We start from the raw sequence: 288,358 nt of genomic DNA, 5'->3' as shown, positions 1-288,358 counted from the left end.
CACACAAATTGGACTGAAAATATAGAAATAAAATAGTTAATAAAAATAAGGATTAAATTGGGTTACAAGGAGTCAGAAGCAACATACCTCTTCCATATAGTTCCATCAGGAAAAAGGGAAGAGGAGGGGACAAAACAGGAAATTGTACTGGCTTTAGGTGACATCATAGGATTTAAAGGGGAAAGGACCCATCTCAACCAGGCACCCATATCAGGCATATGAAATGAGCAGTTTTTTTGTGTAAATTTTAACAATTTAACAGGTTAATTTCTATACCTGTTACACAAGCAAGACGTATAGTTCGGCGTATGCAGCCCTTTGTCTGCACTAATGTGCCTTTCGTGTTAATAGCAGCAGCGAAGCTAACACCCGCAAACAAAAAGCGTAATGTTCCTAACAGAGTGGCTGTGCTCTCCTGAAATCGTAAAGCTGAAAAGTTTTCAAATACAATATGTATTATATAACACGTTGGATAAATAGACGTAGTTTATTGTTGATTTCATGTTCGTTGAAGTTTCTGCATTTTAACTTATGTATAAAGTAATGTTATCTGTTATATAAATAAACTCATGTGAAACAAAAAATGTACGTTTTCACGGTTGCCAAATCTCAAGCATCTGGCATGACACTCACGCTTTCAGACTCATGCTGGAAATCTTACGACAAATCTATATTATTCTATTATAAAACCTAAAATTAGCTACGTCAAAAGTGTATTTACACGGTTAAATACAAAAGCAAACTATTTACAAGGTTTCTTTACAATGTAAAGAACTGTTACATGTGTGCAGACATCTCTAATTGAAAATCTCACTCCAGCCAGCTGGTCAAAGTTCTATGTCACGTGACAATAAATAATGTCAAAACGTTTTTGAATTGTACTTAATTAATTTGATTTGACAGTCAGGTACTGATTACATAGAATGTTGATGCAACTAATAGGCTACTTAAATATACACTCACCTAAAGGATTATTAGGAACACCATACTAATATGGTGTTTGACCCCCTTTCGCCTTCAGAACTGCCTTAATTCTACGTGGCATTGATTCAACAAGGTGCTGAAAGCATTCTTTAGAAATGTTGGCCCATATTGATAGGATAGCATCTTGCAGTTGATGCAGATTTGTGGGATGCACATCCAGGGCACGAAGCTCCCGTTCCACCACATCCCAAAGATGCTCTATTGGGTTGAGATCTGGTGACTGTGGGGGCCATTGTAGTAGAGTGAACTCATTGTCATGTTCAAGAAACCAGTTTGAAATGATTCGAGCTTTGTGACATGGTGCAACATCCTGCAGGAAGTAGCCATCAGAGGATGGGTACATGGTGGTCATAAAGGGATGGGCATGGTCAGAAACAATGCTCAGGTAGGCCGTGGCATTTAAACGATGCCCAATTGGCACTAAGGGGCCTAAAGTGTGGCAAGAAAACATCCCCCACACCATTACACCACCACCACCAGCCTGCACAGTGGTAACAAGGCATGATGGATCCATGTTCTCATTCTGTTTATGCCAAATTCTGACTCTACCATTTGAATGTCTCAACAGAAATCGAGACTCATCAGACCAGGCAACATTTTTCCAGTCTTCAACTGTCCAATTTTGGTGAGCTCGTGCAAATTGTAGCCTCTTTTTCCTATTTGTAGTGGAGATGAGTGGTACCCGGTGGGGTCTTCTGCTGTTGTAGCCCATCTGCCTCAAGGTTGTGCGTGTTGTGGCTTCACAAATGCTTTGCTGCATTGTAACGAGTGGTTATTTCAGTCAAAGTTGCTCTTCTATCAGCTTGAATCAGTCGGCCCATTCTCCTCTGACCTCTAGCATCAACAAGGCATTTTCGCCCACAGGACTGCCGCATACTGGATGTTTTTCCCTTTGCACACCATTCTTTGTAAACCCTAGAAATGGTTGTGCGTGAAAATCCCAGTAACTGAGCAGATTCTCTACTGTATATATTGATAGCATGTCACCTGCAATATGTGTCTGCCTCTAAGCTGCTTCTAGCGCCGAGGTGGTTAAAATGGTACGGTCCACACTAGGGGTGTCTGAAATCGTTTCACATAAAATTTTCCTACAAGGTGAGTTTTTTTTTGAAAAAAAAAAAAGAAAGAAAAATGTTTAGACCCCCCCCCAAACTGCTATTTTTGTCTATTTGGGGGGGGGTCTTGATCGGGGGGTACTGGGGGGTACAGTACCCCCCGATCAAGACCCCCCCAAATATACAAAAATAATTCGAACCATGATCTCACGAGTCGCTATGATTTTGACGAGAGAGATTGCTGCTTCCTCTAAACCTCTCGCAATCACGCAGCTCATTTCGCTCTGCCCTGCCTACTGAGAAACTGGCTCATTTGCATACTAACAGTGATTGGATGTTTAGCTGGGGGGAGGGTGAGTAGGGGATCTCTGCCGAGTGCCGTGTGAGCCCGCGCACAAACAGAACGCAGAGGGAAAGAGCGAACAAGAAGTGAAACTTATCATCTCGTTTGTGCCTTTTTCAGTGGATTTTTCAGCTACTGTAGTAAATCTTGTCCATATTCAGTTTGTGGGTAATTATTATTTTCTTCCTCAACTTCTAAAAGTTTGATTTAAGGGGGCAGGACGTTTGCTTAAGGGGGCGTTGCCCCCTCTTGCCCCAGCATAGAGCCAGTGTTCTGCCATTTTTTGCTGCCTTGCCAGAATTTCCTACCGCAGCAGAAATTTTCAGTTTTATCTGTCAGTTTTTGCTACGTTGCCAAAATTTCCTACCCATACTCCTGAATGGAAATCTGTATAAGGATTTATGCTATCAACATAACTTTCCTGTACTTTAGAGGAGGTAGCAATTTTTTACACTTAGTTTTAAGCTGCCAGAAATTGCTGCCTATAGTTTTTAGTGGGGTAGCAGTTTTTTTACACTTAGTTTTAAGCTGCCAGAAACTGCTGCGTATAGTTTTTAGTGGGGTAGCAGTTTTTTACACTTAGTTTGATGCTGCCAGAAACTGCTGCCTATAGTTTTTAGTGGGGTAGCAGTTTTTTACACTTAGTTTGATGCTGCCAGAAACTGCTGCCTATAGTTTTTAGTGGGGTAGCAGTTTTTTACACAGTTTGATGCTGCCAGATACTCCTGCCTATAGTTTTTAGTGGGGTAGCAGTTTTTTACACTTAGTTTGATGCTGCCAGAAACTGCTGCCTATAGTGTTTAATGGGGTAGCAGTTTTTATAAGGAAAATTAATGCCATGATAAGAATGTAATGTCATAAAATAATCATCATTGACGAAGTAGTTATTAGCTTCCTATGCCCCATGCATTTCTGCTGGTTTTAACCACATTGTGGGCATTTTATGTGATTAACAAAAAAAATACATCTTCCTCAGTTTTATAAAAATCTGTGAATGTTTTAAATAAAAAGCAAGCAAGCAGGTTTAAAGAAAAACTGAACAAAGTTTATTTTTCTAAACATTTCTCACAAACATAAGTGGACAAGTGTTTCATGTATTTGGCACATTTGAAATGTGCCCACCTACTGCAGAGGTCACACTGCACCTAAAAGACAGTTAAAGTAATATGTCATCTGAAACAATCAAACAAACCTTTATGACAAATCTTTGGAGAAACGTAATATTATTAATCTATATTAAAATATGTGAGGTTAGGACAAGCATTTTATGAGTGTATAATAAAGTGTGTTAACCTTTTGCTCCGTTAAAATATTTTCATTACAAGGATCAGGTATATTTCCAGGAGTTCTCCTTTTCTAAATTCAGTCAATGCTATACTGTTTGGAAATGTTTCTTTTACAAGTTGAGGTGTTAAAGTAGAAACGGAATAATTTATATGGGAATATGAGTTATTACCATTTCAATGATGCTTTCCTCAGCGTTCCCTTCAATCATAGCGCAAACCACACAGTAGTCCTCTACATTTCCTAGGAGCATACCATTTGAAATAATCTATTCAAAATGAACTGAAATATCCAACTAGAGTTCATCAAATTATAGTCCACAACATTTAAAATTGGGTTTAAAGAACATGATTTGGAATAACCCTGAATTACTACACTGTTACTGCACAATATAGTTTTTACTGCAATTCTATTTCCTTGTTGACAATGTAACAGTATACAACTGACCACAGACTAGGCTACAAATGACACACTTTGTAACCTAAATGATTACTGATACAGATCATATTACCAAAAAATTCACAAAACATACATTTAAGATTATTTCACAACAGTTGATACTAGAACAGGATTTGTATGTCCAGTGTAGTTACCATGTTAATATTTTGTGCCTGTTGTGTATTGTCACCATCCCACAAGACCTCTCTCTGAGGGTGTTTCATCTGGTACATCCAGATTCTTTTTTTTTTTTTTTTTTTTTAATTTTTTATTTTGATGTAGCAGCTTAAACAACAGTATATTAATCCAAACAAATGTAATTACATCGTTCTCTGCCAATCGATTTCTTTTTAAACATAATACAGAACTAAATAAACAAAATAAAATTCAAATAATGTTATTAATAACAAAAGTCATTTGTATAATTCAGGGGAGGTTAAGCATAAACTTAGTAATCATACACTGTACTGAATAATGTCAAGTGTTCATTCTTGGTCTAGGATATGGACTATGGGTAAAAAAAAACAAAAAAACCAAAACAAAAACACCGGCTTCCAACAAGGGAAAGGCATACCATAGAAATTACAATATTTTCCATTCAGAAAAGTAAGATCAATTGTTTTATACTTCCACAAAGTCTGGCCGTAATGGTTTTATATATTTAACCCACCCGGACCAGATTTTTCTAAACACATTCTTTTGCAGACGGAGGGAAAAAGTAATCTTTTCCATAAAATAAATATCATTTACTATATCCATCCACTCTGTCATTGTGGGAGGTTCAGGAAGCAACCAACGTCTTGTAAGCGCTTTTTTACCAGCAGTTGTTAAAATTCCAAATAGATATCTCTCGGAGGGTCTTATTTGAAGATCAGCACTTCCTAAAAATAATGTGGAAAAGTGCAAGGGCATTGAAGTTTTAAGAATGCTTTCCACTGTTTTATGAAGGTCTGCCCAGAAAGGTTTTATCACTGGGCACTCCCAAAATATATGCCAATGATTGGCTTCCCGAAACCCACAATGTCTCCAGCATTTGGTGTCCCCTCCCTCAATACGTGCCTTCTGTTTTGGTGTAATAAAGAATCTGATAAGACATTTCCACCCAAATTCCCGCCATATGTGAGAGTTAGTACATTTCCATAGGAATTTATATACATCAAGCCATTCCTCATCTGGTATAGAAAAGTTACCCTCTTTTTCCCATTTTTCTTTAATATATCCTGTAGAGTGATTTTTTTTAATCCTAAAACCTTTATAGAGTTTGGATATGACACCTTTATTTGAGCCACCTTGATAAGCATCTATAAATATCTTTACTATTGGGTCGTCAAAGTCTGTTTTACTTTTGATGTTGTTTTCAAAGTGATTGCGTAGTTGGAGATATCTATAAAAATCATGTTTCTCAAGATAATATTTTCCCTTCAAGCTATCAAAGTCTTTCCAACCTCCATTTTCCATAAGAGAATAGAATGTTGTTATTCCTTTTGAGATCCATGATTTGAATCTATCCGCTGGTGGGTGGCCCCACAGCTCGGTGCATTAACACCGGAGTTTACCCCGGTGAACGAGAGGGCTGTTTCCCTGCGCCTTCGGGTCGGGGATAGGTCTCTGACTGTCATCTGCGCTTATGCGCCGAATGTCAGTTCGGAGTACCCGGCCTTCTTGGATTCCCTTAGTGGTATGCTATTTGGCGTGCCGCGGGGGGATTCCATCGTTTTGCTGGGGGACTTCAACGCTCACGTGGGCAATGACAGTGTGACCTGGAAGGGGGTGATTGGGAGGAACGGCCTCCCTGATCTGAATCCGAGTGGTGTTCTGTTATTGGACTTCTGTGCAATGCATGGTTTGTCCATAATGAACACCATGTTCGAGCATAAGGGTGTCCATAAGTGGACATGGTACGAACATGCCCGGGGCTACAGGTCGATGATCGATTTTATAATCGTATCAACTGATCTGCGGCCCTCCGTCTTGGACACTCGGGTAAAGAGAGGGGCAGAGCTGTCAACTGATCACCACCTGGTGATGAGTTGGCTCAGGTGGCGGGGGAGGAAGCCGGTCAGACCTGGTAGGCCCAAGCGTATAGTGAGGGTCTGCTGGGAACGTCTGGCAGAGGCTCCTGTTCGCTGGAGCTTTAACTCGTGCCTCCGGCAGAATTCCGACTGCATGCCGGGGGAGGTAGGGGACATCGAGTCTGAATGGACACCGTTCCGGACCTCCATTGTGGAAGCGGCCGTACGGAGCTGTGGCTGCAGGGTGGTCGGTGCCTGTCGTGGCTGTAACCCCCGTACCCGATGGTGGACACCAGAGGTGAGGGGGGCCGTGAAGCTGAAGAAGGAGGCTTACCGGGAATTATTAGCCCGAGGGTCTCCGGAGGCAGCTGACGGGTACCGGCGGGCCAGGCGGAACGCGGCTCGGGCGGTCGCAGAAGCAAAAACCCAGGCGTGGGAGGAGTTCGGTGAGGCCATGGAAAGTGACTTTCGGTCGGCCTCAAAAAGGTTCTGGCAAACCATACGGAGTATCAGGAGGGGGAAGCAGCTCCTGGTTCCTACTATTTATAGTGGGGGGGGGGGGGCTGTTGACCTCACCTGGGGACATCATCCGGAGGTGGAAGGAATACTTTGAGGACCTCCTCAACCCTGCCTCAGATACATCTACGCATACTGCCTTTGAGACATCTGAGGGCACAGAGCCCGAGGGTGCTGGGGGGGGCTTGCCCATCACTGAGGCTGAGGTGGCCGGGGTGGTTAAACAACTCCGTGGTGGCCGGGCCCCGGGGGTGGACGAGATCCGCCCGGAGTACCTGAAGGCTCTAGATGTTGTGGGGCTGTCGTGGCTGACACGCCTTCTCAACAGTGCGTGGAGGTCAGGGACAGTGCCGCTGGATTGGCAGACCGGGGTGGTGGTCCCCTTATTTAAGAAAGGGGACCGGAGGGTGTGTTCCAACTACAGGGGGATCACACTTCTCAGCCTCCCTGGGAAAGTCTATTCCGGGGTACTGGAGAGGAGGGTGAGATCGATAGTCGAATCTCGGATTCAGGAGGAACAATGCGGTTTTCGTCCTGGTCGTGGAACGCTGGACCAGCTTTATACCCTTGCAAGGGTACTGGAGGGGGCCTGGGAGTTTGCCTATCCAGTCTACATGTGTTTTGTGGATTTGGAAAAGGCTTACGACCAGGTTCCCCGAGGTGCTCTGTGGGGGGTGCTTTGAGAGTATGGGGTCCGGGGTCCACTGTTGTGGGCGATCCGGTCCCTGTACGAACGGAGCAGAAGCTTGGTCCGCATTGCCGGCAATAAGTCGGACGTGTTCCAGGTGCGTGTTGGGCTCCGCCAGGGCTGCCCTTTGTCATCGGTCCTGTTTATGGACAGGATTTCTAGGCGCAGCCAAGGCGTCGAGGGTGTCCAGTTTGGTGACCTCAGGATTGCCTCGCTGCTTTTTGCAGACGATGTCGTCCTGCTGGCTTCATCTGCTGGGGATCTCCAGCAGGCACTGGGGCGGTTCGCAGCCGAGTGCGAAGCGGCAGGGATGAGGATTAGCACCTCCAAGTCCGAGACCATGGTTCTCAGCCGGAAACGGGTGGTTTGCCCTCTTCGGGTTGGGGAAGACGTACTGCCTCAAGTGGAGGAGTTTAAGTATCTCGGGGTCTTGTTCACGAGTGAGGGTAGGCGAGATCGGGAGCTGGATAGACGGATCGGAGCGGCGTCTGCAGTTCTGCAGGCGCTTAACCGGTCCGTCGTGGCTAAGAAAGAACTGAGCCAAAAAGCCAAGCTCTCGATCTATTGGTCCATCTTTGTCCCTACCCTCACCTATGGTCATGAGCTATGGGTAATGACCGAAAGAACGAGATCGCGAATACAAGCGGCCGAAATGAGGTTTCTCCGCAGGGTGTCTGGGCTCTCCCTTAGGGATAGGGTGAGAAGTTCAGATATCCGGGAGGGCCTCAGAATAGAACCGCTGCTTCTTCACGTCGAAAGGAGCCAGTTGAGGTGGTTTGGACATCAGGTGCGGATGCCTCCTGGGCGGCTACCTGGAGAGGTTTTCCGTGCATGTCCTACAGGGAGGAGGCCCCGGGGCAGGCCCAGGACTCGCTGGAGGGATTATATCTCTCGACTGGCCTGGCAACGCCTCGGTGTCCCCCCCGAGGAGCTGGTGGGGTTAGCTGGGGAGAGGGAGGTCTGGGTGCCTTTACTGAAGCTGCTACCCCCGCGACCCGAACCCCGGACAAGCGGCAGATGATGGATGGATGGATGGATTTGAATCTATAATCCATTCTATTTGGTTTAAAATCCATTGTAATTTACAATCCAATTTATACTCTTCTTTTATTACATTCCAGATTCTTAGTTGAGCTTTAATCCATGTGTTTTGCACCTCATCTATAAATATTCTCAAGTTTTTATGTGCCAATACTGCTTGAATTGGGGGATCATTCATTATTGTGAGCTCAATATCTTTCCACCTAGCTTTATACTTCGGTTTACATATGTTAATTAAGTATTTAGTCTGGGACGCATAAAAATAATCCCTAAAATGGGGTAATGCCATACCCCCTTCCTCCTTTGAAAGCTGTAATGTTTTGAATTTAATCCTGGGTTTTTTTCCTTGCCAAATAAACCTAGAAACGATCTTATCTAATTCAGACCAATATTTTGAGGGAATTTTTACTGAGAGAGCTTGAAACAGATAGAGATACTGTGGGAGAATGTTCATCTTTATTGAGTCAATTCTATGACTGAGGCCCAGGAAAGAGACGGCATTCCATCTATGAATATCGTCTTTGATTTTTATTAACAATGGGTCTAGATTTGCCTCTGCTAGCGTTGAGATTTCTTTCGTTAAATGTATACCCAAATATTTCAGTGAATTCTGATGTCAGTTAAGTAGGAATGTATCTCATATGTTTTGGTAGTGTATAATTCAAAGTCAAAATTTGCGTTTTTTGTATATTTAATTTATATCCTGCATATCTGCCAAATTTTCCTAGAAGATTCATTAATTCAGGAAATGAGTCGGTGCGTATACTTAAATAAATCAAAATATCATCAGCATATAAAGCCAATTTGTGATCTTCTCCATTTATATTGTTGCCTTTAATGTTTTCAGTTTGCCTTATCCATTGTGCGAGAGGCTCTACTGTATATAGAGCGCAAAAAGCAGTGGTGATATTGGGCATCCCTGTCTTGATCCACGTCCTAAGGTAATGGTATCTGAAAGGTATCCATTTATTTTAATTCGGGCAGATGGTTTATTATATATCGTTCGAATGCTCCTAACAAAGATGTCGTGAATGCCAAATCTTTCAAGGGCCTTATACAGAAAGGACCAACTTACGGAATCAAAAGCCTTCTCCGCATCTAAACTAATTAGAAGAGCTTCCAGTCCGTCTTGTTGAACATGACTCAATATCTGCAGAGATCGTCTAATATTATCATGAGTTTGTCTTTGAGAGATAAACCCAGTCTGATCGTTATGTATTAATTGCGGGAGAATCTTTTCTAGTCTTCCGGCAAGGACGCTTGCATATAGTTTGTAATCGACGTTCAGGATCGAAATTGGTCTGTATGAATTGCAGTCTAATTTATCTTTTCCCTCTTTTGGGATAACTGAGATTATTGCCTCGCTCCATGATGGAGGCATTTTGGCCTCCACTAAAGATGCATTGCAAGCCCGAAGAAGACTTGGTATTAATTCAGATCGAAAAGTCTTATACCACTCTGACGTAAAGCCATCGGGGCCAGGAGACTTATTCGTCTTGAGCCTGGAGATGGCATTATTTAGCTCTGTCTCAGTTATTGCAGCTATTAACTTTTGATTTTGTTCCTCAGTTACGACCGGTAAGTTGAGGGAGCCGAGAAATTGTCTAATCTGTTGCTCATCCTCTAGATGTGGTTGTGTATACAATAACTTGTGATATTTTTTAAAAGTTTTTTGTATTTCATCTTGTTTATATTGTATGTTCTTAGAGTATAAATCCCTTATTCTATATATTGTATTGTCCGTTTGTTGTTTCTGTAGCCTCCTTGCCAAAAGTCTAGTTGATTTAGAGCCTGATTCATAATACTTCTGTTTCGTAAATATCATCTTTTTTTCAATTTCTTGAGAATATATCAAAATTAATTTCATTTCTAATTTTCTTTATCTTAGTCATCAGGTTTGATTTTTGTTGTGTTTTATGTTGTCTCTCAAGTTCTTTTAGTTCATTATTGAGATTTGTTAGTCTTAATTGCTTTAATTTCTTTTCATAGGTACAAAAAGATATAATTTTGCCCCTGATGACCGCTTTTAAAGCATCCCATACTATGGCTGAGTTAACTTCCCCATTATCATTTTCTTCAAGGAATATTCTTATATCTTCTTTAATTTGAGTTTGAAATTGTTGGTTATTTAGAATGTTTGTATTTAACCTCCACTGTGTTGTTCCCGGATTGTGTCTGATATATACAGTACAAGAGAGGGGTGCATGATCAGACAAATCAATAGATCCTATATCGCAGCTTTGTATTCTATGGCGATCTCGTTTTAGTACAAAAAAATAGTCTATCCTTGAGTATACGTCATGGGGGCAGGAGTAAAAAGTATAGTCCCGACCTGAGGGATAAAAATCTCTCCAGAGATCTAGTATACCAAGCTCTGCCATTAGAACATTTATTTTCCTGTGTAACGAAGTGGATGAATCTAATTTTGGGTTTAGACGGATATTCCAGTCTCCACCACATAAGACAACTCCTTTGGCTCCTATCATCAAGTCAAATATTTTCCTATAAAAAGCGAAATCAGTTCCAGGGGGGGCATACTGTAAATATTTGTCACGCCTGAGGGGGCGGAGCCCGACAGGTGAACCCATTTCCGGAAGTCATCCACCCGCAGACTTAAGGAGGAAGCAAACGAACCGACAGTGCGAAGTATTGCGTTCATGTTATATGACCTACCGAGCATTTCTCCTGTCTTCCGTCTCCCCGAGCTCCCGTTCCTTACCTGTCCTCCTCTTGTTGGATCCTTACCTCTCATCCTTCCCTCCACAGTACCGATCCCGTACCTGACCCGCCAAGCCCGGCTCTTCGTGATTCCCCTACCTGAGTGTGTGTGTGTCCTGTCACGCCTCGTCGGACTGACCACCCCGGAAACGACCTCTTCGCCTGGCTTTGGACCACGAGTATTGCGCGCCCCTTGTCGATCTCTCCGACTCCGATCCCCGTTCCGGGGCTTTGCCCCTGATTCCGCACCCGGTCCGATTCCCCGGACTCGGAACCGAGCGGACTGTCTCATCGCGGTCGCCAGACCGAGTGTTACCTCCCTTGCTCGCTGCGTAATAAACTTCTATTCCCCTGCATCCCTGGATCCGGGTCTTTGCTCTCTCTCTCTCTCCGCGACAATATTACATATTGTTATGACAGTGTCGTCTATTTTCCCTGAAATTATTATATATCTCCCTTCCTTATCTGAGATTTCTGAGAGGCAATCAAATGGTAATTTTTGTGATATCAAAATTGCTACTCCTCTTCTATGGCCCGACTTGTAGGATGAGTAATACACCTTAGAGAATCCCATTCTCTTTAGTTTTCCATGTTCTACAGAAGTGAGATGCGTTTCCTGTAGGAGCACAATATCCGCTCCTTCCCTTTTCATTTTTAACAATATTTGACTTCTCTTAACTGGGTTCAAAATACCATTCACATTAAGGGGTAGTTTCCCGGACCAAGATTAAATTAAGACAGGAGTAGGCCTTAATCTAGAATAGTTAATCATGTTTTAAAAAATGGCTTTCTGAAACACAGATTAAGTACAGATTACTAACACCTGAACTATGGAGTCCTCAACTAAAATACACTCGATTAATTTAATGTCACCTGTGCAAATCAGGATTAGCTGGATTGAGGTTGCCTATAAAACATGGAATGAACCAAGAAAAGGTTAAAATTGTATGCAACTGAGAAGCAAATGGCAATGGAAGTTGAAAAGAGAGTACGATCAAAGAACTTTTCTGAACATGAGAAAAGTCTCTTAAAGCAAATAGTTTCGAGACATCCTGTTATCGAAGATAAACTACACACATCAGCTGTTGAATCAAAGAAAAGGAATGCCTGGACATCTATTTGTAATGAATTTAATGCAAATGAACCCACATCTACAGTACAAGAACAATACAACAACTTCAGGTAAGAATCATTAGTTTTATTATGGCTTTTTAAAATCACTGTTGTATTTATACTGTAATAGTTATTTAATACAGGTGTTGTGGAAAAATATCAAAATAAACCTCAAAAAAACTGTTGCTGAAGCTCGAAGAGAGAGGTTTAAGACTGGAGGAGGACCTGCAAATAAAGACTGTGATGTGTTGGATGAGTTACTGACAGGAATACTGGAGAATCAGCAACCTTTGGAGAACATACTGTACCAGATGATGACCATCTGGACAGTTCAGATGATGGATCACATGCACCTATATTAAGTATTTGAATTTGATTTTGGCTTTTGTTTCTCTCCTCTCAAACTTCTATTTGCTTCTGTCATATGATGTGAAACATTTTCCCATTTAATCTGTATTTATTTGACTATATATGAACTGTTCATGTTTCAAGGACAAGGTCAAAACAGAACTGAAGAATTGGAAAGCAGCTTACCCTCCACATCCTCAGAAGCAAGGGTGGCAATGTCTGCCAGTACTGGTAACCAGAAGAAAAGACTCACTGTTCATGAAAAGTTGGCTAATGATTTTCATGAACATAAATTGAAGTATCTTAAGGAGGAGCATGAAGATGAAGATACTACAAGTAGAAATGGAGATAAAGATGAAGGAGAGAGAAATGCAACAGGCTCAAATGTCACATCAGTACATGAATCTGTGAAATAAATATTGTTTTATTAAGAAAAGATGGATGTTGTGGTGGTTTCAGTAACATACCAGACCAAAAAGTTGTACACTTTTAACAAATATTTGGTTTTATTATTACATGTATCAGATCTGAACAGAGGGTTGAAAGTTAAATAATGTAAACAGATCTATTTAAAGTGGCACAATGCAAAAGCATCCCTGTATGCAAGTCCTTCACTGTGGTTTGTTATAAATGGTGGCACATCTGGATTGTCATCCTCTTCTATTGGGGGATCTGGGCATCCCTGCTTTTTTAGGTAGTTGTGAAGAACAGCTGTTGCAATGATGACAGTGCAGCATCTACTTGGTTTGAATCTGAGTGTTTTCCTAAGGCACTGAAAACAACTCTTCCAAACACCAAACATGCGCTCGACTAAACCCCTTGTGCACATATGAGCCTGGTTGTAGCGCAGTTGTTCAGCTGTTGTTGGGTGCAAGTATGGCGTAAACAAGAAATCCTTCTGAGCATACCTACTGTCACCAAGCAAAATTCCATTATGATCTCTTCTTTCAAATTGAGTATACAGAGATGAGTTGAGGAAAATTCGGGAATCATGAGTTGCACCTTTCCACCGTGCAACAATGTTTGAAAACTCTAACTGGGGAGTGCATACACCTTGGACATTTATGGAAAACCAGTTCTTTCGGGTTCCTGTATTCCTCAGCATCTGGAGCAGAGGGATGCTTAATGGGAATATGGGTTCCATCTATGCAACCTATGACTCCTGGGAAATTTCCATATTCATAGAATAGTACCTTGTAGTTAGCCTGGGTTCTAGCATCAGGGAAGTTTATGTAATGTGCTTTTAATTCACAAATGGCCCTGCACACTCTGTGAATGACTTTACATACTGTTGTTTCACTGACACCACATAAATCCCCAGTTTCACGATGAAAGGTGCCACATGCCAAAAACCTTAAAGTTATGAGCTCCTGGAGACAAACTGGAATAGGCTGTCCTCTTTGGGTCACAGATGAAAGCCTGGGTTCTAAGAGTGAAATTATCTCCACTGCATTTACTTTATGCATGCGGAAACGATCTCGAAAACTTATTTCATCAAAACGTTGCAATGGGTCACTTCTGTCTGCAAGAACTTGCCTGGTTGGTGGAAAGCGCTGATCATCATTGACATAGTCCAAGTAATCCATGTGTCCTCCAAATGAAATTAATCTGAAGTTAAACCTGCCTCCTGGTAGGTTTAATTTAAGCCTCGATTTAGTCCTGAAGTTGCTCTAGTCTTCCTCCAGGAAATTAGCCTATTAAATTCTGGACTAGACTAAGTCTTAGACTTTTTAAAACCATGACAGAGAAAGCACATTTCTGTTAGTCTGATTTAAATGGCCATTTTAGTCTAGGACTAGGCTTAATCTTGGTCCGGGAAACCACCCCAATATGTAGTAACTTTAAGCTTGTGCTTATCCATAGCCTTTTTTTTTTTTTTTTTTTTTTCCCCCTGGTCACCAAGGTTAATCCCTCCCAGTGCTTCCACTGGTATTCACCTTGTACTGTACATTAACAGTACCTCCCGCAAACTACAAACTTTAAACAAGAACCAAACAAGAACAGGTTTAAACAACAAAACGCCACCACAGCAAACAGGAACAGTTGTTTCCGGTGTTAAGGCTCGTTTTAAAAGAGCCTTGGGGGGCTTCATACAGTCAAAGCCTCCGTGAGGGAAAGTCCCACGTCGTGACAAAAGTGGGGCCCTACTATATGGTTGTACGGTACTCCAAATGAAATTGTAAATAATTTAACTAAAACAACAAAACAGAAACTTTCCGGATAACACGCCAATTAACAAGTCCCGACTACTTTAATTACTCAAATAATAAACCGTAGAATTTACACTAAATAAAAATCGGTAGCAGTCAAAATATATATCTGTGAAAGTCAGCTAGAACTTATCTGCATTCCTGATTTAGGAAAACTTCTTTGGACGATCATTTCCTGAACTTCTGGAGTTTTTCTTTGTAATGCGAGCGAGCATTTTTATTGGGTTGTGTGCAATCTTCTGCTGCAACAGATTCCTGATCCCTGCCCCGGTCGTGTCGCTTCCCCGCCACTTGCCAATTAGATAACAGCGCAATTTGCTCCTGATCCGTATTAGTGGACGACTTCACCACTGTAACGGAGAATCCTCGTGAAACCATGTCCCTCGTTGCCTCTGTAGCATCCTGGTACAGCCGAGTGCCATCATCATAAAACACACGCATCCTTGCCGGATACGGTGTCTGGAATTTTATTTGTTTTCCTTTTAACACTTTCTTGGCCTCGGCGTACTCCCCTCGTTTCTTAAGCACCTCAGGGGGGAAATCATGGTCAACGTAAAAGCGAGCATCATTGCAGAACACTTCTTTTTTCTGCCAGGCTCTCCGAAGCACCTCTTCCTTCGTCCGATAACTACCGAACTTGACTACGATTGACCGTGGCCTTGCTTGTGGATTATTGGGTTTCGGTGCTAATGCTCGATGTGCTCGTTCAATCTCAAGCTCTCTGTCCTGGGGAAAGCCTAGTGCAGTTTTCAACAGGCTATCTAGAAAGCTCGCCATGTCCGTACCTTCTTTATCTTCGGCTATCCCGTAAATCCTTAAATTGTCTCTACGAGCGCGACCCTCCTGATCTATCAGTCTAGCTTCCAGGCTAGCTTGACGCTGTGTTAGTCGTTTGATTAGCATTGATGTAGCTTGAAGCGCTGTCTCGGTTTCATTAATTCTCTCCTCTGCCTCCTCTAATCTGTCATTTATTCTCTTCAACTCTTGTTTAATATCGGTAAGCTGTATTTTATTGTCCGCTCTGAACCCTCGAAGTTCGTTGAGAATACATTGCATGCTAACTCCGGGGCTATCTTCACCATGAGTGAATGATGTCGGAGAGCTGCTCCTATTTTGTCTTGCTTCATGGTCACTTTCTGTTACATTCGGCGTTATCCTACTCCTAGTAATAACCCCTTTCTCCATTGTTGTGTAGAATAGTCACAAAATGTTTCAAAAATAATTTTTGGGGGGTTATTTTACAAAACCGTCGGGGAGCTCGAGAATTAGGCTGTCATCCTCTTGGTGACGTCACCGGAAACCACATCCAGATTCTTAATCATCTTTTCATTTGTAAATGCCAAAATATTACCAATAGTCCTAAACATACCTCGACATTCCAGCAGTGCACATGCAATTTCCTTTCGAGATGCGCTCACAGCACTTTGGCTCGTCTTCACAGCACTGATGTGACCCTTTGAAAGGTAATGTTCTGCAAACTGCAAAATTCAGTTGTATTAATATTAATTCAAAATAATAACTGCCCAGTATAAATCAGCAAACGGGTACCTTCAAAATAAGAACTCCGCAACTGCTGGAATCTTGCTGTAGCTTGTGAGGCTGGGTTTGCACTTGCCAAACTGCATTGTCCTCGGCACAGTCTCATCTTCAGAAAATTTCTAGATATTGTACATTAAAAACAGGGTATTCAAATCTGGGAACATAAAAAAAATCATACTAAGAATTAAAGCCTGTGTTTTCTCTCCAATGGTCATTACTGAAATGCATGTAATAACTCTTAACATGTTTTCAATTAAATTACATCGGAGTGACTTGTTTAATAAGAAATATTTCCACGATGTCATATGCCCAGTTACCTCCAATTTCTCAGAACTTTACGTTCATATGCATCTTCCTTTCCCAATGGGTCTACAATGGTAATGGTCTTCTTGGACATGCAGACAATCTTTAAAAAGGCAAATAATGTAATGCACCGACATATTTCATAAGGACACAAATTACATCTAAAACATAACGTAAGCAAACTGGATGAGAAACATTCCAAAGCTCTGCTCATAATGATGTTGTTATAATTGTGATTACTCAATTTTACAAATGTACAAGAACAGAAAACACAAAATCTTTGACACCATACTTGGTATGCCACCCTTACAAAAAGAATCCAGTGTGCTCCAAAATTCACAGGACACAGTCAGGTGTCTTCTATGGGAAACTTCATCTGTGGGATGAGTTGTGTGGCAAGTTAGTGATAGCTCTGTTATGCAACCACTTAACTTTTGGATTACTTGAATACCTTCAAGAGGCATCGGAACTTTCCAGAAAATAATGAAGTTGACACAGCTGCACACAGGTGGTATACTGGTTTCTGTTAAAAGTTAACACAAAAGTAAGTATGCAAAGAAGCATGCTTGCAATTTCTAGAAGCATTAGTACATCAACAATTATAACTTGCCTGTTGTTTTTTAATGAGATGGTGGATGAATGCATCAATGACCTATAAATGGAAAATGTTAAACAAGTTTAGTCATTACATGGTTCGTAGTTTGTAATGAATGGTATCGCATAACTTTTCCATCACTTCTCAGGACCCTTATTAAATTTTCCAGAATTTCACTTAAAAAGTTTAATTTGAAAAAAAAATAATCTAATTTTAATATTAACAAAACATAACTACACATTGCTGTTTCACTGACATTGAGAAATATTTTAAGCAATATAGTAAAAATTTAAATTTAGAAAATCTTTCAAAATGTGCGGCTTGCTTTTTTATAAACTTTTGTAAAGGTACTCCTTACATATGTGGAGTGCTAAGTTCCACTAGCCTTAGCTTTCTGGTCTCATGACAGACCTTAAATGAGCATTACTATTAGCAATGTCTAGTCAACAATGCAACAACAATCCTTATGCACTTGCAGAAGTGCTAACCATGGCTAACCAAGATTGATACATACCATCACATACTCGGTTATTGTCAAACAAACGTTTGCCCATGTATGCTTCCTCTTTGACATAAATTTCGGTATTGGAACAAATACAGGCTTGGAAAACCAAATTTTTACTTTTCTAGATCAAGATCAAGATTCTTTATTTGTCACATGTAGTTATAGCTGGTACAACATACAGTGAAATGTTTTCCTGGCTGAACTCCGACTGTGCTAGACGTAGGATAAGTATATAAGTATATAATTTGATATGGTAAACGAGTTTAATGATTATTTTTCAAGGGTGTTCACAATAGAGAACACAAGTAACTTACCACCAATTAATACGAATACAGCATCGTCTTTAACCAATATATGTATAACTGAGGTTGATGTGACACTAAGCCTAGCTAAACTCAAAATAAATAAATCGCAGGGGCCTGATGGCATCTTACCTTTAGTCTTGAAAGAGATGAGGGATATTATTAGCCAACCTTTGACTTTAATATTCCAGAAATCGTTATCTGCGGGTGTGGTACCATCAGATTGGAAGCATGCTAATATAACACCCATATTCAAAAAAGGGGATAGAAGTAATCCAGCAAACTATAGGCCAATCAGTTTAACTAGCATTACTGGAAAAATAATGGAAGCTATAATTCAAGTGAAAATGGTAGATTACCTAGATGCAAATAACATTATAAAGGATAGCCAACATGGATTTAGGAGAGGTAGATCCTGCTTAACGAATCTGCTTGAGTTCTTTGAGGAAGCTACAAGTGAAATTGATCACAAAAAGGCCTACGATGTGATTTACTTAGATTTCCAGAAAGCCTTTGATGTTGTCCCCCACAAACGGCTCTTGTTAAAGCTTAAAGCTGTAGGAATTTTAGGAACTGTGGCAGCTTGGATCAAAAACTGGCTAACTGATAGGAAGCAGAGAGTAGTTATTAGAGGCACTATGTCACAGTGGGCCTCCGTTTATAGTGGGGTACTGCAGGGTTCAATTTTAGGACCACTATTGTTCCTAATTTACATTAATGATATTGACACGAATACATATAGTAAACTGGTTAAATTTGCAGACGACACTAAGGTGGGCGGGGTAGCAGATACTAATCTAGCAGCAGAGAGGCTTCAACGGGATCTGGATTTAATTAGCGAATGGGCTGATACTTGGCAGATGAAATTTAACACAGATAAATGTAAGGTAATCCATGCAGGGAACAGAAATATTCAGTACAGATATTTTATGGGTTCCACTGAAATAAAGGTAGCTGATTACGAGAAAGATCTCGGTATGTATGTTGATGCTTCCATGTCCCACTCTCGCCAATGTGGGGAAGCAATAAAAAAGGCGAACAGAATGTTGGGTTATATCTCTAGATGTGTGGAGTTTAAGTCAAGGGAGGTGATGTTACACTTATATAATTCCTTGGTAAGACCCCACCTAGAATACTGTGTGCAGGTTTGGTCACCATACCTCAAGAAGGACATTGCTGCCTTAGAAAAGGTGCAACGAAGAGCTACAAGAATGATTCCAGGTCTTAGAGGAATGTCTTACGAGGAGAGGTTAGCGGAACTGAATCTGTTCAGCCTTGAGCAAAGGAGACTAAGGGGGGATATGATTCAGGTCTATAAGATTCTAACGGGTCTGGATGCTGTTCAGCCAAATGACTATTTCAATATTAGTCTAAATACTAGAACTCGTGGCCATAAGTGGAAATTAGCGGGAGAACATTTTAAAACAAATTTGAGGAAGCACTTCTTTACACAGCGTGTAGTCAGAGTATGGAATAGTCTTCCTGCTATTGTAGTGGAAGCTAAAACCATGGGTTCCTTTAAATCAGAGCTAGATAAGATTTTAACAACTCTGAGATATTAGCTAAGTTCTCCCCAAACGAGCTTGATGGGCCGAATGGCCTCCTCTCGTTTGTAAATTTCTTATGTTCTTATGTTCTTATGTTCTTAAGTACTAACAGAGGATAAGTATAAAAAGAGGAAAAATGAATTTATATACATCTATATAATGCCTGTATAAAACCTGACTTTAAACACAACAACGCAAGTAATTTTTTCTTTCTTACTTCATCTGCCAGCCACTCAGTCCCTTGCAGCGTGTGAAAAGAGTGGTCGTACAGCTTATAAGGTCCCACAACGGCTTCGACCTGTCCATGGTCTTTTGAAGCCCAGAGCATGATCACTAAATGATTATGGAAAAATCAGTGTCTTCTAAACACTGCAACATAAAACAACTCAAATGGGCCAACGGGCCAACGTAAAACCAAACAGGGCCAACGGGCCAACGTAAAACCAAACAGGGCCAACGGGCCAATTTAAAATAATCAGAGTGTACAACAGTGTTCCCCAATTCTGATGCTTAAAAAGGCCTTAAAGGATTAGGGAAATACTGCTGAAAGAATAAATAAGGAAGTTGAGTTGAGTTGATACAAGCTAAACAGGGGGGTATCATAAATGTTCAATATTATATTTTTGGCTATGTTATTTAACGTGTGTGGATGTATAACTTTAGATGAAGGAATACCATAAGGTAACTCATGCGTGAACCATAGGACATGCATGGTACCATTCAATAAAAATATTAATCCTACATATAACAAGTATACTGAATATCACAGCTGGCTGTGCATTGTGAGCAGAAGGCATCCTTTTGTTATGTCCAAGCATTAGATACTGAAAAACAGGTTGTGATTTATTCTAATTTCTCCAGCCCCTGTTGCTAACTTGTGACCAATAGGTTAGTACAGCAGGTGGGTAACAAACTTGCCAATCCACCTTTATGTAAAGAATGAATTGGCGGAGTAGGCCAAGGTTGTTACAAGTAACCAACAGGTCAGAAGTAGAAATCTGAGTATGCAACCTTGTTCTTCACAGCTTCTCTCTTGACTGGACGGAATTTCTGGTACAGGCTCTACAGCTTCTGTGGCTGTTGTTACCTCTTTTGAGTCTTCTATGTGTTCTTCGTATTTTGTGGCATATGCAATAACGGATGGTCTTCTTGGGATTGTACTATCTTGAGGCTGTTGATCATTCTCTTCGGCCAAAGGTTGGTGACTCACAGTGAGCTGGGCATGAGGCGTGCTGAAACTTTTATTACTTTTAGCTGGCAGATTTGTTGAACTATCAGATCGGTCCTTGTCCGTGCTTCTTCTGTATGGCTTAAGGTGACTTATGTTGTATTTTGTTTTTAGTGTAAACCCTTCTTGGTTTTTTAATGTAACCAATTTGCCACACAAAGTTTCAATGACATATGGACCAGAGAAATCTGGCTCAATTCTCCCTCCTTTTCTTCCACACTTCCTCAAATTCAGCAGGAGAACCTCATCACCGACACCATACACGACATGTTGGTACTTCTTTTGAACCCTTTTGGCATATGCTTCTTTCTGTTTATCTTGTGACTTTTTAATATTTTGTTCTGTTGTCTATTTAAAAGCCTTCATTGTCTTGTCTTTGGCTTTTACAAAGTCTGTATAAACAGACTCTCCAGGGAGAATGATAGTGGAAAGCTAGAATTTCAAATAATTAGGAATGGAATGCCATCAAAATGTAAATGAACAGTAAGATATTTTTGACATATTACAGTGAAATATCAAAGTTAGGATTAAAAAGTGTCTTCTAAAATAGCAAGTGATAAAATATGGAAGGACTCACCGGCATGTCAGCAGGAACCTCTGAAGGGAATACCGCCTCTCTGCCATACATTAAAAGAAAGGGAGAGTGTTTTGTGGTTGTGTGCATCTTCGATCTCAAGGAGAACAGTGTGGCATCCAGATAGGTATCCCAGTCATTCTGCTGATTGTTGACGAGTTTCTTGAGGGCTCTAAAATAAAAATACTATCATTATAATCACATTTTTATGAAATATAAAAATCTAGGCAAATTAACATTAAGCATTACCGTTTTATGTTATCATTGGTCTTTTCATCAAGGCCATTAGTTTGTGGGTGGTAGGCTGCTGTTACACTCCTTTTAATGCACAGCAGTTCACAAAGGGAATGGTTGATCTTGAAGAATGAAGAAACAAAATTTCAGAGACTGCAAAGTAATCACAAAAGAAAAAAAATAATTCTTTTGGGACAGCCATGTCTGTATATAATTGAACACAACCGTCTTGCAACTTCTGATGCTGTTTTTGTTTTTAAGGGGAAGGCCTCAACCCACTTTGAGAAGTAGTCAGTGGCTGTCAAAATGTACTGAAAGCCATCAGTGGTTTTTGGGAAAGGCCCTGTTAGATCAATTCCGATAAGCTCCCAGACATCACTGACCTATTAAGAGAAAGATCCTTTTTAATATGTGCAATACTAAATGTTACATACATAATACGCACAGTGGTCACTGTTACGATGGTCACAGCGGCCCGAGGTGACGTGGTTTGTGTTACAGAATGGCCAGAAAAAAACACAGTGCAGCTGGGGCACCGAAATATGGCACAAATAAGGAGCCACTACTCACCAGACTGATTTCAAGTTATTACCACTTAACACCCATTATTAAATCACATAAATTTGCATAATGACTGAGGGACAGGCTTGGGAGGATTCAGCTGCAGGAAGCTGTATTTACTGGCAAATTTAGGCATGAAATGAAAAGACATGACATTTACCTGAATACATTGTAGTGTCTGAACAGCAACCAAAGGCTTACCAACCTTTTGGCACTTGTCACATTCCAAGATCTGTAAGATATTTACAATTAATATCAGCAGAGATTACACCATTATTTGAAGAGCTACGTCATCTACAATTAAACATACCCAGTTTTCAATGTCAACTGACATGCCAAACCAGTAAAACCTTGAAGATATAGCATGTCTTGTTTTTCTTATGCCCGTGTGCCCTCCAATTGGAGATGAATGAAATTCTATGAACACAGTCTTTGCTTCCTCTCTGGTTTTCACCACTTTTCTCTTCCCAAACCAGAGTTCTCCATCTATATTGCAATTTAAAAAAATGTTTAATACATACATTCATAATATACCGGAATCTTTTTTTCCCTTAAGAATTACTAACCTTTCAGTATGAACTTGGAGGCAAATCTCCTCATATTTTGCTTCTGTGCCTTACTATACCCTGCAGGGTATGCTTGTGAAGAGACAAAATTATAAACTTCATCCCACTTCTTTTCCATAGCTCTACAAATAGACAGATTTTAAAAAGCAAAATTAGTGGTAGTTTTTCCTCTGGCGAATGTTTACTTAAAAAAATAAAAAATAACTACAAATATACTATTACCATTATCTCCTAAGATTAGTTGGTCAAGGAATGCTTCCTATAGCTTTATATTTACATTGTTACCCTGATAAGGTAATTAGGGCCATTTTGACATGATTCATATGATTTGTGGGTTAATATTGTAATCTATGTTCTAATGGTGTAACAGTGAATCGATTCTAAACTATATGTTGCTTGTTAAAGCAGACATACGATTTAATCGACCCAATTAACAAATATCAATCCATATCACCACAATATGACGATACACCAAAAAAATCTGTGAAAAAATCTCTGAAAGCAATCTAGAGACTTACCTTAGTACAGACCAATACATTACAGTACACTTTATGTAGTTTAGTATACCTATGTTCCTACATTTTCAGAGTAAGCTATACATATCCAGAAATTGTTTTTGTTGTTAAAGTACAAATACAAGACAGTGTAGTTTTAGGTTAAACAACAACGAATAAGATTTACTTTTCTATGTATATGTAATATTTCTACTCTAACTAAAGCAAAACCCACAGTTTAAAGTAGTTCCAAGCAGCAAATAAAATACACGGGTACAGCCGTGTTTAATGGTAGAATTTGATCCCATACGTACAGAATTCTGAGTGCGTAAGAATGTAAGCAGTATAATAACAATCACCTCGATGTGTCTAATGCACGAAATAAACACAAATATCAACAAATCATTAACAATGTTTAAGATAAACCACGTTAAAACTAACATACAAACCTCCGCTTTTGGCAAACAAACAAGAGGGGCAAATACTTTCTGCGTTTGGATATTTACGGCGTAATGTTGACGTACGCATGCGCTGTAGCGCTTAGAAGCAGATTTTGGCAGGTAGCAGAAAAGGGCAGAACACCGGCCCCGACATACATGTTGGCTAACAAAAGGCATATGTGCACCAACTAACAGCACAGATTTACCAGTATACAATAAAAACCACCGTCGTTTCTCGATACAAACCGTTAATTATTATATTCTCCAACATTGAAAACACTAAGATCGCTCACAAAATCACAAAAAACCTGCGGGGTGTACTGTAGTTCGTTTTTACAAAAAGCTAACCAGTGTCAAAATTAAATTCACGAGTCATTTCGCTCTGACACAGCTCTGAAAAGTATCATACACACAGTTACTATGGTTTCTTTACAAAGTCTAAAATGCTTTGTTGCTTTTGCCTTTAACAGTCTGCTTGAAAACAAATGCTTCAATATTATTTATGCTGTCTAAAAAAGTTTTACCTGGATCGCATTTCACAGCTGTGTTGTTCAGCAAATTACCATGCGAATGCGATTTGAATACGCGCTGTTTAGCACTTTTAAAAGCCGGCGAATCGTCACGGGGATCGAGATAATCGATGTTAAGTGGCGATTTTGGCCCTCTTTTGTGCTCGAGATATTAGGGTTCGGCACCATAAAAGAATCGACATAACCGATGAGAAGATGCTAAGACAAAGAGGGAATTTAGCGGTTCCACTTCAAAAACGTCAACTTAATAGGGTTGGCGAGTTAACCGAGGATGAGATAAGTGGGTTTGAGTGTATATATATATATACTGTATATACAATGGTAGCTATACCTATCTATTTATTTAAATTTATATGTGTTCAAGTGCAAAGGGGTAAAATAGGTGATACTCCGTGAACATGGTTATAAGGGTGGCACACAAAACACTAAGATTGTCTAAGGACACATACAAACATAACCTATCTGTATATTGAGACTAGTAGTCGTGAGTAAATCAATATACAGGGTATACAAAAGCCAAACTTAAATGAAACTTTCTTTAGGGTGTTGGTCTGTTCGGTGAGTGGTATGCAAGGCAGGATATCTGGCGAGGGGGTTGAGTGCCAAGTCGAGGGACCCCTGTCCTTGAGGTCCACTCTGCTTGTCTGTAGGTCCCTAAATCTTTTGGCAATAAAAGTTGGAGTGCTGGCCTCCCTTGTTATCTGTGTGTGTTTGTGTGGGTTTATGTGTGTAACCCCCCTTTGGTGCCTCTCGTACCAGGCTCGGCCTTGTCTCAGGCCACCTGGAATTTAGGCCCTGTGATATGTGCATGTGTGATCCTACAAAGTTGTTTTCATAAGTACTTCATCCCAATATTGCATTACTTACAGTATTACTTATTTATTATTACAACTATTCTTATATTGTAGACGTATTGTAGACATTGCTTAAGAAGCCAAAGTTAGACCCTCGTGTTTGTAACAACCTAGACCTGTCTCAAATGTCGCCTTCCTTGATAAAAGGCATGCTTGGGCACTAATAATATACAGTACTTGTTTTTAGTCAGGCTTTCCTTAAAGCCACAGCACTGAAACAGCTTTAACCAGTTGAACTGCTATCCAATGATGTATGGATATAAAACAGTATACAGTATATGCTTCTAGACACTATCAACCGTCTATGTGGAACTGTCCTTAAGCAGCTGTAACCAATATGTTCAGATATCTAATGACAGCTTTGCATCATGTGTATTGCTGATTTCCTAAAGTGTTCAGTACTGGGGCCATCATAAGAACATAAGAAATTTACAAACGAGATGGGGCCATTCGGCCCATCAAGCTCGTTTGGGGAGGACTTAACTAACAGCTCAGAGTTGTTAAAATCTTATCTAGCTCTGATTTAAAGGAACCCAGGGTTTTAGCTTCCGCTACACTAGCAGGAAGACTATTCCATACTCTACATGCTGTGTAAAGAAGTGCTTCCTCAAATTTGTTTTAAAATGTTCTCCCGCTAATTTCCATGAGTTCTAGTATTTAAACTAATATTGAAATAGCCATTTGGCTGAACAGCATCCAGACCCGTTAGAATCTTATAGACCTGGATCATGTCCCCCCTTAGTCTCCTTTGCTCGAGGCTAAGCAGATTCAGCTCAGCTAACCTCTCCTCATAAGACATTCCTCTAAGACCAGGAATCATTCTCGTAGCCCTCCGTTGCACCTTTTCTAAGGCAGCAATGTCCTTCTTAAGGTATGGTGACCAAACCTGCACACAATATTCTAGGTGGGGTCTTACCAAGGAATTATATAAATGTAACATCACCTCCCTTGACTTTAACTCCACACACCTAGAGATTTAACCCAACATTCTATTGGCCTTTTTTATTGCTTTGCGACAGTGGGACATGGAAGCATCAACATTAGGGTGACCAGATAATCCATGTCAGGGAGGACATTCTGAGCTAGGACAGGAATTGTAAATTACCATTTCAATTAAACGGACCTGGATTTCACTTGAGCACTCAGCTCTTGCTGTGTGCTGATTGGTCAGTCTCCTATAATCATGCATGTGTCACTAATGCTAATGTGAAACAGCTGGATGAGTCTTTCAGTCAAGGAAACAAACCAGTCAAAGCACAAGAAGAGCTAAACTATTTAGCCGAGCACAGGAGCCTTTCAATTTGAAAGTAGTTTGTAAAACCCGAAGTAGCTCAAAGTGTCCTCCCTGACATGGATTGTCTGGTCACCCTAATCAACATACACACCGAGATCTTTCTCGTAATCAGCTACCTTTATTTCAGTTGAACCCATAAAATATCTGTATTTTATATTTCTGCTCCCTGCATGGATTACCTTACATTTGTCTGTGTTAAATTTCATCTGCCAAGTGTCAGCCCAGTCGCTAATTAAATCCAGATCCCGTTGTACCCTCTCTGCTGCTAGATTAGTATCTGCTACACCACCCACCTTGGTGTCATCTGCAAATTTAACCAGTTTACTGTATGTATTGGTGTCAATATCATTAATGTAAATTAATGGAACAATAGTAGTCCTAAAATTGAACCCTGCGGTACCCCACTGTGACATTGTGCCTCTAATAACTACTCGCTGCTTTCTGTCAGTTAACCAGTTTTCGATCCAAGCTGCCACAGTTCCTAAAATCCCTGCAGCTTTGAGCTTTAGCAAGAGCCGTTTGTGGGGGACAACATCAAAGGCCTTCTGAAAATCTAAGTAGATCACATCGTAGGCCTTTTTGTGATCAATTTCACTTGTAGCTTCCTCAAAGAACTCAAGTAGATTCGTCAAACAGGATCTACCTCTCCTAAATCCATGTTGGCTATCCCTCAGAATGTTATTTGCATCCAGGTAATCTACCATTTTCAGTTGGATTATAGCTTCCATTATTTTTCCAGTAATGCTAGTTAAACTGATTGGCCTATAGTTTGCTGGATTACTTCTATCCCCTTTTTTGAATATGGGTGTTATATTAGCATGCTTCCAATCTGAAGGTACCACACCCACAGATAATGATTTCTGGAATATTAAAGTTAAAGGTTGGCTAATAATATCCCTCATCTCTTTTAAAACTATAGGTAAGATGCCATCATGGCCCTGCAATTTATTTATTTTGAGTTTAGCTAGGCTTAGTACCATATCAGCCTCAGTTATACATATATTGGACATAGACGACGCTGTATGCGAACTAATTGGTGGTAAGTTTCTTGTGTTCTCTACTGTGAACTGTGTAAGCATCACTGTTCTCTCCATGCTGCATCAAAGAAAATGTAAAAGCACCATTTATGTGGAAATTCTTATCTGTCTTTTATTTATTTTAAAGATATCCTTATGATATATTCCCTTTACTTTTTTGAGAAATTGTCTAAGCATAATATTTCAGATAAGCAATGTTTGCAGGTTTTATGTAGTTCCATAAAGAGTTAGATGCTGCTAAATGGATTTAGTTTAATCCATTTCTTTGTTCACAGAAATGTATATAACTGTGTCAAATTTCTGGACCTATTCCCACCATTATTGCCTCTGTCTACCACCCCCTAAATCCAACTCAGATTTTATAAATAACTTCAATGATTTTCTTACGTACTTATGTACTCTTTCACTCAATACAGTACTCCTGGGTGATTTTAATATTTTAATATTAATCATTCTCTAACTAAAGACTTTGCATCTTGTCTGGAGAGTTTTGGTTTTCAGCAGCATATTAATTTTCCTACTCATGGCAAAGGTCACATTTTGGATTTAGTGTGTTGCTCTGATCTCATCCCTTTCAATTTAGTGTGTTGCTCTGGCATCATCCCTTTCACATGTACAGCTGATGTATTGTCTATAACTGATAATTTCTTTCTTGTATTTAATATTAATCTTACTCTTCCTATAACTAAGTTTCAACGAATCATCTCTTATGGTATTAAGCAAATGAATCCAGATACTCTTCCAGATGGTATTCATATTCATAATTTATTCACCCCGATGATCTAGTTTCTCACTATAACAATAGTCTCAATACCATTCTCAACTCTTTAGCTTCTATGAAAACCAGGTCTGTTTCCTTTTCTGTTTCTGCACCCTGGTTTACCTCTGAACTGAGGCTTCTTAAAGCCAAATGTCGACAATTTGAGCGTCTATATGAGAAAACTGGTGTTGTCAAAATCTTGTACCTGTCAATTAGATTCCCTCCCTACTGTTCTGGTTGAAGCCTGCCTCCCCTCTCTGCTTCCCCTCATCTCTGCTATTATTCACTCCACTTACCACTGGAATTGTTCCTATCTCTCTTAAAACTGCTGCCATTAACCCAGTTTTGAAAAAACCTGGTCTTCATCCTAACAACTTTAATAATTTCCGCCCTATTTCTAATTTAACGTACCTCTCCAAAATTCTTGAAAAAATAGTTGCTTCACAAATCAACTCGTACCTAACTCAAAATAACCTGTATGAAAAATTCCAGTCTGGTTTCTGCCCCCTACAATACATAGCACTGAAACTGCTATGTATTCCTGTTGATCCAATGATCTCCTCATGGCAGCTGACTCCAGTTTACTTACCATTTTAATTCTACTTGATCTGAGTTCGGCCTTTGACACTATATCACATTCCGTTCTTCTCAATAGATTTCTATTCTATTGGTATAACTCACACTCCTTTAAACTGGTTTAAATCTGATCTCTCAGGCCGCACTCAATATGTTCAACTTAAATCATTTACATCCCAGCCCTCTCCAGTTACCACTGGTGTGCCCCAAGGCTCTGTCCTGGGGCCCCTTCTTTTCATTATTTATCTCATCCCCATTGGACATATTTTTCATAAATACAACATACATTTTCATTGCTACGCAGATGATACCCAGCTCTATCTTTCTAGTAAACCCAATTCCACCCTCCCACCTCCTCCCTTACTGATTGCATTAATGAGTTAAAATCTTGGTTTTCTTGTAATTTCCTCAAACTTAACAGTGAAAAAACAGAATTTCTTCTAATAGGTACCAAATCAACAATTTCTAAAGCTGACAGTTTTTCAATCACAATCGATAACTCATGTCTCTCCCTCCCCTCAGGTTAAGAGTCTGGGTGTCGTCCTCGATAGCACATTATCCTTTCAATCTCATATTAACAATATCACTCGGTCCGCATATTTCCATCTTCGCAATATTATTCGTCTCCGTCCTTCCCTTACCCCCCATACCACTGCTATCCTTGTTCACAGTTTAGTCACTTCACAACTGGACTTCTGCAATCCCCTTCTGTTTGGTCTGACCAACAAATCCCTCCATAGGCTTCAATTACTTCAAAATTCTGCTGCTCGTATTATTACTAAAACCCCCTCTATACTTCATATCACCCCTGTCCTGCAACAGCTGCATTGGCTACGCATTAATTTCAAAATCCTCCTCTATACGTTTAAGGCCATCCACAATCTCGCTCCTCCATACCTGTCTGATCTTATTCACATTGCTACTCCCTCTCATTCCCTCAGGCCTTCCTCCTCTATTCATCTCATCATCCCTTCTGCCCGCCTTGTCACTATGGGGAGCAGGGCATTCTGTTGCTCTGCTCCCCGACTCTGGAACTCCCTACCAAAAGACATTAGAAATATCAACTCCTTTTCTCTTTTTAAATCAAAACTCAAAACACATCTGTTTAAAAGTGCCTACTCTCTGTAAATTCTTTTAGCTTTTTATACTGTTTTAGTTTTGTAATTTGTTTTTATTCTGATTGTTCATATTCATTGTGTAATTCTGTGTGGTGTCCTTGTGTGCTTTGAAAGGTGCCTTTAAATAAAATTCATTATTTGTTAGGATCGGGATCGGGCGAGCCGGAAAGCAGGCGATCGGAGCCGTCAATACGGACAAACGGGGGTTTATTAGGAGCGGGAAGGCGGACAGGAACAAACATCCAAACAATACATCAATGACGGATCTGGGGAAGACTGACTCAGACACGGACTAAATACTATAGACAAGCCGAAACAACAAGGAACAGCTGGGCACGATCGGGAAAGAACACGTGGAGAATGAGGGGGCGTGGCACACATCAGGAGCGGACGGAACGGATCATGACAGAACCCCCCCCCAAAGGCGCGCACACCGGGCGCGCCTAGGAGGAGGCGACGGACGAGACCGGGGAACAGGACCTAGAAGACAAAAGCAAAACGTCAACGAGACACTGGAAACAGGACTGAGGCACAGAACAGGAACAAGGACCAGAAAAACGACATGACCTGACACAAGACAGGGAACGCAGACAGGCAGATCAAGAAAGGAGACAGAGAGGGGACAGAAAATGAAGGAACAAAAGGGCCGGGAGTGAACACGGGAGGCACAGAGGGACGAGAAAAGGCAGGACGAGCAAAGGGACCAGAAGGGAACGGAGGAGGCACAGAGGGACGAGGAACCGAGACAGGAGGAACAAAGGGACGAGGAGACGGAACAAAGGGAGGAGAAAGAATAGGGCGAGCTCGAGGGAACCCAGGCGGGCGAGGGAAGGCAGCCGCAGGGGCCACAGGTGGAAGGGAGACCGGAGCAGGAAGGGACCACACAGGGGAGACGGAGACAGACGTAGGGACCGACAAAGGACACAAGGAGGGAGCAGGAGGGAACACTGGCGCAGGAGGAGGCGTAGCCGGAGCCAGGGTAGTCGCCCTCCGACGCCCAGCCGAAGTGGGAGGGCCCGGAGGCGGCCGACGAGGCGCCGACGGAGGGACCACAGGAGGGCGACGAGGCACCGGAGGGGGATCCGGAGGCGACAGCCGAGCCGGAGCCGTAGGACCCGCAGGCAGCCACCGAACCACGGCAAGGGGGCGCACGGGCGAGCCAGGAGTCAGGGTAGGCGGGACCAGGGACCGACGTCTGTGTCCCCGTCCCTTACGGGAAACAGACAGGCGCGGTCCTGGGGTGTGACGGCCTTGCTGAGGCAAGGGTGAGGGAGTCAAGAGGGAGGGCAGTGTAGGGCGAGCAGAAGTCAAAGCCTCCGAAGAGGCAACAGGAGGGGCAGTCAGAGCCGCGGGCGTGGCCGCAGGCAGGGCAGCCAAAGCTGCGGGCGTGGCCGCAGGCGGGGCAGCCAGAGCCGCGGGCGTGGCCGCAGGCGGGGCAGCCAGAGCCGCGGGCGTGGCCGCAGGCGGGGCAGCCAGAGCAGCGGGCGTGGCCGCAGGCGGGGCAGCCGGAGCCACGGGCGTGGCCGCGGGCGGAGCAGCCAGAGCGATGGCCTTAGACGGGGCCGCGGACAGAGCGGCGGCCTCAGGTGGGGCCGCGGGCCTGGCTGTGGCAGCGGGCGGAGCCGCGGGTGCGGCCGGCTGGACCGGCGAGCAGGGCTGGGCCGGCTGGACCGGCGAGCAGGGCTGGGCCGGCGAGCAGGGCTGGGCCGGCTGGACCGGCGAGCAGGGCTGGGCCGGCTGGACCGGCGAACCGGGCTTGGGCGTCGGCAGGACAGGCGAGACAGGCACGTCAGGTGCCGGCGGGACAGGCGAGACAGGCACTTCAGGTGCCGGCAGGACAGGCATGACAGGCAGTTCAGGTGCCAGCAGGACAGGCGGGACAGACGCTTCAGGTGCCGACTGGACAGGTGAAACAGGCACTTCAGGTGCCGGCAGGACAGGCGGAACAAGAGGGAGCGCCTCTGCGGCTACCGTGGACGCCTCAGTCCCTTGGCCAGTAGGGGCCGCCTCGGGGGGCGCCGCAGTCACTCGGCCAATAGGGGACGCCTCGGCGGGCGTCTTGGGCGTTCGGCCAGCAGGAGGCACCTCAACGGGCGCCGCCGTCACGCAGCCAGCAGGGGACGCAGCCATTATGCGGCCGGCATGGGGCGCCTTCGTGGCTACCTCGGGCAAGCAGCCAGCAGAGGGTGTTGCCATAACGCGGCCAGTAGGGGGCGCCGCCATCACACGGCCAGCAGGGGGCGCCTCCGTGGGCACCTCAGGTAAGCAGCCAGCTGCAGGCGGTGCTGCAGGCAGAGCGGCGACGGCAGTCGCGGGCGTGGCTGCAGTGCCGACAGGCGATCCGAGCTGGACCGATGAGACGGGCGAGGCCGGCGAGCGGTCCGCAGGGGCCGCCGTAAGCAGCGCGGCAGCATCAGCAGGGGGAGCTGCGGGCGTGGCTGCTGGTGAGCAGGACAGGACGGGAAGGTCAGGCGAGCAGGGCAGGACGGGCAGGTCAGGCGAGCAGAGCAGGACGGGCAGGTCAGGCGAGCAGGGCAGGACGGGCAGGTCAGGCGAGCAGGGCAGGATGGGCAGGTCAGGCGAGCAGGGCAAGCGACCAGCAGGGGCCGCCCCAGCGAATACCCCGGGCAGAGTGGCGACGGCCGGAGCTGCAGGGGCCGCTTCAGCAGACACCCGGGGCGTGAGTCCAGCAGGGGGCGCCCCGGCAGGCGCCTTGGGCTGAGCGGCAGCCAGAGCTGCAGGCGGTGCCGCGGGCAGAGCGGCGGCAGCAGCAGCAGGCGGTGCCGCGGGCAGAGCGGCGGCAGTAGCGGCTGTTGCTGCAGGCCAGTTCGGAGCCGGCGGTGCCGCTGGCAAAGCGGCGGCAGCTGCGGCAGGTCGTGCCGCGGGCAGAGCAGCAACGGCAGCAGCAGCAGCAGGGACCACAGGCAGGGCAGGCGGGTCAGCAAGAACAGGCGGGTCAGGCAGGACAGGCGGGTCAGGCAGGACAGGCGGGTCAGGCGTAGCCGCTGGCAGAGCGGCAGAAGCTGCAGCAGGCGGTGCCGCGGGCAGATCGGCGGCGGCAGCAGGCAGCGTAGCCGCGGGCTGAGCGGCGGCATCAGCCGGCAGCGGTGCCGCGGGCAGATCGGCGGCGGCAGCCGGCAGGCGGTGCAGATCGGCGGCGGCAGCAGCAGGCGGTGCCGCGGGCAGAGCGGCGGCAGTAACAGCTGGTGCTGCTGGCAGGTCCGGAACAGGCAGGTCCGGAACCGGTGCCAGGATCGGCGCCGGGCGTGCATGCGCTGCCCCTTTAAGGGCCTCGGGGATCCGGGGAATAGCGTCCCAGACGGCCCGGGCCCCTTTAAGGGCTAGCCGCGTACCCTCGAAGGGGGCAGCTGCCCGCGAAGGTTCCTTCGCGGTGGCTGTGATGTCCTCCGGGGCGACGGAAAGAGGAGCCGGAGAGAAAGAGCATGCCCTCAGGTAGATCACCGGTTGGGCTTCCGGGGACCTCTCCTTACGTCTCTTCTTTCTCCGGCCATGGCAGGGTTGAGGTAGGGCTGTCGCGGAGAGGGTGAGCGGCTGGAGCCGCCTCTCCGTTATCCTCTCATACACCTGCCGTAAATTATCGCGGACGTCTGCGATGACGTGTGCTTCCGTAAGCGGGGTGATCTCCTCAAGAAGAGTCCCGCTCCGGCTGGCTAAGTCCAGGGACACAGGATCCTCCTGGATCTCTGGTTGGGACAGCCAGTATATAACCTCTTGTAGCAGATCGAGGCGTTGGTCCTTGATCCGCGGAGGTTCGTCGGCGAGATCCGTCATTCTGTTATGTCCGGTAAGCGAGCTGGCGATGAAGCAGGAGATTGGAGCCGTAGATACGGACAAACGGGTTTATTCCACACAAGGCAGGAAGGACAATCAGGGCAGAATACCACACGGAACAATACATCAATGACGGATCTGGGGAAGACTGACTCAGACACGGACTAAATACTATAGACAAGCCGAAACAACAAGGAACAGCTGGGCACGATCGGGAAAGAACACGTGGAGAATGAGGGGGCGTGGCACACATCAGGAGCGGACGGAACGGATCATGACATTATTATTATTATTATGATATCTTTTGTATAGCTTTTGTTTGTTTGTTTTCTTTGTATATATTGCAGTAAGGCTACTGGTACTCTATTACATACAGCACTTCATTTTTCTACCACTAGAGGACATCAGCACATTACGTGCTTGAACATGTATTATACATCGGGAAAAAGGTCACTGAACTTCAATGGCAGAGCATGATGATGCAGAAAACAGGAAATTAGGTGACAAGAGAGTTTTTTTGTAGTCTAACATCTGCAAGTTGGAATGTAAAAGGTAAATTCTTCATGTGGAGAACATTTGAATATGAATAATGGCATTTTAATAAGAATGAGAATTAAGGACAAAAAGTTCAACCTTTGTCTTAGTCAGACCATAACACCTTTTCCCACATGATTTGGGGTGTTTGAATGTAATGCAAAATATAGATAGGTTTGTATCAACATATGGAGGGTCAACCTAGTATTGATGATAGTCTTATTTTATGCTTCACTTTTGAAAACAAGGTTCAGAGGTAATCTGTCACATTCAAAATCATGTATTAGGTATTTTAGGTTTCCAAATATATATCATACTAATATATGGCAAGATCAGCTTGATTTCTTGCTTTATATCACACACATCTTCAAATTTCATTATGGGTGTGTACATTTTTTTTTATATCCACTGTAATATAGCTGGTCAAAAAGCCAAAGTGACCTACATTTCACCATGTTTGCAGGTTATCTGGATCACTATTCCACTAGGCTGCTATGTAGAAAAAACATTCAGTTTGTCCAATCACTATACAGTCATTATTTAAAAAAAATCTAATATACTATGAAACAATCTGTTGTGCTGCTCTTGGGAAGCTAGTGATAATTCCTGGATATAGTCAATAAGCAAACAAAAACAAATTGTCTGTGTAATGATCCAGTGTCTCAAAGAAAGTTAAAGTATAATGAATATTGAACTTTTTATATTTATATTGTTATTTTTATGTGAACCTCACATTATAAGGCATTGCCACAAAACATGTGGTGTTTGTAAGATCAATTCCTAATATGATATGTTTGTATAACAACAGGTGTGAGGTTTAAAAACATGCAGCTGGAGTCTGATGTCAGTTCCCAGTCTTGGTATGACCTAAAAATAGTCTGGTAACCATCATGTGGGCTCTAAATGGCTCAGCACAAGCATGCTACAAGCTGTCCTTGCGTTGTGCCAAAACGCTTGCCAGTTTCAACTACATAATATGTGATTGCTGTACTCATTTGCCTCTCTGGTGAGTTCTCTTGGCTTTTTTTCCCCACCTTGTCTTTTGTGCTTACATTTTCCTTTTGTCAGTTTACTTTCACATTAGGAATTTTCAGATTATGCATTTAACACTATAATTAATTACTGATTGTTACGTGCTTGTGGAGGGCTGATTAAAGATGATAATGATTCATTTCCGAACAAGCTTGTGGTTTTAAGTTAACTGCAAATTCCTCCAGCCTTTAATTTCACAGAATATAAATGTAATGGAGCCAAAATGAACTGTTGTCGATAAAGGACTGGATTTTTGCTTACCTACATAAATGAGTCTTACTAGTGTTTTATGAGTTATGATGACCTATAAAACATTTACTTTGACTTCATATTTATACTTATTGGAATCATGTTATTTAATTAGAAACCATAAATACAATTTTCAGCAGTATACTGTAATATGTAGTACATCATATTTGTTTACAAAGAACTGTTTATGCATTTCCGCCTGCTTTAGAATAAATGTTGCTTTCCTTTAAGAAAGTAAATGAGATTCTTACAATATTCTAGATGTTACTTTTGTAGTTGAAGTTGTTTATTTTCCAGGTAAATATTGCCTTGAGCCATGGTACGCAACGTTGATGATCTGGACTTCTGCCTCTCTTCACACTCACAAAGCATTCTCGAAGGACTGCGGTCCCTCTGTCTACATCCCAAATTCATTGACGTGACATTAAGTGTGGGTGGCCGTGAATTCCCTTGCCATCGTAGTGTGTTGGCTCTCTGCAGCCTCTATTTCCATTCCATGTTTTCTGGAAATTTTGTGGAAAGTATTGCTGCTAGAGTAGATCTGCAGGATGTAGATCCTGACATTTTTAGCATTCTGCTGAATTTTGCCTACACGGGCAAGCTGACAATCAACCAAGAGAATGTGGAGGGATTAATCTGCACCTCCAGCCAGCTGCAGTTTCAGACTGTGAGGGCTGTATGCAGTCGTTATTTGCAGAATCAGATTGATGCAACTAACTGCTTAGGCATTCTGGAGTTTGGTGAAATACATGGCTGCGCAGAAGTGGTGGCTAAAGCCTGGTGTTTTGTACTGGAGAACTTTGAAGCCGTGGTAGAAGAGGAGGAATTCTTACTTCTGGGGAAGGAGAGGCTCATTGCCTGTCTTTCGAATGATGGCCTGCAGACTCGGGATGTGTGCACCTGCGCCAGGGCAGTCCTCTCCTGGGTCAAGCACCAGGCAGACTCACGGCTCACCCACCTCCTAGAGCTGCTCAGTTTGGCCAGACTCTCCCTCTTGCCTCTTGAATACATTACAGAAACTCTCTTGAAGGATAGCTTGATCTTGAAGAATCAAAGCTGTAGGGATGTTGTGGAAGGAGTCCAAAAACAGGTTTGTGTGTGTTTTTCTGTAGTGAATGCCTTCAGACCAGTTTTATAATATGGATTTTTTATTATTTTTATTAATTTCTACTAAGCTTCATTTGGGAAATTGACATTGTCTTCTTTGTCTTGAGATACTGGATTTACAACCAGGAACTTTAATAGAGGGAAATATGAAAAGTCCACAACCCCACCTGCAGGAAGTATTGTTTGTCATGGCAGGCCGCTCCCTGGATGATGATGAAGAAGAGGAGAGAATGTCAGCTACACCTCCGCGAAACTGTGCTTTCTACAACAAAAGGACAAGTGAGAATATCAGATTATCATTTCATATATAAATTTATATATGAAATGATAACGATGCACACACATACATACATACACACCCAGACATACAGACGTGCTGTTATAAAACTGCATATAAATATTTTTTCCAGGCCAATGGTATATACTTCCTGATTTCCCAGATTACAACAAGTGGGGTTATTCTGTGGTCTCGCTGAACAATGATGTGTATATCACAGGTAAGTTTAATACTGACAAGTAGACATAATTTCACAGCAAATGTCATACCACAAAATATCATTATTTTAACAAAGAAAAAGGGTATGTGTCCATGTTGAATTGCAATAGTTTGGGCTTTGGTGTATTCTAAAAATAAATGGGGGCAATAAATTGAAAGGTGAGTTGATAATTCTATATGGCTCGTGCTTTTTAAAAAGCATACATGTCCTGACTATGAACTATAAATAAAGCATACAAAAATGTACAAAATTAATATTTTATTTTTAAACATTGAAATTTTAAAATTAGTTTTAAGACATACATTAATATTTGAAGTTACACAAATGGATATCTTAAAATTATCTAATTGTATTGATGGATATACATTATCTTAGATGTTCTCATAATGTATGTAATGCTATTTTCAATGCAGGAGGTTCTCGAGGGTCTCAGACGCACACCTGGTCCACCACAGAGACATGGAAATATATCCCTCGAGAAGGGAAGTGGGTAACAGTGGCTCCAATGCTAAGGCCAAGAACAAACCATACTTCAGCAGCGCTGAATGGAGAAATTTATGTCATTGGTGGTAAGGAAATAAAGTTTTCCGGGTGTAGTTAGAGGTAACAAAATGAAAACTTCAAAAACAGTTTAAAAAGGACTTTCATTTTGACATGTTTTAAACACATCTTATGAGTACTTAAAGAAAGAAAAAAATGGGTAGCTATTTTAAAAGTTTAGAATTGTTGGAATTTACAGGGTTTTTTTAAGTCAGAGAACAGATTAATGTTATAACGCATGTACAATTTTCAAAAAAATCTGAATCATTTCTCAGGATAATACTCCTTTAAACATTTTCTTTTGTAGGCACTACACTGGATTATGTAGAAGTGGAACATTATGACCCTTACAGCAACAACTGGTGTCTCACTAGACCAGCTCTGAAATATGTTACAAACTTTACTGCCAGTGCCTGTGCTGGAAAGTTGTACCTGATTGGCTCCTGTGCAGTCAAATATAATGCACTCACTATGCAGTGCTACAACCCCGTTATTGGTAAGACTGAGTTCATCTCAGTATACAAAATTGTTATAAAAAAAATTATAAAATGCTGAGGACCATTGTTGTCTACTAAAATATTTAATGTCCAGTTTCTAGGATGATTTCCTGAATATAGCCAATATCCAATATCCAAAAAAACTGTGTAAATAACCAGTGTGTCAAAGAAAGTCAATGCATTTTTGTATTAAGTATTATTTCATATAAACTTGGCATTATAATGTTGCGATCGAGAGAAAGGCAAATGTGCAGGGTGCAGTGAAGCAGAGTCCGGGAGCCTTAAATCCAAGCAAAAGGGATTTATTGAGGGCAGAGGGACAGACAAGGTACAGACTTCCACAAACATCAATGGCAGACCTGGGGAAACAGACTTGAACGTGGACTAAATACAGGACATGACCTCAGAATAAACGCAAGACAGCTGATACGATGGGAATTGACACGGGGTTAAGGAGGAGGGCGAGGCACACACGAGGACTGGCATTAACATACAGTATAAGGCATTAACACACCAGAATTAATTTGTAAGATCAATTAATGTTGTTCCAAAATAACACAATACTATTATATATTGCATAGGTGATGGCTATTTTTAAAAATAATATGTAAACTTTAAGACCTATTTATGCAGTCGACCCTTCCACATTGTGAGGGTTAGGGGCATAGGTCCCAAGTGATTTCAATAAACTGTGTAAAATTTTTGGTCACCTTGGTTCCCTTGGTGAGAGACGTAAGCATGCGAGTGAATTGAAGCATAAAGATATGAGAAGCACGAGTTACAAAGGGTGCTTTTCCACCGCATCAAGTGTCATACTTTTGGTATACTACTTTTGGTACTTTCCCTTTTCTAGTGACTTCCGGTCGAGTACCAATCCCAAAAGTTCCAGTACCAAAAGTGGCAAACCATCTGGGGTACTTCTTTGGTACTTTGGTGTGGGACCTGAAATGCTTTTTTTGTCGATTGGTTATGCAAATAGCCTCCTGTTGAAACATAATATAAATGCCGCCTTGAGAACTGTTGCGAGCTCAGAAAACAATGATAAATGAAGTAAAAAAATAATAATTGCGATCTGGTTGGAAGAACAAATACAACAAAAAGATCAGAATTGCGTGACAAGAAATTAAAAAAGTATTTTGTTCAACATACTAGGACAGCACGCATATAGAGTGTAAGAACTGCATGTGCATATCATGCAGTGTTGGTATTAATATCATACATCATCCAGCCCATTTCTCAAATTCAGTACAAAATACCCTGCCTTACCTTGTAATGTCATTCGGTGCCGGTACCAGTTTTTACACTAGTGGAAAACCAATACCTTGAAGTACCGTACTTGTGGTACTTTTCTGAAGTACCAAGAGTACAGTACCTGGTGCAGTGGAAAAGTGTCCAAAGATCACTGTGAGATATCATGCAAGAGGCTGCTGTAGCATACTTGGTGTCCTCCAAACATCCATCCATCCATTTTCTGCCACTTATCTGGGGTCAGGTTGTGGGGGCAGCAGTTTAAGCAGAGATAGCCAGACCTCCCTCTCACCAGCCACCTCCTCCAGCTCTACTGGGGGAATACCAAGGTGTTCCAAAAAAACACTGTTTGTATATTTTATGCCTTTATGACTTACTAAACTTTTCATCTGCTGCCCTTCACGTGCCATCTGTGGCAAAACTCACAAAATCTTCCCATTTAATGTCTTCTCCCAAACCCATGATATATACCCAGCAAAAAAAGAAACGTCCCTTTTTCAGGACTGTGTATTTCAACAATAATGTTGTAAAAATCCAAATAACTTTACAGATCTTCATTGTAAAGGGTCTAAACAATGTTTTCCATGCATGTTCAATTAACCATAATCAATTAATTAACATGCACATCCGAATATCACACCTACGTGACAGGTACAGGATGGCCACAACAACTGCCCGAGTCACACCAGGAACACACAAGCCCTCAGTCCAGCCTCTCTCAGCCTATTGCGGACAGTCTGAGCACTGATGGAGGGATTGTGTGTTCCTGGTGTGACTTTGGCAGTTGTTGTGGCCATCCTGTACCTGTCACGCAGGTGTGATATTCGGATGTACCGATCCTGTGCAGGTGTTGTTACACGTGGTCTTCCACTGCGAGGATGATCAGCTGTCCTTCCTGTCTCCCTGTAGCGCTGTCTTAGGCGTCTCACAGTGCGGACATGGCAATTTATTGCCCTAGCCACATCAGCAGTCCTCATGCCTCCCTGCAACATGCCTAATGCACGTTCACGCAGATGAGCAGGGACCCTGGGCATCTTTCTTTGGGTGTTTTTCACGGTCGGTAGACAAGTCTCTTTAGTGTCCTGCGTTTTTAGAACTGTGACCTTAAATGCCTACTTTCTGTAAGCTGTTAAGGTCTTAACGACCATTCCACAGGTGCATGTTAATTAATTGATTATGGTTAATTGAACATGCATGGAAAACATTGTTTAAACCCTTTACAATGAAGATCTGTAAAGTTATTTGGATTTTTACAACATTATTGTTGAAATACACAGTCCTGAAAAAGGGACGTTTCTTTTTTTGCTGAGTATATATCAAAACCACGATGGGGAAAGTTACAATGCAGAAGGGTCAACTGTACTGGCAAGTCAATAATTAATGCAAAACATCAATTCTTTTCATAAACAAACCTGATATGACAATATTCTGGTTCCTTTTCTATTTTGAACTAATCCTTATCTTTTATTACAGACAATTGGAGTATTATTTGTTCTCCATTCATCCCAAAATATCTGTCCTCTCCCCGCTCGGTCTGCTTGGATGGAATCATTTATTTAATAGCTGACAACACTAAGAAAGTGTATTGTTATGATCCCAGTGCTAATATGTGGCAGAAGGTTAGTATGATTCATATACATTTTAAATTGTTTGTAAACATCCCTTTGATTCTGTTGTGGCAACTAAATCATGTATTAAATCCTGCATGAGTTATATATACGGTTTACCTATAAATGATTCTGTCTCTCAGGTGCAGTTCCTTCATACTTTACATGAGAATGGAAGCATCATAGTGCTAGGAGGCCAGCTGTATGTAACAGGTGGGCACTGGAAGGGCATAGAGGGCGATTATGGAGTGGAAGTGGAGGCATACAGCTGTACCTCTAATATCTGGCATGTGGAGTGCAATCTGCCCAGGCTGTGGTTGTACAGTGGATCCTGCTCAATATTCCTGGACCCTTCCCAATGGATGGAGCCTTTCCCTCTCAATCAGATGTAACTAAGGGCAAAGGTAATCAATTACACAGCTTGTTCAACTGCCCCCAAAGATATAAGTACTTTTGTATGCTCTAGATTCCCAAGCCCTGGTCCCAGCTGTGTATAGTATTCCTGCAAGGCATGAAACACTGGGGATTTTGCAGAGGGGTTTATTTCCAAAAATAAACTATATTTTTTCAAATATTTATGACCCATGGAAACAGTTAATGTTATATAATCACCATTTGAACTACTTGAAGCCCCTGCTTCCACCCTGGCCCTTCTACCAGCTTGTGAATTTTTTGTACAACATAAGTTAGTAAGTGAACATCAAAACGTTGGGAACACTTACTCTAGGTAATATTTGCTTAACTATAACCTCAAAAATATAACCTCAATAAAAATAATCATAAACCATGTTTCATGTTTTTAACTACTTTGTTTATGTCTGAAAACTGAAATAAACTTTGAATAGTATTCAAACTACTTTGGTTTGTGAAACTTGTATTTTTTCCTCTTCACCTTTCTTTAAAAAATATTCAAAGAATACATAAACTTCAAATATGCATTTCAGCTTACTCAAATTGCTGAGTAAAATGGAACAAGGAAACAAAGAGACCAGAATAATAATAGGTGAGTATGAGCAAATTCAAAACTGAAAGAGGAGTAACTTTCCGGAGTGAGCTTACATAATTTAAACAAGTGTGATTTGTCAGTTGGATTTTGTCTGATGTAATTTGCTGTTTTTCTTGTATGCTTGAAGTTTTTTTTTAATGTATAATATATAAAATAGTTGAATATTAAAAACTGCTGTATCTGTATATCCAAATTGTCATAGGTCATCATTTATTGCTTTGGAAACATCTGATAGAAAGTTGCTATGTGAAAAAAAAAAAATGAAATTCAGTGACATGGCAGAGTTAAAAAAATAAACATATTTTTTTCACTGTGCAAATGGATGTGGGCAGTGTTGTCTTAATGGTTAGGGAAGCACACTTGTAATTGAAAGATTGCAGACTCAAATCCCCGACCAGCAAGGCACCACTGAGGTACCCTGAGCAAGGTACCGCCTCCAAGCACTGCTTGGGCACTGAATTAGCTGCCCCCTGCTATGTCACGTATGGGTTAAATGTAGAGAACACATTTTGTTGTTGTGCACTGTGTGCTGTAGTTAGTCAACAATGTCCACTGATCACTAAATAAATAATAAATGTAGATACTTTCTTCATTCAAATGAAAATTAATTGGAAAAAATAGCTCGACTAATGGTGACTATATTCAAACAGTAGACCATAATTAGAAAGTCCACTGAGCTGGGCCTTTGGACGCTGAGATTTCTGGAATTGCTGTAGAGGCTGCTGGGATTACCCTTCCGGTACGGAAAAACGATCATGAAGCTGCATTTCAGGCCGGCAAAACACTACCCCCAATAATAATAATAATAATGTACAGCGCTGACGATTTTTCACATCCACATAGATATGTGGAATACTACAGAAACCAAGCTGGTAACGGACTCCCCGGATACAACGGAGCACCCGTCATGTACGGAGGGGGTCTGGGGGGTCTTTTTCAAGGACTCCTGAGAATGGCTGTACCATTTCTGAAAAGGACTTTCAGTATGGCGAAACCACATTTAAAATCGGCAGCGCAAAATATAGCAAAGGATGTAATTTCCAGTGCGATTATGGGGCAATTAACAAGAGTACATCTCCGGGCTCATGGTGTTGGCGCGTGGTAAGCGTCAAAGGCCCCCCGGGGCTCGAAATACCGATGCTAAAAAACGCAAGGTTTCCACCAAGAGAAGCTCAGTAGTCAAAAAGAAGCGAGAGAAGAAGAAGGAGCCCAAAAAAGTACAGAGAAGAAGATATACATTTTCTAAAACTATGGCCCTCATACACAACCTGTCAGAGGAGTGCATGAAATCAGAATTGGATATTTTTGCAGTGCCATACACACAAGCAAGCATCGATAAAAATATATACATGGAAGTGCCGCCACTCTCAGCTTTAACAGATAATGGGCCCCTGGAGTTTTTCATCACCGGTAATGGGGAAGATTACCTAGACCTCAACAACACCTACGGTGTCGAATCACAAAAGCTAACATTGACCCTGCCGCGAAGGTGGGGGTCATAAATTACCCTATCGCCTCAATTTTCTCACAGGTGGACGTATCCTTGGGTGACAGGCTAGTAACCCAGTCTAGCAATACATACCCTTACAGAGCCATGATAGAGTGCCTGCTTAATTAAAGCGTCGGAACGCTATCCAGGCAGTTTACCTGCGGGCTGTTTCATAAAGACAGTTCCGGTGCTATGGACGATACCGATCTTGATGGCGATAACAAGGGCTTAGAGAAAAGAGCAGCATTTTCAGCAAGAAGCGGCGTTTTTGATTTGATGGGACCAATACTGTCAGCGGACGGCAGGGAAGCGAGCCGTGGAAACAAGTGAGAGCAGCCAGGAAGTCAGGCAAACTTGGTTTTATTAACCAAAAGACGGACATCCACGGACAATACAGACAATACAATGACGGAACTGGGGACTACTGACTCAGACGAGGACTAAATACACAAGACAAGCTAGACTTAATAAGACACAGGCGAGCACAATCAGGGTTGAACACGAGGTAATGAGGGGGGCGTGGCACACATCGGGATCGTACGGAGCAGGGTGTGACAGAACCCCCCCCCAAAGGCGCGCACACCGGGCGCGCCAGAGAGGAGGCGACGGACGGGACAAAACCGGGGAACAGGACCTGAAAGACAAAACAGAACGTCAACCAAAACCAGGGAACAGGATGGAGACGCAAAACAAGAACAGGGACGAAAAGAAGGACAGGACCTGACAGTGGACAGGGAAGGCGGACAGACAGATCAAGGAGGGAGACACAGGGGGAACACCCACAGGCGACACGAAAGGGCCAGGAGTGCCAAAAGGAGGAACAAAGGGACCAGAAGGAGAGACAGGCGGGACGAACGGAAAGGGAGGAGGAACAAGGGGAGCACGAGGAAGCCCAGGCGGGCGACGGGCAGCGGCCGGAGGGGCCACAGGCGGGAGGGAGAAGGGAGCTGAAGGGGACCACCCAGGGGCCAAGGGAACGGGACGAGGGAGTGACAAAGGGGACACGGAGGGAGCAGGAGGGAACACCGGTGCAGGCAGGCAGAAGGGGGAAGCCGCGGCAGGCGGAGGCGCAGCCGGAGCCGGCGAAGGCGCCGTCCGACGCCCAGCCGGAGCAGGGGGGCCCGGAGGCGGCCGACACGGACCCGGAGGTGGGGCCGAGGACCCAGGGGGGGACCCGGCGGCGACCGCCGACCCCGAGCCGGAGGACCCGCAGGCAGCCACCGAGCCACAGCCAGGGGCCGAACGGGCGAGCCAGGGGGCAGGGCGGGCGGGACCCGGGCCCTACGCCTATGTCCCCGTCCCTTGCTAGAGACGGAGAGGCGGGGTCCTGGGGGGCGTCGGCCTTGCCGGGGTAACGGCGAGGGAGTCAGGGCCTCAGGCAGGGCCGCGGGCAGGACGGGAGAGGCGGCTTCAGGCAGGGCCGCGGGCAAGACGGGAGAGGCGGCCTCAGACAGGGCCGCGGGCAGGACGGGAGAGGCGGCCTCAGGCAGGGCCGCGGGCAGGATGGGAGAGGCGGCCTCAGGCAGGGCCGCGGGCAGGACGGGAGAGGCGGCCTCAGGCAGGGCCGCGGCAGGACGGGAGAGGCGGCTTCAGGCAGGGCCGCGGGCAAGACGGGAAAGGCGGCCTCAGGCAGGGCCGCGGGCATGAGTCCAGCAGGGGGCGTCTCGGTGGGCTTGGGTGCAGGCGGAGGCGGCACCGGGACCTCAGCTGCAGCTGCAGGCACCACCAGCACGTGGCCAACAGGGGGCGCCGCAGCAGGCACCACCAGCACGTGGCCAACAGGGGGCGCCGCAGCAGGCACCACCAGCACGTGGCCAACAGGGGGCGCAACCGCGGCGTGCACCTCAGGCAGAGCGGAGGCAGCTGCAGGCGTGCGACCAGCAGGGGTCGCTTGGGCAGGCGCCACGGGTGTCCGGTCAGCAGGGGGCGCCTTGGCGGGCGCCGCCAGCACGCGACCAGGAGGGAGCGCCACGGCGGGCGCCGCCATCACACGGCCAGCAGGGGGCGTAACCGTCATCACGCGGCCAGCAGGGGGCACCGCCATCACGCGGCCAGCAGGGGGCGCCGCCATCACGCAGCCTGCAGGGGGCACCTCGGCGGGTGCCGCAACCATTTGGCCAGCAGGGGGCGCCGCAGCAGGCGCCGCCAGCACACGGCCAGTAGGGGGCACCTCGGCGGGTGCCGCAGCCATTTGGCCAGCAGGGGGCGCCGCCAGCACGCGGCCAGTAGGGGGCACCTCGGCGGGTGCCGCAGCCATTTGGCCAGCAGGGGGCGCCGCAGCAGGCGCCGCCAGCACGCGGCCAGCAGGGACTGCAGGCAGAACAGGCGGGTCAGGTGGTGCCGCTGGCATTGCGGCGGAAGCTGCAGCAGGCGGTGCCGCAGGCAGAGCGGCGGCAGCTGCAGCAGGCAGGACAAGCAGGGCAAGCGGGTCAGGCAGGACAGGCGGGTCCGCTGGCAAAGCGGCGGAAGCTGCAGCAGACTGTGCCGCGGGCAGAGCGGCGGCAGCTGCAGCAGGCAGGACAAGCGGGTCAGGCAGGACAGGCGGAGCTGCTGGCATCGCAGCGGCATCAGCAGCAGGCGGTGCCGCAGGCAGAGCGGCGGCATCAGCAGCAGGCGGTGCCGCGGGCAGAGCGGCGGCATCAGCAGCAGGCGGTGCCGCCGCGGGCAGATCGGCGGCATCAGCAGCTGAGAGCAGATCCGTGGCGGCGGCAGGCAGCGCAGCCGCGGGCAGATCGGCGGCGGCAGCAGGCAGCGCAGCCGCGGGCAGATCGGCGGCGGCAGCAGGCAGCGCAGCCGCGGGCAGATCGGCGGCGGCTGCAGGCAGCGCAGCCGCGGGCAGATCGGCGGCGGCGGCAGGCAGCGCAGCCGCGGGCAGATCGGCGGCGGCGGCAGACAGCGCAGCCGCGGGCAGATCGTCCCAGGCAGGGAGAAGAGAGCAAGCCCCCAAGAAGAGAGTCTGGGCGGCTTCTTCTCCCTTTCCCCTTCGCCTCTTTCTCCGCCGTCCGGATCTTGTAGGAAGAGGCGGGGGTTGAGCGGCGGAAGCCGCGTTAAGCTCAGTCATGCGCTCGGGGACGGCCGTCTTTCGCCGGGCGGCGGAAGCTTTTGCCGTCTTGGGGAAGACCGGGAGGAAGACGGATGGTGAGCCGGGGGGCGGTTCCAAGCGGGCATACCCCAGGGGGGCCAGCCAAATTGCCGCTCTCTCCCTCAGTAGCCGGAGGTTTCTGCCGACCTCGATTAGCGGCTGTTGCTCACCGGTGTGAAACCTCCCCAGCAGGAGGTCCCAACACCTGTCGATCAAGGGACGAGCTACTGGATCCTCTTGGAGTTCCAGGTAGTTCGTCCACTGGACCAACTCATCTTCCATGGGGATACCTTCCCCAGTAGCGCTGAGCTTGTTTAGGAGTTCCGTCATTCTGTCAGCGGACGGCAGGGAAGCGAGCCGTGGAAACAGGTGAGAGCAGCCAGGAAGTCAGGCAAACTTGGTTTTATTAACCAAAAGACGGACATCCACGGACAATACAGACAATACAATGACGGAACTGGGGACTACTGACTCAGACGAGGACTAAATACACAAGACAAGCTAGACTTAATAAGACACAGGCGAGCACAATCAGGGTTGAACACGAGGTAATGAGGGGGGCGTGGCACACATCGGGATCGTACGGAGCAGGGTGTGACAGATACACTCTGACATATTTTTTCAAGAGAGGTTAATGCTAAATGGGGTCGATGCCAAAATTAAAATGGTTCGAAACAAAGATGAGTTTTGCCTCATGAGCGGAGATGCTGAACAGTACTCGCTCAAAATCGTATCGGCTTCCCTGTTTGTTAAAAAGGTTTCTGTGTCGACGGCTGTCAAACTGGGGCACGCCAGCACCTCTGACAGGCAATGCGAAATACCTGATCGAGAGAGTCTGCATGAAAACATTCAGCGTGGCTGCAGGCAGCCGGGTCTGCGCGCAAGAAAATCTGTTTCCAGGCCAGTTGCCTAAAACCGTTGTCATTGGACTTGTAGATAACATGGGATTTATGGGAGCGTACGATCGAAACCCTTTCAATTTTCAACATTACGATGCTGAATTTGTAGCGCTTTATGTCGACGGTCAGCAATTCCCTGCAAAACCGTTTCAGCCTGATTTTAACAGTATTTATAAGTATTATAGCTTGGTTCTGGCCACGGGGAGACATTTGAAAAACGATCCTGTCGCTGTTGACTGAAACGAGTACATAAGCGGCTATACTTTGTACGCCTTTAGCTTGTCACCGGACGAAGGATGCAATCAGCACCTCTCTATGGTTAAAAGCGGAAATGAGATTCCATCAACTTCTGACCAGGACTGCCACACTGATAGTTTACGCACCCTTCGACAATATAATCGAGATTAACCAAAGGAGAAACGTTTTGTACGATTACTACTAGTCATGAATACCCTGGAGCTATCGAATATCCTCAGTAGAAACCGATGGACCGCGAGACATTTTTATGGGGTATTAGCTCGTGATGAGCTGGAGGAGGAAGTAAAGCTTGATAAATTACCTACAATCTTCATAGTCAATACACATCTTAGTTCTGCCCCCGGAGAACACTGGCTGGCGCTTTTTATCAACCATGACAGCTCCGCAGAGTTTTTCGACTTGTACGGAAATCCACCTGATCACCCCAGCTTTCCAAGAATCATAAAGACATTCATGACGAGGAACTGTGACCGGCTTGTTTACAACGCAAAGCACGTTCAAGAAGATCTCAGCGTGACGTGCGGCCAACATTGCCTTTCTTATTTTATTAACCGCTGTAGAGGCTTTTCTTTTTCTAAAATTCTACTATCTATTTATAGCAATGATTTTAAAAAGAACGATGCCATGGTTTCTCATTTTGTTTCTAAATTTAAATATATCAATCGTGTGAAAAATGTATTTACCAAAATGCAAACGGTAAAATGTTGTAAGGCTTTGAAAAAGACTGTATGTTAAATAAAAACCACAAAGACAAAATATCACGTTTCAGTGTTTTATTAACTATGTACAAAAACTAGTGCTGTCAAATGATTAAAATTTTTAATCAGATTAATTAATTAATTCCTGTGGATTAAATTAAATTAATTCCTGTGGATTAATTTTGATTAATCATGATTAAATATCATTCATTTTTAATCTATATTAATCACATTTAATTTTGCATGAGCAAACAGACTCAAGAAAAAAGGGAATATATATGCACTTAACATGTTTATTGAACATCTTGAACATGAGTCGGATGCATTCCATCTGCCACAGAAGTGCAATACCATGGACCCATATCAAAAAGCAAGATTTTTTGCTTAGCCGGACAACTTGTCGGATTTAAGGTAGCTCAGTTTAAATGGTCTTTATCTTCGTTCGCTTACAATTAGCACGAACTACCATAAATCCGACAAATAATCCAACTAATCATGAAGTCCAATTCTAGCCCGGTTAATTGCCATTGTTAGCAATATCAGTTGATAACACATTACGTGCGGTGCTTTACATATAAAACTCCGTAGCAACACATCCACAGATAAGTTGGACGGTATAGCATGTGCGACCGATTTAATGAGCCACAAATGAGAAATAGTGCTTAAGAGTGAAATTTTACTCTGAGAAGTTTTATGCATACCGGCCCAGATTTTTACCAGACTTGTTAGTGTTTGTTTGTAGTTTGTTTGCCTCTCGAAAAAAGAATATTGCTATGTGTCACGTTTCACGGAGCAGGCGAGAAGAGCCGTAAAGACGGACAAACGGGGTTTATTGAGGGATCCGGGCAAACATCGAACATCCAACATGACACTACACTGACGGATCTGGGGAATACTGACTGAGACACGGACTAAATACAAAAGACAGGCTAAACTGAACAAGCAACAGGTGATCACAATCAGGAAGTAACACGAGGTAACGAGGTGGGCGTGGCACACAGGAGGATCGGATGAGCCGAGCTTGACAGAACCCCCCCCAAAAGGCACGCACACTGGGCGCGCCCGAGGGGAGGCGACGGACGAGACGAGAAAACAGGACCTGAAAGACAAAACCCAAAACATCAACGGGAAATTGGAAACAGAATGGAAACGCAAAACAAGCACAAAGGCAAAAGCCACGACAGGACCCGACAAAGGACGGGGAATGCAGACAGGCACACCAGAAAAGGCGACACAGGGGGAACACCGACAGGCGGAACAAAAGGGCCAGGAGCGAACACAGGAGACACTGAGGGATGAGGAGCAAAGACAGGAGGGACAAAGGGACCAGAAGAAAACAGAGGAGACAAAGAGGGAGGAGGAGCAGAGACAGGAGGGAGAAAGGTAAAGGCAGGAGGAACCAGGGGAGCCCGAAGGAGCCAAGGCGGGCGATGGGTGGCGGCTGGAGGGGCCGCAGGCAACAGGTAGGCAGGAGCAGGAGGGGACCACACAGGGGGCAAGGAGACGGACGGAGGGACTGACAGAGGAGACAAGGAGGGAGCAGGAGGGGACACTGGCGCAGGCAGGAGGGGGAAGCCGTGGCAGGCGAGAGCGGAGCCGGGGAAGGCACCGTCCGACGTCAAGCCATAGCAGGGGGACCCGGAGATGGCCGACGAGGTGCCATCAGAGGGACCGCAGGCGGGCGACGAGGCACTGGAGGGGGACCCGGAGGCGACAGCTGAGCCAGAGTCGCAGGACCCGCAGGCAGCCACCGAGCCTCAGCCAGGGGACGCACGGGCGAGCCAGGGGGTCAGGGCGGGTGGGACCCTGGCCCTGCGCCTGTGTCCTCTCCCCTTTCGGAACACTGGCTCTTGCCGGGATCGACCTCGCCGGGGCGAGGGCAGAGGAGTCATGAGGGAGGTCCCCGAGGGGTCCCGCTCGAGCTCCTCCTCCTCCAAGGAGGAAGGAGCGGTGGTCAGATTGTCTGGGACCTCCTCGGGGACTGGGACCCGGGCTGGGGGGACTGGAGTCAGGGCCTCCAGTGAGGTAGTAGGTGGTGCAGCCAGAGCCACGGGCGTGGTGGCAGGCGGTGCAGCCAGAGAGACAGGCAGGACGGGCGAGCTGGGCTGGACGGGCAGCAGCAGGCAGGGCCGCGGGCGGAGCGGCGGGCAGAGCTGCGGCATCAGCGGGCACCTCAGCCGTGTGCCCAGCAGGGGGCGCCGCAGCGGGCACCTCCGACATGTGGCCAGCAGGGGGTGCTGCGGGCATGGCGGCAGCAGGCGGGAGGTCGGGCACTTCAGCCAGCGTGTCCAGGTCCAGTGCTTCATGGAGTTGCTGGGTCCCTTTAAGGGATCCGCGGGATAGGGTCCACTACCGGGGGTGGACGAGATCCGCCCAGACTACCTGAAGGCTCTGGATGTTGTGGGGCTGTCGTGGCTGACACGCCTTCTCAACAGTGCGTGGAGGTCGGGGATGTTGCCGCTGGATTGGCAGACCGGGGTGGTGGTCCCCTTATTTAAGAAAGGGGACCGGAGGGTGTGTTCCAACTACAGGGGGATCACACTTCTCAGCCTCCCTGGGAAAGTCTATTCCGGGGTACTGGAGAGGAGGGTGAGATCGATAGTCGAATCTCGGATTCAGGAGGAACAATGCAGTTTTCGTCCTGGCCGTGGAACACTGGACCAGCTTTATACCCTTGCAAGGGTACTGGAGGGGGCCTGGGAGTTTGCCTATCCAGTCTACATGTGTTTTGTGGATTTGGAAAAGGCTTACGACCGGGTTCCCCGAGGTGCTCTATGGGGGGTGCTTCGGGAGTATGGGGTCCGGGGTCCGCTATTGTGGGCGATTCGGTCCCTGTACGAACAGAGCAGAAGCTTGGTCTGCATTGCCGGTAATAAGTCGGACGTGTTCCCGGTGCGGGTTGGGCTCCGCCAGGGCTGCCCTTTGTCATTGGTCCTGCTTATAATATTTATGGACAGGATTTCTAGGTGCAGCCAGGGTGTTGAGGGTGTCCAGTTTGGTGGCCTCAGGATTGCCTCGCTGCTTTTTGCAGAAGATGTCGTCCTGTTGGCTTCATCTGCTGGGGATCTCCAGCATGCACTGGGGCGGTTCGCAGCCGAGTGCGAAGCGGCAGGGATGAGGATTAGCACCTCCAAGTCCGAGACCATCGTTCTCAGCCGGAAACGGGTGGTTTGCCCTCTTCGGGTCGGGGAAGACGTACTGCCTCAAGTGGAGGAGTTTAAGTATCTCGGGATCTTGTTCACGAGGGAGGGTAGGCGAGATCGGGAGCTGGATAGATGAATCGGAGCAGCGTCTACAGTTTTGCAGGCGCTTAACCAGTCCGTCGTGGCTAAGAAAGAACTGAGCCAAAAAGCAAAGCTCTCGATCTATTGGTCCATCTTTGTCCCTACCCTCACCTATGGTCATGAGCTATGGATAATGACCGAAAGAATGAGATCGCGAATACAGGCGGCCGAAATGAGGTTTCTCCGCAGGGTGTCTGGGCTTTCCCTTAGGGATAGGGTGAGAAGTTTGGATATCCGGGAGGGCCTCAGAGTAGAACCGCTGCTTCTTCACATTGAAAGGAGTCAGTTGAGGTGGTTTGGACATCTGGTGCGGATGCCTCCTGGGCGGCTACCCGGAGAGGTTTTCCGTGCATGTCCTACAGGGAGGAGGCCCCGGGGCAGGCCCAGGACTCGCTGGAGGGATTATATCTCTCGGCTGGCCTGGGAACGCCTCGGTGTCCCCCGCGAGGGGCTGGTAGAGGTAGCTGGGGAGAGGGAGGTCTGGGTGCCTCTCCTGAAGCTGCTGCCCCCGCGACCCGAACCCCGGACAAGTGGCAGTTGATGGATGGATGGATGGATGTTTGTCCGCAGGACTCTGATATTTTGGAACCCGTTCTGCAAGGTGTCTGTTGTCAGCATGCATGTGCGAGACCAGACAGTTGTGTTGGAAGGGGACATCGTGCTGCATGACATTCCTGACCTCGCTACTGCCGTTGCATACCTCATTGGCCTTCTGTATACCCTGAACATTAATTATCCAAAATAAATGAGGTATACATTCGAAGCAATTTAGACCATCTTTTTCGAGCTTGGTGGCTCTCAAAGCTCACAGCGCACAAGATCTCTGAAAACAAAGCTTTTGCTGTGACTTTTAATGGGAAAGTCAGACATGACTAAGTTATGTTCTGTAGCCTGTTCCAGTGCACTGTGGTTAAATCTCATGTAAAAATTCAGTCAATCCTCTTTGCCTCTGAAGTAGATAAATGTTTGCCAGTTACCCATATATTATTATTATAACTTTTTAATTTTTTTTTATAGTAAGACTCTTTAACTTGGCATAAGAAGTTACCTCATTAACCTGAATAATAATTTTTTGCACCCGAGATCAGAACTAGGTTCGGTTCTAGGAGTGAATTGTCTATGACCACAGCATGAACAGAAAGAGTCTATGACCACATACACGCTGCAGTGCCATCTAGGGGAATGGAGGATACATTCCCCCCCTTCTTTTAACAGCACTTTTGACCCTGTGCATTTTAGATGGGCTACACTATCGCTAAGTAAAACTTTAACCCCTTGGGGTCGGCGGTCCCGCCGGCGGGATCTGACAGAAATTTCGCAAAACCGTTTAAATAACTCCGCGAGTTTTTGTCATATACACATTTTAAAAATACTCTCAGAAACCTTGGATGGTCTACTTTTCAAATATATATAGGTAGAAACTAAATATATTTTTACAGCTTCGTGATACGAATTGAAAGAACAAGAGTGACTGACTTAAGCGTCTGCGTCTCGAAGCGGCTCTGATCGCCCACCCACTTGCAAATCGTGCTATTCGCATGATAATAACATGATAATCCGACAGTTAGTATTGGTTAAAGAAATATGTGAATACGCCCATTGTGACCGAAATAAACAAGAGCACATGTCTGGATAGTGTTTACACTGATCGGCTACAATATAGCACACGGATACGTCTCTGCCGCCACTTTCAGCAGCGAAGCTCATACCTGCGTTCATGGCTCAGTGGGCTAAGCCTGTGTGCCTGCAATCACGTGGTCGCCGATTCAAACGCAGCGTATTTAGAACGTGAATAGCGATCTTCCGCTGAGAGTGGTCCTAAACGCTCGCGATACAAGTAAAACAAAGAAAGGTGCTACTTATTGTTGCTACTTTTCTTGCGTTTCAAACTGCCTTTCCAAAGTGATGGGTGTGGGGTGCAGTGACATTCCAGACTGATGGGCCATTGACAGCATGCAAACTACTACAGGTGTGAGGACACCTATCTCATCAATATTCATTTTGAAGGCCACAAACTTTGAGAAAAAGAGTGTCACTCTAAAGTACTAACACTTTAGTAATCAAACTACATAAAATTTCAGAATGTCACTTTCACCTATGTGTAGCCAACCCCTGTGTCTATAAGTTTCAGAGCTCAAAAGTCTTACCTAGAAATGTCTATAATGTGTTTTTTTTTACAATTTCTCAGCATGTCTGAAAATAGGTTTTTGAAATGTATATGTTTAAAGTTGATTTTAACAAAAAATAGAATAATAACATTCTAAGAGGTCTCAGATTATTGGTGCTGAGTTTGTGCTGAATAAAAGCAAATGTATCACTTTGGGATAAATGTTTTTTAGATAGGTGAAATATTTTAAAATGTCAAGGCATGTCAGACTACCCCGAAAGTGGAAAAGAGGCCTCAGACCCCAGGGGGTTAATGTATGTGTTCAATAATAGTCAAATGTTCTAACCAGTAAATCCATAATTTGACTAATGTTATCGTTTAATCTCTGGAATAAGTTTTTGATCAACTGTAAATTTAGAAGTCTCAATATATATCACAAAATACGTTCAGTAAACCTAGTATTGATTTCAACACTACAACTTTTTTGTATTTTTTTGGCTTTAATTGTTACTTGTATTCTGCCCTTCTCTTGTTGCTTTATTGGGTTTCTTTGGCTGGTGCATTTCTCAGTTTTCCCACTAGGGGGCAGTATTACCCCTTGAGTTTTGTGGTTTCTTCTTTAGTTATTTTTTGTGTGCGAGAATGCCGGGAGGAGCAAACAAGCTTCACAACTTTAAGCCTAGTTTACATTGTTGGGGAGTTCGTTGAGCCATAATCTGTAAGTAATCAATGTGTAGCTTTATTTTCTGTAAGATTTGTTACTTTCTTATTACTTATGAGGTTATTTGAACTTATAAGAAAAAATGTTTATGGTGGATGTAAAGCCGATGAAAAGCTACGTTGCTAACTACTGTTTTTGGGTACAAAATAAGTCGATGCTGATGCTTATGTATTATTTTACTGTATGTTCACAGTCTTACAAATTAAAAGAGGAGAAACGGTCTTCAGTTAGAGACACAAAGACAAAGCGACGTGTCCTGTCGTTCCTGGAACCATCTCCTTTATGTTAAGCTCCCTGCATAGGTTGAATAGCCATACATTTAACTGAGGGCAGCAGAGTAAGAAGATTATCTACCTAGCAAGCACCCAAGATGTCTCTGCTTGAAGCTTCACCGCCTCTCTCCCAGATGGTAGTACGGTCAGAGTGCCCCTCACGCTCGTCACGCTCTTCGCGTTCTTCGCGTCGCTCATCCACCAGTCAAGCGGCAGCCCGAGCCAGAGCAAAAGCAGAAGCCGCCCGCACCAGAGCACAGCACGCTAAACGCCAGATCGACATGGAGGTTGAGAAGGCACGCATCGAGGCAACACTAAACGCTCTGAAGGAGGAGGGTGAGGCTGAAGCAGCACTCGCCGCAGCTCATGTCCTGGAAGCGGCGGCAGAGGAGGAGCATGACGCCGTCGACCTCACAGAACAAGGAGTCTACATCTATCACGCCTCCTTCCATCAGACGCGCTCGCGATTATGTGAACGCTCACTTCGCCAACTGCAGCTTGGAAGTTAATGAAGACAGAAAACCTGATACAGGACAACTGGTCAGTAATTATGACGCTCAGCATCTACAACAGCGTCAACCACCAGTTGCCCCCTCTCCAGGTGAACATCTCACTGATTTTGTAGAGCAGGAGCAACCAAAATCCCCTCCTACACGCAGAAAAACCGACATTTCAACCCAGCCTAAACCTTCAATGCCTCCACAGACTGAACTCTCAGATTTTACAGCCTACCTAGCACGCCGTGACCTGTTGGCAGCGGGATTCAAGGTCTTCGACAACCGTCCTGAATCTTACTTGTCCTGGAGGTCCATCTTCCGCAACGCCATAGAAGGCCTCAACCTCAAGTCCAGCGAAGAGCTCGACCTCCTTACCATGTGGCTCTGCAGGGAGTCACTCCAATATGCTCTGAGGATCAGGGCGGTCCATGTGAACAACCCACAAGCAGGTCTTCAACGTTTGTGGCAACGTCTAGACAAAAGTTTTGGTTCTCCAGAGGTAGTCGAAGCATCACTTTTCCAACGCTTACAGTCTTTTCCAAAAGTATCTAATAAGGACACTCACTTATTGCAGGAGCTTGCAGATCTCCTGTTGGAGTTAGAGTATGCACAAAGTGAAAATTATCTACCAGGCCTTAGCTTTCTGGACACCCCAAGGGGAATAAACCCGATAGTTGAAAAGCTCCCCTACAGACTCCAGGAGTCCTGGGTGAAACAGGGGACAAAATACAAAAGGGACAATGGTGCAGTTTACCCACCTTTCTCATATTTTGTTCAGTTTATAAATGATTATGCAGAAATGAAAACAGATCCTAGCTTTATGTTACACAGTTCAAACATAGTAGCTCCAAAACCTGATAAGCCATTGGTGAAACCAACTAAATACAGAGTGCAGGTTGCAGTGAATAGAACAGATATTAGTCAAACAAACGTCACAGCTCAAACATCTGTTCTCAACCCAGACAAACAATGTCCTATTCACCGCAAGCCCCATTCACTTGCCAAATGCAGGGGTTTTAGGTCAAAAACATTAGATGAAAGAAAAAGCATCCTCAAAGAACATGCTATTTGTTATGTGTTGTTCTTCTACAGGTCACCGTGCTAAAGATTGCAAAGCCATTATCCAATGCTCAGAATGTAATAGTGATGCTCACGTGGCTGCCATGCATGCTGGTCCACCTCCGTGGACAACCAAGGACCCTATTCTCCTGCCTCAAAGCCAAGGCGGAGAGGCCGATACTTCAAGCTCTGTAACCACAACTACTTGCACAGAAGTGTGTGGCCCAGGCCTGAAGGGTAAATCCTGCTCTAAGATTTGTTTAGTCGACGTGTATCCCTGCACAAACCCTGAAGAGAAAAGGAGGATGATCAAAGCAATTCATCCTTAGCCAGGTCTGCTTTTTTCGACATGTTTAATGTGAATAGCACTATGCTCCCATACACCATGAAAACATGTGCAGGTTTATCAGAGGCTGGAGGACGCAGAGCAACTGATTTTGTTATTCAGGACGTAAATGGGAAAGTATCCATGTTGCTGCCCACCCTGACAGAATGCGACCACATTCCAGATAATAGAGGTGAGATACCCACCTCTGAGGCTGCGTTGGCTCACCCTCATCTACAGGCACTGGCTTCGCAAATCCCTCCTCTGGACCCAGCCGCGGACATTCTCCTCCTCTTGGGCCGGGACATCATCCAAGCTCACAAGGTTTGCGGTCAGGTAAACGATCCAAACAGTGCACCTTATGCCCAACGCCTCGATTTGGGATGGGTGGTCGTAGGCGATGTCTGCCTCTCAGTAAACTCACAAACCCACAGTAAACTCCTTTAAGACAGACATTCTTAATAACGGGCATCCGACCTTCCTTAACCCCTGTGAAAACAAAATCTATATCAAAGACAAATACACAGAAAGCCGTTCTACATTTGAGAAGACACAAGCGGAATTAGGCAGACACATTTTCCAGCAAACAGTGGATGATGACAAAGCGGCTCTTTCAGTAGAAGATGCTTTGTTCCTGGAAATTATGCACAGAGACTTCACTAAAGATGAGGCGAACAATTGGGTAGCTCCACTCCCATTCCGCTCCCCCAGACAGCGTTTACCCAACAATAGGGACCAAGCCCTCAGTCGCTTAATGTCACTCCGCAAAACGCTGAAAAGGAAATCAGAAATGAAGGAGCATTACATTGAGTTTTTGGACAAAACTTTCAGTAAGGGCCACGCGGAACCAGCTCCAGCTCTAGCTCCAGAACAAGAATGTTGGTATCTCCCTAGTTTTGTAATTTACCACCCTCAAAAGCCAGGGAAAATTAGGGTGGTTTTTGATTCGAGTGCGAAATATAACAATGTTTCTCTCAATGATGTGCTACTAAAAGGGCCAAATCTCAATAATACTCTTGTGGGTGTGCTGATACGTTTCAGGTCCGACCCATACGCAGTCATGGCCAACGTGGAGCAGATGTTTTACAATTTCGTTGTCAGAGAAGACCACTGCAATTACCTTCGTTTCTTGTGGTTTAAAAACCATGATCTGGATGGAGAAGTACAGGAATTCAGGATGAGAGTCCATGTATTCGGGAACTGCCCCTCCCCATCAGTGGCTATTTATGGACTGAAACGAACAGCGATGGAGGGAGAAAAAGAACACGGTAATGATGTAAGAGAGTTCATTGAACGCCACTTTTATGTGGATGATGGACTAAAATCATTCCCTTCTGCTGATGAGGCCATTAACATTCTCTGTAGGTCTCAGAAGATGCTGGCTCAGTGTAACATACGCCTGCATAAAATCTCTTCCAACTGTCCCACCATCACAAACACTTTTCCAAGTGGGGATCTTGCAGCTGACATGCAGGGCCTTGACCTTGGCCAGACTATCCCACCCATGCAGCGAAGCTTGGGCTTGGGCTGGGACCTGTCTAGAGACTTATTCAAGTTCCAGATAACTGTCAATGAGAAGCCCTTCACTAAGCGTGGAGTATTGTCAGTCGTTAATAGTGTGTATGACCCACTTGGCTTTGCTGTCCCTGTCATTGTAGAGGGCAGAGTCATACTCAGAGACATTTCCACTGACATTTGTGAATGGGACACTGAACTCCCTAAAGACAAATTACAACAGTGGAAACACTCCCTCAAACATCTACAACAACTGGAGATCCCCAGAATGTTCATGTCAATACCACTGTCTGCAGCAGTAACTAAGGAAATCCATGTTTTCTGTGATGCCTCTACCAAGGCAGTGGGCGCCGTTGCCTACCTTAAACTCACAGACAGAGATGGTCATAATGAAGTGGGCTTCCTTCTCGGCAAGGCACGGCTTGCCCCAAGACCAGACATCACCATACCCAGACTTGAGCTCTGTGCAGTGGTCCTGGCTGTCGAGATGGCAGAGTTAGTCATGGACGAGCTGGACATCGCAGTTGATCAGGTGAGCTTCTATTCAGACTCCAAAGTAGTCCTCGGTTACATTTTCAACACAAAGAGGCGTTTTCGCATCTATGTGCACAACAGAGTGGAACGTATTAGGCGATCTACACAAGCCCACCAGTGGCATTATGTGCCCACTCACTTAAATCCTGCTGATCATGCCACGTGCGCATTACCTGCTGAGCAGCTTTCTACTTCCACATGGCTCAGTGGACCCGCTTTTCTTACCAAGTCAGGAATAGGTCAATTTCAGACAGAGTCGTTTGATCTTGTAGATCCGGAGACTGACAATGAACTGCGGCATGAGGTAACTACTTGTGCTACCACTCTTGCAAAGGATGTTCTCAGTAGTGCCAGATTCGAAAGGTTTTCAAGTTGGAATGTGCTACTGAAAGCTATGTCCAAACTCCGACACATTGTTCAGTCTTTTAAGCAGAACATAGAAGGCTCCTGTCAGGGCTGGCACAGCTGTAGGGAGCATTTAACGGAGGAGCAGCTTGGTCAAGCTAAGACCATTATCATTCGCACTGCCCAAAGAGAAGTCTATGCAGAGGACATAAGACAGCTTGAAAAAAGTATGCCCCTCAAATGTTCACGCCCACTTAGCAAACTGAATCCATTTCTTGACACAAATGGAATCCTCAGAGTGGGTGGGAGACTAAGACGAGCACAGTTGACTTCAGATGAAGCAAATCCTATCCTCATCCCTGCAAAACACCACCTTGCCCAGCTCATTATAAGACACTTTCATGTGAAAGTATGCCATCAGGGCAGACATTTTACTGAAGGGGCAGTCAGAGCTGCAGGCTTTTGGATTGTGGGAGGGAAAAGAGCAATAAACAAAATGATATTCAACTGCGTGACTTGTCGAAAGCTAAGAGGCAGACAGCAGGAACAGATTATGTCTGAGCTACCAGAGGACAGGCTGTCCACTGACCCTCCTTTTACACATGCAGGGCTTGATGTGTTCGGGCCTTGGCCTGTCACTGTCAGAAAAACACGTGGTGGACAGGCGGATGCAAAGCGATGGGCAGTCATATTCAAGTGCATGAGCACACGGGCCATTCACATTGAAGTTGTAGAATCAATGGACACGTCGTCATTCATCAATGCCCTGCGTTGGTTTTTTGCCATTAGAGGTGCAGTCAAACTTCTTAGGTCGGATTGTGGGTCAAATTTTGCGAGTGCCTGCAAAGAGCTGCAAATAGACAAACAAGACTGCTACAACAGCAAGCTAAACAGCTTTCTTGAAGATTCTGGCTGCAAATGGATTTTCAACCCCCCTCATGCGTCGCATCTGGCTGGCTCCTGGGAGCGCATGATTGGGGTCACGCGTAAAATCCTTGATGCGATGCTCCTAGAACACAGGAATGCAAAGCTTACCCATGAAATACTGGTGACGTTAATGGCTGAAGTCACTGCTATAGTGAATGCTTGTCCGTTAACAGCAGTTTCTGCAGATCCAGATAACCCAGTCATCCTTACCCATGCCATGTTGCTCACGCAAAAGGTTGCGACTCCACCAATCCCACCAGGTCAGTTTGACAACAGTGATCTGTTCAAAGCCCAATGGAGGCGCGTGCAATACCTTGCTGATGTCTTCTGGAGACGATGGAAAAAAGAATATATCTCAGGACTTCAGGACCGCCGCAAATGGAAAACAGTAAAGCCTAACCTACAAACAGGAGATATTGTTCTTTTAAAAGAGGCACTCGACCATAGGAACAACTGGCCACTTGGACTCATCACCAAAACCTTTCCCAGTGAGGATGGGCTTGTGAGGAAAACAGAGGTGAAGATTTGCCGCAAGGGTGCACACAGGTGTTACATAAGGCCTATAAGTGAGGTTGTGTTATTGGTGTCTAATGTTTGTACTTAAAAGCAGAAATTTTGTATCTTTGTATTTCACTTGCCTTTGCATGTCGGTTGAGGATGACATTCCACGGATGTCAGGCGGGGAGTATTCTGCCCTTCTCTTGTTGCTTTATTGGGTTTCTTTGGCTGGTGCATTTCTCAGTTTTCCCACTAGGGGGCAGTATTACCCCTTGAGTTTTGTGGTTTCTTCTTTAGTTATTTTTTGTGTGCGAGAATGCCGGGAGGAGCAAACAAGCTTCACAACTTTAAGCCTAGTTTACATTGTTGGGGAGTTCGTTGAGCCATAATCTGTAAGTAATCAATGTGTAGCTTTATTTTCTGTAAGATTTGTTACTTTCTTATTACTTATGAGGTTATTTGAACTTATAAGAAAAAATGTTTATGGTGGATGTAAAGCCGATGAAGAGCTACGTTGCTAACTACTGTTTTTGGGTACAAAATAAGTCGATGCTGATGCTTATGTATTATTTTACTGTATGTTCACAGTATTACAAATTAAAAGAGGAGAAACGGTCTTCAGTTAGAGACACAAAGACAAAGCGACGTGTCCTGTCGTTCCTGGAACCATCTCCTTTATGTTAAGCTCGCTGCATAGGTTGAATAGCCATACATTTAACTGAGGGCAGCAGAACTTGAAGGGTACATTTTATAATACTGTAATATGACAAGACATCTTCTGTTAAAAAAAAAAAAATGTTTTATTTGAGGCACTTAACCTATGCTCACTGTTAAACTGAATATTTAGGATAACATTCATTTGTAGTCTTTGTTTACAGTATATATGTACAGTAGCACATATTTTCCTTGATATACAAAGGTAAAATGTATGTTTATTCAACACAAATAATTATGTTTGGTGACTGTAGGAATACATGCCATAGAAGAATATCTGCATTTGTAGGACGTAGAAATTCATAGCATTGAAGAAAGAATTTCTATGTTAGCCTCATGGGGTTATCCTTATTGGCTGAAGAAGAAGATCCAAGTTTGTAGAACTCTTGGAAGAACTTGAAAACTTAAGTTAAGTCATCATCTTGTAAAATTTGAGAACACTCAAAAATGTTTTGCATCATGTTGCCTTGAAATTTTAAGTTTTCTCAACTTTTTCTTTTTTTACAGTGTAGTACCTGCTACAGAAAGATTGGTTTTTGTGCCTCTGGAGCGGAAATGCCCCATGTTCAAAGGACGTTCTGGTATACGGTTAAGTAAGTGGCTTGAGGAGGTACAAGCACGCATGATGGCTTGACATTTAACTGTGTCTGATCAGGCTTTCTTTCTGTTTGATCATGTAGACGGCAAAGCTCATGATGAGATAAAGTACCGCTGTAGTGCAGAACAGGGCAGGGTTCCCCCAGTTCTGGCAGAATAATTTTCCATGACTTTTCCAAAACTTTTCCAGTACCACAAGAAAAATTTCCAAAACCCACAAGTTTGCTTTGATTTGATGATCATGCAGTTTCAGATAGTAATTGTCCTGCCACGATCATCCGCTCCTTCTGTGTGCCACGCCCTCTCGTTAACCTCTTGTGGAATCCCCGTGTGATCAGCTGTTTCTGGTTGTTGTCATTAGTCCTCTGTATTTAGTCCGCGTTTCACTTTGTTTCCCCAGTCCGGTCATTGTAATGTCACTGCGTGTTTTCTTGCCTGCCTTTTTTAATTAAACCCCGTGTTCCCCGATTTCCTGACCGCCGCTCCTCTGTTTCCGCTCCGCGTCCCGCATACGGCACAACAGTAATACTACAATTTTCGGTACGATAATAGCCAGTCTACTTACCAAATAAACACAGACAGTGGACAACTTTCGCCAATGTGCAAATAGCGTTCAATTAAGAAAATTAATCCCAATATTAAAATTATATGTACCTTATGATTGGTAGAGGCAAACAGAGTCAAAAATGGGAAACTGATCAATAAAATTTAAATACGTGCAAAAAATAAATAAAACCATAGAAACTGGAATAACGAGCAAAAAAGCAGCGATCTCAAATACGCGAAATCTGCGCGGAAACGGATGTTTACCAAGGTAGTTAACTATTGACTTCCACTCGTACATTTCTGTTAGCGCGTAGCAGAACGCGAGAAAAAAATTAACAAGGCTAGTTTCCAAAACTTTTCCATAACTTATCCTCTCTATCCAAGAATTCCAAAACTTATCCAGGGCCTGGAAAAATTATTTCAAAATTCCAAAACTTTTCCAGGTTTTCCATCCAGCCTATATAATTGCTGTGTTGCAGGAGTTGTATGGGTGCTCAGAGCCATATGTAGCCTTGCAGAAGGCTTTCGTTTCCAGAAGGCAACAAGAGGGGGAGACACTGCAAGAGTTTTCCCTCTCTTTGATGAGCCTCATGGAGAAGTGAAGCAGCGTGCACCCAGTAGTACATTGAATGTTGACGTTTTGCTGAGGGACCATTTTGTTGAGCATGTCCTAGATGGTGCCCTATGTCATGAGCTGAAACAGATGGTGCGCAGGCAACCTACTGCCACCCTACTTGAAGTAAGGGGTGAGGCGATTAGGTGGGAGCAAGAAGGGTTGCCAGGTGGAGCACAGGACCGAAGTCATTCTGTCCCATCAGCTTTCAGTATCCAGTATGGAGTTCAGGGCAGTCCTCGGGGTGTGGTTAATTCCGTCCAGGGATCTGAGATGCGTGAGCTGAGGGAATTATTGAAGGGCCAACAAGAGCAATTTCACCTACTTACCCAGAGTGTTGCCCTTTCGCAGAGCTCTCGTCAGCGCAGGCGTTCACCTCGTAGTAGTCTCATCATATGTAGACGCTGTCAGTGGCCTGGTCATATTGCTAGGGAATGCAATGGGATTCATGTTCCTCCCCATTCCCAGTCCTCGCATGTACCCTCATGCTCTGTGGGAGAGTCTCACCCAGCACCAGCATCGGAAACCTAGTGCCCACCAGATTGCAGAGCCACGTTCGGGTAGGGCTTCTACTGGCTCAGAGAATGTTTCTAAGCGTTTAGGAGCTGCTTCCAAATTGATGTTGTCGTGTCCGCATTTAGATGTGGTGTTGGGTGGGGTTATAGTTCCTTGCTTGATAGACACTGGGTCTATGGCGTCTACGATTACGGAAAGCTTTTTATTCAGCACTTTGAGCCATGGGGTCAGGAATGCTTTCAGTATTGTCACTGGCTGCAACTTCGGGTAGCCAATGGGTTAGCCATTCCTTAAATTGGCTACTTAGAGTTGGAGGTTGAGCCTTGCGGTAAGATAATGCCATAGTGTGGGATATTAGTGGTCAAGGACCCTCCAAGTGATTCATCCTCTGGTCCCTGGTGTTGTGGGGATGAATGTGATCCGTTATTGCTATCAAAAGCTTTTTGGACAGCATGGTCTGGCCCTATTTGAGTTGCCTGCAGTATCTGCAGCCCCAAAGTTTGTTATGCAGGCATTGCAACCATGCCATAGTTCTACAGTACAGTCCTCTAGTGGCATCCCGGGTAAATTCAAGGTTCGGGGTAGTAAGGGATGTCGTATCCCTTGTGGTATGATGAAGTTGGTAGCAGCCACCTGTTCAGGGCAGTATGCAAGTGCTACAGTGTTGTTCGAACCTCCATCCTCTGGCCTATCTGATGGATTGCTGGCTTCTCCTGCGTTAGTCCAGGTCGTAGGACGCACAGCTTACCTACCAGTAATTAATGTAGGTTCTACTGATTGCTGTTGCTGTACCCCCGCACCATTTTAGGTACCTTGGACAGTGTTCATGTGGTCAGCTTACCTGCTGGTGTTGCTGAGGTGCCTTCTTGTATTGTGGATGTAGCATCTCGATCAGATGGCGGCCATTTCCCATTGAACAGCAGGGCCAGGTGAGGTCCCTCCTTAGGCAGTATATCTCAGTCTTTTCCACTCATGAGGGGGATGTGGGTTGTACTAACTTGCTAGCCCACGATATTCCACTCTTAGATGACATCCCCATTAGGCAACGCTATAGGCGTATACCTCTGTCTCAGTATGATGTGGTGAAAGAGAACATCAATCAACTGTTAGAAACACAGGTGATCTGGGAGGGCTGCAGTCCCTATGCCACCCCCATTGTTCTTATTAAAAAGAAAGATGGTGGTCTGCGTATGTGCATAGACTACCGCCAGTTAAATGGCAAGACAAAGAAGGATGCATTCCCTCTACTATGTATTGAGGAATCCCTGGACACGCTGATGGGTGCTTACTGGTTTTCTACTCTGGACTTAGCAAGTGGTTACAATCAGGTCCCAGTCGCTGAGGAGGACAGATCCAAAATTGCGTTCTGCACCCCATTTGGGCTGTTTGAGTGGAACCGGATGCCCTTTGGGCTTTGTAATGCCCCCAGCACCTTACAGAGACTGATGCAAATGATATTTGGTGACCAGCAATGTCAGTCACTGCTACTGTACCTGGATGATATTATGGTCTTTTCGTCCCCCATGAAGCAACATCTGCAGAGGCTGGATGTGGTACTGGGATGGCCTCATTGGGAGGGTTTAAAGGTGAAGCTCTCCAAATGTTCGTATTTCCAGCAGAAGGTGCAGTACCTGGGCCATTTCATCTCGGACAAGGGCATCGCCACCGATTCCAGAAAGATAGAGGCCATAACTAACTGGCAGTGTCCCACTACCATAAGAGAGCTGAGATATTTTCTGGGGTTCGCTAGTTACTATTGTGAGTTTGTGGAGGGTTTTGCCAAGTTGGCAGCCCCTTTACATAGGTTGGTGGCAGAGTGGGGGGGGGGGGGCAGGAAGTTTGTTTGGCAATGCAGGGTGTTGCTGGCAACAGGACTGTGGGGTGCCATAGAAGTTTTGAGGAGTTGAAGCTTAAGCTTACCACTGCACCCGTGTTTGCCTATGCTGACTTTTTCTTACTGTTTATCATGGAGGTGGATGCAAGCCATGCTGGCTTAGGGGTAGTGCTGTCGCAGGAGCAAGGAGGCAAGGTGAGGTCAATTGTCTATTCTAGCTGAGGCCTGAGACCCCAGGAGCGCAATATGTCAAATTACAGCTCCATGAAATTAGAATGTTTGGCGCTCAAGTAGGTTTTGATGGAGAAATTCAGGGAGTACCTGTTGGGCCACAAGTGCATTGTTTACACTGATAACCCACTCAGTCATTTGTCATCTGCTAAGTTGGGTACTACTGAGCAACGTTGGGTGGCGCAGCTTGCATCCTTTGATTTTGAGATAAAGTATCGGTCGGGGAGAAGTAATAAGAATTCCTTGCCCTACACCTGATCTTTGTGTTCTCCAGCAGGCTGACCCAGTTATTCAGGAAATCTTGCTGTTCTGGAATCGGGGGAAATGTCCTGATGCGAAGGAACGGAAACAACTCTCAAGGCCAGCAAGGCACTGCCTAGTCGAAAAGAATGGGCTCTTGTACTGGCAGGTTTTTCGCCCCGATGGTGCTGAGGCTACATCTCTGCTGTTGTTGTCTAATGAACAAGGTGCTGACTCAGGTACGGAAAGAACATTGGAACTGTTGTGCCAGCAGTGTTACTGGCCAGGCATGTCCTCTGAGATAGCCCAGTGGTGTCAAAGGTGTGAGAGGTGCCAAGTTGCAGGGGTAGAATTACTTTGTTCGGGGGGCACAGCAATGTTTGCCTTTTATCCCCTCAAATATAGGAGGGCACTAAGGCATTTTCCCGTAGGTTCGGAGGGCACCAAGGCAATCAAGAATTACTGGCCAGGGCACTGAGGAAAAAAGGTATATAGCCGGACACATGAAATATTTAGCATTCTGACATTTTCAAGGGCAATAAATGCATTAGCACCCTGTGAAATAGTGTTAGACTAGCTATTGAAAAAAAAGATGCTGTTGCCTTCATTCACCTACTCAGTAATGACGAAATGTTTTATGAAAAAAACAAAACCAGCTATTGTCAGTGATAAAAACTTTAATTTAATGAACATTTTTTTTACTGAGACATTGAACACTAGCATGACTAACAGAACTTCAAAATAATGCATGAGTGACCATATTCAAGCCAACTAACTGTTTAAAACTACGAACTGTCCCGCAACACTTCCATGAGCCACTACGAACTGTCCCGTAACAGCAGCTGCAGGACAGTACAGTTTATGCTCTAACTCCTTCTCCGTTTTCACTTTAATTCAATGCACATCTGGTATCAATTATTTCAATCTTCTATGAATTATTACAGTCTATTATAAATTATTACAACGTCAAGTAATGACAGATAATTTCGATAACAATAGATGTGGTATGATTGGGAAAGACATGCATAACCAGCGAAATTACCTAAAAAATGTGGTTATTTTCTGGGTCTTTGAAGCAGCGGCCATCATCTCAGCCTGCTTTCTTTTTTTCACCCGATCTTTCGTAGGCATTTTAATTGGAACTTTGTGGCCTTATAACAGGTCCTTAACAAGTTGCCTTCAGATGTGAAGAGGAGACTTTCTTCAGGTTTTGAACTTTTACATGTATTCGTCAATGTAAATCGATGATTGTTCACGTGCCAAAAATACCCCCAATACAGCCTCACTTTCAAAATAACTTCTAAACCTTCTCACCCTCCCTATTCTATGAACATGTTGCTATTAGTTTTGGAGGGAGGTAAGCATCGGCTAGAATAGCCGCTCTGGGGTGCGTTTCTCGAACGACGGAAGTTAGCATTAACGATGCATCGTACTATGGTAGTTCAAACTAACCAACATCCGAACAACGACTGTTTCTCAAAACCGTCGTACCACAGTTGTTCGAACCACATTAGTTAGTTAGGACTTCTGTAGTTGGAACTACAGTGGTTCCAGCGCTGATTGGTCAGACTCACGGCAAGTCGTGCGCAACAACTAACAACGCAGTTTCACAGCCGGTCGCGTACAAACAAGCCGGTCGCGAACTGTGTAAAATATATAACAATCACACACACACACACACATATATATTTATTTGTGACATCAATTTCTGTCAGTCACACAACGCCAATAAAATGAAAATTAGCAATCACGGAAAAATAATGCGACGCTCCTTGGAGTGATAAACAGAATAACTTTTATTCCGACGTTGTCGCTTACAGAATATTGTTATACTGGCTGACTGGAATACACAGCTGTGTGTAATAACCAAACATTACAGACGTAATTTCCCGAGAACAAAGGCATGGATTCGTATCTGGCCGCTGTAGTGTCATTCTGCTCTTCCATAATGGCAATGACAGCTGTCAGTGAATAAGGAGTACTTAATCAAAATGCTGTACTCTTTTCTAAGGCGACTGTTGTCCCTCTAAAGTTATGTGTGTAATGAAGAAACTGCACAACACCCAATGGTCTGCATAGGGCTACAAATACACACATGTATACACATACAAGGGATAATGAAAGTTGTCCTTCATCATACTTTGTGGTTGTCTGTGACCTCCAGAGGAATACTTAAGTAAATTAGGAAATTTGGCACAGGTGGGAAATTATGTGCTGCTTCAACATGCTCTACACTACTTAAAGCCAGTGGGAAGAGGTCCTATATCCCAATGTTAGTATGGAACGAAAGCCACGATTTACAGCTGCAGAGCTATCTGTATTAGTAGATGAGGTGGAGAGGAATAGGGCAATCCTTTTCTCCAGGCTCAAAAATGTGACCATAAACGCGGACAAGAAACGAGCTTGGGAGGACATCACAGACAAAATAAATTCTGTGGGCCATGGCTGGAGACGCACAGCAGTGGATGTGAGGGGGAAGTGGAGGGACTACGCCAGTGTGACCAAGAGGAAGGCTGCAGGGCTCAGGAGGGAGCAGGAGAGGACTGGTGGTGGGAGCACCAGTCTACCTCCTCTCATTCCTGGGGAGGAGCGAGTCTTGGCTATTCTAGGGCCAGAGGCACTTGAGGGAGTCCCAGGAGGCATAGATGTCTGTGGTCTACGCACCTCTCAGACATCAATGCTTTCTACTCCTCGGTCACCTCCTCCTGGCCCAGCAACATCTGACCCCTTGCAGTGCAGTCCTCAGGCGTACTCCATGCCAGGCCCCTCCACATCTGCCATGCCTCTGCCAGGCCCCTCCACATCTGCCATGCCTCTGCCAGGCGCCTCCACATCAGGCCCCCTCCGGCGTGGCCATCACTCCCTTAGGGCTGCAGTTTCCCCTGAGTCCCCTGAATCCTCTCAGCCTGGGAGCTCACCCACCCCCATCCATCCCGCTGCCTCGCCACGGCACACCCGCCGGTGCAGAAATATTCGCTGCCGGTGCAGTGAAGAGCTCCTCAGGTCTGAGAGTGAGGAAAAAATCCATTCTGAGGGACATCAGGGAGGAACTGGTGGCCCTGAGGGAACAGAAGGAGAGACACCATCAGGAGGTGATGGCCTACCGGAGGGAGAAATTGGCCTTACTGGCCCAACAGGTCAGCAGACCCAGCGTCACACTGCACCTCCCAACCTCCGACAGTAAGTTCATCTAACGATGTATTAGCATTACAGAATGTGCTGGTTACCTACTAACTGCTGCTATTATCCTTTAACAGACACTGAGTGATCATGCCTGCCATGACCGCCATCCCTTCACCTCCTTTTTTCCCCCCTTGTAAATAGGCCTGGGTATCAGGCCTAAATGCCTCCCACAGCTAGCCACACAGACTATGTAATCTTTCTTGGATATATATGCAGTGTGCAGAAATTTTTAAAAATCAATCAAATAGTTCAATAAATTGAGAAAGAGAAAAGTTTGCGACGATCCGCTTGTATGATCCTCTTGTGTGCCACAATCCCGATTGTGACCAGCTGTTTTCTGTTAGTTTGATTATTCCGGTGTATTTAAGTCCACATCAGAGTCTGTAACCCGAGGTCTGTCATTGAAGTCTAGTGAAGTCTCAATATGTAGTGTTGCCATTCGTTGCCTGTTCCATGTCCCTGCTTCCTTGTCAATTAAATCCCCCGTTCCCCAATCCTACGTGTCCTTCACCTGCTTCACCATCTCGTGCACTGCTACCGGATGTGACAGACAGAATGACAGACCTCTCCGAAGACACACTGCAGCACCTTGGTCTGCTGCAAGAGGTAGTGTGTTGGCTGAATCAGCCCGAGGTCTGTGAGGACCCCGTGGTTTGAGTCTAGCCAGCCGGAGCGGGACCCTCCTGAGTGAGGCACCTCCGCCCGGGAATGCGTGCCCCATATGAGAGGTACATGAAAATCTCTGGCGGCTGATGGAGCGGATAACAGAGAGGCGGATCCAGCTGGTCACAATACCAAGTGGAGAAAGTGTTGACCAGATGCCCGTCATCTCCGAAGTGCTCCCAGCTTCGCCACCCCAAGCCGACCGGGTGTAGAAAGAAGAAGAAGCGGAAAGTGCCAACAGTCTTCATCAGGGCTGTTTCTGTCTCCGCAGCTTCTTTGCCTGCCGGATATCGGAAGGAACACCTTCCAATACTGAAACCAGCTGTTTGCGCCCTATATCACCGCTGCAGTTTCACTGCCGCCACCGGCCATAGCGCAACCTCCAGCAGTATACCCCTGGATAGAGACACGCCTGGCGCATAAAGAGGTCAGGTCAATTAGGGACGATATCCCGCGGATCCCTAAGGTCCTTAAAGGGGCAGTGCCTGCTACGAGGAACCAAATCCCAGTTCCAGTCCTGGTGGTCAAGGCTCCTGCTCCTGATGTTCCTGATCTATCTATGGTTTCTAACCTGCTTGTAGCTCCTGTCCTGCCTGTGCGCGTACAAGTTATCTTAGGTTGGCGTTCACGGTTCGACTTATGAGATTCAGATCGAGTTCTAGGTCATTTTTTTTTTTCGAACTGGTTGGTTCGACTTTTAAGAAGTCCTAGTTCTAATGAGTTTGAGAACTGAGGTACCACTGTATATATATCACATCAGTTACATAGAAAAAACAAATAGGCAGTTACGTTTTTGATAAATAGTAATGTCAAATTTCAATCATGATGGAGACTTCAGACTTGACTCGGACTCTAATTTTGTGACACGTGAACATCTCTGAACACAGCCATGACATATTGGAGTACAACCTCACTCCTTCTTGTATGTTATTGCTTAATTGTACATGAGTGGTTCATGTAAAGTCTTACTGAAATATTTTTATCAAAAGAAAAATCAATCATCCATATATTTTCCCCACCTTAAAAGAGGGCATAAACAAGTTTACATTTAGTTTTAGACTGAGGTTTTAAATCTTTTGATATACTGGAACATCTAGTGGCCCATTAAAATTATCAGTGAACCAAGATGAACCTCAACCTAGTTATGGAAAACTGGGTTATGTTAGGGGATTAGGGAACAAGCTGAGCAGACCCAAGACCTGTCTTTAATTTTGACACTCTCGGTTTTGCAGTCACTGCATATACAAAACACAATGACATATACAAAATAAATTAAACAGTGGTAAATCACTCTACAGTGTTTATTTGAAATACCGTTAGCAAGTTATCCATACTTATGTACTTTTTCCCTGTAAAACAGGAAAGCTATTCATTTATGCCATAAAATAGTGTTGTGATGGGGTGAGCGAGCGAACCGGGAAGCAGGCGAAGCAAGCCGTGAATGCAGGCAAACGGGGTTTATTCCGGACAACAGGACAGAGACACCAACAAGCATCAATGACGGATCTGGGGTAACGTACTCAGACGCGGACTAAATACAGAAGACAAGCCAAAAGAAACAGGAAACAGCTGGGCACAATCGGGGAAGCACATGTGGATAATGAGGGGGCGTGGCACACATCGGGAGCGGACGGAGCAGGGCGTGACAATACAGTATAAATTCCATTAAAGAGAAATTCAGTGGATTCTGTAAGCATGTGCCATGTTCTATACTTTATTTCTGTATGTCAGAAGCAGGGGTGGATTAACTTCTCTGGTTCTCTGGAGGCCTGAGCATGGCATGGCTAACTGCCCCCCCCCCCCCCCCCCCCCCCCGGGCCATTTCAGCTATCATTTGAGTCAAAAGGGAAACAAGACCATAAAAGACAATGTAAAGTCAATATTCTGCTAAACTATGTAGAGGGTGCTGGCAGTAAACCTTGCCAAGTGGGACAGGAGTGTGATCCATTTTTGTCAGGCCCCTAGACTATAGCCTACAATAGCTTATGGTCAGAAGTGTGTCTGTTGTCATACCCCGCTCATCCCATCCTCTTCTGTGCCACGTCCCCTCGTTACCTCGCATGGAATCCCCGTGTGATCAGCAGTTTCAAGTTGCTGGCATTAGTTTTATTTAAGCCTGCGTTTAAGTATGTTTCCCCAGTCCGGCCATTGACATTGTGGTGTGTTGCTGAGTGTTTTTTGTCCTCGATACAAAATTAAGATGAGTGTAAGGCCAAAACAAATATATAAGAAATAATTTGCCATGAAATAATTTTATGATATTTTTAGAAATGTGTGATCATGCCCCAGTCAGTGAAAGTGTGTTCCCTACCCCTAGTCCCCAGAGAGTTAAATCCCGTATTCACCCGCTCCTGTTTCCCCGGTTCGTGCCCCGGTTTATGTCATGACAGAATGACCGGACTCGGAAGAAAAATGCCACGCCTCACAGAAGAAGAATACCTCAGCCTAATCAAAGAGGTAATCTATTGGCTCACACATCCCGAAGGTTAAAAAGGACCCTGCGGCTTGAGCCCTCGCTACCCAGTCGAGGGAGGTCTTGGAATAGATCTCCCCGCCTGATACCTTGCACATCACAGAGAAGGTATGAGCCAACCTGCAGCAGTTGAGGGAAGGAGTGGCAGAGACGATGTTCAGGCGAGTACACTCCTGCTGCATCCGTTCGCAAGAAGAAGTGGAAGGGTCACAAATGGGAGGGCGTGTTGGAAGTCCTTCCGGGATCTGCAGTTTTGCCACCTTCGGCACCAGAGGCTTGGCTGCCCGCAGCTTCTCTGCCATCTGTGCCTGAGGCTCGTCTGCCCAGGGCAGAGGAGACCCTAAGGATATTGCTCCATTTGAGGATGGAACAGGCTTCCTCAGCAGGAGATGCCGTACCCGCACCTGAGGCGTAACCCCCCTGCTCCACTCTCTGTGGTTCCTGTGCCGGCGGTTCTTCCTCCGCCCTCCGAGGTTCCTGCTCTGCCCTCTGTGGTTTCTGCTCCACCCTCAGATTCCTGCTCCAGTTGCTGCTCCTGAGTTTCCTGCTCCGGCGCCCGTGATTCCTGCTCCTGCGCCTACAGCTCCCGTGGTCTCTATCCCCGAGGGGGTTCCTGACTCTTCTAATCCTGCTCCTGTGCCCCCGGTTCCCGTCACTAAGGAGGTCCCTGATCCTCTGGACCCTGCTCCCATGCCCCCAGCTCCCATCCCTAAGGAGGTCCCTGATCCCCCGCACTCTACTCCAGTACCCCTGTCCCGGAGGAGGTCCCTGATCTCCCAGACCCTGCTCCCGTGACCCCAGCTCCCTGTCCCCAAGGAGGTCCTCGGGGGTTTTCCTCAGTGCCCCACTGAACCCCTCTGGTGGGTCACCCCAGCCACCACCCCTGCGTGGTAGATCCCGGCCAGATCCCCATCTCTCGGTCTCCAGGGGCCTCATGTATAAACAGTGCATACGCACGAAAATATGCATGAAGATGTATAAAAACAAAACTTGGCATACCGCTACGCACATTCTCACAGCAGCTCCAGAGATGGCGTATGCACATTTCTGCTCAGCTTTGTAAAGGGACGGCACACAGTGGCAAGAATCTACTCACAACTCATAATCATGACGCTGACTTTGACAAATACACCGACATTAATTGTATGTTGTTTACAAATGTACGGCACCTGATTTTTAATCAATTTGTAACAATAAAACGGTGCATAAAACGGGAATATGTGCAGCCAGCACCTAAAGATGTGTTCGGCACAGCTGCACCATCACTGCCTGTTTCGTCCTCGGCACTGGGGGCACCTCTTGTACTATTGTCTGTAAGAATAAACAAACAGAATAAACGAAAGTAACACCGCATCTGCGCCCTATGTGTTATTCATGATCATGCAAGTAATTCAAGCAAGTATCGTACGAGAAAAACTCACCCGTGCTGACATCGGCGTCCCCCTCACCAGATAAAAGTGTGTCCCCAATCATCGCAGCAACTAGTTGCTCAAAGGATGTGAGACCGGGAATTCCGCTACCTCCGCCTGTGCTGTTAACACTGTTACGGTGAGCGGCTGCTTGTTTTTTCACGTCGATTTTAATGTCTGACCACTTCTTTTTAATTTCGGCCACCGTGCAAATTTCGGAACCAATACTTTTAACTGACTCCGCCACGCTGTGCCACTCCGTCAAATTTCATTTATTGCTGATGCCACTTAAACCACCAAATAATATCACTTTTCTTTTTTCAATTTCTGTTAACATGACCTCCATTTCGCACTCGCTGAAATACTTCTTTTTCCCAAGTGGTTTATCCATTGTTGTTTAAGAAAAACATAGAACAAAGCAGGCATTTATACAGATTTACATATGCAAATATACATAATTATGGGCGGGTCAGGGGGGTTGCTGTGGGCTCGTTCACGTATGTAAAATTTCACGCTTATTGGGATTTATAAAGGGAATGTGCATAGATTTGTGCTTACACACAGTTTTATGCATCTGGATTTTTTCTTGCTTATGCACATTCCTAGTTTTGTCCGTACGCCCTGTTTTAGTGTAAAATCTATGCACGTCGTTATACATGAGGCCCCAGGAGAGTGAGGGGACACCTGCGACGGAGTCGGGTCCCACCTGTCTTCGGTTCAGCAGTCGCCTGCGGTTCATCCAGATCCTGCTCGGTGGTCGCCTGCGGTTCCCCTGGCTCCTACCTGTCGGCCGGCTGCGGTCCCGCCTCCGATGCCTCGTCGGTTGCCTGCGGGTCCCCTGGCTCCGACACGTTGGTCGCCTGCACCTTCACTGGTTGTGGCGGTGCCTTCGCCTGCCGCGGCTTCTGCTCCCTCCTCACGGAGGCGTGACCACGGGGGGCTGGGGTGGGCACTGCCCCACCAGAGACAAGCCATGCCCACCCTGCGAAATACTCTGTCCAATGAAAACATTTGATTTTCAAAACTGAGTTGCTTTCCAATTGGCCCGTTTGAATTAGGGGCGTATCCGACAGTGCCTCCTCCACTAGACATGCACGTGCTGCTCACGGTTCACTTCGCTACGCATTTTGCAGCACGTTTTGAAACTGTTGACCGCAATCTTTAATTAAAACAGCGTATATGCTCCATTCTTCTTTTATCTTCTGGTTGGTAATAGCAAAAGCTATGCATAGGTGGCTTATTAAAAAGTCCGTATCTTCAACCTCTGTCCCTCCGCAAGCTGCTGGCTCCACGGTTGAGCCCAGCACCGCTGCTACCAACACGGAGCATAGCGCACCCATGTCGGGAACTGAATCTCCTACACAATCCTCCAGCTCTGCGCTCGTGTCGGCTACTTCAAACCTCTGCCTTCAACAAAATATACAGTCCGGTCTGCCTGATTTAAATATGGATAGCCCATCCCAGCTCATTTTAATTCATTATCCAAAGCGCGCATTCTTGTTTTAGTGCAAGCTGGTATCAGTCTCGACCGTGGCTTGAATATTCTGTTGTCCGTGATGCCAGCTTTTGCTTTGCCTGCCGCAAATTTAGTGTTTCCAATTCGGACCCCGAGGACATATTCACCAAACATGGCTACACTAATTGGAAAAAAGCTATAGAAAAAGATGGTGGCTTCCACAAACTTGCATCTAATATCGCTCATGTCAGAGCCATGTCTGCATGGCAAGAGTATCGGCTGGGTAGTGTCTGGGTAGTGTTTACACTGATCGGCTACAATATAGCACACGGATACGTCTCTGCCACTGAAGCTTTGCGCCAGTGTTGCCACTTTCAGCAGCGAAGCTCATACCTGCATTCATGGCTCAGTGGGCTAAGCCTGTGTGCCTGCAATCACGTGGTCGCCGATTCAAACGCAGCGCATTTAGAACGTGAATAGCGATCTTCCGCTGAGAGTGGTCCTAAACGCTCGCGATACAAGTAAAACAAAGAAAGGTGACACGATTTGCTTTTTTGACTGACTTTGAGAAAAGGAGTGTCACTCTAAAGTATTAACACTTTGGTAATCAAACTACATAAAATTTCAGAATGTCACTTTCACCTATGTGTAGCCAACCCCTGTGTCTATAAGTTTCTGAGCTCAAACGTCTTACCTATAAATGTCTATAATGTGATTTTTTACAATTTCTCAGCATGTCTGAAAATAGTGTCCCCTTTTCCTCCCTCCTTCGTTAGAACCTCCGCCTTCCTCCTCGCCCACTTCGGCGTCCCCTCTAGCTCCTACCTGTCAGTCGCCAAGGGTCCCTTCGGCTCCGGTCTCGTGGTTGCCTGCTGCCCCTGCAGCTCCTGCCTTCCACCTGCCGAGGTTCCCTCCGGCTCCCTGTCTCCCCCCACCCTTTGCTTCCTTGCCCCCTGGTTTTGTGCCCCCTGTGTTTGCTCCCCGTCCCTCTGCGCCTTTGTTCCCTCCTGGTCCCTGTCCTCCGTTTGTTGGTGTGCCCCCTGGTGTTGTTCCTTCTGTGTTTCCATCGTTGGTGCGCCTGTGTGTATCTGCATTCCCTGTAGTGTGTCAGTTGGTGTCCTGGTTGTTGCCCTTGTGCCTGTTTTGTGTGTCTGTGCTGTTTCCTGTTCCTCATTAATGTTCTTGCTTTTGTTTCCCTAGGTGCTGTCATGTCCCCGGTCTCGTCTCTTCGCTCTGGGCGTGGCTTTGGGGGGGGTCCTGTCATACCCCGCTCATCCCATCCTCTTGTGTGCCATGCCCCCTCGTTGCCTCGTGTGGAATCCCCGTGTGATCAGCTGTTTCAAATTGCTGTCATTAGTCCTGTGTATTTAAGTCTGAGTTTAAGTATGTTTCCCCAGTCCGGTCATTGATGTTGTGGTGTGTTCCTGATTGTGTTTTCTCCCACTCCTGTTTCCCTGGTTCATGCCCCAGTTTATGTCACGACATAAGAACATAAGAACTATACAAACGAGAGGAGGCCATTCGGCCCATCGAGCTCGCTTGGGGAGAACTTAACTTATAAATCTGTAGACTTGAGTACTGCATTATTTTTAAATACTGAGGCTTTAGGCAGCATTTTTTACAGTCTTTTACACAGTTTGTTTATCACATTATAATAACTTAAAATGTTGCTATGAACTTTACAGAGCTTAAACTGAATGTTTGGTTTTTTGGTTCTTGTTCTTTGTATCATTCTGGCATTACGTCCATAGTCCTATTCATAGCAAGCAAAAGCCATAACTTGTTTATGATGAGTCTAGAGTAAGGATCATTTGTGGTCTTGTGTTGTGTAATGGCCATTCGTCACACACAAAAGTTTTCACAATCAGCTGGGGTTCCTTTGTGGGGCACATGCAAAAGGGGTAATGGGGCGGAGGGGAGGTCACATTTTAGGAATTGGATAGCAAGGTATATGGTTGAGGAAATGGCCATCCCCTCCAGCTGTGTTTAAGAATGTTACAGATAATGCACACCATTAATTTTCTTTATTAAGCATTTGGGGCCTAGCCAAGCTGAAGAAAATGTTTGCAGCTGTAGCCCTTACCATGCTGCTCTGGCTGAGTATGAGCCAGGTGAGTCTCAGAATCCATAAGGGGATACAGGTGTCCTTTTCAAAACCTCACATCCTTGCCCCCAAGTTTTTAAGCTGATGAATCAGAAAGAATGTAAATCTTCTTTTGAGGAAGAAATGGCACTGAGATTACTTTGTGGAATTGAGAATGTAAGGCTTGTGATACGATGACATCGAGTTAGTGACTAGGATGCCTCCAGAGATGTTTAGGTAACACTTTCAATGCTGATAAAAAGACAATGACAAATATTCACAAATATTTGATGTTTTTAAATATACTAGATATACTGTAAAAAGAACTGGTGAAAGAAGGACATAAACTAATGGCTAATAAAATATATATATTCTTAATCTGTAACTTCTTGTCATCATGTCAATTTTTGGTGTTAGGAAAAACAATAGAATTTATCAACATAATAAAATTCTTTTCAATTATATTTATATATATTCTATTCATGAAAACTTTTGGAGCAAGATGGTCAGAAGCCAACAACGGGCTTTCATTGTGGGTGCAAGTGGACACTATATCCTTTCCCATTCACCATATGGGATTGATGGTGAATAATAAATTCAGGCTTACTTGGTGAATGAGGCGGGTAAATTTAATGATGCAAGCCCAATGAAAGGGCCTTTGCAGCAGGCCATCACTGTGTTCCCATGGGGGCATCCTCCACGAACCATGCCTAATCCAGACCAGCCCCAGTACCCCTTTTTAAAGCTGACCTGGGAACAGACATAAAAACATATGGCTCAGAGCTGGCAGGAAGCTCTCTCTGACAGTAGGACTGTAAACTTTTGAGTGTGGTACGTGAGCAGATAGGTTGTGGTGCAGTGCGTTTTTCACTGCTGTGAGGAGAAGTACAGTGGATGACAGAGAAACAACGAAGCAATATATCTATAAATATGTGTATAAACATCAATAGAAGAAATAAACAATAATTAATATTTCATACTAAATAAATGGATAAAGCAACATACATAAAACTTCTGAAATACAGTATAACATTTTCTACTTATTGAAAAGATCTTTTAATATTTGTTCTATTATGGATTGTTGCTTTTGCAGGTTGAAAAGCCAACATGCTTATTTATCAGGTAAAGTATTTCTCATGTGGAAGCTCTCTGACCATTTGTAGAGTACATCTGATATGACATGTTTAATTTGTTAGTACAGAGTATTCAGTTTCATTACCATCCATCATAATGAAAGATTTTCGATCCAGTGCAGTGTTATTCAGTAATTATTTTCAGTCAGGGGTTTTTTTCATGTATTCAGTGAAAAAATGGTTGGTATATAGTAGGGGTGGAGCCGAACCCGAATACGGTATTCGGAAAGGCACAAATAATGTGTTTTTTACGAATACTTATTTCGAACAAATACTTTAAAAAATATTTGTATTCGGGAACAAGAAAAACTTTATATTAAAAAGCTGCGTTTCCTCTTGAGACCGCAGTGCATGCCCGGATGAGTGAGTGAGTGAGTTCAGGAGTCGGGGAGGGGAGTAAAAGAGGTGACTGACACAAGCTGCTCCACACAGCAACAGAGAAGGCTCGGCTGAGCGAAAAAAAGACTTAACTGTATCACTATTTTTGTTGAATAGATTTTTGTACCTTAACTGGGTTCCGGAGGCAGTTTATAACTTTCGGGAAGCGGAGTTTGATCGGGAGATTATTCCATTACGCTGCATTATTGACGTCTGCAGTCAGGTGCTCTCATGTTCGCTCTGTTTACGTAGCTCTGTTATTTAGACAATAGGCTGTTGACAGAGTAACGTTAACGTTTGGTTAAAAAGGTTAAAACAATGCTTGTGTAGTTGTGTCGAATTGTATGCACTTGTAGGAGTTACAGTATATGGTACGTTTAAGTTACTCTGTCTACTGCATATCCATAATTATAATTAAAGAATACTTACACTATAACGTAAATTAGAAGTGCAACGCAAAAAAACTGGATTTTTACGCCTATTTTGAATTTTACTCGAATACGAATACAAATACTTTTCCCCCCTCAACAAATACAAATACAGATACAAATACCGGCTGCTTTGCACACCCCTAGTATATAGACTATGATAAAGCTCCAGTTAAGATTAATATACCATCTGCTGGCAGTGAAAAATCATCTAACTGGTTATCAGAAGATACAGTATTCATTTAAACACTTCACCTATTTATTTAGTTACTCACTGCCATGAATGGACACAAGGAGGACATGAAGATCCATGGACTTACAAGGGTTGTAGAGGAGGAGATTTTATTACTCACAAACCAAACAATAACTGGAATTCAAAAGACCTGGAGAGGTCAAACATGAAGTGAGGGGAAATTAAAGGAGGGACTTGGATGAACCTAAAACATGGACAAAACTATAAGAATGGTACTGAGGAGATGTATACTTGAGTCACACACTAGAACAACTACATAGAACCACAATGACCAATCTGGAGGGGAAAGCAAGGGTGGATAAATATATACACAGAGTAAGATTAACAAACTACAGACAGGTGTAAATGGTGAATGTGATAGGGCTGGGAGCAATTACATGATTACGGAATGGTCATTGACCTCTGCTGGCTAAATGAGGACTTGATGATGGCCACTAAATGTTATTCGGAGTGCATTTGTCGTGTTGATTTAGGGATATTGAGGGACTGTTTAAGCTGGCAGGGTGCAGTTGGTTGGATGTTTGTTATGGTCTGATTGTTAATTAACAAATCTCCCTTTCCGGCACCAAGAACATCTTGATTACTAATTTACGGATTAGTAATGGGTGCTGGGCGGGGATAGGCTGTGTTTTATTACAAATTAGGTGGGGTACAGAGGAGCAGGAGGGGGACCTGCCTGCACACGGGGTGTGGGATGAGATCGGTGGACAAGTGCTCGTGAGCGGCTGCGGACAAGGCTGCTACCTTCGGAGGCGGCGGTATTGGAGATCGGACAGGCAGTTGCTGTGTCCTGCCAGTGGAGGATAAGGTGCCAGCGGCCGGACGGGGGGGAATGCTGGTATTGACTTTTGCTGGTTTCTCAGCAACTGGACACGAGGTCGTATGAATCGAGGTTGGTTTAGGGACGGATCCGGGTCTGTGCTTTTATATACTGGTCGGAGGGGCCTGCCGACCAGTACTAAGTTTTATTCATTTACTTTGTGTGTGGAAAGGGGTGGGGGAAGTTTCCGCTAAGCAGGCGTGTGAGGCTGCTGCATCGCCTGTCTGTAACTGGGTGTGTGGTTTGATACTAATTTACAGGGTTTTGGGAGGTGTGGTATACTTGCATGTGTACGCTAGATTGCTGTGATGTGTTGTACTTATTTGCTGTGTAGCGTGATCATTCTCATGGTAGTTCGGGAGTGTTGAATCTGTGGGGGTGTACTCAGTGGGAAAGGTGTACATAGGGCATGTCCTCTCCCCCCTTTGCGGTGTTTGATATTCTGCTTCCCCCATATATTAAGTGAAGTCTCTTGTGTGTTAATAAAAGATTGTACCATTCTGCTTGTCCTGTTGTATTGTCTGAGGCTCAGGAGGTTACTTAACGGGTGGCGTCCCTAGTGACGCGACACATTAAAACTACAAAGTTGCACTGGTAGATTTTTAAAGAACTGCAAATTGTGTTTTTTGTATATAAAGTTAATTCCCCATTTCAAGATAAATAAAATAAATAAATAGGTATATTATTAATAAATATTAACAAATTAATTGATCGATAATATTAATATTAATAAATAGGTACAGTGGTACCTCAGTACTCAAACTCATTAGAACTCGAATTTCTTAAATGTCGAACCAACCAGTTCGAAAAAAAAATGACCTAGAACTCGATCTGAATCTCAGAAGTCGAACTGTGAACGCCGACCTAAGATTGTTTCTTTTATTATGTATTTGACCTGTTACCATCGGTCCATGGACAACAGATGTAAAATAGCCATTTTGGCTAATTCTGGCACATTTACATTTTATGTTTATTAATGTGCACTGTCCATGTCAAATAAACCATAAATAAACATAACTTGTACGCGTGGGGAAATGAGTCACGTGGCATGTCTCTCAGCAGAAACAAAGGGTAATGCCTCGGTCTCAGCCTCGCATTCGCTGTGATAGCGTCATTTGTTGGTGATAGTGTTTTTTTTTTTTTATTGAAAATATCAGGTAATACACTACTTTACATCATTTTGGTAGCCATTGTACATTGTTTGGATACATTTATTTTCTTACTTTACAAATTTGTCACGCCTGGCTCGTACGATTCTCTTCTGTGCCACGCCCCCCTCAACCTCGTGTGATATCCCGATGTCATCAGCTGTTTCTCGTTATTTCCAATTAGTCATGTGTATTTAAGTCCGCGTTCAAGTATGTTTCCCCAGTCCTGTCATTGAAGTCTACTCCGTGTTGTGCCTTGTTTGCCAGCAATAAACCCTGTGTTCTTGGATTTCCGTCTGCCTGACCCTGATTCCGCACTCCCTGCTCGCTTGTTCTGCACACGGTGTGACAAAATTACTGTTTTGATAAATGTGCTTAGATGTGTTTAGTATATGCTCTTCTTGTTTTATCCAGTTCATTTTGTGTTTAAATGCTAATAAAACATATTTAGGTGTAATTTTTTGGGGCCGGGAACCAATTAATTGGTCTTCCATTATTTCTTATGGGGAAAATTCGATCAGAACTCTAACTTTTTAGGATTCGAACCCGAGTTCTGAACGGATTAAGTTCGAGTTCTGAGGTACCACTGTATATTGTTTTTCGTGCATGTAACCTTTTCAGGGAAACAGTATAATACAACTATGGTGCCAAATTATGAAATGTGGTTTGCAGATTATTAGCAATAGATGGGCAGCACAGTGGCATATTGGGCAACACTGTGGCCACAACCTTGGTCCATTAAATTCTAGCCCCAGCTTTGAGTATGTAGAATTTGCATGTTCTTCCCATGTTACACTGGTATCTTGTGATACCTCGTACAGTTAATATGTTTTTGGATATATTGGTGTTGGCCTTAGTTTAAAATAATTTTTGCACCACAATGGACTGGTATACCATCCAGTGTGTCTTCTGCCTCGTGCCCTGTGATGGACTGGCATTCTGTCCAGGTTCTCCCCTGCCTCGTGCCCTGTGATTGACTGACATCATGTCCAGGGTGCCCCTTGCCTCGTGCCCTGTGATGGACTGGCAATATTGGCAATATGATAGTATTTCAAGGTATCGCATACTTCCTGATATAGGTTCAGGAAAGTGCTGGGATTTACAGTGATGGATTTCTTCTATAAAGGCCAACATGATCATTCGTATATGCAATACATAATTATGTTTTGAAGTCCTGTACTGACCATCAGGGAGCCTGTTTTATTGTTGTGAATGGCTTGCTGATGTCCAGCACTGCTTGCCATGAATTTTAATTTTGCATGTCATATTATTTTTTTTACATTCTCGTTGGCAGTTTGTTATTCAACTAAAATGGTAAAAATAATGAGCAAAATGGAAATTCTGATACACATAAATGTTTTCAGAAGTCACTTACTTACTTGCAGCTTTTATTGGCTGTCATGTTTCTGACCCTGTTTGGTTCCCTAAAAGCTTAACAATGTGCAGTGACAGTATTACATTCTGTTTTCACAAGACTTCAACTGAAAATGGTTAAGTCAGTGAGACAGGCACTAGATTTTTGTAATTTGTGGAGTAAAACTTTGAAATGGTAATTTGAAATGTTTTATTAACGTGGAGCAGGGTTTTGGCCCTGGCATGAAACAGTGATGCCATTGTCCTGACTGCTTATTGAGTCTGCTGGGGATATTAGTCCCTCAGAATAGAGAAGAAGTAGGCTGGGGCTGCTGATTAGAGAAGTGGTGGGGTACACTCTTGCTGTTTCTCTCTCTCTCTCTCTGTCCCATTTCCACCTTCTGCTTTTAACGTAAACGTGGGCCGGTCCTATCACAGGCATGCAGTGTTGCTGTCAGCTCTCTTCAAACATGTGTTTTGTGTTAGCAAGGACAGGGCTATCTGGCATGACAGCACAGAGGAAGAATGGGGGTGGGGATACATTGGGGCAGGGAATAGGCACAAGGCAGCAAGATGAGAACCATGAACAAAGTCAAGCAGCCGTCTAAGCACTGCCTAAAGGCTCATTTGCGGTGGTCTTTACGTCTTGAATTATGACAGGGAATGCATCCTGCCTCTGTACCTCATTCTGCCTACTGTGATTACAGTTTATTAAAGGAAGAAATGCCAGAAATGTTCTTTCTCTTTTGGGAAGTTCATGGCAGTGCAGTTCCAAGGTTTGGATGAGGACAGTGGGTCCAAAGAGAATAATTTTGATTGCAGTTGCAAGGTGATTTGAATCAACCATAGAGCTGTGTAAGTTATGTGTCCACTGATATAACGGCAGAGGAGATGAGCACCACTCCATTTGGTACACTGAAAAGCCAAAGTAGAAATTCCTATGAATTTTCTTGTGAAGCAGAAACCACAATCCATTAATACATTAATTTGCCATAGTCATTAATCAAATATAGTGTTTCAAAGAGCCTGTGGTCTTTCATAGGAAGCACTGGGCGTAAGGCAGAAAACATGGTTAATAGGGTGCTAATCAGTCGCAGGACACATGCTCTCATTTACACACTTAGGGCAATATAGAGACACCAATGTGAGAGAAAAGTAGGGCACCAGAGGAAATCTGAAGAGATTTGAACAAAGAGAAAACATGCAATTTCTACACAGCCTTGGGAGTAAGAATCAAACTAACAACCCTGGCTAAATGGATTCTATAAAATAAATGAAACAAGAAATGAAAAAAAAATCACATAATTCAATATACTCTGACTAAAAACACAACCACCTGATAGGATTTTAAAGATACATCCCACATTATTATTTATTTGTTTTTTGAAAAGTTAAGGAGTTTCTGCGAAATACATGGTGTAAGCTTCCTAGGGTGACTTTGGGGGTATATCTCTTTTCTGTTGTCTAGATTTACATTCTCATGTAAGCAAAAAGCTGGAAATATGCTGCTCTTTGAAGATGGGCTTGGCGTCCAATTTGTCTGTTGTCTATTTTTTCCTTGTGTATTAATTTTTCCAGAACATGACATAAGGCACTGTGTGACATGGTGGAGCTCCTTTGATCTTGTGAATGACTGGAGAATTTCCCCTGATATGTAACAGTATCCTGGTTCTTAAGGTTAACTGCCAGACAGAAGTCCTTTTCACCTCTTTTACCTCATTAGACCTGATGTGTAACCCCCCAGATCTTCATGTAATTAATATGTGCAAGTTTCTTGGGTTAGTTTATTGCAATTGGAGCTTGTTTGTAAGTCATATAAACATAAGAACATAAGAAATTTATGTACGAGAGGGGCCCATTCGGCCCATCAAGCTCGTTTGGTAAACACTTCGGACCCCGCGGGACACTCAGTTAAGAGCATCGAGGGGGCGCCGACCGGCAGGGGCCGAGATCCGACTACGAGCTTTTTAACTGCAGCAACTTTAATATACGCTATTGGAGCTGGAATTACCGCGGCTGCTGGCACCAGACTTGCCCTCCAATGGATCCTCATTAAAGGATTTAAAGTGTACTCATTCTCATTACAGGGCCTCAAAAGAGTCCTGTATGGTTATTTTTCGTCACTACCTCCCCGTGTCAGGAGTGGGTAATTTGCGTGCCTGCTGCCATCTTCGGATGTGGTAGTCGTTTCTCAGGCTTCCTCACCGGAATCGAACCCTGATTCCCCGTTACCCATGGTCACCATGGTAGGCACTTATAGTACCATCGAAAGTTGATAGGGCAGACATTCGAATGAGATATTGCCGCTGCCGAGGCACACGATCGTCCCGAGGGTATCTAGAGTCACCAAAGCGGCCGGGGCACGGGCGCCGCCGGATGGGTTTTGATCTGATAAATGCACGCATCCCCGGAGGGTCAGCGCTCGTTTGCCTGTATTAGCTCTAGAATTGCCATAGTTATCCAAGTAATGGTTGTAGCGATCAAAGGAACCATAACTGATTTAATGAGCCATTTGCAGTTTCACTGTACCGGCCGTGCGTACTTAGACATACATGGCTTAATCTTTAACCCTCTGTAGCCTAGGGGTAGGAAACACACTTTCACTGACTGGGGCATGATCACACATTTCTTCAAATATCATAAACTTAATTCATGACAAATAAATTATTTCTTATATATTTGTTTTGCCATCACACTCATCTTTATTTTAATATATATTGTAAATATGTCAGATTTTTGTTAAGTTTGAAATTTGACATCAAAATATAGACATTGCAAAATGCAGTTTGGAACATTTGCAGAAACATTATACTGTAAAAGTACATAGTAAGCAATGCTGGCAGTTTGTTTTGATCCCAGATATCTGATCACCAAAGTCTTGGCTACATGAAGATGACTACTGTAAATGGTGTAGTTGCAACATTCATTTGGATAAATAAATAAGAAAAACCTAACTCATGTAACTATTTCTGTCTCCTTTCATTGAATATGTAGCAACTTTAATGTGTATGAATGAGCCATTGTCACCTGGCCACGTCCCCAACCCCCTTTATGGCGCTGAAGGGGATGTATCTGGATCGCGTTTCACCGTTGCGCTGATAATCAAATTACCAAGCGAATGCGATTTGAATACGCGCTAATGCGGCTATTTAGAATGTGAATAGCGATCTTCAGGTGAGAGCGGTATACACGCCCCCGATGCAGGTAAAACAAAGTAAGATGACAAGGTTTATTTTTTGCCGATTTAACCTAATTAAAAAAACTTTAATACTTCCGACAATGGACGTTTTGAAAAGAAGACAGATTACGGATTTATCCAGCGTTTTTTTCATGATTCTACATTAAGATTTCAGCGAGATATAAACTGAAATAGACGCGAAAAGTACGCGATGTCGCCGACGACATACTCGACCCCAGAGAGTTAAGACAAGCATATGGTACTGGCAGGATCAACCAGGTAGCCAGAACCGCCCGCGCCAGAGTTGCTGCGACTCCTCAGCGCAGAGCACCGCCCCCCAACCTGGGTAGGTGGGGGGGCGGGCAGGCCGGCCTTCCTCTTGTTGACATTCTTCCTCCTTCCTTCCTTACTTCTCTCTCTCTGTTGCAACACCGGGGACTGGAGAAAAAGCATCTTGGGCAGGCGTGGGGACGGGTGGGACCGAGGGCGGGGGTCTCTGTAGAACAGAGGGACACCACCCTCGCCTAAGCCTGTGGCTGCGTGCCACTTGGGTTTTCCAGACGCCTCGGCCACACTGTGAGGTGTCTGCGCGCATGCCCCCTGTCGGCCTCTCTCTCGCGGCACAGAGAGAGGGCCTCCAGGGTGGATAACGCTCGACCTGGACCCGTCGATGGAGGGAGGAGCCTCCTTGCCTGAGCATTGGGCGCAAGGGCTCAACCCACAGGGGCCCTCTCAGAGTGGGTCGCGTCTGCCTGTCTTTACTGTCTATACTTTGTATATAATCATTTATTGCAAATTGGTAGTCCCCAACCGTTTTTTAAAGTGAGAATTACTTTTACAAAGAAAAGCTACCAAATTTTTTCCAATCTGGGGGACTGAAAATAATGGTCTCATTATTACAATCGACTAGGATTGTCTTGAAGACTGAACTGTCGAACGTGATCGACTGGTTGGTGGCCACTGTATTAATGTAAACAATGACAATCTGGGAAAGATTAGGAAAATACATTCTGACATTATAGAACTGTCAGCCATATTTCCTCGGTTTACGGGGGAGGGTTATATTTACCATACAATTACTTGGCAGGTGAGGCTTTCAGCTTGTCCCTTGCTACAAACCAATAGCAACAAGTTATCCCCAAGTGCATCAGTCTCAGTTAGGTCAAAGATGTCCTTGGTAATAGCTGGAGCAGGCGGACAGTGTTTATCCACAGTTTGACAAAGAATCTAAGTGGGAACAGAGGCAAGGCTAACAAAAAAGATGCCTGATGATTTTGCAATCGAGATGGGAGGCGGTCTGCCAGAATTCCCCTTCTATCAATAACTTGAACAATAACTAGACTGTAGCTAAGCAACACATAAAGCACTTCAGTATTTGGCTTGTATTTGGCATTTTTCAGACTATTCTTTTGTTTAAATTTTAGTTGTGATTTTCCCAGCAGTCTTTTCCTGCAAAAACATTCCAGCAGTTAAAAAAAGCTCATTGGACAGTATAACCATCTGGCAAGATTAAGGCACTGATGCAACATACTGTAAATGACCACCGCCTGCTGGAACACATGGAAGGACTCAGAAGAGCATTGTTTACTTGCATACTAATATAATTGGGCCATACTGGCTTTTGCGCATTTGTGTTTGAGGCTTCAAGCTGAATGGTAAGAGCCACAGCTGTTATGTGGGAGCTTCAACAGTACAAACCCACTAGATAACTAGCCCACTGTCTCTGTTTCCCCACCCCCCCCCCCTCCACCTATACTACCATAGATGTGTGTTTTCTGACTGGGCCATGTAAAAAGCTCTGTCCAATCACCATGGCGCCAGACTGCTTCACTATGGAACTATATTTTAGCTAACTGAAGGTGTTTGTTGATACAGTCAAGGCCAGAATTATTCATACCCCTGGCAAATTTTGACTTAGTTACTTTTATTCAACCAGCAAGTTTCTTCTTGATTGGAAATGATACAGGTATCTCCCAGAAGATAATAAGACGATGTACAAGAGGCATCATTGTGGGAAAAAAATATTTCTCAGGTTTTATTTACATTTGAACAAAAAGTGGCATGTCCAAAATTATTCATACCCTTCTCAATAATCAATAGAAAAACCTTTATTGGCTATTACATTAATCAAACGCTGCCTATAATTGCTGAGCAGTTTTTTGCATGTCTCCACTGGTGTTTTTGTCCATTCATCTTTAGCGATGAGCTCCTACTCTGTCAGGTTGGAGGGTCTCCTTGCCATCAGCCTGATTTTTAGCTCCCTCCACAGATTCTCAATGGGATTCAAGTCAGGACTCTGGCTGAGCCACTGCAAAACGTTAATGTTTTTGTCCGCTAGCCATTTCTTCACCACTTTTGCTGTGTGTTTTGGGTCGTTGTCATGCTGAAATGTCCAGTGGTGCCCAAGGCCAAGTTTCTCTGCAGACTGCCTAATATTGTTGTTGAGAATCTTGATGTTTTGCTCTTTTTTCATGGTGCCGTTTACTGTGATTAGTTTCCCTGGTCCATTGGCTGAAAAACACCCCCAAAGCATTAGGTTCCCCCCACCATGTTTGACAGTGAGGATGGTGTTCTTAGGGTTGAAGGCTTCTCCTTTTTTACGCCAAATGAAGGATACATCATTGTGGCCAAACAATTCAATTTTTGTTTCATCTGACCATAACACAGAAGACCAGAAGTCTTCTTCTTTGTCCAGATGAGCATTTGCAAAGGCCAAGCGGGCTTTTGTGTGCCTTATCTGGAGAAGTGGCGTCCTCCTTGGTCTGCGTCCATGGAACCCAGCATTGTGCAGTGTCCGTTGAAGGGTCTGCCTTGAGACGTTGCCACCAGCAGAGCCCAGATTCACCAGGATGGCCTTGGTGGTGATCCTTGGATTCTTTTTCACCTCTATCACTATGACACCTGTGCTGGCCAGGAGGACTTTTGGCTTCTGACCACGTCCTCTGAGATTTTCCACAGTGCAGAACGTCTTGTATTTTTTAATAATACTTTACACTGTAGCCACTGGAACTTGAAAACATTTAGATATGGCCTTATAGCCCTTTCCTGACTTGTGAGCAGCCACAATCCGCAGCCACAGGTCCTCAGAGAGCTCCTTTGTCTTTGCCATGACTGTCTACAAACCAACTGCAGAGAGTTGCTGTTTTTCACCTGTTGAGTTGATTAAAACAGCTGTTCCCAATGAATCAGGGGAATTAGGATGCTTTGGAACAGCTTGGACTATTTGGAATGGTATAGAACTTTGGATTTTCCCATAGACTGTGACAGTTTGCAAGAGGTATGAATAATTTTGGACATGCCACTTTTTGTTCAAATGTAAATAAAACCTGAGAAATATTTTTTTCACAATGATGCCTCTTGTACATCGTCTTATTATCTTCTGGGAGATGCCTGTATCATTTCCAATCAAGAAGAAACTTGCTAGTTGAATAAAAGTAACTTTAAGTCAAAATTTGCCAGGGGTATGAATAATTCTGGGCTTGATTGTATGTGTCAAAAGGCACACAGCCAATTTTCCCCATCTTGGGGTTAAACCAGGTTCAAACTCCAGCAGGTTAAGATGCTGTGCCTTTGATCAGAAGGTTATGGATCAAACCTCATGGCTGGGAAACTGATGTTACCAGTGGGCCCTTAATAAAGGCCCTATACCCCAATTGCTCCAAGGATACTGTCTGACCCTGCTCTCTGATCCTTCTTTGTACATTGCTGTAGATAAATGTATCTGCTAAGTAGATCAATTTATCAGCCAATTAATTTTTGTATAGACCATGTTCACAACATTAAATTGTTTCAAAGCACTTACATTATATTATCCACTTTACATTGTCCCTGCCCAAAGCCCCAGTAAGAAAGCCAGTCTCAATTTATAAATTAGAATTGTGTATAGTGCAGGTATAAATGCGGAAGGTCCAGCTGATGTCAGGCCAGGCAGGTGAGGAAGCTGCTTCCTTCGGCAGAATTAAAGTAACTTTAATGCGCATTTACTTTTTCAGAAACAATGATTTATCTACAATGAGCCTATCCATCAGTAAGTCTACATGTTTTGGAGTTCTGAACATTCAAAGATATTTCATACAAAGAGTTTGTTTAAAATTTAATAATAATAATATTTTTTCCAGTTAAGGCCTGTTTTAGTGATCGTATATGGTTGAAAGGAATATTAAATGTCATTTTGCCTGTTTACAAAGTTCATCTGTGGTGTGATTTACCTGTTTGGCAATGTGTTGTTTCTTATTTTGTTGTTTTTAATGTACTCTATAAATAAATTTTGATTTGATTTGATTGCATGTCAGCCTAGTTTAAATAACTATTTGTATCAGTTGCATATGATTTGAAAAGCTGTGGTAAGATCTTTCATTAATACTGTAGTGCTGGAGATATCTGTCAGGCACAGCGGCAGGTTAGACCAGTGCCAACCCTGTAATTAACACAAATAGTTCCCTGTAATTATCATGCATTTGGGTGCCATTATGTCGTATGTAATGTCATGTGTAGTGTTAAATGATAAGTGTTGTAAAGAGTAGTGTGCATGGGCCCATCCGCCATTGGGTGGGTGGTCAGGGAACCACATGACAGTGTGTGTGAGTTATCAGAATCAGAATGAATGGCACGGGTGCAATGAATGCCACCTTGTGGTCATGCTTTACTGCCTCCTGCCTTTATGTATTCTGCCGACACCATGGCCAATCCTGATGCTACAATACTTTTTATAGGAAAGCTGTTGGATAACCTAGTAAAGATGGATAACTTTGTGAATATACACTGCCCTCCATTATTATTGGCACCTCTGGTTAAGATGTGTTCTTTAGCTTCTAATAAATTCAGTTGTTTTCTAAATAATATAGGACCACAATGAAAAAAATAGGAAAATCCAACCTTTACTTCAAGTGCATTTATTCAGTGGGGAAAAAAACCCCACATTAAGAAATAATTCTTTTACATCAAATCATGTGTGCCACAATTATTAGCACCCCTGATGTTAGTACTTTGTACAACCCCCTTTTGTCAACAAAACAGCACCTAATCTTGTTTCACAAGATGGGAAAATACAGAAAGAGGGATCTTCGACCATTCCTCTTTGCACAATCTATCTAAATCATCCAGCGACCTGGGTCCTCTCCTGTGCACTCTCCTCTTCAGCTCACTCCACAGGTTTTCAATGGGGTTGAGGTCAGGGGACTGAGATGGCCATGGGAGGAGCTTGTTTCTATGTCTGGTGAACAATTTCTGTGTAGATTTGGCCACATGTTTAGGGTCATTATCTTGCCGAAAGACCTAGTGACGACCCATCTTCAGCTTTCCGGCAGAAGCCACCAGATGTTGATTTAAAATGTCCTGGTATTTCAAAGCATTCATGATGCCATGCACCCTAACAAGGTTCCCAGGGCCTCTGGAAGAGAAACAGGCCCACAGCATCACCGATCCTCCCCCATACTTCACAGTGGGTATGAGGTGCTTTTTGCATACTCATCTTTTGTGTTCCGCCAGACCCACTTAGAGTGTTTGTTGCCAAAAAGCTCTATCTTGGTCTCATCTGACCAAAGCACACGGTCCCAGTTGAAGCCCCAATACTGCTTAGCGAACTCCAGACGTTTGCGTTTATGATTGTGAGTGAGAAAAGGTTTTTTCCGTGCATGCCTCCCAAACAGCTTTTTGGCATGTAGATAGCGCCTGATGGTTGTTTTGGAGACTTTGCTACCATTTGTTGCAATTCTTTAACAGTGAGCTTTGGAGAACTTTTTATTTCTCTTACCATCCTCCTCACTGTGCGTGGTGGCAAAATAACCTTGCGTCCTCGTCCAGGCTTGTTTACCACTGTTCCAGTTGTTTTTAACTTCTTAATGAAGATAGATATGGGCAGGTGCAGGTGAGTGGCTATTTTCTTGTAGCCATTGCCTGACTTGTGAAGGTCGACACACATCTGCCTTACTTGAATGGTGTGTTCCTTTGTCTTTTCCATGTTGAAGAGTGGATAAGAGAAATGGCTTCTGTGTCACGTCCTATTTATACCCCAGGGACACAGGAAGTGATGAATTACTAATTAAATGTTCCTATATACTCTGATCAACTTTGTAAACTACTGTAGAAAATTACAGAAATACTGTACTTCAATTACATTTATTTCCTAGGAATTGTTAGGGGTGCCAATAATTGTGGAACAGGTAATTTTATGAAAAATAATGATTTCTTAGTCAGGGATTTTTTTTCCCTTAAAATTCACTTGTTGAAGGTTACATTTTTCTACAATTTTCAGTGTGAGAGTATGGTTCTGCAATAAAATTTTTATTTATTTTAAGGCTTTTAACGCATCTTAACCAGGGGTGCCAATAATTATGGAGGGCAGTGTAGTATTAAGCATCTTTTCTTGCATCCCACAAAAACTGGGACTGCATTTTCTTAAGAACATAAGAACTATACAAACGAGAGGAGGCCATTCGGCCCATCGAGCTCGCTTGGGGAGAACTTAACTAATAGCTCAGAGTTGTTAAAATCTTATCTAGCTCTGATTTAAAGGAACCCAAGGATTCAGCTTGCACTACGTTATCAGGAAGACTATTCCATACTCTGACTACACGCTGTGTAAAGAAGTGCTTCCTTAAATCCAGTTTGAAATGTTCTCCCGCTAATTTCCACCTATGGCCACGAATTCTTGTATTGCAACTAATGCTGAAGTAACTATTCGGTTGAACAGCATCCAAACCTGTTAGAATGTTCTTATGTCTCAGTCATTCAATAATTAGAGGTTCATTTCATATCAACCAAAAAGTGAAGGAATCAGTGTACTTTTTTGTTAAATAGTCAAGTTGTTTCCTCAACATATCTCCATAATATGCTAAATGTATTAGTTGCCAAGCTTAAGCTCTAAGTTGTGACAAAGAAGACACGAATGAGATACTACACATTTGATAAAAGATGTTTGAAAGTTATTGAGTCAGTTCATCACGGTTTTGAGATTTTCCATCTAACTGATTTGAAAATATGAGCTTGACATTGGATTTTCTGTGGGTTAATAACAAGAATGACTATTTTTAACACAAATCCACAATATCTCTGGATTTAGAGTTATTCAACATCCTTACATAAGACTTCCTTCTCTAGAAATGTCTTGCTTCATTTTTATTACAGTTTAGCCAACATTTAAAAGATTTGTCATGTCCAGCACCGCCCTGTGTGTCCGATCCCTCCATTTCCCTTGGGTGCCGCTCCAAACTGGCCATACCTGAGTCTTGTTAGTCTTATCTCTTCTTCCTGCCCTCTTGTTAACCAACCACAGCTGTCTTGTGTTTGCCCCTTTGTTGAGTCCTGTACATTAGCATCTCTTCGGCCTGTGCTTCCTGTTTGGTCATTGTTACCTGTCCATGTTTGAGTACTTGCTTTGTGTGTCTCAATAAATGCCCCAGCTCAGGGAAATCCAAACTGCAGCCTGGTTCTGGGTCATAGGAGATTAGTAGAAAACAGGTTTCCTTTAAGGTAAAAACATTTTATTTGATGCCACAAATTGTCAGATGTAATTAATTATTAAAACTTTCACAGAATGTTTATGGAAGCTCAAACTTTAAATGTAATACAACATTAAAACTTTCAGAGAATTCTTATAGAAGCTCATAGCAATATTGGATACAACATTAAAATACATTATACAATTCATTATTCAACATTAAATAATACAACATTAAAACTTGACTGTTGTTGAAAGCTCATGACAATACTGAACATTTTAACCCACAGTTTGTAACAGGAAAAAAAGCAAAAATAGCTTTAATAAAAAATGTTTTAGAAGAGGAAAATTCTTCTTCCTCTGACTTTACTTTCCTCCCCTCTCCCTTCTTCCTTCCATGCATTCCTTTCATCCATCCCTCCCTCCCGTCCCAAGTTAGTGAACAAGTAACTCTCAAGAAACAATATAAAAATCAAACATCATATCTTTCATGCAAACATATCCTGTTAATACTGAATTATTTTCATTCACAAACAGTCCTTTCCAACTCAGCCTACTCAGAGTCTATTTTATCTTCCAGTTTCTTTTGTGTTTCTTATGATTCCAGACAATTCACATTTATGAGATCTTAGACTATGTTTCTGTTGATCTTCACATGACATGAGGTCACAGGAGTTGGAGGCGGAATAATTCTCATGATATCATTGTGCAAGTACCAAAGGAAATCATCCCATCTTGGCCAGAAAAAAAAGTTGACTCTAGTCCGGTGCATACATTTTACTTTGACATGAGTTTCAGTCACCTCTTGAATAATTGATAAATGTTATATTTCAGAGAACACCTCTGGCTGATGATGTCTGAGTTTGGCCTAGGAATTTTGAACTGCTTCTGACTGTTACCCTCCTGTATGGGTGCTGTTGCCTGAACCTCAAAGGTAAAGGTTTTGGTGTTAAAACAGTGGCACTCCAGCATCTGTCAGGTTGAGCAAAGACAGCTTAAAACAAAGTAACTGATTTGTTTTGGGGTAACTATTACTACATGGTGAATGCGCATGGTTGACAGCACCACTGGAAGACTGACTGGCATGGTCCATATAGAACCAAGGGGATGGTAGGGCTGGAACCGAGAGCGTCGCTGAGACTGCAGGGCAGTGGGCGCCGTCGGGACCATAGGGCTGGGACCCATGGAGCCCTTGGGAGACTGGTGCCCTTAGAGTCGGGCGGAGCTCAGACCCCTCGGGAGACAGGCAGGGAACTTTGGGAGACCGGTGGAGCTTGGATGCGGATTTTGACATGGCTGACCATTCTACTCTGTTGCAAAGACTTGAATTTGATTTTGGGTTGTGTGCAATGGTGTTGAAGTGGTTTAAATCCAATTGACTATTAGATATAATTATGTTCAAGTGTCCAATAACTGTACTCCATTGTCAGTGCCACCAGTCATATTTAGGGCATTCCAGGGATTAGTGCTTGATCCTATTTTGTTCTCTCACCACATGTGTCACGCCCGGCTCGTCCGATCCTCGTGTGTGTCACGCCCCCCTCGTTACCTCGTGTTACTACCCAATTGTCATCACCTGTTCCTTGTTATTTCCTGCCCATCTGGTGTATTTAGTCCGCGTCTGTATCTGTATTCCCTAGTTCCGTCATTGATGTTTGCTGTTCTTTGCTGTTTGACTGGAATAAACCCCCGTATTATCGTATTCACGGCTCTCTCGCCTGATTCCCCGCTCTCCCGACACGGACCCGTAACAACATGCTGCCATTAGATGATAATGAAAAAAACATAATGTTAATTGTCACTCCTATGCCGACAACACCCAAATATACATTTCAGCTACAGTACACCTAATAACACGCTATCTATTGTCACTTTTGCTAATTGTCTTAACCCCTACCCAGCCCTAACCTTAACCATAAGTAACAAAACAAAATACATGACTTTTGGCATTTTTACTTTTCTGGTTGCATTCACAGATCTTTGCGGGGACTTGGTCCCTACAACGTCAAAGAAACAGATTTTTATTACATTGTAGGGGACATTTGGTCCCCACAATGTAATTTAAACCTAATCCACACACACACACACACACACACACACACTGTTATAGGGATCAGGACTCAAGAACATAAGAACATAAGAAATTTACAAACGAGAGGAGGCCATTCGGCCCATCAAGCTCGTTTGGGGAGAACTTAGCTAATATCTCAGAGTTGTTAAAATCTTATCTAGCTCTGATTTAAAGGAACCCATGGTTTTAGCTTCCACTACAATAGCAGGAAGACTATTCCATACTCTGACTACACGCTGTGTAAAGAAGTGCTTCCTCAAATTTGTTTTAAAATGTTCTCCCGCTAATTTCCACTTATGGCCACGAGTTCTAGTATTTAGACTAATATTGAAATAGTCATTTGGCTGAACAGCATCCAGACCCGTTAGAATCTTATAGACCTGAATCATATCCCCCCTTAGTCTCCTTTGCTCAAGGCTGAACAGATTCAGTTCCGCTAACCTCTCCTCGTAAGACATTCCTCTAAGACCAGGAATCATTCTCGTAGCTCTTCGTTGCACCTTTTCTAAGGCAGCAATGTCCTTCTTGAGGTATGGTGACCAAACCTGCACACAGTATTCTAGGTGGGGTCTTACCAAGGAATTATATAAGTGTAACATCACCTCCCTTGACTTAAACTCCACACATCTAGAGATATAACCCAACATTCTGTTCGCCTTTTTTATTGCTTCCCCACATTGGCGAGAGTGGGACATGGAAGCATCAACATACATACCGAGATCTTTTTCGTAATCAGCTACCTTTATTTCAGTGGAACCCATAAAATATCTGTACTGTATATTTCTGCTCCCTGCATGGATTACCTTACATTTATCTGTGTTAAATTTCATCTGCCAAGTATCAGCCCATTCGCTAATTAAATCCAGATCCCGTTGAAGCCTCTCTGCTGCTTGATTAGTATCTGCTACCCCGCCCACCTTAGTGTCGTCTGCAAATTTAACCAGTTTACTGTATGTATTCGTGTCAATATCATTAATGTAAATTAGGAACAATAGTGGTCCTAAAATTGAACCCTGCGGTACCCCACTATAAACGGAGGCCCACTGTGACATTGTGCCTCTAATAACTACTCGCTGCTTCCTATCAGTTAGCCAGTTTTTGATCCAAGCTGCCACAGTTCCTAAAATTCCTGCAGCTTTAAGCTTTAACAAGAGCCGTTTGTGGGGGACAACATCAAAGGCTTTCTGGAAATCTAAGTAAATCACATCGTAGGCCTTTTTGTGATCAATTTCACTTGTAGCTTCCTCAAAGAACTCAAGCAGATTCGTTAAGCAGGATCTACCTCTCCTAAATCCATGTTGGCTATCCTTTATAATGTTATTTGCATCTAGGTAATCTACCATTTTCACTTGAATTATAGCTTCCATTATTTTTCCAGTAATGCTAGTTAAACTGATTGGCCTATAGTTTGCTGGATTACTTCTATCCCCTTTTTTGAATATGGGTGTTATATTAGCATGCTTCCAATCTGATGGTACCACACCCGCAGATAACGATTTCTGGAATATTAAAGTCAAAGGTTGGCTAATAATATCCCTCATCTCTTTCAAGACTAAAGGTAAGATGCCATCAGGCCCCTGCGATTTATTTATTTTGAGTTTAGCTAGGCTTAGTATCACATCAACCTCAGTTATACATATATTGGTCATAGACGATGCTGTATTCGTATTAATTGGTGGTAAATTACTTGTGTTCTCTATTGTGAACACCCTTGAAAAATAATCATTAAACTCGTTTACCATATCAATTTCGTTATCAATTATAAGGCCCTTACTATCCTGCAAATTAGTGATTTCAGCTTTTAGTGCTCTCTTAGAGTTAAAATATTGGAAGAAACCTTTACTGTCATGCTTAGCCTCCAATGCAATTTTTCTTTCTACATCCCTCTTTGATAGCCTAATGTCATTTTTTAACTCTGCCTGTAGACTTAGATACTCCTGCTTGATTTTGAAATCATTAGTTATTTTCCAGTTGTGGAACAGAGCCCTTTTCCTCCTGACTTTATTCTTAATTTCCTTAGTAAACCACCTTGGTTGTCGTTTCCTAGATTTAGTTTTGCTGGAAACAGGTATGAAGTCCTCTTGCACTTGCAACAATGTGCTTTTGAAAAATTCCCATGCCTCTTCAACTGTTTTGCTATTTAACTCTGTCCAGTTTACAGTTTCTAATTTCCGTCTCATACCATTAAAGTTAGCCTTCCTAACATTGTATACTTTTAATTTAGACTTTGCTCTTCGGACACTAAAATTAACCTCGAATTTAACCATGTTATGATCACTACCGTACAATGGGTCTAAAACCTCTAATTTTCCAATCCTATCCTGGTTATTACAAAAAACGAGATCAAGAAGGGCTTCTCCCCTGGTAGGAGTATTAACAAACTGAGTAAAAAAACAATCCTGTACTAATTCCACCATCTCAAGTTCATTTACAGAAGAGCCAGAGACTGTGTCCCACTGTATCCCAGGTAAATTAAAATCACCCATAACCACCACATCATTTTTATTACTCATAATCCTGATATCATCATATAATATTCTGCTTTCCTCTACAGCTACATTAGGTGCCCTATAACAAACCCCGACAATTAGGCCATTTGAATCTTTAGCATCAAGTTTGATCCATACAGCTTCTGAATTTTTATTTTTATCAGTGAGTTCCCTTGCCTGCAAGTTTTCTTTTACGTATACTGCAACACCACCTCCCTTCTTGCCTATCCGGTCTCTACGGAACAACGTATAACCATCCATATTATATTCATCACCATCATTGTCACTCATCCATGTTTCAGTTATTCCTATAATGTCGTAATTGTCTGAAGAAATTAAAGCCTCTAAGTCATTAATTTTGTTTCTAATACTCCTAGCATTCAAATACAGACCACTAATGGTAGGCCTTTTACATTGTCTACTTTTAATATTTATTTGGGCTTTCCGTCTCTCCCCACATAAATTCATAACTGACCTCCCTGCCCCCCCAGTCCCTAGTTTAACCCTCAATGGGTCCTTGTCAGAAAGTTACGTTCCAGGTCCTTGGGGTTCAAGTTGCACCCCTATCCATTGGCATATATAATTCAATGGTACCAAGCTCAAATTCAATTAACTAAAGTTAAGATACATTTATTAGTTAACTGAATGATGCTTGCACAGCTTACGCAGTGAGATAGTGCAGTTAAAGGGGTTGCGGCAGTGGGGGGGGGCAGCAGAGTTGGACTGGTCATATAATGCACATTCCGACTGTATCCTCTTGCAGAATGTGTCGAAGAGCTTCAGCTGTGGAATACCTAGCCATGGTGTTATATCTTTTCTAACAGTTGAAATGTAAACAAAACAAAATGGCTGACTTTTTTTAATATCCGAAAATGTTCTAGAATATAATAACATAAAAAATTATAGTAGCAATTATCACTAATTAACTGAATTTGTCGATCATATCAATCTCATAAATTAACCCTAAAAAGGGTTATGTAATAGCAACTGGACTTTGTTTTTCATAGAAGACGTTTTGCACTCCATCCAGAGTGCTTTCTCAATTCTGACTGACTGGCATAGCAGGTTGATGAACCCTGTGGAATCCTCAAGTTGTTAGCACTAGATGGTCACCTGTGGGTTGTTGTTGTTCCTCCTGGCTTTCATGTGTTTCACTGATAGCACCTGAGGCCGAGCGTGAACGACTTTGGAAGCGTCTTGGCAAAGTTGAAAGAACTGCATTGTAGGTGGACCGGGAGGACAACTGCTTCAAATGAACGACCGTCGTTGAACAGAGGAGGTGGCCTAAGACGTCTATCACCTACCTACAATGCAGTTCTTTCAACTTTGCCCAGACTCTTCCACAGTCGTTCACGCTCAGCCTCAGGTGGTATCAGTGAAACACATGAAAGCCAGGGGGAACAACAACAACCCACAGGTGACCATCTAGTGCTAACGACTTGAGGATTCTACAGGGTTCATCAACCTGCTATGCCAACCAGTCAGTCAGAATTGAGAAAGCACTCTGGATGGAGTGCAACACTTCTTCTATGAAAAACAAAGTCCAGTTGCTATTGCATAACCCTTTTTTAGGATAACCATGACCTGGATAACTGAGAATCTCCACAGACATCTGTCATAAATTAAGGTTTTTTTGGGGTGCATTTTGCACCCCCGAAGAAAGTATGCCAGCGATAATTGACGTCAACACTTTTTCTATCATTTTCTGCATGACCGTATGTAAAACTGGTGCACTTACAATGTCCTAGAGGATAACTGCTGTAATTTTAATAACAACATGGTAGTAGCCATAGAAATGGGCAGGGGGTGCAGAACGCACCCCAAGGAACCATTGAGGGTTAAACATTCCTCAACTATTCTGCACATACGCCTCCCCAATACACTGGTTCCCCTATGGTTCAGATGCAACCCGTCCGGCTTGAACAGGTCCCACCTGTTCCAGAAGGTCTTCCAGTGCCCCATAAACCTGAACCCCTCTTTCCTACACCACCATTTTAGCCACGCATTTAATCCCCTTATCTCAGCTAATTTTGCCTGACTTGCACGTGGCACGGGAAGTATTCCAGAGAATACCACCGTGGATGTTCTGCTTCTAAGCTTATCCGCGACTTCTATAAATTTATCTTGCAGAACAGCCCTTCTGCCCTTTCCTATGTCATTGGTGCCAACATGCACCACGACCACTGGATCCACCCCGGCTGGGGCCAAAAGCCTGTCCACTCGATCTGGAAGGTCCCCTACCTGGGCACCAGGCAGGCAAGACACCGTACGGGACCCTCTATCACGGGTGCACACATTCAAACTCACTCAAACTCACTGGGTAAGTGAACAGGAGAAACCACACAAAAGGAGCAGAAGGATTGATCCATTTTGAAGACACTTGAGACTTCTGGTTTCAAGGCAGAAAACACAGTTTGTTAGCTGAAATTTCTGTAACCTGCTCTAAGGTATGTTTGTCCACTTCTATACATAACTTTCTAAAATACATAATGCAAAGTGTAATGAATTTACAGTATTAGTAATGACTTAAGTTACAATAGCATTTATCATTTTTTTGTTGTTTTTTTAAAAGTCATACAACTCTTTAGGAACCTACAACATGCAGTGAGGTTGCAAGTGGCTGACAGTTCACATAAGAACATAAGAACTATACAAACGAGAGGAGGCCATTCGGCCCATCGAGCTCACTTGGGGAGAACTTAATTAATAGCTCAGAGTTGTTAAAATCTTATCTAGCTCTAATTTAAAGGAACCCAAGGATTCAGCTTGCACTACGTTATCAGGAAGACTATTCCATACTCTGACTACACGCTGTGTAAAGAAGTGCTTCCTTAAATCCAGTTTGAAATGTTCTCCCGCTAATTTCCACCTATGGCCACGAGTTCTTGTATTTGAACTAATGCTGAAATATCTATTGGCAAAGACTCTGGGACAAAAATCGCTGGACAATTTAACTGCCAGGTCAATACCTGGAAATGTCCACTGCCTCTAAGCAGCAGCACTTCTGAATCCAAGGTTCAAAAGTCTAATATTTGTAACCCAGGCAAAAACCCAGAAGGTCCAGAGATATATCACAACAGAATGTGTAAAACTGGTTAAAATACCCCAACACCAATGGTTTATTTTTTCATAAGCTTGTTTAATTTGTCAAAGTCTTCATACAAACATAGACAGTACCTTTTTTCTGTCAACTTTATGCAAAGTTTGGTGGGCATTTGATCAAAAAAAAAATGCCGGGTGAGAAGACAAAATCCTACAGCCGATGCCATGACAGAAGTTCAGCATTTCTTAGCTGATGGATATTTGGATATATGTAAAGACCTTAATGCATTCTGGGATAGAATTCCAGGGTCTTCCCACACATGTACAAGCTGGCAAAGGTGTTCCCTGTTATTCCAGCAACATCTGTGACATGTGAAAGAGTGTTTCTGAATGAAATTTTTGAATGAAAAACTGTTGCCCAAAACCACAATTTCTCACTGGTCATTCATTAGTAATGAATTAAAACTGAATAATTCCAATAACCTGCTCAACATATAGAAAGGTGGACAAAATGATTATTTCTGTGCACACTCAATACTCATAGAAATTGCTCATATAAATACTAAATATAAAAATTATGTACGAACAGAATATACAACTATAGGAACAAATTCACAAAGAATCTCTATGAATAATATTGGAACAAAATTAAGATTAAGATTATGATTAAATTTATTGATCCCAGGGGGAAATCCTGGTGAAAGAACATAATGCACAGAGATAAATATAGTGCCAAACAGACAAGGGACAAAGACAGTACACACAGTACAAAGTAAACATAGTTTTAAAAAAATACACAATACACAAAATACAGTACTGCAATTCTGTGCAGTTTGAACAAAAGGCACAGGATTGTACTGTAACAAGACAGGATGCTTCCTGATGTCTTATGGCTGGGGTGGGTAGTGGCATGTCAGGAGGAGACATTGTGGTGTCTGATGGCAGCTGGCATGAACAAATGCCATTAATGTTTTTAGCACACCGTGTTGGAATGAGCCAGTGTTGAAATGTGCTCTAGGATAGCACCCCCTGAGGTGGATGGGTAGAACTGTGCATAATATTGTCCAATTCTGCCAAAATTCTCATACACAAGAGAAAAAAAATTACTGAAACATTTGTAGAATTCATATTATTTGAATTGATATAAGAATTTATCATGCACTAATTACAGAGATACCTATGAACAAAAGATAAAAATAATGAAAATGAAATTATATTTCATTGCACACATTTTTCACAGTTTGAGCTTCATGACCTTCAAAACCAGCAGGAATGTTTTTGTTCTACAGTATTTGCTGTAGTTGCAGTTAAGGTTTATGCCAGCAGACTGTGTACAGCTAGTGTTTCAAAATGTTTCAAAGCATTTTGAAACATTGGTTGTTCTAAATGCATCCAAACTGTTTTAAAGATTTGAAATAGTCATCCCTACAGACCACTTGGTTATCACACAGAGCAAGCCAATACCTCTTAAAGAGCAAACTATTACAGCTGTTTGCTGAAAAAGACCTCACACCAAATTGAACTTGATATTGAAATGGTAGTTTGTTTTGAATGAGCAATGTTGGTATGTTGGTTGAAAACTATGAAACTGAATCTTTTTGGGTTATCTGGTGCCAAGACCTCAGACACTTTAGAATAATATACAATAATGACTAGCAATACATCTTTGAAAGATATAACTATGGTTCATGTGCAGGGTGTGGTGCACATCACAAAAGGCCAAGCTATGCACTTCCTATTCCAGGTCTCAAAGGTTAGTGTACCCATGGTACAAGTGCTTCACCAGATCCAGCCCCCTCATCTGGTCCTGTAGTACCCCATCCAACTCTGTCATGTGTCATGCAATCTTTTGACTTTTCATCACATAATAGAGGAATACAGTACAATGCAAACTCTTGACATTTGAGTGATACTTACTTTCTTCAAGCAGGTGTTGAGGGTTACAGTCTACCATGGCTTCTTAGTAGCCCTCTTCACATTACTGTCTGTACTCAGGTAGCAACAAGATAATGAGAACATGCTCATAACATAGAAGCATTATGTTTGTATACATCTTCAGTAACCACTTGTCCTATTCAGGGTAATACAGGGGTCTGGAATCTATGGACTCAAGGAAGGGAATAACCCTTAGCAGTGATAAGGTACCAACCCATTACAGGGCACTCTCACATATGCACACCAATTCATTTCAACATATTTTTGGACTACGGGGGAGAAACTAGAACACCTGGAGGAAACTCCACAACAACACAGGGGGAATACACAAACTCCACACACACTCTGCCAGGGCATTGACATGAACCCTGGTCCCAGGGTTATGAGGTAACGGTGCCAATCACTGTGCCATCCAGGCTTTTGCCAACAAAAAGTTAATCCGAAAGTTAAGCTACAAGTCATTGCATATATTAGAGCCACGAGAAGGTATTGGTTTACAATAACATATCAATGAAGCAGAATTTGGCAGACTCCTTGGCAACCTCCCTTTTTAAGGACTCTGGTTTTGAGCTCATCTTTAGAGAACCCCACTTTGACCTGTTCCTCTTGACATGCCTACAGCTCCCCACCCCAGACAATTCCCCTAAGTACAGCAGATGCTTAAATTAAGAGAATAAATATTTGGCTTTTAAAATATACGTAATATATATTTTAAAATCTTTCATTTATATAAGAAACGAAATCCCTATGTCAGAAACAATAAAAGGCTATGTGAACAACTACAGAAATTGCTGATATCTATCAATTGTCTTAAATCCAAAACTTGTGTAGTTTTTATAGGTCTCTACTCATGCACAGCTCAGATCCCTCCGTCCCTTCAGGTTACTTCGGAACTTGTAACACTGCAGCATTGTCAGTGCTATCTCCCACTCTTCAGAAAATGAGAGAGACTGGGTGATCAGGATTCTTGACCTAAGTAGAGATTTCATATATTAGTCAGTCATTTCATCATGCTATTGTGGTCACTATCAACCATTCTGGGCCTTTCAGCTCTTCAGCTGATGGAGTGGAGTATGACCTATTTGTCTCGGGTCCTGCATATCCTACTTTTGAATGCTTTCCTATAACTCCCAGTGTGCCTCCATGAATGCCTGACTCCTCCTTTACTTGCCTGCAACTCCCTCTGCAATTGATCTTCCAGGGACATAGAAAAATGCAACAGTTTACTGCTAACCACCTGAAAGACACCTTAAAAAAGATTTCGGAGTTCAAGTTCAAAATAGTCATTACCCAGGAAGTAAACAAACACAGGAAACAGAAGTAAGTTTGGGTTAGCTGCTATATTTCTGCAAAGGTCACTTGAGTGGGACCCCAGAAAGTGTCAACACTCATGAGTCAAATTCCTTTATTGCTGTGTATCAGAATAAAAGTCTTATTTGAGTGCCCATATCTTGCCTACATCTCTGCATTCTTACGTATTTCGCAAAGCAACTTAATGGCACACTGTTGTGAGGGAAAGGCCACAACTTAAGGAGAAAACAAAAGCAAACGAGGAGAACCAAGCACGGTTTTCTCACTGGGACTTTTACTGTTCCAATGTTCTGGTTGGAAGAGGGATAAATATCATTGGAACTCTGCTAAACCACAGGGGCCAGATAAGAATTTTTCTTCTCATGAATTCTAATGTGAGAAAAATAATCCAATGGTGTTCCAGTACATTTTTTTCTGAAGTACAACTGTGTGCATCCAGTATGCTGCATGATTTAGGCCAGGAGATCTCAGCTCTGCTTTCTGACCCCAAAGAAACCAGTTTCATGTTCTGGTGTAAACAAAAAATACACAAATCATAACCATTTTTTCATAACCTTTGTTTTCATGTTACTAATAGCTGCCACCTCTCTGGCAGCAGCTGTGCTCCATATCATTCACTTATCATTTTTCCATTAATTTCTGATGGCATTTCATTACCCTGGTAGTAAATACACAGGGGAAATAGAAGTTGTAATCTTGCAAATACAACACTGAGCTGGCCTTATAATTAACTCTCGCGGTCCAGTAATTATATACAGTATTTAACTTTTAGTTAGTTTAATTAACCTATAGTTAATACAATAAAGTGCTGAGTACAACAAAACACTAAGTTAACGCTTATGTTAAAAGTGAACTTTTTAAAATTATCTGATAGAGTCAGAGAGATAAATTTTAAAATTTTAAATGAAACTTTTAAAATAACCAAATTAACTCTTACTTATGAATAACTTCCTAATGAACAATGTAAAGCTAAAAAAAATGAAGTTGCTCTTGGGAGGCCGAAGAACCACAAAAAAAAAGCAGGCTACTGCTGGAGTGGGAAAAAAGGTGGAAAATGTCATTCCAGCCCCGACTGGCGACCGATCTCAGGAGCAACTGTCCTTTTCTGGTGCTAGTTAACCTCACCGATGTTAGATAATATCACCTCAGGGGAGTTTGTTGCCAGCTTAACATGGACAGAAAATGCCGCTCATGGGACACCCGCAGCTGCAACTCACTGTCGATAACACTCGTGCTGTTAATTAACAAGGATAGACAAGCGCACACGCAGACCAAAATATAAAAAAAACAGCCACCCACGTAAACTGTATTAGCACACAAACACACAAATATACTTCCAAGCAATCCCAAACAACCACTGCAACATGCACACAACACAAGTGTACACCACTCTCTCAGTGCAGCAATCCCAGCAGCCTCTGCTTCCTAACAACATTAAACAGCACATTGCCTGCCAATGTCAACACAGAATCATGCTAAATTGCTCTCCCTTGCACTGGTACTAATTGATACAAACTCAATTCTGAGTGGCCCCACAGTGCAGCTGGAGCAAGAAGACTGTGCCAATCAAAACAACCATCAGCTTGAATTACTTGCCTGCCTGACCTCAGTGCCCCTGTCAGTCTTGTGACAACATGGCCCATCCTTCATCCTCAAGAACTATGTAGAGAACTATGCTTCAGTTGGGCCCTCTCCATGCACAAAGACAACGTAGAGAGTGGAAAGTTGGCACAACTCCCAGTGCCTTCCCTTCTTTACAGGGCCTGAGCCTGCTATAACTTACAATAATGGCAGTTTTTCCTGAAAGTACTTGTGCATTAGATTTAGGAGAAAATGAATGATTATGATCCCAGTTATTCCCAGTCTTCCAAAACAGAAACTCCCTATTAACAGAACTGACACACCTTTTTGGCTCCTATTTGCTTAGGACCTCTTTTTAAAGGAGTTTCCATACTTGCAGTGACTCTTGCAGCAGTGATGCTAGCTTGTTCAGGGCAGTATTCAATGCCTCATAGAGCATAGGGGCCTGAAATGAGTATTAGATAGAGTGTAATATTGCAATAGTGTAGCTTAAAGGTGTTGTGCAGATCTCTGTATTCCTTCTGTGTACAAACCAAAAGATTTGCTGCTTGTAATTTTCTGACTGGAGGAGTACTCCTAATATAATGCAGGCAACCTCTACTGCAGCTGCTCCTGGTTGCCTTGGCTGTGTGTTTGTAGCTCCTCATGTTCCAGCTGCAGCCTTTAGTAATTAGTAGCAAGCCAGAGCTCTCTAATATACCTGTCTTAGATCTTCTGATTGTCTCTTTCAAATTTTTGCCTGAAAAAGTCAGCAGACAAGAGAAAGCTGGCTGACCTTTTAGGATAACAACTGCAGAGCTTCGTATTGAAACATCGCTAATGGGTGAACTATTTGGATGGACCTGTGGGAGACAGCAGAGTCAGGATACATGAGGGCTCCGCTATCCAGCAGTAAGGCTCTATTATTGTTGCCATCGTCTTCATTAATATTAGCCACATTCACCTAAGAACAGCAGTCAGCTGAGGTAGACTGCCAGACAAATCTTGCCCTTGGCCAACATCTCTCTTTCCTGGGCCACTCCCTGCAGGGCTGCAGCCTGATCCTTCTTACAGGACTAGTTTCTATTTTTTAGTCTGAGTAGACCCATGTGACATAGTTAAATATGCCACTCCAGGGCAAGATATAAGCATACACCTACAGCACATGCATAGACCCAAGCTGAAAGGCTAGAAAAAAATGTACATGCCTGTCACTAGGCCAGAATTGTCTTTTTTTCCAAAGTTTGTCACAAAATACAGAGTAGAATTATCCAGCATAACTCTCCCTGAGATCCACATATCAGTATACAAGAACTTTCTACTATATTTACATCATGGTGAAATTTGAATCTTTTTTACTCACCTGCTATTTAGGGGCTAACCTGTACAGATTTTTCTGGGCTTAGACTTTTATGCTCTGCAGAAGGCTCAGCTCTGTCTCCAGGCCTTCTGTACGTAACTCTGGAAGGACCCCAAAGGCTGATTCTCCACACACATGCAGGATATTGCTCTGTAGATTAATATTGCTATTGCTTGCTTAGCCATCTTTGCAACAAGTCCGAGTGGAAATTACATGAGGCTAAAAGGGGCTGAATTACAGTACCTAGCTAATAACATTTAAGCATCTCATTCTGTAGAGTTAAGACCACCTTCGGGTATAGATTTGATTTTTTGTCCTCAAGCTGTTTCAAACTCTGACAGAGGTATACCTCCATACGCCCATGAGTCAATTTTCATTTTTTGGGGGATAATGCTACAGATAAAAGAACCATGTTCTAAATATTGTTTTGAAAAATCCATGTCCTGGACTTATGTCCTTATTTCATTTACACATTTACACAGGATCATTTAGGCCAAGCACTGATCTAAAGATGCCATGTGATGTTGATCATTACTCCAAACAAGCATTAAACCAAGTACGATTACACAATGCATTCACATACAGTACCATATTCTCTCCTTGAATACATGTGCCAGCATTTCTCCTTCGGGCTCTTCAGCTCAAGGCTAGTTTTCCTCAACACCTCCCAGCTAAGACATATTAGCTGGAAATATGCTGAAACTGGTCAAATTTTGAGACAAATCTCCTCAAAATTTGAGCATAAAAGGAAAGGGTGACTGTATATGACATTTGACCTTGTGAATCAGATGTCAAAATATATTTGAAGGATCTCATTACTGTAAAAACATTACATAAAGATTACAGGTTTCCTTTGTTTAACATCCATCCATTCAAGTTAATGGTCATGACCTAAAAAATTACAACAAAAAATTAAATCTGCATTTTAATGCTGGATGTAGCGGCCGCTGTTCTTTAAAACACGTGAGCAGGCAGTAGGTGCTACACATGATATGTCTTTGATTAGTAGGCACGGTAAAGGTTTCATGTTTACTATGCATGGTAAGTGTTTCATGTTTTATAAAAGATAAGAATTATTATACAGTACCAGAAATATTGTATTGGTGGAGATCTGGAAATGTTCAAAATATTTGATGGATCCCATTATCACTTCACAAAAACAATATGTGGCCTCTACTATGATAGCTGAATAATGACTACGCCACTCCCAATTATAAGAGTGGGAGGACCCTAATACTATACTTCACAACCAATCCCCTACCCTGCCCCCCGCAGGTGTATTAAAATAACAGTATATGCAGGAAACTGCTGTTGTAAACACAATGATCTAATTTATTTCACAGGATTGAAAAGAAAAAAAAACACACAAACATGAAACAGTGTAAAAATCAGATTCAACAAGCAATTTTTAGAAGCATTAAAAATGGTCAAAACAGATCAGAGAGCAAAAGATATTACCTAAACTACAGCTGACAGATATAATCGTCAGAACTATCCAAAGGAGCAATGAATAGCACTAATGGCAATCCATACACTGTGCCAATTACAATAGCATAGGGCATTAACAAAAACCCAAGCCACTGGTATACCAACAGATAATACCTAGAGCTATAGCAGCATGTGTGGTAGCGCAAACCATCTAGACATGCCACAAAACAAAAGTATTAAACAACAAAATAAACCAAACGATACAATGAAAACTACATGAGAAAATGGCTACCCCCTTAAGGAACAATAACTTCAAATCAAAATACCATAAATACACAGCACACTTAAGTTGTTACACTATCACACTCAGTGAAGAGGAACTGCAGTTAGCTACACACCTGCCCTTCGTGGACTGAGTGCTACTAATACAATAGTAGTAATTGCACATAGCCCATATGGCTGCTGGTCATTTCAGAAAAAAATATTGCACTAGCCTGGATAACTTAACCTTTTTACCTGATGCAAAACATCATGGTAACCATTTAGCTGCAACCGGAAATTGTACTAACCCAAATAATTACTACACAGTTTAAACAGCTGCACATTTGAGAAATGTAAATACTATTACTCTTTGCCTCTACAAGCAGAGCTCACAAAAAAAATGCAAAAAGAGAAATATACTTTAATATGGGAAAAACAGTGGTGCCCCTCCATTTTGTTTGCAGTAACACTGGCTGCACGACCACACAGCAAGCTGCCGTCTAGTAGAATCCACCCGTTCCTAAGTGTGGCAATGGGAGATTCAACATTAGGAAAAATTCCACAACTTAATACATGCTTATACTCTGCCATAGCTGAGCTTTCATCACCAGAGACGCTTTTCCATAGATTAAGAACCCCCAAAAAACTGGAAATGGAAGGTAACACTGCCCACGGCTTGCCAACAACTCACGCACGCTCTGGTGAACAAAAGGGCTCGATGTCTCATGCAAAGTGCACTACAGATATGACATTTTATCCTATAAGTAAAACCACGCTGACTTCGTCGCATTCCTGCTGGGTCCCAACAGCCCACCAAATAGGCATACTACACCAAAAAAAAAATTCAGGAAATGAATCAATAACATGGATAGTAGCAGTAGCAGCTCTTACTTACTTGAGACAGTAACCCATCTCTCACCAGTAGAGGGCAGTCCACCTTTATCTGTTCGAGATCCATGGCCTCAGACTGGGAGGTGCTTCATCCTAGCCACCTCACACTCAGCTGCAAACTGCCACGATGCACACTGCAGATCACTGACCTATGATACCAACAGAACCACCTCATCTGCAAAAAGCAACTATGTGATCCTGAAGCCCCCGAACCAGACCCCCTCCGCCCCTTGGCTATGCCTAGAAATTCTGTCCATAAAAGTTATGAACAGAATTGGTGACAAGGGGCCGCTCTGATGGAGTCCAAAACCCACCGGAATTGAGTCTGACTTACTGTTGGCAATGCAAACCAATTTCTTGCTTGGTTTGTACAGGGACCTGATAGCCCGCAACAACAAATTCCATCACAAGCACCACCTACAGGATCCCTCAAGAAACATGATTGTATGCCTTTTCCAAGTCCACAAAAGACTGGTTGTGCAAACTCCCATGAACTCTCCAATACCCTCGTGAGGGTGTACACCTGGTCTAGTGTTCCTTTGCCAGGAAAGAATCTGTACTGTTCATTCTGGATCTGAGATTTGACCAAAACGTGGATCCTCCTTTCCAGCACCTTGGCATAGAACTTACCAGGGTGGCTGAGGAATGTCATCCCCCTGAAATTGGGACACATCCTCCAGTCCTCTTTCTTAAAAATGTACTGCTGAAGAGGCATGTCAGCCAAGACACCCCAAAAACATCAAGAACTTTCAAGAACTCAGGGGTATCTCATCCACCCTAAGAGCCTTACCACCAAAGAGTTTTATGACTACTTCATTGACCTCTCCATCTGAGTCTTTTAACTCTACTTCCTCCAATGAAGGCATATCAGTGGGATTCAGGAGATCCCTGAAATATTCCTTCCACTGACTAACTATATGTACTTTTGAGGACAACACTCACTCGGGATGCAAGAGAAGTTTTGCCAGAGGTGTGAGTTAAAGACCTCCCGGACAGGGGTGTATAGCCATGAGACCGGTTTCCCGTGCTTCACTCATGTACGTTCGTTCGAAGAGGAAAACTTCCACAGGACTCCGATGTAAAAAGATATAAACAGATTTTTATTCCACGGGTTAATCTTCTTACAAGAGTAAGTTATCCTCAACAACAAAACATACTACGGTAGGAAAACCGTGCAACTCTATCCTCTGCTGCAGCGTCTTGCCTACGCTATACTAACCTTTTCCTTTTCCGGGTGTACTTATTTGCATATTATCTGTGATGCCGAGTTTTAAAGCCCTTAAAGGCAAACAAACGTATTCACAGCTTCCTTTAACCAAGTCAACACAAATACAATAAAATAATTGTAGTTCAATTATAACCATGAATTTACTTATTAAATTACTAACTACACAAAATAAATTTTACAGCAAATATAAACACTGAAATTTATAAACTATATTAACTTGGCTCCCACAAGGGGCCTCCACCAGATGCTCCCAGCATACCCTCATTATGTGTTTCAGTCTACTAGGTCTGTGTTCCCCCACCATCGGATCCAACTCACCACCAGGTGGTGATCAGTTGACAGCTCAGCTCCTCCCATCACCTGAGTGTCCAAAACATGTGGGCGCTGATCCAAGCATACAATGCCTGTACAAAACAACCAGGCAGACCATTGCAAGTGTAGTGTCGGGAAGGGTCTTGAAAAAATACAAGTGCAAGAAAAGAATTCAGGAGACACTTGCAAATTCAAGAAAACAGCAGAACCCCATGAGATACCCATCTTCTCCAACAAGACGTACAAATCCTATGCTATAAACTGGCAACAAAGTTATGTCCTTCTTGACGAGGGATGAGAATAGGTACTTAGCTGGAAAATCGCAAACAATAAGGGGGAAATTAAAGAAACCTGCATATGAGATTCCTACATGGGAGCCCAACTGCAGGATCTCATACCCTGTGTTCTGCCGTATACAGCCCTTCTGGATGGTCCAGCCATCCATTGTTGACAGAGAGACCTTCCTATATAAGGTACATGGAAACCTAAGTTCTTGTACAGTGGCTACATTCTCTTCGACTCATTGAGTGCAAATACTTAGATCAAATGTTAATATGCTGTGACTCAAACTCCAAGTATATACAGTCAATGTCCCAAGTGCAAAAAGAGAGACTTTCCTGTTGCAACTGAGGGGGATTTGCAAGCAAATGTCTTTTTTTCCACATAGAGAATAACAGATACTGAGAGAAAGTGAATGTCAGGTGGCAGGGCCCTGAGCATGCACGTGTCCAAAGGTGTCTGAACTCAGCCGGACTTCAGGATGAGGACAGTCATATTGCATCATTTGTAGTTGTTATGTCTTTTATGACTCTAGTTAAGCCAGTTTCAATGCTGTCCCTGACGGCAGCCCGACTGGAATCTATCCAGTATGTTGTGTGCGTCCAAGTATGATGGTTGAGCTGCAACTGTCTTCTCCAGAACTTTGGACAAAAATGGTACAAAAATGGGGGGTGCGGGGATAAACTAAAGCCATCAGGTGAGGATTCAACAAAAACAAATAGTGTCTGTGGGTCTGACCCAGGTATCTGTTAATAAGCACAGGTCTTTATCAATGTCAAGCACCATATTGTTTACAAGAAGTGATTTTTTTCCTATTGAGTTCAATAATGATCATTTTATTGTCTTATTATAGGGTTTAGGTTTATGAATTATTATTATAATAATAGCCACTATGCTTTCTAGATTCAATCAACTTTGTTAGATTCAGGGGGTGTCCCATATCATAAAGCACATGGGTTGATGCCAAACATGAATGGTGGGAAAATAAACTACGATAATAGGATTGCCGAGACCTGGGTGGTGCTTTTTTAAGTCAGACTGGAAATCAATTTCCATGTTTTGGGATAGCATAAATAATCTCCCATTAGGATGGAGACTGTGCCGCTAATGAAAACCAGGCTGTTCTCAAAAGAAGGTCACAATTATTTAAAAAGGTCATGTCAGATACATACCTCTAACTGGAAGATTAGCCTACTCTAAATTACATCCCCTCTATAATGGATTGGTAAGTGACTATGAACCAATTAGATTCTAACATTTTCATTTTGCTTTCACAAATTCTTCTTTAATACCTTTGATGGTTAGGATATAATAGCATCAGTTCCAGTGTGAATAACCAAGGTGGAGACTTCACTGGTGGAGTGTTAGTCCAACTTCGCCAATGTCAGGAACTCTGACCCCAGGGAAGCATTCTACAGAAACCGTTGCTTTACGATTGTTACAGACTCTAACGTTTCTGGCTATCGAGTCTCCAATTACTAGCACCTTTTCTGCTTCAGCAGACGCACTGTTGACAGCAGAAAACCTGTTGTTACGCGTAAGCACGACAGCTGACTGGTGTGCAGAAGCTCTCGGCTTAGAGCTTCTAAGAGCACATCTGACCTTGACTAAGGGCTTGCGTGTGCTGGCTACTGGTGCTGCCTCTGAACTGAAGACATTCAGGGCAGGAGAGACTACAGCTAGATCTAAGGAGGCTTTGTGCTCCGGTTGACCCATATCTATAAATCTGTCAATCTGCTTAAGCTCTAATAACATACTGATTTACACCTCCAATGTATGAATCCTGTCCTCCAACTCTACTATATCTGAACATTTCTGGGATACGAAACTATCGGGGATGTCTTAAGGGCAGTGTACACAATACATGCCGCAGGACGTCGAAAACATGGTTGCCGAACACATAATCACGACTTAAGGCCCATTCATACTTTACTTTTCTGTGTGCGCTTTCAGTCCATACGTAGGGTTTACTCATTTCTGTACTCTGCTTGTATTTGTGTTTGTTGTAGTACATCTGCCCTCTGCTGGGCTGGTGGAATATCATTGCTATATGCAAGCACCAACTGCGACCATCTGCATCCACAGACAAATGTAGTATGTATACATACATGCACAGACTGTAAGCTCACACAGAAAAGTAAAGTATGAAAAAGGCTTTACCTTTAACATTGGTTGTTGGCAGTGCTTGAAGTGGGAAAAAATAAGTGCAGGAACTCTAATTTTCCGACATTTGACATTTGTGCGGTGAAAAAAAAATCAAGTCTTTAGGATGTGTTGGTTCAAAAACTATTTTAATTTAATCATTCTTCCAAGCAATAACCTATAGGCATAGGCTACGTTTTTCTAATTCACAAATGGAATACTGAAAAACCATTAAAACAACATGTAGTCTTTTATCGGTCTTGTGATATTGTCTATTCTCGGGCCACTGTCGCCGCGTCGGATCAGTTTCATTAAGTACTGGAACACAGAAAAAAGTGGCGGAACCCAAAAGACGAAAATACAGAAGTTCCAGAACTGCGTTCCAGAACTGCGTTCCGCTGCGTTCCGGCCCACTTCAAGCACTGGTTGTTGGAGATTGTCTATGCACAGGGAAGGTGGTTAGTACATCCAAGTTTGGTGATTTATTTATGGTCAATTTGCAACTACTCTCTGTCCAGTGCTGGTATACCTTATCGGGAAACCAAAATATACCCAATCCAAAAATTATGATTCACTTTAATCAGCATTAGCTGTGACTAACTCACAGCCACAAAGAGCATTATGTTTTCTGTGTAAACATATGCTTCTGAATTTAGGTTTTGCCTATGTCAATAAAAGTATTCTTTTGTTTCATGATGCGTACTTAATATAAAATAAACGGTCCATGACAAATAAGTGTACTGTTGCAGCCCTAGTTAGCTCTGGTCCTGCCAACTCTGATATATAATATAGATAGAATATATATATATCTTCCATCTTCATGGGCTAAGCCTCCATGCCTGTGATCGGAAGGTCGCCAGTTTCAGCCCCGGCCTCAACAGAATAGTCATGTCTGTGGGTCATTGAGCAGAGTTCTTAACCACCAGCTTTGTGGGCCCCACTACAGGTGGCTGCCCTTCACTGCCAAGCTTGCTCTGACATACATATGTATCTGTGTGTCATGGAGAGCAATATGAGGTGGGAGAAGGAGAATTTCCCACGGGGTTCAATAATGTGTCATCATAAAGACAATATGTATTACAAAATAATAGTAATGGAAGGAATATTCTGCTCAAGAATCAAGAGAGAAAATCTCTATTTCAATTGAAAAAAATATATCATATTCATATTTTACACAATTTACATTTTTGCTACTAATGAGGCAAAAAAAACACATGTAATGTTAGCCAAATAATAACAAGCCTAAATGCCATGGGCATGCATAATACATATAGGCATACAGCTGCAGGCACCCATGCTTGGAAAAGCAGGTGAGGCCTGCTATCCATTTCCCATCTTTCACCTCTAATACCCCCAGTGATATGCACTGCATTGATGAGCCCTCCCTCACCCTTATACAGGTGAGCACACTTGAGAAAGAGATGTGAGGGTGGCAAGCTGGTGTGAGCCAAATGCTGCAGCCAGAAATGTAGCCTAGAGTGGTTTGAAGGGAGACATGTCAGACAGGACACTCTGTAACAGTTCAGTTCAAACAGGCTCTATGCCTATGCATGCTGCTGCAGTGAGGCTTAACCCTGGGAATTCCTTAATTCGGGCACAGGGGAAAACACATCCATGATGTAAGTGGTTCTGGCAAAAGGAGAAATACACCCAGGTCAGGAAAACATGCCAGGAGAAGCACTGGAATTCAATAATCTGGCAAATTCATGAAGACAAAAAAAGGACTGGTTTTGAATTCATCACTGTGGCACTTTGTTTAAAGCATTTGAAAAATCCCTAGTAATTAGCTTAGAATTATTTTTGTTGCTTTGATAGCTTTTCCAGGATGTTGTTTTTCTAGTTGGACCTATTTGGAGTTCATAATTATGACAAATCTTAGTTCACTGTATACACAGTCCATTGAATCAATAAAGGAAAAAAGGAGTTGGTGATTGATGAAGTTACAGTGTCCGATACCATTTCAGATGAATTCGGATTCAGATTATGCATTGATGTAAAAAAGAAAAGCAATACAGTGAATGTATATCGTGCAAAATATTCCACCAGTGGCTTTATTCAGTTGTTTTAAACAGTCATCAATTATCTCTGGAAGAAATGTATGAGTAAATCAGTAGTAACCTTTAATGTTTATAAATTATTAATTAGTCCTTTCTTTTTCTTAACATATGTTTTATTTTTGTAGCCTGTTGTGTACTTTAAAATAGGCATCTTTGATTAACTCCATATCAGACTTCAAACTTTACTCAATGCAGAACTTCTTGAAATCAATGAAAATTGTATAAAACTTTTATTTTCCTTTTTTCCACTGTCAGTCTAAATTCAAAAAGTTTCTGTACTCATCATGTGCAGATCTTTGGTTCTAAAAGTTTGTTCTTTGTGTTTGTTCAGCTGTTCAGCTAATATCGTCCAAATTGCTGGGGTAGCTAAACCACCAAAAGGGTTAAGAAGTGAGAGAAAAGCCTTGTCAGGGCTCTAAAACAGCTCTTTGATTATCATAGCTCCACCCAATGCTTATCCAGTTACTAGCTACTCTGTACTCATTGGTTGTCACGATATAATTATGCAAGGTAGTGAATCCCTTGGGGGGTGGAACTAGGAGTGAAAGAACTCTTTTGGCAGTCAGAATAGAGCTTTTATTGAGGATATTTCTAAGCTAACCATCAGGGACCGAATAGCTGGACTGTAAAAATTTCAGAGCTGAATCATTCTTTTTTCATTCTTACGTTCTTTTCTTCTGTAAGATCCAGTGCAGCTCACAAAGCAGAAGCAAGCAACATGCAAGGAGCCTTCCCCTTAGTTTTGGAGTATCAGCCCCAGTGACAAGAGCAAATATTCAAAACCGCAAAAGAAGATCAGAAAACTGAAACTGTGCTGAAGGAGGTGGTTAAATCTCTGGCCTTTTTGAGTGTTCAGCACCCTCATATTGCCCTCCCTGCACTGTGCACAGGGTCTCACCTCCATCCCTTGCCTAACAGTTGTGGAGATGGGGCTGGGTGTCCTTGTGCTCTGTCTTTGTACTCTGAGCTGCCTGGAGCTGCTAGTTGTGGTGGAGGCTGCAGTACCCCTGGAGGACTTCTACCCATTTGGCCTGGATGAAGGGGATTCCCTGACCAACAAGCAAGATGATGGTGGCTCTGGGCTTGTACTAATCTCAGTGGAAATGCCATTCTTTGGTGACAGGCACACAGGACTGTATGTGAGTAGAGCTGAAATTTGTTTGGGGGGCACCTCTGTTGCCGGTGTAGGAGTGGAGCAAACTGAGCCAGTTTAACTTGTATAACCTGGTCACAATGCATTTCTGTGTTTGCCAGATTTCAGATTTTCTGTAAGCAGAAGTGTACAGCTGCAGTGTAACAGTAACAAGATCCATGTGGCTAAAATACTGGTGATTGATGGAAAAAATACATTTTTGCATTGTGTTGATGATGTAACAAAGCTCTGGGTGACTGTGGAATGAAATGCGTGCACAGGAGCATGGGAGATTGTGAATGTGAAAACAACAGTAAAGCATGCTTTGATTAGAGCTGGTCATGTATGAAATTCATGCCCAGCACATTGGAAATTAGATCCTTTAAATCAACACCATCTGTCATAGAAGTGCATCCTCAGCTGCTTTTAATAGAAGTTCCCTTTGTCTTTCTAATTACCTCTAACATTATGCAGCTGAAGTTACCTGCAATGCAGGTCACTGTTGAATGATAGGCATTCAGTGTGAGCTAATGCCCAGAATTATCCTGAAGTCTAAACAAATGCATCTCTGAGGAACATACAACATGTCAGAACCAAATACAAGGCTTTCAGTGGGTTGTAACATAAGAAATGAACTGTCTTTAAATGTAGTCGTAATCCCTTAACACAGTAACTCAAAAACATTATGATAGCAAAAAAAGGTAGTTTCACACATTTGATCCCATTAGTACAATAACTCATAAAGTATTTTACAGATCTTTTTCAACTTCTGCTGACATGTTCTAACTTTGAAGGTCTGGATCTGATCAAATTTTGAGACAAACTGCACTAAAACTGAAGCAACACCTTATAGTGATAACAAACAGAAAGGCAGCCTCAGACACTTGATCTTGTCAGCATGAAAACTCAAAAATTATTTGTATTTTCCAAACAATGGATGGGTAAAGTGGATTGGTTTAAATCAAACCAAAATGATAGCAATGGTGCTTGTTGACAGCAAAGAAAAGAGTGAGATAACTAGAAGCTTATCCTTGTGAAGAGGTTCAATCTATTTGTTATTATTTATTATATTTACTATTTTTTATATTACTATTTGATCTTTCATGGATCTTATTACCACTTCATAAAAGCGTTATATGAATGAGAATCTACACCTGAAAATCTTCCCCATGATAGACCCCAAATCAACCCAAAACTGGAACTGCATCACAGGGGCCAGCAGAAGATAAAAAAGGAGGCTGCAGCTGCCATGTTGTGAAAGCAACCATCTGCCATTGAAACATTTTTCGTGGATTTCCAGGTTTGGCTCGCAATCTCCATTCTAGTTCATCCCAAAGGTGTTAGATGTGGTTGAGGTCAGGGCCCTGTGTGGGCCAGTAAAGTTTTTCTACACCAAACTCACTCAACCATGTCTTTATGAACCTTGCTTTGTGCAAGGGGGCACAATCATAATGGAGCAGAAAAGGGCCTTCCCCAAACATATTTGGAAGCACAGAATTATCCCAAATGCTCATGGGAGTTTTACTTACACAAAAGTGTTCTGAGATCAAAAGGAAAAATGATTGATTCAGAGAGAGAACCAATCAAATTGTAGAGGAGGTGGGTCCAAGCAACTAGAGAAGGCCAGTCAATCAGGTGTCTTGGTCCAGCCTCCTCTAGTTGCTTGGACCCACCTCCTTTACAATCTGATTGGTTCTCTCTGGATATGGGTGGGTGGGGGTTACAGTCCAGACTTTTTTGGGGCAGTGGGGAAAGAGGGGAAAGTGTTCAGCATCCTGACTGCTTGGTGGATAAAACCATTAGTGCTAGTAGTGCAGGCGTGGAGGATGCAGTACCTCCGTCCAGATGGCAGGAGACTGAAGGAGCTGTGGGTAGGGTCTTCAATGGTGACTGCTTTGCAGGCTAGGCGGGTGTAAGAGGGGTCTCCCACAATGCTGACTGCTTTGATCTTTGCTGCTGTGTTCACTATGCACTGCAGGGTTTTTCGATTGTTGGCAGCGCAGCTTCTAAACCACACAGTGATGCAGTTTTTCAGGGTACTTTCTGTGGTGCCTCGATAGAAAGAGGCCACGATTGGTACCGGGGCACTAGCTCTCTTTTATTTGTCGAAGAAGTGGGGGCTTTCATTGCTAGTGATGCAGTATTCTTTGACCAGGCGAGGGTTTTTTGTGACGTGCACCCCCGAAGAATTTGGTGCTGCTCACCCTTTCCAAGGTAGTACCATTTATGGTCAGCAGGGAATGTCAGGTGTGTGATCTGGTGAAGTCAATGATAAACTCCTTTGTTTTGTCCACATTTAAAAGGAGATTGTTGTTGCTGCACCACATGGCCAGTTAGTTCACCTCATTCCTGTAGTTGTAGTCTCATTGTTGTTGTTGATGAGACCCACCACTGTGGTGTCATCTGCAAACTTGAAGAAGAGGTTGGTGCTGTAGTTTGGTGTGCAGTCATGGGTCAGCAAGTGAAGAGCAGGGGACTGAGCACACATCCTTGGGATGCCACCGTGCTGAGTGTGATGGTGCCAGATGTATTTTTGCCGACTCTCAGTAAGGAATTAATTACACAGTGAGGAGTTCAGGCTTAGCCAGTCCAGTTTCTGTATCAGCTGTTGAGGAATGATGGTATGGAATGCTGAACTAAAGTCTATGAACAACATTCTCATGTAAGAGTCTTTTGTGTTCAGGCGGGTGAGGACGGAGTGGAGAGTAGAGGAGATTGCATCATCTGTTGATCACTTGACCCTATATGCAAACTGAAAGCGATCCAGGGCAGGGGGAAAAATGGATTTAATATGCCGCATAATAGGGAAGTATTCTTTGAAGCTGGATGGAGATGTCTTCTTTGGTATGGGTATGATGGTGGTGGCTTTAAAGCATTTGAGGACAATAGCCTCTTAATAGCCTTTTAATAGTGTTAAAAATGTCTGTGAAGAAGTCTTTTAGCTCCTTCATGTGGACTTTCAATACACAGTCAGATATATTGTCTGGACCAACAGCCTTACAGGTGTTAATCCAGGAGAATGCCCTCTTCACACTGACTGAAGACAGGCACATAATCTGGTTGTCGGGTAGGGGGTAGTTTTTTTGCAGGCATGGGGTTTAGTGCTTTAAAGCATGCAAAGAACTTGTTGAGATTGTTCAGCAGATGTTACTGTCACAGGTCTATGGTTGGGGTTTGTAGTGCATAATGGTCTGGATCCCCTGCCATAGGCTCTGTGAGTCTCTTTATTGTGTACTGGTGCTTGGCTTTTTTGATGGTGCAGGACATGTTGGCACTGGCTGTTCTCAGGCTAGCAGTGTCTCCAGCTTGGAAGCTGGTGTTCCAGGCCCTCAGCAGCTTGTGAAACTCCCGTCTCAGCCATGGCTTCTGATGAATCCATTTGGTGATGGTCCTAGTGTATGTCACATCATCAATGCATTTGGTGATGTAGGCTGTAACAATCTCTGTATATTCCTGGAGAATGGTTGTTAATCATTAGGGGCTGCTTGCTTAAACATGTCCTAATCTGTGGTGTTAAAGCAGTCCTGAAGTGCCGAGGTGGCATATCTGTATCTGCTTCTGAACTGGTTTGATTGCTTTCAGCCTTGGTCTCTACAGTATATTGGTATTAGTGTAACAGAGGTGTGGCCAGAAAAGCTGATGAGGGGGAGGGGAGAAGGTCTGTATGCTCCTTTGTGTGTTGTATAAACCAGGTCCAGAGTATTATTTCCTTTTGTTGGGAAATCGACATGCTGGTGTTTTTGGAAGCACTGATTTAAGGTGTGCATGATTGAAATCCTCAGCCACAATGGGAAATCGATCAAGACGGACTATCTGTTGCTCACAGATGGCATGATACAGTTCACCGAGTGCCTCATTTTTGTTGCTGTTGTTGGAGCTGGGGGGATAGTTCTAAAATCCCTCAGTGGATAGAACAGCCAGCACTTAATGATCATAAACTCCGCCAGGGGTGAAAAATGTTTACGGACTACCACACTATCACAACACCAAGCATCGTTGATGTAAACGCAGACTCCGCCACTGCGAGTCTTACCACCTACACCGAGGTCTCTAACCGCTCAGTAGCATTTTAACTGATCAAGTTGAATGGTGATGTCTGGGATGTTGTCAATAAGCCATGTTACTGCAGATACAAAAAGGCAACATTCTCTCACAATGAGCTGGGTAGTACTTAAAAGATGTATATGGTCCATTTTATTGTCCAGGGAACGTACATTTCCCCATGAGGGACAATAAAGGATTGATTATTATTATTACATTGCAGACTAGGATGGAAGAGACGGCTGGTCTGTATGTGCTACCCCTCTTCTGCTTCCTCTTGTACTATTTGCGGTGCCTACTCATCGGATCAGGAGCAGCAGTCAAGGTCGCTGATGTGTTAGGCTTGCAAAATAATCCTAGGCCCCGGAGTTCTTCTGCTTGAGCAGGTTCTAAGTTGAAAATGGCCATACTGTTGATGTTTAGGAGCAGCTGACAACAGTATTTTTGCCACATCGTAGACACACACGATGATGTTTTACATAATCATGATGATTCACAAAAACACAGACATGAAAAACACCATACTGTTGGGACAGAGAGCAGCCGATGCCTCCGTACACGTCGCCATTTTTTAGTAAGCATTAAGTTCCCTTCACTGGAACTAAGGGGCCTAGTCCAACATCTGAAAAACAACCCCATACCATTATCTCTCCTCCACTAAACTTTTACAGTTGGCACAGTAGAGTTAAGCAGGTTACATTCTCCTGGCATCTGCCAAACCCAGACTCATCCATCAGACTGCCCAACAAAGAACCGTGATTCATCACTCTACAGAACACATTTCCACTGCTCTAGAGTCTAGTAGTAGCATGCTTTATACCACTTCATCCAACACTTGGCATTGCGCTTGGTGATGTGAGGTTTACATGTGGCTACTTGACTCCCGGCACACAGAGGAAGTTAGGAACTCTGCAGTTATTGAGTCAACAGAGCACTGGTGATTTTCAAGCACTATCAGTCTCAGGACTCTGTGACCACATTCACATGCTGTTCAGCCAAATGGCTATTTCAATATTAGTTTAAATACTAGAACTCGTGGCCATAAGTGGAAATTAGCGGGAGAACATTTCAAAAGAAATTTGAGGAAGCACTTCTTTACACAGCATGTAGTTAGAGTATGGAATAGTCTTCCTGCTAGTGTAGCGGAAGCTAAAACTCCTTTAAATCAGAGCTAGATAAGATTTTAACAACTCTGAGCTATTAGTTAAGTTCTCCCCAAATGAGCTTGATGGGCCAAATGGCCTCCTCTTGTTTGTATATTTCTTATGTTCAATCACTTTTTATGAGGTCTGCCAATTTGTGGCTGAGTTTGTGTTGTTCCTAATTGCTTCCACTTGGCAATAATACCACTTACAGTTGACTGTGGAATATCTAGCAGGGAAGAAATTTCACAAACTGACTTATTGCAAAAGTGGCATCCTATGACAGTACCACGCTTGAATTCACTGAGCTTTCCAAAACGACCCATTCTTTCATTAATGTTTGTAAACTTGATTGCATGCCTTCAAGCTGTGTGGCAACGGGACTGTACAGTATGTACGAATTCAGTGATTAAATAACCCTTAGTATTTGGTCCTTTTACTCCAGCTTCTGGTTTTGTGGTAACATTGTCCTTAGGCCAGAACACAAATAACTAAATTGTTGAAAACAATTAAGTTGAAAATTAATTTAAGAATTTGAAATAGCAAACTGAGAGCACAAAAAAGTGAATAGTATGCACATTTTAGGGCCTAAGTGAGCTCAATTTAGTATTTTGGCTGAAGGTTAAACTTAAATTATGTGTACAATTTAATCCATCATGACCACCAAATAAGCATTAGTAATTAATAGAATATTGTCTATTGCTCTGGTGTTTTACCTAAAGATGGTGTTGGTGGCCTAGTGGTAGGATACTTGGCGCTGGACCAAGAGGTGATGGGTTTGACACCTACATCCAGCACTACCACCATTAATATTCTATTAAGTAATTTGGTCAGAAATGTGTTAGTAGATAAGAAAGACATTTAGTAATGCTTAATCTTGTATGACTTCATTGGATGTTAAGCTGCATGCTTCAGGATTTCCTGATGTGTAAATGGTTACTTTGGCATTAGTTCATTTATTAATATTTGCTTATTTGTTGATCAGTATTGTAAAGTTACCAAAAAAACCTGGCATGTACAGTAAGTGGAATGTGTAGTAAATGATATGTAAATGATAGATGTAGTTTCATGTCACAGATGTAGTTACATGTCACAATTAGGAGAGCAGTCAAAAACACTTTTATTGTCTTTCCCGTTGCCAATTGATTCAGCCAGTACTTTTAGAAATAATACAAGTTGGTGAGTGTGTGAGGAGTACAGATTAGATGGGTGGAGCAGGTGACGGGGTTGTACGGAGAATATGATGCTGTAGTTTCCCACAGCCCCCTTTCTTATTTTTTTACATAGAAACCTTAATGTAAATCAGTGTAACATATTTCCATAATAAACCACAATTACTGTAAAGATGTTGCATACAACATCTCCAGATGTAGTATACAAAAAAGAAATGAAAAAATAAGGCATGATGAAAAACGTTTGAATATGATGCCGTTTTGAGATCATGTCATGAGAGACGAAGAAAGATCAGAGTAAAAGATTCACTATATATTACCTGACTTTTCTTGCTTCTGTTCCTTATGTGGGGTGCAACTAAGGTGACTGGAGGTTGAAATTTAAACCATGTGTCAAGTCTACAGTATTTTGCAGCTACTGATGCAAATCATATGGTTGGGTTTGTTTTGTGTCAGAAAAACACTCAGGGAACTCTGTAAAATTTTGCCTTCCATATATGTGAGTCAGATATTTTCCTTGACATAAAAAATTATGTTTGAGTAGGTGAGATTTCAAATTCAAATGTAGAGTATGAAAGCACATGGGGAATTTGCAAACTGGGTCATTACTCTAAGCCAGGTGCACAGAAACAGGAATGAATCGGTCCTAAACTGGAAAAAAAAAAAACAGTTTATCTCCACTGTCGTCTCAAGAGTGGGCTTTAATAAGAGCTTCATACAAATCTATGGCCACCTGCATCCTTCTATTCACAGCAATCCACAACACTTTTTTAAAATCAATACATTTACTTTGCTTTCTAATGAAAGATAGGTGTCAAATAAAATGCAAACTAACTGGACATGGGCAGATACATCTGCGTCCACGTTTCATAGGTTTAGGACAGTCTTGGTGGATCTTTCCTTGCTGTACTGCGCTGAGACTTCTCTTTACGCTTAGATAACAGAGCAGGGTCTTCCCTCCAGACCCGGCCAGCTGCTTATACTGAGGAAGAAAAAAGCCTTTTAACAGAACACAGATGCATCTGTAAAATGTATAAAGGGTGAAAAGCACTACAACTTTGGATTCTGAATCTTATGCATGGCTAAGAAGGAAAGGGAGAAAGAGCAATAAAAATGTAGAGGGGCAATACAACATTGGCACAATGGCAATTTGGTGTTATTCAAAATTGCTTTTATTCTTTTTATCTAAAGCAAAATTTGTCATCAGCAAGATTAGGATGTGCAACAACAACAATGTACAGTACCATTACAATAACCCGGACTTTCATGTAAGGTACACAATGTGATAGCAGGACTAAGGAGATCATCAGAATGAAATGGAATCAAGAAATGTCAGGTTGTTTAGATTAATGCTATGGGGTGTTTTTCCTTTGCATTGAAGAATACTGGAAAGAAATGCAATGGACCTTGAACATTGTCCTGTGGTTGATAATAGCACGGACCTGTAAAAGTTCCCCTTGGACAGGGAGAAGCTGATGTTTTTTCAAACTTATCGTTGGGTAACTTTTTCATATATTATTTTGGCTTCTGAGATGGAAGTTTGTTTTAGTCTGTAAATGACTTAGCTTCAAATAAAACCACACAAGGAAAACTCAGGTTATTTCTAGAAAAATAAAAATATTGGGTGCTGGAGTGTGGAGTGGCTGGGCAGAAAATAATGGAGTGTAATGGAGAGTCCTTGGCTTGGCTTCTTCTGCCATCACAAATCTGAGTAGCTGCTTCCTCTCTGAGGTGCTCTACAATTAATGTTGCCTTGTTACTATTTCCCGATGTAAATGGTAGCTTGTTCCCTCATTGTTTTTATGTCAGCAGAACTGTATACTGGTGTTTCACAGAAACTACATGGAAATATGTTTCTGACATGGTATATTTGAAATTACACACATGCAACTCTACTAGCTCTGTGCCATTCAGATGAATAATCCACCTTATGGCATCAAACATTGATGGGCTTTGCACATCTTCTTAGCACCTCTTTGGGAAATTATTACGCTAGGATCATATATGGACTATGAGGAACAATTGCTTACACATTTTAGCAAACTGGTGTTTTTTTGGGTGCATGCAATAGCACCTCTGTGCAAAAAATATTTGAACAAGAGTCCTCAGTGATGGAATGAAAAATGGAAATGTTTGAGTTTAATATCCAACTATTATGTTTCATGTAGATACATAAACATAAAATTGTCGTATTGTTTTGTGATTCACCATTAAGAAATATAGCTTGAGCACACAATTTTATTTCAGACTTAAATATTTTGTGTGTTTTGACAACAATGTACTGACAAAGAATATATGTGAATGCACATGTTGGTACTTACTGGCCTGGAAGTAAATCTGCCCTGTCTGTAACTCTGTGCAGAGTTATGGTCCTGAGCACATCACTGATTTTCTGAGGAATAGCAGAGTTTAGTTTTGGTACTCTAGGTTTTGTATTATCCTCATGCTGGAGATGTGATTTAGGTCTACTTTGCTCTATAGACATTTTATCCAGTCATAGAACAACCCAGGTTCCCTTAGAACAGTTATGCTAATGGAAGGGAAAACTGTGGTCAGATAATTAACAGAAGAAAAATACTTACTTTTACTGTTTTTAGAAAAAAAAATCCAATTTATGGTTTCCTTACATGGAATAAAAGAGTTCTGTTCCTCTGATGTCACTTTGTCAATGTTTAATGCTTTGAGTACGGAAAGGTAAAATGCATAAGTTGTTCAAAATAAACAGCCTAGTGGGCATATTAGAAAATGTTATTGGTGTGCACCTGCTGAAAATAAGTGCTTGCTTGCAAAAACAACATGAATGAGCGGTCCAGGGCCAATTGAATCTAAGGGGTCTGGACCACTCTAGATATTTTTCTCTATGGGTCTTTCCCACGATGAAATACATTCTTCAGACAGCAAATTTCTTTATGTTTATTTACTTAGTGGATACCTCAATCAAAGTATTTTACATTCACTGTTTACAAATTCATAAAACAAAAATGTAAATTTAATTTAAAGCAGCAATACTTCCAAGAAATGTCATGAAAATATACAGTGGTACCTCAGTACCCGAACTCAATAGAACTCGAATTTCTTAACTCGAATTTCTTAAAAGTCGAACCAACCAGTTTGAAAAAAAAAAAATGACCTAGAACTCGATCTGAATCTCAGAAGTCAAACCGTGAATTCCAGCCTAAGATAACTTGCACGTGCGGGGAAATGAGTCACGCGACACGTCTCTCAGCGGAAACAAAGGGTAACGCTTCAGTCTAAGCCTCGCATTCGCTGTGATAGCATCTGTTGGTGATAGTGCCTTTTTATTGAAAATATCAGGTAATACACTGTACTTTATATAATTTTGGTAGCCATTGCACATTGTTTGAATACATTTATTTTCTTACTTTACAAATTTGTCACACCCTGTACGATCCTCCTGTGTGCCACGCCCCCCCTGCATTAACCTCGTGTGATATCCCGATGTCATCAGCTGTTTCTCATTATTTCGAATTAGTCATGTGTATTTAAGTCCCCGTTCAAGTATGTTTCCCCAGTCCTGTCATTGAAGTCTACGCCGTGTTGTGCCTTGTTTGCCAGCAATAAACCCTGTGTTCTTGGATTTCCGTCTGCCTGACCCTGATTCCGCGCTCCCTGCTCGCTCGTCCTGCGCGCGGTGAGACAAAATTACTGTTTTGATAAATGTGCTTAGATATGTTTAGTACATGCTCTTCTTGTTTTATCCAGTTCATTTTGTGTTTAAATGCTAAAAAAAAAACATATTTAGGTGTAATTTTTTGTGACCGGGAACCAATTAATTGGTTTTCCATTATTTCTTATGGGGAAAATTCAATCAGAACTCAAACTTTTTAAGATTCGAACCCAAGTTCTGAACGGATTAAGTTCGAGTTCTAAGGTACCACTGTCAGGGTCAGCCCCCCGCTGTGGTCCTTCCGTTCCCCTTCCCCGTTTGACCAGCAGGTGGTGCTGGTCATCCCGTTCATACGTCAGTCCTTGTTTCTCCCCTGTCACTTGTCTGGTCTCGTGGCTCAATGTAGTAAGCATGTGCTGTCTGTTTGCCCCTCAGTCCTGAGTTCCCTCTTGTTGTGAGTTCGAATCCCACCTCCTCTGTTTTTGTATTTAGCTCCCTGGTTTTTTCCTTTGTGCTTGTTAAACCCTGGTGTCTGATTTAGTAATTGGTTTTGGTTTTGTTTCTTGTTCCCCTGCCTTATGTTATTACCTATGTACCTTCCGTGTGTTATATGCTTCCTTGGTTAGTGTTTAGTTTCCCTGATGGTTAGTGTCTGAGTTAATTGGTTTCACCTGTGTCCTGTTTCCCTAGTCTGTTAATCAGCCTCACCTGCCCTGTGTTAGTCATTACCCCATAGTATATTAGTTCCTGCCTGTGTTCTGTTCCCCGCTGGTTCATCGCGTTGTGTCTCGTCTCATGTCTAAGCTCGTGTCTCTGAGGTCTACGCTCGTCTATGGTTTGTCTACGTCATCTATGCCCTTGTCTAGTCTTGTCTCTGGTTTTACTTTAGTGTCGTGCTAGTTAGTTTTCCTTGTGTGTTATTTAGTTTAGTTAATTCCTCCCTGTTTTAGTTTTGACCCCTCGTGGTCTTTTTGGTTTTGTTGTGTTTTCTGTTTTGTTTAATAAACCCTGTTTTGTTTGCTGGAGCCGCTAGTGGGTCGTCCGCCCCTTCTTTGTGCACCATGCCCTGTTCCCGTTCCCGTGCCGTCCAGAACCATGACAACCACTGTATGTAGAATAAGCATACATAATTCATATGAACAGACAAAAGATATGACCATGAAAGTAAGTTCTAGAGATATATAATAATTATAATGTTACAATTTATAAGGGTCTGTGCAGGCCTTTGAAGCAAACTGAACTCTCAGTCATGTTCCTGGAATCACCATGTGATGATGTACACTTATTCAAATGGCATATTACGCTGCTGGAGGTATGCATTTGAAAAAGGGTAGGCAGTGGAGGTACATCTGGTCAGCAACAATGCTTAGATATGCTGAATGTGTGCTAAGAAGACATTCCCCAAATCATTCCACCACCACCAGACTGTACCTTTGACACAAGTTGGAATGCCAGGAATGGTATACAACCTTGTGTTCTGCTCCTAATCCTCTTCAAGGTTCAATGAGATTAATGCAGAGTTGCCTTTCTATGAACCATTGTTGTAATGAGCTCTTCTTTTTTGTACTTCTTGTTTGCTTTATTGTGTCTGGCTATTCTCCTCTGACCTCTGTCATTAATACTTTGTTGCCTACAGATCTCCCAATCTTTGGGTGTTTCTTGTTTATGAGGCAGTTTCCTATAAACTCTATAAACTTTGATATGTATGAAAATCCCAAGAAGATGGATCCCAGTGGGCACAGCACATGTAATACACATGGATTTTTTGTGGATATTTGGTGAAGTGGTGGATCCACCAATTTTCACCTGATAACCTAGATTTTATGTGATTATAGGCATGTGGAAAAGATGTACTAAATTAACATGGGGTCCATGTGGAGTTTTAGATCCCACTATCACTCTTTGCCTACTGAACGTGGAACTCACCATTATGTTGATGGTTAATGATCTAACTTTAGATACACTCTCAGTTAAAACAGGAATAAATATTTCACGTGTTTTTTCATAAATGTGACAGTCATAGTATGAGTTTATCAATTAACATTAAAACATCTAACTACCAAAAATGTCTGTACTTGTGATGACCGGTCGTGCGGCGAACGGGGAATCAGGCAAGAGAACCGTGAATGCGATCAGGCAGGGTTTATTTCAGGCAGACAGAACACAGGGAAGCACATGGCAAACTCACGTTAATGACAGACCTGGGGAAACAGACTTGAACGCGGACTAAATACACAAGACAAGCAGAAAATAACAGGCGACAGGTGATCACAATCGGGGTAGCATGCGTAGGTAATGAGGGGGCGTGGCACACACAAGGATCGTACGAGCAGGTCATGACATTACTGAAAAAAGTTCTTTTGCTCAACAAGCATTACTCATGAAAATGGATGTATTTTACACAATAAAATAAGCTTTTTAGATTTACTTAAAATGTAGTAGTAGTAGTATGTTGAACACAAAACCGGGACTAAAAACTTAATTCAGTCACACATAAAGTAAAAGAATAATTTTGAATAATGTCAGTTTAGCAGTTTTGAAACATGATAAGTATAATAAATATATTAAAATTAAACAGTTCTGTGAATGTCTTTTTTTAATGTCTGCTTAGCACAGGAGGATGTGGCCATTTTAAACTTTAGAATTTGTAGAATACAACACGTATATTCCATGTGCCAATATCCACGCGATCTCGACTTGCCTTTTACGCCTAATTAACTAGTCTTTTCCACATGCTGAAAACCTGCTTTTTCCACATCTGTTCCACGTGTTTGTGCCCAGTGGGATGTTTCTGAGATACTGGGAGCACCATGTCTGGCACCGACAATAATTCCAGTCAAGCAGTAACTGGACCATTTCATAGGAGTTACACTTGTGGCCAGGTATACTCAGGTATACTGAGTGTATGGTAACTTAAGTTTCTGTGTAATTACGTATTTTATATACAGAAATACACCCGAACATAACACATAAGATAAAATAATGTGTACTTTTCAAGTATAAAAGTTCTAAGGCTCCTGTTACCTGCCAATTATCTGTTCTAAACTGTTAACAACTAGCAATTAAAATCTTGTGATTAAGTCACAGCTACATACTAGATTAGAAAGTTATGTCTCACAACTGCTATAATGAAATTAGGGTCCAGTGACCCAGTGAAATTCAAATATTTATTTTCTTATTTAACAATTAATATTAAACTCTATAATGATCACATTCAGGGCAGCACAGTGGTGCAGTGGTTAGTGCTGCTGCTTCACAGTAAGAAGGTTCTGGGTTTGGTCCCTGGCTTGGGTGTAGGACCTTTCTGTTTGGAGTTTGCATGCTTTCCTTGTGTTTGTGTGGGCCCCTGCCAGGGGCTCTGGTTTCCTCCCACAGTCCAAAAGTGTGCATGGTAGGTTACTTGGTGAATCTAAGTTAGCCTTGTAATTGAGGTGAGTGTATGTGCCCTGTGGTGTATTGGTTTCTGCCTGTGCCCATTGTTCCTGGGATAGGCTCCAGTCCCCCCTGCGACCCCAGTTGGGGTTAAGTGGTTACAGCGATGGATGGATGGATGATCACATTCAAAGCTTAATGAGTTGCAATTTAAGATTATAATATAACAAATACATTCCGAGATGAAACAAATGTTAATCTGTCCTGTTGTATTAAATTTTCTTTCTGTACTTTTTGAAACTAAATTAACTGCAATTCTACCCATGTATCCAAAAATCATTCACCACATCACCCACAGTTCTGACACATCATATTTGCAGCTTATCTTTCAGAAACAATATCTACTCAATACGGACAGTATGCAAAATCTACATGACACAGACAAGCGACATTCAGACCCCCAAAAACAAAGGTATGAACTAACAATCCTACACATTGAGTCACCTTGCCACCCAAAATAGAATTATTTGAAATGTACACCATCACCCCTCCATGGATCATGACCAGCTAACTGCTTAGTGTCGTTACTTAGGGTACATGCAATTGATACTGCTAATCAAAGATGTTTATTCTACTGAATCATTTACTATAATGATATACAGTAAGCCTTCGGACATTTGCAAAGTTAGGTTCCAGAACCCGTCACAAATGCGGTGGATTCGTGTTTGTTTTTGTTAGTCACTAAAAATGGTAATATATGCTTATTTCTATAGTTTAAACCCTAAATATGCTCCCAAAACACTAATTTCATTTAAAAGTTAGCTTAGTACATCACCTTTTAAAAAAAACAAATGTTTGATGTAAAATAGGAGTACAGTATCACCTAACGGATATATTTGTCACACTAGCACATTTACAGTACAGTATACTAATGTTACCTCTACTAAATCATAGAACATGGCATTGGCTGCCTTTTCTTTTGCATTCACAGTAAGGTAAAATGAGTAAACTAACGGGATTGTAAACTTATTGACAGAAGTCATATATGTAACTAAGATACAATTTAATAAAATTCATAAAGGAAACAGGGTACAGGTATTCAATCAATTAAAAATTACGTAAAGACGTACAAAAATAATAAGTTGTAAAAATACTTTGTGTGCTAACCACGAAAAAGAGAGAAAGAACAAAAATACATACAAACATTAAAAATATTTAATAAAAAACTGTAGTATGGGTAAACCAATGATGAATATTGATTTAAGAGCCACGTTTTTAAGGGATTTTAAAACGGATCTGTATTGTATGTCTTGAACTTTCCCCACAAACACAGTAAAATCTTCATTCACTACATTTTTCTGACCAATTTTACACTTAAAAACATGAAAGCTTATAAATTACTACGAAAATTAAACATAAACACTTAAACATAAACAAATAAGTTTGGTTCCAATAACATTTTTGCGGATCTGTGAATTTGCGAATCACGAAGCGCAAATGCACGAGGGCTTACTGTAAATACCAAGTTAGTACCTCTGTAGCTCGATACCAGTAAGGTCAAGCTAAGGTTGGGGCTTTGGCATGTAACATCACTCACTCTTATGGCATTATTAATGTTATCATAGCTGATACCTAATGGAAACCTGTGTTAAACAAGATAACTTTATGACACAAGATGAATCTATTGGGACACCCCTCTAAATCATTGAATTCAGGTGTTCCAATCACTTCCATAGCCACAGGTGTATGAAATGAAGCACCTAGGTCTGCAGACTGCTTCTACAAACATGTGCAAAAGAATGGGTCGATCACACGAGTTCAGTGAATTCAAGCATGCTACTGTGTTAGGATGCCACCTGTGCAATAAGTCCATTTGTGACATTTCCTCGCTACTAAATATTCCACAGTAAACTGTTAGTATTATAAACAAAGTGGAAGTAATTGGGAACAGCAGCTGTGTAAAATCACAGATCAGGGAGAATGCGTGCTGAGTTAGTTATACAAGTTATACATTCATAAGAATACACGAGTGATAATATATACACAATCTCAACCCAACAGTTGTCAACTCTGCAGAGTCAATATCTACAGACCTCCAAACTTAGCTCAAGAACAGTGTGTAGAGTACTTCATGAAATTGGTTTCCATGGCCGAGGAGCTGCATCCAAGCCTTACATCACCAAGTGCAGTGCAAAGCATCGGATGCAGTGGTGTAAAGTACGCTGCTAGTAGACTCTAGAGCAGTGCAGCCGTGTTCTTTGGAGTTACAAATCACCGTTCTCCATCTGGCAATACGATGGACGAGTCCGGGTTTGGCCGTTGCCGGAGAATGGTACATGCCTGACTGCATTGAGCCAAGTGTAAATTTTGGTGGAGGGGGGATTATGGTGTGGGGTTGTTTTTCAAGGGTTGGGCTTAGCCCCTTAGTTCCAGTGAAAGGAACTCTTAATGCTGCAGCATTTGAAGCCATTTTGGACAATTTCATGCTCTCGGCTTTGAGGAAACAGTTTGAGTAGGGCCCCTTCCTGTTCCAACATAGCACATCAGTGCATAAAGCAAGGTCCATAAGGACATGGATGAGTAAGTCTGGTGTGGAGGAACTTGACTGGCCTGCAAAGAGTCCTGAACTCAACCCAACAGAACACCTTTGGGATGAACTAGAGCGGAGATTGAGCCAGGCTTTCTCTTCCAACATTACTGCCTGACCTCACTAATGCTCTCCTGGAGGAATGGTCAAAGTTTCCCATAAACACTCTCCTAAACCTTGTGGAATTGCTTTCCCAAAAGCGTTGAAACTGTTGTCCTGTTATCCGGGAGAAGGAGATACAGCCAGCCCCCCTCTTGGACCCCTGTTGATACCAGAGGCTACCTTGGGACAGGGGACATGAATGGTTCAAGTTCGAGATAGGAACCAGAGTCTACAGTGCAGGACTCGGGGTCATCTAGAGAGAGTCCTCTGCTATGTTCACTCACTCAGAGCAGGTGGCAGCCAGAAAGTTGGACTCAGGGCTAGAGGCCAGCAGGCAGGAGCCGATGGCCACAGTTAAGCAGCATACAGTCAGGACCTCTGTCTGTAAATAGAGCACAGCTGGGGCACCAGTGGGTGACTGGAACTAAACGGGTGTTTCTATAGGTGGACAGAGGCCACACTGGGGCTGGGTGCTAGGTTGGCGGCAGCTGGCATTATGGGTGCCAGGCTCGGGGGGCATCTCAGGAGATTAGCAGCTTGCAGAGTCTTGTCATTCTGATTTTGTCATATCACAAAATCAGGGAGGCAAAGCAAGCATTGCGAGAAAACAAAGCAGCTTTTATCACACTTAGGCAGGGGCTGGAAAACAAAAGGGGTCAATAAACAGAGGCCCAAGAGCAGCGAAGTACTCAGGCATACACACAGAGTAGACTTCAGTGACAGAACTGGGGAACACAGCCCTGGGAGGCACTCTTATCCAGGACTGACGAGGGAGCAGACGAGCAGCAGCTGGAGTGATCCACACAAGGGCTGAAACGAGAGGTAAGATAAAACAAGCAACGGGTGTGACTCGTTAGAGCCACACTAGGGAGAGATCAAGGGGCAGGAATAAGAGCATAAGAAATTTGCAAACGAGAGGAGGCCTTTCGGCCTATCAAGCTCCTTTGGGGAGAACTTAACTAATAGCTCAGAGTTGTTAAAATCTTACCTAACTCTGATTTAAAGGAACCCAATGTTTTAGCTTGCACTATGCTAAGAGGAAGACTATTCCATTCTCTAACTACATGCTGTATAAAGAAGTGCTTTCTCAAATCCAGTTTAAAATGTTCTCCCGCTAATTTGCACTTATGGCCATGAGTTCTAGTATTTAAACTATATATATTGAAATAGCCATTTGGCTGAACAGCATCTAGACCTGTTAGAATCTTTTATACCTGGATTATGTCCCCCCTTAGTCTCCTTTGCTCGAGGCTAAACAGATTCAGCTCAGCTAACCTCTCCTCATAAGACATTCCTCTATGACCAGGAACCATTCTCGTAGCCCTATGTTGCACCTTTTCCAAGGCAGCAATGTCCTTCTTAAGGTATGGTAATCAAACCTGCACACAATATTCTAGGTGGGGTCTTACCAAGGAATTATATAATTGTAGCATCACTTCCCTTGACTTAAACTCCACACACCTAGAGATGTAACCCAACATTCTATTGGCCTTTTTTATTGCTTCCCCACACTGGCGAGAGTGGGACATGGAAGCATCAACATACACACCAAGATCTTTCTCGTAATCAGCTACCTTTATTTCAGTGGAACCCATAAAATATCTGTACTTTATATTTCTGCTCCCTTCATGGATTACCTTACATTTGTCTATATAAAATTTCATCTGCCAGGTATCAGCCCAGTTGCTAATTAAATCCAGATCCCGTTGTAGCCTCTCTGCTGCTAGATCAGTATCTGCTACACCACCCACCTTGGTGTCGTCTGCAAATGTAACCAGTTTACTGTATGTATTGGTGTCAATATCATTAATGTAAATTAGGAACAATAGTGGTCCTAAAATTGAACCCTGCGGTACCCCTCTATGAACGCAGGCCCACTGTGACATTGTGCTTCTAATAACTACTCACTGCTTCTTGTCAGTTAACCAGTTTTCGATCCAAGCTGCTACAGTTCCTAAAATCCCTGCAGCTTTGAGAAATAAGGGGTGTGACAAGGGGTGTGACAAGAACAATTATAACAATACTCTAATAAAAGTTATGTGAATGTGGTCTCTTTTTAATGGGTGAGTAGTGTATATAGCGTGGATACTCTGCACAAAGGAATGATTCATGTCCCAGACAAGACAGCATGAGATTTCATCACACTACTTAGAACAGCATGCAATTTAAAACTTGTGAATCATTTCTGGAATTTTCAATTCATATTTTCTGACCACTGTTAACTGCAGGTAACTGAAACTGCAGAAAGCAAAACCATGCAAAAGGGAGAATCTCTGTATATTTTTCTCTGTGATCAAGTACAATGTCAAAAGAGTGGTACACAGAGAATGTAATACTTTTGAGTGGTATCGGGTGTAAATAGTTTGTGAACCATTGCTTTAGATGGTTTTAGGTGGCCCATGATGTAGTTTTAAATCATGTGATCAACAATGATTTAAACACTTTATGCCACATGGGTGTGTGGGTATGTGTGTCGATATTATTATTTAGCCTGATATTTTTTACAGATAACCCAGCCCTTAGTGGGATCTGTATTAGTGAGTACCACACAGCAAGCATCTGTACTCATGAAAAAAAATGGTATCAATGCACAGCTAAATTATGTCAGTCTGGCTTTAGTTCATATGTCAATACAGAAACGGCATAATTAAAAAAAAATTATTAAACTTTATGTGCCATTTGCAGTATACGTACAGCTACATAGGAATGCTTCTCTTCACTACTTTTCACTGCTTCAGACAGTGGTTCCCTAATGGTTAGGGACTGCATACTTGTGATTGAAAGCTTCAAACCAGCAAAGTACCACTGAGGTACCCTGGAGCAAGGTACTGCTCCCCAAGTGCTTAATTATCTGCCCACTGCTGTGTCACATATGGGTTAAATGCATTTTGCTGTGGTGTGTCAACAATGACAATTAATCACTTCACATTTTCCATCTTGCTCTCCATTTTAGAGATATACACACACAGATATATAGTTGAGAATGAAGTTTGGGGCATAGGGTCCAACAATCTGTGCAACACCCATGGGCTTTGCTCATGGGCTTAACGATGATGTGACTCTTTTTTCCGTGGCTGGGACTCAAACTGCCAAACTTCTGATCACAGGCATAGAAGCTTAACCCACTAAGCCATAATGATTGATTTGCTTATAGTCTATGACAGTGGATGTCTGCCCTTGCTTTTAGATCTAAGTCCAGCATTCAATACTGTTGACCATTATATTCTTTTGGACTGCTTAGAATCGTTCTTTGGAAATAAAGGGCAGGTCCTGTCTTGGTTTCAGTCTTGTCTAAATTATTTCTACCTGTTTGTTTATATGAACAATGAATTTTCTGATGAAACTTCACAGGAGTGAAGTATGGTGTACCAGAAGGATCACTGTTCGGCTCATTACTGTCTATTCTGTATGTGCTGCCTTATTACAAACATGGTGTTGGCTTTCACTGACTTGCTAATGATACATAACTGTACACATTTATGTTTTTCTGTTAAACTGCCATATTTGACTGTCATTTGACAGTCAAATTCAAAATGTTTTAGAACAGCATTCTTCTATCTGAGGAGAAAAAAAAATGAATCCATGCTTTTATTAGTTTCCCAGTAGACTACTGTAGAGCTCTACTTTTCTGGTGCATTTCTTGGTCCTTAAAAGTGTTTTCACACCCATAGTTTGGTTGATGAATTTGTAAACTTGTAGCATTTTCCCCTCAGTTTGGTTTGCTTTGGCACAGAAAAATTCAAGCGAACCAACAATGCACCACTACAAACCACGTGGGAATGTTCATTCTGCTCATTCTTCTGTTCGTTCCCTCCGGACTTGATGTAGGGTGGAAGTGTTTGGAAAAGAGAGAGAGGTGGGCGAGAGGGAGAAATAAAGACAATTATCAGTGACTGACATGGAGCTTGTGACTTGTTATTATTATTACCCTTAAGTTAGACAAACCCGGAGGCTTGGTTACACTCTTTTCAAATTTGAGGAAGCACTTCTTTACACAGCGTGTAGTCAGAGTATGGAATAGTCTTCCTGCTATTGTAGTGGAAGCTAAAACCATGGGTTCCTTTAAATCAGAGCTAGATAAGATTTTAACAACTCTGAGATATTAGCTAAGTTCTCCCCAAACGAGCTTGATGGGCCGAATGGCCTCCTCTCGTTTGTAAATTTCTTATGTTCTTATGGGTCAGATGTATCTGTGGTGGAAGCAAGAAAGTTAATACAGGAAGAAGGACCTGTGTCTCTCACTTTTATGTATTGTTGCCTTAGTTTTTTTACTTTCACGTGACACTGTTCAATCGACTGCTCAAATCCTCTCTCCTTCAGCTGTCGACTGAACATTGATAAATGTTGTTTTTAGGAGCTGACAGATCATCATAGTCATCTGCCCAGATTTCAAGAGAGCAGCATACCTCAATGCTAGACTAAGTAAGACCGCACTGCCTAGCTGCTGCATCTCAGAATGCAAAGTTTGTGAGCTGAATCCCTCCGGACTTGATGTAGGGTGGAAGTGTTTGGAAAAGAGAGAGAGGTGGGCGAGAGGGAGAAATAAAGACAATTATCAGTGACTGACATGGAGCTTGTGACTTGTTATTATTATTACCCTTAAGTTAGACAAACCCGGAGGCTTGGTTACACTCTTTTAAGCTATTTTACGACATGTATTCTGAGAAACATAAGTTAAATAAAATTATTGCTTTGTGGTCTTATACCTTCAAAAAAGTCTCATGATGACAGAGAAAAAATTAAGGAGCAGCCTAGTTACCAACAGTTTGTAATTTTACAGTAGCAATCAAAATTAGAAGAAATTTAATGACATTTGTAATTTACAAAGTAAATGCTTATCTGAATTTGCAGTTATCCTTGAATTGCAGAAATGTATTCTTATCGCATTTCCTCAGTGAAAATTCTCTCACATTACAAAATAAAATGTTGAAGCTCCTAAGTCAGTGTGAACAGAACCCAGACATGTGCTCTTGTTCATGGGAATTTTCACAAGTTTTTTTGACCCAGTAACAACTGCGGGATTATCGCATTATTCTCAAATGGTGCTCAAATGGTGCTATTTGCAAATGATTGTGTCTCAGACACTCGAGTCGGTTGCTCTTGTTCTGTTTATCCTCCTTGCAAAGCTCCAAAAATATATTTAGTTTCTACCTTGCTGGGGTTGGCACAGGGGCGCGCAAAAAATAAATCAGTGACATTTGTGGGATCTGAATACTATCGCTCATTTGCATGTCATATCGAAGATCATGTCACTGTGTAGACAAGTAAACTTTTCAAGGTTTCTGGGGGTGTCTTTTTAAAGTTTAATGGTTAATTACCATTTTTTAAATGGTCTGATAAGATTTCTGTTATATCCCGTGGGTGGGATAGCTGACTCCAGAGGCCTAAATTAATTTCAAGGGATACAGAATGCTGCAGCTTTTTTGACCATATGAGCCTTGTGAGTGGTGGTTCTAGCTAACTTCTGTGGCACCCTGAGCGAAGTCTCCCTTCAAGGCTCCCCTGCCAACAAATATTGTGCATTTATCTCCTATCCAGTGCCCCACCGCCAAAAAAAAAACATTTCCAACTAATTGTCATTCTTATTAAGAACTTTGGAATGATACAAATACTGTAAATAAGGATGATCCCACAAATGTCACAACTGAATTTCTTTGTATGGGCGCCCCGTGCCATCCCCAGCAAGATGGCGCCGTGGGCAGCTACCCATGTTGCCCATACTCAAATCCACCAGTGAGCTTTGTTTTTATTGATACTCAACTTGATTTTAAGATACTTTTACTAACAGAATACTTACTGAGAGTACTTTTCACTTTCTTTTTTTTTGTTTAATTTTAAGGGGCAGCTTATCTACAACCCCATTTCCAAAAAAGTTGAGATGCTGTGTAAAATGTAAAATAAAACATATATTTAATTGAAAATAGAACAAAGAAAACATATTACTGAGAAACTGAGAAATTTGACTGTTTTGTGATAAATGTATGATCAATTTGAAATTGATGTTAACATATTTCAAAAGAATTGGGACAGGGGCAAAAAAATATTGGAAGCAATGTGTAATGCTAAAACAAAAAACCTGGTTGAATTTCTCTCAGCTAATTAGGTTACATGGCAACAGGTCAGAAGGATGATTGGGTATAAAAAGAGCCTCTCAGAGAGGCAGAGTCTCTGTGCAATGATGATTGGGACAGGTTCAGCACTCCTTGATAACCTACATGGGCAAATAATACAATTTAAGAATAACGTTCCTCAGGCTAATATTGCAAAGAATTTGGGAATTTCATCATCCACAATATTTAATATCATTAAAAGATTCAGAGAATCTGGAGAAATCTCTGTATGCAATGGACAAGGTCAAAAACAAAATATTGGATAGCCGTGATCTTCAGGTCCACACGGGACAGAGAGAGGTTAGTTGGTACAATGGGAGGAGCTTAAAGCTCTCTCCCATCTGTGACGTCATAAGCGGGAGGTGGGCGTATCCTTTGTTCTGATTGGGAGGGGGGAGGGGGGTTTTGGCCAAATGGTATACATGCTTATGACACGTGCTGCCGATAGGGGGGTCGTAGTGTTTGGGGGTTGTTAAACTTTAATAGAATAAAAATACATTACATGTATTTTATTAATGTGTTATTTTTAATTACGTTTTTAAGGAATAATAAAACATATAGCAGGATGAACGTAAGCTAGGGCAAAACTTTAGTGATACATTTAAAAGAAAGAAAAGCAGGCGGAATTTAAACAAGTAGAGACATGTCCGAAACACTGACAAGATAAAACACTGTGTTTTAAGCACAAACGACACAAGGCCCAAACTTTTAACTTTTAAACAAGCCCAAAAGAGCAAATGCGAAACAAGCACAAGCATTTTAAACCCCATTACATTTAACCAACGTATTTAAAGAAGAACAAGAAAAACTTTTAGCGATATTTACCAGTGTTAGGTTGAAGAAAACATTTAACCAGCAAACATTTCAGCCCCGCAACGGAGCGAACCCGACATGCAGCCAGCCAGTTTGAAACTTGCGGGTCGAATGGTTGCCCCGTGCGAGCAGCACGTGTGACGCAGGCGCACTCACGCAGACACACGTTCAAAATGGCCGGTGTTCCGGGCAATTCGGTTTCCCTATGTTTCCCCTGTCACGCGCTGATTTGTGCACGGTTTCGCTGTTGTTTTCATGTCTTTTTACAAAGCTCTTGAGGTAAACAAGCCATATATTTTAAAACATCACATGTTTTTTGTTTTTACAGATAATAAATTAAAGTATTTCATTCGCTGGATAGAGATATTTCTTGATGAAAACGGTATAGTATTGCTTATAAGACTATATTATGCGTGACGATCTACTGTATTCACATGTAATAATGATTTTCAGACATCTCACATACATATTTGCCTAAATATTAGGAGAAACATTATTTCCTGACATCCAGGATATTTGGTTCCCCCCTGTTAAAATAGGTATACAGCAACTCTGGGCCTCGGAACTAATAACAATACAGTATTCACATGTAATAATGTACTTGAGTGATTTTCAGACATTTCACATACCTCTTTGCTTTAATATTAGGGGAAACATTATTTCCTGATAGACAGGGGAAACATAGGGAAACCGAATTGCCCGGAACACCGGCGGCGGCGGAAATTGTAAACGCAAGCCCATGGCCCTTAATTGTGTGAACACGCCAGTATACTGACAGAATGCGCATTAACTCTATTTGTTAATCTGTCTTATTTGTAAATAGTATAAATAATATATTTCTAAATTAAATAAATGTCGATTTGTAATAGTATTTTTTAAATAGGCAAAATGTATGTACATGTGTCATGTTCACCAGGGTGGCCGAGTGGTTAAGGCGTTGGACTTAAGATTCAATGGACATATGTCCGCGGGGGGGTTTAGAAGCATGGGAGGGCGGTACGGCCTCAGCACATACCGCTAGGTGGGTCTGTCTACTGTTCTTATTTTGTTAAAATGGGTTCACACCAGGGGCTATGAAACGGCGGGGGCGCCACGCACCTGTTGGCGCCTGTCTCGGGATAGACTGGTCATCTGTTCACAAGCCATTAAACATGGGGTAGAATCATCCGCTCCCAGGCTATTATCCATTTGTCGTAATGTCATAAAACGTCGCTAATGTTTTCCCGAAGCCGTACATCAAACAAAGAATATTGATTGGTAAGCCAGATGACAAGTATACACCCCCCTGTGTTCTAACACAAGGCGACGCCGAAGAGTCAAGTGGGGCTGAATTCATGTGTTTTGCCATAAGGTGGCGCCGAAAAGCAAAACGCGGTCCGGTCTATTTGCATATGCCCCCGCATGCCACACTGTCGCAATGTGAACAGCCTAAACAATAAGTTTTAGGGCTGAATCAATATGCTTTAACATAAGGTGGCGTCGAAGAGCCAAGCGCTATCGGGCCAAGATATTAAACATTTGTCGTAATATCATAAACCGCGCACCCATCCTGGCAGAACGCACATTAGCTCTACTTGTTAATCTGACTTATTTGTAAACAGTATAAAATAATCCATTTCTAATTACAATAAAAGTCGGCCTCTAACACCACAAGTCCCGACTGTTTAGCAACATTTAGCCAATTTCATCAACGGACGGCTAATCAAACGAGTAAATAACTTAAAAGACGTATTTAGTTGTATTTTGTTATCAGGGCTTCAGAGTTTAACTTCAGGTCAGTGAAAGTATAGGACCGCAATGTGTATGCAGACCCAAAACACGCTAATTACTTAGACGTTCACGCAGCTTATCGCGAAAAACAGATAGAAATAGACTTGTAAAATTAAAAAAGATATTAACTGTTTTTGTTAATGTTTAAAGGTATAAAAAACTTTTAGACAAGTTTTAGGGCTTAACTCATGTGTTTTAGCAAAATGTGGCGCCGACGATCAAATCGCTGTCTGGCCTGTTTGCAAACGCCCCAGATTAGCATTGCTTCAAGAACGACAGGAACTAGTTAACGGCATGTATCAACATACATCAAAAGCATTTTATGGTCATCCGCTCACAAGCCATTAAACATACACCGCAACATTTTTAAATATTTGGCAGAATAATGCCTTAGTTATCTTAATTTAAGGGATAAAACATTAGTTGTGCTTGTCGACGTGCTATTTTATATAATAATGAATTATTTTCTAATGGTAAAAACACAGCCATCATGTTTTACGCTCGCTGAAATTACATGTGATAGTTTTGTTTTACAACACATCACAGGATACTGACAAACCGTTGCAAGGCCCCCTTGGGGGACAGAAGTGTGAAGTTTTAACAAGGTACGGGGAACGACCAAGAAATAGCATCGCAGTGAAGTTTTAGCAAAATGTGGCACCGACGATCCAAGCGCTGTCTGGCCGGTTTGCCAATGTCCCAGATTAGCATTGCTTCACAAAAGTTTAATCAAGAGGTGACCGGCCGCTCTTTTGAAAATGAGCAGGGCATCGCCACTGGGCGATTCAAACAAGGAATAAAGCAGTTTAGCAGTAACTGTTATTTCGGTATTTCGCTAAGAAATATATAGTTTACGTTTTTCTTAAAATGCATAAGGATCGTTTTGTTATAGCGAAATTTTAAATCAATTAGGCATCAAGAACGGCATGTATCAACATACATCAAAAGCATTTTATGGTCATCTGCTCACAAGCCATTAAACATACACAGAAACATTTTTAAATATTTGGCAGAATAATGCCTTAGTTATTTTAATAAAGACATTTTTCAGTAAATGTCAGACCGCCTACAAGATGACCCCACAGTACCAGCTTATATCAACAAGCTTGATTTGAGATGCGTGCTGGAGTAGCATGTTAAGTTGACAATGGTAACTGAGATGCATCCTGCTTGATTGTTAATGAAACATAGGCCACATTCAACAGTGCTAGCAGGCATCCATTATGTAGCGAGGCTACAGATTGACTATAAACTTCACTTTTGTTGTAACGAAAATTTTAAGTAGTGCGAGCTTGATGTAAATCATTTAGGTAACAATAATTAAGTCGCTGTAGGAGCTAGTGAGAGGTATCGCATGCAAGGTCGCCCGTCGAGGGAAACTCCAAATATGGGTACAGCGAGACAGCCCCGGGGAGCCAAACATTTGTCCCGACATTTGCCCCGGAGTCAGGGCCATAAACCTCAGCAGCCCAGGGTTTATTAAGCGCGAGAGACATCGAGCAAGACACCGATTGAAAGCTTGAAGCTACGAACACCACGAACAACTTTTCAAACCGAAGATGGAAAAGCTAAACTGGAGGTATGATACACTGTCATTTTAACATTATTTTATAATTGTTATAATGGTTAATACGTTGAAAACATATTTTTGTTATTTTAACCAAAAGTTTTTTATGTTATCAAGTGAATTAAGGATACCGAGCAAGGATGTTGAAGAAAACTTACCGACACGTCGGCCGTTTTCAGACATAGCAATGGCTTTTGCTGTTTAAAATGGGTAAAGACAACATGTGATTATATACACACAGGTTCAGATGAGGGTACCCCGGTCGAAGAATTGACCACAAATATTGAGAAGATTATTAGGGAAGGGTCTATGGAGGACACAGCGCCGTCGGGAGCGGCGGGTGACGACGACGTGAAGACGGCAATGGCGGGGGGACCCGTGGAGCTACGAACGAGCCATTTTATCATAGGGGCCGTGGCATGGATTATGGATACGGTAATAGACGACGATTGTGCGGCGTGTGCAGCATACTGCACCAACTTACGCTGGCACAGGTGTTACAACGGGCCAGAGCCATATTATATGCTATATAATTTTGAAAGGGTCGCCAAAAAGCTGTGCACGCCACGGGTTGCAGATATAATAAGAAACTGTATCATGGCGTTTACCCCAAAGCCGCCACCCGCAACAATTGTTCAAGAGGCTATTGATACAGTTGTAAATAAACTGAAATATGTTAGAGATATACGCGCAACGCTGGACGGAATAATGAGCGATATTATAAACCCTCAGCACACGAGCGATGTTTATACTGTGGTTCTGGGGTACTGGCGAGTAGCGCGGATTGCGTGAATGTCATTTCAAAAGTTATTTTAAGAGTTATGGGCCTGTTTTTATTTTATTTTGTAGCGAGTAAGTAAATAAAATAATAATAATGAAAATAATGTGCGAAATGAGTTTCTTTTTTTACTTTTCACTCTATCTACAACCATGAAACCTGCAAAGTTACAATTATTGGCTAAATTGCTGATTGTAGATGGCATGGGCCATGCTGGTCACGCTGGACAATTCTTCTAGCCATGTAGTCTTCACTCTCATCCAGGATATTACCCCATTATGTTACCCTTAAGCAGGCTACATGTGTACCACCCTGTATAATCTATCTACACCACCAAATGACCCAGGGTTTTGATGGCGTAAAATAAACACTTTCAAGTGCTTGTTAGCAATAATGACACAATGTTTTCATGACTCAACTCATTTTATTTAGAAAGCATATAAAAATGATCAGCCAATCACATTTCGATAGACATTTACACACCCGCCATAGTCTGCTCGCATGTATACAAATTACAGAAATCATTAAATGCCTCATCTACAGCATACTCACAATCCCCCTCTTCAACTATACGTTTCAGCTCGCGCAATTTGGCCCGTACATTAATTTGTCCTTTAAGTTCAGAAACTAACACATCGATTGCTGCATGTATTTTTACAGGAGCGGTGTGAGGGTGAAACATGGCGACAGCTTTTTTGATAATATGTTTAAGCCCTGCCTTCTTTCATCTCATTGGGTATCATCACCTGGACGAGACACCCACAGACCTTTCCCCTGCACACCCACATTTCCTGGATTCCCCGTCTGAATTTACTTTTGGGCGACACTGAGCAACAAGTCTTCTCCTCAACTTAACCCTCAGCGATCCCCTCCATGACCCCCTATACTTTTGGGCTGCGAATGGATACACCGCAACCAGAGCTTACTCAACACACCCCGCGGCGGACCGCATCATTGGTCCCGTATGGGGTTCTGTTCCAGTCACAACAACTTCCGCATGCGGACTCTGCCCTAATGGATACATCGCGGGTTACTGCATCGATGTTGGATGATTTCCGCGATCGTTTTGCGGCTCCATCATTATCTGAAGATTCTATGGATGGCGGCATCACCGACGACGCCATGAAGATAATCAAAGGGTCACTTGCCTTTATTCTGGATCGGCTTCTCGAAGATGACTTGAAGGAGAACTGTATCGGCTGTTTTGTGAAACACCCTAGCCTGCTTCAGCACACGTGTCTCTATGAACCTGTACCGTTTTATTTCTTTAACAATTTTGAAAAGCTGTTGAAAAAGCTGTATAGGCCACGGCTTAAACATATTATCAAAAAAGCTGTCGCCATGTTTCACCCTCACACCGCTCCTGTAAAAATACATGCAGCAATCGATGTGTTAGTTTCTGAACTTAAAGGACAAATTAATGTACGGGCCAAATTGCGCGAGCTGAAACGTATAGTTGAAGAGGGGGATTGTGAGTATGCTGTAGATGAGGCATTTAATGATTTCTGTAATTTGTATACATGCGAGCAGACTATGGCGGGTGTGTAAATGTCTATCGAAATGTGATTGGCTGATCATTTTTATATGCTTTCTAAATAAAATGAGTTGAGTCATGAAAACATTGTGTCATTATTGCTAACAAGCACTTGAAAGTGTTTATTTTACGCCATCAAAACCCTGGGTCATTTGGTGGTGTAGATAGATTATACAGGGTGGTACACATGTAGCCTGCTTAAGGGTAACATAATGGGGTAATATCCTGGATGAGAGTGAAGACTACATGGCTAGAAGAATTGTCCAGCGTGACCAGCATGGCCCATGCCATCTACAATCAGCAATTTAGCCAATAATTGTAACTTTGCAGGTTTCATGGTTGTAGATAGAGTGAAAAGTAAAAAAAGAAACTCATTTCGCACATTATTTTCATTATTATTATTTTATTTACTTACTCGCTACAAAATAAAATAAAAACAGGCCCATAACTCTTAAAATAACTTTTGAAATGACATTCACGCAATCCGCGCTACTCGCCAGTACCCCAGAACCACAGTATAAACATCGCTCGTGTGCTGAGGGTTTATAATATCGCTCATTATTCCGTCCAGCGTTGCGCGTATATCTCTAACATATTTCAGTTTATTTACAACTGTATCAATAGCCTCTTGAACAATTGTTGCGGGTGGCGGCTTTGGGGTAAACGCCATGATACAGTTTCTTATTATATCTGCAACCCGTGGCGTGCACAGCTTTTTGGCGACCCTTTCAAAATTATATAGCATATAATATGGCTCTGGCCCGTTGTAACACCTGTGCCAGCGTAAGTTGGTGCAGTATGCTGCACACGCCGCACAATCGTCGTCTATTACCGTATCCATAATCCATGCCACGGCCCCTATGATAAAATGGCTCGTTCGTAGCTCCACGGGTCCCCCCGCCATTGCCGTCTTCACGTCGTCGTCACCCGCCGCTCCCGACGGCGCTGTGTCCTCCATAGACCCTTCCCTAATAATCTTCTCAATATTTGTGGTCAATTCTTCGACCGGGGTACCCTCATCTGAACCTGTGTGTATATAATCACATGTTGTCTTTACCCATTTTAAACAGTAAAAGCCATTGCTATGTCTGAAAACGGCCGACGTGTCGGTAAGTTTTCTTCAACATCCTTGCTCGGTATCCTTAATTCACTTGATAACATAAAAAACTTTTGGTTAAAATAACAAAAATATGTTTTCAACGTATTGACCATTATAACAATTATAAAATAATGTTAAAATGACAGTGTATCATACCTCCAGTTTAGCTTTTCCATCTTCGGTTTGAAAAGTTGTTCGTGGTGTTCGTAGCTTCAAGCTTTCAATCGGTGTCTTGCTCGATGTCTCTCGCGCTTAATAAACCCTGGGCTGCTGAGGTTTATGGCCCTGACTCCGGGGCAAATGTCGGGACAAATGTTTGGCTCCCCGGGGCTGTCTCGCTGTACCCATATTTGGAGTTTCCCTCGACGGGCGACCTTGCATGCGATACCTCTCACTAGCTCCTACAGCGACTTAATTATTGTTACCTAAATGATTTACATCAAGCTCGCACTACTTAAAATTTTCGTTACAACAAAAGTGAAGTTTATAGTCAATCTGTAGCCTCGCTACATAATGGATGCCTGCTAGCACTGTTGAATGTGGCCTATGTTTCATTAACAATCAAGCAGGATGCATCTCAGTTACCATTGTCAACTTAACATGCTACTCCAGCACGCATCTCAAATCAAGCTTGTTGATATAAGCTGGTACTGTGGGGTCATCTTGTAGGCGGTCTGACATTTACTGAAAAATGTCTTTATTAAAATAACTAAGGCATTATTCTGCCAAATATTTAAAAATGTTTCTGTGTATGTTTAATGGCTTGTGAGCAGATGACCATAAAATGCTTTTGATGTATGTTGATACATGCCGTTCTTGATGCCTAATTGATTTAAAATTTCGCTATAACAAAACGATCCTTATGCATTTTAAGAAAAACGTAAACTATATATTTCTTAGCGAAATACCGAAATAACAGTTACTGCTAAACTGCTTTATTCCTTGTTTGAATCGCCCAGTGGCGATGCCCTGCTCATTTTCAAAAGAGCGGCCGGTCACCTCTTGATTAAACTTTTGTGAAGCAATGCTAATCTGGGACATTGGCAAACCGGCCAGACAGCGCTTGGATCGTCGGTGCCACATTTTGCTAAAACTTCACTGCGATGCTATTTCTTGGTCGTTCCCCGTACCTTGTTAAAACTTCACACTTCTGTCCCCCAAGGGGGCCTTGCAACGGTTTGTCAGTATCCTGTGATGTGTTGTAAAACAAAACTATCACATGTAATTTCAGCGAGCGTAAAACATGATGGCTGTGTTTTTACCATTAGAAAATAATTCATTATTATATAAAATAGCACGTCGACAAGCACAACTAATGTTTTATCCCTTAAATTAAGATAACTAAGGCATTATTCTGCCAAATATTTAAAAATGTTGCGGTGTATGTTTAATGGCTTGTGAGCGGATGACCATAAAATGCTTTTGATGTATGTTGATACATGCCGTTAACTAGTTCCTGTCGTTCTTGAAGCAATGCTAATCTGGGGCGTTTGCAAACAGGCCAGACAGCGCTTTGATCGTCGGCGCCACATTTTGCTAAAACACACGAGTTAAGCCCTAAAACTTGTCTAAAAGTTTTTTATACCTTTAAACATTAACAAAAACAGTTAATATCTTTTTTAATTTTACAAGTCTATTTCTATCTGTTTTTCGCGATAAACTGCGTGAACGTCTAAGTAATTAGCGTGTTTTGGGTCTGCATACACATTGCGGTCCTATACTTTCACTGACCTGAAGTTAAACTCTGAAGCCCTGATAACAAAATACAACTAAATACGTCTTTTAAGTTATTTACTCGTTTGATTAGCCGTCCGTTGATGAAATTGGCTAAATGTTGCTAAACAGTCGGGACTTGTGGTGTTAGATTTTTATTTTAATTAGAAATAGATTATTTTATACTGTTTACAAATAAGTCAGATTAACAAGTAGAGCTAATGTGCGTTCTGTCAGGATGGGTGCGCGGTTTATGATATTATGACAAATGTTTAATATCTTGGCCCGATAGCGCTTGGCTCTTCGACGCCACCTTATGTTAAAGCATATTGATTCAGCCCTAAAACTTATTGTTTAGGCTGTTCACATTGCGACAGTGTGGCGTGCGGGGGCATATGCAAATAGACCGGACCGCGCTTTGCTTTTTGGCGCCACCTTATGGCAAAACACATGAATTCAGCCCCGCTTGACTCTTCGGCGTCGCCTTGTGTTAGAACACAGGGGGGTGTATACATGTCATCTGGCTTACCAATCAATATTCTTTGTTTGATGTACGGCTTCGGGAAAACATTAGCGACGTTTTATGACATTACGACAAATGGATAATAGCCTGGGAGCGGATGATTCTACCCCATGTTTAATGGCTTGTGAACGGATGACCAGTCTATCCCGAGACAGGCGCCAACAGGTGCGTGGCGCCCCCGCCGTTTCATAGCCCCTGGTGTGAACCCATTTTAACAAAATAAGAACAGTAGACAGACCCACCTAGCGGTATGTGCTGAGGCCGTACCGCCCTCCCATGCTTCTAAACCCCCCCGCGGACATATGTCCATTGAATCTTAAGTCCAACGCCTTAACCACTCGGCCACCCTGGTGAACATGACACATGTACATACATTTTGCCTATTTAAAAAATACTATTACAAATCGACATTTATTTAATTTAGAAATATATTATTTATACTATTTACAAATAAGACAGATTAACAAATAGAGTTAATGCGCATTCTGTCAGTATACTGGCATGTTCACACAATTAAGGGCCATGGGCTTGCGTTTACAATTTCCGCCGCCGCCGGCCATTTTGAACGTGTGTCTGCGTGAGTGCGCCTGCGTCATGCGTGCTGCTCGCACGGGGCAACCATTCGACCCGCAAGTTTCAAACTGGCTGGCTGCATGTCGGGTTCGCTCCGTTGCGGGGCTGAAATGTTTGCTGGTTAAATGTTTTCTTCAACCTAACACTGGTAAATATCGCTAAAAGTTTTTCTTGTTCTTCTTTAAATACGTTGGTTAAATGTAATGGGTTTAAAATGCTTGTGCTTGTTTCGCATTTGCTCTTTTGGGCTTGTTTAAAAGTTAAAAGTTTGGGCCTTGTGTCGTTTGTGCTTAAAACACGGTGTTTTATCTTGTCAGTGTTTCGGACATGTCTCTACTTGTTTAAATTCCGCCTGCTTTTCTTTCTTTTAAAAGTTAAAGTTTGTGACGTGTCATTTGTTTAAAAATACGGTGTTTTATCTTGTCAGTGTTTCGGACATGTCTCTACTTGTTTAAATTCCGCCTGCTTTTCTTTCTTTTAAATGTATCACTAAAGTTTTGCCCTAGCTTACGTTCATCCTGCTATATGTTTTATTATTCCTTAAAAACGTAATTAAAAATAACACATTAATAAAATACATATAATGTATTTTTATTCTATTAAAGTTTAACAACCCCCAAACACTACGACCCCCCTATTGGCAGCACGTGTCATAAGCATGTATACCATTTGGCCAAAACCCCCCTCCCCCCGACCAATCAGAACAAAGGATACGCCCACCTCCCGCTTATGACGTCGCAGATGGGAGAGAGCTTTAAGCTCCTCCCATTGTACCAACTAACCTCTCTCGGGACACTGCATTAAAAACAAATACAATTCTATAGGGGAAATCATTCCATGGGCTCAGGAACACTTCTGAAAACACAGTTAACACACAGTTTAACACAGTTTTTCACAGCATCCACACGTACAGGATGAAAGAAGAAACCATATCTAAACATGACCGAGACATGCCACCAACTTCTGAGCCCAAGCTCTGATGGACTGAGGAAAAATGGGAAACTTTCCTGTGGTCTGACAAATCAAAATTTCAAATTCCTTTTGGAAATCATGGGTGCCATGTCCACTGGGCTAAAGAGGAGAGGAGAGGGACCAGCTTGTTTTCAGCGGACAGGTCAAAGGCCAGCATCTGTGATGGTATGGGGATGCATTAGTGCCCATAGCTTGGGTAGCTTGCATATCTGGGAAGACACCATTAATGCTAATAGATATAACAGGTTTTGGAGCAACATATGCTGCCATCCAGACAATGTGTTTCAGAGAAGGCCTTGTATATTTCAGCAAGACAATGCAAAACCACAATATGTCCATCCATCCATCCATTTTCTTCCGCTTATCTGAGGTCGGGTCGCGGGGGCAGCAGTCTCAGCAAGGAGACCCAGACTTCCCTCTCCCCAGCCACTTCATCCAGCTCCTCTGGGGGAATCCCGAGGCGTTCCCAGGCCAGCCGATAGACATAGTCCCTCCAGCGTGTCCTGGGTCTGCCCCAGGGCCTCCTCCCAGTGGGACATGCCTGGAACACCTCACCAGGGAGGCGTGCAGGAGGCATCCACACCAGATGTCCAAACCACCTCATCTGGCTCCTCTCGATGCGGAGGAGCAGCGGCTCTACTCTGAGTCCCTTCCGGAATGACCAAGCTCCTCACCCTCTCTCTAAGGGAGAACCCAGCCACCCTGCGGAGGAAACTCATTTTGGCCGCTTGTACTCGCGATCTCGTTCTTTTGGTCACTACCCACAGCTCGTGACCATAGGTGAGGGTAGGAACGTAGATCGACTAGTAAATCGAGAGCTTTGCCTTTTGGCTCAGCTCCTTCTTTACCATGACAGACCGATGCAGCGCCTGCACCACTGCAGTTGCCGCACCGATCCGCCTGTCGATCTCCCGTTCCATCGTACCCCCACTTGTGAACAAGACCCCAAGGTACTTAAACTCCTCCACTTGGGGGAGGACCCCATCCCCAACCCGGAGAGAGCATTCCACCCTTTTCCGGCTGAGGACCATGGTTTCAGATTTGGAAGTGCTTATTCTCATCGCAGCCGCTTCACACTCGGCTGTGAACTGTCCCAGTGAGAGCCGAAGGTCATGGTCTGATGAAGCCAACAGAACCACATCATCTGCAAAAAGCAGAGACCTAATCCTGAGGTCACCAAACCGGACACCCTCAATGCCCTGGCTACGCCTAGAAATTCTGTCCATAAAAACTATGAAAAAAATTGGTGACAAAGGGCAGCCCTGACGGAGTCCAACCCTCACGGGAAACAAGTTCGACTTATTGCCGCCCATGTGGACCAAGCTCTGGCACCGGTCATACAGGGACCGAACAGCCCTTAAAAGGAAGCCCGGCACCCCATACTCCCGGAGCACCCCCCACAGGACTCCCCGAGGGACGTGGTCGAATGCCTTCTCCAAGTCCACAAAACACATATAGACTGGTTGGGCAAACTCCCATGAACCCTCCAGAACCCTGCGGAGAGTGTAGAGCTGGTCCACTGTTCCACGGCCGGGGCGAAAACCAGACTGCTCCTCCTGAATCCGAGGTTGACAATCCGGCGGACCCTCCTCTCCAGAACCCCCGAATAGACCTTACCAGGGAGGCTGATGAGTGTGATCCCCCTATAGTTGGAGCACACCCTCTGGTCCCCCTTCTTAAAGAAGGGGACCACCACCCCGGTCTGCCAGTCCAGAGGCACTGCCCCCGATGTCCACGCAATGCTGCAGATGCATGTCAACCAGGACAGCCCCAAAGCATCCAGAGCCTTAAGGAACTCAGGACGGATCTCATCCACCCCTGGGGCCCGGCCACTGAGGAGCTTTTTAACCAACTCAGCGACCTCCGCCCCAGAGATAGGGGAGTCCACACCCAAGTCCCCATACTCTGCTTCCACTTTGGAAGGCGTGTCAGTGGGATTGAGGAGGTCTTTGAAGTATTCCTTCCACCGACCCAAAATGTCAGCAGCACCTCATCCCCACCATAAACAGTGTTGATGTTGCACCGCTTTCCCACCCGGAGCTGCCGGATGGTGGACCAGAACCACCTCGAAGCCATCCGGAAGTCGTTTTCCATGGCCACGCCAAACTCCCCCCATACCCGAGTTTTTGCCTCAGCGACTGCTGAAGCTGCACCCCGCTTGGCCTGCCGGTACCTGTCAGCTGCCTCTGGAGTCCCACAGGCTAAAAAGGCCCGAAAGGATTCCTTCTTCAGCTTGACAGCATCCCTCACCACTGGTGTCCACCAGCGGGTTCGGGGATTGCCGCCGCGACAGGCACCGACCACCTTACGGCCACAGCTCCGGTCAGCCGCCTCCACAATGGAGGCGCGGAACATGGCCCATTCGGACTCAATGTCCCCTGCCTCCCCCCGGACATGGGAGAAGTTCTGCCGGAGGTAGGAGTTGAAACTCCTCCTGACAGGGGATTCTGCCAGACGTTCCCAGCAGACCCTCACTATACGCTTGGGCCTGCCAGGCCTGGCCGGCTTCCTCCCCCACCAGCGGAGCCAACCCACCACCAGGTGGTGATCAGTTGACAGCTCCGCCCCTCTCTTCACCCGAGTGTCCAAGACATGTGGCCGCAAGTCCGATGACAGGACTACAAAGTCGATCATCGAACTGCAGCCTAGGGTGTCCTGGTGCCAAGTGCACATATGAACACCCTTATGCCTGAACATGGTGTTCATTATGGACAATCCATGACGAGCACAGAAGTCCAGCAACAAAACACCGCTCGGGTTCAGATCGGGGGGGCTGTTCCTCCCAATCACGCCACTCCAGGTCTCACTGTCATTGCCCACTTGGGCATTGATGTCCCCCAGTAGAACAAGAGAGTCCCCAGGAGGAGTGCTCTCCAACACCCCTTCCAAGGACTCCAAAAAGGGTGGGTAATCTGGACTTGCGCTTGGTGCATAAGCACAAACAACAGTCAGGACCTGTCCCCCCACCCGAAGGCGAAGGGAGGCTACCCTCTCGTCCACTGCGGTAAACCACAATGTACAGGTGCCCAGCCAGGGGACAATAAGTATGCCCAGCCCTGCTCGGCGACTCTCCCTGCGAGCAACTCCAGAGTGGAAGGAGACTGGTTCCAGAGCCCAAGCCGTGCGTCGAGGTGAGCCCGACTATGTCTAGCCGGAACTTCACAACCTCGCGCACCAGCTCAGGCTCCTTCCCCACCAGAGAGGTGACATTCCTTGTCCCTAGAGCCAGGTTCTGCAGCCGAGGATCGGACAGCTAAGGTCCCCGCCTTCGGCCACTGCCGAACCTCACCCCTTTGGCCCCTCCTACAGGTGGTGAGCCCATTGGAAGGGGGACCCACGTGCCTTCTTCAGGCTGTGCCCAATCAGGCCCCACCAGGCACTCGCTATCGAGCCCTTCCCCCAGGCCTGGCTCCTAGGGAGGGCCCCAGTGACCCGCATCCGGGCAAGGGAAAATGTGATTTCATGTTTTTACTCATCATAAGGGGTCTAATGAGCCGCACTTCGTCTGGTTCCTCACCCAGGACCTGTTTGCCTTGGGTGACAAACCAGGGACATAAAGCCCCAGGCAACTTAGCTACTGGGATCATTGGAATGTGCAAAGCCCTCCACATGATTGTGTCGGCTTCAGGAGAGGAAATTATCGTCTCGTGGAGCTAGCTTTTGCAGCCGAGGATCGGACCGCCAAGGTCCCCGCCTTCGGCCACTGCCCAGCTCACATTGCACCCGACCCCTATGGCCCCTCTTATGGGTGGTGAGCCCATAGGAGGGGCCCATACAATACATGCTATTGTATTTCAATAGCATGGCTCCATAGTAGATGAGCCTGCCTGCAGTCCATACCTGCCACCTATTGAAAACATTTGGCACATCATGAAACAAAAAATATGACAAAGAAGACTCTGAACTGTTGAGCAGTTGAAATCCTATATCAGGCAAGAACGGGACATTTCACTGTCAAAACTCCAGCAACCACCAGCTCCCAAATGTTTACAGAGTGTTGTTAGAAGAAGAGGTGATGCAACACAGTGGTAAACATGCCCCTATCCCATGGTTTCAATATTTGTTGTTTGTTGTCTTAGGTCTATTTTCAATTAAATATTAGTTAATGTGATTTGCAAATCATTGCATTCTGTTTTTATTTACATTTTACACAGTATCTCAAAATTTTTGGAAACAGGGTTCTATTTGTTCTCGTAGTGGCAAAGTGCATGTTGGGCTAAAGAGCATTCTCCTACAGAGACCTGCAGATGTTGAGTAGTCTTTCAGCAAAGGTACAGGAATCAGGCTTACTGTTAATCTTCAATGTCTAGGGTACAAACACGTTTAGTTTGTTTACTTTAGCTTACAGCAACATACCAAACTTCGCTAGGTGAAACTACTCCCACTTTAATTGCGGTAAGAGCCAAAATATCTAGCTAGATTTTTACTTTTCATTATGTCATTGTGAGGTAGCCTATTGGCCTAAAACTTTCAAGGCTGTAAATTGAATTCCCATTCTTTTCTTGTGTGGAGTCTGTATCTTTGCACTGCTTTCCTCTGGCTACTCTGGATGTCTCATGTGGTCCACAGACATTTGACTGTGGTACACTGGTGTCTTTAAGACATCCATATGTGTATGATTATATGTCTGCAGGTAGGGGTAGTGTTGTAGTCAAGACCGCCTAAACCGAGACCAAGACATTGCCGAGACCGGAGGGTATCAAGACCAAGACACTGCCGAGACTTGAGGGTACCAAGACCAAGACCAAGTCCAAGTCCAAGACCAAGACTTACTAAGGCGAGACCAAGACCAAGACCAAGACCGAAAACAGACTAGGGCTAGAATTGACATCACATTACCCAGATCAACTGTAGAGAAAAAAGGCATTGCTGTAAAGTGTCATTACTCGTTAAATCAAATTCATGTTATCTTTTCAATTATATTGTCCGTATGTCCATATGTCTCTCATTTAAAATCTCCCAGATTTGTCATAGTTACGAGACCTGATGGAAAATAATATTCTCAGCAATCCTCTCCTATAACCATTTTATCAGACCTCGTCAAGGGAAAGAGATGGGATGTACCAGAAAGATGTTCATATTAAGTCTCTTATACCAGGGACAGAGGCCTCGGGTAAGCTATGAATACAGCTATGTAATGATCCTTTGCTTTGAATTGAAGAGAATGAGCCTCCAGATTGACTTGCACCTCCAAGACCGTGCTTTCTAATCAATGTAAAATACCTAATTTATTTGAATTATAACTATGCTATAGACTTCGCGGACATTTTCGGACATTTTTTTGCCGATGTATGATACGATGTGTATGATGTTTGTGGACTGTGAAGCACTGGCAGTGTCCGTGGAGAAAATGTATAAAATGTAACGTTTTTGAAATGGATGCATCTGACTGGTTGCATTTGAATTGAGGCGCGAAATAAATAATGATACTGTTCTGTGAGGATGTGCAGTTTTCTCTTTTCTTCCCCATCCCATCGAGACCGCTATGTCCGAGACCAAGACAAGACCGAGACCAAATAGAGTCGAGACCAAGACAAGACCGAGACCACAAAAAATTGGTCTCGAGACCGGTCTCGAGACCAAGACCGGTCTCGAGAACTACAACACTAGGTAGGGGGCACATGTAGAAGGCTGATATGAGGGAGCCCCCTTCCAGCCCACTAGCTCACCTGTGTTTCTGCCTGCTTAGAACAGTGTGATATCTAACTTTGCCTTCAACCAGACAATAACTGTTTTGAAGCTTGGCATCATGGTCAGTACTGACAATTCAAAAGCACTCCCTTTTCTCCCTAAGCTGTACCAATAAATGACAAGACTGCGACCACATGACAGGAAGAGGGGGCAAAAAAATGGCAGGGTTTACACTGCCTGAGGAACTACAACCTTTTAATTTGTGATGTGGGATCATTTTTACTGAGGAAATGTGATAAAATATATCTATTCCTGTTAGGATAACTGCAAATTCAGGTAAGTAGTAACTTTGTAAATTATGAAATGTCACTTGTTTTCTCATTTTGATCGCTACTGTAAATGTTTGTCTTTGGCTTGTCTTTAAAATGATTTTAAAAATGTATACAAACTGCTGGAAACTAGCTGCTTGTTCTACGTTTAGCATTTTTCAATACCATTACAATACTTTTTTGCAAGTATAAGACCTTCATAAAGCAGTAGTTTTCTGGTTAACTATCATATAGATGCTGTGACATAGTTTGTAATATTATGGAGTGTATTTGCTGAAAATAAGATATTTGACTTAAAATATTAACATTTGCACTAAAATAGTTGCATAATTTGCATAAATTATGCAACTGAATGGTTCCAACAACATAAGTTGCTAACTGGGGCTTTTGGGAAACATAACTAAGCGGTCATGATGATGGATGGATGGTATTGGAAATTTTTCAAATATTGCAATGTGATTTTCTTGTAATAAATATTGGGGTATTTATGAAACAAAAAAGGAGTTCAGCATAAATTTCTTACAAACCTGACCAGGAGTGATTTAAACAGCAAGGATTATGATTGTCTCAGAACACATGCAGCATTCAAGCATAAGCAGCAGATGTAGACTTTAAGCTAATTTTTAAACATATACTAGATAATCTTGAAAACGAGCAATCATTAAAATAGCAAAACTTGCTAGGCTTTTTTTCCTATGACAGAGTAATAATGTTTTGGTGAGACTTAAACTCCCTGTGGTATAATATCCATACAAATTTGAAGGGAAAAAAAGCCTCATCTTAATCTAGCTGATGTTGGTATTAATATCACACTTCATCCAGTCCTACTACAGCCATTTTTTGAATTCAGTACAAAATATCCTGCCTTGCATTATGATGTAATTCAGTGCCAGTACCAGTTTTTATACCAGTGTAAAACCAGCACCTCAAATTACTACACTCAGGGCTGTCGAGACAAAATCTGGGCCCGGGTACGAAGAAGATGTGTGGGCCCTTATACAAAATTCTATACACATGTATGTTTGTATATTATTATTTATTTATAACAATTGTAGATTACATTGATACATTTAGATAAGTATGTATAGGTTTGGGTGAAAGTAGTTTTCATTTCTTGCCGGTACTACAATCTTTTAATCACTTTATCGTTTTATATCTCTCTTACATGTTTTTCCATACATGTAAGAATACATGTATGGAAAATGTATGTATGTTTTTCCATACATGTTTTTCTGACTTTAGCATTTGCGTTTTCATTATCTCTGTCTTTTCTTTTAAACATTTGAAGAATTGTTTTCTGCATTTTGGCTTTTCTTCCTTGCAAAGCTTTTAAACGTTTTCACTCACTTCCTGAGTGAAACATGTGATGAGGAACCAATCACAAGAATGTTTTAAGTTTGAAGAGTCATTTATTATTTGTCCGAGCTGCAACCACCACTAAGAGCCCACGATCCGGGATCTGGTTAGAAAATCCAACGTCTCAGCGCACCAGTGATGCAAAAATTGATCCAATCACTAAAAAAATATATTTTTTAATAATATTCGGGTCGCGGTCGGTCAGGTCGTTTGAAATAAAGATGCCAATTAAACAATTATATAATTTACACATTTTTCATAAAAGACAAAGACTTTATTGGCTGAATAACTGCGGAAGATGCAGCGCAAGCTCGAGACTTTAGAGAGGTGACGACTGGGGAGCTCCAAAAACGCCCCGACAGAAAGAGCAAAGTAGACATTTGCAGAAATTATTAAAAGCTATTGATCATAGTGCTGGCTTTGTCAACCTTTTAAAAAACAATTGGTACCTTTTAGCCTTCTTTTTAAGCCCAGGCCCTACTGTAATAAAATTTGTAGTGTGAAATCCTCGTATAATTAATTCGAGCGTCCATGCAGCGCACCCCTTCAAAGTAGCCTAATATGCGCGCATAGGAAACATTTAAGTCATGACAATAGTTTGTTTGACAGAAAACAGCTGTGCAGCGCTCTGTGATGTCGGAATAAACACAAATCACCACAAAAGAGGAACAAATTTTTATCGAGGGGATTCTTCACACCAAACGCCCTGCCAAAATCCGACAGAGCGCAAAAAAAAGACCGGTCTGCAGCAGACGCGTGCAAGTGCACCACAGACTAATAGCTATTTCGAGTAGCCTAAACGCTATTCTCTTCATCGAATGCATGTCTCAAATTACATTTTGTGGGTAGATGTGTTTTCAACTTAAACAGCGGACGTTACTCATTGTAAATGTGTTTTTTTAGACCCTCTACTCTTACCAGTACTGTACTACGTGCCGGCTGTAAATCTTATAACGGTACGTCGTACCGGAGCGTACCGGCATACTTTCACCCCTGGGTATAAATGTCCCCCGCCTATCGCGGAAGTTACGTTCCAGACCCATCAGCGAAAGGTGAAAATCCGAGATATAGAAAGACCATATAAATATATACAGTATATATATTTTTTATATAGTTTAAGCCTTAAAATACCCCTCCCACACACTTTAAACACATGTAAACTTATTAAAACACACTTTGTAAACTTCATATGATATGTGGATGTCGGGCTAAGGATGTGAGTAACATAATAATAATAATAATAATAATAATAATAATAATAATAAGAAGAAGAAGTAATATATATGTATATTTAATTATGTTATTATAGATTATAATGCGTATTGTTCTAACAAACTCGTCTAGCACAAAAATAGTGACAAATGACAAATGAAAAGCGTATGAATTGCGACTCTGCATGTCTACGTATTCCTGTACGTAGCAGTATGTTTTATGATTTACTAGTGTATTGCTTAAATGTTATGTATACGTTAGTTATAAATTATAATATTGTTCTAACAAATTTTTGTCTAGCACATGTAAGTGTCTGCAGAAATTACACTACAGGTAGGATGTACTTATTGAATATATACACATATATACACACACACACACAGTTGTGTTCAAAATAATAGCAGTCCGATATCACTAACCTGATCAATCACCGTTTTTGGTAGAAATTATATCCTCCTGAGACCCCAACCAGTCATTTATATCCATTGCAGTGGACATTTTGTTTTTGCATATATTTTTTCACTGATGTAAGGAAACATATTTATTCCTGTTTTACACTAAAGAGGACATGCTGTGAAATTAAAAATAAAAATTTATTTGAAAAAAGATGTCTTATTTCCTCTAAAAATCACAATTAACCTAAAACTGAAGGACACTTTTTCCTTGGGTCTCAGGAGGATATTTCTACATGGCAAATAATTTACTAGTATGTGTAGTACAGTAATGGAAAACCAACAGATCCAACAGTCATGACATGCATGCTGCTGATTATGTGTAACAGAATCATTACTTGAAAGGGGCGTGTTCAAAATAATAGCAGTGTGAAGTTCAATTAGTGAGGTCATTCATTCTGTGAAAAAGTAGGTGCCAATTATGGGCCTTATTTAAGGAAGAAAGGCAGCAAATGTTGTACATGCTGGTTATAGTGCATTTAGTGCACCTAGGCCTATAGTGCATTTAGTGCACCTAGGCCTAGTCCGATTGAACTAATACATGCAGGAGTAAATTAACTCCCAATTGCATTATCTGGGTGTCTTATACTGACTTTGAGAAATTCAATTTAGTACAATTTCAGTCAGACTAACATGTTTACATGTACTTTAAAAGTCCAGATTTAGTCAGACTAACACAATAATTTCATTTTCTTAGTATGCATGTAAACGTACTGAGTGACTCACTACAGGATAATTGCTTTCTCTCCCTCACTCACATAGATGCAGACAGACAGACAAATGCATGGTGTTAATATTCATATCTATTTCTATCAGCATAAAGTAATCATAACTATGACAACCCCTTAACTCTTACCCAGCCCTAACTTTTACCATAAGTAACTGACAAATACAAAACTTTTGGCTATATTAGTTTTCTGATTGCATTTACATATTTGTATAAAATTGAGGTTAAAAAAAAAAATTAACCACATTGTGGAGAAATCTGGGGCTTGATTTATGAAGCAGGATTTCTTGTTTAGCCAGATAACTTGTCAAATTTAAGGTGCCCCAGTTTAAAAGGCCCTTATCTTGGTTCACTTACATTTAGCCCAGACTATGTTAAATCTGGCAAGTTATCCAGCTAAGCAAGAAATCCAGCTTTGTGATACAGACCCCTGGTTCCCGCAATGTAATAATTACAAAAGCACACAGACATTTATAATAAAACCCACTTTGATTTAGAAACAGACTAACAGACTATTGATGAGAGAGCATCAATAAATTACCTACAGGGCTCCAGCCTGGCCACCAACCTCTGCAGTTTATCCAGCTCGGCTGCTGTTGGCATAGCAGCATTAGTTCTATGCAGTGCCAGTGTAGCTCTCAGTGGTTGTTCATTTCTCAGAATTTGCTGTCTATGTGCAAATGATCAAATAGCAGTTGTTTGGCTGCTGCTATCATGTTCCGAGCACTATCAGTGGTGAGAGTGCTGACTTTATGTTCCACTATTTTGCTACTTGCATAAACTGCTTGCTGTATACTTCAACAAAATGCCGCTCCTCTGTCTTCATAACAGTTAAGGCATTCAATCAAAATTACCACTGCTTGTTAATATTATGCGGCATTACCCCAAGGTAACTGATTGCTCAGTGAAGTCCAGTGAACGCAACCATCCTAATCCCAACCCCTCCAGTACTTTTGCTCTTCGATCATCATACAGGTTCTGCATCTTCAGTACGATGGTTACTCTGGAGGGCAGTTCATCATTGACAATTACTGTCAATGTGAATCGATTATAGAGCATGAGAGCATTCATAATACATAATAAACATAGCTATAATGTGTTGTGCCTGTTTATAAATGTTTATAGCTGTCTTTGTAATACTTTCTGAATGTATTACAAGGCATTATGAAGGTATCTATAATGTATTTATGACTGCTTTAAGTAAAGTGTTATCAAGTGTTCTTTACACACACACAAATCAAATTTGTCTTAATTATAGTGATATCTTGGTTGAAACTTGCAAACTAAACTAGAGAAAATAAACTGTCTGTGGATGGTGGAGGTGGTGATGCACAGAAAGTGTTCTAGGAGGAAAAGAGTGTAAAGAGTAAAGAGGGTGTTAGCTGGGTAGCAGGCATTTTTACTGACAGTGGGAGATGTAGAGATGTAGATGATCTGTGCCAATTGTCTTAAAAGCTGTCTAGACAATCATTCGCAGTACATTGAAACCCTGAGCAATTTGGTTACCCAATCACACCGTGATGTATCCAGTCAGGATGCTTTCAGTGGTGCAGAGGTAGAAATTCACCAATTTTTGATTTCTACTCCAAAGCTATGTAGCCTTTTCAGGAAGATCAACTTCTGTTAAGCCTTCTTTAGAATTATAGTAGAGAGAATTATTCTTGAGAATTCATGACATATGGAAACCTAACTAAAGGACTTGAACAGTGTTTTACAGAATTCTGTAATTTAGTCACTCCAGGGTTCCTCTGTGATAAATGGTTGGGTGAGCCTAGAAGTGAATGGAGGCTTGAGATCTTGTGCTGACCCCTCTGTGTTGCTTGGTGCCACAGGTCAACAACAATGGCCTAGTGTCATTCCTGAGAGAGGTGTCCCAGTTTACACCTGTTGTCTTCCCGATCTCTGGAGATCGAAGAGTGGTTGCCCCCTTCTGGGCAGATGTGGACAACAGACGTGCAGGGCAGGTCTTCTACAGAGAGACCAAGGACCCAGCAATTCTTCAGAGGGCCACCAATGATGTTAGCCAGTATTTTCCAGAGTTCCCCAATTTCACTACCTCCTGGGTCTTCATTGCTACCTGGCATCAAGTTACTTTCTTTGGAGGCAGTTCTTTAACACCGGTATAATTTTTACTTATCTTGTTCCTGATATTCTATTGATGCTCAAAGTCTTTGATGTTTCTGCACATCTACATTAGCATATGAATGTTATATGTTATGTCTACAGGTCTGTAGTGCTTCTTACTGCTATATTCACATTTTCAGTTCTTTCTGTACTTAAAGAAGGCTCAACATTTTCAATGCTTTATTGTACTACCAACAAACTCTCCACTGTGTTTTAATCTGGTGTCATAATGGTGCAAACTCTGACATCACTTTGGATTAAACTTCCTGCAGGTAAACACATTCCAAGTCATTCTCATCACTGATGAAGAACTGTCCTTCACCATCTTTCATTATCATAATATTACATGGACTACTGGAATGCATGCTAGCAGTGGAGGAGATCTTGTAGGCCTTGGTGGAATTGCAGCACAGGTAAGGCTTCTTCATTCCTCACAGATTTCACTATAGCCCTAATCAAATATAACCATGTACCCCCAACAAATAAAAATCGTGGTTTCAACTGCTGTACTCTGGATGGCCTTGGATGGCCCTAGATGGCCATTGTGTGTACTTTGAATGGCCCTGGATGGTGGTTTACACTGTCTTGCCAAAATACATTTAAATCACAAATTTGCCATAATTTGATTTGATTTATTAGAATCATTTTAAATTAGAATAACAGCCAAATGAAAAACTAACCAAAAAGACTCCAACAACCAAAATTGACATCTTGTATCTGCTGCAGTAGCTCTCCTTTAAGGCCTATGCCAGCGGGCTGGATTTCTTGTTCAGGCAATATGATGGGAGCACACTGCTGTCTTCCCAGGCAGGCTTCAATGCAGGTGATGGTCAGCGCTACTTTAATATACCAGGCTCTCGTACCAGTGATGTGGTGGATGTGGAGAGCACCACTAATGTGGGCTACCCTGGGCGCTGGGTCTTCCGCATTGATGATGCACTGGTGCGTGTGGGTGGCTGCAACCATTCAGGTAGGATCCTTTCCAAAGTCTGGTGTGCTGTGGGGCCCAGAGAGGAGCCTTTGAGTGGCTTATTATTACAAAAATTCAATAGATTCTTTATTCATACAGTGAAAAAACTTCAGCAAGCAATGGGCATTTTGATGGCTATATTTCTACAAGTTCTTTTTGGTTCTTGGGGAAAATTACTTCCCTGTTCCATTGTTTTGATTTATCGTTATGTTTAATTGAGTCTATGTAGCTGAATTAAGTCTATATAGCTGAAGAAGTTAACAGGACCTGCAACATATGACTTCATCTGTGGTGTTTCCATGGAGAGATGTAACTGTCCTTCCCCCAGCATTTGTGTGCCAGAACCTGAGGCCCTGCATGAATGGAGGACGTTGCATCAATGACTGCATCACAGGAAACCCATCATTCAGCTGCTCTTGCCTGGCTGGCTTCACGGGGAGGACATGCCATATAGGTCAGCAGCTCCCTTGTAAATGTTTTCTGCTTTCATCCAGCAATGCAGCGTTTCTTGTTTCCATACCACCTGGACTGAATTTGACATACCATGGCACTACTTGATTTTATGGCTCCTTTAGTATAGCTGATCAGCTCAACCATACTGCATAATGAAGCCTTTTCCACAAGACCTGCCAATCCATGGATCGCTTGATTCCAGGATATCTTAACACCACATTTTCCTACCATGCTTCTCATACCCATACTTTTTTCGATTTTGAGGGTCAGCATCCATTTGTTGCCTGTTTTTTTTCTTGTATTTTTCTCCTCAGATGTGGATGAATGTGCCTCACACCCCTGTCAAAATGGTGGCTTGTGCAAAGACCAGACAAATAGTTACACCTGCATGTGTGGCCCAGGCTACAAGGGCCAGTTGTGTGAAATAGGTAATAATATCCTGCAATTCTTTATCCTTTGGGTAATCATGACAATAATTTTATCAATTATACACTGCCAGAAAAGTGGTACATCTCTGGTACAGTTTTGTTCCCCAAGGTACAAATAATATTTACATACCACCAATGGTACAAACAAGTTAGTTTCATTTCTGCACATCAAAAAGTACACTTACCTACAGCTAGGGTACACCAGACAGACCCTTGTGGATACAGGCCCAGTGGCAAGGAATTGTACCCTCAAAGGTACAGATTTCCTCACAGCATAGCAGTAAGTAGTGTTATGATTAAAACAGTGACTTAACAGGTGGATGTTAAATGTCAAGTGGAAATGCATTGGACCTGGATTATGATTATAAAATACAAGCAGCTTTGTTATTTGCTTTGGATAAAATCCTTAGTAGGTAAACAATAATGATGTAAGAGTGTAGGCTTTTCTCCTCAAACCGCCTTATTAAACCTGCTCTCAGGACTAAACTGGCCGTCCTAATAATGTCCACACAAAGGCAGATCAGCTGAAAAATGGACAGATTTTTTTTAGATGCTAAAAGTAAGTGGAGTTATTTAAAAAGTAAGCCAGTGAAAATTCCTAACAGGTACAGATGCTAAACTGTGTATATGTGTACTTGTTCATATTACAGACATTGATGAGTGCCAGGAAAGACCTTGTCAGAACAAAGCGCAGTGTGTCCAAGGAGTGGGCAATTTCACCTGTCTGTGTGCTGCAGGCTTCATTGGGCCCCTTTGTGAGACAGGTGGGCAGCTGCTGTCAAAGCAAAATATATAAATATATTAATGTATTTATTTTTCAAGTAAATGGACCTCAATAAGCCATCTCAATAACTGGATTATTTTGTGTTATTTCCACTGATTCAGATATTAACGAATGTGAATCCGAGCCATGTTTGAATGGGGGAGAATGTGTCGAATGGTTGAACAACTATACTTGTACCTGCCCTGCTTCCTTCACTGGAATACATTGTGAAACAGGTGGGACAAGTCCCAGTTTTCCCAGTCCAGGGTTCCCATCCATGCTCCCCCCAACTCCTGTCCCCACTCTCAGCTAACATTTGACTATAATTTTCCACCTTTGCTTTTGTTTCAATTGCTTTTGTTAAAAATGTTTCCATAGCTTATGTATGACTTACAGGATGCTATACAGAAATGTAAAGTAATATAAAATTTTTACAACAGGGAAAATGAAAAAATGAAATCTGAATAAACTTGTACAGGGAAAATTGGATGATTATGGCTACAAACCACATGTTGGAGTAAGCCAGCAAGCTTGCCGGAACATTCCGGAAGCATCTTGTGTTTTTAGAGTCTTTTTTAGAGTCATGATGTGGTCAGCGGTTGCTCCACAGAAGCGGATGTCTGAGCTGAAAATCAGGACCTCTCAGCAAGTTCTCTTCTCATCTATGTCAATATAAGATTTCTGAATTTTAATCAACTTGCTAAACGGTGGACTAAAGTTAAATTGTTATATGAATATGTAATTATGTTACACATTTTGCTTTGGCATCTTGTCATCCTGTTTTACCAATGTTGCCTGGGATAAGCTTCACCCCCTTAATGAATAAGCAGTTGGTTGAATCAATGGATTTTGCTTTGATCTGTATTTTTATTTAACTTCAACTAGAAAATACAGATTTGTCTGTACAGATTTGATTGTTTTCATTGTCAAATATTTCTTGATTTTATTTTACAGAAATTGAGATTCAGGGGAATTTCTCATTGGCTGTAACTGAAAGACTAACAGGCACGTATTTTACAGTTAAAGAAAGAATTATATTCAATGTTATAATTCATAAAAAGATCATGTGAAAAGTATTAATATGGTCATATCTAACATTATGCAAAGGAAATTACTCCTATTAGTGTTTTTTACATATAGTGCCCCTAGGAAAATGTGTTTAAATTTAGGTCTCGTTTCCGAATTGCATCAAGTCTCTTAAGCTCCTCTGTAAGCCAAAAGATACAATCTGGAGAACAGCAGCTATGCTCACACTCTAACTGTAATTCTTGAATTTGACAGCATCCTGTGAGGGGGAACGATGTAAGAATCAGTCCTGTGTATATATCAGCCCTGGAATATACAACTGCACTTGCTTACCAGGTTACTATGGCCATAAATGTGAAGGTGAATTGATCTATTGACCTACTCTTTTAGAATTTATAGGTACCACATAGTATAGTGTACAGTAGAAGTATTCACCAGAAGAATGTGAAGGATGGCTTCTGAAGTGGTTTCTGGGAGGGAGGGAGGGCAGTACTTTGATAATAATTGAATTATTATTAATTAATAGTGGAAACTAGCAATAACAGTTGCCTGATGTTTTAAAGTTATTTTATAGTGTTTTATAAGTTTGCCTGCAAAAAGAGATGCCTGTATAGACTGGAATGGTGTTTTTTATGAGAGAAATGTTTGGAATTCAGTTTTTTAAGATGAGGAAAACCTACAGTACAGTTTTAATTAGATATGTTTAAAAAAAAAAAAACAAAAAAAAAAAAACTTGACTTTAGAGTCTCACCTTGGATACAATATTGTTGTCTAAAAATTACTGCTGTTGAAACATTTTCCAGGATGAAGTGAACTGTTCTTGCCTTTTTCTTGAATTATTTTACACCATAATATAGTGTTGCACTGGCTGTATTAATTATTTTTGTATTAGAAAAAATGTCTCAGCTCTGGCTGGGCAACTTGAGGGATTGGTTTCACCTGTTGAAGCCATTCACTGCGTGCTTTTTTTTTAATACTGCGTGAGCCATTGCAAATTCATGCAACACCTCACCCTTAAGCTGAAATAGCTATCAGCAGTTATATAGGCTCTCTTAAATCTCTGGAATTCCTTCCTGCCTCGCTCATTTGGATCACGCAATGGAAAAAGGCCCCGAGTACCCCAAGGCAGAAGAATGAGGCAGCAGTGCAGCAACAGGACATGGGGAACACCTGATCACTGAAGACACTGATCTCCAAGCAATTAGCAACGATTAATTGCCATTAGTCTCATATTTTCTTATCAAGAAACTCATTACAAGATTTCAGGAATGCATCATCCTCATTGTGACGTCTGAACATTACAAAGAAAAGATTTAGTTACCACTTCCTTTGATGCCCTGAAGTTATGGGGTGGTGGAGGAAGTTGATGGAGGAAAATAAAATTATATTTACTGCTTGTGTGGAAGAAACACACATCCAAACACCTTGGCCCTGTAAAATATTTGGGAAAGAGATGCAGCTGTCAATGTGGATTTTTTTACAGTCTTTCCACACAAAGGATTTTGAGACTTTCATAATATTTTTCTGTTTATTGCACCAGTATCGCTGACACTAATGCAGTAAATTTGTTACATTTTAAAAATGTTTTGCAGTCTCTCCATGTGCACATATTAAATTATATTGCTATGCACCTGATTTTTTAGTATCAGAGCATTAATTATCACTGTGACCACAGTGTGTTCTTTCACACCCATGTGCTGAAAGTGAAACATTTGTGTCTTTGCAGAGGAGTGCCTATGTCAAAACGGGGGTGTATGTGTGGATGTGAATGGTAGCTGTGACTGCCCATCCAGGTACACTGGAGTATACTGCCAGTTTGGTAGGTACTTACTGAAACCTTCTATAATTATTATTAGGACCATTTCCTTGCATGCAGGGGTTTTTTGAACAGCAATTTTACAAAATATCCAAATACCAGGGAAATGGTACAAATTGTCATAATCCATCCATCCATCCATTTCGGGTCACGTCGGGTCATGGGGGCAGCAGACTAATCAGGGAAACCCAGACTTCCCTCTCCCCAGCCACTTCGTCCAGCTCATCTGGGGTAATTCCGAGGTGTTCCCAGGACAGCCGAGAGACACAGTCTCTCCAGCATGTCCTGGGTCTTCCCCAGGGCCTCCTGCCAGTGGAACATGCCCGAAACACCTCACCAGGGAAGCATCCAGGAGGCATCCTGACCAGATGCCCGAGCCACCTCATCTGGCTCCTCTCGATGCGGAGGAGCAGCAGCTCTACTCTGAATCTCTCCTGAATAACCGAGCTCCTCACCCTATCTCTAAGGGAGAACCCAGCCACCCTGCAGAGGAAACCCATTTCAGCCGCTTGTGTTCACAACCTTGTTCTTTCGGTCACTACCCACAGTTCACAACTATAGGTGAGGGTAGGAAAGTAGATCGACTGGTAAATCGAGAGCGTTGCCTTTTGGCTCAGCTTCTTCTTAACCATGACAGACCGAGGCAGTGCCTGCATCACTGCTGACGCCTCACTGATCTGCCTGTCGATCTCCCGTTCCATCCTTCCCTCACTCAGAGGCACTGCCCCCGATGTCCACGCGATGCTGCAGATGCGTGTCAACCAGGACAGCCCTGCAACATCCAGAGCCTTGAGGAACTCAGGGAGGATCTCATCCACCTCCGGGGCCCAGACACTGAGGAGCTTTTTAACCACCTCAGCGACCTCCACCCCAGAGATAGGGGAGTCCACCCCCAAGTCCCCAGACTCTGCTTCCTCATTGGAAGGTGGGTCGGTGGGATTGAGGAGGTCTTCAAAGTATTCCTTCTACTGACCCACAACATCCTGAGCTGAGGTCAGCAGCGCCCCATCCCCACCATAAACAGTGTTGATGCTGCACTGCTTTCCCACCCTGAGCCGCCAGATGGTGGACCAGAATCTCCTCAAAGCTGTCCGGAAGTCGTTCTCCATGGCCTCACCAAACTCCTCCCACACCCAAGTTTTTTCCTCAGCGACCACCGAAGCCGTGTTCCACTTGGCCCGCTGGTACTCATCAGCTGCCTCTGGAGTCCCACAGACCAAAAAGGCTAGATAGGACTCCTTCTTCACCTTGATGGCATCCCTCACCGCTGGTGTCCACCAGCCAGTACACGGATTGCTGCCACGACAGGCACTGGACAGCATATGGCCACAGCTTCGGTCAGCCGCCTCAACAATGGAGGCGTGGAACATGGCCCATTCGGACTCAATGTCCCCTGCCTCAGCTGGGACATGGGCGAAGTTCTGCCGGAGGTAGAAGTTGAAGCTCCTTCTGACAGGGGATTCTGGCAGATGTTCTCAGCAGACCCTCACTATATGCTTGGGCCTGCCAGGCCTGACTGGCTTCTTCCCCCACCAGCGGAGCCAACCCACCACCAGGTGGTGATCGGTTGACAGCTCTGCCCCTCTCCTCACCCGAGTGTCAAATACATATGACCGCAAGTCCTATGACACGACCACAGAGTCAATCATTGAACTGCGGCTTAGGGTGTCCTGGTGCCAAGTGCACATATGGACATCATTATGTTTGAACATGGTGTTCATTATGGGCAGTCCATGACGAGCACAGAAATCCAATAGCAAAACACTGCTCGGGTTCAGATCAGAGGGGGCGTTCCTCCCAATCAGGCCCCTCCAGGTGTCACTGTCATTGCCCATGTGAGCATTGAAGTCCCCCAGCAGAACAAGAGTGTCCCCAGGAGGGGATCAACACCCCTTCCAAGGACTCCAAACAGGGTGGGTATTCTGAATTGCAATTTGCTGCTCAAGCGCAAACAACAGTCAGGACCCGTCCGCCCAACTGTACACGCGCCCAGCCAGGGAGCAATAAGTATGCTCACCCCTGCTCGGCGACTCTCCCTGCGAGCAACTCCAGAGTGGAAGGAGACTGGTTCCAGAGCCCAAGCCATGTGTCGAGGTGAGCCCGACTATATCTAGTCGGAATCTCACAACCTCACTTACCAGCTCAGGCTCCTTCCCCACCAAAGAGGTGACATTCCATGTCCCTAGAGCCAGCTTCTGCAGCCGAGGATCGTACCGCTAAGGTCCCCGCCTTCGGCCACTGCCGAACCTGACCACTTTGGCCCCTCCTACAGGTGGTGAGCCCATTGGAGGGGAGACCCATGTGCCTTCTTTGGGCTGTGCCCAATCAGGTCCCATGGGTGCAGGCCTGGCCACCAGGCGCTTGCCATCGAGCCCGACCCCCAGGCCTGGCTCCCGGGGAGGGCCCCAGTGACCCGCGTCCGGGCAAGGGAAAATGTGAATTCATGGTTTTACTCATCATAAGGTGTCTAATGAGCCGCACTTCGTCTGGTTCCTCACCCAGGAGGGAGCCCTCCAACATGATGGTGTCGGCTCCAGGAGAGGAAATTATCATAATTAAACTGAATAATAATTTGTCTAGATAATACTACTTCCTCTAGTGACATTTATTTGTTGACATAAAGAGAGATCTTGTTTGTGAATCTTGTTTGTCACTTTAAATCTTGTGGACTTTGCTTATGGATTGTTTCCATCTGTCACCCAAGAGGTCACTCAGACCCCATGCAGCAGCAGCAGGCCATGTCCAGATGGGGGGCCTTGCCTGGAGTATCAGGGCACTTACCTGTGCACCTGCCAGACTGGAATCACTGACATAGATCACAGGCACTTCTACCCCTTTGGTAAGCAGCTAAATAACCTTCACATTGTGCTCTAGGTATTTTGAGCCCAAGAAAAAAAAAATAAACAATCTGTCCATATTGGTCATAGAGTTCTGACAATAAAAATGTGCTTAATATGTTTTGAGAAATGATCTATGCAGAAAGGCCAAAGATGAGTGTCTGGATGCTGTCAAATGAGTGTGTGTGTGTGGGTGATTCCAGTGCAGACCCAAGCAGTCTGTGACTCCACCCCCTGTCTGAATGGAGGCTTCTGCTATGAGCGGGATGGGGGCTACACATGTGAATGCCAACATGGATACAGGGGGAGGCATTGTGAGAAAGGTAATACCATTCATATACTAACATGTATGACAGTACAAACACCACCCACCAAGGATACTGTCTTTTATTTTTTTTTAACAAGGATCCTATAATGAATAAGTCTGGCCTCTTCCAGGGGCATGGCTATGGAATATTTGCTTACCCAATCCCCCCCTTCAGATTTGTTCTGGCACTGGCACTGACATAATTTAATAACTCAATATATGGCCTACGTATACAAAATTATATTAAAATTAAGTATTGAGAAATTTTAACAATTAAAAAGGGCTGAAACAAGCTTAAAGTCCCTGGTGCAGTATTGTATTGGAATAATTAACCATGTTTCATGTCTCCCTTCAGCCAGATTGAGTGTCTGTGCCTCCAGCCCCTGTCGCAATGGCGGCTCCTGTATGGAGGAGGCAGGACGATACTACTGTCTGTGTCCCTACAGGTTCACAGGGAAGCATTGTGAAGTTGGTGAGTTTAGCCCTAAGTGAGCATGAATGCCTGCATATGCTAGATAGCCATACACCTTTATTTTAGAGACAGCACTGAATGTAAAAGCATACAAAGCGAAAATAAGCAGAAGCCACCAATATGCCAATACATCCTTCTGGTTGAGAGTACACTGTGTGTTTCTGGGTTTTTGTTGGACTTTTGCTTACTTTTCTTGAATTTTTTTATCTTGCCTTACAACATAATCAGAATCGGAATCTTTTTCTTCGCCAAGTACAGAGAAATACAAGGAATTTCTTTTTTTCTTTTGGTGTGGGTGGTATCATCACATAAACAATACATATACAATACACATAATACAAATAAACTTCTAAAAGTAAAGGTACAAGGATTTTTTTTTTACAGGAGATGTGCAATGCTGGGTCCCTATTTAGAAGGCCAGTGGCCTGGGGGAAGAAGCTGTTTAGGTGACGATTTGTACTTGTGCTCAGGGCTCTTATTCTTTGCTTTCGCTGGAATGGAAGATGCTTGAAAAGGGAGTGGCCAGGATGCAGAGGGTCAGACATAATTTTTTTGGCTCTGTTCTTCATCCGAGATGAGTACAGTGTTTCTACAGGGGGGAGCTACAACGCCTATATACACCTGCTTTTTAACTGCACAAGCCCTCTCCCTTTGCTTCTGCTCTGTGACTGCAGCTATGCTTGTTTTGTTGCTGTTGCCAGTTTTACATTAGCATTTGTCTGGTGTGACAATCATGCAACATATTTCACCATTGAATATAGTTCCTGTTACCAACTGTCTGTGCTTTTTTTATGTGGAGGCTGGGGAGGAGCCAGCAATGCACTGCTTAAAGTTTGTTTGTTAATTCTAGAATAACGAAGGGTTTTGGGAAACACTTACAGGTCTCACGCGTTCTTTACCTATATCATTCGTTATCTTGTTCGTTATTCATTTAGATCGATCACTTTCGGGAAGTTCACCCCAGAACTTCCGTTCAGCCATCAAGCTAGATAAATTCACTTCCTTCCATTCATCTATCCATCCACCCATCCATCCATTGTCCATTGATTATCCAGGTCGTGGGGAAGTGGTCTGAACACCAATACGCAGACTTCCCTCTCCCTAGCCCAGCTGGAGGAATACCCAGGTGCTCTGAGGCCAGCCGAGGGATGTAATCATTCTGCCATATGTGGGATCTGCCACGGGGTCTACTCCCAGTTGGACACACCCAAAGAAGCCTCCAAGAGGGATCCTATACAGATGCCCAAAACACCTCAACTGGCTCCTTTCGATGTATAGGAGCAGCCCATCCCATATCTCTAAGGCTGAGCCCAGACGCCCTGTAAAGGAAGCTTATTTCCACTTCTTGTATCCACAGTCTCATTCTTTTGGTCACTATTGAGAGCTTGTGACCATAGGTGAGGGTTGGAATGTAAATGGACTGGTAAATCAATAATTTACCTATACATTTCTAGCTCAATTTTCTCCTCACTTTTGAACAAGACTGCAAGATACTTGAACTCCTCACTTGAAACTGTTAGAGTTCAGCCCTTCTCCAAAAGTTTAATTCCAGAGTCCTTGCTATGCATTGAGATGAGCCCAATCATATCAAAATGGTATATCTCTACTTGTTCCAGCTCAGGGTCCGTTCCCACCTGAGAGGTCACATTCCAAATCATTAAAGCCAGTTTCAGTATAAGATAAGAAGATAAGATAAGATAAGATAATCCTTTATTAGTCCCACAAGTGGGAAATTTGCATTGTCACGGCAGAAAGTGGACAGTACAAGAATATAGCAGCAAAAATTAAAAACAGCAGGATAAAAACTATATCCAGGGATTGTTTCAAGATGGCCTCTGCCTTTCACTTCCACCTGATCAACAGTACACCAGACCCTTATAGCTCCTCCTGCAGGTAATGTGCCAACAGGTGATAAACTCCCTTCTTTGCTAATATTACTTGATGGTTTGTGACAAGACATTGATATACATTAAGTGAAATAGAGAGTTCTATTTAAAAATATTGTAAGTTGATTTATAAATACTGTTCATGTTGATTGTAGTGACCATTTTTGTTCAGGTTTTGTTAACTTTGTAAAAGGAACATGTCAATGCAGTCATACAATTGACTCTTTTCAGAAATATGAGGATAAGAGATTGTCAGGTACTGACAAATTAAATACCGTGTCCCATTTTGAACAAATATGGGATGCCAATTTTTCTGTATTGCCTTACACCATCCCCTCTCCCCAGTCAGGTGGCCTTCCTTACTTCTGTACTTATTATTGAAGTGCCAACCCTAGTTAGGATTGGTAGTTTGACAAAGGCGTGCAGCTCCAGTTAGCCAAACATGACAAAAACGTGAGGAAAAAAACGTGGGAGTTTGAAAAGACTGATTGCATTAAAGTCTTGGGTCGATGACATGTAGCGGACACCATGAAAGTAACTGACAACAAAGGAAACTATAGGTAGTTAACAGATGTGCTTTCCAGCTACAGTGATGTTACGGATTTTCTTTATATGTTTCTGTTGCTTGTAAAGCAAAACAGTAAAGCTGTGTCGCTGACTCATATTTTAATCAAGTCACTGCATGACTTTTACTTGTATCTCTACAATTGCTGTATTTCAGAAAAGGGGTACCTATCAAACTGTAAAAAAAATTATCAGCATCAATTTCTAAGCATCAGAGCTCACCAAGTTAATAGGTATATGTTATGGCGGGCCATGCATGGTGAATGGAAGATCCAAAGTGTGGCTTACAAACACAAAGGCAACTTTATTTCAAACTGAACTCAGAAAGAGAGGAAACAAAAGGGACCACAAAGGGTCTAAACCAGGGGGGTGAAACTCCAGTCCTCAAAAACTGGAGCCATGTGCAGCTCAGTTCTTTCCCTGTTCCACCACAAACGATTCAGCTCAAGAGCTGTGTGATAATTAGCACAAGGAGTTGCAAGGAGATGAATCAAGTGTGTTAAATGAGGGGAAGCCCAAAAATGTGCAGGGCTCCGGCCCTCCAGGACTAGAGTTGGACACCCCTGGTCTAAACCCAGGCAGGTAGGCAAAATGAGAACCTAATCAAGGCTAGACTAAATATGAGCGAACCACTAACACCAAAAACATTTAGAGGACCACCTTCAAGGAAATCCAATGATCACCTGAAGCACAGTGGAATGGCAGGCATACTGTATAAATACCCCGATAATGAGGGCTTCAACAAGGGACAGGTGCAGGCTAATACTAATCAACCAAGCACAAAGAGCTATGAGTGACAGGCAACAGGTGAGACGACGGACACAAACAGGACAACACGGGGACCGATTCTGACAGTATATAATTTAAGGCTTGGGAAACAGGGCGATATTTTGATTGAAATTAGCAACCAATGGAAAAGCCTTTAGGACAACAGTGCTATGAAAATTTTCATATGCAGCATTAAAATAATGTAATAGTAATGAATAATACTGCATATGATCAAGATTATACTGGGGGGGGGGGGGGGGGTGGTCAGTGTGGAGTTTGATTCTGCCAGTCATACATATTCATGATGTCACTGTCGGATGAAGCCCGCATATATCCACTTTTTGATGATTGTGATTTTTTTTACTATGGATGGTCTGCTCTGTCTACTGATAGTGTTTGACATTTACTTAACCAATGAAAGTGTGATATATTAAATTACCTGTATAACTAGTATTCATGTTTTTACTAGTTAATTAATTTCATGATGGTCACTTGTATTGATTACATCACAACTGTTCATTGATGTCTCTGTAAAGATAGATTTCTGTTTCTGGTGCTAATGGTGTCTCATCACGTTTGTTTAGGTTTACTCTGAAATAATGTATTTCTGGAGATGAGTGCTTTTCACTTGACTTCATTGATTTGTTTTCTGTGTCTCAGGAAAACCGGACCCTTGCTCATCCAGCCCCTGTCTAAATGGGGGCACCTGTTTTCACTACATTGGAAAGTATAAGTGTGAATGTCCTAATGGCTATGGTGGAAGGCACTGTGAAGTAAGCAGAGGTGCAGCCCAAACACTGACAAGTAGGTAATCTCTGTCTCTGAGTTCTATTACTATGAATATCCCAATTTCCTCAAAATTCTAAGCTGATTCTTGTGTTCAAAAATCCAGTACATTTATATATTATTGTTATGTAATATCATATAAATTTATAAATGTTAGCTATTTAATGCATTTGGTGGCACAAAATAATACCAAACACACATACACACACACACACAATCCATTTAATCACAATAATAGGCTGTGATTAATCATAATTAATCATAAGTTTAAAATGGTAGTAGGCTATTTGCTTGCATTTTTGGAAGATGAAACAAATACATGTGTGGTCTTGGAACAAAGAAATGCATGAGAAACTGGTAGGAGGAATCACATTTTTTTTAATATAACATCTCGGTTTTGAGAGTCGATAGTTAAAATGTTATTTTCTGCAAATACAATTCATATTATTTTAAGCTATTTTACAAAATGTATTCTGAGAAACATAATAAGTACAATTAAATGATTGCTTTGTAGTGTTATACTTGCAAAAAAGTCCCATAAATGTAGTGAAAAATGCTAAAAGAACAACCTGTAGTTACCATCAGTTTGCATATTTTTTTATTTTTAGTTAAAGAATTAAAAAATTTAAAAGTTAAAAAATTAAAGTTTTTACATTAGTGATCAAAAGTATAAAGCAAGTGACATTTTGTAATTTACAAAGTAACTGCTTATCCGAATTCACAGTTATCCTTGAATTGGAGATGTATTTTTGTCATATTTCCTCAATGAAAAATCTCTCACATCACAAAATAAAAGGTCGAAGCTCCTCGGTCAGTGTAAACAGAACCCAGACATGTGGTTTTGTTTATAAGAGTTTTCATGTGTTTTTTTGACCCAATAATGATTATCATATGTTTCATACGAATAGGGCTATTCGCAAATGGGTGGGCAATCAATGCTGATTCATGACTTTTTTTTTAGACAGTTGGCAAGTTTTATCCCGCAGGCAGGATCGCGGACTCCAGAGGATTCATTTGCATTAAAAACAAAATAGCACATTAAGGTCTTGTGATAATGGTAGTGCGGACGCTGATCTTTTCTTTTGGACACTCCCGTAAAATAATTTTAATGTATTAGTATGGACAAAGCTTAAATGTGTGATGTAAAGCATAATGAAAACAGGTACTTTCACTCAGTTAAGATTACTTAACTAAGATTCCTGTGGTAGGAATGCAACAGAAAAGGTTGTTGTTCCTGAAAAAGGTTCTTGATGTGGTAAAGTGTCTATTATGTGCACTGCAAAAGCTTGTCTGTCTGTAAATTTGCAGAAAAGGATTCTATTTTTAAGTTGCAGTGCATACACTTCTACAGAGCAGTTTAAAAAGTAATAGTGAAAATTCCATGTTCTCCACAAATGAGAATGGCATATGTGAATGTCTGTTCTGCTTCGTCCTACATGGGGTTCCACACAACTGTAGAATGTAAGCCAGGGTGCACTGAAGTTGTGGCAGCTCTACCCCATATTTAATATGCTGTGTTTTTTAAAGTAAATAAAGGTGCACATAGAAAATCATATTCCTGCTGGAACTTCCTGGAGTGTTCTAGCTAAATTTTTATTACAGCACCCATACATTTGTTCCAGGGCTGGACTGTGGGCCACCTGCTCACGTGAAGAATGCAGATGTACAGTTCACCTCCAGCACGCCTGGCTCCATAGCACTCTACACCTGCCACCGAGGATACATGCCCCAACCGCAGGCTACACAGAGTATATGTGGGAGCCAGGGAGCCTGGAGCCAGCCCCCTGTCTGCGAGGGTAAGGCTAAAATGCTCACTGATTTGCTGTCCTCCTGGGAGCTCTTCAGATAGAAGCCAAAGCACTGGGCGAGCAGTAAACCACTGCGGAGTCACTGGGAGTAAAGCATTACAAGTGCAGAGATTTATGCTAAAGAGACTCAATAGGAAACAAAACAATGCAGTGAAACATCACAGTACACCGCAAAGTGTAAACAAAATGGCTTTTCAATATGTATTTTTGAGACCGTCGCATGAAAAGTGGTGTGACTTACAGGTCATTTTCTGTTTGTCGTATTTCCCAGAGATCAATGAGTGTCTGTCCCAGCCCTGTCTCAATGGGGGCACCTGCCAAGACCGGATGGCATCCTACCTCTGTCATTGTGCCAATGGCTTCAATGGGCTACGCTGCCAGACAGGTATGAAAGGTTCCAGAGCTATGCAGCTGCATTTCTTATCTGTATCACTGAGTTCACATTGTTTGCTGTGCCTGGGTGTGTATATATCTGACATTGTTGTATAGTTTATGTGTTTGCATATACCTTTAGATGAAAATGAATGCCTGTCGAAACCCTGCAAACATGGCGGCATCTGTGTGGATCAGCCTGGCTCATACTACTGCCACTGCCCACAGGGCTTTGCTGGCCGGGACTGTGACACAGGTATGCTGACACCAGCACTACCTACAATCATGTGAAAAAATTTGTACAATCCAGTAAATATTTAGTTCTTTATTAAAAAATATCAACATATCAGTATTAAATTTTCTTTCAAATTATATCTGTAGATAAAGTTGATGTAATTGCATCATCTATGCAAAAACAATAAACTAATTCAGTTATTTACGAAAAGAAATTAACTAAGATGTTAAATTCAGGGTTCTTACACCTTTTCCAACTTCAAATTCCAGCACTTTTCAAGCACTTTCAAGGTGCATTTTTATGCTTTTCCAGCACCTAACAACCGCGGTAAATTACGTTTATATATGCTGTATGTACTTTTTCACATTTAAATCCATTGTGCTATTAAAAAAAACACAATATGACATTTCAAATTAAATTGTTGAATACTTTCGCGTGAATTACACGATCAATAACAAATTGGCAAGGAAGTGCCCTTTAGACTGTTATCGTGCATTCCATTTGCCCTAGGAACTCGGATTCCGAGTCGGATTCCGAGTTTCGAAGCCGGAAGTGATGACATGCGCGCTCCCATTTCTCGGAGATCCGAGAAATATCTCGATCGGATAACGCAGAGGATCCCGAGTTCAGAATCGAAGATGGCTGCGCCCTTTATCAACAGAAGGGAAAGTTGTAGCTTTATCCTGTTTAAGCACTACTTCTCATTTGTGGCTCATTAAATCGGTCGCACACACTATATCGTCCAATTTATCTGTGGACGTGTTGCTACGGAGTTTTATACGTGAAGCACCGCGCGTAATGTGTTATCAAGTGATATTGGTAACAATGGCTACCAGTTAACCGTTCTAGAATTGGATTTCATGATTAGTCGGATTATTTGTCGGATTTAAGGTAGTTCGGGCTAATTGTAAGTGAACGAAGATAAAGGCCATTTAGGCCATTTAAACTGAGGTACCTTAAATCCGACAAGTTGTCCGGCTAAGCAAAAAATCTTGCTTTTTCCATATGGATCCATGGTATTGCTACTATATCCGACTCGGTTTTCCCGAGTTTTTAGCGGATGTGACGTAATATCGGAATCCGAAAATCGGATCCCGAGGCAAATGGAATGCACGATTACACCACTACAGCCACAAGCGCGGACTCGAGCGGAGTTATTTTCGTTACGTGCAAAATGCATTTTTAGCTAAAAGGAAAACTACTCCGTAAGATAACGAATTATTATGAAAGCAATGCAATTTCAAATTCAAGCAGGTTCAAGCACATTGTCCAAAATCCAAGCACTTTTCTAACCTTGAAAACACTATATTAAAAATCAAGCATTTTCCAGGATTTCCAGCACCCGTACGAACCCTGTAAATTCCACTGAGGAAAAACTTAGGACAGCCTCACATTCATCACTATTTAAAAATCCTAAAATTAGTTTCAGGTGCACCATATCAGGTGAAAATGATTTGAACATCGTTACAGAGCTTTTTGGTGGAGCCTGTCTTATTTAAACCACAGACATTTAGTTTGCTCTGCTCTTGATTGTTGAAATGAGTGGTATCACCTTGGTGAGATCCAAAGAGCTCTTTGTGATCTTCAGAAAGAAGCTTGTAGATGCATATGAGTCTGGGAAGGATATAATAAGATCTCAAGAGAGTTTAGAATCAGCCATTCCACTGTCCAGAAAATTATTTACAAGTGGAGAACACTTAAAACAACTTCCAACATGGCCAGGGCAGGCTGTCCTAACAAGTTCAGCCCAAGAGCAGACTGCAAGATGCTGAAAGAAGTCTCCAAAAATCCTAAAATGCCATCATAGGTCAAACAGGAAGCTCTTGCCACAGTTGATGTCAATGTGCAAACATCTACTATCAGAAAGAGACTGCAAAAGTTTAATTTACATCGGAGCTGTGCAAAGAAGCAGCCCTTGCTGTCAAAAAACATCTGGGCAACACTGAAGTTTGCCAGAGACCACCTAGACAAAGACTCGGACTTTTGGAACAACGTGCTGTGGACAGATGAATCTGAAATTGAATTATTTGGGTGCAGTAACAGAGGACATGTTTGGGGTAAACCAAAGACAGCTTTTGAGCAAAATAACCTCATACCAACTGTGAAGCATAGGGGTGGAAATGTCATGGTTTTGGGCTGCTTTTATGCAGCAGAACCTGGCCAGCTTACCATCACAGAATCCAATATGAATTCTTCATCATATCAGAGGGTGCTTGAGGACAATGTGAAAACATCTGTCCAGAAGTTGAAGCTGAAGTGGGGGTGGACCATGCAAATGACAATGACCAAAAGCATTCCAGTAAATCTACCAAGGAATGGCTTACAAGAAAGAAATGTGGAGTTCTGGAATGGTCAAGACAAAGCCTGGATCTGAATCCTATTGAGATGCTGTGGGGTAATTTGAAGCGGAAGTGCATACAAGATACCCTTCAAACATCACACAGCTTAAGGAATTCTATATTGGAGAGTATGGAAAATTTTCTGCCAGTCGATGACAGAGATTGAAAGATGATTAAAGAAAATGTCTCATTGAGGTTATTTCAGCCGAAGGGGAAAAATACTAACTATTAGGGCACAGGGTGTCCAAAATTTTTTCCTCAGTAGGAATTTGCATCTTTAGTTAATTTCCTTTGTTAAATACGTGAATTTGTTTCTTGTTTTTGCATAGGTGATGCAATTACATCACATTTATCTACAGATATAATTTGAAAGAGAGTTAATATTGATATTCTACAGAAGAGGATTAGGGCCACCATGAAAATATTATTTGAATTCTGACTTTAATGTCAGAATTCTGACTTTGACTGAATTCTGAGTTTTCTAAACTCACAATTGTGACATTAAAGTCAGAATTCTGAGAAAAAAGTCAGAATTCAAATAATATTTTCATGGTGGCCCTAATCCTCTTCCGTAATATTCTGACATTCCTTAAAGAATTAAATATTCAATGGGGCATTCAAATTTTTTCTCGTGACTGTATACTTTCCACTTTTTATTTTATGTTTCTTTTGAAAATATGGCATGTTGAACTTCAGCTTAAATACAGAAAAATCTATGAGCATGTCTTTGATATATTCAGCTGAAGGTGAGACTCCTTCCACCACTTGACAAAGTCATCAATTACTGGACTATGGCCAGTCTCATTTTTCTGAAGCAAACTTACAATGACTCATCAGCATACTTAATTATGGTCTTATTTTCCCACCAACTCTGACACTTATTTGTGTATATGATAATAGAGGTGAAAGCACACATGCTTATGGAGTGCCAGTTGAGGAGCAAACCTGGTCAGACAGGCTTCCAATAACCCTCACTCTTTGTGTCCTGTTGATTAAAAAATAATGAATCCAGCCCTTGAGATTTTTATTCAGGTCATACTGTTCTAGTAGCCTGGTAATTAAAATGAGGTGGAATTGTGTTAAAAGCAGAGGAAAAGTCAACAAATAAGAGTCTGGCATGGGACCTATGTTTCTTCAGAATGTTTAAAAAGTAAGTTAAGCAAAATGACTGTGGTGTCTCCTACACCCCAGTGAGGCCTGTAAGCAAGCTGCATTTGGTCAAGTACATGCTCAATTTTCCTTAGGATTTCAGATCTTACTAATTTTTCATCACAATTGATGTGAGAGCCACCGGTCTAAAGGGTTTTAGTGGTTAAGGGTTTGGGGATAATTGTAACAGGGACTACCACGGAATCCTTCCAGACCTTGGGTATGTGTTGCTCTGTAGAGACTTATTTATTCAATAGTATCTTTATCTGTTTTTTTTTTTTGACAGAACCTGCATTATGCTGTACTTCAACAGTATACTGTATATTGTAAACAATTTAAGCCATTTAGGGTATCACTCCCAAGACACAGTCTGTATTTGTAGTGTCTGAAATTGTAATGCGTAATGCTTGCAAAAAAAAAAAGCACTATAACCTATAGTTACATATACTTTCTCATGTTCTTTCTGTGTTTATATGTATTTATTCCACTTTTAAAGAACTATCAGAATGTGAATCAAACCCTTGTCTGAATGGAGGGATGTGCCGAGGCTACAGGGGAAGTCGACTATGTCTGTGCAAGGAGGGTTTCACTGGAAAATTTTGCCAGACTTGTGAGTTGAAATAACCTAACTATTACTCTAGTGTAACATGATCTACATGTGTTCCAGAAGCTTTTGCTCCAGTGAAATCTCCACCAAATAAATCAACCTTTGTCGCCTCCTAGTGGAGAATCCCTGTGTACTGCAGCCCTGTGGAAACCGAGGCTTCTGCTACACTGATCAGAAGGGGAACTACACTTGCACCTGCAGGGTGGGTCACACTGGCAAAGACTGTGAAAAAGGTTAGCAGCAATGTCAATTCACTAGAATGACAATTATATTTATGTAATTTATGTAATGAGGGATGCTGGGATAACTGAACAAAACCTGAATGTACTTTCTCTCTCTGTTTAAAAACAAAAGAGGGCCTCTGCACTAAACAAATTTCATAGGGGTTCCACACTTTTATTTTAGATTAGAAACTTATCTTACATGTTTCCCCCTTTTAGAAATTTCAGATTTTACAATTATATATAGCCCAATTAACTAGTTGAGTTCACAGTCACATACCGCTTATTGTGCAAATGTGTTATACTATAGACATATTTATATTAAGTACTTGGTGTAAACAGAATATCTGTAATATGTTTCTTTCATTAACACATTTGTATTAATTATAGTGATTAATTCAGTTACTTAGATATTGTCGTATATTACTCAGCCATCGTGTTAATATAACTATAAGTTTTAGTAAGCTTGTGCAAAAAAGTTTTACCTGGTTGCACCTGGTCAGGTGGCAGAGTTTTATAACAGTACTGTAATATTGCATCAGGGCTTGTCCTTTGAAAAATGCAGGCGCACATATATTTGTGCACCTAAAAAGTGCTAGGTGCACAATTTTTTTTGTGCACCCTAAAAGTGCTAGGTGCACAATTTTACCTTTTTTGTGCGCCTAAGATGTGGTTGGACTTTGGTGCAATGGGTCAAAATGTACTTGTACTGTATTTGTACATATTTCTGTTTTTTGTAATCCTAGTTTTAGTTGAGAATTTTGCACTAGTTTTAATGCTTTAACATATTTTGTAGAAACCCATTTAAAGTGAATCACTTTTTATTGGTGAATAAAATTTGCAATTCAGAATTCAGTCTTTTTTGCATCAATACTTTGGAGATTGTCCTCAATTTGCATAACACTTGCTGCAGAAGGCTCAGAGGGGAAGAGCACCATAATATTAAGATTATATGGGCCAAAACTTAGAGATGGCATCCAATAATTTGTATGAGCCAAATTCTGTTTCTCCACTGAAATTTTATTTGTTAGCCAGTGTCTTCTCTGAAAACTTCATTCTTGGATGAAGAACACATCAGCAGTCGATCCCAGCAGCAGCCAATCCTTAACATGTATACAGCTAATACTAACTAGTTATGAAGATGCCATCTCTTAAGTACTTGAGTAGTTTTGAGTAGGTTGCCTTCCAGGATAGAATCTGCAACTAGACCACAGGGTGAGTAATGACAGCAGCCAAGGATATTGCTGTTGGACTAGGACTAGGAGTGGGGATAGCTCAATATTAAGAGTTGGACAATAGGGTTGGGTCGATAGACGATGCCATCGTCCATCTCCGATGGCCGATAGACATCACGATACTGAGCCAACATCGCGATCTTCCGCCCCACCCCCGCCGCAGCAGCAACCAGCTCACGAAAAACACACACTTAATCACACTATATAGCCAAATTAAATGCATGCTTTCAATTTCCGCATCTTTACTTATTAAAAAGTAAAGAAAAAAAGTTACTTGTTAAATCGAACTTGAAACATGTCAAAATGGACAGACAGTGACGAAGTATCGCAGCCGCAGTGCTGTCTTAACTCGGTGGGTATGCCATGGACGGTCGGTAGTGGACGCTAGATAGTAAATCTCGCCCAACTTCTCAGCACATTTTTTGACCATCACGACTTGCTTAGTTGTCAGACAATGAACTCACCTCTAGAACCATTTCCTTCCCGCCTAAATTAGCGGTTTTACTTGGCAGAATCCCCCTCCGCATCACGTCCCACTTCAAAAACGTTGCATTCTGATACGGATGACCCTTGCTATCCATACTTTTTTTCGACGCCATTGTTGTCATGAATAATTCCGTGGAGCGTCGAGTGGTCATGTGACAAATTATGAGGCGCGTACAATTTAATTCTTTTTTATTGATAGGCGCGCATCTCTTTGCGCAGCTCTTCACCATTTTAGGCGCGTGATAGACAAGCCCTGTTGCATGGGTATTCTATGGTATCTCCAGGGTGTGAATTACATATGGATAATATTAATATGGCATAATATTAAACATAAGTCAGGCTATATACCAAGAAGTCTGCTTTTTCCCTAGATCTGTTGCCACCGTCCGGCCTACATGTGCTGCGGGTAGAGGAAACAGAGGTGGAGCTGCGCTGGGACCTCCCATACTCCCCAGAGAAGCTCATCAGTGGCTTTGCTGTAACATATGCGCCACTAGGTCGTGGTGCCCGCAAGACAGACTTCCTGGACAGGCAGCAGTCCAGTCACCTGCTGCGTGGCCTCATACCTGGTCACCTCTACAACATCTCAACCTTCTCTGTCAAGCGCAACAACAACAGCAATGACATCAGTCAGCCTGCTGTTGCCTTCATTCGCACTAGTAAGCATTCTCACTTCTTCTTTCTTTAGAGTCAACCACAATTAGACTTGCTAGTTGTTTTAATCAGGACCAGTTTAGGAGGGTGAAAGCCCTTAGGATAAAGTCATTGCTGTGGCCCTTCCTAGAGCATAAAATGCTGCTGTGAAAATTTGGAAAAAAAACTGGGGCCTCCTACAATTCAGGGCCCTTGGCTACAGCCCAGCTTAACCTCTGCATTAATCCAATCTTGCTTTTAAAGGTACCATAGACTGCAAATCTGATTTTACCTTGGCATAGTTGAATAGGAAGTTTGGCATGAAACTAACATACAGTGATTCTCAAACACTATTGTTCCCACTTTCAAATATAAATCCCACATATTTAAAAGAAGGTGGTAAAACGGGCTGATAAAAAATCCTGGACTGTAATGTATCATGCCCCCAAAGTTTAAAGGAACAGTTCACCCTAAAACAGAAAAAAAAGGTTTTAGAGGGGCTTAAGTGGCATCTATCTGTCTAGGTCCTTCTGCTGGTAGATGCCTAGTTTGGGAGCTATCGGTCATAGAAATGTCGGGCTTCTCTCAAATATAATGGGAGTGAATGGCATTCTTTCTGTGGTGATTAAAGATCCAGAAAAATAAATTTGAAAAATCAAACAGCAATGTCTCTTACCAGAAATCATGACCTGGTTATTGAAGATAATCCACAGACTTTGTAGTGAGCAATTGAATGTATGAACAATTTCCTTCTACCGAACCCACACACCAATCGTATCACTGCACAGAATATTCAAGCACAAGCACCCCAGCGATATCTTCAGAACTAGGCATCTCCAGCAGAATGACCTAGATGGATAGGCAGCACTGAAACTCATATCTTTGTAACCCATCTCTACGTACTTCAAAGTAATGGGCTGACCTGGGTTCTTTGGCTATCACCGTACTGAGCCCCATTATTAAATCTATCTACAGAGACCCTTCAACATACGATGTTTAAACAGAAACAAAACAAACTTTATTTTACAAAATAATAAACAACTCAACCATTCCTCTCTGGCAATGAATAATCAAGAAAAAAGGAAAAGGAAAAGAAAGATCTTCCCAGGGGCGTTTCTAGGATTTTCATTTAAGGGGGGCTCAGCCCCCATAGATGTTTGACACATATTTGGCTTGTTCAGAATCAGTACTCAAATTAATCTTCCTGATTCCTCATAAATAAGACAGTAGGTTCTACATTCAACCCCTTAAAAAACTTTATATCTACTAGGCTATTTATTCTAATTCATTAATATAGACAAACATTGTTTTAATGTAATTAAACAAAGCATCTTTTTATATCATTCTTTTTTTGTTTCTATTCATTAAAAAAGTAACTTTTTCTAAATCAAATTGACAAAAAACGCTACTCTAAGGCTAATAAATGTTTTTCACGATCTGGAACATTATTTAATACAATATTTATTACAAAAAAAACAGGATTTTTCTATCTCTGTAAATCACACTGCTATGCAGTTAAAACGAGTGCATTGAATGCTGTCTGTCACTGTTTTTAATCATTTATGTGCATAACTCTATGGCAGTTAATGCCATGCACTGTGTAATGTTTTATATAGACAGTTAGGTTTTCCAATTAAAACAGCATCATTGTTTTATAAAGTAGACTATAGGTTAATAGGGTAAGTATTAAGGGCTTCCTTTTCGCTAGAGGAAACAGCTGGTGTGATGACGTAATACATCGAAAATTTTGACATTTTTTGTAAACTGTATTTATGAAAAAGGACTGCACTGATGCAGATATAACAATTTATCGAAAAACACACACCTTGGCTTAATCCTCGCTCTGTGATGCCGCAGTCTGTGATGCTTCAGTTGAAGACTGCGCTGAAAGACGTTGCGGAGCCGAAGTCTGCCGCCGTTTTCATATGAAATTGAAAGGGGACGTGGCCGATCACCAATTTGTGTAAAGTTTATGGAGAATTTTTAGGGGGGCTGAGTACAAATGTTAGGGGGGCTAAAGCCCAAAAGTAAACAGTAGTTTAAGAAATTTAATTAAACAAACAAAAAAAAACCCCGTTGCAGGCCTGAGGTGATGCGATGGCGTGCTTAGCTGTATTACCAATTGGACAGTCTCAGGTACTCACATCCCTTTTTCCACCACTCCTTCCACCGGGCTCGTTGTCCCGTGTTGCCAGATGAACAACAGCCTTATGCTGGTAGCTTGGTGGTGCTATCCGGGCGAAATGACCTCCGCGTTGACCACTCAGAGGAACCTCCAACGTCTCACGGTAGCTGGAGTCGCTATCTGAGCAGCTCGTAGATGCCATAATGCACGGTACTTCCAAGGCTAACTACAGTTATAATTAGGGCGTCACTCCCGAACAAAATAAAACCACACTGCATAGGTTGCCCCACTACAAAGGGAAAGGGAGAAACAGAAATATCTGCTAAATACTAATACTAATTAGCTTAGGGTGACCAGATAATCCATGTCAGGGAGGACACTCTGAGCTAGGACAGGAATTGTAAATTACCATTTCAATTAAACGGACTTGGATTTCACTTGAGCACCGAGTTCTTGCTGTGTGTTGATTGGTCAGTCTCCTATAAGCATGCATGTGTCACTAATGCTAATGTAAAACAGCTGGATGAGTCTTTCAGTCAAGGAAACAAACCAGTCAAAGCACAAGAAGAGCTGAACTCTTTAGCCGAGCACAGGAGCCTTTTAATTTGGAAGTAGTTTGTAAAACCCGAAGTAGCTCAAAGTGTCCTCCCTGACATGGATTATCTGGTCACCCTAAATTAGCTCCTAGCCAATGTAATGAAGTGGCGTATTTACCAAAACTCAAACTCAGCTCTGAACTAAAATCTCAAAGGACGTGCTATATCCAGGGGTGAAAGTAGTTTTCATTTCTTGCCGGTACTACAATCTTTTAATCACTTTATCGTTTTATATCTCTCTTACATGTTTTTCCATACATGTAAGAATACATGTATGGAAAATGTATGTATGTTTTTCCATACATGTTTTTCTGACTTTAGCATTTGCGTTTTCATTATCTCTGTCTTTTCTTTTAAACATTTGAAGAATTGTTTTCTGCATTTTGGCTTTTCTTCCTTGCAAAGCTTTTAAACGTTTTCACTCACTTCCTGAGTGAAACATGTGATGACGAACCAATCACAAGAATGTTTTGAGTTTGAAGAGTCATTTATTATTTGTCCGAGCTGCAACCACCACTAAGAGCCCACGATCCGGGATCTGGTTAGAAAATCCAACGTCTCAGCGCACCAGTGATGCAAAAATTGATCCAATCACTAAAAAAATATATTTTTTAATAATATTCGGGTCGCGGTCGGTCAGGTCGTTTGAAATAAAGATGCCAATTAAACAATTATATAATTTACACATTTTTTATAAAAGACAAAGACTTTATTGGCTGAATAACTGCGGAAGATGCAGCGCAAGCTCGAGACTTTAGAGAGGTGACGACTGGGGAGCTCCAAAAACGCCCCGACAGAAAGAGCAAAGTAGACATTTGCAGAAATTATTAAAAGCTATTGATCATAGTGCTGGCTTTGTCAACCTTTTAAAAAACAATTGGTACCTTTTAGCCTTCTTTTTAAGCCCAGGCCCTACTGTAATAAAATTTGTAGTGTGAAATCCTCGTATAATGAATTCGAGCGTCCATGCAGCGCACCCCTTCAAAGTAGTCTAATATGCGCGCATAGGACACATTTAAGTCATGACAATAGTTTGTCTGACAGAAAACAGCTGTGCAGCGCTCTGTGATGTCGGAATAAACACAAATCACCACAAAAGAGGAACACATTTTTATCGAGGGGATTCTTCACACCAAACGCCCTGCCAAAATCCAACAGAGCGCAAATAAAAGACCTGTCTGCAGCAGACGCGTGCAAGTGCACCACAGACTAATAGCTATTTCGAGTAGCCTAAACGCTATTCTCTTCATCGAATGCATGTCTCAAATTACATTTTGTGGGTAGATGTGTTTTCAACTTAAACAGCGGACGTTACTCATTGTAAATGTGTTTTTTTAGACCCTCTACTCTTACCAGTACTACGTACCGGCTGTAAATCTTATAACGGTACGTCGTACCGGAGCGTACCGGCTTACTTTCACCCCTGGCTATATCTAAGAGTAAATAGCATTATGGGGCTTAGATTCTCACCGAAAGGTATGCCCCTGATATTAGAAACGGGATATGAATCAAATCAAATCAAATTACAAATACCACCAAGTGTGGCAGAATTCCTTAATCTCAAAACCCCCCAAATTACTGTCTAAAATATACAGGACACTTTCGAAAATGGATGAATCAATATCCCTTCCTATTGCAAAATAAGAGGCAGATTTATCAATCAGCTGGGACCACAATTTCTGGTCTAAGACATGTTTAAAAACTGATTAGAAGTCCCAATTTACAATTAATACAATACAAAATCCTGCATAGAGTGCACTATACAGGGCATCGGATGTTCAGGATGGGTTTTACGTCTTCTAACAACTGGTCACACTGTCAAGGGGATATACCTGACAATTACATCCATGCTCTTTGGTTCTGTCCACCTGCTCAGATGTTCTGGCGCAGGATTTGTGAGGACTTATCAAAATGTCTGAAATGTACCATTCCAGCCTCTCCTTCAGTCTGCTTGTTGGGCGACCTAGATGGTGTCACTACAGAGATTAACACAACCCACATGGCTTTCACTGCTTTATGCATTGCTAAGAAGACTGTCCTCATGAACTGGAAAAATAAAAATAACCTTAATATCAACCGCTGCCCTTCGCGGACAGCTTGCTCTACAAAGAGCAAGTTGAGGGAGGCGTAAAAACAATTTCCCCACGGGGATCAATAAAGTATCAATTATTAATTATTATTATTATCAATATAGAGAGAGTTTGCTGGACCATATTAGTTTTGATACAGCTTCTGCCGCCACATTAGATCAATCTCTCTGGGCTCCTTTGATCAGCTCCATCACCTAGTCGCAGGTTTGTCCCACTTCGGTCTTTGTTGTTGGTGTGGGGGGGGGCATATGGGCTTGGGGCGTCTGGGGGTTCCCTGGGGGGTGGGGTTTCTGGGGGGGGTTCAGCGCTGGGACTGCGGTCCTGGCCTGGATGGGGCTTTGGAGGCTCTTCGGTGGCGTCTTTCTGGCGGCTGTGGGGTAGCCTGTGCCGGCGGACGTAGGTTGCCGGCCTGGCAGCCGTGCTGCTCCTGGGTGGGTCCGGGGCTGGCTTGGGGTTCTGGGGGCGCTCTGCCTCCGGGCTGGGGTTCCGGCTGGGCTGGAGGGGCTTGGGTCCTGGTGGGTGTGTCGCCGGGGTGTGGGTTGGCGCGTGCACTGGGGCGGGGGCCTTCGGCGCGTTGGAGGGGCTGGGGGCCTCTTTAGCTGGCGGGGAGGTTGTTACCATCTGTAAGCAGGTGAACCCTGCCTTAGGGGTATCCACTCTGCGGGGGTGGGGGGGGAATCCAATAGAGTAGGAGAATGGACCCAACCTGGGTGTCTATTGTCTTATGTAGTCTGGGAGTTGACTGAATGGTGGGGTGGGTGTAGTTTTTCCCTCTGTGGTGGGGTCTGGTTGGCTGCCCCGGGCTCTGTGGTGCCCGGTGGTGCCGCTGCTCTGGGCCCCCGGACTGGATTGGCCTCGGGCCTCCCGCCCTGGGTGGATTTCGGGGAACGGGGGTGCTTATGGGGGTCAGCGGGGGAGCTGGCTCCAGAGGGGGGGTACTTTGCCCCCCCCCCGATCCTTTCCTCCCCATCCCTAAATGCTTCCCACCTCCCGCTCCGTCACCCCAACACACATGTAGGGCTTTGAGGTGCAGGTGCGTCGCTGGGATGCAGGGGAGGTATTCCTCCTCTGTGTACGCCTGTTTGTCTATACGCATGTGTCAGGTTGGGTCTTAGACTCCACCTGAAATAACAGCTCAGGCTCTATTGCCCCCCGCCACACTCCCTGCTGGTGGATGAGGCCCCCGGCTGCCGATGCATTGGTGGTTCTCGATGTCCAGGGCTGGATGCTCTGGTGTGTGATGGCTCACTCTCGGCGGTTGCCTGTCGGGGCCTGGTCCTTCCGGCTCTGTCGGGTCCCGGCTGGGGGGTGGGGAGGCCCTTGGACCTCTGGGCCCGAGGTCCGGTCTGCCCTGGTGTGGCCGGCCGCCGATGGAGCCTGCGTGCTCGCCGCCACGGCCCCCTGGGGCTCCTGCGATGTGGCTGCCGGATGGCCCCCCTCCAGAGCGCTCCTCTGCCCTTTTCTGGGTGGCGGCTGCAATTGTCCCTGCGGTGGTCCTCCTGGGGTTCCCGTGCCCTGGAGGGCCTCTGGATGTCTGGGGCCCGGGTCTCCTCCGTGTCAGCTTCATGTCCTTGGTGGGCGGGGCTGTGGCTCCCCACACACGCTACTAGACATTTACATGGAGAAACCTTAGGAACACCAGTGCGCTGACACACACAGGTGTGCACACAGGTGCTCACGGACACGTGCTCATGGAGACACACTGTCTTGATCGGCTGTTGTTTCTGGGCATGTGTTGTAATGCTGGTTGTGTGTGCTGTTCAACAACATTTAACGTTTGATGGACGTTGTGATTAGTACAGATGTTGTATGTTGTCTTTCTCTTTTCAGCATACATGGAAGCAGATTATCTGTTTAGTTTTTTTCTTTTCTCTCTTTTTTTTTTCCTTCTCCTCTCTCTCCCTCTCTCTATCTTCCCCCCTTCTTCTCCTTTGTTTCCCCCCCCCTCCCTCTCCTTCTTTTGAGGAAGTAAATAAAAAAATAAAATAAATAAATAAATAATAATAAAAAATAAATAAATACAAATAAAGTAGTCCTCCGCAGAGGGGCGGTGGAGGAGGGAATATAAGGAAAAAAAAGAAACGGGATATGACTGGAACAAACAGAACTTTTTTAGCCGCGCGAAGCCGCGTGCAGCGTGTGTCTCTCCCCGCTCCTGCCTCTTTTTTTTCAATCTGTAGTACTAATCCAATGATGGACAGTCCCAATCACCTATTCTTTAACAACTCTGCCACTATGAGGAATCACACTAGGTTACGCATAGACAACAAGTTGGTATTACCTGCTCTTAAAGAAACAGTAAACTTAGGCTATGAATTAATCAATCCAGCCACATACATATAACACACCATATCAGTTACTCATTCGTAGACTGAGTAATGCCAGGCTACATACCCCCCTCTCTAAATGTCTAGATGTCCTCCTCAGACCGTTTCATCTCTAAACATCCAAAAGAGGAGTAGCTGATTTTATACTTTGTCTTATTTAAGCAAGTACGTACACACAGGCTGAAGAAGAGTAATTGCCTCCGTAGGATTCAACGTGTGGAGTAATGGAAATTCTCAATCCACGATGTACGAGCACTACCGGACAATCAATGGGGGATCCAGGGCTATCGTAGCTCAGTCACAACACTGGTTTTATTTCTCTTTTATTTGGTCTACCCAGAGTAGTTGTTGCATCTCCTTTGGACAAACTAGACGAACGGACGTCTCCGCCTTCTAGATCCGTGTACACCATAGAGTCCTCCTGGAGTAATGCCAGGCTACATCTTTTTTTTCAGTTTTAGGGTGAACTGCCCCTTTAACATACACCAGCCCACTTTCAAGCCTAATGGACCTGCACAACTTGTAATGTGTTTTCTCTCTCAAGGGGCATCATGCGTGCACAGTTTCCAGAAGTCCACCTGTTGAGGAAAAAAACATACTGACAGCCAATGATGTAATTATGTTGGTACATTTTCCAAAAGCTCCTTTTTGCAACTTACAGAGTTGGAACAGTTCAGTTACATGGCTCCAGCTAAGTAAGTTGCTGATGTTATTAGTAACTATGCTTTTGGGAAACTTACCCCAGGTTAAATTAAAACACAGGGTGAGTACAGGTTGCTCATGAATGGACCTGTGCATCACAGCTAGGAGGCCATAGGAAGCCATACTTCCTATGGCTTGTTCTGATGTTGGAAAAAATTATGGGCAAAGGTAAAAGTTTGCACATAATGTGAAAAAAATACAGAACAGTCATATCTTTAAAAAGATTTTTGCTTTAAAATAATCATGAAGATTTTTTTATATTACAGCAGATGTATTCTAAAAGTATTTTTTTAATTTTTTAAAAAGTAACTGTATTCTCAATACTTCCTTTTCAAAATGTAATGTGGACTGAATACAGATATTTTATCATTGTTTTCTGAATACGGACCGATGTTACTTGTATTCCGCTATATCTCAACCCTGCTTGCACAAACCTAGATGGTATAGCCTTCAGGACAGCTAGGCTACAGTAATTTTTTAAAATAAGTATATAGAGTACTCAAAAATAAAAATGCAGTATATTAAATACATAAACCAGTAACCATTATTATCATCATCAAGCATTATGCATTGTTCATAATTGTATTTATTGTATTACTTTTACATGACTTACATGACACGTTGAGACTAGAGATGTTGGTTCTGTGTGAGCTATAGCAGTACCTCACTGTAAACCAGCCAATCACAGCAGAGCTCATCAAAGTATCAATAAGCTCACCATATAAGGATGAACAGCCTGTTTCATTCTAGGGTCAAATAATTGGATTGTAAATGGGCCTGCAAATCCGCTTCTGTGCATTTTTTGACCAAACCAAGTCTGCATACCTTCTATGTAGACACCAGGGAACAATTTAAAGTACTGAAAAATGCATTTTATGACACCTTTAATATTCTCCTGTTTTTACTTGGACTATCTGTACTGTACAGTATATGAACACCATATATTATAATGTATGTAAACTCCTTGACATCACTGGATTCCATAGTACTGTTTCTTTTTTAATCTCAGTGGATTTATGAAAAATATCTTGTTCTTCAGCACCAAGAGCACATGTATCTGTAGACTGAACTGTTTGCTGTGATGTTTTGATGATATTACTCTGCATGTGATGTGCAGGGCCCCAGAAAGCGGAGGAGCTGCAGGTGGTAAATGTGTCATCCTCACAGATCTGGCTGAGCTGGCGGGTGCAAACAGCCCCCCACTCTGCCGTCAGCCAGGTGCGCGTATCACTCGTCCCATCGGATGGTGGTGGGGCACACATTGCCCTGCTAAATGCAAGCATCACTGAGTACAGCTTCAGGTCAGAACTCTCAAGGGGAAGTCAGAGAAGTGCTGACAGTCAGCACATGACATTTCATTAGCACATCACAGTACTGTTACAAGGTCACAATCACCATGTTCCTTGATTTCTGTACTTCCTGCTTCCTTTACATTTATGGCATTTTTAAATATTTATTTTTGTGAATGTAAACAAAAGGAGAAAGACCGTGGAGTACTACTGCATGATATATCCTGTAATTGCAGTTCAAATCTGGTTCCAGCTTGACTGAATGTATTGTGGCGATCTTGTGGGTCATAGCGGTTTGAATGAAATGAGTTTCACCAGAAGTCCCACCGTTTATTACACAGACTAATGTCAAGCAGTCTTCGTCCCCTCAACAACAGCACAAACGAAGTGAGAGATATTTACATGACACAGACACGTTACACATTAACAAAAAACACACACTTTACAGGAGATTGATACACTGTACAACACTTACTCACAAACACAAAACACATGGAATACATGAAGGCACACATTAATCAAAAGAATAACACCACTAGCAGTGCCGCACAAAGCATGCCGGTAACCTGTCTAATTAAACTGGAACTGACATAGTATTACTGAAACGGTTCCCACTGGGTTAGTGCAATAAATGAACTAAGACTGACCAATAGTAGCAAGAATGGAAGTGTATGAGTTTCATGTTTCACTAGGCTGGTCTTTTATCTCAAGACTAGATAAGTGGCTATTGAATATGAATAGAAGAATGAATGCACAAAATAACAAGTGTGTGGACTAAGTTAGGTTAATGTTACCGGTGTTGTATGTTTCTGGGTCAGTTCCCTTCTCCCAGGCCACATGTATACTGTGGATGTGCAGACACAAAGTGGGCTGAGGCCAGAAGACCTACCTTCCACAGGCCACTCTGCTGGGCCCCTGCATATCTGGACCAGTGTGTACCTCTTTCTTGCTTTCTAAACATATGCACCACACACTCTCAACTATACCGCTATACATTTAGACTTACACCTAAATATATCCATGAACTTAACATTGCATGCAAGCTAATTAGGGCCTACCTAAGCTGGATCATTAGTGGTTCATTGATTGCCTTGCATACATTTGACGATTGTGTTGCTATTATAAGTCTAACTACTTTGATTTGCCCTTTCCATGGCCCCAGGACCTTCACCCCCCCAGAACTTCTCCCTTGCTCATGTCGCTGCCACATCAGCGCGGGTCACCTGGGACAGTGACTCCCGTAACCTTCCAGATGGCTTTGTGGTCAACGTGACATGGGGCCTGAATATGAGAAGTCGTTATCTGCCCAGTGGAAATGTGGGTTCTTACGTTGTGCATGATCTGGTACCTGGGCAGCACTACCAGCTAGCACTGACAGCTGTCTACAACACTGACCATCAGCAGATACACAGCCTGCCTCTGAACTTGGCTTTCCAAACCAGTAAGTTCTATCTGTCTATCATACCAAGGGCTGATTTATTATAGTATAACAGTTTCAGTCTCTCCATCTTGCCTGTTACAGTTTTTCTTGATTGTTTTGGCAGATTTCTCAAATAACAATTTCCAAAACAAGTATCCCCACACTATAATTTCACATACACAGCAGACCATCCTTTATTATTGCTTCATACAAATTTCCAAATGTTTTAGTACATGTATGCAAATTTGTACAATTGTCATCATTTGGCACAATTTTCAGTTGCTTAAATCTTGTTTATCAAAATGGATTATGTAGTTTCCCATTGTAATAATTATACCCCCAAAACTAAGTGATCATCGTGTAACCCACCATATGCAAAACAGTTGAGAAATACTCTTGTATTCTTCAGAATGTTATGTTTCATGAAATCTGCCATAGTAATCGAAGAAAATGTAAGTAAAGTTACCTTTGCAGTTAATCTTGGGATATTTGTCAAATTTGTGAGCAAAAAAATTTGCTGTGTTTTTGATACCCACCCTACATTCTTACCACATTCATATGGAGGGAAACTGTAAACCAGCAGACTGGTCTGGTTCTGCCTCCATGTGTTGTTGTAGGATTGTATCAGCAATAGAATCTGCAAACAGGAAATTTTGTTACCTTACACAGATGAAGGTAATTCCCTTAATGATAATTATTCCCTTAATGATAATTATCATATCTGAAGAATTCCTAGTGTGATAATTAGTTCTTCATCAGCAGTAAATGGACCCATATATTTGCAACTTAAGGATGTTGTTACTTTCTCACTGCTCCCTGATTTTCTAGTCTCTTGGCGTCTGTGTCTGTCAGTCACTGATTTCTACATGCAGTATATTCCTCTGGCACATGACAGTATGTTTTGGAACCATCTGTATACCATTCATTTTGTTTAGCACAAATATGAATTTTACAGAAATTAAGAATGGAAATTGTTTGTCAGTTCTTCAGACCTTGTTTCTTTTTTTCTTTTAATCCCCCTGAATGTAATTTTGTGCTGAATAGTCCACATTCTGAGCTGCTTCTGCACTCTGACAGTGCCATTGGAGAAGGAGCTGAGCAAGAAGGTGAGGCCAACAGAGACTCAGCTGGAGTTGCAGCTGTCTCGGCCCATACACAGTGCTTTGGAACACGTCCTGCATGGGGCCGCTCATCGGGAGAACCTGTCTAAGTAAGGAAGGATAGCTTCATTAGTGACTACAGAGTCATACATATATATCTATTCATACTTCATACAAAGTGTTTATTTTCTACTTCAAAGGAACAAAACAAACATGATCAGTTATTACCCAAAATGCGTGCGTGCCCACACACACACACACACACACACACACATATATATATATATATATATATATATATACATGCCTGTAAAGTGATAACAAAAAAACATCCATGCAACAGCACATTTCATGAAGAATATTTCATATTTTTATGACTATAAGAGCATTTTTTAAATCAGTTCATGTACACAGCTCAACAGTGTGGTTATGCTATAAAAGGCAGTGACTCACCCAAAAGAGTTACAGATTTTCTTTATTGCTTTGGCACAGTTCTCAAATAACATTTAACATTTGCAAAATAGCAAGTGTGATCCCCACACCATGATGTCACTCCTGCACAGCAGAATGTCATTTCTCATTGTTTCACACAAATTGCAAATGTTTTAGTACATATATGCAAATGGGGGTGATTCTCCCATGCACTTGGGTGAAAGAAGCGTGAAGCTGCCTGCTTTTTTCACTTTTGCATATTCTCCTATTGACAAAAATCCAGAGTTTAAATGAATTTAGGCTAAATAAGTGCATTCTTTACTACATGCTCTGGAGTACGAAGGCCCTGAAAGCCCAGAACACAATATTAACACAATGCAAAAACATTAAGATGATGCAAAAACGTACACAACACAAAAACTTCCAGATAAAAAGCTAATTTAATTTTTAAATGTGTTGTGTTCTCTTAATGTGTCTGTGTTTCAAAACAGACCCGCAGATCAAGGTTGAACAGTATTCAGGGGTCACAGTAATACAGTATTCACAGTTGTACAGAAGTCAGGGGTCTCCAACAGAACTACCTGACCAGGACACTCGACAAATTGGAAACAACTCTAATCTGGGGTAGGATATTAGTGGTTTCTAGTTTTTAGTGGTGGTGACTAGCAAATGGTTTGGACTATATATATATGACTGGACTATGCAGTTTTTTTATTGCAATATTTTTTCATCAGAAACTTTCAGTCCATGCTACTTGTGGGAGCCATTTGTTATTTGTTGTGGTGGTGGTGGTTGACACTAGGAGGCAGTGTGGGCTGAGTAAGCTACAGGTCACGGTGCAAGAGGGGAGAGAAAAGCCTTAAAAGAGGAGGTGGCAAGGAGATCATACGGTTTTACCGCTCATATGCCATACACAATAGTAATCCTTACGTTGTGATCATTGTAACCTTTTAGAATATCGCTATTAAATGGGAACTTGACCCAAAGGTTAAATGGATATGGATCTCAACTTACTTTGTATAGTTATTGGCATGCGTATGTCATCTTTCAAAGTAATCTGTTGAAAATGAGTGATGGACAAGCCCATAATAGAATTGAGTCCACAGAGTCGCAACGTACGGATTGCGATAAAAGATCAAGAAAGCTTACTGTTAAAGGACTTAATATGTTAATTGAAAGGCTTCAAAGGGAACGAAGTACGAGTTTTAGAAAGGCAAATAAGATTGGCCTCGCTTTTGTCTACTGTTGAAAATGTTCCTGAACATGTAATTAAGGTTCAACAAAATCTAAGAAAGTTTAAAGGTTTGTCACATTGCTTTTGATCTCCATAACACGTTAACTGAGTTTTCTCTGCCTGGAGAGGAGCTGAAAGGGCAGGAAGCATGGTTTCAGTCAAAAAGGTCTGTTAATGATGCATTTAATGAAGAGGTGTATAAATTGTTGAGGGAAAGGGGAGCTTCATGTGACGGCGATGTTTTAATGGATGACTATGCAGATGTCACACGATGACCAGGGAAGCAGAAGCGAGGAGACGTAGGATAAGGGGAATATGGGGTTTAATGAGCGATAAAAACGAAGTAGGCAACACACAGATCGACATTACAATGACCGGATTGGGGAAACAAACTGAAACGCGGACTAAATACATTGCACTAATGACAGTAACCGGAAACAGCTGATAAACATGGGGAATCCACATGAGGTTAACAAGGGGGCGTGACACACGAGAGGAGCGGACAATCGGGGCATGACAGAACCCTCCCCCAAAGGCGCACACTCCGGGCGCGCCTAAGGGGAGCAGAGCGACGGGGACCGGGGACACGACGGTACCTGGGGAGACAAAAAGGAACAACAACCTCAACGGGGCACAGGGAATAGTATGGACACACAAAACTGGCACAAGGTGGACAACTCAAACAATAAGCCACAAACCACGGGGAACGCAGACAAACACAAAGACACCAACGACGGAAACATGGGACCCAGGGACACTAAAGGGGACAACGGAGGGACCACACCAGGGGGCACACAGGGACGAACAGGGGGCGTGGGCACAAATGGATGGGAAGGACACACAGGAGACATAAAGGAACCGAAAGGGGACAAAGGCATAGAAGGACGAGGAGAAAACATGGGGGCCACAAAGGGACTAGAGGACACCGAGGGACACGGAAGAGACACAGGAGGCACAAAGGGACCAACCAAAGACGAAGGCACTGAGGGCCGAAGGGGAAACATGGAGGGCCTGAAGGGACCAGAGAGGAAAAATGGCACGGAGGGACGAGGAGCAAACATGGAGGGCACAAAGGAACTAAAAGGGAGTGATGGTGGCACAGGACAGGGAGTGAACACAGGGGCCAAGGGATCTAAGGGCAAGGGGCAACGTGGAGCAGAAGGGACCTTCAAGTGACGAGAAGTAGGGCACGCTGGAGAAGCAGGTCTCTGCGGGGCCAGAACAGGGGCTGAGGGTGGTGAGAATGCAGGTAAAGGGGCTGGTGGAGGTGGCCAGGAGGGAGCCATGGGGAGAGCCGCGGGCGAGGGACCCGCAGGCCGTCGAGGGGACGGTGGCGGTCAGGCCGTGGCCGGCTGCCCAGGAGCCCTGGGTGAGACTGGGGCCAACCGCCGAGATGGGGCCTGGGGGTGTGAAGGGGCACCAGGGAGTCTACCCCGCCGTCGGTGTCCCCTCCCTTTCCGGGAGACCGAGAGGCGGGAACCCAGCCATGAACCACCTCGATGAGGTGCAGGCAGTTGGGGTGACCCCCTGGGGTGGTCCATAGGCACAGTCAGGGTGATCCCCGAGGGGTCCCACTCCAGCTCCTCCTCCAACTCCATTGTGGAGGAAGGAGTGGTTGGTCAGGTCGTCAGAGACCTCCTCGGGGACTGAGACTGAGGCCGAGGGACCGGGGGCACTGGGGCCGAGGGAGCAGGGACCGGGGAGTCTGGACCCTCCTGGGTAGGCGGGCTGGCCTCCGGGGTCGGGGAGTCTGGAGCCAATGGGCGTGGCACGGACGGAGCCAGGGCCGGGACCTCGGGCATGGGCGGAGCCTGTACCTTGGGTATGGGTGGCGGAGCCGGGACCTTGGATGTGGGCAGCGGAGCTGGGACCTCAGGCATGGGTGCAGCCGCGGGCAGAGCCGGGACCTCGGGCATGGGTGCAGCCGCGGGCAGAGCCTCAGCTCCAGCTCCTCAGAAGGGGGCGCCTAAGCAGGAGCCGCGGGTGACACTGCAGGGGCGCGGGGAGCTGAGCGGGGCGCGCGGGAGCCACGAGGAGCTGAGCTGGGAGTTTGGGAGCCACGGGGAGCTGAGGGGGCTGCACAGGGGACTGGGTTGTAGCAGCAGGGGCCTCGGGGGACGCAGCGGGAGCAACGGGGGTCACGGGGACAACTCGGCTGGAGCATTATCCACGGAGGGCAGAGCTGGAGCCGGAGGCACAGGGGTAGAGCTGGAGCCTCAAACAGTGAAGCAGGGGGCGCCGCAGGAACCACTGGCTCAGCACCAGCAGGGGGCGCTGCCGTAGCCGCCGACTCCGGGCCAACAAGGGGCGCTACCACAGCCGCCGACTCCGGGCCAACAGGGGGCGCCGCCGGCACAGGCACCTCGGAGGGTGCTACAGGCGACACAGGAGGAACCACTGGAGGCGCTGCAAACACAGGAGCCACAGGGGGCGCTGCCCGGTTCGGGAACTTGGGAACCCGCGGAATGGAGTCCCAAACGGCCCTAGCCCCTTTAAGGACTAGGCGCGTCCCGGAAAAGGGGCAAGCTGCGGATGTGGGCAACGAAGCGGCGGGCGGACAGTCAGGGCAGGTGACAGCAGGCACGAACACCCGGCTAAGGAAGCAGCGGAGAGAGCGACAGCCCCCCAAACACACCTCCTGTGTGTCTTCCTGTCCGCGTTTTCTCCGCTTTTTTTTACGCTTTCCTGTGGTGGGCGGCAGTGTTTGCGGTACCACTGTCAGCTCAGAGAGCGGACAAAAAGGCAGTCCGTTGGCAAGGACTACCTTCGGCATGTTTGCCTCTGCCACCCCACGTCTCAGCCGCCGTAAAAAACAGACAAGTTTTGAGCTTAATCCAAATGCAAACGGATTTGTTCCTAAACAAGGTACCATGAGTACACATCAAACCTTGAGTGCCATTTGTCCCTTTTGCACATGGCAAGGACCTTTTTGCAAATATGCATTCACAAGATCAAGTACAACACTCTGGAACATCATCATCGAGTGACAACACCTTCAGATTGCAGTCACAACTAAGTCATGTAACACTTACTACTGTCCAACAACTTCAGCTTGAAAATGCTTCAACAGCCTCAACAGCTGCGACATCTAGATCAGTAGCTGCACAGGAACTGCAATCGCATAGGTTACAGTCAGTACAGACCGCCCCACCAATGCAAAGTACTGTGGAAAAGGATGTTATATGCGGAATCCTGCAAAGGCAGAATGACATTACAGCAATGTTTGTGCAACAACAAATATAATCAAATCTGCCACAAAGAGACAAAGCCATTTTTGATGGAGACCCATTGCAATTTCTTTCATTTATTAGAGCTTTTGAACACTGTGTTGAGGAGAAAACAAGCAGCTATCAAGATTGTCTATACTTCTTAGAGCAATATACTAGGGGGCAGCCTAGAGAACTGGTACGAAGTTGCTTACATATGGCAGCACAACAAGGATATTGAAGAGCAAAATGTCTTCTGAGAGAACACTTTGGCAGTGAGATGGCCATACAAACTGCAGGAGAGAGATGGAGGTCAACGGCTTGTGAACTACAAGAGCGACGAGGCTGCAGGGCTACCTTTCCAGATGTACCTTTCCAGGCACACAACCAAGCACTTTAAAGGTTACAAATGAGAGCAGATCACGGTTCAGGAGTAACCTTAAAGGACGCAGTTTTGCAACCAGCATCTGCTACTGCGCCTAATGTGGCTTCAAAGTCTACAGTGTGCAAGATACCAAGGCAGTGTAGTGCTTCGATGGAGTCAGACTTCTGCCTCTATTGTAAAGAGTCTCATCTGGTGCTCAAGTGTCCAGGGCTGGACCCCAGAAGTACAGCATCATTTTGTACTAACAGTTTCTTGAACAAATTGAATCTGCAGGGTAAGACGAGCAACATTTTACTACACACCATGGGTCAAGAAAAGGTTGTTAAAAGCCAAGTCATTCCAGGATTGGAGGTGTCCAGATTCGGTGGCAGCCAGTTCTTGGAGCTCCCAGACGTGTATATACAGGAAGTAATTCCTGTATCTAAGAGCAACATTCCTACCCAGCAAGACCTTGAACAATGGGAATATCTAAGAGACATTAAGATCCCAGATTTGGATGCAGATGTTGAAATCTTTATTGGGACTAATGCATAAAATTCAATGGAGTCCTGGGAAATTATCAACAGTGAAGGCGGCGGACCCTATGCCGTGAGGACCCTATTGGGGTGGGTCATTAATGGTCCATTATGGGGCAATAGCGGGTGTTGCCAGAGAAGCTCCTGAACCCTCTATGCCAATAGGATATCCATTGCCAGGTTGGAGGAGCTGTTGGTTTATCAGTATAATCAAGACTTTAATGAGAAGTTATTGGAGGAGAAGCAGGAGATGTCAAGGGATGACTTGAGGTTCATGCTTGAGAAGTCCATGCACCTGCAAGGAAGTCATTATTGTATGGATTTATCCTTTAAAACTGATGATATCACTATGCCATATAACAGCTGCATAGGTGAACAGCATATTAACTGTCTGAAAAGAAAGTTTGAAAGGAATAAGTCATACCAAGAGGAATTTACAGCATTTCTCTCACACATGATTGACAGTGGATATGCTGAAGTAGTGCCTAAAGACCAGTTGGACTGTGAAGAAGGCCATGTGTGGTATCTCCCCCATCATGGGGTGTACCACCCAAGAAAAAAATCTCTAAGGGTGGTTTTTGACTGTGGAGCTGGATTTAAAGGAACATCCCTGAATAGTCAGTTGTTGCAAGGTCCTAACCTCACCAATTCAATTTTTAGTATCTTAACAAGATTCAGACAGGAGAACATTGCTTTGGTGGCTTGAATACTAAATGAATACATTATGAAGGTGTACTGAACATTTTATGAACGCAATATAAAAGCATTATGAAGGTGCAGTTAATATAAAGCGTTACCGTTTATTTATTTGAAGATTTGGGAATTTTTAAAACAGAATTTTATTCAATTTCAGTCGCACTGTTATGAGGAGGACACTTTTGCACAGTTTAGAAAGATAAATAAAGGAATATTTTTGAATAAATTTGTCTGCAGCTCATTATGTTAAAAAATCGTGAACTCATGAACCGTATCGAATCGTGAGTTGAGTGTATTGTTACATCCCTAGTCAGAAGGCTTATATATATTGTCAAAATGTCAGTGTAAGTACTCTTCTAAGCTCCATAATTCTGACTGATTGTCAGGTCACATTTTCTCATTATCACTGACTGATCATTATTGAACTGTTATTTATATTTTTTGTATAGACACCAACAGTTTCACAATTGCAAGGCTCTCTATTACAGTATGTAAAGCTAACTGGCAAGAGAAATCAGTTTTGACAAATAAAAAAAATGTAATTAATTTAAAGTATTTAAAGATATTCATGGTGTGGCAAAAAGCATGTTAGTAACTGCATAATCTGCTGCCAATTGTGGAAAATGGGTGGGATCAAAACAAACAAAATTGCTACACAGATGGTGTGCTGAAATGGTTGTCATTGCTCATACAACGTTGTAATGCTAAAAAGATGTTGAGTCCATTAATTTTGTTTGAAGTATGTGGCCACCTAGTGTTTAAGCTGTTCAGACACTTGGCACCACAGATGGTGGCTTTCTTGGGGAAGCTATTACATGACTAGAGACAAGTTACATTTTTTCTTGTAGCTTTGGTGCATTTATCAAATGGCAATTAACATTTACAAAACAACAAGTGTAATCCCCACACCATAATACTTCTGCATAAGAGAAGTTAATTTTTCATTATATCACGTTAACTTTGAAATGTTTTAGCACATGTATGCAAATATGGAGGATGAAACGTGACTTAAAAACAAATAAATAAATCACATAATCCATTATGACCAACAAGACTAAAGCAACTTAAAATTATGCCAAATGACAGTTGAACAAAACCATTTCTGTATATTAAAACATCTGGAAATTTCTGTGAAACAAGAAATGACGTTCTGCTCAGCAGAAGTGACCTCATGGTCTGAGGATCACACTCACTGTTTTGCAAATCGTCATTTGAGAAATGTGCCAAAGCAACCAAGAAAGACTGTAATGTTAAAAAGTTTATGACCGGTGGCAAATGCGTTATATTAGTAATTGATTTTATGAATATTAAAAGCATACTTAGAAACCAGGGTTGTGCACCATTCACAATTGAATTGAGAATGGCCCTGAAATTCTAATTCAAATCATGAGTTTGAACTCATGATTAAAAAACAGGATGCAGAATTGCAATTTGAATTTAAATATAAAGTAATCAAAATGGAACTGAATTCACATAAATTCATGTACATAGTGTAAGTGCAGTTGTAACAGTACAGCTCAGAATTTCGATATGAATTACACATAAACATGTCAACATATACGGTGTATACTGTAACAGCATTATAAAAATGTCACGTTATTCAATATGAAAGAATGCAACATATGAAGTGTCATCTATATAATTAATAACTGTCATTTTATGTACCAGGGTTGAAAAGAACATACAGCCATACAAGTAACATTATTACAACGTTATCCACGCAGAATCCTCAACAATGCTAATACACGTAAACAGTTAAATATGCAAAAACAATAAATATGTGCCCATGGAAAAAGACTTAGAGGGCTAACATAAACCACATGTATATTTATAGAATAGGTTAATAAGTGTAGCACTTATTCAATTTAAATTCCAATTTATGAATGGATTGGGGCACAATTCTAAATTCTGAATTCTGCACGACCCTGCTGCTCAGATGAGACCAAATACATTTTTTGGATCTGTAAGGTGCATGCTATGCTCATTTCTTCTCTCTTTCCTTTAGATATACTGAGCTAATTGATGACAGAGGGAAGATAACGGCCAAGTTCACTAACTTGTCCAAAAATACCGTCAGGTATCGTCCAAGTGAGTAGAACCCATAAGTGTAGCACTTAAGGACAGATTTTAATTAGAATTTCTGAATCCTTGGATTTTTAAGAAATGCATTCCTGCGAAGAATAACTGATTGCAAAATGTAGATGTGCCAGACCTTCACACACATTGACTTCATTGAAACTGGATATAATATTCTCTCTTTAGAACCTGAGCCTGTAATAGAGAGAATGGAAGAAACAACCAATAAAATCAACTTGGCACTAGATATTCCAGAGGACAACACAAAAGGAAAGCCTGGTGGGTTTGGTTTCCTAGGAGGTATATTAGTATCTGTTATGGATGTGTCATGCATTGTTTTTATACATAAAAATAAAGGGGTCTTCAGCAATCAGTAGTTAAAACTGGTTTTGGCATTTTGTCTATACGACAAAGGAAAAACAGTAGGTTTTAGTGTCAGTGTAGTTATTTTCCAGGGGCTGTTAGTGAATGTTATTGATGTTCAAGCACTACAGGAACAACACATCAAGGACAGCAGCAGCCTCACTGTCTGCATGTGAGCTACAGAAAAACCTAAATAAGTTTGCAGAAAGCCAAGCCTATGGTGGCCGCTGCTGCCTTTCAGAGCCGCCCCTAGGCTGCTAAAGCATACCTTGCCAGAATGGAGGTATGTGTGTAAAAGGGGGGGCTGTGTAATTGTCTTTTGAGTAGCCTATGAGCACTGTTCGTAGTGACTGGATTATTGATGAAATCATACTTAAACTGGTCCAGAACCATGGAATCATGGCTTGCCAAAAACACCACAAAAAAGGTGATAAGATCATACATCCTATGCCGTTTGCCAGAGTAGATATATAGATATTGACAGATATACACTAGCGGCCAAAACTGTGGAAACACCTAGCATTTTTAGCGGTACGCTTAAAAATACTCCACAAATATTGGCGGTAATGTGTATAAACAATTCTAAGAATTTTACAAATATCATACCTTGCACGATTAAATAAGTAACTGGAGCAACAGTTAAATAAAGTTCTGCAATATGCAACAAGTTTTCACAATTTTGGCCACTAGTGTACAATACCCTGACCTAAACCCTATACAGCTGGTTTGGGATTAGTTGGATTAAAGAGTAAGAACAGGGTAGTCAATTTGTGCCTAGAACTTGTGGAAACTCCTTCAGAACCGTTGGAGGCTTGGGACCAGGAGTTCCAGGTGGCTACTACCTAGAAGCTCATTGAATGAATGCAAGAGTCTGTAGTCCTCTTGCCAAAGCAAAAGGGTGCTATTTTGAAGAGTCTAAAGTTTGAGAATACTGAGATATTGAACACTTCTCTTGGTCATTGCAATATTTGATATGTATTATTTCATTGCCTTGAGGCCTTATAAGGTGAATGCAGAGACAAATGCATTAAAAGCAGGTGACTTTTGGCTGCCACTGTATATAATCAGATGAAAGAAATTCTCCAATGGAATAGTATGATATACTGTCGCTCATTGTGATGAACTATAAGATTCTTGTATAAATTCTAAATAACCTCTTCCAAATTAATAGTGATTGATGAGTCGTCAACTCTCTCATCCTTAGATTTTATGGGTACTTAAAGATTGATGGCTCACTGAGTGGCACTTTAGCCTCACATCTCTAGAGCTGTGGGCATAATTCTACCAGAGGACTGTCTGCTCATGTTTCTGCAGGCTTCCTCCTGTGGTCCGAAAACATGTGCTTGGGTGAATTGCTGTAATTAAACTGCCCATAGTGTGTGACTGTGTATGAAATGTGATAGACTGGCATTCCTTCCACTGTGGGTAGGATCTAGGCCTGAAATTATGCAAGACATATTTATGTATGTATGGATGGATTAAAGAACTATGCACTAAAGTTTGCAGAAAGCCAAGCTTCTGGTGGCTGCTGCATAGCCTGCACTTTTTGCTCTAACATATCACTGAATCAAATGGCAATCACAATCTTACTGTTCTCTCTTTGTCTGTATTCACTTTACCTGTAGTCTGCCAGCGAGTTCCACACCCCTGTACCCGACTTTATTCAGAGACAAAAAGTATTCCCATCTGGGAAGGAGGAGCCTGCCATTATTTGTAAGTTTTGTGTAGCAGTCAAGGGTCACTTTAAGTTTTTGCTGAGTTGGCACCTTCTGTTTGTTCTTCATATGTTCCAGAGAAGTACAGAACATACTAGAACAAACAACACACACATAAAAAAAAAAAATACTTGAAAAACTAACAAACAATAATAATAATAATAATAATAATAATAATAATAAATACTAATATTTACTAATTTTTAAATTCTTGTGTGAATTTACTGTGGAATAAATGTTTTGACTGAAATGGTTTAGAGGTAAACCCATTTTTGACATTTTCTTTTCATCATGCATGTAACATCTGTTATACACCTTTGCACATTAGCACCTTAATACTGCTGCATGGTTTTCATTAGGGATGGGAATTAGCAGAGATCTCCCAATTCAGTATTATCCTGATATTTTTTTGTTGATTCAATATTTATCGTGATATTTAAATAGTTTTTCCTGAAGAGCGTTTGAAGTCTGCATTTACAGTAAAGACAAGGGCTGTAACGATACACATATTCCTCATGTGACTTTGGTTACATAATTTTCGTTTTGGAATGCGAAAATCCATTTCTGGACACAGGTGAAACCTAAATTCAGAAGTAGGTGTTCAACGTGGAAAACATTATGTTAATTGTGGCTGGTCGTTGGTTACAGCCAGTGATAGGGAGACCCTTCCCCACTATTTATAAGTAGTTTGGGACCATATTGGTTTCCAAATAAATTAAACCAACACTGAAGAAAGAGTTGCTGATAAGAACAAGTCTGTTATTTGGCTCTATTATACCAAACCGACACATGTTGCTGGAAACACATCAAACATGCTAACTCATCATCCAAGTGTGTGTATGACTGAAACAAGACAGAAACAGCCTCTGCAAGTTAGCCCCCCATGGCATTTAAAGCAATTTTGTCAGGAAATTCAGACCAGGCTTAAAATACAATTAAGTCTATGGAGGATGTTCATCACAGCCTCTGCAGGCACACTGCAAAAGATGCTTGGCTTAGTGAACAGGATTACTGTATTTGATTTTATTACTCTACTTTCAACCCTCTATTTACTTTCCATTTTTGAATGTTTTTCTATCCGTTTGATTTTAGCCTTATTACCAGGGATTGACATAATTGGTACGCAAGTATGCAATCGCCTTTAAAACCAATATGTGCTGCAATTACCTTTAAAACCAATATGTGCTGCAATAGATTCATGTAACAGCATGAAATAGTATGTATTTTATGTGAATATATGTACGCATTTGCGGTGTTGCATTAATCGATTGCCGCACGTATCGCTTTTAAAGGTGAATGCGTACTTGAGTACCAGTTATGTCAATCCCGGCTTATTACATGGTATGTACATAAGTTAGCCACATATGCTGTATGTTTTTGTTTTCAGGACATTCTGCGCTGCTCAGATATGTAATAATTTGATGTGTAAATGTTGACTTAGTCTTGATATTATGCTTTTTATGAGCAAAAACTACTTGCGCCTATTGATATTTCTCAATTTTTCCTCTCATCTAATATAAAAATTTGCGGGGGGGTATCACGTGGCTTCGGTACAAGATGGCTGCCTGAGTTAAAGGCTCCATGAAACTCAATGTAACTATAATTTTAAAAACCCCTAAACTGATTGTAAACCCAAAGGCTGCTCATCGTTTGTATGTCTACCACCTCAGAGATTAAACAGTGTGACATTTTCACAAGAAAGTGTAAGACTGCCACGGAAAAACTGAAACCACAAACTTCTGAAACGGGCTTGGCTAACATGGTGGATGTGATAAGTATTCTGGCCAAGCTTAAATCATTGTGTTGGGAATTCAGCTCAAAATTAGAGAAACACATAGCGAAATGACAGATATACACTAGCGAAATGAATCAGCGAAGCACAGCTTGAAACCAAGCTAGAAAATACCATGTCTACATTAGCGGCAGCGACCAAACAGGTAGCATACCAGGAGCCCAAGACTGACGACTTGGAAAATCTTGTGCAAAGAAAGAACCTTTGACTCAAAGCGGGAGCCGAGGGCTCGTGTCCTGTCCTGGACTTACAGTAATAAACTCCATGCTTCCACACTGCAATTCCAAAGGGCTTGGAATGCCCTTGGGCAAATCTTTCATGTTGGCTCCACCAAAGCCAAACCGGCACAGTGCTTATTTGATTTCTCAAGTTACAGGAGGAGTCAATATTTTGCTCCTCTAGGAATCGCAAAATCTCCCATGATGGGGTGAGGCTATACCTGTACTTCCCTGAGGACCGTTCATCGAAAACTATCCAGCAGCAGTGTGAGATTAACACTTTAGGAAAAGCTTTTGATAGGTATAGGCATTTACCACTGCTTTCAACCTCAGCCTTGCAAGCTGAAGATCCTCCATGAGGGAAGAATACTTCTTTTTTCTTCTCTGAAGGAAGCAGAGTTATTCTACACGAGAATCTATCTAAAAGTTGGATAATTGAATTGGACATTTTTCAGGTTGAACTTTCAGTATGACACTGGTGAGACTTCCCTTATCGCTCTGCCACCAAGGTCCTTTGAATGTGGGGTTTACCTAATTATTATTTTTTTGGATGTTAACTGAAGCCTATTGAATAGTATTTTTGGATTTAAACAGTGAACTACTGTATGCACGGCTCTACAGTTTTTTGCGTATTCATAAAGTATGTGCAGCATCCAAATATAACAATTACATAGCACTACTTAAAGCTAGGGGACTTAAAAACTGTTTGTACATTGTGTCTGCACGAGAGGTTGTGCTGTGGCTGACAGTTGCCCACAGTTAATTGGAAACTCATGTCTCTTATTATGCCTTGTCGTTTGGGGACATGGCTTGTGCCTGGGGGGTGGGGTGGGTATGGAATGTACTTTTTTTCTCTTTCCTATCATTTTGAATATGATGGCTGTCAGTTTAATGTTTAAGTTAATATGCCAGGTTTACTTAATGTGATTACATGGAATATAAAAGGGTTAGGCCATCCAATCAAATAGAAAAGGGTCCTTACATTCCTTAAAAAAGAACGAGCTGTAGTGATGTAGTGCCGCTGCAAGAAACTTGCTTATCTAACGTAGAGCATCAAAAACTGAAGAGAGTCTGGGTTGGCTAGGCCTATTTTTCAAGCTTTACTACACAAAAAGGGGCACTGTCATAGTTATGCATAAAAATCTCCCCTTTCTACTTACAGACCAACATATTGATGAGGAAGGAAGGATTGTACTGATTCATGGAGTGCTATATGGGCAGGAGATTACTTTCCTGAATATTTATTCTCCAAACAATGATTCCCCCAATGTTATGACTAACACCATTTCTTTTTTTCTGTCAGTATTTTTCATCTTGGTGGATAATAACTGGGGATTTTAATTGTTGTATAGATGGGACTTGTGAGGGGTCTGCTCCGTCCCACTCCAGTTATGTCTTCTAAAGCATTGCCATTAGCAATGGCAGATGTTGGTTAAGTGGATGTATGGAGGGAACTTACTCCCGGTAAACTGTAAACTGGATGGATTTAAAGAACAAAACTGTTGAAGAAACACAATTTTTTTAAAAGCACATTGTTGCAAGTGTTGGAGCAGCACTCCTCCAGGTCCGTTGATGAGAAGAGATTCACACCAGAGACGAAGAGTAGTTGCAAGTCACAAGTTTATTCCTTACACAGGAATAAACTTGATCTGGGAGCCGCACTCTAACACACCTTCAGCATGTACAAGAGGAAGCTCATCAATACTTATCGGCTCTGTCCTTTTATAGCCCCTTCGGGGCGTCCCCACCTCTCTTGGTATTTTTCCATCCGCGTGACAACAACATATTTTGACATTTGCTCCGGTTAGTACATGTCCCCCCACCCGGCATTTTGTCACATAAGCGCTTTGCACCCCCCACTTTGTTAAGCAAAGCCAGCTTACCCTCTCTGGAACTTAGCAACAATGCACCATCTGTTTCCGTTTCACAACTGTCTGGGTCAAGGCCCCCTGCCCTGCCGGCACGCTGGTCAGTTCCTGTTTCAGTCAGCTACATTCTTTTAGAATTAACCCCTCACAAGTGCAAGAGGACTTCATACAGTACCTGTTTCCAGTAAGACTAAAGCTAGGAAACTGCAACCAAGGTGGTTTACTAAGGAAATTTAGAAATTAGTAGGAAAAGGGCTGTTTCACAAATGGAAATTAACTAATGAGCAGGAGTATCTAAGTCTACAAGTTGAGTTAAAAAATAACACAAGACTCGCAAAGAGGAACATAGAAAGGCAGATTGCATTGAAGGCTAAGGATGACATTATAAGTTTCTTCCAAAATTTTAACTCCAAAAGAGCTGTAAAAGCTGAAATCACTAATTTGCAGGATAGTATAAGAGCCTTATAATTGAAAATGAAATTGATATAGTAAATGAGTTTAATTATTATTTTACACGGGTGTTCACAGTAGAGGACATGAGTAACTTACCACCTTTTATTACAAATGCAGTGTTGTCTATGTCCAATATATGTATAACTGAGGTTGACATGGTACAAAGCATAGCTAAGCTCAAAATAAATAAATTGCAGGGCCCTGATGGCATCTTACCTATAGCATTAAAAGAGATGAGGGATATTATTAGCCACCCTTTACTATTTCAGAAATCCTTATCTGCCAGTGTGGTACCTTCTGATTGGAAGCATGTTAATATATGGTCCATATTCAAAAAAGGGGTAGAAGTAATCCAACAAACTATAAGCTAATCAGTTTAACTTGCATAACTGGAAAAGTAATGAAAGCTATGGAAGCACGTTTCGGGCACCTAGAGTAGAAAAAAAAACCCATTTATCTAAGAATTCTGACTTTTTATCTCGGAATTCTGACTTTTTTTATCTCGGAATTCTGACTTTTTATCTCTGACTGATTGGATGGTTCAATAACCCCTTGAACTTCCTGCCGAAGGCATCGCAAAATATCCCGCGTTGCTAAACGCGAGGAGGAGGAGGATCGAGGACACAACATGTAATAAGCATGGGACGTGTGCTTTCTACGCAAGAGAAAACAACGGTTATTTCTTAACTTCAGGTATAAGCGAGAGAACGGGAGCTTTATAGTTAGGAGGGTGCCGTGTAGAGAAAGATGATGCAGATATGGTTTTCTCCACTGGACAGAAGCATAGATCAATTAAAATCATTGTGTTAAAAAGGGATGAAACGTTTTAACATAAACCTAGTAGAGTGCATTAAGCCAGCATGTCCATAACAATTTCACGAAGTTTGAGGTATAAATCTACATTGGCGTACACCTCATCTACAACCTAAAGATTATTTTGTGATATAATGTCAGCGCATAAATAATAATTGTCCTTGTCACATGGAAAGTCTTTGAAGGCACACTCTTCCAGGCAGGTCTGAATTGAATCTTGATTCACTGGGTGAAGATAACTTGTCGTCCAATATAAATTTGGCCGGCCATTTTGAGCTTGACCGTTGTGTGATGATCGTATCCGGTGATTGTTCCAAGTCCAGCAAATCTCGTGAAGCTCCTCCTATTAAAACAAGGTTAACAGTCAGGAAGCAGGAGGTAGTTAGAGGCACAATGTCACAGTGGGCCTGTGTTCATAGTGGGGTACCACAGGGTTCAATTTTAGGACCAATATTGTTCCTGATTTACATGAATGATATTGACACCAATACATACACTAAACTGGTTAAATTTGCAGACGACACCAAGGTGGGTGGTGTACTGTAGCAGATACTGAACTAGCAGTACGGAGGCTACAATGGGATCTTGATTTAATTTGTGACTGGGCTCATACCTGGCAGTTGAAATTTAATGTGGATAAATGTAAGGTAATCCATGCAGGGAGCAGAAATAGAAAGTACAGATATTTTATGGGTTCCACTGAAATAAAGGTAGCTGATTATGAGAAAGACCTCAGTGTTTATGTTGGTGCTTCCATGTTACACTCTCGCCAGCTTGGGGAAGCAAAAAAAGCTAATAGGATGTTGAGTTATATCTCTAGGTTTGTGGAGTTTAAGTCGAGGAAGGTGATAGTAAGATTATACTGGTAAGACCCCACCTAGAATATTGTGTGCAGGTTTGGTCACCATACCTTAAAAAGGACATTGCTCCCTTGGAAAGGGTTTAACGTAGGGCTACAAGAATGATTCCTTATTTTAGAGGAATGTCTTATGAAGAGAGGTTGGCTGAGCTGAATCTGTTCAGCCTCAAGCAAAGGAAACTGATCCAGGTATATAAGATTCTAACAGGATGCTATTCAGCCAAATGGTTACTTCAATCAGTTTAAATACTAGAACTAGTGGCCACCAGTGGAAATTAGCAGGAGAACATTTTAAAATGGATTTGAGAAAGCACTTCTTTACACAGCGTGTAGTTAGAGTATGAGTAGTCTTGCTGTTTGTAGTGCAGTGGTTCCCAATCCTGTTCCTGGCGCCCCACGTGCCAGAATGTTTTCGTTCCAACCCTACCTTAATCAGGCTTATATGGTCCTTAATAGGCTAAAGCTGGTTACAGAACACACGCGGCATGCGCTGTGTGCGCCCCATTCAAAAAACAGCGGTGTCCGCTGAATGCGCTGTGCTTGCGCGGGGCTTCGGCGCAAAGAGTAGGTGTGGTTTTCATTTTGGCTCACGGTCAATAGCGATGATGTATATTTCGCATGCAAAAAGGTGGTATGCTTGTGTGATATAGCTCTGGGAACTCAGACACGGACAATATAAGTTTTTCCTCCATTTCGATTTCTGTGCCCGGTTCGGTGCCTTGTTTCTATTGATCGCGCAACAATGCGTCATAGCGCGCAGCGGTCAAAGTTCAACAAAGTTCATCTTTGACCACAGTGCTCGCACAAGCTCCCCGAGCGGCACGCGGCATGGAGCGCAGTGTAGTGTACGCCGCTTTCGGTCTGAAACCGGCTTTAGCCTATTCAGGACCATCTGAGTCTGATTAAGGTAGGCTTGGAACGAAAACATTCTGGCAGGTGGGGCGCCAGGAACAGGATTGAGAACCACTGGTGTAGTGCAAGCTAAAACCTTGGGTTCCTTTAAATCAAGAGCTAGATAAGATTTTAACAAGCTATTAGTTGAGTTCTCCCTAAATGAGCTAGACATGCATACTGGAAATTTAATTACTCTGTTCTCAAAAATGTAGAGGCCTACAACAAAATTAGAAGATGGTTTAAACAGTATAGGGAGGATAATGCAGCCTCAGATGTCCCACCAGCCACAACGTGGGATGCTGCTAGGGCAATTATAAGGGGTCATTTCATATCCTACTCCTCGACTAGGAAAAAATGCTCTTAAAACACAATCAACAATTAATAAAAGACCTTGCACTTTTGGAGCGAGAACACAAACAATATCCTTTACCTGAAAAATGGAGATACTTAAACTCAGACTTCATATAAATACCCATCCATCCATCCATCCATTAACTTCCGCTTGTCTGGGGTTCGGGTCACAGGGGTAGCAGCTTCAGGAGAGATACCCAGACCTCCCTCTTCCCAGTTACACCTCTACCAGCTCTTTGGGGGGGATGCCGAGGCGTTCCCAGGCCAGCTAAGAGATATAATCCTTCCAGCATGTCCTGGGTCTGCCCCGGGGCCTCCTCCCTGTAGGGCATGCATAGAAAACCTCTCCGGGTAGCCGCCCAGGAGGCATTCGCACCAGATGTCCAAACCACCTCAACTGGTTCCTTTCGACGTGGAAAGACACCCTGCGGAGAAACCTCATTTCAGCCACCTGTATTCGCAATCTCATTCTTTCGGTCATTACCCATAGCTCATGACCATAGGTGAGGGTAGGGACGAAGATGGACCAATAGATCGAGAGCTTTGCTTTCCGACTCAGTTTTTTCTTATCCACGACGAATCGGTTAAGCACCTGCAAAACTGTAGACGCCGCTCCGAATTCATCTGTCCAGCTCTCGATTTCTCCTACCCTCACTCATGAACAACACCCTGAGATACTTGAACTCCTCCACTTGAGGCAGTACCTCTTCCCTGACCTGAAGAGGGCAATCCACCCGTTTCCGGCTGAGAACCATGGTCTCGGACTTGGAGGTGCTAATCCTCACCCCCGCCACTTCGCACTCGGCTGTGAACCGCCCCAGAGCACACTGGAGATCCCCAGCAGATGAAGCCAACAGGACGACATTGTCCACAAAAAGCAGCGAGGCAATCCTGAGGCCACCAAACTGAACACCCTCAACACCCTGGCTGCACCTAGAAGTCCTGTCCATAAATACTATAAACAGGACCAATGACAAAGGGCAGCCCTGGCGGAGCCCCACCCTCACTGGAGACATGTCCGAATTATTACCGGCAATGCGGACCAAGCTTCTCCGTTCATACAGGGACCGAATCGCTCACAACAGTGGACCCTGGACCCCATACTCTTAAAGCACCCCCCACAGAGCACCTTGGGGAACCCGGTCGTAAGCCTTTTCCAAGTCCACAAAACACATGTAGACTGGATAGGCAAACTCCCAGGCCCCCTCCAGCACCCTCGCAAGGGTATAAAGCTGGTCCAGTATTCCATGGCCAGGATGAAAACCACATTGTTCCTCCTGAATCCGAGATTCAATCTCACCCTCCTCTCCAGTACCCCGGAATAGACTTTCCCAGGAAGGCTGAGAAGTGTGATCCCCCTGTAGTTGGAACACACCCTCCGGTCCCCCTTCTTAAATAAGGAGCCCACCACCCCGGTCTGCTAATCCAGCGGCACTGTCCCTGACCTCCACGCACTGTTGAGAAGGTGTGTCAGCCATGAGAGCCCCACAACATCCACAGCCTTTAGGTACTCCGGGTTGATCTCGGCCACCACGTAGCTCTTTAACCCTTGGGAGTCTGAGGCCTCTCAGCCACTTTCGGAGTAGTCTGACATGCCTTGACATTTTAAAATATTTCATCTATCTAAAAAACATTTATCCCAAAGTGCTTTTATTTAGCACAAACTCAGCACCAATAATCTGAGACCACTTAGAATGTTATTATTCTAATTTTTGTTATGCTTTTCAAAAACCCATTTTCCGACATGCTGAGCAATTGTAAAAAATCACATTATAGACATTTCTAGCCAAGACTTTTGAGCTCTGAAGTTTATAGACACAGGGGTTGGCTACACATAGGTGAAAGAGACATTCTGAAATTTTATGTGGTTGTGATTAAAGTGTTTGAACTTTAGAGGGACACTTTTTCTCAAAGTCAGTGGCCTGCACAATGAATATTGATGAGATAGGTGTCCCCACACCTGTAGCAGTTTGCATACTGTCAATGGCCCATCAGTCTGGAATGTCACTGCATCCCACACCCATCACTTTGTAAAGGTAGTTTGAAACGCAAGAAAAGTACCAACAATAAAATAATTTTCACAGTTTATTGTTATATGGAATGAAAAATTGTGACCATATAAATATGATGGAAACAAAATAATTCACTATTATTAACACTCTGGGGACGAGGGCATCGTCAACCGCGTATCTTTCTTGTGTATTTCAGTTTATATCTTGCTGAAATCATTATGTAGAATCATTAAAAAAGTACTGACTAAATCCATAATCTGTCTTCTTTTCAAAACTTCCATTGTTGGAAGTATTAAAGTTTTTAAAATTAGGTTAAATCGGCAAAAAAGCAAACCACGTCACCTTTCTTTGGTTTACCCGCATCGGGGGTGTATAGTACCACTCTCAGCTGAAGATCGCTATTCACATTCTAATTAGACTGGGTTTGAACTGGCAACCTTATGATTACAGGCATACAGGCTTAGCCCACTGAGCCATGAACACAGGTATGAGATTCAGTGCTGAAAGTGGCAACACTGGCGCAAAGCTTCAGCGGCAGAGACATATCCGTGTGCTATATTGTAGCCGATCAGTGTAAACACTACCCAGACATGTGCTCTTGTTTATTTCAATCACAATGTCTTTATAAGTTGAATTACTTACCATTGTCCTTCTGCGGCCGGTGTTCTCTCGAGTTGAGCTACTTTGTCGAGGTAAAGTACCGTAGTGCTAATCGATAGCCATAACCATAGCTTACCTCGACAAAGTAGCTCAACTTGACAGAACACCGGTACAGTCAACGTTAAATTAACTTAACTAGCAAGATAAGCTATGTTCTCTATTTAAACCAGGCTTATTTGGTGAGGTAAAATCGATCATGGTAATTTTTCAAGGAGATGAAAAATTCTCAAAATTCTCATTTTATCATGAATAAATTGTGCCTTTCTGAAATTAATTTACCACTTAGCCTTTGTGGTTTGTTATTAGGCTAATGTTAACGCATAAGAAGGTCTAATGTTATGCTCTGAAAAAACATTACTATAAGTGAAAGCTATAGCGTAGGGCTGGGCAATATCATATCGTCCAGCCCTACTATAGGGGCAACGTAAAAACAAACTAGCTAGCAAATAATAAGCCATATTATTTGCATTTTAGTGGTATTGATTCTGCATTCCACAATTTCATATTTTTTTAGAAGCTTCATCTGATACTGTTTTGTTAAATATAGATAAGATTTTATTCACAGACACACTATGAGGAAAAGGAAAGATGGAGATGTCAGACACTTTTTTGGTGGTAAAAGAAGAGTAAGTAGGAAATATTAGTGTTAAGAGCTACAGAACATTACACTAAAAGTATAGGTGCAGTTTTGCAAACTGTTCATGTGTATGAAGGAAAGTGGTGGTCAGCAGAAGGCAGGAGAGGCACAGGAGCAGGCAGCGGGGAGATGGCAGGATGAGGACAGTGTGCAGGACAGTGAGCAGGAAGATGGCAGGATCAGGACAGCGCCCAGGCAGCAGGGAGATGGCAGGATCAGGACAGTGAGCAGGCAGCAGGAAGATGGCAGGATCAGGACAGCGCGCAGGACCAAGAGATGAGTTAAATTAGGCTGTACTTTAAGATCTACTGTATCATCAAGACAGATATTAGCCTAATAGGCAAATATTTATTTCTGAAGGCTGTTGGAGCTGGGGGGACTGAGAGGGCAGGAATAACACCAGACTGCTGGACCAGACCAGGCTATTACCTTTACTAGTATACTTCTTCTAGGATAATTTCTAGGAGTTATCAAAACCAAATTCTTTTGGATAGGGATAAGGATAATGAGATCTTCTGTATTGATTCTCATTTTGTTGTATATCCAGACCATGACCGTGTGTTGCATACATGTTAGTAAACACCCCTAGCACATCTTGCACTCTTAACATTGATCCTGGTGGCGACTATTCGTATTCACGCGGTAGCGGACCATAATGGTCATAGAAGTGTTATGAAGGCAGTACCCCCCAATCATGGAGGGGTAATTCGCACTCTGCCTCCCAGCACCCTCGGGCTCTGTGCCCTCAGATGTCTCAAAGGCCGTGTGCGTAGATGTATCAGAGGCAGGGTTGAGGAGGTCCTCAAAGTATTCCTTCCACCTCCAGGTGATGTCCCCGGGTGAGGTCAACAGCACCCCCTCCCCACTATAAATAGTAGGAACCACGAGCTGCTTCCCCCTCCTGATATTCCGGATGGCTTGCCAGAACCTTTTTGAGGCCGACCGAAAGTCACTTTCCATGGCCTCACCAAACTCCTCCCACGCCTGGGTTTTTGCTTCCGCAACCGGCTGAGCCGCGTTCCGCCTGGCCAGCCGGTACCCGTCAGATGCTTCCGGAGACCCCATGGCTAATAATTCCCGGTAAGCCTCCTTCTTCAGCTTGACAGCCCCCCTTACCTCTGGTGTCCACCATTGGGTACGAGGGTTACCGCAACGACTGGCACTGACCACCCTGCAGCCACAGCTCTGTATGGCCACTTCCACAATGGAGGTCCGGAACAGTGTCCATTCAGACTCAATGTCCCCAACCTCCCATGGTATGCAGTCGGAATTCTGCCGGAGGTGCGAGTTAAAGCTCCGGTGAACAGGAGCCTCTGCCAGACGTTCCCAGCAGACCCTCACTATGCGCTTGGGCCTACCAGGTCTGATTGGCATAACTTCGAGTATGATATTGCTTTTATAAACATTTCATCAAGTAGCATTTATAAGCTAACAGTAATAAGATACAGCATATTTTGTTTATTTATTTATACATTTAAAGGACTCCACAAAAAAATTGTTCCCACAACGTCAGTGAAAGTGGGATGGGCTATCGTGTTCAAACCTTCCACATTCACATAGTTTATGATCCACTGGATAGACACAGACATAAGTTTTAGAGCCTAATGCTAAATGTTTATCACTATTGTTTTTCCGCTTCTATATGCAGTAATGGTGAAGTGAAATTTGAGAATTAAATTTTGAGTCGGCATTTTAGCCTCAAACAACAAACCAACGCTGTAGCACATCATTGTGTTTAGATGTAGGAGGTGTTTCAGTTACATGGTGGGTGCATTCTGGTTCAACTTTTTTGATGGAGCTCGACATCAAACATACATATACAAACTTCTGTGAATAAATATTAAGAAAATATCAGGTAATTGTCTTCTTAAAAAATGGAATGCTCTTTTTGTTATTTCTAGTAGAACTCCAGCCAATATTTCAGTATTTTCTATTCCTTATAGAAAGGCTTATAATAAATAAATTACGGAATAAATATTTTTTCCCAAGAAGACTAGTACATGGATCATTGTGGAAGTGAATATGCGCTTTGTTTCTATTCTAATGTGCATAATATCGATATTGTATGGGTTATGAGGGGTGCGTTTTGGTGGAAAGTGTTTAAAATATATGCCTCATTGCACACAGGATTATTCTGAAATATTTTAACTTGGATGAATAGATCCTGTAAATTCTCTCGATTTCAGTGATATGCAATTCATATCTGTGCATTATGCCTATTCAAAGTTACAAGCCTGAGATTAATGGGTGTGAAAATCAATGCATTTTGTGTTTGTCAGGTTCTAAGGGATAAGGGATCTTATTACCACTATACAAAAATATTATATGGATAAAAATCTACACCTGATGCACTAATCAAGTTGCCCTGAATATGTAGAAGTAGCAGTGGGTGGCAGAAGAGGGCCTAAAGAAAGTCTGCAGCAGCCATTTTTTTTAACACAGCCAACTTATTTAAACTTATTTCATGGATTTCTTTTGCAAACTTCCCAGCAATATTGTGCAGCTCAGTGGTTCTCAGGCTGTGTGGCGTAACATGAAATGTATCGTGGGAGAATTTAATTAAAGTTGGGCTTGTAATAAAGATTTTTTTGGAGAGGTGAGAGGTGGGAGTGTGTAGGGCTTAGGTATTATGGGTACCATGGTAATATTTTCATTATACAGATTTATCATGGGGATACCCCCCCCCCCCCACATACATGAAAGAGGCATCGGAGAGGTATGAGGAATGTGTAGGGTAGACTTGGGAAGTATTACAGTAACATTTTCAGTTTACTGTGAGATTTTCATTCAGTATGGACTGCATGATGTCAATAAAAATTAGATTAGTGCTCAACCCTTCTGTTGGGGGGCTAGAAATAGATGCTGGGGTGTGTGGAAGGGATTAGTAATTAGATGGGGGTAGGGGTAATGAGACTGTCCAGGGAATTAATTTTTTTCTGTATTAGATTAGATTAGATTCGATTCAATTTTAATGCAATTTCCCCAAAAATCAAGTACTCAGACAATGAAATGCAGTTTGGAATTTAATCCTAAAGTACAAAACGTGCTAGAAATATCTGTATAATATATGTGAGAATTTCCTCAGTAGAAAATATGCAACTATACATGGTTATACATGATGTGGTATAAATGGGTATACAGTATATAGCAATAAACAGAATATAAATTTGTGCTGTCAAGGTTAATGCATTAACGCTTGTGATTAATCCGGAAACCTTAATGCATTATTTTGTTTTTAACGCAAATTAATCCTCTGGAGTCCACGATCCTGCCTGCGGGATAAAACAGAAATCTTGCCAATCTATCTAAAAAAACTCTGCAAGTTTTGTCTTAAATAAAAAAAAACACCCCAAAAACCTTGAACAGTCCACTTAAATAAAAAAAAACTATGCAAAATGCTAGTAACTAAGTTGTTCTTTTAGCAGTTTTCACTACCTTTATGGGACTTTTTTGCAAGTTAAGACTATTTTTGCAGCCATCACGCTTGTATAATTCATATAAATGATTCAGCTTGTGTTTTCTGTTTGTTCAACAATGTATTCAAAGATAAAATTAAAAAATAAAAGCAGAGCAGGAATATGTTTCCCAAAAGCATGGTTATTCATTACGTTAGCGATTCACAATTGGATCCATGCCACTGAATCGTTTAAACTATCAAAACCAAGATACTATATTAAAAAACATATGATTCCTCTTACCAGTTTGTCATGTATTTCTTTGTTCCAATAGCATACATGTATTTGTTTCATTTTCCAAGAAATACAAACAAATAGCATACTACCATTTTAAATTTGTGATAATCATGACTAATCACAGTTTATTATTGTGATTAACTGGATTAACTTTTTAAATCAACACCAAAAATATGAATATTTTTATACATAAAGGATACAAATATAAACTAATATAAATTTAAATAATATATATGTAAAACATGGATATTAAGACATACACAACAAAATACAGTTAGTCATCTAAATGGTGGGGGAAGATTGAGGAAATTGCCATGTAAGTGGAATATGCAATAAATGAACAGGTGTAACCTTAAAGTTATGTGTCATGACTAAGACTTAGAGTATTTGTTTTTACATTTCCAGATGATCCACCCAGTAATTCTAGAAACTGTAGAAGTTGGAGGCGTGGGAGGAGTAGGGATAAGATGGAGGGTTGGGGTGACAGGGCCATCAGAGGCATACATTGTCATTGCAACAGTTTTTTTATTTTACATATATATATATATACACACTCACCTAAAGGATTATTAGGAACACCATACTAATACGGTGTTTGACCCCCTTTCGCCTTCAGAACTGCCTTAATTCTACGGGCCATTGATTCAACAAGGTACTGAAAGCATTCTTTAGAAATGTTGGCCCATATTGATAGGATAGCATCTTGCAGTTGATGGAGATTTGTGGGATGCACATCCAGGGCATGAAGCTCCCGTTCCACCACATCCCAAAGATGCTCTATTGGGTTGAGATCTGGTGACTGTGGGGGCCATTTTAGTACAGTGAACTCATTGTCATGTTCAAGAAACCAATTTGAAATGATTTGAGCTTTGTGACATGGTGCATTATCCTGCTGGAAGTAGCCATCAGAGGATGGGTACATGGTGGTCATAAAGGGATGGACATGATCAGAAACAATGCTCAGGTAGGCCGTGGCATTTAAATGATGCCCAATTGGCACTAAGGGGCCTAAAGTGTGCCAAGAAAACATCCCCCACAACATTACACCACCACCGCCAGCCTGCACAGTGGTAACAAGGCATGATGGATCCATGTTCTCATTCTGTTTACGCCAAATTCTGACTCTACCATTTGAATGTCTCAACAGAAATCGAGACTTATCAGACCAGGCAACATTTTTCCAGTCTTCAACTGTCCAATTTTGGTGAGCTCGTGCAAATTGTAGCCTCTTTTTCCTATTTGTAGTGGAGATGAGTGGTACCCGGTGGGGTCTTCTGCTGTTGTAGCCCATCCGCCTCAAGGTTGTGCGTGTTGTGGCTTCACAAATGCTTTGCTGCATACCTCGGTTGTAACGAGTGGTTATTTCAGTCAAAGTTGCTCTTCTATCAGCTTGAATCAGTTGGCCCATTCTCCTCTGAACTCTAGCATCAACAAGGCATTTTCGCCCACAGGACTGCCGCATACTGGATGTTTTTCCCTTTGCACACCATTCTTTGTAAACCCTAGAAATGGTTGTGCGTGAAAATCCCAGTAACTGAGCAGATTGTGAAATACTCAGACCGGCCCGTCTGGCACCAACAACCATGCCACGCTCAAAATTGTTTTTCCCATTCTGACATTCAGTTTGGAGTTCAGGAGATTGTCTTGACCAGGACCACACCCCTAAATGCATTGAAGCAACTGCCATGTGATTGGTTGATTAGATAATTGCATTAATGAGAAATTGAACAGGTGTTCCTAATAATCCTTTAGGTGAGTGTATATTTTACGCAAATGAGCATCTCTTTGGTTCTGTTATTCATACTCATTGCCAGAGACATTGCCTTATGTTCAGTTTACAACTGTTCCTAATTCTCTTTGCAGTTTCAGTAACAGGTCTAAACAATCTCAAAGCAAATTCTGTTTCCCTGTTGTACTGAAATTGCACCAAACTGTGAACTCAAAACCCATGTGTGTACCGCACTGTGACTACTGTGTACCATTACAACTGTAGTAAATATTATTATATACCTTATATAAAGGTAAAGCTTTTAATTGAGCAATTTTTTAAAGCTGTATTGAGGGTTGTTGTCTCGCACTTGTAGCTGCGGATTTATGGTCATCCAACAATCAAGGTGTCGAGAAAGATGTGCACAGATGTTAATGGTATTACCACAATATTTTACCACGGAAAATCTTGCAGATGGCTCTACTCATGTCTATGTGTCTGTTTATTTTATAGAATCCAAAGTTTGCCCAAAATCCGGATTTAAACTGAGACAATGCTGGAAAAATCTCTTCACACGTTTGCTCATTTATGTTAGCACACACTTGCATGTGTCAGTTTTTTAACAAAATGTGTAACTTGGATGGATATTTAATAATTGATTTTTAACTTTTGTGGTAATCTAAAAATCACCACCTCAAAGAATCATGATTTGTAATTAAATCAATCCCCCCCACTTTTCATTGTGTTTATAATTATCTACAGATATAAAAGGACCTATAAAGTTCAGCAGGATATTTGTTACAGGGAAATCTGCGACACGGCACTTTCGAAGAAAACTCCCAGTAAGATTGCTCAGCACCAATGCTACATTTCATTATGATCTCACTGTCATGCACTTCAGGATATTTATTATTTAATATATTTAATTATTTAATATCTAATATTGATACCATTATCAACAAAATGTAACTTTTATAAAGCACACTTAACTCTTCAGAAATAAAAATGCATATTAATATAAGTACATGTTAATGTATTTAGTCTAAATAATCTGAGGGAAATATGAATAGACAGTTAAACCCACAGTAGATTGTGTTATTCCCATGTTATTGTTTAAATTAACCTTATTTTTCTTCACAGACAGAAGAACTCAGAGAAAGCAGTGAATGTGTGGACACATTTACTTCACTATTCACCTGACCCAGAAAAAAAGTTGTGAAAACAAATTACTAAAACAGAGAATAGTACCAATATAATGTACTCAGGCAGCATGGTGGCTCTACAGGTAGTGCTGTTGGCTCTGTGCAGTTTTCCCTGTTTGCTCAGGTTATCTCGTATAGTCCAAAAACATGTAGGTGAACTGATAGGAGTTGGGCTGCTAACTGCTATGTAGCTAAGGCACTGGGTTATAATGGGTATCATTATGAAGGGGGTCATTTAAGTAAACAATTTTGGGCCATTAGCAAACAGGAACCAAAATGCAAAGTGAAACTGTATGCCAGAAAATGAAATAGAAATCACAGAACGATACTAAACTGGAGTAGCAGGTCCTCAGAAACTTCTTAATGATTAGACAAGAGATGTTGACCACAATAAGCTTAGTTACACTAATAGCAAAAATTGGTGATTATACATTAGGATCATCTAAAGGTAGACGTGATCGTGACTAATGACCAGTTCTGCAGCAAGGAATTAGTGAATCTGTTTTATGAACTAAATTATTTATGGTGGAAAAATCATTTGTAAGCAGGCAAAAATGAGAGCTAGTTGTTTGGAAGATTAAAAATATATCACACTTCAGAAAACTAAATTACAGTTTTTTTTTTATTAAGGATTATTTGAATATTAAAAATCTCATTAATTGTGTACAAGTCTTGAATACTGGATATTCTGTAAAATGTGTTGTTGACATCAAATCTCAACCATTGCAATATGAAAAGCTCTTTAAGATACAGTGTGATCCTACATATTATACAGGTCTTATCGAAGTAGTATGTGTGGCCTTGTAAGACTTGCTTCTCACAAAGGACAAAATGAATTGCTGAGTCTTAGGGGGATATAGAAATAAAGTATTTATTTAAGTCAGTGTTCCTGTTTCTTCAGGAAACTTGTGAAGTTCTTTGATTTCCAGTGAATTTAGATTTCTCAGTATGAGAATTGACCTCCAGTTAGCCCCATCTGAAGTCCCAAAGGTTTCACTACTAGCTGCCTCCTTGAACATTTTAACTTTCTCCAGCTCCAGTGTCTCCAGTTTCAAGTTTTTGCCTCATGTTATAGTTAAATGAATGACAAAAAGAGTCCCATGATTGCATTTGAGGTCTACACACAGAGCAAAAGAAAGGCATTGAATTCTGGTTGTACAGTAAAGCAGTGGTGTGGAAAAAAATACATTCCTTAAAAGTTGAAAGAGTAGCATATGTTAAATATATAATAGTCCCCCCCCCAAGAAATCTGGCATATATTTGCACCACTCCCTCATGAACATCTTAAGATTTCTCTATTCTCTGTATGAGCATGTATGTTCTGTCTTGATCTGCCATTTGCTTTAAGGAAAAAAATTTAAAAATTCCAAAACTGATGTCAAAAGAAAAAAAAACTCTTTCTTCCTGATAAACCGAATTTCTGTGCAAGCTATCATGTAAAGTGTTTTTGTAGGTGATTATTTTAATAAAAAATTATAAAATGTATCCTTGTCTTCTTTTTACTGCAAATATGACAAAAATAGAACTGTAGTGGGGGTAAAACAAAAATATTTTATCCTGTCTTAATTTCATTATTAAATGTAATTATATTTTAATATTTATATTTAAATTTTGTTTATGCATTTTAATTGATATGTCACTTGTGTAACGTGTAATTAGCATTTTATTGTTTGCTTAATACAGGGGTGGGCAATCTTATCCACAAAGGGCCGGTGTGTATGTAGGTTTTTGGGATAACCTTTAGGTCAGCTGTTCAAACCCAGGTGTGAGGACTCTTAAGCCAATCAGTCCTCTAATTAGTGACCTAATTAGGGAGTTGCAGTGAAAACCTGCATAAACACCGGCACTTTGCGGATAAGATTGCCTACCCATGGCTTAATACTACTACAATTGCACAGCTTACAATTTTTTTACTTTGATAGAGTGAGATATTTAATGAATTCTTTGCAATTAAAAGCGTTACACAAGAATATAAATATAAATGGAGCCCTTTTGGTTTTACTCTAATTTTGCAACCTTTAAAAAAATCCTCAATTTTTTGTAGACAAATATAGAGCATATGCCTTTCAGATTTGGCTAAAAAAGTTACTTTTTTAATGCATTTCTTGTACAGGTGTGGCATATAAACACAATGAGCACCTCGATCACAACACAGGAGTTCCTTATTACTGTGACTGTGAATGGACAGTCTAAAATGTTCAGTTTTTGTTGAGCAACACAGAAGCCTCAGGTTTTGGACGATTATACCACTGGCGTGCCATTTACAGGGATACCAATTAGACATTTTATCAGTCATCAATGTCCATTACTATAAGCCTCCTCTCTGCTTTTGGCAGTACATCCAACCAGCTTCACAGTCACAAACCATGTGGCTGACATGTCACCCATTGGGCATTTTTGGGATGGTCTTGATCAAGGCACCAATATCGGATAATTTCATCCAGAAGTTGAACAGAATGATGACATACCACAGGTCATCAACAACCTTATCAACTCTAAGGAGACGTGTTGTGCTGCTACTGGAAAGTGATGGTCACACCAGATGCAAATTTTTTGCTATGACCCACCTTATTTCATTTTGTATATGTAAAAACGATGCAGGGGTGCCCAATCTTATCCAGATAGGGCCGCTGTGTCTGCGGGTTTTTGCTGCCACTTCCCATTTAGGTTACTAATTAGAGGATTGATTGGCTGAAGATTTGGACTTCCAATTATTTATTTCATTGTAACAGACTTGCAATGCAGTTTTTGAGCACTAAGTGTCTGTCTTCAGCCATTCAAAACTAAGCAACACCAAAGTATGATTTCAAGGGATGGTAAAATACACCGCTTTGCATCAGTGCACTGGCATATAAGTTCATGATGCGACTGCCCCGATTAACAAAGTATGCATCAGGTACAATTTGAAGGGACCAGGAGGGAACAGAGGCGGGACAGAGAGACAGGGAGCAAACACAGGGAAACCTTCCACAGGGGGAACCACATCAGGGGGCAAGGAGGCAAAGGGGGCACCAGGGAACCAAGGGGAACCCTGGCGGGCAGAAGATGGGAGCTGCAGGGGCCACAGGCGACCACAAAGGCCGGAGCCAGAAGGACCCTCAGCAACCGTGAGCCAGAGGGAACACTGAAGGGGGCGAGGAGGAAGGCAGAGGGACTGCAGGAGGAGGCGATGAGGGAGGTGAAGGGGACACTGGGGAAGGCAAGGAGGGAGCAGAAACAATGCCAGGCGAAGGCATAGCCACAGATGGCGAAGGCGCAGGCAACCGATGAGGTGCAGCTGGGGGAGCCGCAGGCGACTGACGAGGCGTTGGAGGCGGGACTGCAGGTGACGGATGAGTCCCCACAGGGGCCACCGCAGGCGACCGTCGAGCTGGAGCCAGGGGGACTGCAGGGGACCGCCGAGCAGGAGCCGGGGGAACCGCAGCCGACCGCCGAGCAGGAGCTGGGGGAACCCCAGGTGAGCCAGGGGGCAGGGCGGGCGGTACCCAACCCCGGCACAGGTATCCTCTCTCTCAGGCATTGGTGACTTGATGGTTAGGGAAGCGCACTTGTAATTGTAAGAACATGACTGTAATTGTAAGACTGAAGGTTCGAATCCCCGACCAGCAAGGCACCACTGAGGTACCCTGAGCAAGGTACTGCCCCTAAGCACTGCTCCCCGGGCGCTGAATTAGCTGTTCCCTGCTATGTCACATTTGTCACATATGTGTTAAATGTAGAGGACACATTTCGTTATTGCTGTGGAGTGTCAACAATGACAACTATCTACCATGACAGGGTCGTGACCCACCAGAAGGGTTCGTAAGAGCAGTAGTCAGGGAAATCCCTGAGGGGTCCCACTCGGTCCCCTTCTCCATCTCCACCAAGGGGGGAGGAGCGATAGACCGATGGTCCGGGACCTCCTTGAGGACAGGGACTGGGGGCATGGGAACTGGGACAGGAGCAGAGACCGGGGATCAGGAACCACGGGAACTGGAGCAGGGGGTTGCACCTCAGGGGTGGGCACCACCTCAGGGAAATGAGCAGCAGAGACCAAGGGCACCGCCTCTGGCGAAGCGGCGTCTCCTGCCAAGGAAGCTTGCCCCGTCCTCAAATGGAGCAGCTTCTTCAGGCTCTCCGCCATCTTCTCCAGCTCTCAAGGTGGGGAGGTTGGGGTGAAGGCAGTAAAATCCCCTTGAAGCCGTATATGGAGCGGGACAGCCTCTTGGAAGTCCCACACCGCTGGATCCCTCATCACCCACTAGTATAGACCCTGAAGGGCAAAGAACTGCCTGGCCAGGGTCTCGGACGCAGGTGAGGCAGCAGGGAGACGAGGCTTGGGCGTTGGAAGCGGGCAGACAAGCTTTGGGTCTGTGGTGAAGCGGCAGATCTCGGAAGGGCTTTCACATGAGGTAGATCATGGGGCGTGGCACACGGGAGGATTGGACAACCGGGGCATGACAGTTACCATAAACTAAAGCAGTATCTCGTTACAGTTGAAATAACCCATTCTCACAAAAAGTGTAATGGCTCAAACCACAAAAAATAAAAAAATTGGTACACTGTACATGGTTGTCATTGTACTGAGTATCAAAAATCATTATGAAATTGTCTAGCTTGCTTTTGTTAAATGATATTAAAAGCCGGAAAACTGAATATGGAGGCTATCATTTGATCTTTCAAATGATAGTTGTGTGTTAGAGACACCAGGGATGCTCTAGTATGTAATAGTACCAATGACACCTTCGTCACTCTGGAAATACTGCACAAGAGCTCTTGTTATAAATTTTGTTTGTTTTTTTTCTTTGCTGTTTTTTCTTTAAGTAAAAACTTTTTCTTTTCTAAAGATTTTCACTTACAAGCAAGTGTTTTTTATTTTGTTGTTTACGTCATTCACCTCCAGACTGTATTCACCATCACCCACCTCTCTTATAATATTGCACTCACAGCCAGGTTGGAACACCTAAAGTCAGGCTGTTACTGCGGATGCTGCTGCTGTGCGCACCTGGGCCAGCACCTCCCTCACCACGCCCCATGATATCACCAACATATAACAACAAATACAATGCCCTGCCTTGATGGGTGGGTCCTGTGCCTGGCCTGCTCTGTCCACTGGAGTTATCAAGTGGGAAGCAGCACACGGCCAGGATTGCATTAATATATAATTATTAGTAGAAACCCTATCCATTTATTAAAAAATGTAACTAATAATTTCTGATCAGTAATTTCATTCCCTTAATTCCCTCTCTCTAAAATGTTTCCCAACTGCACTCTGTAATTTACAGTTCTCCACTGCTGTCAGTGGCCTTTTCTCCAATTCTTTCGGCCATGTCTTGCATGAGTTGGAGGCGTGTGTACTGAAGCATCGTATCAAATCACACTGCATTGAAATAGAGGTGAATTGTGTCTTATTGCTACAGTAATTGTATCTTTAATGTAGAGCATCATTGGCAAGAAATCATAATGATTTCATATCTTTAAAAATTTAATTTAATTAGTTTGGCATAAGCTTTTTAGAAAGTATATGGTTTTTAATTAATGGGTTTGGGTACAAATCATAATTATTAATAAAAGTACCATTGACACAAATTTACCTACATAATTGACCTCGTTGATTATTATGCTCTTTACTGTCAGATCAGAATCAGAATCACCTTTATTGGCCATGTATGTTTACACATACAAGGAATTTATCTCCGGTTTTTCATCGCTCTCAGTATACTTTAACAGGACAAACGAACAGCAAGAAATCGGACTACAAAAAAAAAAAAAGACAATTAAGTACAGTTTGTACAAAAAAGACTTAAGCCAAAAGTCCATAGTGAAAAGGTGCATAGGGATGCTGGTTACTATATATACATGAGGTACAGTAGATACTTGGTGATAGCAGATTATTGCAAAATTATTGTCCTTTCGTGTTCATCAGAGTGATGGCTTGTGGATAGAAACTGTTCTTGTGTCTGGCTGATTTGGTGTACAATGATATGTAGCATTTACTAGAGGGGAGGAGTTTGAGCTTGTGACCAGGGTGTGATGGGTCTGTAGTGATTTTGCCTGCCCATTTCCTGACTCTGGACAAGGCCTGAATGGAGGGCAGGTCCACATTGATGATTCTTTCCACAGTCCTTTACTGTCCATTGTAGTCTGTTCCTGTCCTGCTTTAAGCATGTTCATCTCCAAGTTGTTCTGACCACACCAGAGGGCCAGCTGTTCAGCATCCCATCTGTATGCAGACGAAAATACCTTGCTGATGCTAGAGGTCAGAGGAGAATGGGCCGACTGATTCAAGCTGATAGAAGAGCAACTTTGACTGAAATAACCACTCGTTACAACCGAGGTATGCAGCAAAGCATTTGTGAAGCCACCACACGCACAACCTTGAGCCGGATGGGCTACAACAGCAGAAGACCCCACTGGGTACCACTCATCTCCACTACAAATAGGAAAAAGAGGCTACAATTTGCACGAGCTCACCAAAATTGGACAGTTGAAGACTGGAAAAATGTTGCCTGGTCTGATGAGTCTCAATTTCTGTTGAGACATTCATGAGTCAGAATTTGGCGTAAACAGAATGAGAACATGGATCCATCATGCCTTGTTACCACTGTGCAGGCTGGTGGTGGTGGTGTAATGGTGTGGGGGATGTTTTCTTGGCAAACTTTAGGCCCCTTAGTGCCAATTGGGCATCATTTAAATGCCACGGCCTACCTTAGCATTGTTTCTGACCATGTCCATCCCTTTATGACCACCATGTACCCATCCTCTGATGGCTACTTCCAGCAGGATAATGCACCATGTCACAAAGCTTGAATCATTTCAAATTGGTTTCTTGAACATGACAATGAGTTCACTGTACTAAAATGGCCCCCACAGTCACCAGATCTCAACCCAATAGAGCATCTTTGCGATGTGGTGGAACGGGAGCTTCGTGCCCTGGATGTGCATCCCACAAATCTCCATCAACTGCAAGATGATATCCTATCAATATGGGCCAACATTTCTAAAGAATGCTTTCAACACCTTGTTGAATCAATGGCACGTAGAATTAAGACAGTTCTGAAGGCGAAAGGGGGTCAAACACCGTATTAGTATGGTGTTCCTAATAATCCTTTAGGTGAGTGTATTTTAGTCTCGTTTTTATTCGTTGACAAAAATGTCAAAAACTTTCGTCATAGTTCTAGTCTTTGAGCATATTTTTTTATTTAGTTATCGTTTCGTTTTCGTCAGAGAAAAAAGGTCGTTAACTAAAACTATGACGAAAATTTTTGGTCAACAAAATTAACACTGCTGGGCATGTGTTGGTAATGCTGGTTGTGGGTGCTGTTCGATGTTCGTTGTGATTCGTACAGATGTTGGTTGTCGCTTTTCTTTCTTCAGTAGACATGGAAGCAGATTATGTTTTTTTTTCTTCTTTTTTTCTTTCTCCTCTCTCTCCCTCTCTCTCTCTATCTCCCTTCTTTTTTTTCCCCCGCTCCTCCTCTTGAGGAAGTAAATAAATAATAAAATAATAATAATAAATAAATAGATAAGAAAATAGAAATAAAGCAGTCCTCCGCAGAGGGGGGGTGGGTGGTGGAGGGAATATAAGATAAGATAAAAATTAAAAATAAAGAAAGCAATCCTGCCCCCTATCAGGACAAATTAATATCAGCTGGTTTAGTCCTAACTGATGGGTTTCTCATTACCAAGGTGTCACACAAGAAGCATCTTGTGATGAGTAAGAGCAAAGAACTCACTCAAAACCTTCATAACCTGATTGTTGCAAAACACATTGATGGCATTGGTTACGGACGTATTTCTAAACTTCTGAATGTTCTAGTGAACACTGTTGGGGCCACAATCCGTAAGTGTAAGGAACATCATTTTACCATAAACTGGCCAATAGTTGGTGCTCCTTGCAAGATTTCTAATAGAGGAATCAAAAGTATAATCGGAACAGTTGTCCAAGAGCAAAGACCACTTGCAGAGAGCTTCAGAAAGACCTGGAATTAGCAGGTACAGTTGTTTTAAAGAAAACAAAATGTAATGCACTTAACTGCCATGGCCTGTATGCACACTCACCACACAAGACTCCACTGCTGAAGAAAAAGCATGTTGAAGCTTGGTTAAAGTTTGCTGCACGACATTTGGACAAGCCAATGAAATACTGGAAGAATATAGTTTGGTCAGATGAGACCAACATTGAACTCTTTTAGATGTCATAGCACACACCATGTTTGGAGGAGAAATGACACTGCACATCACCCCAAAAACACCATACCAACAGTGAAGTTTGGGGGTAGGAACATCATGGTGTGGGGCTGTTTTTCAGCATATGGTATTGACTTCATATAATTGAAGGAAGGATGAATGGAGAAATGTGCCAGGACATGCTTGATTAGAATCTGCTGCCATCTACCAGGGTGCTGAAGATGAAATGAGAGTGGACATTTCAGCAAGACAATGATCCCAAACACACAGCTAAGGAAACTCTCAGTTGGTTTCAGAGAAAGAAAATAAAGCTGCTAGAATGCCCCAGTCGATCACCCGACTTTAATCCAATTGAAAATCTATGGAAAGAACTAAAGATCAGCATTCATAGGAGAGGCCCCCGAAACCCCCCAAGATTTGAAGACAGTTTGTCTGGAAGAATGGACCAAAATCACACCTGAGCAATGCATGTGTCACGCCCGCTCCGTACGATCCCGATGTGTGCCACGCCCCCCTCATTGCCTCGTGTGCATCCCCGATTGTGATCACCTGTGTCCTGTTATGTCTGGCTAGTCTTTTGTATTTAGTCCGTGTCTCAGTTAGTTTCCCCAGTGTAAACTAACGTCACATTGTAGTGTCACGTTAGATGTCTGTGCCTGTCCGTCCCTCCCTTAATAAACCCCGTTACCTGACTTCCTGGCTGCTCTCGCCTACTTCCACGGCTCGCCTACCATCCGATCGTGACAGAATGACGGATCTCCGAAAAAGCACAAAGCGGCAGACCGAGCACGACCGGCTCGGTCTGCTGCAGGAATTTGTGTACTGGCGTTCCCAGCCAGAAGTCGAGGAGGACCCCGTAGCCCTGGAGTTGGCTAACCGGGGCACGGACCTCCTTGACAAGGACCACCCAGCCGGGCAGGAATACCCGCTCCAGAGAGCCCGGAAATGCCTCCGTCGCCTGCAGCGCCGGCTCACCGAGCGACGGGAGAAGCAGCAGGAGGAGACTCCATCGCTCTTCCTGGGAGCCTGCTCTCTCCTCCCCGCCTGGGATGACACCGCCGCTGCCTGCCTAGCCAGCTTCTACGGCGAGCAGCTGCCTCCGTTAGAGGCTTATTTAGAGGAGTGTCTGGGGCACGGCGGCATTCGCGCCGTGAGAGACTCTATTCCCCGGGTCTCCAAAGCCCTTAAAGGGGCAGCGCCTTCTCGCCTGGCGCCCATCCTGGCGCCCGTTCCGGACCTGCCTGCTCCGGACCTGCCAGCGGCTACACCTGCTGCTGCTATTGCAGCTCTGCCCGCGGCACCGCCTGCTGCTGCTACTGCAGCTCTGCCCGCGGCACCCCCTGCTGCTGCTGCCGCCGCTCTGCCAGCGGCACTGCCTGTCCTGCCTGACCCGCCTGTCCTGCCTGACCCGCCATTCCTGCCTGTTCTGCCTGCAGTTCCTGTAGCTGCCACCACTCTGCCTGCGGCACTGCCCGAGGCGGCCGCGGTTGCGCCCCCTGCTGGCCGCATGATGGCGGCGCCCCCTGCTGGCCGTGTGATGGCGGCGCCCCCTGCTGGCCGCGTGATGGCGGCGCCCGCTGCGGCGCCCCCTGCTGGCCGCACGACGGAGGTGCACGCCGAGGAACCCCCTGCTGGCCACGTGACTGAGGCACCCGAGGTGCCTGCTGAGGCGCCCCCTGCAGTCCCTGCAGCTGCCACCGCTCTGCCTGCGGCACTGCCCGAGGCGGCCGCGGTTGTGCCCGCTGCTGGCCGCGTGATGGCGATGCCCGCCGAGGCGCCCCCTGTGGGCCACACGCCCGCGGCCCTGCCTGAGGCCGCCTCTCCCGTCCTGCCCACGGCCCTGCCTGAGACTGCCTCTCCCGTCCTGCCCGCGGCCCTGCCTGAGGCCGCCTCTCCCGTCCAGCCCGGCTCTTCCGCCGAACCCGTCCAGCCCGGCTCGCCTATCCAGGCCACGGCTCTGGCTACACCGCCTGCGGCTATGCCCGCGGCCCTGCCTGAGGCCGCCTCTCCCGTCCTGCCCGCGGCCCTGCCTGAGGCCGCCTCTCCCGTCCAGCCCAGCTCTCCCGTCCAGCCCAGCTCTCCCGTCCAGCCCGCGGCCCGGAGCCCCCCCTCACGGCCGATGAGAGAGAGTCTCGCGATGTTTCAGGCGAGTTTGAGGTTCAGAGCGTGTAGCAAGATCGCACAAAGGCAGGAACTTATTGTGGAACACTCAATGACGGAGGCTAAAGTTGTGTAAAAGACATGCATTTATTCCTAGCTAACACTAAAACTAACATGACAGACATTACACCTAACACAAACAACAAACACGAAATAACGGAATAAAACAAACAATGTAATTATGAAAATGCAATGACCGGATTTATATGAGTAACCTTAAATGGGAAATACTGTTCTGTAAAGCAAGCACAGTTTGTGGAAACACGACCCTAAAGTCTTATAGCAGGTTAACAGAACAGCTTAAGTTGTTAGAATGGAAAGGAAGTTGGTTTACTTGGTTGAAGAGTGGGGGGGGGGGGGGGTCTTGGCAGTTGATGGCAGAGCTGCTGAGCCGATGGCACTCAGGAAGGCATGGCGTTTGGAGCAGCGGAGTGGAGCCCCTTTGGATTCTCTCTCCTGGTGAAGCTTTGTCTTGGGTGCTGTTCTCTGTTCAGCTGGGCCTTCACCGGAGGGTTTCTTGTGGGCTTCTCGTCTCCCGGGCTGATGGTCTTTTCTGTACTGCTGCTGGGTGTTCTCTACGCTTGATGATCTGTTTGCCCCGGCTGATGTTCTCCTTCGGGCGGATGGTTTTCTCTGCGCACCTTTGTTCTGAGGTGCTAGATTTTTATTGTCTAAAGTTCATGAATAGGGATGACCAGGAATTCGACTCCTGGCCCAATGGCTGGCCATCCATTTGGCGGGCTTTCGGAAGGGGGTCTGTATCAGTCCTTTTGGGATTTATGGCCCGACTGATTCTCCCTTTACTGATGATTTTCATTAAGCTGTTATAACTTTTGATACATCCACTTTTATGGTAATCACTGACCAGATTTGGAATCAGGGGTGATTAACAATCAGTTTGACACCAAACATGCCATACCAGCTTCACAGGTACATAGCTCATACCATCTGCATTAATTTATTAAACAATTAATTATTTTATCTATGTGACTGATTCACATCAGTATAGGATACAGGTGTTTTTGGTTGCACCTCAACAGATGTTACACTTGTGCAGACATTACATCAAATATTCATATTACAAACAGCACATCTTATCCATAGATAGGTGTGGCCATTAGTTTGTGGTAATATCAATATAAGTTGCACATCTGGAAACAACATATTTTGTTTGGTGTGGCTTATGCCAATTCATCTTCTCCAGAATGGATAAGATACACCTTAATTCAGTTCTTTTAACATAGCATGGTAGAAACAAAGAAACTTGGTGACTGTCCACCAAGATCAGATAAGGACCACAAAGGAATGTTGGAAGAGAAGGGGGGGTTTTAACAAAGAAGACTCTCTAAAAGTTAGAACACATTGGTTACACTCACTTTCCAGATTCTTCTGGTATACCATGAGAACATATATACAATGGTAGCTATACCGATCTATTTATTTAAATTTATATGTGTTCAAGTGCAAAGGGGTAAAATAGGTGATACTCCGTGAACATGGTTATAAGGGTGGCACACAAAGCACTAACATTGTCTAAGGACACATACAAACATAACCTATCTGTTAGGGGTGGCACGGTTCACAAAACCCACGGTTCGGTTTGTATCACGGTTTTAGGGTCACGGTTTTCGGTTCTGTACGGTTCTTGTTATTTTTTCTTTTAATCTTTAACACTCCAGAAATGTACTTCAGCATATGATATATAGCTTAATTATCCACAATTTAGGATACAATATTAAAAAAGTTATATCATGTAATCATGCATAAACTGAATTTGACTTGGTTCGTTATATATATATATATATATAACGTGAAAAAAATTGGTATTAATTATATTGAATGTTCTTGAGTAATCGATAAAATCAGTTTCTGTGTATGTACAAGACAATCTGTAATAGTGCAAAATATGTCCAGTTGATATGTCTAGTATGATCATCTGGCAATAGCCTGTAGGTCTGTGTAGTCAGACACTGTGCAATAAACTGAATTTTTAGGAACATGGCAAATGTTCACATTGCAGCATGGAAGCAGGCTCACTGTTACAACGCTGACCGGGGAAGCAGAGGCGAGGAGACCTAGGATCGGGGGAATGCGGGGTTTAATGAGCAAAAGGAACACAGACGAGCGGTAAAGCAGAATTACAATATAATGACCAGACTGGAGAAAGAAACGGAAACGCGGACTAAATACAATGGAGTAATGACAAATTTGACAACAATCAGGAACAGCTGGTAAACATGGGGAATCCACACAGGGTTAACGAGGGGGCGTGGCACACGGAAAGAGCGGACGATAGAGGCATGACACTCACTGGAGTGCTTTGTCACAGATAACTTAATTTTCTTTAACAAAGTGCCTAACCGCACATTAAATAAAGTCACACAACAAAGGCGCACAACAGTGTTTAGATGTTGTGCTATCGGTTGGCTGAAATTTAAACGTTTTCTTCAGAGACAGGGTGGTAACGCCGAAAACACGAGCTAAACGCAGCAAACGAAAGGCTACCGGAAATGACTTAGCTGGCTGAACTTTTACCGGAACTACGTCACACCGCTCTGCGCATATAGCCTAATCTTTCGCGCGAAAGGGAAACACACTGACGTCACATACGGGGCACGAGGCTACATTGCGCATGTCATGAACCTTCGAACCGTGCGACACGTGCATGCTCCGAACCGAGACAAGCGAACCGAACGGTTCGGTTTTTTTTCATGAACCGTGCCATCCCTACTATCTGTATATTGAGACTAGTAGTCGTGAGTAAATCAATACACAGGGTATACAAAAGCCAAACTTAAATGAAACTTCCTTTAGGGTGTTCATCTGTTGGGTGAGTGATATGTAAGGCAGAATGTATGGGGAGGGGGTTGTGTGCCAAGTCGAGGGACCCCTGTCCATTAGGTCCACTCTGCTTGTCTGTAGGTCCCTAAATCTTTGGGCAATAAAAGTTGGAGTGCTAGCCTCCTTTGTTATCTGTGTGTGTGTGTTTATGTGTGTAAACCCCCTTTGGTGCCTCTCGTACCAGGCTCGGCCTTGTCTCAGGCCACCTGGAATTTAGGCCCTGTGATATGTGCATGTGTGATCCTACATATCCCCCCTTTCGGCTGATGATGGCATTGCCATCATTCAGGCGACGGAAGTTGAAACAGGATCACCAACATGCGACGAGGCATTGTTGACATCCCATTGTTTGGCACTCTGGGTGGCACAGTGACAGGATGGACAGGGAGGAGGCGCAGGGGCTGGCGCCTGGCTTCTGGGACCGTGAGAAGTGGTGAATCCCCGGGTGGGGGTCTTGGGGGGGGGGCGGGTCTCCCCGGGGCTGGCGGGGCCCCCGCGGGGTGTGCGGGTGGTCCGGGCTCTGTCCGTGCCTGCGTGGCCGGCCTCCCGGGGGGGGCCGGCGCGCTGCCGCCTGTGGCCGTGGGGTTCCTGCCTCGTGCTCGCAGGTGGGGGGCGCCCGGTGCCTCCTTCCCTGCCTTCCTTGGGTGGGTGCGCAGCCGTCCGGTGGCGGGGGCCCTGGCCGCTGTGGGGTGGCTGGGTCCGTGACCCGTCGGGGCTCTCCCGGCTGTCTGGGGGCCCCAGGGCGGTGTTGTTGTGGCCTCGCACACACACTGGGAATCATTCCATGTTAACCTGCACACTCATACATACACTCACAACACACAAACATACACACATACACATATGCGTACACACACACATACACGTATGCGTACATATGCACACGCACACACATACACACACTTTCATATCAACACACATACACTTAGAATGCACACACACACAGACATGCGCGCACACACACACACACATACACACACACAAGAGAGGCTAGGGCTCTCTTCCCCTATTTTATCCCTCTTTCCCCTTGTCTGGGTGTGTGTGTGTGTGAGAGAGTGTGTGTGAAAGTTGGTGTGTGGCTTCTACTCCCTCCTCTCAGATGCAGATACGGGTACGACGATATTTAGACAGTGTTCCTGGTGGTCTGCTTATGCATATATATTTATTTTCTTTCGTTGGTATTAACGTATTTAATTCCAGAAGCAGTTACTGGCACAAGCACATTCCCATGTCATAATGGTACCACTGGTTTCTTTGTGTGTATACTGTTTGTGTGTGTCCCTGGATCTTATCTTTCAGATACAGCAGCTGGTGTGATGATACGGTGTAAAGCAGCAAGATGCAGAAGCTGTCCTCTTATTACTCTTTCCTTTTTGTTCTACTGTTTGTTATGTATTATTTCTCTTCCCTGTCTCTCTCTCTCTCTGACCCCCCTCCTTATTTTATTTTTATTATGTATTTATTTATTTTTCTACTTCCTCTGTCTCTCACCCCTTTCTCTCCTTTCTCACTTTCTCTATCTCTTTCCCACTAACCCCCCCTGTCAGCTCCGGCTTTGTGGCGCATTGACATAAAAATGATTAATAAAGAATATACCTCAAGTAACAAGAGGAGCTTAAATCCGAAGCTCCACTTGTTAAAATAAAAGTGTTGGCACAATAAGGCACCCAGACTAACATCCTGCTTGCTAAACTGCCGGACACGACAAGGGGGAAAAAAAAAAAAAAAAAGAGTTGGAGACCTGAAGGGAAAGTTCCAGCAGTGAGGCCTCTGGCATCGAGGTAGGTGCTCGGCTGTGGCTGCAGGTGACGACCTGGACAGCATGGGTGGGTGGGAGGGGACAGTCACCATGCAGTGCTCCTGCTTTAGCGAGTGCATCAGTGTGGTCATTGTATGTCTTGTCCAGTCCTGGGAGTCTGGAATGACCACAAACCTTCTTCCAATAGATCTGCGTGTTTCATGCGGTAATCAGAGCATCGCACGTGTGCAGGAGGTCTTGGTGTTTGACTGGCTTGTTCCCTGATGTCTTGAAGCCATTCCGTGTCCAGTGAGGGAGATGGCACATGAAGTTGAGACGTGCATAGCTGAAGTCTTTGCAGATCAGCAGGTCCTTTACTTCACGTTCGGAGGCCATCTCCAGGGTGATTGACATTGCTGCCAGCTCTGCGTACTGCGATGTGTGAGGACCAAGCTTGAGTTGTTGTGGTGGGACAGGGTCGTCATTGAGCCACAGAATGCCAGCTCCAGCTTTCAGGGTCCCCTGATGTTTGACTGAGCACCCATCTACATAAATGGTGATCATGTCTTGACAGACATTTTCATCAAAGTAGTGGTGCTGCGACGGTTCCATTGGTGTGGGCGTGTCCAAAATGTAGGGTGCTGCTGGTCCCTCCTGAGAATAGCTGTGGCAGCTGGGTGACTGTACTGCGTCAGGCTGGGCAGTTATGGCATGGATTGTCAGGCGTTAGTCGTCAGCAAGCTCCACGTGACATACAGTCTCTTTTGTCACTGGTGACTCTTCTACTTCCATGGTCATTACCACATCTGTGACTTCCATGCCTTGAGGCCAGATGCCTTTCCTGATATTGGGGCAGAAGGATCCCTGGGTAGGGTCCTGCCTGCACAGGAAGGAGTCATAATGCTGGCATGGGTCTCTTGCGTCAAGACACTGATCTCCTGCTGCGTTCTCTCCATGGTGTGGAGTGAGGTCCGAGGAGACAGCCAGGGTTTGACATTCCCATGTGGCTGTGTCAGGTGTCCACAGTGGCAGCGGTTCTCTAACTTGAGCCCAAATTTTCAGACGTTGGAAGTGGAACCGGTTCAACAAATCTTTCCCGATGAGGAGAGGAATGGACTCAAGTTGGGAAATGTATACAGGGTGCATTACATTTATGGGGCCGATGGACAAATCGAGGGGGATCATGTGATCCATCCTGGTGCCCACTGGTGAATATGCCTGCACATCTAAAGAGCATTTCCTCGGCTGGAGGGTTTTGTTCTTCTGGGCGGCTAGGTGCTGCACCTGGTAGAAGAGGCTGGCTGACATGAGGGTGATGTCTGCTGCAGTGTCGATGAGGGCCTCGAGGGTGAGAACATCTTCCAGGGTGATGGAGAGGTAGAATTTCTTGGCTACACCCCTTTCCATCAGGTCACCCAGAAGCTGTGGCACAGGGGCTTGGCCAGGAATTGGTGAGGCATCGCCACAGTCGGATTGGTGCTCTGAGTCAAGGCACACAACCAGGACAGTGCTGCCGGGCACCGGCAGGGGCTCATCCCCTTGATCAAGCTCTGTGTTGGTGATGGCAACATCAGGTGCTCTTACTGGGCATGAGTCAGTAGCACTTTCTGGTTGAAGTGGGACTTCTTCGGTTGTTCCAATATCTCTGGTAGGGAAGGCCGATGGCTGTTGAGTGTTATTTGGGGCTGACCTCTGAGGGAGTTTGTAGGCATTGTCTGGTGTGGGTTCAGGTGAGGGTTGTGGGGTCCTGCGTGATTTGTGCTTCCGTCCTAGTCATTTTGGATCTTTCTTCCGAAAGTCCTCTTGACCCTTGAGGGGATGCTGAGTAAAGAAATCACGCAGCAACTGTAGTAGATTAGACTCCTCTTCTTCCTTAGTTTGTCCAGGCCTCGAGTCTGGATCGTAACCTCTCCTTCTGTCTTGCCAGTTCCGTGGTGGATTCTGTCGGGAACTTGGGGGAGAGCTTGGCTTAGGAAACTGGTTTCCCTGTCGGTCTCTCCGCTTGTTCCATCGCTCCATTGGTCTTAGCTTACCCTTGTTAAGATAGTGCCGTGTCTCCCACCAGTCTGGCTGAGCCTTTGACTGCTGTGGGGGCACACCAGGGTAACGCTCACTGTGGCTTGCTGCTCTCCAACCTCGGTCGTGGATTGGTGGTTGATGAGGAGGGTGGCCACCTTCCAACGCTAGGTTGGGATCTGTAGTGCCAAGGTTCAACACTGCCGGAGCCTTGGTTGCCTTCTCAGCTGCTGCTCTTTGTTTGTGGTATGCCTTGATCGCCAGGTCTCGCAGTTGTTGACTTGTCATGGTGCGGGGACAAGCCATGAGCCCCAGGTAGTGGTTAATGGTTGGGTGGAGGTTCCGAAAGAAGAGAGCCTTATAGTTTGCATCTTCTTCCATGTCTGGCTCATTTCTGGACCCAAAATATGCCCGACGAAGGCGATTGTAGTAGGCTTGGGGAGCTTCTTGTCTGCTCTGTTTAACATCGAAGGCGACGGCGATACCTTGTTCTGACTCAGGATCAGCAAACTCCCGAGTCAGTGCTTCGTGTAGCAGTATGGCGTTGGCTTTGATTCGACTAGGTTGTCGATCCAAGAAGCTGCGGACCTCCAGGATAGATGTGATCCTGATAAGGTAGACTCTGTCCTCATTGGTCACATTGTCCAGTTTTTGGAGGTGGAAGTCAATGTCTTGGAGGTAGGCATGAATGTCGTGGCCTCCTCTGGGATTCGGGGCGAACGTGTTGATATTCCGAGCTACTTTATCAAGCTCCTTTGTGGTAACCCGGTGCTGGAGTAACGTTCGCTTTGGTAGGCCAGTTCTATCTGGGGTGTCTTCTCTGAGAGAGACCTTCTGGGTTCTTGGTTCCTCAAGGTCTGGTGAGGGGCAGGGAGTTACCTTGTCCTGATGAGAGATCCCCGTGTGCCTTGGGAGCGACCGCACTGTTAGAGATGACGTCGGTCCCATCGCTGATTCATAGGGTGCCTCAAATTCCAATTGCATCTCATATGCTTGCTTCAATTCCTGTCTCACCCGGTCAATCTCTTCTGCGTCATCCCGATGTTTCATTATGGCATCGGTGAGCTGTTCCTGGGAGCTGATCAGTTGGTGATTCATCTTGTGCAGACGTCTCTGTGCCTCGGCCAGATGGTTTTCCAGGGCCTGGATCCGACCATCCTTGTTCTTGAGCTCCGTGTGGGCTCTGTCCAGCAGGGTGTCGGCCTGGTCCAGTCTGGCTTCGAGGTTCTCTCTGGTGGCTCTGGCTTGCTGTTCTTGCTGGTCAGCTTCAGCTCTGAGCTCTTCCAGGGCGTGTTGAAGCTTTTTGCTGGTGTGAGGCATCTCGCCTTCTTCCGTCTCCTCCTCCTCATGGGGTGGAGAGCTTCTCTTTTGGAGTGCTTGCTCCAGATTCCCAATGTGATGTTGGGCCTGGGCGGCATCTCTCTGTGCCTCTACCAGTAGTCGTTGGGTGTTTTCCTCCTGCTGCTTGAGTGATTGCACCCTTTGCTGGAGACGGAACGTTCGCTCTTCATTCATCTTCAGCCTGGCTAGTAGTTTGTGTGCGAGGGAGCCGAGTATTTTGGTTAGCTCTTTACTCCCGCATTTCTGAGTGGGTGGCATGTCCATAAGTTCGGCAATGTCGTCCTCAATTTGGTCAGCTTTTTTGGACCATGTGAGATCGACATGATTGGGCGGCAAGTTGGGAGTCACATCTTCAGACCAGATACCAAAATCTTTCCACTGGTCCAGTGGGCTTTCCATGTGGGTCATGGTGACTCGGTCAACAGTAGGGTGGCTGCAGAAATCTGGTACTCAGATTGGGTGTTGCCTAGGTGGGAGGCCTAACACCTAAATCTGGGCGAACAAATAAAACCAACAAAATAAAATAAAGTAGAACTGGGGCCTGTCAATGGGTAACTGGAAGGGTGTAGTGAACCACGGGAATAGTTACCCACGACAAAATAAACAAACAAAAATTGTTCCCTGGGAGAAGTTTTTGCAGGTTAGAACAGTGTGAGTTACTCTAGGGCCTGAGAGATGCCCTAGTGAGGGGGAAAGGATAAAGCCTTATCCTGGAAATTGCAGATCTGTGGCTACTGAGTGTCAGAAGACCACAGGAGAATTTGGGATCAGGAAATGAGAAATAACAGCTTCAAACCAATGGGACTGCATTGAAACGTAGCTTGCTGTTGCAGATCAGATTACCCCTGGGTTGGGCTCTGTTGTACAACTCCGCTTTGACCAGAAAGGGGACCACTAGCAGGTTCTGCTTTATTTGTCCCTATATGAGGTGTTGCGGTGTTAAGCTAGTCATGCAGTTAGAGAGGTTTGAACGCTGTCAGGTGTCCCTCCTGAGTAGGGCACGTCCCACAAGCTCAATCCCAGCCAAGCAGGCCCAAGTCCAGCTCCCACTTCCCCCATCCCCAGCAATGTCAACTTGGAAGGGGGTGTTCTGTACGCACAACTGAGACAACCCAGCTGGGGCTCAGCTTATCGGCTGCACTGCCTGAGACCTGACTCGACCAAGGCTGGCAAAATAGCCTTCAGGTGTCACCCACCCTAGTGAGAGTCCAAGCTAGGGCCATTCTCAGAACTCACCCTAGACGAGGTCCTCCTCAAAAGTTGTAATTACTGCCTGAGGTACCTGTCAGCCTTGCCCTTAATGAGTCAGCGGGTGCAGCCGGGCTGGCGCGCTTTTGGGCGTCCAATTGCTGAGAACTCCCCTTCGGTTCTGACAAACTGTACGATCGTAAGCAGTGATAGCAGAGCCACAGGCAAGCTCAAACAACAGAGAGCGAATGGTAAGCACCCAGCACAGGAAAAGCTCAACCGATCACGTCCAAAACCTCAACGACTCCCTGATGTGATTGTGTATGTAACTGGTTTACTGTTATTAATAAGGGTTGAACTTCTATGCAAATCTCCTTGTTGGGGGAGAAGGAGTGGATGAAAGCATAAAATGAAGTAAAACCTAAAATAAATCAAAAAGGTAAAACAGAAATCACACCAAATTAATTGTTTCTTATTGTTTAATTGTAAACATCAATTAGTTATGCAGCAATAACCTAATGTTAATGTGTTGTGATCTAATCGATTTGGTCTGTGAAGTTGATTCCTGCTTTCAGGCAAGAACCTGTGTGTCCAATTATATATGTGTGTTGGTATTACCGGTGTTGACCACTAGAGACCCAACTCAGATGTTGTTATACTACTATGGCTGACCACTAGAGGCGCAATTTCGAAATGGAGTGGTAGTTCTAAGCCTGACCACTAGAGGCGCAATTTCGAAATGGAGTGGTAGTCCAATGCCTGGTGACCCAGGAGAAAAAAAAACAAATGGCGTCAGGCAGGCCTTCAGGGCTCTGACCTTTAAGTGGTTAGAGTGGCGTTCGCTGACTGCACTCGTAACCAAGACGGTTGCTAGGCGATTGCCGATGCTAGATGAGTGACATACACTTTTAACATATGCACACGCCGCTTGCGCTTAACTTCTGTGGCTTGCGCAGTTTAAAACCCCTTAAAACAATTGCTGAAGCGAGACAGCGCTCGCGTTACGGCGACGGATCTAAATAGCGAGTGCACTATATCTCGTCGCAAATGGTGCTTAACCACGGCGGGTCTCAAGCACTGGAGACTCCCAAATTCTAAATAACACACACACTTGGCTCACAGCGCAAAGTGGTGTTAAACTTGCTTTGTCTAAAGCAGGCACACACATACGAGAAAGATCCTGATAGGTAGCTATGCTATCGGACTTATCTCAGGGAGTACAAGCAACAGAATTCAGGTTAGAACCTCTTAACAAGAATTCCTGTTCGCTAATAGAGAGAGAGATCTCTGCCAGGATATATAGAAACGGAGAAACTCGTCCGAATCGATCCTGGAAACAACGCGCTATACCTGAGAATCTCGTCAGATATAGGGTTTAAGTTTACTGCAGTTTAAAATGAATGAAACCTAAAATAAAATAACCGAAAATAAAACAAAAGAAAATAACTACTAATAATAGAAATAAAAATAATAATCCCGTATAATCCCGCTTAAATGCCTTCGGACTGCCGTGAGTGCAATTAATCCTCAACTTTGCAACCTGTTCACAGTAGCACTTATTCAACTGCAAGTTCGGTCATAAAAAGTTTAAATTGTGTGCTCACAAAAAGTTTAAACCTTGTGCCCGCGTTCTTCCACCAATTAATGTAGGAATTATTAGCTCAGGTAAATTTTAATATCTCCACCTATATGTTTGAATTAATTAAAGTTTAATTAATAATTATTTAATGCTGATTATTAATCAATTGTAATGCCGAATGGCCGGCTTCTCCATGATTTAGAACCCCAGGAGGACCACCGCAGGGACAATTGCAGCCCCCACCGAGAAAAGGGCAGAGGAGCGCTCCGGAGGGGGGCCATCCGGCAGCCACATCACAGGAGCCCCAGGGGGCCGTGGCGACGAGCACGCAGGCCCCGCCGGCGGCCGGCCACACCAGGGCAGACCGGACCCCGGGCCCAGAGATCCAAGGGCCCCCCCAGCCAGGGCCCCAACAGAGCTGGAAGGGCCAGGCCCCGGCAGGCAACCGCCGAGAGTGAGCCAGCACACACCAGAGCATCCAGCCCCGGACATCGAGAACCACCAACGCATCGGCAGCCGGGGGCCTCATCCACCAGCAGGGAGTGTGGCGGGGGGGAATAGAGCCTGAGATGTTATTTCAGGTGGAGTCTAAGACCCAACCTGACACATACGTATAGACAAACAGGCGAACACATACACAAGCATACGTTCCCACCATCATGCACACATAAACAAATATTCACCCACTCGCCCAACATGAAGACACAGAAATGAACGCCGTACGCACATTCACACTCCCCATATATACTCTATACTCCGAGATCTAGGCACCACCGCCCCCAGAGGGGCAATCCGCCACCAGACCTCGGAGATGGATCCCTTTTTTCCTCTGGTGTGGGGACAAGAAGACCACCCTGGACCCCACAGCAGCCGAGAAGCCCACCAGCCAAGAACCCGACTGGACGGCCAGCTCCTCCCAGCCCCCGGCCCCAGATGGTGAACAGAGAACGGGGGTGTGAAAAGACCCCATGCTTCCCTCCGCCCGCTCATATGTGGTGTTGGTGCGTGTTGTTCTAAAGTGCTTTAAAACAGGGGAAGGGCATGGTGCTAACCACCCTCTGCCAATCAGCAGCTGGTGTCAGCTCGGCCCCTCCCCAGAACCCTCAATGTCTATGTGCAACTTAAAATTGAGAAGTGGGCACTGGCACCAGAGGTAAGGCTGAATGAACAGACCGCCCTCTGGACGCCATTCCTTGTGCCCACCCCCAAGGCCCTAAATGTATGTGTCATGAGAGAGTAAGTAATGAGAGTGTCTAAGTTGTGATGTGTGATTGAGACACAAGTGGTCACGGGGGGACAGAGGAGGAATACCTCCCCTGCATCCCAGCGACGCACCTGCACCTCAAAGCCCTATATGTGTGTTGGGGTGACGGAGCGGGAGGAGGGAAGCATTTAGGGATGGGGAGGAAAGGATCGGGGGGGGCAAAGTACCCCCCCTCTGGAACCAGCCCCCCCGCTGACCCCCATAAGCACCCCCGTTCCCCGAAATCCACCCAGGGCGGGAGAGCCGAGGCCCATCCAGTCCGGGGGCCCAGAGCAGCGGCACCACCGGGCACCACAGAGCCCGGGGCAGCCAACCAGACCCCACCACAGAGGGAAAAACTACACCCACCCCACCATTCAGTCAACTCCCAGACTACATAAGACAATAGACACCCAGGTTGGGTCCATTCTCTCTAAAAGTTAGAACACATTGGTTACACTCACTTTCCAGATTCTTCTGGTATACCATGAGAACATATATACAATGGTAGCTATACCGATCTATTTATTTAAATTTATATGTGTTCAAGTGCAAAGGGGTAAAATAGGTGATACTCCGTGAACATGGTTATAAGGGTGGCACACAAAACACTAACATTGTCTAAGGACACATACAAACATAACCTATCTGTATATTGAGACTAGTAGTCGTGAGTAAATCAATACACAGGGTATACAAAAGCCAAACTTAAATGAAACTTCCTTTAGGGTGTTCATCTGTTGGGTGAGTGATATGTAAGGCAGAATGTATGGGGAGGGGGTTGTGTGCCAAGTTGAGGGACCCCTGTCCATTAGGTCCACTCTGCTTGTCTGTAGGTCCCTAAATCTTTGGGCAATAAAAGTTGGAGTGCTGGCCTCCTTTGTTATCTGTGTGTGTGTGTTTATGTGTGTAACCCCCCTTTGGTGCCTCTCGTACCAGGCTCGGCCTTGTCTCAGGCCACCTGGAATTTAGGCCCTGTGATATGTGCATGTGTGATCCTACATTAGTGTACTTTGTAAATACGTCAGATTTATGTGAAGTTTTTAATTTGACATCAAAGTATAGACATTGCAAAATGCAGTTTGGAACACTTGCAGAAACATTATAAAAGTACATAGTAAGCAATGGTGGAAGTTCGTTTTGATCCCAAATATCTGATCACCAAAGTCTTGGCTACATGAAGATGACTAAATGGTGTAGTTGCAACAAACACCCGCGGGGCGATAATAGCTAATAATATCTAACGTCGGTATCGCTACCCAGTGCCGGAAAAGGACAGTTGCTCCTGAGCTTTGCTCAGTCACCAGTCGGGGCCGGGAGGACATTTTCCACTTTTTTCCCGCTCCGGCAGTAACCTGCTGTGAGGGGGTTTTTGTGGTTTTTCGACCTCCCAAGAGCAACTTCGATTTCGCCTTTTTTTTAGTTCATACTTGGTTCAGGCAGAAGTTCTTCTGGTAAGTAGTAGTAAATTTATCAGATTTAAAATTTTAAATAAAAATAATAATTAAGTTCCATTTTAACACAAGTAATAACTTATTTTAGTGTACTCGGCACTTTACTGCATTTATCGTTACGCAAATTAATCTTTATAGTTAAATACACTATATAAATTTACTGGGCTGGGAGTACGGGGTCATAGTCAGTTAGTTAATTATGGGACCGGCTCAGTGTTGCGTTTGCAAGATCTTTGCCCTTCTGGACGTTAGTGTCCAGTCGGACTTCATCTGCGAGCGATGTAAGCTAGTGGACTCACTCATGGTCAAGGTTCATGACCTTGAGGAGCAACTGGCTCTCATCCAATGCAACAGTGAGTTAGAGGAGCTAGTTAATACGCCGTTTAGGGAGATGGTGTGTACGCCACTAGCGGGGAGGAGGGAGAATGAAGAGCAGAGAGGTCGAGAGAGCTGGGTGACCGTAGGTCGTAGACGCAGGAAAATGCGTCAGAGGCGGCATCACCTGAGGTGTCTATGTCTAACAGGTTTCAGCTGCTTCCAGCTTTAGAGCCGGAAGGGACTGGGGAGGCAGGTGGGCCCTTGGGCACTCAGGAGCCCCCTCCCCCCAGGAAGAGGGAGGTTGTGGTAGTGGGGGATTCAATTATTAGGGGAGTAGACAGTTATGTGTGCACGCGTGATAGAGGGTCCCGTACGGTGTCTTGCCTGCCTGGTGCCCAGGTAGGAGACCTTCCAGATGGTGTGGACAAGCTTTTGGCCCCAGATGGGGTGGATCCAGTTGTTGTGGTGCATGTTGGCACCAACAACATAGGCAAGGGTAGAAGGGCTGTTCTGCAGGATAAATTTATAGAAGTCGCCAATAAGCTTAGAAGCAGAACGTCCATGGTGGTATTCTCTGAAATACTCCCCGTGCCACGCGCAAGTCAGGCTAAGTTAGCTGAGATAAGGAGATTAAATGCGTGACTAAAAGGATGGTGTAGGAAAGAGGGGTTTAGGTTTATGGGGCACTGGAGGACCTTCTGGAACAGGTGGGACCTGTTCAAGCCGGATGGGTTGCATTTGAACCGGAGGGGAACCAGTGTACTGGGAAGGCGTATTTGTAGAGTAGTTGAGGAATGTTTAAACTAGGGACTGGGGGGGCAGGGAGGTTAGTTAAGTATGTAAGTAGGGGGAAACGGAAAGCCCCAAAAGATTATGTACGTGGGCACCATAATAGGCCTACCCTTTGTTGTCTGTATTTAAACGCCAGGAGTATTAGGAATAAAATTCATGATTTAGAGGCTCTTATCTCATCAGACTCTTATGATATTATAGCAATAACTGAAACGTGGTTGAGAGAAAAGGATGGACAAGAATATAATATGGATGGTTACACGTTGTTCCGTAAAGACCGTATAGGTAAGAAGGGAGGTGGTGTTGCAGTATATGTGAAGGAAAACTTGCAGGCAAGGGAGCTTACTGATATAAGTAAAACTACGGAAGCTATATGGGTAAAATTAGATGCTAAAAACTCAAATAGCCTAATTGTCATGCCCCGATCGTCCGCTCTTCTTGTGTGCCACACCCCCTCATTAACCGCATGTGGATTCCCCATGTTTACCAGCTGTTCCTGATCGTTGTCAATTAGTCCATTGTATTTAGTCCGCGTTTCCGTTTGTTTTCCCAGTCCGGACATTGTGTTGTCATTCTGTTTTGTTGCCTGCCATTTGTGATATTAAACCCAGTGTTCCCCTAAATCCTGGATTCCCCTCACCTGCTTCCACCCTGTATCGTGACACTAATTGTCGGTGTTTGTTACAGAGCACCTAATGTAGCTGCAGAAGAAAGCAGATTGTTATTCAGTGATATTAGGATTATGAGCAATAAAAATGATGTGGTAGTTATGGGTGATTTTAATCTACCGGGGATGCAGTGGGACATTGTTGCTGGCTCTTCTGAAAATGAACTGGAGATGGTGGAATTAGTACAGGATTGTTTTTTTACTCAGTTTGTTAACACCCCTACCAGGGGAGACGCCATTCTTGATCTGGTTTTCTCTAATAACCAGGACAGGATTGGTAAATTAGACGTTTTAGAACCACTTGACAGTAGCGATCATAACATGGTTAAATTTGAGGTTAAGTTTAGTGCCTGAAGAGCAAAGTCCAAATCAAAAATATATAATATTAGGAAGGCTAACTTCAATTGTATGAGATTAAAACTAGAAACTGTGAACTGGATGGAGTTACAGTAAATAACAAAACTGTTGAAGAGGGATGGGAATTTTTTAAAAGCACATTATTGCAAGTGCAAGAGGACTTCATACCTGTTTCCAGCAAGAATAAATTTAGGAAATTGCAACCTAGGTGGTTTACTAGGGAAATACAGTATAAAGTAAGGAGGAAAAGGGCTTTGTTCCAGAAATGGAAAATAACTGAAGATGACAGAATGAAGCAAGAGTATCTAAATCTACAGGCTGAGTTAAAAAATGACATTAGACAAGCTAAAAGGAATGTCGAAAGGAAGATCGCATTGGAGGCTAAGTATGACATTAAAAGTTTCTTCCAGTATTTTAACTCTAAAAGAGCTCTAAAAGCTGAAATTATTAATCTGCAGGATAGTAAGGGTCTTATAATTGAAAACGACAGGGCTGTGGAGTCGAGGAGTCGGAGTCGGAGACAATTTTGGGTACCTGGAGTCGGAGTCGGCAAAAAGTTAACCGACTCCGACTCCTACTAAATTTAAATGGGAATTAAAAAAGTAAGTTGAAATGTCCCAATTCACAAACAGTCATAATGAACTACTTCTCTGCTGTAAGAATAAAGCCCAATGCATGCAGTGCATAATGTTACCACAAAACGAACATGTCAAGTAACCATGAAGCATGCTTTTCATTGACTGTATGCGTCACTATATGGGATGTCATGCACAGGTAAGGTGCGGCACCGCTTTCCATTGTGTCGCGTTCCACTGTTACAGGGAACTGTGAACCTAGCCTAAAGCTCCCCATACATTTACAGATGCACTGCCAATTTTTCGGCCATTCAACGAGTCATCACGCGTCAAACGCCGGAAAAATCATCTGGTGTGTTCTCAGCTCCGTCGGCTCCCCTTTGCTATGCGCTAGTGAAAACCTTGTTTTCATTGTGTTTGTCTTTAATCTGGCATTATAGTAGAGTGTTGGCTTCCTAGCCAGTAGTTCTGTGGTGAAATGACATGTATGTTGCCTTCCTTTCCTTCAATGGATGTAGAAAATACATTAGCATAGTATATACATACAGAGGAGTCGGGGAGTCGGAGTCGGAGCATTTATCTACCGACTCCACAGCCCTGGAAAACGACATTGATATAGTAAATGCGTTCAATGATAGTTTTGCACGGGTATTCACTGTTGAGGACACTAGTAACTTACCAGTTCTTATTACTAGTCCGGCATCGTCTATAACTAAAATATATACAACTGAAGCTGATGTTTTGCAAAGCCTAGCTAAGCTCAAAATAAATAAATCACAGGGCCCTGATGGCATCTTACCTATAGTGTTAAAAGAGATGAGGGATATTATTTGCCGACCCTTAACTTTACTGTTTCAAAAATCCTTATCTGAAGGTGTGGTACCTTCTGATTGGAAGCATGCCAACATAACGCCCATTTTCAAAAAAGGGGATAGAAGTAATTTGTCAAACTATAGGCCAATCAGTCTAACTTGTATAACTGGTAAAGTTATGGAGGCTATAATCAAAGAGAAAGTGGTAGATTACCTGGACTCAAATAACATTTTGAGGGATAGCCAGCATGGATTTAGGAGAGGTAGATCCTGTTTAACAAATCTGTTGTAGTTTTTTGAGGAAGCTACTCAGGAAGTTGATGATAAGAAGGCCTATGATGTCATCTACTTAGATTTCCAAAAGGCTTTTGATGTTGTCCCCCACAAGAGGCTCTTACTTAAACTCAAAGCGACAGGTATTTTAGGAACTGTAGCGACCTGGATTGATAACTGGTTAACAGATAGGAAGCAGCGAGTAGTTATAAGAGGCACAATGTCACAGTGGGTCTGCGTTCATAGTGGGGTACCGCAGGGTTCAATTTTAGGACCACTATTGTTCCTAATTTACATAAATGATATAGACCAGTGGTTCCCAACCTTTTTTAACTCACGGCCCACACAGCCAAACACATATGTTTCCGCGGCCCACTGCAAAAGAATTTAAACAATCCCGCTTTTTGTGTCGGGTTAATTAAGTACTCGGAAGCAAGGCTGTTAATTGTCTTTATTGAATAAACTGGTAATTTATTTAATTATATATCAAATTATGATTTATTTGATTTTGACTCCTACCTGGGCACCAGGCAGGCCCACAGGTTGAAAACCACTGATATAGACATCAATATATACAGTAAACTGGTGAAATTTGCAGATGACACCAAGGTGGGTGGTGTAGCAGATACTGAACTAGCGGCTCAGCAGCTGCAGCCGGATCTTGATTTAATTAGTGACTGGGCCGATACCTGGCAGATAAAATTTAACATAGACAAATGTAAGGTACTCCATATAGGGAGCAGAAATATAAAGTTCAGGTATTTTATGGGACCTACTGAAATATAGGTAGCTGTTTATGAGAAAGACCTTGGTGTGTATGTTGATGCTTCCATGTCTCATTCTCGCCAGTGCGGGGAAGCAATAAAAAAGGCCAATAGGATGTTGGGGTATATCTCCAGGTGTGTGGAGTTTAAATCAAGGGAGGTAATGCTAAGATTATACAATTCCTTGGTGAGACCTCACCTAGAATATTGTGTGCAGGTTTGGTCACCATATCTTAAAAAGGACATTGCGGCCTTAGAAAAGGTGCAGCGTAGGGCCACAAGAATGATTCCTGGTCTTAGAGGAATGTCATACGAGGAAAGGTTAGTTGAGCTAAATCTGTTCAGCCTCAAGCAACGGAGACTGAGGGGGGACATGATCCAGGTCTATAAGATTCTAACAGGTTTGGATGCTGTTCAACCGAATAGTTACTTCAGCATTAGTTCAAATACAAGAACTCGTGGCCATAGGTGGAAATTAGCGGGAGAACATTTCAAACTGGATTTAAGGAAGCACTTCTTTACACAGCGTGTAGTCAGAGTATGGAATAGTCTTCCTGATAAAGTAGTGCAAGCTGAATCCTTGGGTTCCTTTAAATCAGAGCTAGATAAGATTTTAACAACTCTGAGCAATTAGTTAAGTTCTCCCCAAGCGAGCTCGATGGGCCGAATGGCCTCCTCTCGTTTGTATAGTTCTTATGTTCTTATGTATTCAATTGGATAAATAAATAAGAAAAACCTAACTCATGTCACTATTTCTGGCAACTTTTATGTGTATGCATGAGCCATTCACACCTGGCCACACCCCCCCCCCCCCCCCCCCCCCAATTTATGGTGCTGATGGGGATGTATCTGGAACGCGTTTCACCGTTGCATTGTTTATCAAATTACCATGTGAATGTGATTTGAATACGAGCTAATGCAGCTATTTAGAATGTGAATAGCGATCTTCGGGTGACAGCAGTACTACACGCCCTTGATGCAGGTAAAACAAAGTAAGGTGTGTGGAAGGAATTTGGCAGAAGTCGATTAGTTTAAGAGTCTGACAAAACTATTTCCTTTTCCAAAGCCTTGGGGAACAGGCACGCAGTCTTTCATGTGTCTTGTGATCTGTTCCCTGAACAACAGGTGCTTACATCTTTTATAGCCAAAAATTGCGACAGCTTACAATCCGCTAAGGAGGGGTCGGATATCACTATTGATAATGGGGCCCATCGTCAATTCAGGGCAGGGTCAACCTTTTCATGATCATTATCTTGTTCAAACAAGTTGAGTTCTTCATTTCACATCCCCATATGCTCCTTTTGCTCCTTACATATATCATTGACCCCCAACATTCATGCTTGGTGTCAATATCATTCATGTAAATCAGGAACAATAGTGTTCCTAAAATTGAACCCTGTGGTACCCCACTATGAATGCAGGCCCACTGTGACATTGTGGCTCTAACTACCTCTTGCTTTCTGACTGTTAACCAGTTTTCGATCCAAGCTGCTACAGTTCCTAAAATCCCTGCAGCTTTGAGCTAAAACAGTAGCCGTTTGTGGAAGACAACATCTAAGGCCTTCTAGAAATCTAAGCAGATGACATCGTAAGCCTTTTTGTGATCAATTTCTCTTGTAGCTTCTTCAAAGAACTCAAGTAGATTAGTTAAACAGGATCTACCTCTCCTAAGTCCATGTTGGTTATCCCTCAGAATGTTATTTGAATCCAGGTAATCTACCATTTTCACTTGAATTATAGCTTTCATTACTTTTCCAGTTATGCAAGTTAAACTGACTGGCTTATAGTTCGTTGGATTACGTCTACCCCTTTTTTTGAATATGGACCTTATACACTCACCTAAAGGATTATTAGGAACACCATACTAATACGGTGTTTGACCCCCTTTCGCCTTCAGAACTGCCTTAATTCTACGTGCCATTGATTCAACAAGGTGCTGAAAGCATTCTTTAGAAATGTTGGCCCATATTGATAGGATAGCATCTTGCAGTTGATGGAGATTTGTGGGATGCACATCTAGGGCACGAAGCTCACGTTCCACCACATCCCAAAGATGCTCTATTGGGTTGAGATCTGGTGACTGTGGGGGCCATTTTAGTACAGTGAACTCATTGTCATGTTCAAGAAACCAATTTGAAATGATTCGAGCTTTGTGACATGGTGCATTATCCTGCTGGAAGTAGCCATCAGAGGATGGGTACATGGTGGTCATAAAGGGATGGACATGGTCAGAAACAATGCTCAGGTAGACCGTGGCATTTAAACGATGCCCAATTGGCACTAAGGGGCCTAAAGTGTGCCAAGAAAACATCCCCCACACCATTACACCACCACCACCAGCCTGCACAGTGGTAACAAGGCATGATGGATCCATGTTCTCATTCTGTTTACGCCAAATTCTGACTCTACCATTTGAATGTCTCAACAGAAATCGAGACTCATCAGACCAGGCAACATTTTTCCAGTCTTCAACTGTCCAATTTTGGTGAGCTCGTGCAAATTGTAGCCTCTTTTTCCTATTTGTAGTGGAGATGAGTGGTACCCAGTGGGGTCTTCTGCAGTTGTAGCCCATCCGCCTCAAGGTTGTGCGTGTTGTGGCTTCACAAATGCTTTGCTGCATACCTCGGTTGTAACGAGTGGTTATTTCAGTCAAAGTTGCTCTTCTATCAGCTTGAATCAGTCGGCCCATTCTCCTCTGACCTCTAGCATCAACAAGGCATTTTCGCCCACAGGACTGCCGCATACTGGATGTTTTTCCCTTTGCACACCATTCTTTGTAAACCCTAGAAATGGTTGTGCGTGAAAATCACAGTAACTGAGCAGATTGTGAAATACTCAGACCGGCCCGTCTGGCACCAACAACCATGCCACGCTCAAAATTGCTTAAATCACCTTTCTTTCCCATTCTGACATTCAGTTTGGAGTTCAGGAGATCGTCTTGACCAGGACCACACCCCTAAATGCATCGAAGCAACTGCCATGTGATTGGTTGATTAGATAATTGCATTAATGAGAAATTGAACAGGTGTTCCTAATAATCCTTTAGGTGAGTGTATATATGTATATGTATATATATATATATATATATATATATATATATTATTTGAGAATTGTAAATGTTTAGACAGAGCATGATCCCTGATGCCATTTTCTTTGCACTTTTTCTTTGAAGCTGAGTTTCAACGGTTGAAATAAAGATAAAAATGTATTTATTTCTTGTTTTTCTTATTTTGTTATCTCTCTAATTTTTGCATTGCTTTAGCTCTGCACTGCTACTTTCATTTGCTATTTCATTTTCATAAGGAAAGTCATATGCAGCTGGTTCAAACAGAATGAGTAAAATCTATGCCAATGTGAATTGCACATTTAAACCTTAATACCATTCCATAACAATTTGATAACGTTTTTATTTCATCTTCAGAAATACAAGGGAAACTAAAAGATGGATTACTGTTTACACTTTATATTTTAGCGGACTAAAACTATTGTAGATTTAGTCGACTAAAACTAGACTAAAACAAAAACAATTTAGATGACTAAATTATGACTAAAACTAAATGACATTTTCGTCAAAAGACTATGACTAAAACTAAATCAAAATTTGCTGTCAAAATTAACACTGAGGCCCAGAAGCAACAGCCGATCAAGACAATGTGTGTGTCCGTGAGCACCTGTGTGTGTCAGCGCGCTGGTGTTCATAAGGTTTCTCCATGTAAATGTCTAGTAGTGTGTGTGGGGAGCCACAGCCCCGCCCACCCAAGACATGAAGCTGACATGGAGGAGACCCGGGCCCCAGACATCCCGAGTCCCCCAGGGCACGGGAACCCCAGGAGGATCACCGCAGGGACAATTGCAGCCCCCACCCAGAAAAGGGCAGAGGAGTGCTCCGGAGGGGGGCCATCCGGCAGCCACATCGCAGGAGCCCCAGGGGGCCGTGGCGGCGAGCCTGCAGGTACCGCCGGCAGCCGGCCACACCAGGGCAGACCGGACCCGGGCCCAGAGATCCAAGGGCCCCCCCACCCCCCAGCTGGGGCCCGACAGAGCCGGGAGGGCTCCGGGAGGGCCAGGCCCCACCAGGCAACCGCCGAGAGTGAGCCAGCACACACCAGAGCATCCAACCCCGGACATCAAGAACCACCAACGCATCGGCAGGTGGAGTCTAAGACCCTACCTGACACATGCGTATAGACAAACAGGCGCACACATACACAAGCATACATTCCCACCCTCATGCACACATAAACAAATGTTCACCCAATGAACGCCGTACACACACTCACACTTCCCATATATACTCTATTCTCTGAGATCCAGGCACCACCACCCCCAGAGGGGCAATCTGCCACCAGACCCCGGAGATGGACCCCTTTTTTTTCCTTTGGTGTGGGGACCAGAAGATCACCCCGGACTCCGCAGCAGCCGAAAAGCCCACCAGCCCAGACCCCGACCGGACGGCCCCCAGCTCCAGATGGCGAACAGAGAACGGGGGTGTAAAAAGACCCCATGCTTCCCTACGCCCACTCATATGTGGTGTTGGTGCATGTTGTTCTAAAGTGCTTTAAAACAGGGGAAGGGCATGCACTAACCACTCTCTGTCAATCAACAGCTGGTGTCAGCTCGGCCCCTCCGCAGAACCCTCAGTGTCTATGTGCGACTTAAAATTGAGAAGTGGGCACTGGCACCAGAGGTAAGGCTGAGTGAACAGACCGCCCTCTGGATGCCATTCCGTGTGCCCACCCCCAAGGCCCTAAATGTATGTGTCATGAGAGAGTAAGTAATGAGAGTGTCTAAGTTGTGATGTATGATTGAGATACAGGTGGTCAGGAGGGGACAGAGGAGGAATACCTCCCCTGCCTCCCAGCGACGCACCTGCACCTCAAAGTCCTACATGTGTGTTGGAGTGACGGAGCGGGAGGAGGGAAGCACTTAGGGATGGGGAGGAAAGGACTGGGGGGGGGGGGCAAGTACCCCCCCTCTGGAGCCAGCTCCCCCGCTGACCCCCATAAGCACCCCTGTTCCCCGAAATCCACCCAGGGCGGGGGGTCCAGGCCCATCCAGACCGGGGCCCAGAGCAGCGACACCACTGGGCACCACAGAGCCTGGGGCGGCCAACCGGACCCCACCACAGAGGAAAAACTACACCCACCCCACCATTCAGTCAACTCCCTGACTACATAAGACAACAGACATCCAGGTTGAGTCCATTATCCTCCTCTGTTGGATCCCCCCCCCCCCCCCCCCCGCAGAGTGGATACCCCTAAGGCACCTGCGGACAGATGGTAACAACCTCCCCGCCAGCTAAAGAGACCCCCAGCCTCACCGACGCGCCGAAGGCCCCCACGCCGGGGCCGGGCCCCAGTGCACACGCCAACCCACATCCCAGCGACACACCCAACAGGACCGAAGGCCCCCCAGCCCAGCCGGAACCGCAGCCCGGAGGCAGAGCGCCCCCAGAACCCCAAGCCCGCCCCGGACCCACCCAGGAGCAGCATGGCCGCCAGGCCGGTAACCTACGTCCACCGGCACAGGCGACCCTAGCAGCGCTGCATGCAGCCGCCAGAAAGACGCCACCTAAAAGCCATCCAGGCCAGGACCACAGCCCCAACGCCGAACCCCCCCAGAAACCCACCCCCAGGGAACCCCCAGACACCCCAAGCCCATATGCCCCCCCCCCCCCACGCCAGCAACAAAGACCAAAGCGGGACAAACCTGCGACCCCCCACCCCCACTAGGTCATGGAGCTGACCAAAGGAGCCCAGAGAGATTGATCTAATGTGGTGGCAGAAGCTGTAATGAGACTAATATGGTCCAGCAAACTGTCTCTATATTGGTTGATATTAAGATTATTTTTATTTTTCCAGTTCATGAGGACAGTCTTCTTAGCAATGCATAAAGCGGTGAAAGCCATGTGGATTGTGTTAATCTCTGTTGTGACACCGTCTAGGTCGCCCAACAAGCTGACTGAAGGAGAGTATGGGGGGTCGTTGGGGTCTTTATTAAGGTGCACATTGTGCTTGAAGACATGCTTGCATTACACGAGCATGCAGAATGAAGTGGCTCTTTGTGATTATTAACATGCAACAAGAACCTACTTTTCCTTAAGTTTAAAAAGTGCATTCGGAATGAAGTCACGCATACTCTACATTTAGTCTCGCTTGCTGAAGATGCTCTTGCAGCATGAAGCCGAAAAAACGTCATCAGCGTGCTACGTAGGTTAAAAAAAAAACGTCGCGATGGAGGAGGGAGCGAACGCACGGTAAAATTGCTAGTCGTGACTCCTTTTTTTCCCCAACGATTATGTGCAAAATAATACATACCCCATATCAATGAAATAATACGTACTTATTTAGTTTGTTATTTTTTAGAAACAACAACTTTTAGGTACGTCGCACATTTGGCTACGAACCCCATTTACAAAAAGCCGGGACACATTCTAAAAATTTAATAAAAACTAAAATGTTGTGCAGAAAAACATAGTTTTTAATTAGTAATGAACCACGACCCATGTTTGCAAGGCACCCCATGCTTCATGATACATAACACGGTATTAAACGTCACTACTTATGTAAATAATTAGTATATCTTGCATTACGTTAGATACAGTACTGATACAGTAGATAGACATTGGTGGGGATACATCACACCATCCAGACGTAATTCTACATCCTTGATCTTTACTTGCAGAGACTGCCTTTGGTGGATGATCCTTTTATACCCACCCTTGTTATCAAGTGTGCTAATTGAGGACCCTTCCAGAATGTTACTTGAAGGTTCCTCAATTAGAAGGTTAACTGATAACAGATGTGGGTATTGAGATTGGGTAAAAAGGAGCATCTGCCAAAGGCTCAGTCTCTGAACCCCAGTCCTACCATTAACACTTTACTGTTCTTTTCCACTGAAGGTGAAAGATTTACATTATATGAAGAGAAACAGAGTAATCCACACATTTCTTTTGCTTCATCAATTTATTGCAGTATGGTATGGATGCACATTTTTGTAGTTCTTCCTAGTTTTCTTATCTGTATTTTTTTCCCCTAGTAATGATAGTAATGCTGCAAATATTGAAGCAGCCAGATTCCTGCAACAGGCTGCAAGGTTACTGAGGGGGGAGTCTGCCTCTAGCCAGCCAAATTATTCTTCTGCTCAACCTGTGAGACATGAGCGTACCTTAAATCACACTCAACCAGAAGACGCTATTCAGAGAAACTTGGTGAGGCTCTTTCAGCCATATGACCGTGCAAGGGGGCAACGTTGAACATCTCAAAAACCCAGGAAGAGGCCAAGTATGGCAGAGACATGGACCCACACCTTCTTTTGCCTTGCGGACAAAGATGAAGATCATGTACCTCCACCAGAACGCAGCTTGGCTCTACAAACCATTGGTCTGGGAAGGAAAAGAATAACTTTTCCAGATAAAAATGGAACACATGAAGATCTCTGTGAGACTTTGCATTCTTTTTATCCACTGCTTAAGGATGCAGGAGGATTCCAAATTTTGAGGGGTTTCAGGAGCAAAGCCCTGCAGTCCATACCCATACCCACCAGTGGGTATAGTATTAAGTTCCTTCGGACAGAAAGTGGACTGAACCAGGCTGTGGCCTATGTCAGGCCACTACAGACTAGTATACCAATGATAGAGTTACAGGATTCCGATAAGGTTAGTTTTCAATAACTTATCTGTAATATTAATCTCATGTCTGTCTCTGTGTGTAATAGGAAAATTTATTGTGATTGATGTCTTTACATTTGATCCACAAATAGAAGCAGCACTTTCAATATCACACTTGTACTCAGTTTTACAAATATGACAAATGTTAATCTATTTCAGGTAGAAGCAGTGGCTATGTAAAAGTGCAAAACATGTGAGACTGAAATCCTGTTACAGGGCCTGGCACGACATATTCAATACTGCACAAGGTAAAATGCCAAATACAGAATAATTGGAGAACCTTAAAGGCTAGTTTTGCTAGAAGCCTCCTTAGGTCATCACTAACATGAGCATCTTCTTTAACCATTTTTGGTATACATTTTAAATTATCTATCTAGCTTACACATTCTTGGTGTGATATCCTTTGTAACTCATTCTGAAAATGTGTAATATGTAATGTAAATGTATAGTTTTTTTTTATTCTGGATTCAATATATTTGCTGTTTATGCAGTGTTCTCATTATTTTGGTAAGTTATATTTGTGTGTGCAAGTCTGTGTCGCAGTAATTATCTAACCATTTCCTAAATTTCCAAAGGACGCAGCCTGTGAGCAGTTTCACCTTGGAAGTCCTCTCTTCACCAGCAGAGGACGTGATAGTTTTAGAAACTGTGAATGAACCAGTGGCAGGTCCCAGTGGGTCCCCATCTCAGTCACTAATCCCGGCATCCACATCCACTGTGGTCCTCGGTGAACCAGCTGTGCCTACGTACAGGTATGATCCTAAAACATTATGACAACTGTCAAAAATTGCTTTTTGAAATTAAACATTAGTAATGGATTACAATATTGTTAATGATGTGTAAATGTACTTGAATAATAACTGGAAAAATGTTTATTGGCAGGGACTATGTTGATCTAATTTGCCCTGATGTTTGGAGTGGCTCAGACAATGAAGACCTTAACAGAGCAATAGAAGAGTCCTTGAAGGACCATCCCTGCACAAAGTGAGAGCAGTATTCCTCATAGTCCTAATAATCAGATTTTTAATATTTGTGTTCACAAAAGGTGAATAGTTCATGTCATGGAATTACTATTTAAATTACAGTGAATGTAAAGTAGTGCACTGTAATGTTTTTGCAAGGTTTTGTTTTCTTATTCTTTGCGCTTTTTTCTTTGCAATTAATGTTTCTCATTCTGCTATGTTTATGTACCATTTTCAATTTAACAAATTATTTTAAAACAATCAACATTTCTACCTTAGACTTAGGACAGACTTTTAAGACATCACTGAAAGGTAACCAACTTGGCACATGCCTGCCTCTATGTGTAGGCTTTACTGTACACCCATCAATTTTTCTTTTGTTCCATTCATCCATACTTTTCTTTCCTTCCTTTCTTGTCCTCCCTTCCTCTGCCACACTCAAAAACACAACCACACATGATACACACTCATCCCATTACTAAACCCTGAAAATTTTCTTTTCTTAGTTTACAAGACATTCTGCTTTCACTGAGAAAAGACATTAACACAGATGAGGTTCTTCGATTTAGCATAAACCGCAAAAATGTCTGGGATGGAACCATACATGGAATGAGGCGGCCAAATTTCTCTGTGAAGAAACGGATAGACATAAAATTCACAGATGATGATGGAAATTCAGAAGGAGCAGTGGATATGGGAGGGCCAATGCGAGAGTTTTTCAGACTTGTTCTACAACACATAAAACTTGGCCCAATGTTCACTGGCCCAGAAAATGAGCGAGTCTTGTGTTGTCATGCGCCATGTAAATATTATGGACACTGGACACATCTTTTGTGTTAACTTTTGTCCAGGTGATTTGTCAATAATCTGTTCTGTGTTCTCTGTTTCAATGCTAGCACTCCGAGACAACAGCTACTTTTACACAGGACAGCTAATAGCCATGAGTATACTGCATGGAGGACCCTCCCCAAATTTCTTTTCTCCAGTATTATATCAAGCTGTAGTGGCGGGAGCAGATGGCATGCAGGCTGACATTGGGGACATACATGACCCTGAAACCGAAAGCTATCTGTTAGAGGTAAAAGGCGACACAGTAAAAAATGTGAACCATTTTCATATTGCTTGATATGTGGTAGTCTTTTTTACATAATTTATTAGTCAGTATAAATAAATATGAATGCTTGTTTTATTCCTTACTCAAAAATATTACATTAAACAGTTGTATTATAACATGTCATGGTCTTTGTTATATAACGTGCAGATTTTAGGAGCACAATGTAAGGAAGATATAGATCGTGCTGTGGAGAAATGTGCAAACCTACTGTCATTAGCGGGATGCCTCAGGACCATTACACTTGTCAACAAAAATGAGGTTGTGCAAGATGTCATCAATTGGATTGTTCTTCAACGGACAAGAGCAAGTATATAACTGCTGTACGACAATAGTTCAACAATGAAGCAAGGATTGAAACTCAAAAATGCTGTGTGACTGAAAATTTTGGTTGGGGGGGCAGTGAATGTAAAAAAAATACTATTTGTTTTAGCTTTATGTAGTACACTTTTTTATCTATCTGGATACATAAATTATTTGATAATGAGTAATTCATTTTTGTGTATCTTTTTTCCTAATGATTACCCTCTTGCATTATGAAATGGAAAAAATTAAGAAATACTAAATTCTTGGATAATTTTGAGCCAATTTGGACTCCTTTTGGTGTATAAATGAGTCATCACACCAGCTGCTGTATCTGAAAGATAAGATCCAGGGACACACACAAACAGTATACACACAAAGAAACCAGTGGTACCATTATGACATGGGAATGTGCTTGTGCCAGTATCTGCTTCTGGAATTAAATACGTTAATACCAACGAAAGAAAATAAATATATATGCATAAGCAGACCACCAGGAACACTGTCTAAATGGCTGGGTTTTCCACCGTATAAGATCGTCTCCTATTGTTTTAATAAGTGGAGCAAAGTTTAATTTTTGCAGGTCTGACAGCCTGGGGGATATATTTATACCTAAATATTTGATATTTCCTGATTGTAATGCAGTAGTTGGCGCATTTTGAAAATCGCAGTTTATAGGCAGGACTGTGGATTTTGACCAGTTAATGGAATACTCAGAGACTGATGAAAATCTTTCTATGACTGAAATTGTGTGAGATAGGGAGGATTGAGTGTTTGGAAGGAAAATTAATACATCATCTGCATAATGACTTATCTTATGAAGCTCATTTTTAATTTGAATACCTGTAATATCTCTATTTTGTCTTATCTTGGCTGCTAGAGGTTCAATAAAAATAGCGAAGAGAGAGGGGGAGAGTGGGCAGCCTTGTCTAGTACCCCTCTGGAGAAGAAAGCTTGGTGAAGTTTGGTCATTTGTCCTGACTGATGCATTAGGAGAGCTATATAGAATTTTAATCCAGTTAATAAAAGATGATCCAAACCCAAATTTATTTAGTGCTGTTATAAGAAATTTCCAATTTACCCTGTCAAATGCCTTTTCTGCATCTAAAGAAATAATTGTAGTTTCTAGTTTGTTGATGGTAGAGTAATCCATTAAGTTAATTAACCTGCGTATGTTGGCTGCCGACTGTCTACCTTTGATGAAGCCTGTTTGATCTGGGTGTAAAAGGGGTGACTTTCTCCAGTTTTTTTGCTAAAGCTTTACATATTAATTTAAGATCTGTGTTTATTAGTGCTATGGGACGATAACTAGATGGGAGCGTGGGGTCCTTACCTGGTTTTAGGAGTAAACTAATATTGGCCGAGTTCATATTTAAAGGTAATTTGCCGCTTTCCCTAATATGACATACCATTCTATGGAAAGTGGGCTCTTACGTAGTCCAAAATTCTTTATAGAATTCTGCTGGAAAACCATCTGGTCCCGGAGCCTTATTGTTGGCCATATGCTGAAGGGCATCATGGAGTTCTGCTACTGAAATGGGTGCCTCCAGTGCCATTACCTGATCTTCCTGTAATTTTGGAAGATTTATATTGTTAAAGAATGCATCAATATCAGCCTGTGGTGGATCTTATATAAATTTTCATAGAAATTTCTAAAGGTGTTGTTTATTTCATTTGGGTCATGTGTAATGTTACCTAATCGGTCTTTTACGGAAGAGATTGTTGTTTTTTCCTTGTTCAGTTTTAATTGGTTGGCTAAAAATCTACCTCATCTGTTGCTTAGTTCGAAATTTTCCAGTCTAAGTCTTTGCACCAAGAACTGTGTTTTTTTATCGTTAATCTCATTTAATTTAAGTCTTGTTTTCCTTAATTCATTCAGAATGCAATCCTGGGATACGGCAGCATATTCACTTTCTAAAGTTTTAATCTTTTGCTCTTGTTCTAATATTAGTGAATTCTCTGCTCTTTTCTTATGTGAGGAATAAGAAATGATCTTACCTCGCATGACTGCTTTCCCTGCCTCCCAAAGAACACAAGCGGAGATTCCTGGAGTGTCATTGTCCTCCAAGTATAGTGCCCACTCCTGTTTGAAATAATTTATAAAATTTTGATCTTTAAGTAATGATGTATTACATCTCCAGTGTTTGATTGGCGGAGTAACCTTTGTGTTAGTCAGAGTGAGGGAGACTGGGGCGTGGTCGCTGATAGTGATAGGGTGGATCTGAACCACTGAATTGTTCCTCATTTTGGAGCTACTGATTAGAAAGTGGTCTAGGCGGGAGTATGATTGGTGTACAGACGAGAAAAAAGTATATTCTCTAAGAGTGGGATGATGAGAACGCCAAGCATCACATAGACCAAGGTCCCTCATATATTGTTTCAGGATTTCTGGGGATTGCCAGTTCCTATAGCTACCTGCATTACTAAACCTATCAATTTCAGGGTTAAAAATCAGGTTGAAGTCCCCTCCTATAAGAAGTGTGGTGTCAGAATGATCAGAAAGGGCAGTGAAAAGAGTGTGAAAAATGGAGGAGTCGTCAACATTTGGGCCATATATACTAGCGATACATATGTTCATGTTTTGGATAGATAAGTTAACTATAATGAATCTACCTTCTGGGTCTGTAATAGTGTTAATGGTAGTAAAGTGTATTTTTTTATTAATCAGTATGGCCACTCCTCTCTGTTTTGAGTTGTATCCAGCAGAATATACATGAGGGAACTGTGGTGAGGTGAGTGCATCTGCTGCTGTTTTGGACAGATGTGTCTCTTGTAGGAGGACAATGTCTGCTTGTAAATCTTTCAGGTGATTAAGAACTTTTAGCCTCTTTACTCTGGAGCCGACACCACGTACATTCCATGTGACAAACCTTATTGTGCTCATGTTTAAACTAACTCGCCGGGTGTGAGGAGCTTGCTAGGTGTGTGTGTCTGTGCGTGCGCATGCGCGTGCCTATGCTCACCTGTGCGTATATGTGCGCATGAGTGCCTATGTACCTCTGTGTGCGTGTGAAGTACATATGTGTGTGATGTGTCTATGTGTATGGTCTGTTTATGTGCTGCTTGTGTGCGTACGTTATGTGTGATGCATTTATGCATAATCATGGTGTTATATGTTATATATCAGAGAAGAGAGAAGAAGAAAAGAGAAGAGAAAATAACAGTTAAATTAAAGAAGAGAAAGAGAAAAAGCGGGGTGCAGTCACTAGTAAGACGTGGGCACATCTTACCTCAGGCTATGCTTTGAGACCAGCAGTTATTGTATTAACGGAAACATACCTTGGGAAAGTTAGCGGGTTTTTTTTTTTTTTCCCCGGATTATTTTACTGTAGTATAGCCAGTGGGTAATATCTCGATCGCGGTAAAGTTGTCCGTTGACATACAACCTGTTCACGGTGATGACCGATCGGGAACCTCCGTTTATGAGACGCTTCCTCACGGGAAACAGGACCCGACGTCGCTCCAGGATCTCCTTGGGGAACTGGTCGTTGACACTGAAGTTCGTTCCCTTCAGTTCCCTGCCTCGGCTTTTAACCAGCTCCTTTTGCTTGAAGTGCTCGAATTTTGCCACGATGGGTCGTGGTCTGTGGCCGTCGGGTCTTTTACCTCCAAGGCGGTGCACATGATGGAAGGTGATGTTACTTGTGGTCTCCGCTGGAAGTTTGAGCTATTTATGGATGAAGTTCTTTACCGTGGTTTCGGGATTTTCATCCGCTGCTTCTGGGATGCCTGCAAAAACGAGGTTGTCCCTCATGCTTCTCGCCTGGAGATCCAAAACCGCTTCTTTGATCTTCTCATTTTCTCCCGAGAGCTGGCCCAGGCCCTCTGTGAGGGATTTCATGGACTCTCTGAGAGCCGTGTTCTCCGTAGCGAGCGTCTCCACCTGTTTCTGGCTGACTCACGCATCGCCTGGAATTCCCTATGGAGAATTTCTAACAGGGACATACGTGCGTCGAAGCTCGATAGCCTCTTATCAATGGAGTCCAGAATGTTTGCCAGGTCTTCCCTAGGTGGGGAGGCCGCCTCGGGCGAATCCTCGGGTCTGCTCCTCTTGGTGGATGAAGCGGTTTTGCTGGTGGTCGGAGTCTCAGTGAGAGGCTTAGGTTTCCCCATTATAATCCGATCAAAACACTCGTCGATGAAAGTAAATAGGTTATCCAATCCGTCCGCAGACTCCTCCAGAGTGAAGATGTTAAATAAACCGCAATTAATTATATACTTTTTATTTATTTACTCACTTAATTTTAGGTTATTCTAAGTTGGCGAAAATATCTGATTACTTGTTGTTAGTTTGTTTTAGAAGCGCGCCGCCATGTTGGATACTGCCGAAAGTCTCGTGAAGTCTCGTTCCACTCCTACCGCATAGCTCCACCCGCACCTACCGGGACATCTTAACTTTGCAAAGAGGAACGTTCTGAGTATGGGAGCAACAAATATGATCAAGAAAGTGAAGCAGTGTGTCACTGGAGAGATTACCTACTAGAAACGGAGAGTAAGCAATTCATTCTTACCGACCTCTTGATAGTTCAAGTGTTCACTAGATATTCATACACGATCATACTTTTTTCTTTTGTAGTGGGAATCACTGATGTCACACTGGAAGAGATACTTGTTTTTGCAACAGGAAGTGACCCTGCTCTTGGCTTTGACCCTCAGCCTACAGTACAGTTCCTTTATGATTCATCCAGGTATCCCCAGGCCAACATTTGTGCTAATATCCTAAAAATACCATGCAAGGCCTCATACGATGATTTCAAGTGTGACATGGACTTTGGAATAAAAAATTCGCCAGGGTTTGGAGTACCATAAATTGCTGTTTTTTCTGTAATGCTAATACTTCATTCCAGTTTGTGGGACACTAACATTCTGCAGTGTTCAATTTTATTGACAGCATTATATGTCAACAGTTCACTGAAATGCCCTCTTGTGGCAATGTCATTTTTTACAAATAAATGTAATTTTGAACTGTGAGTGTTTCCTTCTGGTATAAACTGCACAGAAAAACAGGAGATTGTCAGGTAAAATAGTTAAGAATGGCGATGACTGGCAAACTGAAGAGCGTCCAAATATATGTCCAGTCCAAAACATGTGCTTGACTGTAGAGGGTCAGTGTGCTGTCTTAAGGTTTGTTCAAATGTGTGGAGATAAGGCAAAGGAGGCTCCGGAACCTCTACAGCACGATCCAGGTCATGGTGGGGAACAGGTCTGTCCCAGTATATTCCGTAATCTGTGAAGTCAGACTTGAGATAAAAAAAGAACATAATTAATTAAAAAATAATTCAATTGTTGAGCCAACTAGGGAATAGTAACATCAATTGATCTAATTACCAGTCCACGGCCTGTCCTCAGATAATAATCAATTATAGGTGTTCATACCATTTTAAAGTATCTTTTAAAAATGTTACACAAATACTGTCTGTTTATGGGGAAGAATTCATTCAAAGTCTCTTACCATATTTGAATGCCATGGTTCAGATGAAACGTGGTCTTCACTATAGTTTTGCAGTTGTCCTTGGATCCACAATTGGTCAGGTGTCCTCATTTGCTGTGTTGAGAGAGGATGACTGTTCCAGCCCCTGGTGAACATCTCAAGATGCTGGTTGAGTCGTGGAATCATGACACAGTGTAAACAAATGAGGTGGAGTTCATCATCAGGGTCCAGTGCACCCACTTCTTGCAGGTACTGAAATGATGCATAGTAATTGCAGGTAACTGTGCACCACATGTCTCGCCAGAGCCGCTCTATCCGCTGATTATGCACACTGCTTCCTGCAATGTGACACCCTCTGTCTGTAAGAATACAGAAGAAAAAGATCAGTTGTACTGAAAACTGTTCTTCTAGCAAATATTTAAGGGTTGCAAGAATATATGTTCCTTTAAAGGAATTGAGCAATTACAAACAAATACAGATTATAAAGAGTACAGAGATAATAAATGTCTGTCAATAATTCTCCATATTTGGTCCTTTCCAATATGCCACACATTTACAACTAAATCTGTGAAATTACACAAGAGTAAAATGAGTCAAATCGTTTAATAAGGCAAGAAGAGGTGGTCAGTTACAAATGTCACCATTCTTCAAACCACTATTTACTATACACACACATATACAGTGTATATGTATACAGTAAATTAATATATATTTTATATGTCTTTTAAATATATTTTTATATATTTACATTAATCTTTTGAAATATACATGTGTATGAAAAAGCAAGCAAAATACCACAGTTTCCTCATTTGGTGAGGACTTTCATCCAGTAAAGAGATAAAGTGGTGATGTAATATGTACAGGTACATATGTACATCAAATGATGAGCAAACTACAGTTTAAAAAAAAACCAAAACAGGACAGTATCCCACCTGGTCCACGTAGGGGATGTTCAAGCATAAATCGTGCAACATCAATATTCTCAAGTCCTTTGTCGCTGCGAACACGAGATGGCAAACCATACTGATGCACTGCTTCAATAAAGCAGTTTAACACTGTAGCAGCTTTGTTGTTGAAGCTGGCTTTTAGGTACATTATCTTTCTGCTGTATCCGTCAATTGCTCCGTGAACCACTATTCTCCATCTATGCAGTACAAAATTAAGACATTATTTAGGTAAAGGTGTCCACAAGATTACCATAGTAGTAATAACAAAATCAGCATTTAAATCTTTATAGACAATTCTTACTGAATTAACTTGTGATTGCCATCTTTATGCCATAGTGACAATGGCATATGGTGTTGATTGTGAGACCCCTCAGAAAGGCTCCCACGGGATCCACAAGCCTCAAAGCCTCTCTAATTCTTTTTTGCTGCACTCTGAAGATAAAAGTACAGCTGTAAATTAAGAACAAAAACTGCAAATACTCTGGCAGCAATTTAAATTGTAGATCTCTCACAAAATGATACATTAAAGTAACACAGAAGTGCATTTTTAAGATAGGAATTGTACTTTTGATCAGGCTTTTCCTACTCAAAAGGACATCTGTCCATTCCTAAAAAATGCATCATTTTCACAAAACACACCTGCAAACACCATCAAAGGCTGAAATACAATAGTAAGATTTTTTTTACTGTCTAGACTCACAAACCCCTTAACGTACCTCACACCCACACTGCCAGTCACTTTTTTATATCCAGATTCTGGAAATTCAGTTATGAAGTCTGATATCATTTTTTGCAGATCATCTTGAGATATCTGACTGTAGGTGCTATGGATGGATAAATCATATTCAGACATTCGTCTTCTGACTGTTTTTAAACTTACACCCAACATGTTTGACATGGAATTGTAAAATTGAACTGCAACAGAAATTCCAATTGTGCGTAATGTTAATTTTGGGTCGGCCCCTGTTATCAGTGGAAACTGTTCCTGCCTCAAAGCCATTGATGGTACAGTTTGGCTGTGCACTCAAAATATCTAAAACTTTGCCCAAGTTGTCAAGCACTTGCTCTGCCTTTTCTGACTCAATATTCTGAAAGCATCTGATCAGACAGTTCTGCAGTTGCTCCAGCCTGAATAAAATGTAGTCATAATCAGAGTGTTGAAAAGTTGGGTTGAGGAGATGAAGGGCTGCATTATCTAAAGTATCCGCAGCACTCTGAAGAAACGCTGGTGGTTTACCATGGAATCTACAACAGAAAAGATAAATACAGTGGTACCTCAGTTCTCTAACTCATTAGAAATCAAATTTCTTAAAAGTCGAACCAACCAGTTCGAAAAAAAAAAGACCTAGAACTCAATCTGAATCTCAGAAGCCGAACCGTGAACGCCGACCGGGGAAATGAGTCATGCGGCATGTCTCTCCGCGGAAACAAAGGGTAACGCTTCAGTCTCAGCCTCGCATTCACTGTGATAGCATCGTGCATGTTTACACTACCTGAATACATATATTTAGACAGTAAAAATACATTTAGACAATGATAGACAGTAACAGTAATTATTATTATATAATAAAATGCATTTTAAACAAAGATTTCTTATTATTTTAATATTAATAATAAACCATTAATATATTTAATTTTAATAATACTGTTGTGCCCAGCGGGGACGGAACTGAGACAAAGGCGCAGACGTCAAGGTATCGGGGAATACGGGGTAATTAATTACAGGTAAATCAGGCAAAACGCAGATGGACAATACAATGACCGGACTGGGGAAACAAACTGAAACACGGACTAAATACAGAGGGCTAATGACAACAACCAGAAACAGCTGATCACACGGGGATTCCACCCGGGGGTTAACGAGGGGCGTGGCACACGGAAGGCGCGGACGATTGGGGCAGGACAGGACACATATTGTTTGGATATATTCTTACTTTAAAATTACTGTTTTGATAAATGTGCTTAGATGTGTTTAGTACAGTATATGCTTTTCTTGTTTTGTCCGGTTCATTTTGTGTTTAAATGCTAAAAAAAAAACATATTTCGGTGTAATTTTTGGGGGGCGGGAACCAATTAATTGGTTTTCCATTATTTTTTATGGGGAAAATTTGATTAGAACTCGAACTTTTTAGAATTCGATCCCGAGTTCTGAACGGATTAAGTTCGAGTTCTGAGGTATCACTGTTTGAGATAATACCACATGCAACTATAAAGATTTACTCAATGTAAAGCAAACTATAGCTATTCTCTGCAAGGTACAAATGGATAAAAAAACAATAGGAAGAATACAATGCATTACTTTGCATGCCTTTTATCAATTTATTAAACTGAAAGCCGATGGAAAAAATGTGCATTATACTCAAGCTAATATGAAATGTGTGACATACCTATAATACGTATTATTTCATTGATATGGGGTACAGTATGTATTATTTTGCACATAATCGTTGGGAAGAAAAGGAGTCACGACTAGCAATTTTATCGTGCGTTCGCTCCCTCCTCCATCGCAGCGTTTTTTTTAACTTACGTAGCATGCTGATGACGTTTTTTCGGCTTCATGCTGCAAGAGCATCTTCAGCAAGCAAGACTTAATGTAGAGTATGCGTGACTTCGTTCCGAATGCACTTTTTAAACTTAAGGAAAAGTAGGTTCGTGTCGCATGTTAATAATCACGAAGAGCCACTTCATTCTGCATGCTCGTGTAATGCAAGCATGTCTTCAAGCACAATGTGCACCTTAATAAAGACCCCAACAACCCCTTATAGAGAGGCTGGAATGGTACATTTCAGACACTTTGATAAGTCCTCACAAATCCTGCCCCAGAACATCTGAGCAGGTGGACAGAACCAAAGAGCATGGATGTAATTGTCAGGTGTATCTCCTTGACAGTGTGAGCAGTTGTTAGAAGACGTAAAACCCATCCTGAACATCCGATGCCCTGTATAGTGCACTCTATGCAGGATTTTGTATTGTATTAATTGTAAACTGAGATTTCTAATCAGATCAAAGGTTTTTAAACATATCTTAGAGCAGAAATTGTGGTCCCAGCTGATTGATAAATCTGCCTCCCATTTTGCAATAGGAAGGGATATTGATTCATCCATTTTGGAAAGTGTCCTGTATATTTTAGACAATAATTTGGGGGTTTTGAGATTAAGGAATTCTGCCACACTTGGTGGTATTTGTAATTTGATTTGTTTAGACTTGAATTTCCTTTTTACTATAGATTTTACTTGTTGATATTCTAAAAATCTATTCTTGTTAATCCCATATCTTTTAACTAATATGTCAAAGGGGGTAAAATCTATTTCTTTGAATATATGTGTCACGTTCGGATGGTAGGTGAGACGTGGAAGTAGGCGAGAGCAGCCAGGAAGTCAGGTAACGGGGTTTTTTAAGGGAGGGACGGACAGGCACGGACATCTACGGACACTACAATGACGAATCTGGGGAAACTAACTGAGACACAGACTAAATACAAAAGACTAGCCAGACATAACAGGACACAGGTGATCAGAACCAGGGATGAACACGAGGTAACGAGGTGGGCGTGGCACACATTAGCGAACGGAGCGGGGTGTGACATAACCCCCCCCCAAAGGCGCGCACACCGGGCGTGCCCGAGAGGAGGCGACAGACGAGACGAGACCAGGGAACAGGACCTGGAAGACAAAACCAAGAACAATCAACGAAGAACCGGGAACAAGACAGAGACACAGAACAGGAACAAGGACGAAAAGAAAGACAGGACACGACAAAGAACAGGAAAGGCAGACAGGCAGACAGAGAAGGGAGACACAACAGGAACACCCACAGGCGACACGAAGGGGCCAGGAGTGAACAGAGGAGGAACAGAAGGACAAGGAGCAGAGACAGGAGGGAGAAAGGCAAAGGGAGGAGGAATAAGGGGCGCCCGAAGGAACCCAGACGGGAGACAGGTAGCGGCCGGAGGGGCCGCAGGTGAGAGGGAGAAGGGAGCAGGAGGGGACCACACAGGGGTCGAGGGAACGGGACGAGGGAGAGACGGAGGGGACACGGAGGTAGCAGGAGGGAACAGCGGCGAAGGCAGGCAGGAGGGGGAAGCCGCGGCAGGTGACGGCGCAGCCGGAGCCGGCGAAGGCGCCGTCCGACACCAAGCCGAAGCAGGGGGGCCCGGAGGCGGCCGACACGGCGCCAGAGGCGGGACCGAGGACCGGCACCGAGGCACCGGGGGGGGACCCGGAGGGGACCGCTGACCCAGAGCCGGAGGACCTGCAGGCAGCCACCGAGCGACAGCCAGGGGATGAACGGGCGAGCCAGGGGGCAGGGCGGGCGGGACCCGGGCCCGACGCCTGTGTCCCCTTCCCTTGCAGGACACTGAAAGGCGGGGTCCCGAGGGTTGTCGGCCTCGCTGGGGCAAGGGCGAGGAAGTCGTTAGGTAGGCCCCCGAGGGTGGAGGCTCGGGCAAGACAGGGGGCGTGGCCGCAGGCGGTGCAGCCAGAGAGGCAGTCAGTACGGGCGAGCCAGGCTGGACGGGCAGGACGGGCGAGCCGGGCTGGACGGGCAAGACGGGAGAGGCAGCCTCGGGTAGGGCCGTGGGCAGGACGGGAGAGGCGGCCTCGGGCAGGGCCGCGGGCAGGATGGGAGAGGCGGCCTCAGGCAGGGCCGCGGGCGTGCGGCCAGCAAGGGGCACCGCCGTCACGTGGCCAGCAGGGGGTGCCTCGGGGGGCGCCGCCGTCACGTGGCCAGCAGGGGGCGGAGGCGAAGCCGGGACCTCGGGCAGAGCTGCAGCGGGCACCACCAATTCCTGGCCAGCAGGGGGCGCCTCGGCGGGCGCCGCCGTCACGCGGCCAGCAGGGGGCGCAGCCGCGGGCACCTCGGGCGGTGCCGCAGGCAGAGCGGCGGCAGCTGTAGGGACCGCAGGCTGGGCAGGTGGGTCAGGCAGGACAGGTGGTGCCGCTGGCAAAGCGGCGGCAGCAGCAGGCGGTGCTGCGGGCAGAGAAGCGGCGGCAGCAGCAGCAGGCGGTGCCGCGGGCAGTGCGGCGGCAGCAGCAACAGGCGGCAGGTCCGGAGCAGGCAGGTCCGGAACTGCCCCTTTAAGAGTTTTGAAGACCCGGGGAATAGCGTCCCTTACTGCGCATATCCCCCCTTGGCCCAGGTGCGCTGGCTGGAAACTATACGCCTCCAAAGGCGGCTGCTTTATCAGGAGGGGTCCCTCCTGACATTCCGCGGGGAGAGCAGCTGCGGCGAGACTACAGGCCCCCATGAAGATCGTTGGGGCAGCGTCTTCTTCTTTTTGCGGCTGGGGCAGGTCGGTGGAGGCGGGGTTGCTTCCGAGACGGTAAGCAGTTGCCTCTCCATGAATCCTTTGACCAGCTGCCAGAGGTTTTCACGCATGTCGGTGATTACGTGCGCGCCCGTGAGTGGAGTCATCTCCTGGAGGAGTCGGCCGCTTTTGCTGGCTAGCTGCCATAGCCCAGGGTCCTCACGGACCTCTGGTTGAGACAGCCAGTACAGCACCTCGTCCAGCAGCTTGAGGCGGCTGTCCTCAAGCTGCGGAGGTGCGCTCGAGAGATCCGTCATTCTGTCACGTTCGGACGGTAGGTGAGACGTGGAAGTAGGCGAGAGCAGCCAGGAAGTTAGGTAACGGGGTTTATTAAGGGAGGGACGGACAGGCACGGACATCTACGGACACTACAATGACGGATCTGGGGAAACTAACTGAGACATGGACTAAATACAAAAGACTAGCCAGACATAACAGGACACAGGTGATCACAACCAGGGATGAACACGAGGTAACGAGGTGGGCGTGGCACACATTAGGAGCGGACGGAGCGGGGCGTGACAATATGTTCCAAGTATTTAATACCTTTACAACTCCAATCCAGGAAATTTATCATATTATTGTTTAGTAGTACGTCAGGGTTGTTCCATATGGGAGTACGTTTGCATGGGATTAATGAAGACTCAGTCGTTTTTAGAAACTCCCACCATGCTGTCAGAGAAGAGCTGATACTGATGCTTTTGAAGCATTTGTGTCGTTTGATGTTTGAGCTAATGAATGGTAGATCCGAAATCTCTATATTACAGCATAGTGCCTGTTCTACGTCTAGCCAAGGCTCATCTAAGGGGGTATGTTGTAACCACCCTGAGATGTTTTGAAGCCTGCTAGCTAAGAAGTAGTGGTGAAAGTTAGGCAGATCTAGCCCTCCTTTGTCCTTTGCAGCGTTTTTAAGCTAATACGTGGGGGTTTATCTTTCCAAAGGAATTTAGAGATGGCGGAGTCCAGAGATCTAAACCAGTCAGGTGATGGTTTGCTCGGGATCATTGCAAATAAATAATTAATTCTTGGCAACACCATCATTTTTATTGAGGTGACCCATCCCATGAGTGATATGGGTAGGGACTTCCATCTAGCCAGATCATCCTCTAACTTCTTTAAAAGTGGGATGTGGTTTAATTTAGTTAAATCTGCCAGCCTAGGTGAAACATTAATACCTAAATATTTAATATCTCCAGATTGCAGTGGAGTGTAGGAAGAATTCTGATAGGAGCAGTTAATTGGAAGAACTGTGGATTTTAACCAGTTTATCGAATAATCTGAGACTCTTGAGAAAGAGTTTATTAATGTAATTACCTCAGAGAGAGTGGTTTGTGAGTGCTGGAGAAAAAGCAATACATCATCCGCATAAAGACTAACCTTATGTTCTACATTCTTGAATTTAATGCCTTTAATCACTATAGCCTGTCTAATTGCTGCTGCTAGTGGTTCAATAAAAATTGCAAAGAGTGAGGGGGAGAGAGGGTATCCCTGCCTGGTGCCCTTCTTGAGACAGAAGGTAGAGGATGTTTGGTCATTTGTCCTAACACTTGCTGTTGGGGAACTATATAATATTTTTAAACAGTTTATGAAAGAGTTTCCAAAATCAAATTTGTGTAATGTTGCAAAAAAAAAATTCCAACTAACTCTATCGAATGCTTTTTCTGCATCTAGAGACAATATTGTAATTTGAAGGTTTTTATTGCACGAATAGTCAGATTAAGTAATCTACGTGTGTTTGTTGATGAGTGCCTCCCTTTTATGAAACCAGTTTGGTCAGGATGAATTATGTGAGGGGTTATCTTCTCTATTTTTTTGAGAGAGTTTTGCAGATTATTTTAAGGTCAACATTAATAAGGGATATTGGACGATAGCTGGTAGGCAATATAGGGTCTTTGCCTGGTTTTAGCAAGAGACTAATGTTGGCAGAATTCATATTTGGTGGTAGTCTACCATTTTCCTTGGTTTCCTGCAACATTCTGTAGACTGCAAATCCATCTGGGCCTGGAGCCTTATTATTGGGCATACTGTTCGAAGCTTCCTGGAGTTCATCTGCTTTCAGCGTAGAATCCAGTGCCATCATTTGATAATTTCGGAAGGGTTATACTATCGAGAAACTGATCAATTTCATCTTTAGATGGGTTTATCTGTGGTGAGTATAAAGATTTGTAAAAGTCCCTGAAAGTGTTGTTTATTCTTTCAGGGTCATATACTGTATCCCCAGTTAAGTATTTAACAGCACATATAGTTGTTTTTTCTTTATTTATTTTTAACTTTAGCTAGAAATTTACCTGATTTGTTACCATGTTCATAATTTTGCCAGCGAAGTCTTTGTGCTAAGAATTGTGTTTTTTTATTAATAATTTCATTTAATTCTCATCATCATCATCATCATCATCTGCCACTTGTCCGGGGTTCGGGTCGCGGGGGCAGCAGCTTCAGGAGAGGCACCCAGACCTCCCTCTCCCCAGCTACCTCTACCAGCTCCTCGGGGGGGACACCGAGGCGTTCCCAGGCCAGCCGAGAGATATAATCCCTCCAGCGAGTCCTGGGCCTGCCCCGGGGCCTCCTCCCTCTAGGACATGCACGGAAAACCTCTCCGGGTAGCCGCCCAGGAGGCATCCGCACCAGATGTCCAAACCACCTCAACTGGCTCCTTTCAACGTGAAGAAGCAGCGGTTCTACTCTGAGGCCCTCCCGGATATCCGAACTTCTCACCCTATCCCTAAGGGAAAGCCCAGACACCCTGTGGAGAAACCTCATTTCGGCCGCCTGTATTCGCGATCTCATTCTTTCGGTCATTACCCATAGCTCATGACCATAGGTGAGGGTAGGGACAAAGATGGACCAATAGATCGAGAGCTTTGCTTTTTGGCTCAGTTCTTTCTTAGCCACGACGGACCGGTTAAGCGCCTGCAAAACTGTAGACGCCGCTCCGATTCATCTATCCAGCTCCCGATCTCGCCTACCCTCACTTGTGAACAAGACCCCGAGAAAAAACTCCTCCACTTGAGGCAGTACGTCTTCCCCGACCCGAAGAGGGCAAACCACCCGTTTCCGACTGAGAACCATGGTCTCGGACTTGGAGGTGCTAATCCTCATCCCTGCCGCTTCGCACTCGGCTGCGAACCGCCCCAGTGCATGCTGGAGATCCCCAGCAGATGAAGCCAACAGGACGACATTGTCTGCAAAGAGCAGCGAGGCAATCCTGCGGCCACCAAACTGGACACCCTCAACACCCTGGCTGCGCATAGAAATCCTGTCCGTAAATATTATAAACAGGACCGATGACAAAGGGCAGCCCTGGCGGATGCCCAACCCGCACCGGGAACACGTCCGACTTATTCCCGGCAATGTGGACCAAGCTTCTGCTCCGTTCGTACAGGGACCGAATCGCCCACAATAGCGGACCCCGGACCCCATACTCCCGAAGCACCCCCCACAGAGCACCTCGGGGAACCCGGTCGTAAGCCTTTTCCAAATCCACAAAACACATGTAGACCGGATAGGCAAACTCCCAGGCCCCCTCCAGTACCCTTGCAAGGGTATAAAGCTGGTCCAGTGTTCCACGGCCAGGACGAAAACCGCATTGTTCCTCCTGAATCCGAGATTCGACTATCGATCTCACCCTCCTCTCCAGTACCCCGGAATAGACTTTCCCAGGGAGGCTGAGAAGTGTGATCCCCCTGTAGTTGGAACACACCCTCCGGTCCCCTTTCTTAAATAAGGGGACCACCACCCCGGTCTGCCAATCCAGCGGCACTGTCCCTGACCTCCACGCACTGTTGAGAAGGCGTGTCAGCCACGACAGCCCCACAACATCCAGAGCCTTCAGATACTCCGGGCGGATCTCGTCCACCCCCGGGGCCCGGCTGCCACGGAGCTCTTTAACCACCCTGGCCACCTCAGCCCCAGTGATGGGCAAGCCCCCCCCAGCACCCTCGGACTCTGTGCCCTCAGATGTCTCAAAGGCAGTGTGCGTAGATGTATCTGAGGCAGGGTTGAGGAGGTCCTCAAAGTATTCTTTCCACCTCCGGATGATGTCCCCAGGTGAGGCCACCACCCCCCCCCCCCCCACTATAAATAGTAGGAACCAGGAGCTGCTTCCCCTTCCTGATACTCCGGATGGTTTGCCAGAACCTTTTTGAGGCCGACCGAAAGTCACTTTCCATGGCCTCACCGAACTCCTCCCACGCCCGGGTTTTTGCTTCTGCGACCGCCCGAGCTGCGTTCCGTCTGGCCAGCCGGTACCCGTCAGCTGCCTCCGGAGACCCCCGGGCTAATAATTCCCGGTAAGCCTCCTTCTTCAGCTTGACAGCCCCCCTTACCTCTGGTGTCCACCATTGAGTTGAGTTGAAGTCCCCCAGCAAAACGATGGAATCCCCCCGCGGCACGCCAAATAGCATACCGCTAAGGGAATCCAAGAAGGCCGGGTACTCTGAACTGACATTCGGCGCATAAGCGCAGATGACATTCAGAGACCTATCCCCGACCCGAAGGCGCAGGGAAACAGCCCTCTCGTTCACCGGGGTAAATTCCGTTGTTAATGCACCGAGCTGTGGGGCCACCAATAGCCCCACCCCAGCCCGGCGTCGCTCACCCGCCGCAACTCCAGAGTAAAAGAGCGTCCAGCCCCTCTCCAGGAGATTGCTTTCAGAACCCAAGCTATGTGTTGAGGTGAGCCCGACTATATCTAGTCGATACCTCTCAACCTCACACACAATCTCAGGCTCCTTCCCCACCAGAGAGGTGACATTCCATGTCCCAAAAGCCAGTTTTGTCAGCCGGGGATCGGACCGCCAGGGCCTCCCTTGGCCACCACCCGATCCACAATGCACCGAACCCCTGACATTCCCCTTGCGGGTGGTGGGCCCACCTGGGGACAGTCCCGCGTGCCTCTTTCGGGCTGTGCCCGGCCGGGCCCCACAGGCCAACAGGCGCTCGCCAACGGGCCCCTCCCCCAGGCCTGGCTCCAGGGTGGGGCCCCGGTGACCCTAGTCCGGGCGAGGGAAACGGGACTCTGATTTTATCATTTTTCATGGGGTTCTTTTGGATTGCTCTTTGTCTGGCCCCTCCCCTGGGACCTTTTTGCCTTGGGAGACCCTACCAGGGGCTATTGCCCCCGACAACATAGCCCCCAGGTTCACGGAGGCACGCAAACCCCTCCACCACGATAAGGTGGCAATCCAAGGAGGAGCTCATTTAATTCTAATTTTGCTTTACGTATTTTGTTCAGCATTTCCTGTTCCTGGGATTATACATAGGCTTCTTCTAAGGATTTGATGGTTTCTTTTAATTCCTGAATACAATTGTTTTCTCTTTTCTTTTTATGTGATGAGAATGAGATTATTTTACCTCTCATCACAGCTTTGCCTGCTTCACAGAGAACAGATGCTGATGTTCCAGGCAGGTCATTATAGTCTAAATATAAAGCCCACTCTTTTGAAATAGTTAATAAAATCTCCATCTTTAAGCAATGATGTATTAAATCTCCAGTTTCTAATTGGTGGAATGGCCTTCTTATTTATTAAGGTTAAAGATACAAGAGCATGATCGCTGACAGCTACAGGGTGTATCTCAGTGTCTGAAATGTCACTCAGCAGTGAGCTGCTGACTAGGATATAATCCAGACGAGAGTAAGAGTGATGGACGTGTGAGAAGAAAGTATATTCCCTACAGTTGGGGTGAAGAGAACGCCATGCATCGCAAAGTCCGTAGTCGCTCATGTACTGCTTAACTATATTTATGGATTCCCAATTGCGCCCCCAGTTGAGGTCGCCCCCAAGAACAAGTGCGCTATCTAGGTGTTCAGAGAGTGTGGTAAAGAAAACATGGAAGAATGTAGGGTTATCAACATTTAGACCATATATACTAACAATACATAACTTTTTGTTAAGTATAGATAATTTAATGATTATAAATCTACCCTCTGGATCTATAATTGTGTTGAGTACTGTGAAATTAACATTTTTATGTATTAAAATTGCTACTCCCCTTTGCCTAGAGTTATAACAGGCTGAGAACACATTAGGAAACTCAGGTGTTTTAAGTTCATCTGTAGCTGTGGCAGGTCTATGAGTCTCTTGTAATAAAACAACGTCTGCCTGTAGTTTTTTAAGATGGCTAAATATTTTTAACCTCTTCTCTCTGGAGCCAGCTCCATGCACATTCCATGAGACAAACCTTAGTGCGCTTGTGTGTGTGTGTATCCTATATGTCTGTGTGCACTATGAGGTCGGAGTGGTTGTGGTGATGCTGTACATATGTACATGGTCGTGCCGTGTAGATGTGTAAAACTCAAGGGTGTTATGTGTGACTGAGTAGAAATTTAAAGCAGGTGATCGGTGCAGGGAAAGCAGGGAAAAGTGAAAAAGACATACAAAGGGGCACGCGGGTAAGGGTATAAGTGAGAAACAGAGAAACGAAAACATTGTTAGCACTGTAGCGCTGCGGAGACTAACGGTAGTGTATTTGTTATGACATAACATTAAATTGGCGAATTAACATGTATAGGCTAGATTGATGTTAATGGAAGAGGATTAGAGAAAAGAAGAAAAATATAACGGGTTCTTATCTGGAGTGGCGTTAATATAACCAGGGAGTGGTGCTTGGGTCGCAGTAGAGCTGCCCATCTAGGTAGAGCCGGTCCACGGCGATGACAGCTCGGGAGCCCTTCTGAATGGAGCTGCGTCGGATTGGGAACAGAACTTTGCGTCGCTCCAGGATCTCTTTGGGCAACTGGTCGTTTACGCCAAAGTCCGTTCCTTTCAGCTCCCTGCCGCGACTCTTCACCTGCTGCTTCTGCTTGAAATTTCCGAATTTAGCCACAATAGGACGCGGTCTCAGGGCAGCAGGCCTCTTAGCTCCCAGCCGATGGACTCTTTCAAAGCAGATGTTTTCCACAGTGTCCTCCGGAAGCTTCAGGTGGGTCTTGATAAATGTTTTAACGTTAATTTCTGCGTCCTGAGTCTGCCAGGCGACTTCTTTTGGATGATGGCATCTGGCTTTTGCCCAGGGAAGATGTATTTAGGTTCTTCTTCATGACTATTGCATCGAAGTACCAGTCAATGTATTCTTGGAGTGATTCCAAATTCCCCTCGCTGTCCTCACTGTTCGTTCAAGTTTTCCGCCAAGTCTCCTCCGTCTGACGTCACTTACAGCATTTCTGGTCTCACTCAGGATTGCTTTCTAAATAATGAGTGATTTCAGCTGGTTTCTTGGGTTGCCCTGCCTTTTTGCACCTCCTTTTCTGTGTTCAATACTTATTCCCGGTGTCATTTCAAATTCTGAAATTTATGGACTTATTTGTTTTGATTTCTTTGTATGTGTGAGAGAGGTTATGTGGTACCTTGGACGGAGCTTAGTAGCTCCCCCCTCCTATGACGTCATCACAGATGATTGACAGGTCCAGCTGCAAACCCCCACCTCCCCCCTTCCTTCCAACCCCCTCCACCCTTCTCCGTTATCAGTTTAACAGTTTATTTCAATGTAAATAGAAAAAGTATTTCACCAAACGTGAAGATCAAACGATTGCGGCGCTGGGTTCTGTCGATGCCGCACAAACAGCGGGGTCAAGGCAGCCATTATTCCATAACGGAGCTATGGTCCCGTGTATCCGGTCTCTTCAAAAGTCGCGTGGCAAATAATTTTCGGAGGGGCGGACACACTTGCGCATTCACACTGAGAACACGCCCACTCACACAGAAACACATTTCAAAATGGCGACACCAACGCAGCCACATGTGGCCCTGTAATTTCAAATAAGACCCTTTAACCATAGCGTTTTTAAAGTAATGAAACTCTTTTCGGCCAATGTGTTATTTAAAATAAAACACCCTAAGCATTTCGACATCAAGAATCAAGGAATAATGCGGCCAATCCTTGTTAAAATGAGGATACGGCATTATCCCAGAAGCAGTGCCACTAATGTTTTAAACTAGAAATAATTCTCTTTAACATAAATATACTGTTTTTAATTCATTGTTTAATACAATGTATGTGAATAAACTAGACAATAAGTTTTACGGCTGAATTCATGTGTTTTAACATAAAGTGGCATCGGCAAGGCAAGCGCTGTCCGACCTATCTGCATATGTCCCAGCATGCTGCACTGTCGTACTGAAAATAGCTGCTGTCTACTAATGTTTTAAACTAGAATTAATTCTCTTTAACATAAATGTACTGTTTTTAATACACTGTTTAATGCAATGTATGTGAATAAACTAGACAATAAGTTTTAGGGTTGAATTTATGTGTTTTGACATAAAGCGGCAGTGGCGGGCCAAGTGCTGTCTGACCTATCTGCATATGTCCCAGCATGCCGCACTGCAGCAGGGGTTCCACGGGGCATTATACATACCTGTTGACGGAAACTTCAAATATGGGTCTAATCAACCAGTTCCCAAGCAATTGATGCATTTGGTGCAAGAGTTTTCATAAAACAAGACACCGCAAGGAGTGTGTTCAATCTTGAGATGGCTCCTTGCCTAACCCAACATAGGCACCTCGCAAGCCAGCGAGACAGTGGAAGCAGTGCACTCTGGGTAACAGATCCCCACATCTCGAATCTATCAGGAAAAAAATTAGAGAAATTAGAAAAAACTGCTGGCATTTTTTCTAACAGTGATGACATGGGCACAGCGCGAGCTGGTGAGACAGGGTAAGCATTGGACTCGGGGTAACAATCTCGCAACATGATTATGGCAGATTGTACAGGCCTTGCCCCGCTGTCTCTGAGGAGTCGGCCCAGACAAACACTGCTGTGTTTAATGGCTGTAGGAGCTAGTGAGTAGCACGTTAAAAGCGCTGCACAGCCCTAAAAAGTTACCGTGTTTTAACTTGAAAAACATTAAAAGCGCTGCACAGCCCTAAACACTATTATAGCATAAATTATAAACCCTCGAAATATCACATTAACAAATGTAACCAAACGATCAGGCAAGAACATTGGACACAGGGTATTGAGGAGCACATGCAGACAGCAACATCAATGACTTGACTGGGGATCGCAGGACTGAAGGACACTTTATACAGGGCACATGAGGGAGCAGATGAGAGGGTGATCCACATGAGGGCTGTAACGAGAGGTGAGATTAAACAAGGAAGAGGTGTGGCTCATCAGAGCCACATGAGGGAGAGAATGACAGGGAAGGGATGCAGGGTGTGACACCATTCCCAAACACCCGAAAAGTGTGTCCAACTTTCCCTAATGAATTTCAGACGTGGCAATTTCAGGTCCAGAAAGTAAAAATCCAAACCATGATTTACTTTCAACCAACCAGTTGAGTACTCTGTGACTGTGACTCTTTATGCCCAACTGGTTGGTTGAAAGTAAATCATGGTCTGGATTTTTACTTTCTGGACCTGAAATTGCCACCTCTGATGAATTTATGCAGGGAGTAACTGTTGTTAATTGTAGCAATTTATTAAATTGGCAAATGTTAAATTATCTAAAGTAAGCTAGTAACATTACTCAACAGACCACAGACAGTAACATGGTAATTACTCTCATTAGTGATTATTATTGCTGTATTTTTCTAGTTTTTCCTCCCCTTCTTTTTTTTCTTCCCTGGGTACCAGAGGGCTTTGGTATTTTTGACATAATAATGTTTGTTTTAATTACATACTGTTAATTGTATCCCGCATTATCAGTGTGTGATATGGAAGGGATTGGGGCACTGGGCAAACCAAAAAATATTTATTTAATTGGATTTGATTATTTAAAAAGCTTTTTATTGTTTCGAAATAATAGTGTAAAATAGTACTCGTAAAAGTAAAAGTTTTTCCCCTTCCTTTTTTACCCTTTGGGGCACCTGAATTGAATAGATGGCACCCCTAGCATTTGCCTATACAGACGCTCCTCTACTTACGAACTTTCAATTTACGAACATTCAGACATATGAACGAAGAGGACTGTAAGTCCAAACTGTGTTCATTGGGTTACCGTTTCCTGTCCACAACATAATTTTTTTTTTCTGTGCACCAATTCTGAGTAGTACAAACTTCTGGCCGCTACTCCCGCTGCGCAGTAGCGTAGTATGCGTACTCCCTAACATCCTAGTTCTTTGTACTTGTGTATACCCTTAAAATGATGTTGAATAATGACTTACGAACATTTCAAGTTACGAACGACCGTTCGGAGCACTGGTAAGTAGAGGAGCGTCTGTACTGCCTATGACATGCGCCGACCCTGTACCAGATCATGATTGCTTTGTCTTGCTTTTGTGTTGCCTCATGTTCCTAACCCTCATGTGGAGATCACTCCCAGCTGCCCAGCCATGCCACCCAAGCCCACCCCAAGTGACCTCATACCACCTATGTCCATCCCAGGTGTCCTGGCTTTGCCCTCCTCATTTCCAGCCTTCCCGTTGGCACTCACCTCATCTCCAACCATCCTGTCAGTGCCCGTCTCATCTCTTGATGTCCCGCCGGCACCTGCCTCATCTCCTGGTCGCCCACCACTGCCCACCTCATCCCCTGGTTACCCGCTGGTCCCGACCTCACTGTCCCCTAGTGTCCTGCCGGTGGTCTTCTCATCCTCTTTGGATTGCTGCTGGGTCGACACCTGACTCCCCAGTTGCCACCAGGCCAACACCCAGCTCCCCCCTCACCACGAGGCTGGGTTAGGCTGACCCAGAAGTTGCCCTGCCAGAGGACTTAAAATGGGACCCTCTGGGCCCGGAGAAGAATTCCCGCTCTGTGGGCTCTCGCCTAAGTCACAAGCAGCCAGCAGTGTTGGCTGGGGCCCAGAAATGGGGCTGGCTTAATCTACGTGTCCCCCTCTGGAACACTATCTGTGCCCACCATCCGGACTGCCATTTGCCCAATGTTGCCTGCCAAGACGACACTCCCACTGAGGCCCAGATAGATGAACCCACAGCACCCTCCTACTACGGCCCTGTAGTTCCCCCTGCACCCTCTTGCTCTGACCCTGCAGTTCCTTCAGAGCCCTCCTTTTCTGCCCCTGCCAGCCTGCTCTGCAGGCCCCTTGGCGCCCCCCATGGTCCGGCCCTGCGGACCCCTTGGCACCCTCCAGCCCCGATGGCCCTCTGAGGCCCTTAGGCCCTGCAAACCAGATGGGCCCCACCTCGCTGGGGAGTGGGCCCAGGAGCATCCGTGTCGCAGGGTATCCACCCCACTCCCCAGGATTCGAAAGGCTTCTTGGATGATCCCCGTTCTCTCTGTTCACCCCTTGGGCCTTGTCCTAGTTCCCTGTCCTGCCTTGGCTTTATCTTGGCCTGTGTCCCCTGTGGCCCTCTCCTGTGTTTCCATCCCTGTCACCATGGTTCCTCTATCTGTCCGCCTTGTCTTGGTGTGTGTCTTGCTGGGTTTCCTCTCTACTGTCCCTGGTTTTGCCTTTTTCTGTTCTGTGTTCTGTGCCCCTAGTCATGCCATGTATTTCGTCCCATGTCCTTGATTCTGTCCGTATTGTGTTATTTGGCCTTGTATGTCTACCCTGGTGTTTGGTTCCATTGTCCTGGCCCTAATGTGTCCTGTCCTGATCCGGTTGATGTCCTGTCTGGTGTCTCGGTCCCTGAGTGCCCTGATTGTATGCCCGTGCCTGTAGTGCATGCCTCCTCCCTGTCATGGCCTTGACAAGCCACGCCTATTACTCATTTATCCCTCTTGTTGTTTTTCCTCTTGTTCCTAACCCTCGTGTGGAAATCACTCTCAGCTGCCACTTCTCAGCCCCTCCTTAGTCGACAGTATGTACAGTCATGGCGAATAGTTTTGAGAATGACACAAGTATTGCTCCCCAGACTGCCACATGGCTCAGTGAGCTGAGCGTATATCCTATATGTATATGTACACTCACCTAAAGGATTATTAGGAACACCATACTAATACGGTGTTTGACCCCCTTTCGCCTTCAGAACTGCCTTAATTCTACGTGGCATTGATTCAACAAGGTGCTGAAAGCATTCTTTAGAAATGTTGGCCCATATTGATAGGATAGCATCTTGCAGTTGATGGAGATTTGTGGGATGCACATCCAGGGCACGAAGCTCCCGTTCCACCACATCCCAAAGATGCTCTATTGGGTTGAGATCTGGTGACTGTGGGGGCAATTTTAGTACAGTGAACTCATTGTCATGTTCAAGAAACCAATTTGAAATGATTCGAGCTTTGTGACATGGTGCATTATCCTGCTGGAAGTAGCCATCAGAGGATGGGTACATGGTGGTCATAAAGGGATGGACATGGTCAGAAACAATGCTCAGGTAGGCCGTGGCATTTAAACGATGCCCAATTGGCACTAAGGGGCCTAAAGTGTGCCAAGAAAACATCCCCCACACCATTACACCACCACCACCAGCCTGCACAGTGGTAACAAGGCATGATGGATCCATGTTCTCATTCTGTTTACGCCAAATTCTGACTCTACCATTTGAATGTCTCAACAGAAATCGAGACTCATCAGACCAGGCAACATTTTTCCAGTCTTCAACTGTCCAATTTTGGTGAGCTCGTGCAAATTGTAGCCTCTTTTTCCTATTTGTAGTGGAGATGAGTGGTACCCGGTGGGGTCTTGTGCGTGTTGTGGCTTCACAAATGCTTTGCTGCATACCTCGGTTGTAACGAGCGGTTATTTCAGTCAAAGTTGCTCTTCTATCAGCTTGAATCAGTCGGCCCATTCTCCTCTGACCTCTAGCATCAACAAGGCATTTTCGCCCACAGGACTGCCGCATACTGGATGTTTTTCCCTTTGCACACCATTCTTTGTAAACCCTAGAAATGGTTGTGCGTGAAAATCCCAGTAACTGAGCAGATTGTGAAATACTCAGACCGGCCTGTCTGGCACCAACAACCATGCCACACTCAAAATTGCTTAAATCACCTTTCTTTCCCATTCTGACATTCAGTTTGGAGTTCAGGAGATTGTCTTGACCAGGACCACACCCCTAAATGCATTGAAGCAACTGCCATGTGATTGGTTGATTAGATAATTGCATTAATGAGAAATTGAACAGGTGTTCCTAATAATCCTTTAGGTGAGTGTATAACCTGTCTTTATTATTCCCCTAGTGTTAGATTCTATTTCCTAGTTTGAATTTCATTATTTCGTTTATTATATTCACCTATTTTTGATTCCCTGCCTGTTCTTGGGATATCCAGTTCCCCCTTGTAGCAGAACATTTGAGCGGAGTGGAGCGGTGAGAATTTCCGCTCCTCGCTCACAAGGCTGTTGGCTCCACCCGCTCCTCCGTTCTAATTCGCAGCAAGCCGCTCCACTCAACACCGCTCCTCGCTCCACTAAAATTTCCTCCCGCTCCAGTCAAATTGCTCCAAGCTTGCTCCAATTTAAAAGAGGGACAAATAATCTGCATGCCTAACAAATGTCACCTTAAACCGAAACCTTATACCATAAAGAAATATGAGCAACGGCAACATTGCCAGTCAGAACAGAAAATATTTATTTTTAAGCATACAGGCAACAATATTTATCAACAACGGACAGGTTGTTAATTGTATTATTGATAATTATACAGATGAATTCTGGGTAGATTTGGGCACGCCTCAGAATCGTAGTGTGAGTGGTATCAGAGCGAAACTGGAGCGAGACAGAGCCTTAATTAAAAAACCGCTCTGCGTTCTGACCAAATTCTGCCCACATGCTCTGCTTTGTAGATCATTTTGTTCTGTTAGTTACTTTGTGCCCCTTTTCTAGTTTTGACCCCTTCTGGTCTGCTTGTTTTATAGTGATCCCAGTGTTTTCTGTTTCTGTTAATAAACCCCTGTGTTCCTGTGGAGTCGCCAGTGGATCGTCCACCTTCCTTTTCTGCCTGCACCATGCCCTTCCCTTGTAACAAAAACAGTGTTTCAGAGTGTTAGTAGATCTTTTTGTGAGATGTTTCTATAGTATACTGAACTATAATTAAAAACATTACACTAAGTTTATGCAAAGAGTCAATATTTGCAGTGTTAACTGCAATTCACCCTGGCATGCTGTCAATCAACTTCTTGGTCAAATCCTGAGTGATGGAAACCCATTGTTGCATATCCAATGCTTGGAGTTTATCAGAATTTGTGGATTTTTGTTTGTCCACCCACCTCTTGAGGATTGACCACAAATTCTCAATGGGATTAAGGTCTGTGGAGTTTCCTGGCCATGGACCCAATATGTTGATGTTTTGTTCCCCGAGCCACTTAGGTATCACTTCTGCCTTATGGCATGGTGCTCCATCATGCTGGAAAAGGCATTGTTCATCATCAAACTGTTCTTGGATGGTTGAGAAAAGTTGCTCTTGGATGGATGTTTTGGTACTATTCTTTATTGTTCTTTATTGGCAGTGTTCTTAGACAAAATTGTGAGTGAGTCCACTCCCTTGGCTGAGAACCAAACACATGCATCAATGGTTTCAGGATGCTTTACTGTTAATAATTTAAGATAATTCAAAATTCATAATTCAAGATTCAAGATGGCGCCACGGATGGCAGTGGTACAGTGCTCTTTGCCATTGAATTTGTTTTTGTTTATTTTCTGTATGTCTGGCTACACAAACATAGTCACGAACTTCCAAAATACAGACAGCGCATCACCTGTCCCACCATGGATAATAACATAGTGAACCAATGTTATACCACTCTTAAAGCTGCTTATCGCTCTGTTCCCAGGACAGCTTTAGGACACTCTGATCATTGCCTGGTTCATCTTATTCCAGTCTACAGGCAAAAACTAAAATCTGTTAAGCCTGTAGTTAAAACTGTGAGGAAAGGGACCAGCGAGGCAAAGCAGGAACTGCAGGACTATCTTGACTGCACCGATTGGAGTGTTTTTGAAGCTGCATTTGATAACCTGGACAAACTGACAGGCAC

The 288,358-nt window shown here is 43.4% G+C and overlaps 2 protein-coding genes and 2 long non-coding RNA genes across 12 annotated transcripts; 3 read left to right on the top strand and 1 right to left on the bottom strand.

The window, feature by feature from the left end:
• Nucleotides 1-35,023: 35,023 nt before the first annotated feature.
• On the top strand, nt 35,024-41,766 carry klhl30 (kelch-like family member 30). The gene is made up of 8 exons (XM_023804266.1): nt 35,024-35,139; nt 35,712-36,504; nt 36,629-36,800; nt 36,932-37,018; nt 37,432-37,587; nt 37,866-38,054; nt 40,777-40,922; nt 41,054-41,766. Exons 2-8 carry the CDS (start codon nt 35,731-35,733, stop codon nt 41,300-41,302), a joined length of 1,773 nt encoding a protein of 590 aa, XP_023660034.1. The 5' UTR covers nt 35,024-35,139; nt 35,712-35,730; the 3' UTR covers nt 41,303-41,766.
• A 17,665-nt stretch (nt 41,767-59,431) lies between these two features.
• Nucleotides 59,432-225,014, top strand: sned1 (sushi, nidogen and EGF-like domains 1). 9 transcript variants are annotated; one of them, XR_011982740.1, is made up of 33 exons: nt 59,432-60,818; nt 61,395-61,733; nt 116,164-116,618; nt 161,647-161,934; nt 162,211-162,351; nt 162,746-162,908; nt 163,237-163,362; nt 163,676-163,789; nt 164,440-164,553; nt 164,675-164,788; nt 165,507-165,557; nt 165,834-165,938; nt 167,305-167,397; nt 170,099-170,233; nt 170,435-170,554; nt 170,894-171,010; nt 174,889-175,032; nt 176,637-176,810; nt 177,094-177,207; nt 177,337-177,450; nt 181,414-181,527; nt 181,641-181,757; nt 183,838-184,125; nt 193,057-193,240; nt 194,047-194,159; nt 194,391-194,669; nt 195,726-195,858; nt 204,222-204,304; nt 204,479-204,571; nt 206,281-206,368; nt 217,754-218,007; nt 223,090-223,169; nt 223,468-223,500. XR_011982740.1 is itself a non-coding variant. In XM_072699867.1 (33 exons), the coding sequence occupies exons 4-33, from the start codon at nt 116,406-116,408 to the stop codon at nt 223,491-223,493; spliced, it is 4,038 nt and encodes a 1,345-aa protein (XP_072555968.1). In that variant the 5' UTR covers nt 59,432-60,818; nt 61,015-61,167; nt 61,395-61,733; nt 116,164-116,405; the 3' UTR covers nt 223,494-225,014. The 9 variants fall into 9 exon arrangements, 8 of the variants coding, with proteins under 8 accessions (XP_072555968.1, XP_072555970.1, XP_072555971.1 ...); XM_072699867.1 differs by lacking the exon at nt 217,754-218,007 and adding an exon at nt 61,015-61,167 and having other exon boundaries at nt 223,468-225,014; XM_072699869.1 differs by lacking the exon at nt 217,754-218,007 and having other exon boundaries at nt 61,648-61,733; nt 223,468-225,014.
• A 35,049-nt stretch (nt 225,015-260,063) lies between these two features.
• LOC140578461 (uncharacterized) lies at nt 260,064-261,480 on the top strand. The gene is made up of 3 exons (XR_011982638.1): nt 260,064-260,237; nt 260,368-260,469; nt 261,344-261,480. It is a non-coding gene; the product is annotated as an uncharacterized lncRNA (long non-coding RNA).
• A 5,295-nt stretch (nt 261,481-266,775) lies between these two features.
• On the bottom strand, nt 266,776-268,677 carry LOC111850042 (uncharacterized). The gene is made up of 4 exons (XR_011982763.1): nt 268,541-268,677; nt 268,225-268,436; nt 267,314-267,651; nt 266,776-267,101 (listed from the first exon to the last, which is right to left on the bottom strand). It is a non-coding gene; the product is annotated as an uncharacterized lncRNA (long non-coding RNA).
• Between the last annotated feature and the right edge of the window lie 19,681 nt (nt 268,678-288,358).

The sequence above is a fragment of the Paramormyrops kingsleyae genome, chromosome 15 (genome assembly GCF_048594095.1).
Source record: "Paramormyrops kingsleyae isolate MSU_618 chromosome 15, PKINGS_0.4, whole genome shotgun sequence".
NCBI classification, from domain to species: domain Eukaryota; kingdom Metazoa; phylum Chordata; class Actinopteri; order Osteoglossiformes; family Mormyridae; genus Paramormyrops; species Paramormyrops kingsleyae.
The sequence above is the reverse complement of the archived record's forward strand: the minus strand, read 5'-3'. Positions and strand labels throughout refer to the sequence as shown.

Coding starts and splice junctions, on each gene's coding strand:
- sned1 (XM_072699869.1), top strand. CDS start 116,406: ATGGGGCTGGGTGTCCTTGTGCTCTGTCTTTGTACTCTGAGCTGCCTG. Junction 164,554..164,674: donor TGGGCCCCTTTGTGAGACAG/GTGGGCAGCTGC, acceptor CCACTGATTCAG/ATATTAACGAATGTGAATCC. Junction 181,528..181,640: donor TGGAAAATTTTGCCAGACTT/GTGAGTTGAAAT, acceptor GTCGCCTCCTAG/TGGAGAATCCCTGTGTACTG.
- klhl30 (XM_023804266.1), top strand. CDS start 35,731: ATGGTACGCAACGTTGATGATCTGGACTTCTGCCTCTCTTCACACTCA. Junction 36,505..36,628: donor TGGAAGGAGTCCAAAAACAG/GTTTGTGTGTGT, acceptor CTTTGTCTTGAG/ATACTGGATTTACAACCAGG. Junction 38,055..40,776: donor GTGCTACAACCCCGTTATTG/GTAAGACTGAGT, acceptor CTTTTATTACAG/ACAATTGGAGTATTATTTGT.